The 288,358-nt window shown below is 41.0% G+C and overlaps 1 protein-coding gene and 1 long non-coding RNA gene across 5 annotated transcripts; both read right to left on the bottom strand.

The window, feature by feature from the left end:
* Positions 1–1,983: 1,983 nt before the first annotated feature.
* LOC140197347 (uncharacterized) lies at positions 1,984–9,201 on the bottom strand. The gene is made up of 4 exons (XR_011885923.1): positions 9,099–9,201; positions 8,919–9,000; positions 8,428–8,583; positions 1,984–3,196 (listed from the first exon to the last, which is right to left on the bottom strand). It is a non-coding gene; the product is annotated as an uncharacterized lncRNA (long non-coding RNA).
* A 90,895-nt stretch (positions 9,202–100,096) lies between these two features.
* Positions 100,097–270,481, bottom strand: rbm26 (RNA binding motif protein 26). Of its 4 annotated transcripts, XR_011886084.1 has the most exons (24): positions 270,395–270,481; positions 269,923–269,992; positions 228,055–228,173; positions 208,424–208,557; positions 207,999–208,090; positions 200,364–200,554; positions 195,837–196,094; positions 195,040–195,279; positions 193,911–194,054; positions 186,245–186,385; positions 185,252–185,387; positions 176,934–177,093; positions 169,375–169,539; positions 167,959–168,099; positions 163,356–163,430; positions 163,048–163,164; positions 161,295–161,369; positions 155,831–155,998; positions 153,025–153,129; positions 148,337–148,540; positions 143,064–143,150; positions 137,175–137,288; positions 103,692–105,091; positions 100,097–100,186 (listed from the first exon to the last, which is right to left on the bottom strand). XR_011886084.1 is itself a non-coding variant. In XM_072258752.1 (22 exons), the coding sequence occupies exons 1-22, from the start codon at positions 269,979–269,981 to the stop codon at positions 105,005–105,007; spliced, it is 3,012 nt and encodes a 1,003-aa protein (XP_072114853.1). In that variant the 5' UTR covers positions 269,982–270,467; the 3' UTR covers positions 103,563–105,004. The 4 variants fall into 4 exon arrangements, 2 of the variants coding, with proteins under 2 accessions (XP_072114853.1, XP_072114854.1); XR_011886083.1 differs by having other exon boundaries at positions 269,923–270,467; XM_072258752.1 differs by lacking the exon at positions 100,097–100,186 and having other exon boundaries at positions 103,563–105,091; positions 269,923–270,467.
* Positions 270,482–288,358: the final 17,877 nt, after the last annotated feature.

Here is a 288,358-nt window from a genome sequence, read left to right as displayed (position 1 = left end):
AATTTGCTTTCATTTGGCTTCATTGCAGGGGATGTGGCATGCAAATGGTGGAAGGATCTCCAATCAAGTTGTAGTTGTCTCAGCCAAGCACATCCCCACAATGCTGGTCCTCCTGATTTTACCACATACAAGCTCAATGTGGCTTGCTGGTTGTTGTATTCCACTGTCACAAATGTCATTCCCATAACAGTTATCTTTTCTTCAGTATCAGTTCGCAGTAGTATATCTGCAGGCTTTAGTTTAGTATCTTCAAAATGCTGTTCAAACTCATTTTGTGGAATGACTGAAACCATCAAACTGGTGCCCGATTCCATTTTATTTAGTTTGCTGTTCACTTTGGTATAAGTCATATTGCTTGTTTATTGTTAGTTTTCACATTGTGAATCTCAAGACTAGCCATTCCTGTGTCACTCTCATCATTATCAGATTTTACTTCAACGCTATGCTGATTAGTGCTCTTTTTGAAACTACAACTGGACTTTTGATCTTTTTCTCTTCCCTGTGCAGACAAGTTATTGTTGTCTGTCTGACATGCTCTATGTATGTGTCCTACTTTCTTGCATTTTCTGCAAGTTTTGCATTTAAAACTGCATTAGTTTGGTGCCACAATGGTAACACAATTTGTTCAGTCAGGCAAGTTTCTGTAAAGTTTCTCGATGCTGCAGTTTTGTTCACGCTCACTTTCATTCCTGACTGCAACTCAATTGCACATCTATCTGTTGTTTCCATTGATACAGCAATTTCACTGCTCTTTTAAATGTAAATTGTGCTTCAGTTAGGAGCCATTTTTGAGTATTATCTTGTAAGTTTGATAAACTAAATGATCTCTAAGTGCATCATTGAGCCCATTACTGAACTGACAATGCTCAGATAATCCCTTCAATTCAGCCACGCATGCTGAAATGGATTCCCCTTCTTCTTAACAGCACTTATGAAACCTAAAGCATCCTGCAATCAGCAATGATTTTGGTTCTAAATGTTCCTGAATGACTTTCACGATATCAGCAAAGCTTATTTCAGATGGTTTAGTTGGATCAGTTAAACTTCAAAGCAAACTGTATGCCTTTAAACCCCTGCACACCGCAAAATTGATACGCGCTACTCATTGGCTATTCTAATTGTTCAGTTAGCTCTTGAATGTGAGCCAGTTATCTCTTGTGGAATTAAACGTGCCAATCTTTCTGATGTAGCCAGCCATTTCTGCTCATTTTTATGATTATTATCACTCAGTGCTCACTCTTTATGAACCCATGAATTCTTCCGTTTTCTGACTATTCTTTTAAAACTTGATTGTGTCTTCCCTTCCGAAGAACATGTGCTGCCTGTTTTATTTTAACTCGACCGTCACACCACGTACTGCACTGTTTTTTCACTCACTGCTCCTCACTATGAGTTATTTTAGTTTGAACATCCTGACGTGCTTCAATCGGTCGGTAGCCATCTCGGGTTCATTTCAAAAATACTTCATCACCACCATATTGTTTTTTGACTTTAAAACATTAAACTAATTCAAAAGAAGACACAGGAGTCTGAAATGTGAGTCTAACTTCATGTTTATTTTAAGTGAGGTGCGCACATATCACGTGGAAGTGTCATGATGTGTGCAATTCACATTTTTTACAGATAACCATGATGAATTATATAAACAACAAAGAATGCTTAATCAAAGGATATATTTATAAGAATACTCAAATATTCCTGAAATATTAAATGTACAATGCAAACATAGTGTGCTGACTTGACTTAATTACTTAAATGAGGCATCTGCTAATTTCTAGAAGCTAGAAGCATGGATGAAACAGGAGCAGAAACGGAAGAGTCATGGCTGACTGAACCATGGCTAATCCTCCAACTCAATGCCATATTCCTGTACCTTTCCCATACAGCATATTGTGTTGGCTATTTTGGCTAGGAATATTATCTGCCTTTTTTTTTGAAAATTGGATCAGATGAGCCATGAGAGACACTGCTGTTTGTTTATTAAAAAAGTTGTTGCTTTCATCCTCTAGTAAACAATGGGATCAGAGCTGAACTGAAACCACTAGCAAGTCCGTCTATTTTCTGGAGCCGGAAGAACTATGAAAGAAGCAGGAGGACACTCAACCCTTCTCCCTGACCCACCCAGAGTTTAATAGAAGATAGCCATCTCACTCATACACTACATGAAAATGCTGCGTGTCAAAAATGGGAAAGAACAATTGATAACTGGGCCTCCATCTTTTAAGGCTGAAGTTAAAGAGAAGCTACAGAAAGGTTTTCTCACTCTGCTATACAATCTTACTTAAAAAGAATATCCTGGAGGTTTTGTTGTATGTAATAATCTAAAAAGTGTTCTCATATTGAAAAACTGTATGTCAAATATAAGCCTACTAATCTTGACCTGGTTGCTGGGCCATTAACATTAGCTGCCAAAAATGAAATATGCTCTATTTCACAGGAATGACATCCATCATCTCAATAAAACGTGATTATAACTGATATTTCCAAATCCTTTATTTTTAGTTCTTTAAAACCAGCTTTAGTTTATCCCCATGGAGTGACTGTGAGCCATGTACACTCTGTGAAAAAAATAATGCATTTTCTGTCAAGCACACAAGCCAAGCAAAATGAAATTATCGGTTCACAGTGTACTTTCCTGTGATACATTCCATTGTATACTCCGAGGAAAGATACAATATGCTTCACAAAATTTCTTTATGTAGGAGTCATTAATAGATTAAACAATCCTCAGTTTTGTAATACACATAACATTCAATATGGTCTCTTCACTTCTGATGGTACTTTTGGACCATCTAAATTAACTAGTGATTTTACAACCTGAAGGATTCAACGAACTTGATTCTCGAGAATACCGAGCTTGCCATTGCCTGGGCAGCCATCACAATTGGGTGGATGCTGCATCGAGGCCCGAGGGCAGAAAACAAACCAGTATGTAGTGCCGTCCGCCTGTCTTTGACTTTCTCTTCTTGCTATTACCATAGGTGCAGGGGACTTGGGTCCAACGCTGCCAGCTTCGGGAACAGTTGTTGCCCTGCAGTCACTGGGCTCCTGGACTGGCTTCATTTGCTTCAGCGCGGAAATGACTCTGCAGCTACAACTCAGTTTGTTTGCTTTTTGTACTATTTGCACAATTTGTCAGTCTTTGTTGTGAGTGGTGTTTAGTAGATTCCATCCTGTTTCCATGTTCTGCAGGTACCTACAAGAAGGTGAATCTCAAGGTTTATATGGTATACCCCCTTTGAAAATAAATTTGACCTTTGAACGTTGTTATAGCTTAAATCATCAAACAACATGGTAGTGTAGTGGTTAGCACAACCCTTTACAGTACGGACAAACCAGGTTCAATTCCCATTGCGGGTTGTACAGTACATTCTCCCTGTGACCACATGGGTTTCCTCCAGGTGCTCCATTGCTTTCCAAAGACGTACCGGTTGGCAGGTGAATTGATCATTGTAGGTTGCCCCGTGACCAGGCTCAGATTAAATCGGGGGATTGCTGGGCAGCATGGCTCAACGGGCTGGAAGAGCCCTATTACCCATGTATCTAAATAAGTAAATACGTAATGCACAATAGAACAAAACTAGAACTGTAACAGGATTTACAAAACACTGCTGTACAACTGTGGAAGAAACCACCATGTTGTGTATAGTGCATTATCCTTTTGTTTTATGTTGTTACAAATAGAAAATTCTACATTTGTTTTCAAGTCAACACAACATGACATGTGAAATTGCTCCGTATGGTAGTGGTGATAGTGCAGTTAAGTTACTGACGAGCAACTCAGACCTCTGAACTTACATTCCAGAGTCCAGAGTTCAAATCAACCATATTACCACCAGAATTAGAGAAAACAAAAGGAATTAAAGAAAAAATATAGTTTTAGTGGCAATGACTATCAAAACCATGGTCTTTAAAATCTATTTGGTTCCGGGGAAGAAATCTGTTACCCTTGCCTGGCCTGACCAATATGTGACTCCAGATCCCTCCCTCATGGTCACCTATTAAATGCTCTCTGAGAAGGCCAAGGACATCACTCAATTGTACCATGACTGCTATTCATCAGAGAAAATAGGAGGAGAAGAAGATGGCGGCACGATGCAGCTTGTGCGGCCACTCTGGTGAATGATATCTGTAATCTGTCAAGTAGGGCGCCATGCACAAACCTGATTTGATGGAGAAAGACGTGAGAGAATAGAGGAACATCTGGAGAAACTTCTGAAATGCCTTTTTCGCTGCCGCTGCTACTGCGTGATCCAGAGTCTCCGGAGGAGAAGGCCCCGAGTTCTCTGCTTTACTTGTTGCTCGGCGGCTGGGACGGGGTCGAAGCGCTCGGCAAAGATGGTGCTCGGTGCCTGGTGTCGAAGGGCTGGTCGGAGGCTTAAAGTTTTCGGACGGAGTCAGAGTCGGCTGTGTTCGGGTGCTTCCAATGCATCAACAGTTGTCGGTGCCTGGAGGTTTATGGCAGGGAGAGTTTCTCCCTTTTGCCACCTACTATCGGGACTATCGGGAGTCGATCGGAACTTTGAGACATTTTTTACCGTGCCCATGGTCTGGTCTTTATCGAATTATGGTATTGCTTTTCACTGCTGTAAATATATGTTATAATTATGTGGTCTTATCAGTGTTAGTCTTTGGTTTGTCCTGATTTTTTTGAGATATCACTCTAGAGGAACATTGTATCATTTCTTAATGCATGCATTTCTAAATGACAATGAATGGGGACTGAGTGTCCTCATAATCAAAAAAAATTAAAAATAAAAAAAATAAGAAAACTGCATGGAGTACCTAGTACCTAGAAACTGAATCTGGATACAAAATGTCACATCAGGTCCATTAAACTTGCCAAATCCTCTTAGATATCTTGAAACTGGTGTTTAAACTGAGAGGCCTCTGTGAAAGAGCAGGATGGATCCAAGAGAAAATGGCATCGATTTATGGCCGAGTTATCTTGCACATCAAATTTACAGTTTTATGGGGTTAAGATAATGCACTACTCCAATCTTTTATATTGGGAACTTTGACATGTTTGGCCAAGCTTGAGAACTCTTCATCTCATATACTAAAGAATGGACACATTTTTTGAGGTTAACAGTATAAGGATGTTAAAGTGATGTGTAAGGGCCTATTATTTATTTATTCATTGAGATACTGTATGGGACAGACTGTTCCAGCCCTTCGAGCAAACCCGCCCAACAACCCCTGATTCAACCCTAGCCTAATCACAGGACAATTTATAATGATCAATTAATCTACCAACTGATACGTTTTTGGACTGGATTTGAAGTGAAACAAATATTTTCATTTACAGGCGGTATGTTCATGTCACGGTCCACTTGAAGAGCTTATTCAGACAAAGGCTCCAGTTATGAACCATGTTGTTGAAAAACATTATGATAGGGTATGGTATCAAATATACACTTGTCCACTACAACATAGAGTTTCAAATAAACAGTTGTTATGTCTGTCAGAATAATTTTTTAAAAACTCTTGAGATATATATGGTGCAGAGTTATTGAAAATTCAAAATAAAGCTTCTTATTGAAGTAGAGAACAACTGTGCCCCACCATGGGGTAGAATTATAGATAAAGAGAAAGATGAGAATATGTGTGAGTTTTACCTGACTGCATTTGTTCTACAGAAGCAGGTGAATCAAAAATGAAACTTGGACACTAACCAGAACAAACACAGTCTTAAGCAAAACAAGTATGCCTGTGTTCTTCTATTCTCAGCAAGTCAAGTTCAGACCAGTGGGAGAAAGAAAGCATTATAGAAATTTGTCGAATTAAGGGATATTCATTGAAGATGATAAAAATAATGAAGTGTTAATTGTAAATCAAACGAGTAGCACACACAGTCTATAAACCACTAAACCTTTGACCATTGCCTCTTTAGCTGGGTATGTACTGTGGCTTAAGGCATTTATGAAGACCTTACATTACCATTTCAAAGTGAGCTCATGCAACAGACAGAGATTATAATGCAGAACAGAGCATTTAATATTTTATACATTGTGACTGACTAATCAGCAACCGAATGGCATGAACATTGAATTTTCCAATTTCAGATAACTCTGTACTCCCTTCTCTTCCCTTTTGATTCACAAGATTCTCCCCTGTCACCTAGTTTCATTCCCCTAACACGCCTGGTTTCATCTCACTATCAACCATATACAACACCTGCTGGATTTCACATCTCCTCTCCCAGCTGGTTCCATCTGCCCCTCAACCCTGCCGTATCTGGTTCCACTGATCAACTTTCTTTCTGATCAGATTCCAGCATGGACATACTCTCAAGTCTCCTTCACCTTCTAGCCTCTTGCTATACTTCACACTCCCGCCTCCCATCTGACCTCTTTTCTCTCTCTCTCTCTCCACCCCCTCCCTCTCCCTCCCTCTCTCTCTATCTCTCTCAGAAGCTGTGGTAATGCAAGGTTTGAAGACAATATCTGGATGAAAATGACTACAGCAGAGTGTAGGGAGACCTCAGAAGTGAGATCACTGGAGCCATCTTTGCTTACTGCAGACAAATGGGAAAGAATGACTGTAGCAGTGTGTAATCTATCTAGAAGAACATAGCTTCCTTTTACACAGTAGGGAATGCTGGAGACAGATGAGATAGGAATAACGGAAGGATGTGAAAGACACTCAACAAGGAGGAGATGAATACCTGGCTAATTTCAAAGTATCATCAGTTGTCAGCTTGTAGTTTTTGACTTTTAACATCTTTATTGTGAATGGCAAATGATCTTGCAAATAAGGAATTCAAACAGATACAATTTACTAGATGGTCAACACCTATAACTGATAAGCCAATTCTGTACATAAGTAGCAGTTTTCTGTTCAGACTTCAAGGCAGACATGGATCATTCTGTTCTCCTTGCGTACACGTCAATAAAGTATGCCTGAGTATTAAGAGTGTGTGTGTTCTGGGCCCAGTTACTTTATTTTATTATCAGCAATGATAGAGTTTGTACATTCTCCCATGACTGCATGGGTTTCCTCCAGGTGCTCCAGTTTCCTCCCACATTTTAAAGACACATGGGTTAGTCAGCTAATTTGCCACATGGATGTAATTGGAGGGTGCAGATGTGTTAGGCCAGAATGGCCTGTTACTGGTCTGTAGCTTTATATAAACATTTTTAAAATGTGACTAGAATGTACTGCAATATTTTGCCACCATCCTTCTGAATGTATCCTTGAAACTTAAAATGAAGAAAAGGAAGGCTGTCATTAGAAGCGATTCACAAAATGACAGTGTCTTCCCATCACTGGAATTTCCACCTTAAACTCGAATGACTGCGGAGAGCACCAAACAAGTGAGGAGAGAGAATCACAGATAGCAGGAGGGATGTCTGAATGAGGTGAGATGGGTGGGGGAGTTGATATCAAGCAGATGGCAGCAGTGAGTTATAAAAATTGCAGGGAGATAATTGACACTGGAAATATTGGGTTGGGTACGATCAGTAACAATGGAAGGTTAAATAAGACCTTGAAAAAGCTTTAGATGTCACTGCAATAGCCAGGTAGAGTAGAGCAATGAAACAATTCTCAATATCTTTGCTGAGGACTTGCTGCAATGTTTCCCTGTGCGTCAGTCTCACATAAAATTTTATGCAAGTGGTGTCAGATGGGAACTGAATGTCATTTGATATCTTTGCACGAGGCCAGCACATTCTCTGCCTGGAAAAAAACAGCAGAAATTTCAACCGGCAACTTTCTCCTCCAATCTCAAAATGGTGATCCATGCACAAACATTCAGTAGCCTGGTCTGTAAAGCTACATTGGCAACAGTTTCACTCAACTAGCTCTGGCTGATCTTTTATTGATCTTGTTATAGCTACTATTCTACAGATTTGCTGAGTATGCCCACAGGAAAATGAATCTCAAGGTTGTATATAGTGACATATATGCACTTAGATAATAAAATTTACTTTGAACTTTATGAATTGTGAAGGTCATCCACTCAGTTTACTGATATTGCAACTTCATAATTATTTAACTTAGTGAAAAATTATAAACAAGAGTCATGAACTCACAGAAGTAATGGCTTCGTGGATCAAATGGTGCTTTCTTTAATAAACCTCAGAGGGTGGTGTGAATGTGGAATGAGCTGCCAGCGGAAATGGTAGATCCAGGTTCATGTATAACATTTAGAAGTTTGGATAGGTACATGGATGAGAGGGGGATGGAAGGCTGTGGTCCGAGTGCAAGTAGTTGGAACTAGGCCGAAGATGAGGCCGGCACAGACTAGCTGGGCCAAAGGGCCTGTTTCTGTTCTGTAGTGCTCTATGACTCTATCACTCTAAACTATTTAACATAAGTTTATCCTAATAACTGACTGGAATTCACAAGCAATAATCATTGTAATATATTCGGAGAAAGGCAGAGCTATGGGAATTAAACAAATAAATCATATTTCAAACTTACTGATGGGGTCTTTCCCTATTCCTGGTCATCCAGATCAAAGTGACGCAGACACAAGTGTAAGGCAGCTCATGAAACTCGTCCCCTTGGTCAACAGATAGGAATAATGACATGCTTCCAGCAGGCAACTTTATGCTGCTTGTCCTCCATACATTATACCTGTGGCAGGGTCATACATTACAATTATTACAAGATCATGCTGGCCACATTCTTGTAAATGACAGGTTCTTATGGTTAGTTAAAAGAGTACATGATGGACTGTGAAATGGAGTCTGGTTCTTCAGTCCTGACTGTTATTAGATCATTGGCTGGAAAATCAATAGTTACATCATTGCCTTCACTTTTCATGCTGTCTCTTTTCATTTTCCTACTAGTTTTACCTTGTTCCTTTCAAACTGCATGTGACATAGCTGTGCAGAATAACACCAGATCAATGTGCCTCCACAGTGCCCTACTTTACATATGATAGAACAGGCAGCTACAAATCCACTCACTGTCTGATGCCTGGTTCCTTGTTGCTGTTTAGTTCCGTGACTGAATTGTACATATTTTTGAGATCCTTTCACGAAATCCATACTAAGACAAATAAATACAACAAACAAAATTACTGAAAATAAAATGCACATATTCATTGAGGGAGCAATATGGCTTTGGTTGCTAATACCAATACTCACTGCCTGTTATGCTGCTGGTGCCTGAGGCAGCAATGAACGTCCTCCATCTCTGGTGGTGTTCAGGGCTTCCTTCATCATGTCAGTAGCTTCCTCTCGGTTTTCACTACTGTCAGTCATGCAAGTCCCTGGTGGAGACTCAGGAATATCGTCACAAGCAATTCCTCATTACTGTTTCCAGTACAATTTTTTTTAACCATTCAGGGTTGTTAGTCCTGAGTTGAAGCCCCGAACCTAAAGGACGAATACTACTTCAGGCAAAAAAAAATGCTGGCCATATGCAGTTCTCACCTCCTAGATATTTATTTCCACTGAACTAAATACAACGAGCAGTCCATGATCTCTACATTTTAGCAAACATTTATATTTTAGCTCTACAGTTAGCACTACCCAAAAGACACAAAGAATTTTTTAAATTAATATATTTTTCTGTAAGATAGTAGGATTCCCAGGAATGAGAGAGTTAAGTTATGAGGAACGTATGATGTCTCTGGGACTGTACTTGATTTGAGTTCAGAAGGATGGGAGGGAGGCGGCGTCTCGTTAAAAACTACCGGATTCTGAGAAACCTTGATAGAGTTAACTTGGAGAGGATGCTTCCATTAGCAGGAGGGTTTGAAGGAACAGCCTTAGGAAAAAGGGCTGTCTCTTTCAAACTGAGAAGAGGAGGAATTAATTCAGTCAGTGGGTAGAGAATTTATGAAATATGTAGACACAAGGGGGCTGTGTAGGCCATGTCATTTGGTGTACTTAAAGCAAAGAATAACAGGCCCTTGATTGGTAACAGTCTAATGGTTACAGGCAGAATATGGGAGAATGGGGTTTAAAAAATCAACTATTATTGAATGGCAATGCAGACTGGACGGACAGAACAGCCTAATTATGATCCTATCTCATGGTATTATGGTCTAATAACATGGATGCAGTGTATGAACCTACAAGATCTTTATTGAATTTCCACAATTTTTTGACATGTTCAGATTTAATTTCACGCTCCATCTCCCTTGTTTCTAGATGTCAACAATAACCCATAACCCATCACTAAGCATTGTTAAATCAGAAGATAGATCCATTCTCAAGTTCATTCAACCAGATTTCTGTGTAACACAATCATTTGCCACACTTGGTATACATACCTGTCAACGTTGAACAGGAAGATTGACATCTTAATTTCACATTAAAAGCACCAAAAATTATATGCTAGTGTGAGTCAACTCACAATACAAGATGCTTAAAACATTTAATATGATTTAACCTGAGAAAGTATGTATTTAATCTTGAAGCAGTATCCTTAAAGCCTTTTTAAATAACTGAATGATTTTGGTGGTGTCATCAACAATCTTAAATATGGCATGAGAGATATACTCCAATGTCATTTCAAAGAAAGCACGGCAGTGTACCTACTTCGGCATGTAATCTAAAACTTTAAGATTTTGGAAAAGAAACCCAAGCAACAAAATCTAAAACTTCACTAAACTTCTGTGGATGCACAAAGGAAAGCACCCAGACTGGTGGCAAACACCAGTGCCTGTAAACAGAAAAGCCAACAAAACATGGTGGATACAGCCCGGTCCATCACGGGAAAGTCCTCCCCACCATCGAGCCTATCCACAAGAAGTGCTACCACAAGAGAGCAGAAACCACCATCAAGGACCCCCACCGTCCAGGCCATGCTCTCTTCTTGCTGCTACCATCAGAAAGGCGATACAGGTGCCTTGGGGCCCATATCACCAGGTTCAAGAACAGTTATACTTCGACCATCAGGGTCCTGAGCCGGCATGGATTTGTTTACTCATCACTACACTGAACTGACCATTCAACACAACCTATGAACTCACTTTCAAGGACTCTGCAACTCATGTTCTCTGTATTATTTAGCTATTTGTTTGTTTGTTTACTTATTTATTTATAACTTGTTTCTTTTTATTTTTGTACAGTTTGTCAATCTTTGTGTGTAATTTTGCATTGATTCTATTGTTCTACTGAGAATGCCAGCAAGAACATGAATACCAGAGTAGTATTTGGTCACATATATGTACTTCGATAACAAATTTACTTTGAACTTTAAACGTTGATCAAGTTGGAATATATTGAAACTTTGCAACACCCCATGAGCACCATGTGCTTCAGAGTGAGAAGGAGACTTCTTGCTGGCCCAACTAAATCTGATAAGCCCACCTTCTAAATGAGAACCACAAACAAGTTACTTTGAGTTGACAGTCTCTGACTATGAATTTGTCTTCCTCAGTCTCTACAGACACACAAAATAAAGTCCATAGTGACCAGATCTCGAATGTATTTGTGATTTCAGAATATTGATCCAGTGACTCAGCCAGTATAAGAAAAGGAGAGTTGAAACATCAATTGTAGAAACATACATCTTTTGCTTAGAAAGGTAATCATTTAGGCATTGATCTGTTTCCCAAATAATCTATACTGTGATTTTTTTTGCTGCAATTGTAACATTAGAATATATAGTTTCATTATCAGCAAAGGATTTACACCATCTCCAGTGTTAAATTGGTAAATTGGTTTATTGTTGCCACGTGTATTGAGGGACAGTGAAAACTTTGTTTTGCATTCCATCCATACAGATCATTTCATCACATCAGTGCTTTGAGGTAGTACAAGGGAAAATAACAGAATGCAGTGAAGCATTTCTCAGAGTCAAAGAATTTAGATTTCAAACAGAGCGATTATGATAGAAGTAACAGGTGGGTAAGCAGAGAGCAGCTTGTAATGAGTCTCTACGCTCTAGCGCCATCTTGAAATTTGATGACTTGTTGGTTTAGGACGTTCCAAATATTTTCACAATAAAGTGAAAGCTCTGTAATCCTGCATCTCACTAACTAGCATGTTTCACTTCAGGGGAAATACCATGGCTGACATCCAGTTAACCAGCATATTTGATTAATCAGCACCTGCCACTTCTGGCAAATGCAAGATAACAGAGCAGAAATTTCACTGCAGTTTGATGTGTGGTCTGCAATTCATTTTCACTCATTTTCACACTTAGAATGCACACTTAAGGTATTCAATTCAAATTATTGGACACATTTGTAAATAAAAACCAAACTAAAAAATAGAGCATTAAGATTTGAAGACATCCATCGACAATTCCAAAAGAAACAGTCACTAAAGACTGGGTTCACATCTTTTATCTGCACAGATCAGGCTCAAAGTCCTTAGCAGGTGAAAATATACTGAATGTGAAATTAAACTTGGAAATTCATGTCAGCACATCTGTTGTTTTGCTTCCATTAGGCATATTCCAGGTGTTGTTAGTTATGCAAGGCCCATTTCTGCCTGCACCCGTGTAAACTGTAGCAGAAAGTTCCACACCAAAACAGCAGAACTGAGATCAATCATGCCAGCTTGTTGCTTTTCGTATTATTTAAAAGGAGAACTTATTTAATGAGGAAGATCAATCAGAGATGATAGAAGCTGCTCAGTTACATTCCGAAAGCCATAGAATTTGGAAAACTAACAATAATTTCTCCCCAACATTTCAGTGTTGATATAGTTACTCTTTAGATATACTGGATCAAAATTCATCATTATCATAGAAAAGGTCTGTTCAAAGGCTTATAACTGCAGGATAGATGATGTCCTTGAGCCTAGTGGTTTGGATTCTTAGGTTTCTGTATCTTCTTCCAGTGGAGATGAGGAGAAGAGAAAATGTGTGGAGTGGAAGAGGTCTTGGTTTAAGTTGGCTCCTTTCCTGAGACATCAGGATTCCACGGGGAGGAGGCTGGTTACCATGCTGGTCTGGGTTGTGTTCACAACTCTCTGCAATTTCTTGTGGAACAATAGTATCATGCTTTCCTGCGTAAGTTATTATGTCTTACTAACCCTCTCTTTTACTCTTTTTATTTTCAACTTCCTGCAGAAAAGAAGGGAGTGGTCTTCAAGAAGAAGAAATGTGGAGTTAATGTTTCATCTAGCATGCATCTTTGCTCCTATTTTTCTGACTTTTATAGCAGTCCTTCCTGTTGACGTGGCTATGTGACAGTTCTATTGCTGGGAACCCCTATAGGTTATAGCGCAGAACACAATTATCCGCTGATGAAGATATCTAGTCCTGATGAAGGGTCTTGGCCCAAAATATCTACTGTTTACTCTTTTGCATAGATGCTGCCAGGTCTGCTGAGTTCCTCCAGCACTTTGTGTGTTGCTTTGATTTCCAGCATCTGCAGATTTTCTCCTGTTTAAAATTATCCTTTAGCTCTTTCAGAATTCACTGCCTTCACGTCGAAATACTGCAAGAGTTTTAAGAATTGCCAACTTAAATTGATCTATGAAAATCAAAATAAAACTGCAGAAACTGAAACCCTGAGCCAAAAGACAAAGAATCCTAGACAGACTCAGCAGGACAAGCAGCGTGTGTGGAAAGAGAAACAGTTCATGTTTTGGGTCTGCTATCCTAAATCGGAATTGCAAAAGAGAGAGATCCACATAGCCTTTCAGTGGTAGGGAAGGTGGGGGGTGGATGTGGTGGATTGGGCTCTAAATTGAAATTAATTGTTATTTTTCTTGTACTTTAACTTTCTTTATGGTTGCTTATATGTTTTGATAATCACCTGTTTGTCTGTAAATGTTCAGTGGATTTTCAGTAATTTGTAGCATGGCTGGTTCTGTACTTCTATAATTTCTTTGTCTCTAAGCCTGAGGCTCATGGCAATGTAAATCAAAGCCGCCTTGGTTGTCTCATAGGCTGTTCTAATCAGAGACATCCCTGATATATTCAGCTTGGATTAGTTTCCGTATTGAGACTGACTGCAAGGCAAGTTCTCTGTTCTTTTTCTTTCATTCTTACAGTAGAGTGATTTGGTTACAGTTAGAATTAGTTACCTGCAGTGGTACTTTGCTGTTATTTCATTGTAATGACAACTAATAAAACATCTGTAATCACAAGTTCTCCACCACATCCTTAACTTCCAAAGAATCTTCTGGACAATATTATCTCCAGATCCAACAGATGTATAGAATAAATGGACTGCTGTGTGATAGGTTGAACTAAAAGGTTTAATGGTGACCATTATCTGCACACTAAACTAAAGAAGGCCTGTGTAAGGATTGTGAATGGAAAGTCGGTGGGCCAGTGGGCTAGACTCATGTGTATAGTTTGAGAAGAAAAATTGATAATGGGAAATGCCGGAAAAAAACAAAGCAGATCAGGCAGAATCTGTGGAAAGAGAAACCATTGCTGTTTCTTACGAGAGACCTTTCAGGTTTGGAAATGTTGTTTATTGGTCTTTGCAGCCGATGATAATATCACACACTCAAAGATTCAGGGACAGCTTCTTGCCCTCTGCCATCAGATTTCTGAATCAACATTGAACCCATGAAAACCACCTCTCTGATTTTTTGGCACTATTTATTTCAACTATTTTATATATATTTACTGTTATTCGCAGTCTTTCTTATTATATATTGCAATGTACTGCTGCTGCATAACAACATATTTCATGACATATACTAAGGCTGGTTCTATTTCTGATTCTGGAAAGAAAATAGCTGTGTTATTGTAAACTAGTCTCATTTTTAACTATTCTAATGAAATAAAAAAATTGTTTTATGAGCTCTAAGTGTGCTTCTAAAATAGGCTATTCTTGCAACTGAATAAACTCTCTAAAATCTATTTTATTTTGTGCATGCAGTTCAATGCCTTCTGACAAAAGACAAAATATAACAGATTTTCAGATAAAATATTGTAAAAGTTTATGATTTTTCAGCTTATCTGTGTCTTCCAATATTTATTCCACACTCTGCCAAATATATAATCCAAATGAATTCAACAGTTGGCCCTTTTTTTCCCTTCCTGGTTTGTTGTCCCTGAGAATTGTCAGAACCATTACTGGATTGCAGCAATCTTCATAAACTACATCATTGATACAAGTAAAGGGAAATGCATAGTCACACAGATTGCTGAATCATAATGGATTACTTCCTTTGAGGTCATGTTCAAAAACGCAAACATCTGGGCAGCTGAGTACACCTCAAAACAAAATCTGCAGATTGTGCATGACATCAAATGGTTCCATTTTAATATCAGAAAATGTACAGTATACAGCTGAAATTCTTACTCTTCGCAGACATCCACAAAAAACCAGAAGAGAATCCCAAAAGAATGAATGACAGAAAAGCATTAGAACCCCAAAGCCCCCTCTCCACCTTCCCTTGCACAAGCAACCACAAAGCATCAATCTCCCCCCTCCACCCACCCATTTCAGCAGAAAGCATCAATGTCCACCATCTACCAAGCAATGGCAAAGCCTCTAAAGACAGACCATGATCTGCAGCCAACAAAAACGATTGTTTACCCAACAGTTTGACATGGCACAGGCTCTCTCTCTCTCTCCCTCACTAACAAGGTATAGGGAGATGTCACCCATTTCACAATGAAAGGGGAGAAAAACAAACATTTGCCGTTACAATGTTACAATCTGCCTTGTTGCTCTTTAATCCAAGATTCTCCGGCTCGAGAATCGGCAGCAAATTCACCCCACCATTGAGAGTGAAGGACTACAGAGACCTCCATCTGCCACCGCAAAATCCTGACTTTCCTTCTCATGTTGGTGGCACAGGCCTGGAATCGATCATTCACAGGGCCGTTGGATGTCCATCTAACATGAAGTCTTCAGTACTGGTTTTCCGAGATATTACCCTGATTTGTAAATATCAATTGATCTGTAATTTTCAAAGTGAGATACAGCAAATTACTAAAATAATATTTTCACATGCTGTTTTAGCCTCAAGTACAAAAAAACATGAATTTTAACAAAATGATCTTCACAGACCCGACAAACGCTCTTTCATGTATTGTAACTTTGCATCTGGGAGTAATTGGCTCAGGGACTGACCTTAGCTAACAATTTGAGGCAGCAAAATGAACCAGAACATTGTTCAGCTGCTTTCATCTTCAGCAAACTCTCTTTTAACAAAATTTTAAGTAAACTAAATCACAAGTTTAAAGATTCAAGAGTACTTATCACATGTACATCGATAATGTACAAAGCATATGGCAGTCACCCTTTGACATACTGGACAATGGCAAAATGCAATACAAGTACAGTGCTTCCATTTAACCTATAGGGAGTATCAGATTGGTAACATAAAATCATACTGGATCTGAAATACAGTCCAGTAGGTACAGGAAATACCAATGGAAAAAGAACATGTGAAGAAAGTCATTATGCTAATTCCTTCTACAGAAGATTGCGCAATAAACAAGTTGTTTGCAAGTCTATTGGGAAAATCATTTTATAAGGATGATTTGAAGATTAACCTTGGACCTGCCAGCTTGCATAATTGTGTTCTCCACTCCCCAATTAACCACAAACTATGGCAGATCTATAAATTTTTAGGCACCAACTTACGACTTAGATTTATTAATGAAATTACTAGGTAGGAGAAAGGACTTGCTGTGTTGTCTATTTCATTTAATCTGTGTCAGCCAGAAAAAAGGCCAAGCCAATGTCCCTTCTCAACATTCTCCTCAGAGCACTGTGCCTTATGTGCAGGAGAGTCAGTAATTGGATAATTAGAAAAAGTGATAAATTGATCTAGATTTACTGGACTGAGAAATGATGAATGCCTTCGAACTTGTTGCAGCCAAATAAAAGACAATTTATACCATGCTGTCTTTCCAAAAATTTTGTGGTTAGAATTGAACAGTTGTTATTGTTGTTTCTTTTTAGAAATCGCTATCCAAGGAAACAGCCAATATTTCATTTTCATATGCTTAGGGAAAGAGAGGCAGCTGCCAAAAGGATAAGTACTGAAAAGTCTGCTCTTCCATTGTTTTTAAATGCAAAGAAATGAGGTGACAGTGGTCAATTTTAACTGCTATGGGAGAATCATCAAACACTCCACAGCACTATATTAAAACATGCACTGTAATGCTGTTGCCACTGGATCTGCCTCTGGTAAATCACACTTATCCCTGTTTTTTTCTGAAATATTGATACATGTTTAAATGGTTAAGGGGTAGGAGATACAGAATTAGCAATGGTGAGTGACTGGAATGCATGGCTGGGGGTGGTGATAGGGACATTTAAGAAGTTGTCATATTGTAGATGAAAGAAAAATGGAGGGTTATGGGTTATGTAAGAGGGAAGGGTTAGATTGATCATGGAGTAGGTTAAAATGTCATCACAACATTGTGGGGCTGAAGGGCCTGTTTTTTTAATTTATTGAGGTACAGCCCAGTATAGGTCCTTCTGGCCCTTCCAGCCTTGCTACCCAGCAGCCCACTTGTTTAACCTTAGCCTAATGACGGGATAGTTTACAATGACTAGTTAACCTACTAACCGGTACATTTTTGCACAGTGGGAGTCAGCCAGATCACCCGAAAGAAACCCACAGGGTCACGGGGAGAATGTATAAACTCCTTACAGACAGCAGCGGGAATTGAATCCGGGTAGCTGGTAATGTGAAGCATTGTGCTAACCACTACACTACCGCATCGTCTCATACGCTCTATGTTCTAAATTACACTCATGAGATGTTGTTATTGTGGAGTGGTGTTTCTACATCCACTGTAGCTATAATGGACACATGATAACAAACAAAGGCAGTTCTAGCACACAGCAGCCTAGTTGTTACATCAAGAAAGACGAACTGGAGATCCACAGTGGAAATCATATGGCAGAAGAGAAACATCCAATATCTGTAGAAGGAAAGCCCGGAAGCAATTATTATGGCAGATGTGAAAGGAGCTCACTGAAGGTAATACACCCAGTGAGATTACAAAACAATTGAAAGCCTTGACAAGAGAGATCCAATCACAAACAAGGGAAAATCCGCAGATGCTGGAAATCTGAGCAACACACACAAAATGCTGGAGGAACTCAGCAGGCCAGGCAGCATCTATGGAAACGAGTACAGCCAACGCTTCAAGTCAAGACCCTTTGGCACGAATGGTCCTGCCTGAAACATCAACAATACTCTTCCATCATCGCTGCCTGGCCTGCTGAGTTCTTCCAGCATTTTGTGTGTGAAGCCTTGACAAGAGGAGTGTTTGAAATAAAACCATTATTCACTGTCACCTCAGTAACAACATCACAACCATCACCAAAGTACACTGTGACACTCACACTGTATAATCAATATTATTGTATTCTGACACACACAAACAAATGTTGTTCACCTGTGACTGATTGCCAGCTTTGGGTAACATCAGGACCAGTCCATGCCAAGCTTCATCACAGCCTTTGTCCAAACACAGACCGAACCGTGAATTCCAGAGATGAAGTGAAATGTCCTTGACACCCAGCCATGGTATAAGGGAGCCTGCCAAAATTGACTATTGGCATCAAGGGAAAATGCTCCAACAATTGGAGATCTACTTTGCACGGAGGAAGATGCTTGGGCCTGTTGAATGCAAATCATCTCAACCTCAGGACATCACTCGCATTAGAGTGCAGGTGAGTCAAAGAACCTGGAAGGGTGTTGATGGGATTAGTGAAAGGTTAGTATAAATGATGGCTGGCATGGATTCAATGAACCAGAGGGCGATTGCAAGTACTGGACAGTGATCTTTGATTAGAAAAGTGAAATACTTAAAATAATAGAAATTTTAAATGGAAATTGGAAATGGTAACCAGGCCCTGTCTATGAAGAAGAAATTGACTTAACCATTTGGACTGAAGAGCATTCTGAGGATGCACTATTAACCCACTATATCTGTTCATTTCTCCGCTGATACTACCTGACACACTGAGTATTCTGCTGAATAAATCTGACCCTCTGCCGTCAGTTTTCTCAACAAACAATGAAATAACCCACAAACACTGTCTCATTATTTTTGTTATTTGTATTATTTATTTAATTATATACACACACACACACACACACACACACACACACACACACATATATACATGCCTTGGTTAAGATTTTACTGCTAAGATTATTGGGTATTTTATTTAATGGCTTTCTGCAGAAACCGTGCGTTCTGTTGGTAGTGTTTGGGTTACCGTTAAAGATAAAGGATTGTGATGTTCATGCTTAGGAAAGTTATGTCATTGAATCAGGATGGTGGAAATGGGAGAAGGTTCTAGAGAGCGCTGGGTGGAGAGGTTTTGTGACAGACAGTGACGTGGGTTAAAGTCTATTTTGGTAGGAGATGGAGAGAGAAGAGATTCGAGAGAACCGGCCATAGGATTCGATCTAACAGGAATGCACAATTCAATAGAGCCCAAGAGAAGGATTTGTACAGGGGCTCAGTGAATAGAAGTTGGCACCTTGAGTACATTAGACACATCAGCTTTTGGAACATTTGAGCTCCAACCTGTGCTCATTTGACTGTTTTAATTACGACGCCCCTTTTGTTTTTTTCTTTAATAACGGTTTGACAAAGTTACCATTCATAAACATACTTTCTTTATAATTATATGCACTGTATGGTCTGTTATTCCTTGCCAACGGGTGATTGCATGGGGACAGTAATTACACAGTATTCGCACAGATTGGGGGTTCGGGTTTGGTTGGATCCTCGTCATAACTATCCTAGATGTACAGAACCTGAGAAAAGTGGTTTTCTCACAGCTGAGTTCAACAACTGTTTGCGAGGGGCTAACGAGCCACATCTATAGAGATGCCTGTAGAAAAGGGGGTTTCATATATATGTACATTTGCACTGAGTATGGATGGACACTCCCAAGATCAAATGGGAACACCGAGAAGGTAGTGGAGAATGCAGAGGTAAGGTCCTGTGGGACTTCCAAATACAGACTGATAAGCAGGTACCGGCCAACCAACCTGACGTAGTAATACTGGACAAGGAACAGAAGAATGCAATAGTAATAGATGTGGCAATCACAAATGACAATAATATCAGGAAGAAGGAATATGAGAAACTGAGGAAACACCAGGGCTTGAAAGATCCGATAGAAAGGATGTGGAAGATTAGAGTAATCCTGTTAGTGATAGGAGCACCTGGAGCTGTGACACCTCAACTGGGAGAGTGGCTCCAACAAATTCCGGGAACGACATCTGAGATCTTGGTCCAGGAGAGAGCACTGCTAGGAACAGCAAGGATACTGTGCCGATCCTCGAGCTCCCAGGCCTCTGGTAGAGGACCCGAGATTGATGGAAAAATACACATACACAACACCCATAAGGGGTGAGAATACATACATCATAACTTGTGGCAGCGTGATGATGTTTGCAATTAATGTATTTTTACATATAACCCATATTGAATTATTTAAATGAATAAGAACGCTTAATCAACCTGTACATATATATAGGATTCCTGCCTACTGCCTGTTACACCACCGTCACTTAGGGCAGCAATGAAGGTCCTCCATCTCTGGCGGTGTTCAGGGCTTCCTTCATCATGTCAGTATCTCCCTCTCGGTTTTCAACACAGTCAGTCATGCAAGTCATGGGTGGAGACTTAGGAATAGAGTTGCACTGAGATGGAGAAGGATTCTTCATTGCTGTTTCCATAACAATTTTGTTTTACCATTCAGGGTTGTTAACACTGAGCTGAACCCCCAAACCTGGAGGACTGGTAGAACACTCTTAGTCTGGCCTTTACCCTTTGACCTTTTTGGCTTGAGTAGCCCTTCCAAGTGCCAAAGCATAAAGCCCTGACTCCGATCAATATTGCTCTCCTGGTCACTGAGGCAAGCAAGCCTCCAAACCACAAGAAGGTTGTGGCCCTCTTGAAGGATATACACAATTACTCGAATATTATTGAAATAATAAATTCACAACACCTACCCTGACCTAATGTTTTACTCTCCTCATATCCCAATCAAATACCCCCTCTTCACAGCCCCTACACACCAGGCACAATTCACAGCGGTCAATTAACCTAGCAACCCATACGTCTTTGGGACGTGAGAGGAAATTGAAGCAACCGGACGAAAGCCAGGCGAATGAAGAAACTTCACACAAACAGCAACAGTTGCTGGAGATGTGAGGCATCAGCTCTCCTAACTGCGCTGCTGCAGCACCCCTGAGGATAGCAGAGGGTGCTCTCAGAGAATATCCAAAGCAAACTGATCACAGTTTGCAGTAAACAGCACCTCAAATCGATTGATCAGCCAAATCAATCATTTTGACATTGGCTTGCAACAGTGAAATGAATTTGTGCAGGTTAAATCTCTTCATCAAATAATGAATGGAAACTGGTGATCCTGTTAATTGTCCATTTCCATCTAATGCATAGACTTCCCCTGCCCAGCAGCCACAGGTCATGTTATGTAAACACAACTGGCAGGAATGTCCCTTAAATAAAACCCACTCATTGAAATGAAGTAGTTATTTTAAAAAAAAACAAATCAGAGAAGCATTCCATTCCTATTGTTAAACGCTAACAAGAATAAACTTGTGGTCAGTTCTAGTGTATATGACTTGACTGAAGTATGAGGAGTCAGCAGACCATTAAAGTGGCAGGCAGATGTCATAGAATGAACTGCACTTTACCCAGCTGCATTCTATTTTCTTTTGTTGGGCTCTTTTATTCCAAAATCCCTAAAGTATTAATCACTGACAGCACTTCCAAACACCATGCACAACATCAGGACTTTAGTCACAACTATGGTCCAGATGGTCTATTGCCTCCCTGGTGCCAGGGTCTGCAATAACTCGGATCGAGTTCTCGGTATTCTCAGGAGAGAGGGTGAGCAGCCAGATGTCATGGTCCACGTGGGGACCAATGACATAGATAGGAGTAGGGATGAGGTCCTGAAGAAGGAATATAGGGAGTTAGGAAAGAAGTTAAAAAGCAGGACCTCAAGGGTGGTAATCTCAGGATTGCTGCCTGTGCCACGAGACAGAAAGGGCAGGAACAGGAAGTTATGGCAGATGAATGCGTGGCTGAAGAGTTGGTGCAGGGGGTAGGGGCTTAGATTTCTGGATCATTGGGATCTCTTCTGGGGAAAATCTGACCTGTACAAAAAGGACAGGCTGCACCTGAACCGGAAAGGGACCAATATCCTGGCAGGCAGGTTTGCTAGAGCTGTTGGGGAGGGTTTAAACTAGTTTGGCAGGGGGGTGGGAATCAGAATGTGAGTGCAGAGATTAGGGTAGAAGGACAAGGGCATGATGCTATGTGTTCTGAGTTGGTGAGGAAGGACAGGCAGGGGACAAAACATAAATGTAGCCAGTTAGAGGGGTTGACATGTGTCTATTTCAACACTAGGAGTATTAGGAATAAAGGGGATGAACTTAGAGCATGGATCAGTACATGGAACTACGATGTTGTGGCCGTTACTAGAACTTGGCTGGAGGAAGGGCAAGATTGGCTGATGCAGGCACCAGATCTTAGGTGATTTAAAAGGAATAGGATGGGAGGTAGAAAAGGGTTGGGGGGAGTAGCATTACTGGTCAGAAATAATATCACGGCCAGAAAGGGAGGATATTGCAGAGGGAGTGTCCACTGAGTCGGTGTGGGTAGAAGTCAGAAATAGGAAGGGATCAATCGCTGTGCTGGGAGTAGGCAATAGGCTCCCAAGTAGCCCTGGGGACACCGAGGAGCAGCTAAGCAGGCAGATTTTAGAATGGTGCAGGAAATACAGGGTTGTAGTTATGTGTGATTTCAACTTCCCTCATATTGACTGGCACCTCCTGACTGCAAGGGGGATAGATGGGGCTGAATTTGTCAGGTGTGTTCAAGGATTCCTGACACAGTATGTGGACTGGCCGACGAGAGGAGAGGCCATACTGGATCTAGCTCTGGGTCATGACCCTGGTCAGGTGGCAGACCTCTTGGTGGGGGGCATTTTGGTGAGAGTGACCACAACTCCCTTTGCTTCAGCATAGCTATGGAAAAGGATAAAAACAGACAAAATGGGAAAGTGCTTAACTGGGAAAGGGCTGGCTATGAAGGGATGAGGCAGGAACTAGTGAGAGTAAATTGGAAACAGATGTTCAAGGGTGAAAGCACAGAAGTAATGTGCAGGAAGCTTAGGGACCACTTGTGCTGGGTTCAGGATAGGATTGTCCCACTGAGACAAGGAAAAAATGGTAGGAAAAGGGAACCGTGGCTGACGAAACACGTGAGGCAACTCGTCAAGAGGAAGAAGGAAGCATATGTTAGATATAAGAAGCAGGGAGGAGGAGGGGCTCATGAGAAATATAGAGTAGCCAGGAAGGAGGTTAAGAAAGGATTTAGAGAGACCTTGAAGGGGGCATGAGAAGGCCTTGGCATGTAGGATTAAGGAGAACCCCAAGGCATTTTATGCGTATGTGAAGAACAGAAGGATGACAAGAATAAAGGTGGGGCCATTAAAGGATAAAGAAGGCAGCATGTGCCTGGAGGCAGAAGAGGTTGGGGAGGTCCTAAATGAATACGTTGCTTCAGAATTCACAAGTGAAGAGGACCTTGATCAGGGTGAGGTCGAAATAGAACAGGCCTGTGTGCTGGACAATGTGGAGATTAAGGAAGAAGTGTTGGATCTTCTTAAAAACATCAAGATTGATAAGTCCCCAGGGTCGGACGTGATATATCCCAGGTTGCTGTGGGAAGTGAGAGAAGAGCTCGCTGGAGCAGTAGCTATGATTCCTGAATTCTCTTTGGCTGCAACGGAGGTGCCGGAGGAATGGAGAATGGCAAATATAGTTCACTTGTTTAAAAAGGGTAATAGGGAGAATCCTGGAAACTATAAACCGGAGAGTCTTACGCTGGTGGTCAGCAAACTATTGGAAAGGATTCTTAAGGATAGGATCTATGAGCATTTGAAGAAATATAGTCTACTCAAGGATAGTCAACATGGCTTTGTGAAGGGAGGGTCATGCTTCACCTAATTGAGTTTTTTGAAAAGGTAACAAAAGAAATTGATGAGGGTAGGGTGGTAAATGTGGTCTACATGGGTTTTAGTAAGGCATTTGACAAGGTCCCTCACGAGAGACTCATCCAGAAAGTCATGAGGCATGGGATCAGTGGAACCTTGGCTGTTTGGATAAAAAATTGGCTTACAGGAAGAAAGCAGAGGGTAGTGTAATGTATTGTGTGAGTATTCGTAGTGTCAGAGTGCGTATGACGTCAGGACATGGAGAAGTAAAAAGGGGAAGTCTGGTGAATAAACGTGGTTGTTCAATTTATAGCGGTGTCCGAGTCACATCAATATTACATGATGTCAGAAGAAATGGCGAAAAAAACGGAAGAGAAGACACGTAAAAGATCTCACAGTAACAGCCACCATCAAGTTTAAGCCTGCAAAGTAATCTTGCTGAGAACTGGAAAATGTGGATCCAGAAGTCTGAGCTGTTTTGCACCGCTAGCGGTGTAGCTGAAAAGATGGAAAAACTGCAATGTGCTACTTTTCTGCATGTGGCGGGGGAAGAGGCAATAAAGGTTTGCAACACATTAGTCTTCCAAGATAAGCAAGATAAAATTGAAGTGTTGAAGAAAAAGTTTCAAGATTACTGCGAACCAAGAAAAAACCTACCATACATCCAACACAGGTTTTTCACGAGGGCTCAAGGACCAATAGAGACTATAGACACCTATGTAACAGATTTGAAGAACAAGGCGAAAAACTGTGAGTTCGAACTACTGCATGACTCTTTAATACGTGACAGGATTGTATGCGGCATAGGAGATGGTCAAGTGAGAGGCAGGCTATTGAGAGAGGTGGATCTTACATTAGAAAAGGCAATTGATGTTTGCCGTGCCAGCGAGATCATGTCATCAGGTTAAAGTACTCAATGAAAAGATTGAAGTGCACAAAATAAAAACTGTGAAAACTGACAACAGTAGGACAAAGCCAGCTCCACAGGATGATCAAAAAGAAGTTAACTGCAACAGATGTGGTTATAAACATGGATACAGAAGATGTCCAGCCTTTGGTCAGACATGCAAGTTATGCCAGAAAAGAAATCACTTTGCAAAGATGTGCAAATCGAAGGAGGACGCAAGGAAAATGCACGCTGTGGAACAGAGAGAGGGCAACAGTGACATGTTCATTGGCACAGTTGAAGTGGAACAGGAGGTATGCATCAAGAATATTGACAATACAGAGATGGAGGATGAAGATGATTGGACTCAAGATCTGATAGTAAACAGGAGGAGAGTGACGTTTAAGCTTGACACTGGGGCAAAGTGCAATGTAATGTCAGCAGAAACATTCAACTCACTGGACATCAGAGGAAGACTGAGAAAATCCACCTGCAAGCTTGTTGCATATTTCAGCCACAAGATGACACCACTGGGCAAAAAAGCACTCACCTGTGTGTACAAAGGTCAGCAATACAAGATCGAGTTTGAAGTAGTACAGCAACATGTTCCAGCAATACTGGGCAAAGCAACATGCACAAAGCTAGGCCTGGTGAAACGAATCTATAGTGTTGAAAAAGAAAATGACATTCTCAAAGACTTCGATGACTTGTTTTCTGGATTAGGATGTTTACCAGGGAAACACCATATCCAGATTGATCCAACTATTGCACCAGTTGTGCATGCCCCAAGAAAGATTCCAGTAGCTCTCAGGGATCAAGTAGTGGAGGAGCTACACAGAATGGAACAGATGGGAGTCATAACAAGACAAATAGAACCGACCGACTGGGTGAATAGTATGGTGACAGTGGTCACAGAAAAAAAGACCAGGGTTTGCATGGATCACAAGATCTCAACCAAGCCATCAAAAGAGAGCACTATCCGCTGCTCACGGTTGAAGAGGTTGTCTCCCGCATGCCTAATGCGAAATACTTTTCAGTATTAGACGCAAAGCAAGGTTTCTGGCAGATCAAGCTGGATGAAGAAAGTTCCAAATTATGCATTTTCAACATGCCCACAGGGAGATATCGTTTCCTGCGTCTACCCTTTGGGATTTCTTCTGCATCAGAGGTATTCCAGAGATCCGTGGCACAAATGATTGAAGACCTGGACAGGGTGGTCAACATCATTGATGATTTGCTGATATGGGGTGACACAATTGAGGAACATGATCAGAGACCGAGGAAGCTCCTGGAGAGAGCACGTGAGTACAGCCTAAAATTGAACAAAGGTAAATGTAAGATCAGAACTACAGAGATCAAATACATAGGTCATGTACTCAGCGCTGATGGGCTAAAACCAAATGATGAAAAGGTCAGAGCTGTGGTACAGCTACCACCACCCAGAGACAAGCAAGAACTATTGAGGTTCATGGGCATGATACAGTATCTTGTCAAATTCACTCCCAACTTATCAGAGGTCAGCGCTCCACTCCCAAAGCTACTAGAGAGCAACACTGAATGGCATTGGGAAGACGAACAAAAGAAAAGTTTTGACACATTGAAGCAGTTGGTTACCAATGCACCAGCACTCAAGTTCTATGATGTCAATAAACCAGTGACAATGTCTGTGGATGTCAGTTCGGAGGGAATAGGAGCTGTTATACTGCAGGATGGGAGGCCTGTGGCATATGGATCACGAACACTTATGGACTGTCAACGCCGACATGCTCAAATCAAGAAGGAATTACTCACCATAGTTTATGGGTGTGAGAAGTGCCACCAATATGTATATGGCAAAGAAATCCAGGTTGAGAGTGATCACAAACCACTTGAGAGCATCTTCAAAAAGCCACTCCACCAAGCTCCTGTGAGGCTGCAAAGGATGCTTCTCAGGCTACAAAGGTACACTCTCACAGTCACCTATAAGCCAGGAAAAGAACTGTACATCGCTGATGCTTTGAGCCTTGCTTACCTCAAAGAGCAAAAGGAAGACTTGATAGGAAGAGAGCTGGAGGTCAACTGGGTTACACCTCAGCTACCCATCTCTGAGGAGAAGTTGAACATGTTCAGGAAAGTGACTGCAGATGATCCTAAAATGCAAATGCTAAGAGACATTACAATGAATGGATGGCCAACAGAAAGAAAAGATGTTCCAAAGGAAATGCAGAAATACTGGACATTTAAAAAGGAAATCAGCTATGCATCAGGACTAATGTTCAAAACGGCAAAACTCATCATACCAAACCAAATGAGACAGGAAATGCTCAACAGAATTCATGAGTCACACCTGGGGATAGTGAAATGTAAAGAAAGAGCAAGGGACGTTCTCCATTGGCCAGGTATGTCAACTCAGATTGAGGACATTGTGTCTCAGTGTGCTGTCTGTAATGAAAACAAAAATAGCAATCCAAGAGAGCCTCTGCTTCCCCACCCACTACCAGGAAGACCATGGGAGAAGATTGGCACAGATCTCTTTCACTACAATGGTGCAGAATATCTGCTTTGTGTGGACTACTATTCAAAATATCCGGAGATCACTAAGTTAAGTGACACATCCGGTCAAGGTGTCATTACCACAATGAAGTCGACATTCACAAGACATGGTACAGTATTCCAGATATTGTCGTTAGTGACAATAGTCCACAATATGCCAGTGGTGAGTTCAGAGAGTTCTCAGAAAGCTGGCAATTTCAACATGTTACTTCTAGTCCAGGGCATGCTCAGTCTAATGGACAAGCAGAAAGAACTGTACAAACTGTCAAGAACATGCTCAAGAAGGCACAAAGCAGCAATGGTGACCCTTACATTCCTCTGCTTGAATACCGCAACACACCACTTGAGGGTGTGGGGTTCTATCCTGCGCTCCTGTTGATGGGACATCGTCTGAAGTCCAAACTGCCAACATCCACAACTCTACTGTCTCCTGAAGGTAATGCTCAAGTACATGACAAACAAAAGTACAAGCAAATAAAGCAAAAGAGCTACTATGACAGACATACAAGGCAGTTGCCAGATCTGCATACTGGTGAAAATGTCAAAATACAGAGAGGAGACACTTGGCAACCAGCTGTGGTTGTGAACAGACATCAGCAACCAAGATCCTTCAGAGTTCGCATGCCGGATGGAAGAGTCTACAGGAGGAACAGGAAGCATCTGCTGAAGACAGGCAAGAGGGATTTTCCATGTACAGATGCACAGGACATTTCCACATATACAGACATGGAAACAAACGATACCAAGAGTGAAGCAGACCGCAAAGACACAGAGGTCACTCGAGAGACTGACACGGATGAAGGACAAGCACAGTCACAGTTGTATCACACACGGTCTGGGAGACAAGTCAAACTTCCAGCTAGATACAGAGACTAGACATACATACAGTCTCACACAGTTTGAGGCAAAGTTACACATGTTATAAGTTCCAAGGTGTGAAATAAAAGGTTTATTAGTCTATGTTAGTAACAGGAAATACACTGCTGTTAGTATTGTAAGATACAATGCAGAATACAGTACAAGTTAATATTTTTTTTAGTTTATGTCATGGTTGTTGCACTGTAAGAAGGGCGTACCTAGAGGCATTGTTTTGGTAATTCACAGTGTTGTAAAAAAAAATCTTGAGAAGATGGATGTAATGTATTGTGTGAGTATTTGTAGCGTCAGAGTGCGTATGATGTCAGGACATGGAGAAGTAAAAATGGAAGTCTGGCGAATAAACGTCGTTGTTCAATCTAAAGCAGTGTCCAAGTCACATCAATATTACAGGTAGTAGTGGAAGGAAAGTATACTGGCTGGAAGTCGGTGACTAGTGACTAGTCGGTGCTGTAAGGATCTGTCCTAGATTTTTATAAATGACCTGGATGAAGAGGCGGAAGGATGGGTGAGTAAGTTTGCAGATGACATGAAGATTGAAGGAGTTGTAGATGGAGCTGTAGGTTGTGAAGGTTACAAGGGGATATAGACAGGATGCAGAGTTGGGCAGAAAAGTAGTAGATGGAGTTCAATTCAGGTAAGTCTGAGGTGATGCATTTTGGAAGGACAAACCAGAAGGCTGAGTACAGGGTTATTGGTCGGTTACTTAAGAGTGTGAATGAGCAGAGAGACCTTGGGGTTCAAATCCATACATCCCTCAAGGTCGCTGCACAGGTTGATAGGATAGTTAAGAAGACCTATGGGATGTTAGGCTTCATTAATAGGAGGATTGAGTTCAAGAGTAGAGAGGTCATGTTGCAACTCTACAAATCTCTGGTGAGACTACACTTGTATTGTGTTTAGTTCTGGACACCTCATTATAGGAAGGATGTGGAAACTATGGAGAGGGTGCAGAGGAGATTTACCAGGATGTTGCCTGGATTGGAAAACAAGTCCTATAAGGCAAGGTTAGCAGAGCTGGGACTCTTCTCTTTGGAGCGTAGAAGGATGAAAGTGGACTTGATAGAGGTCTACAAGATTACGAGAGGCATAGATAGGGTGAATAGCCAGTACCTGTTTCCCAGGGCACGAATAGCAAACACCAGAGGGCATAAGTACAAAGTTAAGGGAGGGAAGTTTAGGGGAGACATCAGGGGTAAGTTTTTTTACACAGAGGGCTGAGGGTGCCTGGAATGACTTGCCGGGAATGGTGGTGGAGGCTAAAACATTAGGGGTACATATTTAAGAGCTTCTTGGACGGGCACATGGATGAAAGAAAAATAAAGGGTTAGGAGGTAGTGTGGGTTTAGTACATTTTTTTTAAGGAACATATGGGTCAGCATAACATCGAGAGCCGAAGGGCCTGTACTGTACTGTAGTATTCTGGTGTCTAGTAACCCTCAAAAAAAGACTACAAACTCTCAGTTGTTTTAGAACATTTGCCGCACACTAACATTTCGTGCTTAGATGTCAGGCGATAATAACACTTGCAGAGGGGCAGCACAAGCATTCTAAATTAAAATGTGGCTGAGGGCTTAAGGGGGAAAAAAAACTGTTTTTATAAAGAATACATAGCAGAATTTGGGACATCTGGCAGTTGACCTTCTCCTGCATTGCATTTTGGTATGTCGATAGTTTGAAACTTGGGGAAAAGTGAGACGTGTGTGTTATACATAATAGTGGTTTGGGAACAATAATATTGCTTTTGTCTTCCCTCCAGAGATTTGTTCTGCTCTGGAAGCTATATAAACGAGTGTAACTAGTTCCGGGTAATGTCTGCTTGAAAGAAAATCAAAGTAAGAATACAGGCTGGACCTTCTTGCATTAATGAAGTACTTCATCTGATTACCTTGGAGAGTGGATAAGAGTTACAGTGCTGGATGCTCTGGTTGATAGACTGTGGAATTTAATCCACTGAATCTATACATACTGTTGCAGCATGGACAGCACTACATCATACAATGTCATCTTTAAAGGAAGAACAGCTTTAGGACAATTACTGTTGTTCTGCAGCACCCACCACAAACGGGACTTCCCAGTGGCCAAACGTTTTAATTCCCATTTCCATTCCAACATTGCAATCCATGGCCTCCTCTTGTGCCAAGATTAGGTCACCCTCAGTGTGGAGGAGCTAAACCTTATATTCCATCTGGGTAGCCTCCAACCTGATGGCATGAATATCAATTTCCCCTTTCGGTAAACAAACTTACCCCCCCCCCTCCATTCCCCACTCTGATTTTTTACCTCTTCTCACCTGCCTATCACCTCCCTTTGGGTTCCCTCCTCCTTCCCTTTCTCCCATGGTTCAATCTCCTTTCCTATCAGATTCTTTCTTCTCCAGCCCTTGACCTTTCCCACCTACCTGGCTCTCACCTATGTCCTGCCAGCTAGCCTCCTTCCCCTCCCCCCACCTTTTTATTCTGGCAACTTCTCTCTTCCTTTTCAGTCCTGAAGAAGGGTCTTGGCCCGAAACCTTGACTTCTGTTCATTCCCATAGATGCTGCTTGACCTGTTGAGTGTGTGCCAACAATTGTTGTTGTCTGCATTCATTGAAGATTCTGACGCATATGCTTCCGATCCAGAAAACAGAGGTCTTCTGCCAGCTTGTTACTACTGTGCCAGTCTGTTTCAACATAAAAGGTCCAGGGGTTGACTGTGGAAAATATAGAATACCTTTTACATCACATCATCTGGCTCACAGTGAAGGCACACATCAGTGTTGAACTTCATCGTCAACGTCAGTGTGTCAACATAGCTTCTGGTCATCTGATGAAAAGAATGTTTAAGCATGAAGACCTCAAATTTGGCACAGAGCCTCAAAGCAATGAAACAATACTATAGGCATTATCTCTCCTACCTATTCATTGGAGGATAATGGGTCAACAGTAACGTCCACTCACTGGCTGATATTCCCAACACTGAAGCACTAATGAAGCTAGGTCAGCAACCGTGGGTATGCCATGTCATCCGTTTGTTGACGATGGATTCCTGAAACATACAGTCTGCTCTGAACTCAGTCAGAGGAACAGGCTACCACGTGAACAGAAGAAATGATCCAAGATGATTTAACCTTGGCCACTTTTGCAGTATTTTCTCTCTTTCATTTTAGGTCCTCCCCTGTTTTATGTACAGCCCTTATATAGGAACATTTGGGAGATCGGTGAGATGGATTTTTGGGTTGCTGTGTGGCTGTAGGCATCTTCTGCCGTGTGGTAACTCAGATTAGGGACTCATTTCCCGCTTACGGATTACAAACAGTTCACAGGAGTGGAACCCTGCTGTAACCGGAGGGCGACTGTACATAGTGGCAGATGGGATGATGATGCTCAGTAATCAGACTGCCAGTCCTTTGAGAACCTCCACCTCACAAAGTTGTCTGCTATGAATTGTGAGTCGTTATCTGTGATTGACACCTCAGGGCTTCCTTGTCCAGCAATCTACTCTCTAAGCTTGAAAATTTGATGATTGATGCATTGTTGCTTCCTAAAGAAGTCTGTTTGTCTGAATTTTGGAAAATAATCAATTGTCACAGAACAGATTTTTATCATTGGGCGAAATAGAACTGGCTCAACATTTTCTCAGGGCCTGACTAGGAATAACTTTAGTTATTTATTGATTGAGGTACAGCTCAGAATAGGTCCTTCTGGTCCTTTGAGCTGTGCCAACCAATCCCACAATTTAATTATAGCCTAATCACGGGACAATTTAAAAAATGACTGATTAACCTACCAACCCATTCATCTTTGGATGGTGGGAGGAAACCAGAGCACCTGGAGGAAATCCACACGGTCACAGGGAGAATGTACAAACTCCTTACAGGCAGCTGCGGGAATTCAACCCAGCTCGTTGGTACTGTAAAGCGTTGTACCAACCATTATGCTACAGCGCATCCCTTTCAAGAGATTCAAGATTCACGATTCATTTATTATCAAAGAGTGTATACAATATACAGTCTTAAGATTTGCTTGCTTACAGGTAGCCACAAAGCAAGAAGCCCACAAGAACCCAGTTAAGGAAAAAAAAGAACAAACATTTGAAAAAAAAGATCAATACACGATGTGCAAGAAAAAGAGGGAAAAAAACACAAATCAAGCGAACAATAGCATTCCAAACCAAAAATAAGTCCTCAGATTCGAACCCCGGAGCAACCCAGAGTAGACCCAAAGCCTCACTTATCAGTTCATCATATTAGCGAGTATTATCTGTACATAGTCTCCAATCTCTCTGTTCAACTCTGGCCAATAGATACTACCCCCAGCTCTGCAGCAGCAACCATCTCATTCCAAATGTGAAAGGAAACAAGAAAAACAAAATTTGACCTGGCATTTGGGTTCTGTACCTACCTTCAAGATGTATGTCGGCATCCTCATATTCATCAAAAAGTATAAATCAAAATCAGGTTAATTATCAATGAAACTTGTTGGGAAATCTATTGTTTTACAGCAGCAATATAGTACAAGGGATAAAAAAAACTATAAGATATAAAAATAAATCTATCGAACAAAAATGGAATAACAAGGTAGTGGAGCTCATGGGGCGTTCAATACTCTGATGGCAGAGGGGAAGAAGCTGTTGCTAAAATATTGAGAGTGGGGTCTTCAGGCTCCTGATGGTAGTAGTTTGAAGAGGGCATATCCGGATGGTGACGAATGCCACCTTCATGAGGTGCCACCTCTTTAAAATATCCTCGATGGTGGGGTGGGTTGTGCCTGTGATGTTGTCTGCTGAGTCTACAACCCTCCACAGCCCCTTGTTTTCTTGTGGCTTGGAGCCTCCATTCCAAACTGTGATGCAACTAGTCAGAATGCCTGTCACCATAGGATAAAGGACACACTTACAAACAACGAACATGATGGAAGTAGGTCTTTCAGGTCACCACACCCACACCAACAAATGGGCTCACTTCCATTTTAATCCCAATATCCAACTCTTGGCCTGTAGCCTTCTATGCCTGGGTGCTCATCTAATGGCAGTAGTTAATGTTTGCTACGCTACTGGCGTTTAAGGTAGCAATGAAGGTGCCCCATCTCTGTCTGTTCTTGGCCATCTTCTCTATTGTGCCCCAGGTGTGGTTCAAGGTCCTCATTTCTGTCAGTCATGCAAATCCCAGGTGGAGACTCAGGAATAATATCATACACAGGTATAAACGGATTCTTCATTGCTATTTCTGTAATAGTTTTGTTTGTTTTTACCAGTCACGGTTGGTAGCCCTGAGCTGAACCCCCGAACACAGAGGACCGGTGGACCACTCTTAGTCTGGCCTTGACCCTTTGACCTGTTTGGCGTGGGTGACGCTTAGCAAGAGTCAAAGCACAAGGCCCTGACTCCATCCAACATAGCTCTCCAAGTCATTGATGCATACAAGCCTCCAAACCCTACGACAAGGTTGTGGTCCTCTTGGAGGAAGTATTCATCTAGACACTTCTTAAATGCCGTCTGCAACACTGCTTCCTCTGCTCTCTGGGTGAAAAAGATCCTCCTCCAATCCCATATAAACCTTTTTGATTTTGATGGATTGGTTGGCTTCAGTACAATAGTGAAGTCTTCAGAATATAGAAACCTGTAATCCCTCATCAGTGTAATCAATGGACTTCAGCACCCGCATCCTCCCTTCCCAACAAACAGGGTATCCAAACCAGTCAAACTTATTAACTCTTGGGGCAGAGAGGGGAGGGAAATTATTATCTAGTGTAATTATGCAGACCTAAATGGAAGGATGTTGTGATGTTCTGGTTTAATCATTGTTTTGTAGCCAGTTATTATTGTTAAGGAAAATGATGAGCCATCATTTTGCCTCTGGTTTGGTTGATGGTGTGATTTGGTTTTGGTTTATAAGCACAGCTCAATTCCCGAGCCTTTTTTTGGGACACAGATTTCAATTCACTGGCCAACAGCCTCCTGTGGTGTGCTAGAAAGCAGCAAGAGTAATGGCAAAGCCACAAACAATGATTTATTGAACATATCAAATCGAGGAGAAATAAACAAAGGGCTAATCTGATTTATGGTTCTAATTTTGTTTGGCCACATGTATACATGGGATTTGTTGTACAGCTGAGAGCAATTGTATGAATTACAGAGAACTGTAAACTTCAGAGGAACCCAGGCAATCAGCACCTCTGTCAATAATAAGTATGTTAAAAACTGTGCACTTTGTCATGAGCTGTGTGTTTACACAACTGCATTACATTAATCATAAGAGGAAAAAGGTCACTAAGAGTAGCAAAAAAAGAATTCACAATCTCTCAACGCAGAGGCAGTATAAAACACAGAGACAACCTTCCTCTGATCTTCTACACTCCTCTCTCCACACCATTGTTCTTTACTGGTTCTCCCTGTGGTCTGAGATGCAAGAGGAAGCAGGGACAAGCTATTTGAACTTGGAGGGTATCACAATGAAGTGCAGGCATATAAAGAGTTGCAGAGAAACAGATGTTTATCAAGGGTAATTTTCATTTTCTATTTCCACAACAGAGTTTTTAATAAATACTTAGATGAGTGTGTTTTGAGTGTGAGACACAAGAGAAGCCTGTGGTCTAAATTGTGTTGGAGAGTTTTCTGATGGGTGAGTCAGTACCTTCCTCCTACTTCACTTCACTTTCCTCACTATGACATCAAAATCAGGTTTATTATCACTGAAATATGCCATAAGCTTTGTTGATTTGTGGCAGCAGTACAGTTCAAGACATTAAAAAAATATTGTAAGTTACAATAGACATAAATAAATAAATTGTGCAAAAAAGGAATAGCGAGATAGTGTTGGTGAGTTCACGGACCATTCAGAAATCGGATGGCGGAAAGGAATAAGTTGTTCCTACAATGGTGAATGTGCCTTCAGGCTCCTGTACTTCCATCCTGATGGCAATAATGAGAAGAGGGCATGTCCCAGATGGTGAGGATTCTTAATGATGAATGCCACCTTCTTAGGGCATCACCTTTAGAAGATGCCCTGACTGGTGGGGAGGTTTGTGCCTGTGGTGGAGCTGACTGTATCTGCAACCCTGTGGTGGTGCTGACTGTATCTGCAGCCCTGTGGTGGAGCTGATTGTATCTGCAGCCCTGTGGTGGTGCTGACTGTATCTGCAGCCCTGTGGTGGAGCTGACTGTATCTGCTGCCCTGCTGCCTCTCTGGTCCATTTTCAATCCTGGCCTCAGGCGGCGTTTGCACATTCTATCACTCACTATCTGCTGGAGCTCAGCAAGTCAGATAGCATCAATGGAGAGAATGAACAGCTGACATTGAAGATATGAAGAGTCTCAGTCCAAAACATTGACTTTCATCCCTCTCCTTAAACTTTGTTAGACCTGCTGAGTTCCTCCAGTATTTAAGTGTGTGTTTCTCTGGATTTCCAAGCACCTGCAGAATCTCTTGCGTTTACTCACCTTCTGTGTTCCCTGGATGCTCCAGTTTCTTACACATCCCAAAAATGCGGTGGTAGGTGAATTGGCTTTTCAAAGTTATCCCTTCATGTAGGTAAGAGGCAAATTAGTCAAAGCACAATTGCTGGATGTGTGAAACAGGGTAGGGTACAGCAAAGGGAAAGGAAAATTATTTGAAAGGATAGCTCTGCTGGAAGCTGACAGAAACTAGTTGGAACAAATGGCTTCCTTCTGTATCATAATAAGTAAATAATAAAATCCTGAAACCATATTGATTTTTCTAATTTCATGTAAATAAGCATCGCTGTCCATCATACCTAAGGTAACTTTGAAACATTATTAAGTTCAATAAGAGGTAAAGTGCCTTATAAATGAAAATAGGAAACCTTAATTTCAAATAAACTTTACAAGGAGACAGTAGAAGCTCTGTCAATGAGTAACTTTAGTTAAAGGAGATACAGAAGTTTAAGAATGTAGTGTTAAATCTAAGGGCCTGAGCTGCTGAAACAGCTCAGTGCAGGAACAATTAACTTAGGCAAGGTGCAAGAAGTCAAGTTAGGGGTGTGACAAAATGTTGGCCAGTTACAGGACAGGAGGAAATTCAGTGGGAGTAGTCAAGGCCAAGGAGGAACTAAGAACCAAAGGTAAGAGACCTAGATATTGTTGGTTAATGGAGGAGGAGAAGATGGTGGCGCGACCGGCCACTCTGGTGAATGATATCTGTAATCTGTCAAGTAGGGTGTTGTGCACAATCCTGATTTGATGGAGACAGACATGAGAGAACGGAGGAACATCTGGAGAAACTTCTGAAATGCCTTTCTCGCTGCCGCGGCTACTGTGTAATCCAGAGCCTCTGGAGGGGAAGGCCCAGAATCCTTGGCTTTGCTTGTTGCTCAGCGGCCGGGACGGGGTCGAAGCACTCGGCTGAGATGGTGCTCAGTGTCGAAGGGCTGGTCGGAGGCTCGAAGTTTTTGGACGGACTCCAGGTTAATTCCCGGGATGGCGGGACTGTCATATGTCGAAAGATTGGAGCGACTGGGCTTGTATACTCTGGAATTTAGAAGGCTGAGAGAGGATCTTATTGAAACATATAAGATTATTAAGGGATTGGACACGCTGCAGGCAGGAAGCATGTTCCCGCTGATGGGTGAGTCCAGAATCAGAGGCCACAGTTTAAGAATTAGGGGTAGGCCATTTAGAACGGAGTTGAGGAAAAACTTTTTCACCCAGAGAGTGGTGGATATATGGAATGCTCTGCCCCAGAAGGCTGTGGAGGCCAAGTCTCTGGCTGCTTTCAAGAAAGAGATGGATGGAGCTCTTAAAGATAGCAGAATCAAAGGTTATGGGGATAAGGCAGGAACTGGATACTGATAGTGGATGACCAGCCATGATCACAGTGAATGGTGGTGCTGGCTCGAAGGGCCAAATGGCCTACTCCTGCACCTATTGTCTATTGACTCAGAGTCAGCTGTGGTCAGGTGCTTCCAATGCATCGACAGTTGTCAGCGCCTGGAGGTTTATGGCAGGGAGATTTCCTCCCTTCTGCCTCCTGCTATCGGGGACTATCAGGAGTCGATCAGAACTTTGAGACTTTTTTTTACCGTGCCAATGGTCTGCTCTTTAGCAAATTATGGTATTGCTTTGCACTGCTGTAACTATATGTTATAATTATGTGGTCTTCTCAGTGTTAGTCTTTAGTTTGTCCTTTTTTTTTGTGATACCGCTCTGGAGGAACATTGTATCATTTCTTAATGCATGCATGCATTTCTAAATGACAATGAATGAGGACTGAGTATCCTCATAATCTAATGTACCCTGGGACAAAGTAGTGTATGTAGGTTTTTGGATAACCTCAAGTTCATAGAGAGAAATATTTTCTCCATAATTAACTTACTAATCAGAACAATGACATTTTTACTTTGCACATTAAATCTGCATCGTTTTGTATTTTCCAAAATGCAGTTTCTAATTCATAATTAATGCTTATAATAGTCCTCAAACCTGCCGGAACTCATTGGAAATCTGAACTAAAAGAGAAAATTCTGGAGGTTTTCAACAGATCGTGGAGTATCTGTGAACAGAAAATGTTTCAGGCGAATGACATTTTATAGAGATTTAATTTTTATAATAGAGTACATATATCATGTATTATGATGTAATTTAATTTAATGTTATAATATTATAATGTCCCCTTTGACCCTCACTAATTTTTATTGATGCACCATCAAAAGCCTCCTGAATGGATGTATCACAGCTTGCCCATGACTGCAAGAAACTGCAGAAACTTGTTCCACAACTTAGCTCATCACAATAGCCAGTCTCCCCTCTTTGGACACTGTCTGTATTTCTCACTTCCTTGGTAAAGCGGTCAACATAAACAAAGACTCGACGTACCCCGGATAGTCACACTTCTTAACCCCAACCATCAAGGAAAATATACAAAAACCTGAAAGCAGATACCACCAGGCTCAAGGAGAGATTCTGCCCTGTTGTACTAAGAATATGAAATGGCTCCCTAGTATGATAAGCTGTGCTCTTGCTCTCACGATCTACCTCATCTGGTCTTGCACCTTATTGTCTACCTGCATTGCACTTTTTCTGTAACTGTAACGCTTCATTCAACATTCTGCATTGTTTTCTCCTCAAGCATCTCATACTTTGCTGTAATGAAATTACCTGTCTGGATGGCATGCAAAACAAAGTTTCCTGCTGTATTTTGGTACATGTGACAATAATAAAGCCATTTACCAATTTATTCTTAACCCACTCCAATGCACTGGAAATGTCATTAATGTCCCTTAAATCTTGTAGATTATTTGTTCTTTTCTGTAAATACCTTAAAATGAAATAACTTTAAAGAAATTTAGAAGATGGCAAATACAGAGTAAAGACTGAGCAATAAACATGATCTTATCTGCAAGTTGAGAAAGAATCACCTCTTTTTAGTTAACCATGCAACTTGGTTAACACCAGGTATAGCTACAGCCTTGTGGAACACCCACAGTTTCTTATCATAACCTTCAGAACACCAAATCTCTTTAGGTTTCTGAACAAGTGACCTGGTTCCTACAAACCATGACATACATATGTGGTTCTATTGGTAGCATAGTTTCCTTTGAGTCAGGTGGTTGCAAATTCCAATTTCTTCTCCAGATGCTCAAGCACAAAAAAAATCTCATTTGCTATTCCAGTGCAGTGCTGCAGCAGCAAATGAGTTGTTAAACTGAGATCTTGTCCTCCTTAGGTTGGTGTAAATGATCCCATGGCACTATACACCTGACCATTCATTTCCTCCCTCACCTCCATTCAGGACCCCAAACAGTCCTTTCAGGTGAGGCAACACTCCACCTGTGAACCTGCTGAGGTCACCTAGGGTATCAGGAACACCCAATGCTCCACATTTGTGAGACCTGACACAAATTGGGGGACCACTTTGTCGAGCACCTCTGCTCTATCCACCAAAAGCAGAATTTCCCAGTGGCCAACCACTTTAATTCCTATCCCCAGTCCTGTTTCAATATGTCAATCTCTTCTTCTGCCATGATGAGGCCACTCTCAGGGTGGAGGAGCAACACCTGATATTCTGACCAGGTAGCTTCCAACCTGATGGCATGAACATCAGTTTCTCCTCCCAGTAATTCTTTCTCTCTCTATTGCCTTACACCTCCTTTGGTAGGGGGGTATCTCCACCCCGCCACCCAGATTACCAAAGTACATTATGTATACAATATGTCGCCATATATCCCTGAGATCCGTTTTTATTTTGCAGGCCTACTCAATAAATTCAATAACCATATCAGAATAAATGAAAGACTGCACCAATAAGGATGACCAGTGTGCAAAAAACAACAAACTGTGTGAGTACAAAAAGAAAGGGAAAATAGTAGTTATAATTAAATAAGCAATAAATATTGAGGACATGAGATGAAAAGTCCTTTAAATTGAGATTATTGGTTGTGGAAACTATTCTTTGAAGTGAAGTTGACTGAACTTATACTCTCTCATTCAAGAGCCTGATCGTTGAGGGGTAACAACTGTCCCTGAACATGATGCTTTACCTGATGCTTTGAGTGCCGAGGATCCTGTAACTTCTTCCTGATGGTAGCAATGAGAAAAAAGCATGAACTTGGTGGTGGGAGTCCCTGATGTTGGATGCTGCTTTCCTGAAACAGTGCTCCATGTAGATGTGCTCAGTGGTGGGGTGGGCTTTACCTGTGATGAACTGTGCCGTATCCAATACTCTTTGTAGTATTTCCCATTCAGGCTTCAAGGGCATTGCTGTCTCCATATCAGGTTGTGCTGCAGCCAGTCAATATAGTCATAGTTTATTGATCCCGGGGGAAAGTGGTTTTCGTTACAGTTGCACCATAAATAATAAATAGTAATATACTCTCCACTACACATCTATAGAAGTTTCTCAACATTTTAGGTGTCATGTCAAATCTTCACAAACTTCCAAGGAAATAGAGGCACTGCTGCGCTTCCTTTGTAATTGCACGTGTTCTCGGGGCAGGACAGATCCTCTGAAATGACAACACCGTGAATTTAAAGTTGCTGACCCTCTCCGCTTCTGATCCTCCAAAGAGGACTGGCTCATGGACCTTCAGTTTCTCCCTCCTGAAGTTAGCTCTTTGATCTTGCTGACGTTGAGTAAGACAGTGATGTTGTAACACCACTCAGACAGATTTTCAATCTCCCTCCTATATGCTAACTCTGGACTCTCACCTCTTCACCTCACCTGCTTATCATCTCTCCCTGGTGCCCCTCCATCTTTCCTTTCTCCCTTTCTCCCATGCACACTGCCTTCTCCTATCAGATTCCTTCTTCTCAGCCTTTACCTTTCCCACCCACCTGGCTTCACCTATCACCATCTAGCATGTCCTCCTTCTCCTCCCACCCTTCCACCTTTTTATTCTGACGTCTCTACCCCTTCCTTTCCAGTCATTTTCATAGATGCTGCCTGCCCTGCTGAGTTCCTCCAGCATGTTGTGTGTGTGTTGCTCTGGATTTCCAGCATCTGCAGAATCTCTTGTGTTTATTATTCCAGTGCCTTTGGTTGACAGTTAAACCTCACTTAACACTGCTTATATCGATCCTTTGGTTATTAACTGGAACTTGTTGTAGTTCCGATGTTGCATCAGTGACTACGCTTTGAAAGATCGCCACGGGCTACATGTCCTTTAAGACATTCAGAGAAGGACGTTAATTATAACATTAGACCTTTTAATTTCTTTCAGAGATGAACTTCCTCTTTGGGCGGGAGTGCTCCATTAATCTACTGTAACTTGATATAAACATGACAGGAGAAGGTTGAAGGTCTCTGTGTTTGAATGGTCTCTCTCTTCTTCTTGCCCAATGCTGCCGGAGTATTGTGCCGAAGTCCTGGGTCCTGGGAATGGTTTAATCAATGCAGTTTTGGAACGGACTCTGTAGTTCATTTTATGAGGTGCTTCTTGTTTCTGGTCGCCCTTTTTTTTTTGTAGCTAGCGAACAAAACAGTGCTAGATTAAACCGAACTCAATATGCCTGGGCTCTTTTGATTTTGTGTTTTATATTCTGTGTTTTTTGCTCTTTTATTTGTGATTTGGAGTTTTCTTTGTGCATGGGTGGGGGTAGTGTGATGTTTTTCTTTGATCGGGTTCCATGGTCTTTTTTTGTTTCACGGCTGTCTATGGGAAGACGTATCTCTCGGTTGTATATTGCATACATACCTTGACAATAAATGTACTTTGAATCTTTGAGAGAAGTAAAAGTTGTTTACACATGTTTCAATGTTTCATTTACAAACAATGAAACAATGTGAGCAAGGGAATTAATAATAACTGTGCCATAAGATGCAAAAAGATGACTAACATAAATTGACATGGCATTAAAAATCATTCTAACATTTGGACGTTATATATGTTCGAAACATGTATCAGCACTGTTGAAACTCATAAAAAGTCATGTTTAATACTAATGCCGATGCTTTGGCAGTCTTTCTACTGCACTAACGTTAGTAAGTAAAGCCATTGTGTCAAAAAGAGGAAAAATAATACTAAGTCAATTGTAAGTCTAGTCCTGACGAAGGGTCTCGGCCTGAAACGTCGACTGCACCTCTTCCTAGAGATACTGCCTGGCCTGCTGCGTTCACCAGCAACTTTGATGTGTGTTGCTTGAACTTCCAGCATCTGCAGAACTCCTGTTGTTTAAGTCAACTCTGCTTGTTATTTAGGTGGCTATTGTTCATGTGCAACTGTTTCAGTATCAAGTTATATAAAGTGCTGCTTCAGCATCATTTCTTTGACCAAGTTTTTGACCAGTATCTTCGTTCTCCCTCCAAAGATTCTGCCTAACTCACTGAGTCCCCTCCTGCTTTTCTGTGTGTTGCTTCAGACTTCCAGCATCTATAGTCTTTTGTGTCTCGCAATGTGGCTTGATATCAGGCCATGTTAGAAGATATTTGGACTTCATATAAATACAAGTTGAGATTTGACTAAAAATCATCTGCTGAAGGTCCAGCAGCTTTCTCCTATGTCACTTCCTTACCGGGTTAGTCTAATCTTCCAGCACTGCAACCACTTCAAAAGGAATGACATCACACGTTAATTCTGACTATCTGACTGACACCACCTTATTTGGTCATGACTGCTAGAATGTCTGGATCTCAAGCCTACAGGTGTCAAGGTTGTCCAATGCAACCACAAAGGTCTCATCTGTGTTTGTCATAGGTCATCAAACACAAGAAACTGCAGAGAGTTGTGGACACAGCTCAACACATCACAGGAACCAGCCTCTCGTCTGTAGACTCTGTCTAGCTACTTCAGTAAAATGGCCAGTATAATCAAAGGTCAAACCTACCTGTGATATTCTATCTTCTCCCCTCTCCATCAGCCAGAAGATCCAAAAGCCTGACAGCATACTATACCACCAAGCTCGAGTACAGCTTCTATCTCACTGTTATGACTCTTGGATGAACCTCGTGCACAATAAGATGGACTCTTGGCCTCACAGTCTACTTCATTATGATCATGCACTTTATCATTTACCAACACTGCACTTTTTCAGTAGCCTTTACGCTTTATTCTGCAATGTTGTTGTTTTATCTTGGTCTAGCTCAATGTATAACGTAATGCTTTGATCTGTATAAACAATATGTAAGACAAGCTTTTCACTGTATCTCGGTACATGTGACAAAAATAAACCAATATGAATAGCAAATGAAAGTTGGAATGGGTGAGCACTTAGATCCCAAGAAGAGTCCTGCCCCCAATTGAAAGCGAGAGAAATGCCAACATTAAACATTATATTAAACCACCTTGAGCTAGAAGGATTTACTAACCATGTAAAAGCGGTATGGGAAACAGGTTTGTTTTTGCAGTTTGCACGGGTGAAGAATGTCACAATCTCAAGTTTAGCTTTTAAAAATATATGAGAAAAACTATCAAAATCTTTATGGGATTCTTGCTTATGATTGAGAGATTTGGGGAATTGGGAGCCTAGCTCATCGCAGGCAAAGCCTTTCCCACCGTTGAGCACACTTACATGAAGTGTTAGCACAAGAAAGCCGCATTCATCATCAAGGTCCCCCAGCATCCAGGCTATGCTCTCTTTTTGCTACTACCACCAAACTGAAGGTACAGGAGCCTTATGTCCCACACCACCAGGTTCAGGAACATTTATTACTTTACAATCATCCAGCTCCTGAACCGGTGTGGATAACTTCACTCAAAACAACTCTGAACTGATTCCACAACTTACAGACTCGCTTTCAAGGGCTCTACGACTCATGTTCTCAGATTATTTTTTTTGTATTTGCACTATATGTCTTCTTTTATACATTAGTTGTTTGTCGGTCTTTGTTTATGTATAGATTTTCATAAACTCTGTTGTATTTCTTTATTTTCCTGTAAATCTCTGCAAGGAAATGAAACTCAAGGTAGTATATGGTAACAAATGTACTTTGATAATAAACTTACTTGACTTTGAATTTATGTCAATTCCTTGAGTAATTTGGGTGTAGTGGGGGTGGGGAGCTGGAAATAAGGTCTGTTACTTGTGATAGCTATTGATGAAGTGGTGAGCAGCTGTGAAATGTAGTTGGTCGCATATTAAAGTAGGCTAGCAGTATGAGTGTATCCGGGTTTATACCATGCTGCAGGCATTTTGTTCAAACCTATTATTAGTTTATGCCAGTGGAAGGATTAATGAAGACACCACCATTTGTAATTAAGTCCTACTTAATTTTAATTTGAAGTGCAAAAAGATGTTTTGCAGCCATGATTTGTGATAATTTTATACAGCCCAGGAAGATCTAATAATGGACCGTACAGCTCTGAATTCTGTGCTGAAATTAGTTCACGTTATAGTACATATGTGTCGAGTACATTTGACATGGGTTGTGGTTGTGTAACGTTTCCATTAATGCGGGAAAATATGCTTTCCTTCACTTTGCAATTCAGGTAGCAGACGTACAGAGATCAAAACCCTATCACAACATCCTGCAGAACACTGAATACAACTCCACAATTCTGAAGTCAATTTTAATCATTGAAGATTTACAAGTAGAGCATCTAAATCACATTGCACTTGTTCACAAAGGAAGGAAGAAAATACAGAATGTGAAAACAGAATTTTACAGTGGAAGTTCAACACTACAGACAGCTTTGGATATAGAACCTTTCTGGGATTGTACTAATTTTGCTCATGATTAAAATGTATTTAGCTTGTAAATTGTTTTATTGTCGAATCTGAAGGTAATGTTCATTCTATTTTATCCTGTGTTTTACATCTTTCACTGGAAGAATGGAAATATTTTGAAATAAGATGCTGCGTGGTGTTAATGCATATGGTTGATAAATCCATACACGATGCTGTATCTATACCTGAATTAACATAAAGACATCGCAAACGAGGATCTCACTGGTTTATCCGAATGGAATGTGCTTAAGTTGAGGAATGTAGGTCAAAGAACTCTTTCATTCCCGATAAAATACGGATCAATCACATTTCTCAATCTCACATTCTCCTTCAATCTGGAAATCAACTAAATGTGAGATAAGTAACACAATGAAATGAAGACAGAATTCTGAGATACAAAGGAACAGATCAAAAGAAATAACCCCACAATATGAGTGACATAAATTCTATTTTTAAAAAACAGAAGCAATTCCAGGCAAGGGGAATAAAGAAATTAAATTAGACTGTGGGAGTGACCATAGAGATAATATCAAATTTAACAAAATAATTGACATCTGAAGATAATGTACAAATTATATGCTCCTGTTTAAACTGCATCTATTAATGTAGTCTTTATTAAGGTTGCAGTTAATGAGTTGTGTATGCTGCATGTGTATTAGACCATTTCACATTAAAATTTGGTAAAGATTTCTGCTCTATTATAGTTGATGTTGACAGTAGGGAAATAAGTTTTTATTTATAATTTAGTTATATTCTATACAACAGTATGAATGGATCACATGATATTCTACACAAAATTCAATTACACATAAGTTATTCATTTTTTTTCTTTTTCAAGAATAAAAATAAATGGGTTGTATTAACTTTTCTGCAAAGATTGTTTTGCTTTAAATAGAAATGTTAGTTTTCTTTTTGGAGTATAAAAATTAAGGATCTGCAGAATACTTAGTGATTTGCATTTTTAAAGCACCATTTTGTCCACTTGTAACCAAGTTTTAGTTGTTGAAATATTATTTTTGCGGCATTGAAGAACAATGTTATACACGGATGTAACAAGATTTGGCAATACAAGCAAAAAAAAATGTCAATTTGACAGAGCAGATTTAAACCCTAAATGCTCAGAATTAAATCCAGCAACCATTTGATTCCCTGTTCCAGTGATAGCTATTCAGTATATCAGACTGGCAAGTGTTTCAAAACTTAAACAGAGCATTTTGAGAAGCTGAAAGTTCTCACTCATTTTCGAAGTTTAATGTGTATTTTATAAAGTGTTTCTCATTCAGTTTGTGAAGTTTGTAAAGTGATAAGTTAATCAAATGCAGTGTCATCAAGGGAATCTCAGTGGAACCGGGCTGGTTAAATGCAACCACAATTATTCAAATGTATTTCACATTCACAATTTTTTAATTATTTGTACTTTGAATTTAATTTGCTCTTTGAGTATTAACTTAGCATTGTGATTGCTAAGTTATTTTTTTGAAGAAACTATTGGCCACATAACCTTTAATCAAAGTGGTCCATAAATATTCTGAAATATTTAATGTAAATGCTGTCTGTAGTCAAAATATTTTCTAAAAATCTATGCAGCCTGAAATATTTAATCTGAGCTAGTGGCTCATTTCACCACACCATTCTGAGGGGAAAAAACTTAACATCAGCCTTCATCACTTTAAGAACAAAATGAGTACAATTATATTTTTAAAGTGGCAACATTTTCATTGAATAGTTTTATAAGCCTTTTCTTATATGCTGCTGCTTTGAAAGGAACACAAGTGTGTAGCATTTTCAGAAAAGTGCAAGTGAAGGCATATTTCAATGCACTTTATGTCCATACAATGTATCTCCAAAACAAAACAAAAACACACCAAATGCAGGTCTGCAAGTAGTCTTAAGTGTCACAGAAAGAAGAGGCCAACTTTTCTTTGGCAGCGTGATGGCATAGTGGTCAGCGTAACACTATTACAGCTTGGGTGTCAAAGTTCAGAGTTCAATCCGCTGTAAGGAATCTACGTGTCCTACCTGTGGAATGCATGGGTTTTCTCCAGGTACTCTAGTTTCCTCCCACAGTCCAAAACCTCCAGTTTAGTAGATTGACTGGTCATTGTAATTTTTCCCATGTTTGGGTTAGGGTTAATTGTTGGTTGTCAGGTGTTGTCGGACGGTGCAGCTCAAAAGGCCAGAAGGGTCTATTCCACACTACCTATAGATAAATAACCTAGACTCTCTTTATTATTATCTGGTGAGACACTCCTGTCTAACACAAGTGTGGCTGTCCACTGATAAAGATAGTCAGGCTCAGCTGTGGCTGGCAACAAAACAGCCAATATTTACTGTCCAGGCTAACACATGAGCAATAGCCATTTGGCTCAGATGCAGAAGAGGATTGATATGCTTGTGGCACAGTATTGCATCAAGTTTAATGAAATTTGCCTTACATTCCCAGAGCTAAATGCATGCGAGTGTATCCAACACTGGAACAAAAGCAGAAAATCCTGGAATCTCTCAGCAGCTCAGATAAAATCAGGGGAAAGAGAAACAGAGAGATCACTTTGGATTAGAGCTGGGAAAAAGAAAACATGTTGGCTTTAAGTTAAGAGAGAATGAGATGGGGGGAAGATGGAAAGGAGAAAGGAAACACTGTAATTAGGGTAAATACACGGTTATCCTTTGGCAGGTGCCTTAGAGTTCCTCCAGCATTTTGGATATTGATTTGGATTTCCAGCATCTGTGGACTTTCTCATATTTAAATATAGAACCTCCCTTATATATAGAGAGATCTGGGTGCCTACATCTGTGAAAGAGAAAGCTAGTGTGCTGATAGAAAATATAATTAGGAAGGAAGAAGAAATGTTATATTTTACTGGAAAAGAAGTGGAATATGAAAGGAAGCCTTACCAAAAAGCTTTTGCAACCCGCCGGTTTGGTCGGGGGCGCAAGTCCAGGGGAGGCAATCTCTGGCCCCGTCAAACGTGTGAAATTTGAGGTGGAAAACGTCCTGTTTGTGTGGATGCTGTGTGATTTGTTCCCTGTTACAAATCAGTATCACAAAATAACAAAGAGTACACCATATGCAATTAAACGATTTAGCTTTATAATTCGTAACTTGACTAGTAAAGAAAAACAAAAAGAAAAGGGTCCATTTTAATGAAACAGTTGGAGCTCACGGTTTCCCTTCTGCTGGTCCTCCATCGATTCTCCCAGGCTTCGTCCACTCCCAGCCCCACTCCAAGTCCACTCCTTCCTGGTGTCTATGACCTCTCCTCTCTGGCATCTTCTCTCTCCATCTTCCACCAAGCACAAGACCCAAATTACCTTGGTGTCAGGCACACAGCATGAAAACACACTCCCCTCACTGGATGGCCCAATTCCAAAGCACCTGTTATCTCCAACCATTACCCAAACACTGCTTCTACAGGAAGACCATTACATTAGCAGTGAAACTTTTCCCAGGGTGTTACACTCTCCCCCCACCAAATGTCCTCACGATGTTGAGATAATTTGCCAATCCTTCCTGCAAAGCTCAAAGTGCAACCCAGGTGTAAAAGGCAGTGACATAGCTCCCCAAGGTGGTAGGTGCCACACTCTGTTACCCCAGTGCTACATAGGCCAGCCTGTCCTGTGGCTTCCTGATTCTCTGAGACCTCCATATCCCCTCATCTACTTCTTCAGGTTCCCACACTACTTGGGTTTCTTGGCGAGGCCTCCCCCGGTCTATCACTCATGCCCTCCTGCAACTTGGACCCATTTGTCCCTTGGCTGAGCCCCAATTCATCTCTTGCAGGGTCCCGCTGAAACCCAAGCTGTCCACAGATAGCTCCCCACACAGCCCCCCCCCCCCGCCAATTTCACCTGACTCAGTGTGAGAAGGGTTGGAGTTTCTTCCTCAATCAGTGGGGAGTTAGCATAAGGCAGCATATACCACACCCCCATTTCCTCATCCTCCGAATCAGTATCCCATTGAGGGGTGAGGGCTAGGCTAATCTCTCCTGCTGTTGGTCCTTCATGTCACCCCGCATAGCTGCAGAGTCCTCTTACTAGGTGTAGGCTCCAGGTCGGGCTCTGGGTCAACCCGCACCTCTTGTCCCAGAGGTAGACGGTGGTTCCAATGAGAATCTTGACAAGCCCATTCCCATCCTTTGGTTTCACCCAGAAAACTGATACGTTTGGCATCTGACTCTCCACTAAATAGGGCATAGCCGCCCAATGGTCAGCCAACTTATGCTTCCCAGGTAGCCCCAAATTCCTCATGAGGAGTCAATCTCCCGGCATAGGTTGGGAGAACATAACCTTTCAATCATACCTCCTCTTAGTTCCTTGATTCTACTTGGCAGCCATGGCCTCAACTGATTCATAAGCCTTTTTCAGCTCCCTTCTCATATCAGACACATACTTCAGATAAATCTTTGGTGGTTGATCTTCCTTGCCAACGCCAAAACAAAGGTTGATGGGCAACCTCGCCTCGTGCCCAAACATCAGATAATATGGCGAGTACCCAGTAGCTTCATTTCGAGTATAGTTGTAGACCAGATGTCCAATATGTTGACTCCACTTGTTCTTCTTGCTGATTTCCAAGGTTCCAAATTTCCGAGCATGTCCAGCAAGGTCCGATTAAACCTTTCTGGCTGGGGATTACCCTGCCGGTGATAAGGAGTGGTCCTCAACTTCTCAACTCTGAGTATGCTCAGTAACTCATGTATGGGCCTACTCTTGAAATCCCATCCCTGATTCCTATGAACCCGTCTGGGGAGCCCAAAATAAATGAAATTCTCCCATAACACTTTGGGCACCGTAGATGCCTTCTAATCTTTGGCAGTGAAAGTTTGCGCATATCTGGTGTAGTGATCTGTGATGACTAAGACATTCACCACGTTGCTGGCATCGGGCTCTATTGACAAGAAATCCATACACACCAAGTCAAGGGGCCCCACACTCTGCAAGTGGATCAATGGAGCGGCCCTCGTAGGCAGCGTCTTTCTCCAGATGCTTCAAATACACAACTTGCAGTATTCTTCAATCTCGGGCTTCATTCGGGGCCAGTAAAACCAGTCTCCAAGCAATCCATAGGTCTTTTCAACCCCCAGATGTCCAGAATCATCATGAAGTAACTTCAACACAATCCTCCGATACCTCTCAGGCAGAACCAGCTGAGAGCACCGAGGCCGGTCCTGAGGCGACGTGATCCGGTATAGGATCTGGTTCCTCATCTGTAATCTGGGCCATTCTCTCAGTAATGGAAGCACCTCAGCGTGGTTCATCAAAAAGGGGGCCATGTTCCCCTTTTTGACCGCTGACCAAATGCTACCAATGCCCAGGTCATCTCGCTGAGCAGCTGCCACTTCCCCAGGACTCAATTCCAGCAAATGGTTTGTCTTTAGAGTGGTCAGGTTACAGTAAGTTTGTGGAATGGTGTCATCAGAAGCTCTTAATTGATCTACTACTCAATCCTGCCCTTGCCTCCCCTCTGCCTTCACCATGATGGCAAACTGGCAGGACCGCTCTCCCACTCTTCGTCCCTGTCCAGTCCTTTATGCCCACGCTGGGACAAAGCATCAGCATCAATGTTCCTGCTTCCCAGCCGGTACTGCAGGCTGAAACCATAGGCAGACAATGCCATCAACCACCGATAGCCTGTGGCATCCAATTTCGCCGAGGTCAGGATATAAGTTAGGAGATTGTTGATGGTCCTCAGCTCAAACTTGGCACCACAAAGATAGTCAATCAACTTATCCTCCATAGCCCATTTCAACGCCAGAAACTTCAACTTGTATATGGGATAGTCTTTCTCAGAGGGCGACAGATTCTAGCTGACAAACGCAACAGGTCTCAACCCACTGCCCTGATCCTGACACAGGACACCCCTTAAGCCATCTCGGCTGGCACCTGTGAGCAGTATATACGACAATCGGGGGTCTGCAAAACCCAGCACAGCCAGCCTGTGTCAGCAGCTCCTTCAGCGACTGAAAGGCCTCTTCACATTTCGCATCCCACCTCAGTCCAAAAGGCTCCGAAGGGCTAAGATACTCTTTACCCTCCTCTCCTTTTGTCCTCCTCCCTTTCTTCCCCAAGGGAGGGTAACCACACAGAAGGTGATTTAAAGGGTGAATCACTTTCGCATAGCCCTTCACGAACCTCTGATAGTACCCACAGAATCCATGGGACGAGTGCAAAGCACTCACAGTCTGGAGCCTTGGCCATGCAATCACCACCTCTATCTTAGACAGGTCCGTAACTATTCCATACTGTGAGACTATGTGCACAACGTAGCTGACAGACGTTTTGCAGGACTGGCACTTGTCCAGGGAAAGTTTTAACCCTTCAGCTTTCAGGTGGCCCAGCACCTTCAGGAGGTTCACTCATGTTCCTCCAAGGTGGATCCAAACACCATGAAGTCATCCAGATACCCCAATACCTCAAGCAAGTTCATATCCCCCACCATTTTCTCCATGACACGCTGGAAGATCGCAGGGGCTCCCAATATGCCCTGGGGCATCCTCTTGAACTGGATGAATCCTAGTGGACATATAAATGTCGTCTTCTCTTTGTCAGCCTCACTCATGGGGATCTGGTAATATCCACTCCACAAGTCCAGCACACTGAATCACTTTGCACCACTCAGACAGCCAGCATGTCTTCAATCCTTGGGACAGTATACTGGTCAGGGACAGTACGCCTGTTCAGAGTCCCATAGTCCACACACATCCGTACCTTCACATTCTTCTTTTTGGCCACTACTACTGGGGATGCATAAGGGCTCCTGGACTCAGTGATGATCTCAGCTTCCTTCAAATTACACAAATGCCACTGAAAGTCTTCCATCTCTGCAGGGGAGAGTCGCTGCAACCTCTCTTTGAACAGGGTGTCCTCGGTCACCTGGATAGTGTGACGAGTGCTCTTGGAACAACTCACATCAAACTCATCAGTGGAAAAGACACCTTCCAGCTTCAACATCTTCTCTACCAGCCTCCTCTTCCAACCCGCAGGTACTGGGGAGTCCCCAGTGTTGAATGACTCAGTTGTCAACTTTCCCCCTTTTTCAGATAGTTTCTCCCCGGCTTGTCTCTTCGGGACACTAGACATTATCACCACCAGAAAGAGATTTTCCAGGGGTATCCCCCACTTGAAGGTGACCTCCCTCTTTGTAGTGTTCCTGACAATCACTGCCATCCTGTTCACCTGTACAACCGAGGGCTTCTGGCATTTCAGGCCTCACCCGACTCCTCTTCATGGTCTTCCGAAGCATCCACCAAGTGGGCCTCCCCCTCAGGCATTCTGGGAAATTTGCGGTTTCCCATTACTCTCGCTACTTCCCCAGGGCCGTAACATGATTGGCTTGGACTGGGTGAACCACACAGTCCCTCATCCAAACTCGTTATTCGGCCCAATGTAGTCGTGCACTTCCACAAAAGCAGCTCGAAACACCGGTGAACAGACAATGTTCTGAAGAAGCTCCCTCCAGCTTTCTCCTTGCAGGTTCCCATTAGCCTTCTCACAACAGGAGTGTTGGTCCCTACACGAAATGAAACGCTGCCTTTCTCAACAGGGTCTGGACAAACTAGCGCTAATGTATCAAGGACCTCAGCCACTCCCACATCAGCCTCCAAAAACTCCAGTTTCACTGACAAATAACCATCATACGGATAATCACCCACATAAAGACCCCAGATCTTTAGTGCACTGAGTGCCGTCTATGGTAAATGCATCCAATACTGGTTGTAAAATGAACGGTACAATGAAGTGACCTGCGACCCTGAGTCAAGTATGGCTCTAGCATAAATACCCTCTATGTGTAACAATACACTGGAGCTTGGCCCCAGTAAGCCTTCAGGAATATCATTTTTTGCTTTAGGGTGTTCCTTGATATATTGCTGGGAATGTATTTCCCCCGAGGCACCAAGCTGTCCTCTCACTGGGTCTCTTTTCAGTTTTTCCAACGACTTTCTCTGTTTAGGTACCCAGAGGCTCACTCGCCAGGGGGCTTCCCATCATTCACACTCCTGCCTGAAGCGTCCCTCCTCACCACAGATATAACAGACCATACCGGCCGTTCCTCTTCTCGTAGGACACCCGTGGCTAGCAGCCCTCTGCATAGTCCATCCCCAAAGAGGATGCACCTCCCTATCAGCTCCAGTGTACTGGGGGAGGCACACTCGTTGACAACAACCGGGACATCTCAGTTCTCAACTATGCCACAGTCTCCTCTATCACTTCCCGGAGCGGGCTATCTGTGGTCACTTCACCACAGGAAACCACTACCAAGGACTGTACCCTGCTGATGGAGGCTTCCCGTGCCTCTGATGCATTTTCCTCCTCTCATATGCCTCTGATCAGCTCAACAAACGAGGGAGTGGGACACATCTTACGACACATTTGGAGACCCCAGGCAATCAGGTTCTGGGACTGGGCACCTTTCAATATTTGGTCCATTCTTAGCTGATCCACCTCAGCCGCCTGAATGGCCCCTCCGCGCCGCAAGCAATTTAGCTGCCTCTCTAGCTGAAAGATGTAGGCAGAAAGCTTCTCCCCCTTCTCCTGACGCATGTTCTGAAACCCCATCATGAGATCCATTGGGCTCCCTGTTGTCACACCAAACAACTTTTCTCGTGCTTGCATGTGGGCCGCAGGAGTGTCAAGGGGGTTCTGCGCCATTACGGCTCTCGCTACGTCAGCAGCCCGCCCCCTCAAACTTTCAACCAATCACTGTCGTTTTACTTCATCAGAGCACTGCCGCTCGGCTAACAACGGAGAGATCTGCTTCGCCCAAGTCTCATACTCCTCTTCCCCATTAGGGGTGGGCGTTATTCCTGAAAACAGGGAGAACCTAGCACAGCTGGGACTTTGAACCTGGGCGTTTTTCCATTTATTCGCCAGAGAGGTAATGGTGGATACCAACTCAGAATTCTCACTCTTCACTGGGAGACGGGGGACTCATTAGACATTCCAAATCAGACCACTCCTTCCCCTCGCTAAGCAGAAATGAGAGAACCCTGTCTTTGAAGTCTCCGCCTCCAGCTACGGGAGACTCAGCCCGCTCCCCTACATTCTCCTCCTCCCAGAAAGATGAACAATCCTCTCCTGGGGCCCCAGTAGTACCAGGCAATTCCACTGCCGTTACGTCAGTGCTAATCTGAACTAAAACAATGTCTGTGCCCGCCATTTTATCAAATCTCGACCCACAATCATAACTTTGCCTACAGCTTTAACAGTACTTAAAAGTTGAATTAACAATTCACCAGGAGTACGAATATCTACCCCACTCAAAACGCACGCATTCATCACCAATAACCCTATGGGCGCACACCACCATTCAACCCTGGCAGCATCCATACCTACGTATTGTAATCGCTTTACTGGACAATAGTTTAGCACAGACTTAAACACACCACTCACTGGTTCATTGCTCAGGGCAATCACACAGCATCAAATTAAATCAATCCCGAATGGTACCCCAATTGTAACCCTCAGGTTCTGTCGGTGGCATAAGTCTCGGGAAGACAATCTCTGGCCCCGCCAAACGTGTGATATTTGAGGTACAAAACGTCCTGCTTGTGTAGATGCTGTGTGATCTGTTCCTCCGTTACAAATCAGTACCACAAAATAACAGATAGTACACTATATACAATTAAACGATTTAGCTTTATAATTCTTAACTTGGCTAAAGTGTTAGTAAAGAAAAACAAAAAGATAAGGGCCCATTTTAATGAAACAGTCTGATGTGCATAAATTGGAGCTCATGGTGTCCCTTCTGCTGGTCCTCCATCGATTTCCCCAGGCTTCGTCAACTCCTGGCCCCACTCCAAGTCCACTCCTTTCTGGTGTCTATGACCTCTACTTTCTGGCATCTTCTCTCTCCATCTTCCACCTAGCACAAGACCCAGATTACCTCGGTGTCAGGCACACAGCACGAAAACACACTCCCCTCACTGGACGGTCCACATTCCAAAGCACCTGTTATCTCTAACCATAACCCAAACACTGCTTCTACAGAAAGACCATTACATTACCAGTGACACCTTTCCCAGGGTGTTACACTTTCTACTTTGATATTTCATTTCTGTTGCAATAACCAAGAGTTAACTAGATTACACCTGGGATGTAACATAATCTTTGATACTCTTATTTAAGCGAAGGGATACTTGCATTGAAGGCAGATCAGAGAAAGTTCACTGTGTTAAATCCTGGGATGCAGTATCTGCCTGAAGAGATTTGGCCAAAACTCATGAGATTTCAGAAGAATAAAGAATGACATTCTTAACATAAGATCCTAAAAAACATTGGTGTGGAAGAATCTGGGAAAATGGTCCCTTTACTAAGGAAACTAGAATTATATTCAGAATAAAGTGTCACCCATTTAATAAGAGATCAGGAGGAACTTCTTCTCTCAGAGGACTGTGAATCCCTGGACAGCCCCAACTCTTACAACAGAATGCTGTTCACTGATTTTAGTTCGGTATTCAATACTGTGATCCCCTCCAAGCTGATTGTCAAACTTCGCCAGCTTGGTATCAGCTCATCCCTCTGCAATTGGACTTTCTGACTAACAGACCCCAATCTGTTAAGTTAGACAACCTCTCCTCCTCCACTCTCACCCTGAACACTGGCGTGCCTCAAGGCTATGTGCTGAGCCCTCTTCTGTACTCCCTTTTCACCTATGACTGCGTTCCTGTACACAGTTCTAACTCCACAGTGGCTGGGCTGATCAGAGGGGATGACGAGACGGCCTACAGGGACAAGGTCCAGCACCTGGCCGTGTGGTGTGCTGATAACAACCTGGCCCTTAACACCCAGAAGGCCAAGGAGATTATTGTGGACTTCAGGCATGCTAGGAGCCACACTCACATCCCCATCTACATCAACGGAGCTGTAGTGGAGCGTGTATCAAGCTTCAAATTCCTTGGAGTCCACAATTCCAATGATCTCACTTGGTCCCTGAACTCCTTCATCCTAATCAAAAACGCCATTTTTTCCTGTGGAGCATCAAGAAAGCTCACCCCTGTCCCAGGATACTGACGGACTTTTATTGCTGTACCAGTGAGAGCATACTCACCAACTGCATCTCAGTGTGGTATGGCAATTGTCCCGTATCGAATCGCAAAGCACTCCAGCGGGTGGTGAAAACTGCCCAGAAGATTATCGGCACCCAATTGCCCACCATCGAGAACATCTACCATAAACGCTGCCTGGGCATGGTGAAAAGCATTATCAAGGATGCATCTCACCCTAACCATGGACTTTTTACCCTCCTCCCATCCGGTAAGTGCTACAGGAGCCTCCTCTCCCACACCAGCAGGCTCAGGAAGAGCTTCTTCCCTGAGGCTGTGACCCTGCTGAACCTCACATCACAGCGCTAAGCAATATTGCATCTATATCAGACTGTCTCAGTACTTTTATATTTGTGTGCTGTAGCACTTTTTTTATTCCCAGTTATTTTGTAAATAGTACTATTCTTTAGCACTTCTGGTCAGATGCTAATTGCATTTCATTGGCTTTGTATCTGTACTCAGCACAATGACAATAAAGTTGAATCTAATCTAATCTAACTGTCTACCAAGGAGAATGTTAGGGTGCATGCTGGAGATATGGACTCTAGCAAATATTAATTTCAACAGCAACCAGTCTTCAGATCTGAATATGGATTGTAGATTGAATTTAAAATGCAGCTTTCGACAATGGTCTTCCTGAAGCTGTACTTGGGGTTAACTGCAGACTAGGAAATATCTACTTGACCTGAGATGTCTGCAAATGCATGAATGCAGCTCAGAGACAGAGGTAATTAACACTCATTTTGGGTGTGTTGGTGCTACGATCTAGGTGTTTGAAATTATGTGCAACTCAAAGGAAGTATTATGAATGCGTTGTATTTATAAAAATTGTCCTGTTGTTACCTTTGTTCTTTAACATATCAAAATGTGATGTAATATTGGGCCAGGAGGCCTCTCTCCAGAGTGACTAAAATAGTTTGTGTGTGCCAAATAAAGATGTTTATACTACCAGTTGCGTGCCTTACCATTGGTTTTCATTGACAGTCACAACAGAGACCAGTAGAGGCAGAATCATCGAAAGTACATGTGGACAGACTGATTCATAGTCTACAGGAAAGCCAAAGGTTAAAGGAAGTGAAACACAGGAAGGAAATGAGGCCAAGATTAAATCAGCTCTAACTTTATTGAATGGAAGACTGGGCTCAAGGGGCTTTATGACTGACTCCTTTTCTCAGGTCAATCCTACTTGGAGTCATTCACTGTAGTCACCTGAGTGGGGGGCACGGTAAAGGCGAAGGGAATAAGTATTCTTGTTTATTTCATGGCTCTTTGTAGCTTGGGACCGGTGGAGGTTGTATTTTATGCTGACCGCTGACATAACGCTGAATAATGTTTAGCTTAAGTTCATTGCTTCAAGATTGCATGCTTGCTAATTGCTGATAAAAGTTTAAACCCTGTGGAATATTCACTTCTTTGGAGCTGAGGGCATGTCATGCAAGAATAACAACTCCATAGTGGTCGAAGGCAATTGTTTTGGTTTTGGTTTGGTTTTGCCATTACATTCACGTTGCATTCACAAGAGAGCATGCAACACATTTAAAGTCTGTTCACAAGGATTACCACCCATGCAGTCTGGCTTCCAAAATCGCACAGAATTTTAGCTTTTATTGTTACACAGAAAACAAAATGAACACAACACCTTTATAATTATTAATTTTCATTCTTGCTTATTCTATGTTACTTCCTGGAAAATAAAAAAAGTCATCTGACTTTTTCCCATTCATTAGAGATAAAGGAGAAAAAGCTCTTGTGTTATGAGTGAAATGCCTTCAGTCAGGGTCCAAGGAAATATATACTTAAGTCAGCACAGAAGTAAAATACAATTTATAACAATCCACTTCATTTGAAAACTATATACAGAATTTTTCTTCCTAACTCAAAACTTAAATTCATAAGCCTAATGCAGACAGATACCGGTCTTACACTTCTTGATAATATTTTCAATGCTCAATACACTAGATATTGTCACCTCAGTTAATATTAATCATTATTTGTCCATTAACAATGTCTACCAAGATCAGCTTCTGGGTAACAAAGTATTTTAATTTAAATTCTACTCCAACATGACTGATTGAACAAATATTAACAATTGGACCTTTTGTTAAAAAATAGGCAAATGCATTATATTCATCTCCTGTGCAAGAGACAGAATTCTTGATCTAAGCAATGGAATTTCCAGTCAATTTTAATCTTCAACATGAAGGAGAAACAATTATATATCATGTTTGCAAACTCCAAAATGTGCCTCCACTTGAGCAATAAACGTAGGACTCTGAAGTATAGATGTATTGCAATTAACTTAATTAATTGCTCAATATTATGGTTGCACCAATTTTCCGTAAGTAATTGGTATTACATCTGTCATTGTTCACTAATTAAATTGTAAGTTATTATGTTACTAAGAGTTTTGGTATTATTTTCAGAACAATTCACAGGACACTTTTAAGACGTCTGTTCCCATTTCTAAGGGCATTTTCTCCACCAATTGTGATTCAGTTCACTGCACCAATGATAGAGTGACTACAGGCTGCCCTGAAACAATAGGTGGGTGAATTCAACTAATGTGCAGAAAGAAAACACAGGATGTCAACTTAATCATGCACCATCTTAAATCTTCCATTCTTCTCGAGACACTCAAGATCACATAAAATATTCAGGGGTGACTTTGGACCAAAAGCACAGAGAGGTTGTGAAAGATACTGGAGTGAAAAAGTATACTTGGTCTCTCACAACAGCAAGTTCGTGCACATTGACAAAGAAGCAGGAGTGCAGCATCAGTACAATGAATACACACACAGCATGTTGTCTTTTTAAATATATTGTTAACTTCAGCAGACACATTATTTCACCCCACATGAATAAGAGAAGGAAACTGCACTTACACAATGTGAAGTTTCCTTGCTGTCACTTGGTCAATTAACAGAACTGGATTTGCCTGTTCAAGCACCTGTCGTTAGAACCAAGATTTCTTCACAGTGCACCACTGCAGTCAGTCACACTGATCTTGTAAGTGAATATTTAAAAGCTATTCTCTGCTGAAATGCAAGCCCAAGTCTGTAGAGTTGTGTTTCTCTATTACTCTTGGGCATTTATAACTTCTGGCACTTTGTGCGTAAATAAGTGACATTTACCCCACACCTAGATTGTTAGAAATTTTTGTGTTACTAGTTGGTGCAAAATACTAACAAGTATAGGTATTAGAAGACACAGAGAAAGATTCAGCTATCAATGATCAACAATAATAGACAAGGGAACAGAAGTCTGCCCTCAGAATCAGTAAGATAAAGAACGAATTTAGTAGATCTGTATCATATTCTGCTTTTAAGATTCATCAATATTCAATCATCGCTAATTTCCCCATTTATTCAGCAAGCTTGTGAATATCCACTTGTAACCACTCCCTCTACAAGTCTACACACTGAGCACAAGTCCTGTTTTGTTGAGAGGGACCTGCTGAGATAGATCATGTCCACAAACCTGCTGAGAATATCTTTGACAGACAACAATGCCACACCCTCATCTTTACCATCTGCTTGATCCATCAAAGTAATTCAACACTTATGAACATTCCTTATATCGAAAGGGTATTAAAACCTAATCAAATTAATTTAAGATATGTCAATATATCATTTTAAAATAAAAATCAGAACTCTTGAAAACATTAAAAATCTTTTAAATTTAAAATATTACAGTAAACAAAATAAATACAATAAACTTTTTTTTTACCTTCACACAGATAGAAAATCTGTACCAAAAAGGATGGACGTGTGAATTTGGCTTCTTCTCTGACCTGGCACAGCCTCTGTAAGAAAAACAACATTGAAAGGGTAATAAGAGTTGTCTATACATCATCCCCACACCCCACCTGCACAGGATAGGTTACTTTTCATTCGTCACCCTATGATTAGATTATGAGAACACTCAGTCCTCGTTTATTGTCATTTAGAAATGCATGCATTAAGAAATTATACAATGTTCCTCCAGTATGATATCACAGAAACACAGCACAGACCAACACTAAAACTGACACAAACCACATAAATATAACATATAGTTACAACAGTGCAAAGCAATACCGTAATTTGATAAAGAGCAGACCATGGTTACGGTGAAAAAAAGTCTCAAAGTCCCAATAGCCCGTCATCTCACGCAGACGGTAGAAGGGAGAAACTCTCCATGCCATGTATCTCCAGCGCCGCAAACTTGCGGATGCAACACCCTGAAACACCCGACCACAGCCGATTCTGAGTCTGTCCGAAAACTTCGAGCCTCCGACCAGCCCTCTGACACCGAGCACCATCTCTGCCGAGTGCTTTGACCCCGTCCCGGCTGCCGAGCAACAAGCAAAGCCGAGGACTCGGGGCCTTCCCCTCCCAAGATTCAGGATCACACCGTAGCAGCGGCAGCTAAACAAGCATTTCAGAAGTTTCACCAGATGTTCCTCTGCGCTCTCACGTCTGTCTCCATCAAATCAGGATTGTGCACGGCACCCTAATTGACAGATTACAGATATTTATCACCGGAGTGGGCGCTGCGCGCGCGTCGCGTCACCGTCTTCTCCTATGATCAGATGATATTCAGGCCTTTCCAGAGATCATTTCATTCTTTGAGGAAATGTAATCATCATCAGAAACCTGCACATGATCTGAATGCACATGAACATTGTCAAGTCTGTTGATGAGACAACATTGGTTGGGCTCATCACCTACGATGTTGAGATGGCCTACAAAGAGGAGGTGGACAAGCTTGAGCTCTGGTGCCAGGCAAATAATCTCTTCCTGAATGTTAACCAGTCAAAGGAGATTGTTACTAACTTCAGGAAAACTCGCACTACTCACCCTCCTCTTCAGATTGGTGGCAACAGCAGTGGAAACTACGAGTAGTTTCAAAATTCTGGGAATACTCAACTCGCTCAAATTTTCATGGTCCCAGAACACATCCTCCACAATCAAGAAACTCACCAATGCCTTTAGTTTCTGGGGAGGCTGAAGAAAGCTGGACTATGCACATCTATACTTACGACATTCTACAGGTGACCAATTGAGAGCATCCTAATACGCTGCATCACCGTGTGCTACAGAAACTGTAATGCCATTAACAGGAGAGCTCTACAACAGAAATTCAAAACTGCCCGATACTTCACCAACACCAGCCTATCTGCCATCAAGGACATGTACCTGTATACAGAAAGGTGCTGGAAAAAGTCCAGCAATAGCATGAAGGATCCCACTTCCATCAGGACAGAGGCTACGAGGCATTCATACCAAGGCCACCAGACTCAAAACCAGTTACCTCTCCGAAGCCGTCAAGCTGATCAACACCTGCAGCCATAAACCCACCACATCATACACCCCACAATCACCACTTTATGACTTCCTATCAGAGTCACTTTATGTACAGATACTCCTGTACTTAGCATCACTTTATGTGCATACAGTGCCTTGAGAAAGTATTCAGCTTCCACAATAATTTTCACATTCCAGCAGGATTTTTTGAGTTAATTTGCAAAACATCGTGCATCATGTCAAATCAAAAGAAAAATTCCAAAACCAGTCAACAATTTACTAAAAATTAAAAACCGTAATTGTGAGGTTGAAGAAGTATTGATCCCCTTTGTAACTACTATAATTTTGCAACTGAGAAGCTATGGTGATGCCATCAGTCACTCTGAGTGAGCTGCAGAAGTCAGTAACTGCAACTGGAGATGAAGTTCATAGCTCCACAATTTCTAACGCCTTGCTCAAAAAGGGTATTGATAGAAGAGTGGCAAAGAGGAATCCCTGGCTAAAAGGCAAAGAATATCCTTACCCGTAAAGGCTTTGCATGGTGTCACTTGGAAGAAGGTCTGTGGTCAGATGGAACTTTGGGCCTCAGCACTAAGTGGTATATGTGACGTAAATCTAATGCTGTGCATCAGCCAGGTAACAACAACCCTACTGTAAAGTATAATGGAGGTAGCATTATGCTCTGGGGATGCTTTACAGCAGCAGGGGCTAAAAATCTGGCCAGGATTGATGGGAAGGTGAATGCTGCTAAATATAGAGAGATCCTGGATAAAAACCTGCTAGCCTTTGCCAGAAAGCCTAAACTGGAGAGGAATTTGATCTTTCAGCAGGACAACAACCCAAAGCACACTGCTAGAGCAACCATGGACCAGTTTCAAATGAAGAAAATTGATGTCCTTCAATGCCCCAGTCAAAGTCCTGACCTTAATCTAATCGAACAGCTGCGGCAAGAGCTCAAGATTGCTGTCCACTGCTGCTTTCCAGCTAACCTGGTACAGCTTGAGCAATTTTGCGAGGAGGAATGGGCAAATCTTGCTCCAGCACATTGTGAAAAGCTAATAAGAGCAGAAGACAAAGGAGCAGAAGTGGGCCATTCAGCCCATCGAGTCTGCTTCGCCATTTTATCATGAGCTGATCCATTATCCCATTTAGTCCCACTCCCCCGCCTTCTCACCATAACCTTTGATGCCCTGGCTACTCAGATACCTATCAATCTCTGCCTTAAATACACCCAACGACTTGTCCTCCACTGCTGCCCATGGCAACAAATTCCATAGATTCACCGCTAATAGAGACTTACCCAAAAAGACTCCTGGCTGTAGTAGCTGTGAGAGGTGGTTCAACTAACTACTGAGCAAAGGGGATGAAAACTTTTGAACTGCTAACATTTCAGTTTTTGAATTTTTAGTTTTTTATGTTTTACAATTTTCCCTGTTTTTTTTGGGCTCCACCATGAAAAAAGGAGCATGTGGTTCACAAATAAAAATTCTCTGTTGAATTGATCAAAATCCCTGGTTGTAATACTGATTTATGTGAACAAAGGGTTGGGGCTGAATAATTTTACACGACACTGTATAGTCAATGTATATAAGCTAATTTTTGTATTTATTATGTTAGTTATGCTTATTGTTCTGTTTTATGCTGTACTGAATCCAGAGTAACAATCACTTCATTCTCCTTTACACTTGCGTATTGAAGGATGACAACAAACAATCTTGAACCTTGAACCAAGAAATCTCATTGGATGTGAAAGCAGACAAGCCTCCCCTTTGACCTCACTGCATCGTTATCATGTCACTCCTGCAACTTGCAGTCCAAAAGACACACGATGAAAGGTCCGGAGAAATATTTAAAGCTGGATGCTCTGTGTCAGCAAACTCAGGGGCAATTTGGAAAATAATTGCAATATGTAAACTGGTAGCTGATCATGGATTTAACAGAGTTACTGTAAATCAGTTCTCACTTTATTTTGGAATATATAAACTGTCCCCTCTGATAATAAAAATCTGCCATCATCTGCTCCACCAGGAAAATATCATTGCTTCAATGTTTATTGCAAAAGACCATGGCCCTGTTAACTCTAGTTAGAATCCTTAGCTGTAGTTGATGCACAAGGGAATTCTTGAGACACCACTATATAGTCAGAGGAAAGGTCAGGTTGTGAACATTACAGTAACTGTATGTTTATTTTTTCAATTTCAATAATATTGTGCAACACTGCCATCACCACAACATGGAAATCACGTTACACAAGTCTGATGAGATGACATTTAATTAGTTTTATTTTATTTGAGCACACATTAAACAAACAAATCCTCTTAGCCCTAACGAGGAGATATATGAGGATGTAAATCTCCCAGTGAAAATGTGCTCATTATCCAAGACAGAAGTGATCTATGAGTTAATGACAGAACAGTCACTACTGATGCCTACCAGCACTTCATACTTCCAATTTCTGGTAATTAAGCCATGACATCCTTGTTAGGGTCTCTAATTGCAAGCTAGCTAATTAAACCAACTGACATTTTGTTCTGAAATGAGGGTTGAGAGAAGTCAGAATGGCGGGGTTTTAAGAAAGGGCTTTAATTATGGCTTCCTCAAAACAATCAGCTGAAACTATTTGAAGTCAATATAAAAATGAGTTTGGGCACAATGAAAGCCCTTTAAAAGAAATACCATAGCGGTGAGCAAAACAGTTTTATTATCAAATAATTTCTTTCAAGTAAAAGAGACATAATGTAAGTTTATTGAAGAGCAAACGTCAAGGACAAAATGAACTATGTGGTAAATTTTGAGACACTGTGAAACACTCCAAAATTACTCGCAGAAAATGCAAAATGTTGATTGGCAAATGAAAAGTACATTGAAGTGATTAAAAAACATACATGTTTTAGAAAGTTATAAGCATCAATATTCCTCTGACCATGCATAGCACAGTGGTTAGTTCTGCTGCCTCAAAGCTCCAATGACCAGGGCTTGATCCTGACTCCGTGAAGTTTGTAAATTCGTCCTATGACACAATAGCTTCCCACCCACTGGGTAGAGATTAATTAATTTCTGTGGCTATCTCAAGTGCAGATTGGTGGCAGGAGAACCAGAGAGAAAGTTGAAAAGAATGGAAGATTCAGTGTAAATGGATCAGTGCAGGGTTGATGGGCCGAAGGGCCTATTTCTGTGCTGTGACCATAATCCTCATAGAATAATTGAAGGATAAGATACCTCCAGAAATGATCTGCAGTTATCAAATAACCACATCCTAAGTGGAGAAAAAAAGTCAGCTATGATTCACACTCGTGCAAATGCTTTGTTTTCTACTTTGAATACATTTACAATTACTCAGCTCTTGTTGCTGAGTAACATCAATCCAAACAAGATCAGACACCGGAGGAAGTGTGCAGGGTCTCGTCCTGAAACGTCAATTAGTTACTCTTTTCCGCAGATGCTGCCTGAGTTCCTCCAGCATTTTGTATGTGTTGCTTTGGATTTCCAGCGTCTGCAGATTTTCTCGTTTGTGACGTTTGCTCAAACATCTGTAGCTTGCCATAGATGCCTTGGACCTTGACTTCACTGGCAGCATGGTCCAGAAACAGCAGGCAGCTCATCGCCACAAGGGGTTCTTTGGTCCTACATGAACAGGAGTTGCTGGGCAGTAATTGAAAATCAGGCAAACAGGCGAGTTCAAAAGATCACTCAATCCAGTGAACATTGGAAAACATATTATCTTAACCTCTGCCAAGACCAATGCTTTCAAGAGGACAAAACTCACAGACTCACTGGTGACAGAGATCTGTCTCTCTGCACTTTGACCCATGTACCTATATATGGGAGCACTGTCTGTCTAGGTTGGTCACACCCTGAACTTCGTAGTTTCCAGATCATCCATGTAGCCTCAAGATTCAGAATAAATTTAGGATGTAGATGAGGACCTCCAAAAGGACCACAACCTTGTCGTGGTTTGGAGGCTTGCGTGCCTGAATGAGCTATGTTGGCTGGAGTCAGGGCTTTATGCTTTGTCTCTAGGTAGGGTCACCCATGCCAAACAAGTCAAAGGGTAGAGGCCAAACTAAGTGTGGTCCTCCAGGTTAGGGAGTTTAGCTCATGGCTAACAACCCTGACTGGGAAAAGAAAATCATTATGGAAACAGCAACGAGGAATCCTTCTACATCTAAGCGTGATGGTACTCCTGAGTCTCCACCTAGGACTTGCATGACTGGCAGTAGTGAAAACTGAGAGGAAGCTACTGACACAATGAAGGAAAACCTGAACACCACCAGAGATGGAGGACCTTCATTGCTTCCTAAATGCCAGCAGTGTAATGGACAGTAAATAAAGAGATGAGGAGGAAATGCTTTTCACAGACAGCAGCTATCCGTGGAGTTCTCAGACCAGGGAAGCAGTAGAGGCCACCTCATTAAATATATTTAAGACACTGTGAGGCATAATCTTATTGAATGATAGAGCTGGCTTCAATGATCTACTCCTGTTCCTATTTCTTGTGTTCTCAGGTAGTTGCAGATATCTCACAACCTGCTGCTCATTGTCACTCTGAAGTGAGCAATGAAGGATACGGACTTGATCAACATTCCCTTTCGAAAGGCCACAATACCAAAAAGACATGAATATTTGCCAGCATTACCACCTTCTCCCAAAATCTATGGGGCGATAGACTGCATTTGTGGTGCAAGCAAGGTTCCCTCCCAGAATTCTTCAGAAACTTCAAGAGCTGATACTCTCTAAACTACTGACTGAAAGTGGAGTCACCAGTAGAGGTGGTGTTGAAGGCAGGTTTTGACATGCTCGCCTTTGTCAGTCACAATGCAGTTGTGTAGGGCACTGGAAAGCTGCACTCGGAATATTGTGCTCAGTTTTGGTCATCCTGCTGTAACAGAGATGTCACAGTAGTAGTGCAGAAATTATTTTTAAGGATGTTGCCAGTACTCATGGGATTAAGTTATAGGGAGAGGTTAGACAGGCGAGCACTTTGTTCTTTGGAGTGTAGAAGACTGAGGGGTGATCTTATTGAGATGTAGGAAACCATGAGAGGAATAGATAGTTCATTGTCTTGATGCCAGGATTGGGGAAATTAAGAACTTGAGACACTGAGAGAAGAAAGGTTTAATTAGAGCTTACATTTTTCACACAATAGATAGTATATATGCAAAATCAACTGCCAGCAGGAGTGGTTGTGACGAGCACAGTAACAACTTTTAAAAGACAGTTGTACAGGTATGTTTATAGGAAAGGCCTAGAAGGTACTTGGCCCAATACTGCCAAATGGGACTAGCTTAGATCTGTATTTTGTTCGCTCATGACGCGATTTAAATTAGGGGCATATATGACTTTCAAGCAACACACACAAAATGCTGGAGGAACTCAAAAGGTCTGGCAGCATCTATGGAGGGAAATAAACAGTCAATGTTTCAGACCAGAACTCTTCCTGATGAAGAGTCCCAAAGGAAATGTTGACAGTTTATTTCCCTCCATAGTTGTTGCCTAACCTGCGAGTTCCTCCAGCATTTTGTATGTATGTTACTCAAGAATTCTGGCATCAGCAGAACTGCTTGAGTGCATGACCCTCAGTGTTCCAATAGTTCAAACTGTTGCCTTCAAAGTAAGTGCATTATTTAAGTACACCTTCCGAGAGGTGTACTTAGTTTGTCACAGTTGACCGTGGATATTGCGACCTAATTGTCTATGTGATTCACAAGCTAGTAGGCAAACCATTGAGACCATAGGACCACAAGACATAGGAGCAGAATTAGGCCATTCGACCCATTGAGTCTTCTCCACCATTGAATCATGGCTGATCCTTTTTTCCGCTCCTCAAACCCACTCCACGGACTTCTTCTCATAACCTTTGATGCCATATCCAATCAAGAACCTATCAAGCTCTGCCTTAAATACACTCAACGACCTAGCCTCCACAGCTGCATGTGGTAACAAATTCCACAAAGTCATCATCTTCCAGCTAAAGAGATTTCTCCACAGCTCTGTTCTAAGTGGACACTCCTCTATCCCGAGGCCGTGCCCCCTTGTCCTAGATTCCCCCACCATGGGAAACATCCTTTCCGCATCTACTCTGCCTTGGTCTTTCAATATTCAAAAGGTTTCAATGAGATTACCCCTCATCCTTCTGAATTCCATTGAGTACAGACCCAGAGCTATCAAACATTCCTCATATGATAAACCTTTCATTCCTGGAATTATCCTTGTGAACCCCTTCTGAAACCTCTCCAATGCCAGCACATCTTTTCTTCGATGAGGAGCCCAAAACTTTTTACAATACTGAAGGTGTGGCCTCACCAGTGCCTTATAAAGCCTCAGCATCACATCCCTACTCTTGTATTCTAGACCTTTTGAAATGAATGCTAACACTGCATTTGCCTCCTTCACCGACTCAACCTGCAAGTTAACCTTTAGGGTGTTCTGCACAAGGACTCCCAAGTTCCTTTAGACCTCAGATTTTTGGATTTTCGCCCATTTGGAAAATAGACTGTACATTTATTTCTACGACAAAAGTGCATGACCATGCATTTTCTAACATTGTATTTCATTTGCCAATTTCTTGCTTATTCCCCTAATCTGTCTAAATCCTTCTGCAGCCTTTGTGTTTCCTCAACACTACCTGTCCCTCCACCAATCTTCATATCATCTGAAAAATTGGGAACAAAGCCATCTATTCCATCATCCAAATCATTGATATACAGCATAAAAAGAAGTGGTCCCAACACTGACACCTGTGGAACACCACTAGTCACTGGCAGCCAACCAGAAAATGAACCTTGTATTTCCACTTGCTGCCTCCTGCCAATCTGCCAATGCTCTAAACATGCTAGTAATTTTCCTGTAACACCATGGTCTCTTAACTTGGTAAGCAGCCTCATATGTGGCACTTTGTCAAAGGCCTTCAGAAAGTCCAAATATACAACATCCACAACACCCCCTTTATCTATCCTACTTGTAATCTCCTCAAAGAATTCCAACAAGTTCGTCAGACAAGATTTTCCTTTAAGGAAACCATGCTGACTTTGTCCTATCTTATACCGTGTCACCAAGTACTCCATAACCTCATCCTTAACAATTGACTCCAATATTTTCCCAATCATTGAGATCATGCTAACTGGTCTATAATTTCCTTTCTACTGCCTTCCTTCTTTCTTAAAGAGTGGAGTGACATTTGCAATTTTCCAGTCCTCTGGCACCATGCCAGAGCCCAATGATTTCTGAACGATCACTACTAACACCTCCACAATCTCTACCGCTACCTCTTTCAGAAACCTAGGGTGCAGTTCATCTGATCTGGGTAACTTATGTACCCTGAGGTCTTTCAGCTTTTTGAGCACCTTCTCCCTTGCCATAGTAACTGCACTTACTTTGCTTCCTTCACACACTACAACATCTGGCACACTGTTAGTGTCTTCCACAGTGAAGACTGACGCAAAATACTCATTAGTTCATCTGCCATCTCCTTGTCCCCCATTATTACTTCTCCAGCCTCATTTTCTAGCGGTCCTATTATCCATTCTCAAACCTTTTATTTTTTACATACTTGAAAAAGCTTTTACTATCCACCTTGATATTGTTTGCTAGCTTGCTGTCATATTTCATCTTTTCCCTCCTAATGATTTTTTTTGTTGCTCTTTGTAAGTTTTTAAAAGCTTCCCAATCCTATATCTTCCCGCTAATTTTTGCTTTGTTGAATGCTCTCTCTTTTGCTTTTACATTAGCTTTGACTTCCCTTGTCTGCATGGTTATACTGTTTGCCATTTGAGAACATCTTAGTTTTTGGATACATCTAACCTGCACCTTCCTCATTTTTCCCAGAAACTCTTGTCATTGCTGCTCTGCTGTCACCCCTCCCAGCATCTCCTTTAGTTTAGTTTGGCCAACTCCTCGCTCATACTACTGTAATTTCCTTTACTCCACTGAAATACTGCTACATCAGACTTTACTTTCTTCCTATCAATTTTCAGGTTGAACTCAATCGTATTGTGATCAGTGCCTCCTGGGTTCTTTCACCTTGAACTCCCCTAATCACCTCCAGTTCATTACATAACACCCAATCATGTATAGCTGTTCCCCTAGTAGGCTCAATGAAAAACTGCTCTAAAAAGCAATCTCATAGGCATTCAACAAACTCACTCTCTTTAGATCCATGACCAACTTGATTTTCCCAATCAATCTGCATGTTAAAATCTCCCATGACAAACATAACGTTGGCCTTTTGACATGCCTGTTCTATTTCCTGTTGGGGAGGGGGAAAGATTCAGAGGACCTGAGGGGTAAAATCCTTCATTGATGACAGTGGATGTATTGAACAAGCTACCAGAGGAAGTGACAGGGGCAGAAGCAATTATACCATGTAAGAGACACTTGGTCTCTTTCTGAGATAGGAAGCGTATGGACCAAGTGCAGGCAAATAAATCAGCTCAGGTTGGCACCTTGGTCAGTTTGAGCAAGTTAGGACAAAGGGGGCCTGTTTTCATGCTGTTTGACTCTCGGGCTTTATCCCAAACAGCATGCCAATTGCTAGGTTAATTGGCCCAGTGCAGAGATGGATTGTAAAAAAGAGGGGGATATGATGGGAATAATAACCTGAAGTCGTGTAGGAGCAGCATGAGTGGATGTTTGATGGTCATCATGGATTTGGCAGAACCAAGGGTTGGTTTGTGTGTTTTATCTCTCTGTAACTCTATGATTACTGTTTCAGGCTCGCAGGACAGCTCAGGTATCCAAGTCACGAAGGTCCTTGGACCTGCTGGACACAAATGCTAAGAGAGGCTACAGGCAAACTGTGATGGGCCAGTCTGAGTCAGTTATTTCAATGCAAGCATTTGGTTCTGTTTAGAATCCTTACAAATTTCAATCAAGTGTACAGCATGCTTGAAGAAATTTGCATTGAATAATATGTCAACACTTGCAATTTCAGTACTGCATTATTGGAGGCAAGTATCTGGAAAAATATTATTTTATATGCTTAAAAAATTTCAACCTGATCTCACCATACTGACCACTTGCTTAGTCATTGCATTAGATAATAACCTAAGTGGCTATAATTAATGCAGGCATCTGATGGAACCTAGAACTGACCTGCTTTGTGCTGCCCAGTATAACAATTAATGGCATCACTTGTCAGCCCAACACCAATTTATTGATATCTGTATCACAGAAGAAATGCAAGCAAGTCTGACAAGGTCATGGAAACCACTCCTCCATTATACTGGCACCGCACTGAAGCAAATTGCAGGCTCTTCACATGACCAAACGTGAAGGAGGGGACAATGTGGGAAGGAGACCCACTATAGTTGGCAAGTCAATGGATTTAAGGAATTAAGACATTTTTTTTTACACCAGATTGAACGGCATCTCCATTTTGTAACAAGTCCATGTGACATTCAAGTGAAAGGAGTTCATAGGACGTAATTTCTCCAATGGTATGGGATTTTCCAATGGTGTGAGACAAATTTTTCATTGACAATTTTTCCAAATTACTCTGTTGCTTTTTCCAATTACCTCTTTAACCTATCCCTAATTTATGAAGGTGCCACTGTTTAACAAGTTGCTCCAATCGCACCATTTTCCCATTCCCATTATAAATAGATATTATAAGAGAAAATAGAATCACTTCATAGTCATAGTCATACTTTATTGATCCCGGGGGAAATTGGTTTTCGTTACAGTTGCACCATAAATAATAAATAGTAATAAAACCATAAATAGTTAAATAGTAATATGTAAATTATGCCAGGAAATAAGTCCAGGACCAGCCTATTGGCTCAGGGTGTCTGACCCTCCAAGGAAGGAGTTGTAAAGTTTGATGGCCACAGGCAGGAATGACTTCCTATGACGCTCTGTGTTGCATCTCGGTGGAATGAGTCTCTGGCTGAATGTACTCCTGTGGCCAACCAGTAAATTATGTAGTGGATGGGAGACATTGTCCAAGATGGCATGCAACTTAGACAGCATCCTCTTTTCAGACACCACCGTCAGAGAGTCCAGTTCCATCCCCACAACATCACTGGCCTTGCAAATGAGTTTGTTGATTCTGTTGGTGTCTGCTACCCTCAGCCTGCTGCCCCAGCACACAACAGCAAACATGATAGCACTGGCCACCACAGACTCGTAGAACATCCTCAGCATCGTCCGGCAGATGTTAAAGGACCTCAGTCTCCTCAGGAAATAGAGATGGCTCTGACCATTCTTGTAGACAGCCTCAGTGTTCTTTGACCAGTCCAGTTTATTATCAATTTGTATCCCCAGGTATTTGTAATCCTCCACCTTGTCCACCCTGACCCCTTGGATGGAAACGGGGGTCACCGGTACATTAGCTCTCCTCAGGTCATAGGAAACCACCAGCTCCTTAGTCTTTTTCACATTAAGCTGCAGATAATTCTGCTCACACCATGTGACAAAGTTTCCTACCGTAGCCCTGTACTCAGCCTCATCTCCCCTGCTGATGCATCCAACTATGGCAGAGTCATCAGAAAACTTCTGAAGATGACAAATCTCTGTGCAGTAGTTGAAGTCCGAGGTGTAAATGGTGAAGAGAAAGGGAGACAAGACAGTCCCCTGTGGAGCCCCATTGCTGCTGATTACTCCATCACTCTGTCTGATCACTCAGCCAAGGCCCCAAGCTCCAGAATTCCATCCTCAACCAGTTCAACTTTACAACAGCACTTAAGACTTTCCTTAAGCTTACCTCAAATTTACCTTTTTGACCAAGTTTCCAGACACTTCTAATATCTGATCATGTGGATTGGTATCAGATTTTGTTTGCCTATGTACCATTGGGTGAACTGACCATGCAAAAAGATGATACGTATAAGCACAAGTATTTGAAAAGCTGCCCTCTTATTCCACTTTGTATAATAGCTTGCATTGTTATGCAAACAGCTATAAGCATGGCTGCCTGAATCATAATCTTCTTGTTAGGTTTCAGTGTCAGAATGTATAACTTTGTAATGTTACTCTAATCTCCTCCAACTTTTACAATAAAAAAGTGATATATAATTCAATACACATTTATATATGGTGGAATCAAAATTAATTTAAATATTTGATTCAATGTAATTTTAATTCAAAATCTGCAACAGCTTATTATTATATTGCCGGAAGACTTGGAAACTTAACTTTGCAATTCTTCATCACATTCACCATTCTCTCAACATTGGCAGCTGCATATAATGGACACAATGCCAACCATTTTGTATTACTATAGAATTCAATTACCAACTATTAGGAAAAATACTCATGCTAATGCAACAGCTGGCCATATCTATAGTTTACTATTTTCACTGACATTCCCTGAAACTGATGTAAATATCTACATTTTCTCCAAATTAAATCAAAATTCATATTGTTTCAAATGTAAATTATAGCTAACTCAGACAATTTAAAATAATCAGTGTATATAATTCAGTGCACATTGAAGAATCAAGAATCAGGTTTATTATCACCAGCATGTGACATAAAATTTGTTAACTTAGTAGCAGCAGTTCAATGCAATACATAATCTAGCAGAGAAAACAAAAGAAATAAAATAATAATAATAAAATCAATTACAGTATACATATATATAATAGATTTAAAAACGTGCAAAAACAGAAATACTGCATATTTAAATAAAGTGAGGTAGTGTCCAAAGCTTCAAAGTCCATTTAGGAATCGGATGGCAGAGGGGAAGAAGCTGTTCCTGAATCACTAAGTGTGTGCGCTTTCAGGCTTCTGTTACTCCTATTTGATGGTAACAGTGATTAAAGGGCATGTCCTAGGTGCTGGAGGTCCTTAATAATAGATGCTGCCTTTCTGAGACACCGTTCCCTAAAGACGTCCTGGGTACTTTGTAGGCTAGTACCCAAGATGGAGCTGACGAGATTTACAACTTTCTGCATCTTCTTTCGGTCCTGTGCAGTAGCCCCTCCACACCAAACAGTGATGCAGCCTGTCAGAATGCTCTCCATGGTACAACTATAGAAGCTTTTGAGTGTATTTGCTGACATGCCAAAACTCTTCAAACTCCTCATGAAGAATAGTCGCTGTCTTGCCTATGTTGGGACCAGGTTAGATCCTCAGAGATCTTGACACCCAGGAACTTGAAGCTGCTCACTCTCTCCACTTCTGATCCCTCTATGAGGATTGGTACTTGTTACTCTTCCTGAAGTCCACAATCAGCTCTTTCATCTTACTTATGTTGAGTGTGGCACCACTCCACTAGTTGGCATATCTCACTCCTGTACGCCTTGTCATCACCACCTGAGAATCCACCAACAATGGTTGTATCATCGACAAATGTATAGATGGTATTTGAGCTATGCCTAGCCACACGGTTATGTATATATAGAGAGTAGAGCAGTGGGCTAAGCACACACCCCTATAAGGTGTACCAGTGTTCTGCAAGCTTGTTCATTATGTAGAAATTGGAAACTTAGCTTAACACAGATCTGATGCTTGTTTCAACAATGTATCACACCTGTTAGTAATGCTCCAGGGTGTTCCAAATACAGTGGGGATTTACAGATTAATAAAGTGCATTCAGTGTAGCAGACATGTGTTTCCAATAAAATGTCTTGATTTCTCATGGATTTACCTATGGCTCAATCAGCAAGGTGTTCAAAAGTAAAACTAAACTCTTCCTGAGACTGAAGTTAAACAAGCAAAGTGCCAGTTCAATGTATTAAACTCAAAACCAGAACGAAAATTTAACAGATAAAATGTCCACAGTACCAGCAACATTGGAAAGCTATACAGTATGCTTCGTGAATATGTAGCAACATTTATTCTAAATAAATAACATCTTTCCCTCCAGAAGAATCTCAAAAATTGCAGGAAAAATTGATTCATTAATCAATCAATATACTGGTCTTTGCAATAATTTTTTTAATAACCATGCAACCATCGCCAAAAATGTAACAACTTCAAACATGCTTTAGCATGAAACACCAAGTATCACGCCAGAACGTAACAAATCATTCTGTCCTGGTGTACTGTAGCATCTGTCCAGCCACAAAGTCAATCAGCATGGAACCAGGACCTTTACTTCAACTGGTTCATGCCGACCAGGATACCCCATCCAAGATAGTCCTGTTTGACAGTATTTAGCCGACATCCCTTTAACCTTTCCCGTCCATGTGCCCGTTCAACTATCTTATAAAAATAGTTATTGTACCTTCCTCAAACACTTCTTCTGGCAGCTCATTCCATATACACCCTTTGTAAAAAAGATGCCCCTCAAGATCTTTCTAAATCTTCCCCATCTCATCTTAAACTTATGCTCCTGGGTTGTCTATTATGTACTGTGGGGGAAACCAATCAAACCCTAAAACATACACTTGAACCCAGTCTGGTTTGAGTCTGATCGCCAGGTTCTAATTCAATATGATTCAAAACTTGACCCTTAATAGAGTCAAATTTTGAATCATTTAAGTTATTTTATAATTTAAATTATATTATCAGATCACATCATTTTTTGCAATTATAATGAATGAAATCAAGGTAGCAAAGCTTCAAATTCTAACACGGCATCACTTACCAGAGACTACTGTGGATCCCTGAACTTCTCACATTCAATCATTGAAATAAGTCTGTCGGATTAGGAAAATCAAAGTGTTTCAACATTGAAGCATATAAAAAAAGTGACCATTGTGCATCGTGATTGAGATGGCAATGTAGCAATAGATATGAAGACTGCCACCCTACCATTTCAACCAGAGTTAAATCTCGAGTGGCAAACACACATACATTCCACTCCCCTCATTCCAGTGTTCCCAACAGAATATGTCTTTGCTAACGTCCAGTCCTCCTTTTAGCATCTCACTTGAAGATAAGGAAGGTTATTCTGTGACAATTTTTTTTCCATTATTGAACAATGAAATTATGGTAAGCATAATCAATTTTCTACCTAGTGTTGGAAATGGAGAGCAGATAAATCTCCTAGCCCAAAACTTCTACCTTCCATCCCCAATTTCAATCAGCCCAATGCCCATTCATAAACACTGAAGACTATCAAATGTTGAGGTAATCGTTTTTCTCCTTTGCAGCTGGAGGGGCACATACCATAAAACCATGAGTTGTACAGCATGGAGAGACCCTTCAGCCCTACTGTCCATGCTAACCAAAATGTGCATTCAAGCTAATACCATTTACCAGAACTTGCCTCTCAACTCTTGTCATCCATCTACCTGTCCACATAATTTTTAAAGGTTAACATGCCTGCCTCTGGCAGCTAATTCCATGTATAGAGTCATAGGAAGGTACAGTACAGAAACAGACCATTTGGCCCATCTAGACCATGCTGAAGAATTTAAGCTGCCTAGTTCCATTGATCTACACCCGAACCATAGCTCTCCATATCCCTGCCATCCATATACCTATCCAAATTTCTCAAGCATTGAAATCGATCTCACATGCAACACTTACGCAGGCAGCTCTCATTCCACACTCTCACGGCCTTCTGAATGAAGAAGTTTCTCCTCATGTTCCCCTTAAGCTCTTCACCTTTCATCTACCAATTGCTGTATAAGTAAGTTGACCCTCTGTCTTTACCGTCATTCACCCTTATCCTTGAAACTAAGCCCCTTAGTTTTCAATTCTCCAACCCTGGAAAGATGTGCACTCACCCAGTTTATGTCCCTCATGACTTCATATACCCCTACAAGATCATCCCTCAGTATCCACCACCTAAAGGTGTTAATGCCCTGTCTGTCTAACCTCTCCCTATAACTCAATCCCTTGAGTCCTGGCAACATTCTAGTAAACCTTTTATCACTCTTTCCAGTTAAATTACTTCCTTCCTTCCTTTAGCAGGGTGACAAAAACTGAACTGTGTGGCTTCACCTATGCCTTGTACAATTGCAACATAACCTCACAATTCCTATATACTGTACACTAACTGATGAAGTCCAGCATGTCAGAAGCCTTCTCCATTGCCCATCTACCTGTGACTCCACTTTAAGAGAACTATACACCTGTATTCCAGGGTACAAGAGTACCCAGGGCTCTCCATTTAGTTCAGAAGTTTTACTTTGATCAACTAAGCCCCTTCTTGGTATCATCTCAACCTTTACGTTTAATTAACCCTAATCATGGGAAACAGATGGAGATGAACAGTGAAGCATGAATCCCACCTGGTTGCAAAGAAGAAAATTCTGTGTTTCCTAGGAGGGCCTCCACACCTTCAGTACCCTGCTTGTACGAATGAAGGTTGGAGTGAATAAGAAATTTGAAACCATTTGACAAATTTATATCAGAATATTACTCAATGTACTCATAAGATTTAACAACTGCTTGGTTATCATTTGACAAGGTTCCACACAGTAGGCTTATTCAGAAAGTCAGAAGGCATGGGATCCAGGGAAGTTTGGCCAGGTGGATTCAGAATTGGCTTGCCTGCAGAAGACAGAGGGTGGTGGTGGAGGGAGTACATTCAGATTGGAGGATTGTGACTAGTGGTGTCCCACAAGGATCTGTTCTGGGACCTCTACTTTTCATGATTTTTATTAATGATCTGGATGTGGGGGTAGAAGGGTGGGTTGGCAAGTTTGCAGACGACACAAAGGTTGGTGGTGTTGTAGATAGTGTCAAAGATTGCAGAGAGACATTGATATGATGCAGAAGTGGGCTGAGAAGTGGCAGATGGAGTTCAACCTGGGGAAGTGTGAGGTGGTACACTTTGGAAGGACAAACTCCAAGGCAGAGTACAAAGTAAATGGCAGGATACTTGGTAGTGTGCAGGAGCAGAGGGATCTGGAGGTACATGTCCACAGATCCCTGAAAGTTGCCTCACAGGTGGATAAGGTACTTAAGAAAGCTTATGGGGTGTTAGCTTTCATAAGTCGAGGGATAGAGTTTAAGAGTCGCGATGTAATGATGCAGCTCTATAAAACACTGTTTCGGCCACAGTTGGAGTACTGTGTCCAGTTCTGGTCACCTCACTATAGGAAGAATGTGGAAGCATTGGAAAGGGTACAGAGGAGATTTACCAGGATGCTGCCTGGTTTAGAAAGTATGCATTATGATCAGAGATTAAGGGAGCTAGGGCTTTACTCTTTGGAGAGACGGAGGATGAGAGGAGACATGATAGAGGTGTACAAGATAATAAGAGGAATAGATAGAGTGGATAGCCAGTGCCTCTTCCCCAGGGCACCACTGCTCAATACAAGAGGACATGGCTTTAAGGTAAGGGGTGGGAAGTTCAAGGGGGATATTAGAGGAAGGTTTTTTACTCAGAGAGTGGTTGGTGCGTGGAATGCACTGCCTGAGTCAGTGGTGGAGGCAGATACACTAGTGAAGTTTAAGAGACTACTAGACAGGTATATGGAGGAATTTAAGGTGGGGGCTTATACGGGTGGCAGGGTTTGAGGGTCGGCACAGTATTGTGGGCCAAAGGGCCTGTACTGTGCTGTTCTATTCTATGTTCTATCATTAACTTATTTCTTGCATCCACATTGTCACTTCATAGAATAAATATCAAGTTTACTGCTTAACTCAAGCTGTGTGGGTTGTTAGTTTATGAATTTGCTTGAAAATTTATGTTAACCATACTAATAAATCTTCAGTGTTTTGTTTTAATGATGTTCACTTTGCTGAATTGCTTTCCCACTTTTGTGTTTCTTCACTTCTCATTTCATCTAACCTACAATGAAGAGATTTTCCATCCCTATTTGAGAGAATAGGATTTCCCCTGGCAATACTCGGATCAAGGGGATAAGGAATGCCACATAATAGAGCATTTCCAGGATGAAATGATCTACAGATTTTACCAGGGTTCCATGATGCGGCATTGAGCAAGGGACATGGAGTATCAGTTTTCTATAGTCCAATCTATAAACCACTTCAGAACTGGAATCACCAGTACTATAAAATCCCATGTCGCTGGCTACCTTCAAATAACCTTGCGTAACTAAACAAAAAAGACTGGCTAAATACTTTCTGCACGTACTAATTAACCCTACCCCCAACTTCCCAGATTGGCATAATGTGCCTTTGAGTTTCCACTATACTTAATCACAAAAATTCCAGAAATGGGGTTATAGACATACCTGTGGCTGCTGTTCAGCATGTTTGGGTTATGGAAACTTCAGTGTGGCATGGAGAACTTAATTAGGGCCTGGGAGGTTGAAAGGGGAGAGCTATTCCAATAAAACCAATCGAATCAATGCTGGTTACTCCTTAGAACAATGTAATCTAATAACCTTGCCAATGATCCAGAAGGGGAAAGACAACACTTGATACATGTTTGATGCAGAAATTGCAAATCAAATTGCAGGAGTGAATAAACTGATTATGCTTGATATCTTGTCTGCAGAAAATAAGTAAAGCGATTTAAATTTCTTAAAACAAACTACTGGAGGAATTCTGGAGGTCGAGCAGTATCTGTGGAGGTAAAGGATGGTTTTTACAACAGGTAAAAACCGTGTGTCACACCCTAAGGTGCAGAGGGAAGATAGACAGGATATGGAACTGAGAGGGAGGAGTGAGGGGCATATTGGCAGGTGATAGGTGGAACCAGATGAGGTTTTGGTGTAGAGCAGAGGGGGCAAGTTTTTTTTTCAAACATAGACACTGTAACTAGAGAATAGCCTGATTTTGCCACTGCAGCACTTTAAGGCATATAATCAGGTAATGGAGGGGTTGAGTTTGGAGACAATGGCTAGTAGGTCAGATACATACAGATAAGAAAAGAGAACAAAGGGGGAAAAGCTTTTCTCCTTATCTATGTCTACTTACAACCCACCAGCCACTGTCCCATGATTCCACACCTCACCAACCTAGCTCAATCTGTCTATTATCCTCCTCATCTGTCACCTCCCTCCCACTTCCAGTGCTCATCTCCTCTCTACACTCTGTCCTGACTCAAGTTCTCAATCTGAAGCATCAACTATTCCTTTGTCTCTACAGATGCTGACCCATTGGGTTCGTCCAGCAGTTTGTGTTCTGCTCCAGGTTCCAGCATCTGTAGTCTCTCTTGCATCTTAAACTTCGTTAAGTTTGGTTACATTTAAATAGTGTTTTTTTTTCCATAGGAGCAAGGTATAAAAAACAAGACCATTTTAACTTTTCACACAAGTGACATCAACATTTAAATGAACTTTAACAATTTTCCAACCATTGACATTGTAACTAAAGAATATCCTGACTCTTGTACTACAGCACTTTGGGGCACACCATCAGGTAATGGAGGACGCGTGTATAGAATTCAAGTTATCAATTTGAGTCAGGGAATTCCATAATACTAATGTTAATGTTTATCAATCTTAGTGTGGTTAGAGATATACATTGGGTACAAATTCCCAAACTTAATTACGGAGTAACTGACACAACAAAATGCAGTAGGAACTCAGCACATTAGGCAACGATAATGGAAAACAGTACAGTCGACATTTTATGCCAAGGCGCTTCAGCAGGACTGGAGAAAATAAGTTGAGGAGTCAGAGTAAAAGCATGGGGAGAGTGGAGGGAGAAACACAAAGTGACAGGTGAAACTGGGTGGGGGAGGGGGAGGGGGAGGTAGAATTGGGAAGTTGATTGGTGAAAGAAATACAGGGCTGGAGAAGGGGTAATCCAATTGGAGGGGCCAGAAGGCTGTGGAAGAAATAAAAGGAGGGAGAAGCACCAGAGGGAGGCAATGGGCAGGCAAGGAGGTAACCTACGCTCCATCCACCAGAAAAAGAGGGATCTCCCAGTGGCCACTCATTTTAATTCCACTTCCCATTTCCATTCTGACATGTCCATCCACGTCAAAGGAGCAACACATAATCCTCCATCTGGGTAGCCTCCAACCTGATGGCATAAACATCGATTTCTCAAACTTCCAGTAATACCCCCTGCCCCTATTCCCATTTCCCTCTTTCACCGTATCTCCTTGCCTGTCCATCACTCTCTTTGATGTTTCTCTTTTTTCTTTCTTCCATGGCCTTCTGTCCTCTCCAATTAGATTACCCCTTCTCCTGCCGTGTCTCTTTCAACAATCAACTTCCCAACTCTTAACTTCACCCCTCCCCACCCAGTTTCACCTATCACCTAGTGTTTCTCCCTCTACTCCCACCCACACTTTTACTCTGACTCCTCGTCTTTTTGCTCCAGTCCTGCTGAAGGGTCTTGGCCCGAGGCATCTACTGTACTCTTTTCCATAGATGTTGCCTAGCCTGCTGAGTTCCTCCAGCATTTTGTGTGTTACTTTGATTTCCAGCATCTGCAGATTCTCTCTTGTTACTGAGTAACTGAATAAACTTTTCCTAATACTTATTTGAAAATAGCATTATTCTGGAGTTAGTGTCACCTACCAATGGTTCATAAAATTATAAAACAAGAAAGACATTTTTAAAAAATTCCTTGAAGAGACTAAAGCTATTTTTCATATGTCTATTAGCTAAACTATCAAAATGGTAGTAGATTACTTAACAATAAGAGCAAATCTGCCATCCGCTCAGTCTTTCACAGTATGGGATTTCCGAATAGTTCAGTAATACAAACATAAGAAAAAGTAGCCATACACTTCACCATCCATCAATATTAATCTCACACATTACAAAAACCTCACCCATTCATCTTGCAGACACAAATTAGCAAATCAAGAGTTTTAACAAATGAGCTTCTAAATGTAAACTTATTAGGTCATATATTTTTACAGCACACTGTGCAGTGGTCTCTGCTGATCTGACCTCCTCAGTGAATGTTTTCTTGTTCATTTTATTGATGAAAGTGAACTTATCACATTTTTAATGTTATCTTTGGGGGAAGCTGGTTATACCAATGTTAGAATAAAATTCTGGAGTAATCCATTCTTTTAAAATGCCAAATGTTATTTGCTTTTAGATTACAAAGTAATATTTTCAATCCCATATGTAAAATAACAAGACCCATATTTAAAACTGCAGCATAATTTCTTTGAACAAATATAAATCAAAGAAAAATAATAGAGAGCACCGATCAAGCATTTATTCCAATTATCTTGAGCATAAACAGCTGAAACACAATAGAATTAAAGCTTTGGTTTAATGTTTCAAAATAAAGAATGAGTTCATAGGAGTGTGCAAATATTTTATGTGATTGGAGCACTGAACCATCTAATTAAAGGTTTTATATTAAAGTTGTATACCAGTCTTAGAATACAAAAACTTGAAGGGTTGATTTTTTTCCCTACATTCCATTTTAACACTACAATGGCCCAGATTTCAGAGTCAGTAGTGAAGAAGTTACACTGGCCATTGAGCAATGGAAGTTTCTTGAGTTTGGGAGAGTTACTGTCCAAACCTCCTATATGAAGTCATCACCTTGAATTTGTGCATTCTGCATCACTCTCATGCGTTGAACATTGACCACCTATGAATTTTGGACCATTGTGCTTAAAGTTTGTTCATCCCCAAAGGCTCTTTTTTAAATATTAGATATTCATTTGACCAATTCCATGACACTAGTGCATGGGTGTAACACTGACCTGATGTAAAACACATAGAACGCATTATGATTAAACCCGCTTAAATAAAATCACTATCAACTATTAGTACATGACCTAGAGAGAGAAACATCCATATTTCAATACCTTTTTCATTTCGTGGTTTTCTTCCTTCCAGAGTTTTACTAACATTAACATGAGAAAATATATTCTTAACATTTCCAATTATGGAAGTTGTTGAGAGGAGGGTTGCTCAAAGGATGCCAGATAAATGTTCTGTAATGTCAACTATCTAGGAGCCGAACAATAAACTTGCACGTGATTTCTGTATTGGGCATCTCCAGTCTGACCTCAGATTAATCTGATATTTGCCCCGGTTGAGTGGGTGAATGGGATAATGTATGGAGACAGAAGTGGTGAGAGAGCCAATGCGTTTCCTCCTTCTTTATCTTTGATACTCTTCATTCTCTGGTGAAATATTAGGATGCAGCTTCAATACAAAACTGCCCATCATTAAATATGTTCTTGTCAAAGAAAGAGCTCAAGGACACTTTTAACATTTCAAAAAAAGGCAATAGACTTCTGTCCATACTTTAAACATCTATTTATTAATGACCAAAATAAAACAATTCCTACTGAGTTTCACTGCTCTCTAGATTCCAAAGTCCAAGATTAAAGGAATTTTTTAAAAACGTACCTTGTCCAACTACTTTTCTGCCCACATTCCATTTCAAATTTTGGATAACATCCATTACTTTACAATTTTATCATCTTATGTAAACTGATAAAGTTACATTTGCCAATTTTTAGGCCATTCCTTTTTTCATCCAAATACTTTATAGCTTCATTTGTTCTTGTGAAGTAATTATTCAAGCATCATCAAATGCAACACCATGCCCTCTCTCTAGATCTTTGTCTCAATCATTAATAATACTCCAAAATGAAATTGGGCATGGTACTAAAATGGTTGCTCCTGAACTAATAACCCAATGAAACAGATAGAGAATGGAAAACACCAGTTCAAAAATAGTGACCAGAAGGTGTTGGTATTTCACAGAATCCCAGCTATTTCACTGACTGAACGACATCAGTGGAACTCTGTTATCCTCAACTCATGTCTAAGAAAATTCAAAAATATACCAAATTGGTCAACTCTGAAAAAAACGACAGATAAATCAAAAACAGAAAATGCTGGGAATACTCAGAGGTCAGACAGCATCTGAGGAAAGAGAAACTAAACTAATATTTCATTTCAAAGAATTTTCAATAGAACTGCTGATAAATGGATAAGAGCGCTGAAAAGTCCTTGCATAATTCTTGCTCATATCAAGTTACACAATACAACAAAGACCTCAGTTTTTTCAGATAAAGGGTTAGGAAATATCTGCTGGCCATGTAAGTGAAGACCATACCCTGAAAAACAACTCCAATGAATTTTTAATAAAGTTCTCCCTGAGAGCATGCATAGCAATCTGCCCTCTTAATTTCAAGGACTTTCCTGTAGTGCATGCACTTTACCAGAAGTGCGTTAACTTTTGGAAGGCGGCCAATTGGTGCCTTTTGCAAACAAACCTTTCATGCCCTGAAATTGCATCTCTCTCTTTGCTATAAAACGACAGTATGGTGTTGCACAATGACAAAGAGATGCAAATGCTGAAATTCGGCGAGATACTTTTGATAACAGCAAAGTTGTTCATTTTTGCATCAAAGATTTCATTTTACAATCCAATGAGTAACTGTCTTGCATTAAAGGCAAAATTACAGAATGAAAATGGAAGCCTTTTCTAATATGGGAAGTGGGAATTCCAGTGTCACTAAAAAGTATTCACCACCCTCCTCAAAAGTTTTCATGTTTTATTGTTTTACAACATTGAATCACAGTTGATTTAACTTGGCTTTTCTGACACTGATCAACAGAAAAAGACTCTTCTGTGTCAAAATGAAAACAGATCACTACAAAGTAATCTAAATTAATTACAAATATAAAACACCCCCTAAATATGACCCTTTAATAAATCATCACTTGTGCAGCCAATTGGTTTTATAAGTCACACAATTATGGAGATCACCTGTATAGCACCCAAGACTTCTCCTCTGGGTCCCAGTCGATGAAATACTGCGCACCCCGTATATGACAATGTGAATCCATCAACCGGTGAACTGCTTACATTGGACCACCTTCCACCATCCTAGGTTTTGGGGGCACAGGCTCAGGTGGGATGACGACAGGCTCAGGTGGGATGACGACAGGCTCAGGTGGGATGACGACAGGCTCAAGGCAGGACAGGTGGATCCTGAGCGATGGTGATGATGGTAAGTAACTGGATTGACGTGATGGGTAATTTTGAAAAACAAAATGAACCGGGATGCGAGCTTGTAAAAGTCGATGCGCTTAGACAGATCCTGAGTGGACAGCCAGACACTGTCTCCAGGCTGGAACAATCTGGAATAGGCTGACAGAGCACCACTGGCAGTTGGCCTGGAAACAGTAGACACGTTTGGCAGCTAGGACGGCCCTCTTCCAATCCTCCGCGGGGATTGGTAGCCATGAAGCAATTCAAAGGATGACATACTCATGGCAGAGGAGGTGTGTAGACTCCGGGACAGTTTGGCCCAGAGCAAATACTTCTTCCATCTGGAAGGGTTAGAGGTGATAAAGCATCGCAGAAACTTCTTCAGTTGCTGATCGGCTCTTTCCATTGGTCAGTGGATGATAGAGGACAAACTTATCTAGGTATGGAGAAGGGAAGCAGAAGGTTCACTGGAAACCGAAGATGAATTGTGGGCCCCTGTCTGAGGGAAACCAGGGAGGCAAACCACAGAAATGAGAAAATCAGCAGATGCTGGAAATCCAAGCCACACACACACACACACACACACACACACACACACACACACAAACAAACAAAATGTTGGAGGTACTCAGTGTCTGATGCAAGTTTGGGGAGGGCAATGAAGGAGGCTGCATTTGAAAACCAGCCCACCACTGTCATGGTCAACGTGGCACCATGGGAAGGGGGTAGACCCATAATGAAATCCATGGCAATGTTGGACCACAGGCATCAATGCTAGGGGCTGTAGGAGGCCAGAGGGCGACTGGTTGGAGGAACGCGACCGGGCATATTGAGAGTAGGCAGTGATGAATTGATATACATCTTTGATCATGGTGGCCCAACAGAAGTGGCATCACAGAAAATCCAGTCCATCATGCAACTGGATGGCTGAAAAGGGGTGAGGAGTGAGCCCACTGGAGTGCGTCAGAGTGCACAGCCACCAGCACGTTCATGTGGTTGTTAGGTGTGTCAGCTGGACCAAATTCATACTGAATGGCTTGGCGGATCTGGACCTCAATGTCTCAGATAATTGGGCTGAGGATCCCTGCAAGGATAAAATGATGGGCTGAAGTTCAATCTCCTTTTCAGCTGGGTTGAAATGCTGGTAAAGGGTGTCTGCCTCAGTGCTCTTGGAGTTGAGACGGTAGATAAAGTTGAATTGCTTGACGAGAAGGGCCCAGTGAGCCAGCTGTGGGTTGAGCTGGCATATCTGTTGTATGGATATGAGGTTCTGGTGGTCAGACCAGATCAGGAAGGGCTCTGTGTTTTCCATTAGCCAAAGTCTCCATTCCTCCAAGACCCACTTAATGGTGAGTAGATCCATCTCCTACTCCATAACAGTGCTGTGTAGAGTTGAACATGCATGAGAAGAATGTACAAGGGCGTGTCTTCCCACCTGGTCCTCGCTGGGAGAAGATAGTCCCAGTGCACACGTTAGATGAGTCCACCTCTACCATAAAATATCCGAAGAGGTTTGGATGATGGAGAATGGGAACAGTAAAGCGTCTCTTGAACCCTCGAAAGCATGGTCAATGGCAGACCAGGTTATCTGTGAGAAAGATGGTGAGGGAGGTGAGAGGAGCAGTGATTTGGCTGTAGTTCCTGATGAAATGGCAGAAGATGTTGGAGAGGCCAAGAAACACTGTAGCTATTTGAGGAGCACATTTGGGGCTATTCAACAACAGCACACACCTTCTCTGGGTCCATGGTTATGCCTCAGGGTGATAGGATGTAAACCAAGAAGGAAATGACTGCGGTATGAAACTGGCATTTCTCGAACTTGCAGTAAAGTTAGTTTTCGAGATGCTGAAAGACTAAATGGATATGACAGATGTGATCTCGGGGGCACTTGGAGAAGATGAGGATGTCGTCAAGGTAGGTGAGCACATATCTGTGTAGCACGTCTTGGAGTATCTCTTTAATAAAATCTTGGAAAAGGGCAGAACTGTTGGAAAGTCCGAAATGCCTCACGAAGTATTTGTAGTGACTAGTGGGTGTTATGAATACCATTTTCCACTCATCCCCCACCCGATGCAGATCAGGTTGTACGCGCTCCATAGATCTAGTGTTTCAAGTACGATATCCATCAAGGAAAGAAGGCAGCAGTTCTTAATGTTGATTTCGTTGAGTGCACAGCGGACAATGAGGTGACAAAGACCCCCATCTTTCTTTCCGACAAAGAATCCTGCACTGATTTGGGTCTCAGGAGGGAAGAGATTACCTCAGGAAGGGGTGGTGCCTGGGAGGAGGAGGAGGTCAGTCATGCAGCCAAGTGGTCTGTGAGGGGGCAGGGTGCTGTCTTCCCTTTTATCGAAGGCGACGGCTGAGTCATATTCCTATGAAAGTTTGTTGAGGTCAGGAATTTCCTCCATCTCCACAGATTTATGGGGTGAAGTCAATTGAGATACCAGGCAGGTGGGTGCCCACCTCAGCAGTGGGGTGAGGTTTGTGAGTGGAGAGCAAGGGTTAACTCAATATCAAGAGTGTTGGATGAGTTGATCAGGAGGAATTGGACTGGCTCTCTAGTGTTCTCTGAAGCTCATATGCACAGGCTCTGTGCCTGGTCTGACCATCCCAGACACCAAGGGATGTCCATCAACGGCCGTGACGCAGAAGGGGATAGAGATAGGCTCAGTAGGGAGTCCAAGCTGCATACACAGAGTCGAGTCCAGAAAATTGCCTGCTCTACTGGAATCTAACACAGCCTCCTGTGCATATAGTGCTGTCTGGGTTTGGAAGACAAAGTGAGTGAGTCAGGCTATGGTGTTGGAATGAGAAGCCAGCAGGGGAACTAACCAGATTGAAGGCCCTTGCTCTACCTGGTGGTTCTGTTTTCCCATGCTCATGGGAATTGGATGCATGGGTGATTGCCTGCTCCACAGTAAGCACACAAGTTGGTCCACAACTGATGTTCATACGCTTAGGGTGGGGTTAAGGGACTGCTCCCCAATTGTGTGGGTTCTGAGGGCTTGTTGATAAGAGTCCTGCAGCTTGAAATGGTTCTGAGAATGGAACTGGGGTACAGACTGGTGATCTGGAGGGTTGTTCCATAAGTTGCTTTTCAATACTGAGGGCCAGAGTGATGAGGCTTTTAAGGTCGGTGGGAATTTCTCAGGTAGACGGTTACTCTTGCAAGTACTCTGACAGGTCTTGACAATAATGGGCAGCACTTCCACATTCCACCACACTCTGCACCATGGGTGTGCTGAATGCATCTGATCCACTGCCTCCCTTCCATTTCCTAGATGGTCAAAAACCCGGTGTATTACAGGGGTGAATTCCTCATATTTATACTAATTGGTGGCTTTATTGTCCCAGTTAGTGGTGGCTCCGGTCAGAGCCCGCCCAGTCAAGAGAGAGGTGATAAAGGCAATCTTGGCTCAATCCAAAAAATATAGTTAGCTGGAGCTTGAAGTGTAAGGTGCCCTGGGACAGGAAGTTTGGCCATCAGGTTGCGGAATCTATTGAAGCATTTAAGCACTTGAATCCGAGGCTCAGAGGGAGGAGGTTGACTGGCGTGGGAATACCATATCGAGTTGGAGAGTTGGAAGAGAGTAACGAGCAGATAGTCAACGGTTTTTGACTGCTTCTGGATCATGTGTTCATGTTGATGGATGACAATTTAAGTGAGCAAACTCTGTGGATTCATCCATCCTGTCAGGAAATATAGAGGAAGCTTGACCCTAAAGCAGAGCAGCAGAGACAATTCAGCAATGTACTATAACTTTCTTAACAGACTGCAAATACAACAAGGCATGAGGGGGCACAAAACAAGAGAGAACAAATACTAAACACTGCAGGCAACGAGGTCATTGAAGGTTCGGAGCAACTGGTTGAGGCTGCTTCGATAAGTGAACAAGGACTGTGGATAAGAGCTGGGTTTAAATAGGTGCAGGTGATGAATTTGCAGTTGATTCCTGTGAGCTGGGTGGAGACTAGGTGGTGCCTGCCTGTGCAGCCTGATAGAAAGTCTCTATAGTCATTGTGTTCTTTATACACAGTTCCTTGCAGGGACATGGAGGCATTTTTCTTATATTTCCTTACAACCTAGGAAGTCATTTAGTTCATTCAATCCGTGATGGCCCTCAGAATTTTCCCATCAATTCACTCCCCACTTAATTCCCAGTGACCCATTCTGAATTCCTGGAATCTTCTACTGTCCATTAACTTCTGGTATCTTCAAAGATCCACTTGTAATTGGCCAGTGTGCAGTAACTAATGAACTGTCAGAAGATGCTCTGCATAAGGAACATGCTAAAACTACAATTTTTTTTGTCACTTATGGATCAGCCTTCTTGATGATACCTCCAGATATCATTTATCACAAGGTCTTTAAGATTAATTAAATCTCTATTTTTAGTTCAATTTTAACCACACCTAAGTGACAGTAGTTGATGCATTATTTGAAGTTCACCAATGATTACAGTTTTTCAAGCTCTAAGGCATGAACGCTTTAGGTCCATTAGCTGCCAAAACAATTCATAATCTCCTCTCTGTACAACAGAGTCAAAATGGGTGGGCAAATGGGAAACACCCACCTACTATTTTGCCACCTCGTGCAACCACAAGAAATCCCTGAAAATACTCCACGCAAAGTAAATAAACTCCCCTCCTCTCACCTTCTTATTCTGACTTCTCATCTCTTTTTTCCCAGTCCTGATGAATGGTCTCAGCCCGAAACGTTGACTATTTAGTCATTTCCATGGATGCTGCCTGACCTGCTGAGTTCCTCCTGTATTTTGTATGTGTTGCCTTGGATTTCCAGCATCAGCATATTTTCTCAAGTAAATTTTAAGAGGTTTTCTAATGGAGTGAAGTGTAGTACAGTAGTTGTATTTAATTGCAAGGATATAAGCCAATTAAACATACCATTTTATAGTAATAAACTAAATATACATGCACTGCATTTTAAGAACAATATCAAGTACAGGCACTTTGCATCACATAAGGGTTGCATTCCAAGAAAACAGATTGTATCTCAATTTTTTGCAATGCAAAGCCATGTCATCTACACTACATCAAGAAATGCAAATTGAGGAAAAAGTGTTAATTTATTCAACCAACATACGTCAAAGTTGCTGGTGAACGCAGCAGGCCAGGCAGCATCTCTAGGAAGAGGTACAGTCGATATTTCAGGCCGAGACCCTTCGTCAGGGTTAACTGAAAGAAGAGCTAGTAAGAGATTTGGAAGTGGAAGGGGGAGGGGGAGATCCAAAATGATAGGAGAAGACAGGAGGGAGAGGGATGGAGCCAAGAGCTGGACAATTGATTGGCAAAAGGGATATGAGAGGATCATGGGACAGGAGGCCCAGGGAGAAGGAAAAGGGGGAGGGGGGAAAAACCCAGAGGATGGGCAAGGGGTATAGTGAGGGGGACAGAGGGAGAAAAAGGAGAGTGAGAGAAAGAATGTGTGTGTGTATATAAATAAATAATGGATAGGGTACGAGGGGGAGGTGAGGCATTAGCAGAAGTTAGAGAAGTCAATGTTCATTCCATCAGGTTGGAGGCTACCCAGACCGAATATAAGGTGTTGTTCCTCCAACCTGAGTGTGGCTTCATCTTTACGGTAGAGGAGGCTGTGGATAGACATGTCAGAATGGGAATGGGATGTGGAATTAAAATGAGTGGCCACTGGGAGATCTTGCTTTCTGATTGTTGATTTATTCACTTGGTTCCCCCCCACATCCACAAATATAAATTCCATTACAGTGAATACTATTTCATATCTCAAATTTTTGCATAGTGATTTGTGAATTCTGTAAGGGTGAGTTTCATAACCCAAAGAAGTATATCTCAGGGGTCTTCAATAAAGCCAAACCAGAACTAGACAAAGTACTGCAATAGGACTTCCTTAGAAGTTAATAAATCATTAAGAAAAATAAATACCAACTAAAACATGTCAATATTATACATGCCTGTCATCTTTATATATGCACCTACTTCATCAGGCAAAACTATAATGGTTAGTTCAATTAAAAATAAACTTGAAAAGTAATACAGGCTTCCCCCACCATCCGAAGGAAGAGCGTTCCTATGAAACGGTTCGTAAGCCAGAATGTCGTAAGGCAAAGAAGCAATTACCATTTATTTCTATGGGAAAATTTTGTGAGCGTTCGCAGACCCAGTGGCTGCACGAGGACATACCTGATCAATGCGTTTCCATAGAGGGCTTCCAGACCGTTCGAGCTGACCGGAATTGCACTGAGAGCAGTAAGCGTAATGGAGGGGGGCTTGCGGTTCTGGTAAACAACAGATGGTACAATCCTGGGCATATTACGATCAAGGAACGTGTTTGTAGCCCGGATATTGAACTTTTTGCTGTTGGACTCTGGCCATATTATTTGCCAAGGGAAATCTCACATGCAATTGTGGTTATTGTGTACGTCCCTCCCTCTGCCACCCCGACATTGGCGTGTAACATCATTTACACCGTCATAGCCAGATTACAAACCCAGCACCCGAGTGCCGTCATTACCATCTCGGGTGACTTCAACCATGTTACCATGGCTAGAACACTGCCCAACTTCGCGCAGCATGTGAGCTGTACAACCAGAGGGGAGCGGACTCTGGATTTGATGTACGCTAACGTTAAGGATGCATACAGCTCCTCTCCCCTCCCCCCACTGGGAAGGTCAGATCACAACCTGGTGCATCTCAAACCCTGCTACGTGCCTCTAGTGAAGAGTAAACCTGCAACCTCGAGCACAGTGAGAAAATGGTCGGAGGAGGCTTATGAGGCGCTCCAGGGTTGTTTTGAGGTGATAGACTGGCAGGCACTCTGTGAGCCACATGGAGAGGATATTGATGGGCTCACAGAGTGCATCACTGATTACATCAACTTCTGTGTGGACTGCAATGTTCCAACAAGAACTGTCCTTTGTTATTCAAATAACAAGCCATGGGTAACAAGGGACATTAAGGACATCATGAACGCTAAAAAGAGAGCATTTAGAGATGGAAATAGGGAGGAGCTGAGGGCAATACAGAGGGACCTGAAAGCCAGGATTACGGAGGCTAAAGACAGGTACAGGAGGAAGCTTGAGCAGAAAATCCAGCAGAACAACATGAGAGAGGTCTGGAGGGGGATGAGGACCATCACTGGGTTCCGGCAAACTAGCAACAGAGGAGCTGAAGGCAGTGTGGACAGGGCCAACGAACTTAACCTGTTCTTTAACAGATTTGACATTGTGGCCCCTGCCCATCCCCCACGAGTCATCTGTTGTCGGCCCCCAACCAACACATATTCCACTCTCCCCTCCTACCCCTCCTCACAGTCCCGCACCCTGCTCTCATGACTATACCCCTTCCCCACACGGAACCACCACGGTGGGCTTCACAGCTGAACAGGTGAGAAGAAAGCTGAAGCATCTCAACCCAAGCAAGGCTGCAGGACCGGATGGTGTCAGTACCAGGGTGTTCAAAGCCTGTGCCCCTCAGCTATGTGGAGTACTTCGCCATGTATTCAACCTGAGCCTGAAGCTCTGGAGGGTTCCTGTGCTGTGGAAGACGTCCTGCCTCAATGACTACAGACCGGTGGCATTGACCTCCCACATCATGAAGACCCTGGAGAGACTTGTTCTGAAGCTGCTCCGGCCTATGGTCAGGCCACACTTAGATCCCCTCCAGTTCACCTACCAGCCCCGACTAGGAGTTGAGGATGCCTTCGTCTCCCTGCTGAACCGTGTCTACGCCCACCTGGACAAGCCAGCGAGCACTGTGAGGGTCATGTTTTTTGACTTCTCCAGTGCGTTCAACACCATCTGCCCTGCTGGGGGAGAAGCTGACAGCAATGCAGGTGGATGCTTTCCTGGTGTCATGGATTCTTGATTACCTGACTGGCAGACCACAGTACGTATGCTTGCAACAGTGTGTGTCTGATCAGCAGCACTGGGGCTCCACAGGGGACTGTCTTGTCTCCCTTTCTCTTCACCATTTACACCTCGGACTTCAACTACTGCACAGAGTCTTGTCATCTTCAGAAGTTTTCTGATGACTCTGCCATAGTTGGATGCATCAGCAAGGGAGATGAGGCTGAGTACAGGGCTACGGTAGGAAACTTTGTCACATGGTGTGAGCAGAATTATCTGCAGCTTAATGTGAAAAAGACTAAGGAGCTGGTGGTCTCCTTAGACCTGAGGAGAGCTAAGGTACCGGTGACCCCTGTTTCCATCCACGGGGTCAGGGTGGACATGGTGGAGGATTACAAATACCTGGGGATACAAATTGACAATAAACTGGACTGGTCAAAGAACACTGAGGCGGTCTACAAGAAGGGTCAGAGCCATCTCTATTTCCTGAGGAGACTGAGGTCCTTTAATATCTGCCGGACGATGCTGAGGATGTTCTACGAGTCTGTGGTGGCCAGTGCTATCATGTTTGCTGTTGTGTGGTGGGGCAGCAGAGGGTAGCAGACACCAACAGAATCAACAAACTCATTTGTAAGGCCAGTGATGTTGTGGGGATGGAACTGGACTCTCTGACGGTGGTGTCTGAAAAGAGGATGCTGTCCAAGTTGCATGCCATTTTGGACAATGTCTCCCATCCACTACATAGTGTACTGGTTGGGCACAGGAGTACATTCAGCCAGTGACTCATTTCACCGAGATGCAACACAGAGCGTCATAGGAAGTCATTCCTGCCTGTGGCCATCAAACTTTACAACTCCTCCCTTGGAGGGTCAGACATGCTGAGCCAATAGGCTGGTCCTGGACTTATTTCCTGGCATAATTTACATATTACTATTTAACTATTTATGATTTTATTACTATTTATTATTTATGGAGCAACAGTAACGAAAATCCAATTTCCCCTGGGATCAATAAAGCATGACTATGACCCAAAAATAACCTACCAAATCATGCCAAATAACACACAAAACCTAAGGTAACTGTAACATATAGTAAAAGCAGGAATGATATGATAAATATACAGCCTACATAAAGTAGAAATACTTTTCCACAATCATTGCCTGCACTGTTGTCCGTAGCGAAAATCTCATGCAAGCGCCGTCGGCAAAAACATGGCGCAAGCACTCTCAGCAGAAAATCTCATGCAAGCGCTGTTGGCAAAAACACTCTCTCCAGTAACCTTTAAGGTGCCAAATCATACCAAATAACACGTAAAAATACACAGCCTATATAAAGTAGAAATAATGTATGTACAGTGTAGCAACACACATCAAAGTTGCTGGTTAACGCAGCAGGCCAGGCGGCATCTCTAGGAAGAGGTACAGTTGACGTTTCGGGCCGAGACCCTTCATCAGGACTAACGTCGCTGTACCTCTTCCTAGAGATGCTGCCTGGCCTGCTGCGTTCACCAGCAACTTTGATGTGTGTTGCTTGAATTTCCAGCATCTGCAGAATTCCTCGTGTTTATGTACAGTGTAGTATCACTTACGGGAAGACAGATGATGGTGTGTTAGGCTGAGTCGTCGGAGTTTGGGTGGTGCAGTTGCCCCCACCCTCCGGGCAGCGACCCGATACCGATCCGCGAAGCATGCAGGGGTACAGCGGTAGCTGGGAGGCACATAGCACATCTTTAAGGAAAAAGCTGAAATAAACATGCTAATTAATTAGGTGCCGCCCGCAACGTAAGTGTCAGCCCAGATCAGAGGCGATTGCCCATTGCGTCGTCTTTGATCTGGGCTGACAATTACGTATCGGGCGGCACCTAATTAATTAGCATGTTTATTTCGGCTTTTTCCTTAAAGATGTGCTGTGTGCTTCTCGGCTACCGCTGCATTCTCCGCGAATCGTTATCTGTCCGCGGCCTGGGGGTTGGGGTGGTGGGACACTGGGGTGTCATCTCATCTTCTATTTCCATTAGGGCAGGCAGCTCATCTTCTCCTATGACTGCCCGCCTCGATGTCAAAGGTCGAGGTTCGTTGTCTGCTGTGGCTGATGTGGAAGACTTGCTTGACTGCTGAGCCTCGCACATTTTTCTATCATACAGTTCTTTGTAAGCACTCAAACCATCCTGCAAATATCCCCTAAACCTACGTACCCTTTCAAAATTAAAGTCGTACTTTATCATTGCAGCAAAAATCTCACACAGTTGCTTCACGTTCAGTTCGCTACTGCATTCAGTTTCAATTGTTATCCTTTCCTCTTCCAATTGCATCAGCTCTTCATCTTTCAGTTCTTGGTCATGGGATGCCAAAACCTCTTCAACATCATCTTCGTCAGCTTCCACAAGCCAAACTCACGTTGTCCTTATTTCGTACATCACAGTCAAAACGCTTAATTACTGTATGTCTAGTTTTACGCTAAGTGTAACACCCTTACGAGCTCTTTCAGGCTTTCCCAACACCTTAGAACTCATCTTGCAAAGGGCTGCTCACAGGCTCGTGTTTAAACAATGCCGGTGAGAATGCAGTTCTGAATCCAGGGGAGAGTGGCTGCTCAGAGTGCACGGGACGCTGCTTTTTTTGCGCACTGATTTTTTTTCGTAACAGTGAAAACACCTTCTGTTAGCGAAAACAGGGAACTAATGTAGGTCTTTCGTAACAGTGAGGTTTCATAGAGCGAACATTCAAAAAGCAGGGGACACCTGTATGAATATTTTGATATACTAACTACATCACTTCTAAAAGTTGTATAAAAATATCTATTAGGATTTGAAAATTGACACGATGCATTAATGTATACCAAATGTATAAAGTTGTATAGCAATACATAGGAGAACTGTCACCCACTCATGCAGATTCAAAAGGTATCAGATATACTCTGAAAATGTGCTGGTCCTGAAAATAACATGTACACTGAAAATACCTCTGAATGATAGCAATCCTGCCACTGAATGCAATTGGGTTAGAAAATCAATTAAAGAACGTGATTATGAATCTTGAAATGACTTGACTAATTGCAGTCTCCCAAGCAATGAGAACCCAAGGTACTGACAGTAAATGCACAGATCTTTGTGAATTTTAATTGTGAGCATATCTGCCATGTTGGCCTAATTTAGCCAAAGAGATAAACCAGTGCTAAAGGTTAGTAGGACTGAATTAATCAATCCCTTGGGTGGATACAGGGGTAAAATAGCTGTCTTGTCTTTAAAGATGACATGCAGGACAGTGCAAGTCAAAGCAAACGGGGAGGGGGCTGTCATAATAAAGACGGAAAACGAAGCAAATCAAATTTTTCACAATTAACTTAAGAACAAAGCTGACAGGTTTGGCGCTGGGCATTTTCATTTCTTTGCTCAAATGTAGTTATCCATCCTCTTTTATGCAAATGTGATGTGACAGGAGATGCTGTGAGCACTCAACCAAACCTATCGCACACAACAGGGACTGCAGTCTTGCAGGCAGAATCACATATTAAATGGGGTGAATACTGATGGATAAATGACATGAACAGTGGTGAAGAGCTCATAAAGAGATTTTCAAAAATCCAAGGGAGGAGAACAACAAGCAATTAACATTACCTATACCAAGCTACCTCTAAACAGTGGGAAAATTACACTTAGTCTCTGAAGAAATATCAGCAGGATCTTGTATTAGCATACAAACTAAAAATTATCACTGGGTGGGAGTTTATAAACTCATTCCCAATAGACTGCAAGGTAAATGACATGGTAAACTTAAGCATGGAATAGAATTTTTAAAAAAGGTGGAATTAAAATGTACTGCATCAGGCCCAAAGCAAAACTTTGCAAACTTTGCTAAGAAACAGAATGAAAAACCCTCTACTGGAAATGTCAAAGTACTTTGGAGTGTTATAGCATTACACAGAACACATGGTTGAAATTATGGTTAATCATTTAGGGGAGCAGAGAGCAGGGCAGGTCATAACTTTATATTGAAAGGTGCACATGAACTTTATATCCACAATGGAGAAAAGAAGACAGATGAGGGCAGGGTGGGAAAGGTAACCAACTTCGTGTAAATTGTAAACAGCACAGACTTACTGGATTACACTTTTTCAAAGATCCCATTGCTTGGATATGGAACATATAACAATACAGCCACTCTGGCACACGAAGTCTGTGCTGAGCATGATCCACATCCATATGCCTTTCTAAAAGCCTCTTGAACACCTTCATTGCACCTTCCACCACCACGCTGGCAGCATATTCCAGGCACCTACCACTTTGTGTGGTAGAAGAAAAACTTGCCCCACAGGTCTACTTTAAAATTTTTCTCCCATCATCTTAGAGCTATGCACTCAAGTACTGTATTCAATATTCCTACCTTGGGAATTCCCACTGCTGCCCGTGAGGAGTTGTACATTCTCCCCATGACTGCGTGGGTTTCCTCTGGGTGCTCCAGTTTCCTCTCACAGATCAAAGGCGTACCGGTAGGTAGGTTAATTAGTCATTGTAAATTGCCCTGTAATTAGGCTAGGGTTCAAATCGGGGATTGCCGGCAGCATAGCTTGAAAGGCCGGGAGGGTCTATTCTGTGCTGTATCCCAATAAAGAAATAAAAATTTGACTGTGCCTTTCATGTGCACCTTGTTTAGACAGCATGGTTGTTTTGTGAAAGCAATTTCTTTACCCAGAAGAATGTGGATATGACAGGAATGGCCAGGATCTCCAATTCTTCTAGGACCTTCATTGCTGGACTGCAATGTGAGGCAAAGTTATTAACATAGTGTGCTCCTGCAATGCAGTCTGAACTTAAACATAACAATGAAAGAACAGTATCTTTCTGCATCTGGAAGGCCAAGGCTTGGATTCAAAATTAATGGGTTTCACTAAGCAGTCAAATGCTGATCACAATGAGGTTTTTTTAAAATAGTCAAGTAGTTATGGTGGTAAAGTACCCTTTTGTTAAGCTGGAGAACAGTATTTGGCTCTCTGGCTGGTGCTCCGGGATTCACTCTAATCTCCAGTGTTGTTAGCATGGAGTTTGCACTTTTTCCTCATGTTATTATGTAGGTTTCCTCCTCTTTCATTTATGAGGGTTGGTAGGCTAATTAGCTACCGAAGTTGCCATTAGTGCATTGGTGAATGGTAGATGAGTGTTGATGGGAACACGAGGATTAAGCATCAACTCTGAGCTGAAGGGCCCGTTTCCAAGCTACATGAGTCAGCACAGACCATGTTGCCACTAACTTGGGTTTGATCCTGATTTCTGGTACTGGCTGTTCAGAAGTTACACATTCATCCAATGGGTTTCCTGTGGGTGCTCTTGATTTCCCTCACTTCCCAAAGATGTACAGGTTGCTAAGTTAAATGGCCACTATAAATTATCATTGATGTAAAATTGAGGGAAATGTGGGGAAGAACAAGTATATTAGAGAAATTGGGATGACTCTAAGAACCAGCAGGCTTGATAGGCTCAATGGGATGCTTCAATATGGCAAGGAAACTTGTGCAACTTGGCAACACGTCTGCTACCTTTGCCCTTCTAGTTTATAGTTGTTATGGATTTGAGGGTGTTGTTGAAGAAGTCTCAGTTGCTGCACTGCATTTTGAATGTTATGCACAATCTTCATTGGTGGAAGGAGTGAACATTTGGGGTGCTGGGATGGTGCCAATCAAACAGGCTGCTTTATCCTGGATGGTGTCAATCCCTTCACTTCTCAGTCACATAAATGGAAAGAAATGTCAGGGCAATAGAAGTGCAGGGCACATGGCATGAAATTTTCTGAGGTAGAAGCTAGAAAACTATTTCTCTTTGTTGAATGGGTACTACTTTTGAATTACTTCCCTTCTGTGTAATCTGGTACAGCCCAGCACAATTGTATAGAATGCACTGGGTTTAAAAAAGACAAAAAAAAAAAACAAAAACTGGGGGAGCAAACCTGCACAAGCCAGAAATCTTAAAACCAGAAAAATGTTAGGAATGTGCAGCAGGTTAGGAAGTACCAGTTGTCAACAGATCTCTGGCCTGAAATGTTAGCCATTTAATTTTCTACAAATCCTGCCCACCTTACAGAATATTTCTAGCACTTTCTGCTTTTGTTACCATTCACCTTCTATAGTATCTCTATAAAATTCTGGAATCTGATGCAGATAGCAGGCATGCGACAGGTGAAGGACAGAGGGAAAAATACTTCAGGCAATGAAGTTGCTAGATCCTAGTGTTACCTTTATTTTGAAACCTGCTCCCATGTAATTGGCGGTTCGCCATTAGTTCACTATTTCCATATATATTGAGGTGCAGTGAAAAACTTTCTTTTGCATGCTATCCATATAGAGTATTTCAAAACATGAGCACATTGAGGTAAGTACATTGTAAAGCAGTATCAGAGTGCTGAATGCAGCATCATAGTTACAGATAAAGTGCAAGGACACAACCAGGTGGACTGAGAGGTCAAGGGTACGATTCAATAACCTTATAACAGTGGGATAGAGGCTGTCCTCGATCCTGCTTGTATACGCTTTCAAGGTTTTTGAACCTTCTGCTCAATGGGAGGGTTGGTAGAACTGAGAGTCCAGGGTGGGAGGACCTTTGATTGATTACATTTGCTGCCTTGCCTTGATGGTGAGAAATGTAGACAAGAGTCATGGGGTTGGGGGGTGGGGGGGAAGCAGCCTGGTTTATAGTATGTGATAAGACTGGACCGTGTCCAAAACTTTCTGTAATTTCTCATGGTCTTGGACAAAACAGCTGCCATATGAAGCTGTGATGCATGCATATAGGATGGTGCAACTATAAAACTGGTGTGTTCATTCAAGTGGAACATTTTCATACTTCTGATCCAAGAAGGTAGATGGTGGAAAAGGAACACAAGTCACATGCTCAAGGATACACAGGCTCTGACCTGCCTTTGTAGTTTGACTTGCCCAGTTAAACTTCCAGCATGCAATCGCTTGCCATTGAATGCGACACTGGTCTCATTCATCAGATTACAAACAGGCAAAAAAAATAGTTGTACGAAGATGCAAATTATCTTCTTTTCTTCCCATTTGTCTAATCTGTTATGTGAATGTCCCATTAATTTTGTTATGTCTATGACTTTCACTGTATGGCTTCCTGGAGCAGCTAACAAAGTCAGATGCTGAACCTGGATCTGAAACTACAATATAAAAGCCAATAAAAAATTTATCAAAGACATCAGTACCATGAGTTAAATATTTAAAGTATATGGAGGGAGGATCGCAGGAAAAATATATGGGGGGGGGAGGGAAGAGGGGGAGAGAGAAATAGTAATTTCAGGTTGACGACCTTTCAAAGATTTAAAATAAAATCTCTCTCCACCCCTTCTCCACAACTGTTCACAATATACATTAATGATCTGGAAGAAGGGGACGAGTGTAGTGTATCTAAGTTTGCTGATGATACTAAATTGAGTGAAAAAGCAAATTGAGCAGAAGATATGGAGGGTCTGCAGAGAGAGATAGGGCTGGCAGATGGAGTACAATGTTGGTAAGTGCAAGGTCATCCATTTTGGAAGGAAAATGAAACTCATCCATTTTGGAAGGAAAATGAAAGAGCAGATTATTATTTAAATAGTAAAAAAATTGCAGCATGCTGCTTTACAGAAGGGTTTGGGAGTGCTTATGCATGAATCATAAAAGGTTGGTTTGCAGGTGCAGTAGGCTATCAAGGCGGCAAATGGAATGTTGTCCTTCATTGCTAGAGGGATTTAGTTTATGAGCAGGGAGGTTGTGCTGCAACTGTACAGGGTACTGGTGAGGCTGCACCTGGTGTACTGTGTGCACTTCAGCTCTCCTTACATGAAGGAGGATATACTGGCTTTGGAGGTGGTGCAGAGGAGGTTCATCAGGTTGATTCCAAAGATGGGGGGGATAGAATATAAAGAGAGATTGAGTCATCTGGGGCTATACTCGCCGGAATTCAGAAGAATGAGTGGAGATCTTATAGAAACATAGGGATAGATAAGATACAGGCAGGAAAGTTGTTTTCACTGGCAGATGAGACCAGAACTTGGGGACATAGCCTCAAGATTCAGGGGAGTAGATTTAGGATGGAAATGAGGAGGAACTGTTTTTCCCCCAGAGAGTGGAGAATCTGTGGAATTCTCTGCCCAATGAAGCAGTGGAGGCCATCTCAGTAAATATATTTAAGACAAGGTTGGAGAGATTTTTGCATAGTAGGGGAATTAGGGTTATGAGGAAAAAGCAGGTAGGTGGAGATGAGTCCATGGCTATTGATTCATCTTATTGAATGGCGGAGCAGGCTCGATGGGCCAGATCACCTGCTCCTACTCCTATTTCTTATGTTCCACAAATACTGCCCAGTTTGCCGAATTTTCTTGATTATGCTCCATGCTTTATTGTGCGAACTTTAAGAGGAAGTTATGTTAGATTGGGAAAGGCAGGTAATGAATTATACTTTAAGTTTTGAATTGGAACTATGCCAATGAAATTATCTTGTGTTCGATATAGCATCACTATGTTCCAAAATGTCAAAAGGTTCAGCAGCAGCATGACAAATAAACAGCAGTACATCAATATAAACAGTGCACTGTAGTTAAAAAGGAAGTAGCACTTGTATTCCAGTTTACCACATACAAGATGAATGACTAGGTGGCATGATAACTATCCGTGAAGTCAAAGAAAAGCAAAAAATTAAATAAAAAGCTCAAAGCATGGCTCTGGAATAGGCGATTGAATACATCATGTACCAAGTACATTTTCCTCAAACACCTTTCTTCTGAGACTTGGAATTAACGCCAGTACAGACTTCAGAGATCCATCATTTTTATGAAAAGCCTTTTTGACACAAGTTTGAGTAGTTTGCAATTTCTATAGCATGATTTTTGTTTGATATCAAATAGGTGCCTGCTTCAAGAGCCTATCAGGACAAGTGAGAGAAAAGATTAAATCCATAGTGGTCCAACTTTTGATTAATGAATTAGAAAGTCACCAAGTGTTAATATACGTAATTAATAAAGTCTTACTTGTCACATGAACAGCACATCTTTGTTTGGCATTGAGTCTCATACTGTTGACAAAGAATCATTTAAATGGGTTGAGGTAAAGATGTGTACCTGTTGAACAAAAACAAAAGTCATTCATTTTTGGATATAGTCAAGGATTAGAAAGAAGAAATAATAAAACAACACTGCAGCCACAAATCATACTATTTCCTCGCAGGCAGGCAAACATCATTTACTTAAATAACTTTCAAAGTAACTGTTGGATAATTCTTGTACATGCAGTGGAAGGAAGGGATGGTCAGATTAACAGAAGCAAACTGGATTTATGAGTTTGTGGTAAAGGATCAGATTATAAACTATTTAATCTCAAAGGATAAAGCATTTCCTAATCAGAAGTTAATATTGATACCCTTTGATTTACAACCATTCATTTACATTCGCAGTCTCTGAAGAGAATGAGAATTCTGAATTCAGGAGGGAAATATTTTCCATGTCCATTAACTCCTCCATAGTCCCATTTCCTCCCTGCCAAACAATTTTCCTCAGTCAAGTCACCAATACTCATCGCTCCATAAGATCAATCACATCATTACTTTGTACATAGACTGACTATTCATGTCCAGACTTGACCAGATTTGTTGGTAGGCTAACTATAGATGGCATCACGCTTAAGTCAAAGACCATACTCAGTAAATGTTCCTTTAAATATATTCCAACAGTAATCAGTGGAGAAAATTAGGAACAAAACTAAGTTAATTTAATAACGCGAAGCAAAATCATGCATGGGAATAGTAGTATCACAACAAAAACCCAATGTGTATACAGTGTCATTTTTGAAATGAAATGTCTCAAGGCACCTAAAATTGTAATCAAGCAAAAACCTGAGAACCAAGCCACAGATAGGGACATCAGGACGGGGGACTGATGTAGGTTTCAAAGAAATAATTTGAAGGCATAGAAGGGAATGCTGCAGTTTTAGGACTGAACTTCACAGGTTTGAGCCAAGCCTACTGATAGCTCTATTACCAGTGACAATGCCAATAACATAAGTGATGCACAGAATCTGAAGGGAAAAGAGAACTATACAACTTGTAAGGAATGAGTTAGTTGAAATGGTCAGAAAGTACATGTAGGGGTAGAAGACAAATCAGTTTTAAAACTGAGTCAGTGTAGGCCAGTGAACATATGCCAAATGACTGAACCAATTTAGAATGAGATACGTGCTTCACAATGTTGTGAAACACTTTTTTGTAACTGTGATGTGGTCCTGAATTACCCCTATGAACTGTACTTTTGAAAGGGGGGGGAGGGGGGGGAGGGGGAGGGGGAAGATGTTCAACACCAGACACCTTGTTATGGAGGGGGAGGGGATGAACTACTTTGAGATGGTGTTATGGTTTCTCTGCAGCATGCTTACACTTCTGCAAGGACACTGGCAGCTTCTAAGTTCCTACAGAGAGAGAAGGGAGGAATTACTTGATGGACAGCTGGTGTTCAGCACAGTGAGATAAAACAGAAGGTCAGCTGATAGACTGACAGCACATGGTTTTGGACACTGAATGAGCTTTGTTGTGCTCACGAAAAGGTGGGTTTTGGAGGATCTATCAGTGGCTCTCGCAGTGTGAAAAGGGTGTGACCAGTGGGGAGTTATTCGTGTGCCCAACCCTTGCCTGGGTTGATAATTCCACCACAGAAGAACGGTCCCCTTTGTTGTGGTCACAGTCGCACAGTCGGTGACTTCTCAAGGAATTCGGAAGACAACGGGAAGATCGACAGTATCAGCTCACCTGAAGAACCAAACTCTCTCTCTCTCTCTCCCCCCCCATCACTACTCAACTCAATACCACGAACTGAACTTTAATCATCACCGTAAGACTGTATCCATTTACCTCTAGACTTGAAGCTTGGTTTTCATATATTTCCACACTTATACATATCTAATCATTGCTAACCTGTTTTAGGTATCTGATTTTATATTACTGTATTGTGCAGTTACTAATAAATAATATTAGTGAATAGCAATACCAGACTCCAAAGTGTTTTCCATTTCTGCTGGATCTTTAACCCGTCGTGGAGTACGTGACAAAATTGGGGCACGTGTCCGGGAAATGCACAAATTGGTGGGAGCCATTCAACAAATTGAGTGGGGGCTTATTTGAATTGACTGGGGGAAATCTCTTTTGATTTGGTTGTGTGGAAAAACAGCAGAAATGGAGTTTGAGCTTAATAAGTTTGTACCAGAACCAACCCGAGGCGTTGGTCCTCTTCAAACTTTCCCTTAGCTATATAATGCTCGGCTATTACCGTCTGCATCTGAGCTTTCCTCATTTCAGTGGTCACCTTAACCCTTAACTTTTAACTTATGAGCAATTCCCAACAACACATCCCTCTTTAACAACATCTAAAGCCTCAGGCGAGGATTGGGCACACAAACAACTCTCCACTGGTCACACCCTTTTCACACTGCGAGAGCCACTGATCGATCTGCCTGATCGATTCTCCAAAACCCACCTTTTCTGTGGGCACAACAAAGCTCATTCAGTATCCAAAACCATGTGTCTGTCAGTCTATCAGCTGACCCATTTATCTCATCATGCTGAACACCAGCTGTCCATCAAGTAACTCCTCCCTTCTCTCCCTGTAGGAACTTAGAAGCTGCCAGAGTTCTTGCAGAAGTGTAAACATGCTGCAGAGAAACCGTAACACCATCTCAAACAACAGGAATTCTGCAGATGCTGGAAATTCAAGCAACACACATAAAGTTGCTGGTGAACGCAGCAGGCCAGGCAGCATCTCTAGGAAGAGGTGCAGTCGACGTTTCAGGCCGAGATTTCGTCCTGACGAAGGGTCTCGGCCTGAAACGTCGACTGCACCTCTTCCTAGAGATGCTGCCTGGCCTGCTGCGTTCACCAGCAACTTTTATGTGTGTCACACCATCTCAAAGCAGTCTTCGCCCCCCCCCCCCCAATAACACGGTGCCTGGTGTTGAACAACTCTCTCTCTCTTTTCAAAAGTACAGTTCATAGGGGTAATTCAGGACCCCATCACAGTAACACAGAAGATGAAAGATCAGACAGATTATTGGAATCAAGTGTGGAGGTAATAGAACCATGGATCAAGAGCCAGCATGGTAGAACTGGTAACCTCATAGGAATGGAAATAGAGCTGTTCAATGGTAAAACAAATAGAAACTAAACTCCATTAAGCATAACATCAAAGCTGCAAGTGGTCAAACAAGTCTCGAGCAATTTCCAGAAAAGGGAATTGGACCAGAGGGCAGGATTTGTGACACAAAACATAACACAGCTTCAGCTTTCCCACTTTTTGTAAGAAATAACTGCTCATCCATTATTTGTTGAAAGATAACAATGTGACAATCTAATATCAAAGGCATTTGATTTGGTAATCTCAGCCAAAATTTAATAAGCATCTACCAAATGCATTTGTATTTTCCAATAAATGTTAAAAACAATTATCCTGTAAATACTTGCCATATTATTAGACATTATTTTGCTCAACTGTTTTCCTGCTGATGCTGCTAAAACATCTGACTTAACCAATAGCAGTTTATAACAAATATAAAGACAAATAGAACACCAAGTAGTAAATACAATACCTTGTAGTTTCAAAGTAGTTCCACTTGTTTGATCACAACCTATGGAATTTCTGCAAGTTGTGAATGGTCATGCTCATGCTCAAAAAACAGTTTGACCAGACCAAATAGTACCTTCATCAGTGCAACTTCATTACTTTAGTTTTATTGCCATAGCTTTCAATTTCAAGCCTGCAGTTACTGGGGCTAGCTTTCAAGGTACAAACGCTTTATGTAACTCTTAAGTATCATCCACTGTCTGACTAACAAGACCAACAGCTGAAAAATTCATTAATTTAGCTGCACATGTGGTTAATGTGCTTCATGAGGTAGGTTCGATACGAACACTAATAGTGACAACATATGGAGCAGGACATTTGAAGAGGTCAAAGTTTAAACTGCAATTTGAAAACATAACATACGGCACAGTATGCATTAGATTCACCCTTTTATCTCTTTCCTGTAAAGGAAACAAAAAAAATTAGAAGGGCATTGAAAATGGAGAATTGGTTAAAGCTCTTTTGTGAAATTTTTGGTGGGTGTTTGGAATGGTCTTCATTTTTTTGTTTTCCATGTAACCAATTCTCTTTTATATTACATTGTTTCTTTTTCACTTTTTTAATATATATATTAGACCATTCCATTGCTTTATTTTTTTTTTAAACGCTTCAAAAGTCAAAAGACTTTTGACCAATTTGTTGTACAATGAATGTTTAAAATCAACCAAGTAAAATACATACACAAATCCAACAGAAAAATAAACCAAGGCTAATACATAGTAAAGCCTAAAGCAAACTATGCAAAATAAAAGGTATTCATAACTTTTAACAAACAAGAGCACTTTTCAGTACTTGCCAAGTTCTTTGCTTTATCACAAAGCTTAGAATGTCTCAGTTTTTCAAAACATCCATAGAGATTCAATATCAACCTCTCATTCCATAACAACATGGAACCATTTATAATAGTTACATTGAAATGGTCTTTGTTTGATCAGATCATATGACCAAATCAGTAAATTACATGTAAATTCTTGGTATCTCTATCAGGTTGAAGTTCAACAAACATTTTGCATACCAAGGTTCACAAAATGATTTTTTTTTTAAAAAAATGAATTACATACATGCCTCTTGTTGCAACTAAAGCTGCAATTTCATTTCAATCTTTCCATATAGGTACAGTAGCAACTCAATGCAGGGTCTAACCCCCTATACCAAACAGTGCTTCTGGACTAATACAGGTAATTCACTACAATCTTTAGTACATTAGTTTTTAGAAAAAACAAATCACATTATGATTTAGAATGTAGACAGACAGCTTTCTGTAAGTAAACGCTCTGATCATCTTCTCCAAGAACGCGATTCATTATCATCATCTTCATCATCATCGTCTTGAAGCAATGAATCAATCAGAGAGTCTTCCTGAAACTAAGAAAATTCTTTTATTAAAATAAAGCTCACTTGTGAATGCAGAGCTCAAGTAAAACCACATTAAATGAGATATCTGATGTAATTAATACCAATAATGCTGTGAGCTGTTCACTGCATACTAATATGGAAGGTGATAGAATAGTCTGGATTTACAGAAGGTCTACTGCTGCAACAGCACTTGAAGTGTGACTCTATTCAGAACAATCAGTTCACTTGATTAGCATCTTAAACATCAAATAACTACTGAAATACTATGGCTCAATTAGACTTGTACAAAAGAACACCACTACTCATGACTTCCACTCGTGAATGAGACAATAGGGAGATTGAAAACACCACCCCTTCCAAGTTCTTCATGCAGTATTCTTTGTTGACATACAAAGTAATCTCTTTTTGTTTCTGGGGTCAAAGTCATAACATTTTGAAAGAACATTCTTAGGGTGCTCTCACAATGGCTGCAGCAGTTCAAGAAAGTCAACTCCACCTTATGATGATTGATAGTGATAAGCAATAATATTCCACTTATCACTCACTGAACAGATAATGAGAAAATTATAACAGCAAGGCTGCGATCCTTCAGTCACACATCAAATATCAAGTTCAAGTTTCATTGTCATTCAACCGTACACATGTATACAGCTGAATGAAATAGCATTCCTGGGTCAAGGTGCAGAACACAGCGCCATATATGCTGTGTATGTGCTAATCATACACAGCACACAGAGTAACGATAGCACATACAGTCACAAAGATAATATCAGCACAAGTCCCTGAGTGGCGTGGCCAAAAGACTGATGGTGCATGGGATTAAATATCTGGTATTTAACTTCAAAAACGTGTTTATTTAAAACAAGTATATTAACTGAACATGCAAACTATACCCATGCTTGGTCAATTGTCTTTTTTGTTTTCAGAAGTATTTGTGGTTTACATTTCAAAATGTAGATTAGCTCTTTAATACCAGACATGCATTTAACTGCATTTGAACTAAACTGACGCAACATGTACTGCAAATCAAAGATTATTGTTAAATAATTCATTATCTAGTGCAACAGGACTACAGTTCTCAAAAGGTTATGCCAACTTAATTTAAAAGGAATGCCAAATATCGAACATTTTGACAAATGTCTGACATTTAAATTAGATCATCTAAAAACAAGTGGCCTTATATTGCACTAAGTGTTGCAGCATGAACTCTGCATGGCTCCATATAGATCATTTCTACCGAAAAACATAATGCAACAGACTTATGAATTAGAATAGGTATTTGTAAATCAACATCAGTAAAAAAAAATTCTTAAACTGAGGATTTAAAACAAAATTTTATTTAGATTTAGGTTGTTAAATTAATTGAATATTAGTAAATGAAATCACTTGGAACCCAGGAGCTGTCTTAATGTCTATTTGCGAATTATAACACAAAAAGGGCTAAGTTGAGGAAAGAAAAATGCCTGCTGGAATTTACAACAGTTTGCAACATCAAAGCAACAGTCAATTAAATACAAGATCAAAATACAGGTTTCCCCCTCCATCGGAAGGTAGAGCGTTCCTAAGAAACGGTTCGTAGCCGGAATGTTGTAAAGCGAAGAAGCAATTACCATTTATTTATATGGGAAAATTTTGTGAGCGTTCACAGACCCAAAAATAACCTACCAAATCATGCCAAATAACAGATAAAACCTAAAATAACAGTAACATATAGTAAAAGCAGGAATGATATGATAAATACACAGCCTATATAAAGTAGAAATACTTTTCCACAATCATTGCCTGAATTGTTCTCCATAGCGAAAATCTCACGCAAGCGCTCTCAGCAGAAACACGCGCAAGCGCCGTCGGCAAAAACACGGCGCAAGCGCTTTCGGCAGAAAATCTCACGCAAGCGCTCTCAACGGAAAATCTCACGCAAGTGCTGTTGGCAAAAACACTCTCTCCGGTAACCTTTAAGCTATGAAGCTGCCAAATCATACCAAATAATGCATAAAAATACACAGCCAATATAAAGTAAACATAATGTATGTACAGTGTAGTATCACTTACGGAAATTGGGAAGACACCGAGCACACAGATGGTGTGTTAGACTGAGTCATCGCAGGTCGGGGTGGCGCAGTGGCCCCCACCCTCCAGGCAGCAACCCGATCCGCGAAGCATGCAGCGGTCCAGCGGTAGCCAGGAGGCACACAGCACATTATAAGAAAAAAGCCGAAATAAACATGCTAATTAATTAGGTGCCGCCCGGCACGTAATTGTCAGCCCAGATCAGAGGCAGTTGCCGAATGCGTCGCCTCTGATCTGGGCCAACAGTTATGTGCCGGGCGGCACCTAATTAATTAGCATGTGAATTTCGGCTTTTTTCTTAAAGATGTGCTGTGTGCTTCCCGGCTACCGCTGCATTCTCCGCGAATCGGTATCTGTCCGCGGCCTGAGGGTTGGGGTGGTGGGACACAGGGGTGTCGAACGCTTCCATTAGGGCAGGTAGGTCATCATCTTCTATCTCTACCTGCCTCAATGTCGAAGGTCGAGGTTCGTCGTCTGCTGTGGCTGATGTGGAAGGCTTGCTTGACTGCTGAGCCTCACACAGTTTTAGATCATACAGTCCTTTGTAAGGACTCAAACCATCTTGCAAATATGCCCTAAACCGACGTACCCTTTCAAAATTAAAGTCGTACTTCATCATTACTTATTCAGTTTCGATTGTTATCCTTTCCTCTTCCAATTGCATCAGCTCTTCACCTATCAGTTCTTGGTCATGGGATGCCAAAACCTCTTCAACATCATCTTCGTCAACTTCCACAAGCCAAACTCACGTTGTCCTTACTTCGTTCACCATGATCGAAACGCTTAATTATGTCTAGTTTTACGCTAAGTGTAACACCCTTACGAGCTCTTTCAGGCTTTTCTGACACCTTAGAACTCATCTTGCAAATGGCTGTTCACAGGCATGTGTTTAAGCAATGCCAGCTGGAATGCAGCTCGAATCTGGGGGACAGCGGCTGCTTGCGGCGCGCTGCTTTTTCCGCGCACTGCCTTTTTTCATAACAGTGAAAACATCTTCTGTTAGCGAAAACAGCTAACTAATGTAGGTCTTTCGTAATAGTGAGGTTTCGTAAAGCGAACGTTCAAAAGCGGGAGACACCTGTATCCTAGAAAGACTGATGCAATTGGAAATTCAAAGAAATCTTCCAGTGATGAGATGTCATTCCTGACAAGACATACAATGGTGAACAAAACTTCAACAATGGAAAGCAGCAAATCATTTAAAAATAACTTTCGAAGAATTAGTAGAAATTAAGCCATTGTCTACAAAAACCACCAAGAAACTGTATATCAAAGGTGAATAATGTGAGGAATAAATAATGCTATTAAATTTAACTCCTGGTCCATAATTCAAAATAGATGATGCATTTTCCACTTTACTTTCAAACTTCTAATCCATCAACCTTACACAAGTTAAACTTCTTTCTTTTTCAATCTTTTTATTAGTTTCATAAAATATAAACATAACATAGCAATAATACAAATAGTAGGAGATACATTGTTGTACTTAAAATGAGTAATTGTAAGACCAAATAGTATAAATTGACAAAACTCCCCATCATGTAGGATAACAATGAATAATACAGGGCAAAAAAAAAAAACTGGAAAAAAATCATGAAAAAGAAAAAAAATAGAAAAAAAAAACAAACCCCACCCCCCCCAAAAAAAACTAAACTAAACAGAATTAGTCAACTAAACTAAAAGACTTGGGCAATTCTAACAACTTAAAAATGGAAAAGAAGAAAACCTTAGTGTCAACGACTCCATTCCTCTCAACCAACAGTACAGAGAAATAAAATAAGTTTGGAAATGGTCAAATTACATCATATGAAAATGCTGAATGAATGGCCTTCAAGTTTTTTCAAATTTAATGGAAGGGTCATAAACCACACTTCTAATTTTTTTCCAAATTCAAACACAACATAGTTTGTGAAAACCAATGAAATACAGTAGGAGGGTTAATATCTTTCCAATTCAGCAAAATGGATCTTCTAGCCATTAAAGTAAGAAATGCAATCATCCGGCGTGCTGAAGAGGTTAAATAATTTGAGTCTATCATTGGTAATCCAAAGATAGCAGTAACTGGATGAGGTTGTAAGTCTATATTCAAAACCGCTGAACTAATATCAAAAATATCTTTCCAATATTTTTCCAACAAAGGACATTACCAAAACATGTGAGTTAAAGAAGCTATCTCGAAATGACATCTATCACATATAGGATTAATATAAGAATAATAATGAGATAGTTTATCTTTGGACATATGAGCCCTGTGCACTACTTTAAACTGTATCAACACCTGTTTAGCACATATAGAGGATGAATTAACCAATTGAAGAATTTTTTTCCCCATTTTTCAATCGGTATAATAATCTTAAGTTCTCTTTCCCAATCAGCTTTAATTTTATTGGAAACATCAGGACATAAATTCATAATTATATATAATTGCTACAACACTTTTCTGAGAGAGATTTAGATCTAAAATTTTTTCCAAAGTGCCCATTGGATATGAGTGTGGAAAATTAGGAGGAACAGTAATTAAAAAGTTTCTAATCTGTAGATATCTAAAAAAGTGAGATCTGGGTAAGTTATATTTATTAGCAAGTTGATCAAAAGACATGAAACAATTATCCAAAAATAAATCACGAAAACGTACTATACCTTTGGTTTTCCAATCAAAGTAAGCTTGATCCATAGTGGAAGGTTGAAAAAGGAAATTAGATATAATAGGACTTGCTAAAATAAATTGATTAAACCCAAAAAATCTGCAAAATTGAAACCATATACCTAAAGTATGCTTAACTATTGGATTATTCATTTGTTTATACAATTTAGAAGTAGTAAAAGGACGCGAAGCTCCTAAAACCGAACCCAAAGAAAACCCTTGTAATGAATTACATTCAAGATTTACCCAATGTGGATTTAAAGATACATCCAAATCCCGTAACCAAAATTTTAAATATTGAATATTAATTGCCCAATAATACAATCTAAAATTCAGGAGGGCGAGCCCCCCCCTTTTTAGATTTCTGTAAATACCTTTTACCTAACCTAGGATTTTTGTTCTGCCATGTATATGAGGAAATTTTTGAATCAACATTATTGAAAAAAGATTTTGGGATAAAAATTGGAACCGATTGAAATACATATAGAAATTTGGGCAAAATAATCATCTTAATAGCATTAATTTGACCAATCAAAGACAAAAAAATTGGTGACCATTTAGTAAACAGAAGTTTAATCTGATCAATTAAAGGTAAAAAATTAGCTTTAAATAAGTCTTCATACTTTTTCATAATTGTTATCCCTAAATATATAAATGAGTCAGTAACCAGTTTAAATGGTAAACGTCCATAAATAGGTACCTGCTTATTTAGGAGAAATAATTCACTCTTATTAAGGTTCAATTTGTAACCAGAAAAATTACTAAATTGAGCCAACAAAGCTAGAGTAGCAGGAATTGACTTCTCCGGATTAGAGATGTATAACAACAAATCATCTGCATATAGTAATAATTTATGTATTTCGTTTCCGCAGATAATACCAAAAATATTGGGCGAGTCACGGATAACAATTGCTGAAGGTTCAAGGGCAATATTAAATAGTAAAGGACTAAGAGGGCATCCTTGCCTAGTACCACGAAAAAGATGAAAAAAGGGAGATCTTTGATTATTAGTACAAACCGAGGCTACCGGGGAGTAATATAACAATTTAATCCAAGATATAATTGTCAAACTAAGATAAAATTTCTCAAGCACACTGAATAAATAAGGCCATTCGACTCTGTCAAAGGCTTTCTCAGCATCTAATGAGATAATGCATTCCAGGGTAGTAAGTGAGGGGGTACAAGCAATATTCATTAACCTCCTAATATTAAAGTATGAATAACGATTTTTAATAAATCCGGTTTGATCCATAGATATAATTTGAGGTAATACCTTCTTGAACCTAGTTGCTAAAATTTTTGAAAAAAGTTTTGAATCTACATTCAAAAGAGGTATCGGTCTGGATGATGCACAATCAGTAGGATCTTTATTCTTTTTAAGAATTAAGGAGATAGAGGCTTCATAGAACGATTGTGATAATTTACCTAAACTGATTGCTTCTTTGAATATTCTAGACAACCTCAGAGAGCGAATAGAGGAAAAGAATTTTAAAAATTCCACTGTAAACCCATCCGGACCAGGTGCTTTACCAGAATTCAATGACAAGATTGCAGTTATTATTTCTTCCTCTGTAATAGGAGTTTCTAATGATAAGCAATCTTCCGGTGATAATTTCGGAAAATTCAGTTTACTTAAAAAATCATGAGGAAAATCAGAGTGATATAAAGAGGTATAAAATTCTTGGAAGGTTTTGTTTATCCCATCATAATCAACTGTCAAAGTATCATCGTGTTTACAAATCTCAGTAATTTGACGTTTAACCGAAGCAAATTTCAATTGATTAGCCAATAATTTACCCGATTTATCACTATGAATATGAAAATCACTTCTAGTTCTCATTAACTGATTTTCAATCGAGGATGTTAATAATAAGCCATATTCCAATTGAAGTTCAACTCTGTGTTTGTACAGCTCCTTACTGGGAGAAACAGCATATTTTTTTAATCGATTTCTTTAATTTTATCAACCAACAAAAGTATTTCATTCTTAGCACATTTTTTCAAACCAGCCGAATAGGAAATAATCTGACCACGGATATAAGCTTTAAAAGCGTCCCAAACTGTTCCAATGGAAACTTCTTCCGTAGTATTAGTTGAAAAGAAGAAATCAATCTGTTCCTTTATAAACTTGACAAGGTCCGAGTCTTGAAGCAAAATAGCATTAAATCCCCATTGTCTATTAGTACAAGTAGTATCCATTAACTTGATAGAAAGTTTCATTGAAGCATTATCTGAAGTTAAACTATTCAGACTAGAATGAGCTACCCTACTATCTAGAACGTCTGATGCTTCTAACTAGGGGTGATATTCACTTAAGAACATTCAGTAACAATGTATAGTGGAAAAAGAATTATTAAACCAGGTGTTCAGCCCATAACCAGATAGGTAACAATGTTAGCAAGTCTGGGCAGTCCCGCTAACTTGGACAATGGAGATACACCAGAGCAGTTGGTATATGCTTAATTGAGCAAAGGGTTGCACAGAAGCTGAAGAGCAATAGGAAGCTGTGGCCCCTTACTTCGGCAGATGGTATTCAATGCTGTGGGGGGGAAAAGACAGACAAAACAGGGAGAAAAAAAAAACACTGGAAGGTATGAGATATTTGGTTCAGCTATGATGAGTTCCTATCCCCCCACCCCTTGAGTAACACAACAGTAATTTGAAAAGATCACAATTGGAGATAAATTAACATACGACTGGAAAAATAAATGAATTACTGAAATATTCTAGCAGAAATCATTCATGCTCCACCATTCGATCATGATTGATTTATTATTCCTTCTCAACACCATTCTCCTGCCTTCTCCTAACAATTGACACCTCTAATAATCAAGAACCTATGAACTTCCATTTTAAATATATCAAACAGCTTGGCCTCCACAGCCATCTGTGCCAATTAATTGCACAGATTCACCACCCTCTGGCTAAAGAAATTCCCCCTCATCTCTATTCTAAAGGTACGCTCCTATTCTGGTGTTAGACTCTCCCACTAATAGAAATATCCTCCTCATGACCAATCTTTCCAGTATTTCAATGTTCTGTAAGTTTCAATGAGATTCCCTCCCACATCTTTCTAAGCTCCAGTGAGTACAAACCGAGCCATCAAGCGCTCCTCACCTGGTAACACTTTTATCCCTGGGATTACTCTCATAAATCTTCTCTAAACCCTCTCTAGTGCCAGCACATCTTTCCTTAGATATGGGCCCAACATTGTTCATAACAATCTGAATGAGGTCCGATCAACACCTTATAAAGCCATAGTATTGCATCCTTGTATTTATAGTCTTCTCAAAATTAATAGTAATGTAAGAGTTTCTCTTTTATGTTAACTGCTAAGGCTAATAAAATGGCTTCTCTGTAATGTTATCTGCTGAGGTAATGGGTTCTCTGTAGCAGCATGTTTGGGTTATAGGTAGAGATAATGGGACTTTGGAATTCAGTTGCTAACCAATGGATGAGATGTTATTCTTTCTTGTTTGTGTGAAAGCTGTTGGTTTTTGCGGGCTTTGGGCAGAAGGCGCGAGGGAAATGAAGAGAGGAGATGCAACGTGAGGAGTCGGTGGGCTGCCCGACCCTCCAGGCTCCAGCGGGAGCCAGGGTCGACGACGATCGGAGGAGGAATCAGTGAAGAAAAACTGTGAGCTCCAACGAATTGTGCACAAACTGATTAAATAAATTCTTGGTGCCTTTTATTTTATATTTTGTTCTCTACTAGTCTCATAGTCCAAGTAAGAGTTATAAAACCTTACTTGCTTAACGCATATTGTATACTGTTTGTTATTTCGAGGTACTGAGTTCGGCTGGGCGGGGGGGGGGGGTTACCTCCCCCAAGATCATGTCACTAGGCAAAGCGAGTGTTACACTAATATTGTATTTGCCTCCATTACTACTGACCCAACCTGCAAGTTAACCTTTAGGGAACCCTGAATTAGGAATCCCTTTGCAGCTTGATTTCTGAATTGTCTCCCCACTTAAAAAATAGTCTGCCTTTATTCCTTCAACCGAAGTACATGACCACATATTACACTATGCTGTATGCCATCTTCTGCTAGCCATTCTCCCAACCTATTCCAAGTCCTTCTACAGACCCCCTGCTTCTTCAACACTGCGTGCCACTCTGCCCATCTTTGTATCATGGCCACAAAGTCATCAATTCCATCTCCAGATCATTAACATATAATGCAACAAGTAGCAGACTCTACACCAACCACAGCAGAACATCCCTATTCACTGGCAGCCAACCAGAAAAGGCCCCCTTTATTCCCATACCTTGCCTCCTGCTACAGGTGCCCCCCGCTTTATGAAAGTTCGCTTCATACCACTTTGCTTTTACGAAAGACCTACATTAGTACCTGTTTTTGCTAACTGAAAGAAATACGGAGGATTTCTGCTTTTACGGAAAAAGGCAAAAAGCAAAAATAGCGTTCAGCATTTGTTTTGCAGCGAGCCGTTATAGAGGCGGTGCACACCCCAAGCAGCAAGAATGGCGCCATCAAGCTCCTTCCCCGGGAACTACACTCAGCATCAACCTGCCATAGCTTTGAACCATGTGAGATTTTCACTACCAATGGCAGTGCTGCAATGATTGCAGAAAAGTATGACTTTAATTTTGAAAGGGCACGTAGGTTTAGGGCAGGTTTGCAGGATGTTTTGAGTGCTTACAAAGAACTGTATGATAGAAAAATGCGTCAACCTTCCAGTGTGCTCGCTGTCTTCCCGATTCCGTAAGTGAAACTACACCGTACATACATTATTTCTACTTCATATAGGTTGTGTATTTACCATATCATTCCTGCTTTTACTATATGTTAGTGTTATTTGAGGTTTTGTGTGTTATTTGGTATGATTTGGTAGGTTATTTTTTGGGTCCAGGAATGCTCAAAAAATTTTCTCACATAAATTAATGGTAATTGCTTCTTTGCTTTCCGCCATCTCAGCTTACGAAAGGTTTCAAAGGAACATTCTACTTTCGGATAGCGGGGTAAACCTGTACTCAGTCAATCTTTTATCCATGTTCCTCCCATTCCTGTAATACCATGGGCTCTTATTTTGTTCAGCAGCCTCATGTGGCACCTTGCCAAAAACCTCCTTTGTCGATCCTGCTTGTTACTTCCTTATAGAATTCCAACAGATTTGTCAGACAAGATCATTACTTAAGAAAACCATGCTGACTTCAGCCTACTTTATCATATGCTTCCAAGTACCCTGAAACTTCTTCCTTAATAATGAACTATAAAATCTTACCAACCACTGAAGTCAGGCTCATAATCTATAATTTCCTCTATTTTGCATCTCTCCTTCCATAAGGAGCTCGGTAGCATGTGATTTTCAAGTCCTCTGGAACCATTCCCAACCATAGTAATTCTTGAAAGTCACTACCAATGCCTCTACATTTCTTCAGCTACCTCTTTCAGACTTCTAGCAAGTAGTCCAAGAAGACCAGGTGACCCATCTACCTTCAGACCTTTCAGCTTTCCAAGCACCTTCTTCTTAGTAATTGTGTGTTCGGTCACTTCTGCTTCAACTTTCTGAAATTTTTGGCACATTGCTGGTGTCTTCCACATTGAAGACTGACAAAAGATACTTATTCAGTTTGTCAGAAAATTAAAATGTAAAAATATAAAAATTAAGAGAAAATGCTGGAGGAACTCAGCAGGTCAGGCAGCATCTGTGGAGGGAGATAAACAGTCAATATTTTGAGCCAAGATCATTCATCAGGCATTCTGTGCGTGTTACTCAAAATTCCCTGTATCTGCAGAATCTCCTGTCTATTATAAAACCTAATTGGCTAAAGGCAAATATACAAGGTCCTTATTTGATTCTTACATTTAATTCAGATCAAAAATACTAACAGCTATCTATTAAGTCTGAAAGCAACAGAAACCCCAATATACAGAATAAGCAGCATACAACTAAAATAGGATATAATTGCAGATGCATATCTCAAAGGTAAAGTCAGATGTAGTGCTAACTTCAGCAAAACAAGTACACCTGCAATTCCACAGATCTACTCGAAGTTATAACTATTTTAGAGCTTTGATCAAATTTACCGACTGGATACATTAGCAAACTCTGATAGAGGAAATGCTCATCTGATTTATTTTTTAGAGTATGAAATATTTAAAGTACTTCAATAAACTATAGACAAGTTTTAATTTTGTGTGAATTAATAACCCTAATTCGCAAAGTGTGATATACTAGTAACATTGTTTTCTTTATTGTGCTCCTCAAATGCAGTAGGCTCAGGCAATATGCAAGTATCCAGAACCAATCAAGCATAGAAGCATCTGGGCTAAATGCTGGAAGATAGCATTAATACAAATGGGTGCCCACCAAGTAGCATGGATGTGGTGGGCTGAATGACTGCAAGACTGACAATTTACAATCCTCTCTATGTCAAACATTTAAGATGTATGAAAAGAACCTGACCTTTGAAAGTTACACTTATGAGAGAATTTAGTACATCAGGTCAAGCCAAAATTGTCTGATGCAATATAAATGGTCTTGGAAATCAAATTGAACTCGTGGAAAGAAGGTGAGGGATCAAACAGCCAATAGTTGAGAAGAACATGGCCAACATTAGCTGAAGGAAAGACGAAAACCATAAAATATTGGCTGATTAGCTGTAAGTAACCATGCAAGAACACGTTCAAAAGTTTTCAAAAAAAAAGGGGGGTTGAAATTGAGGCTACGCTGGGCAAAACAGAACAAAAATAAACAGAAAATGCAAGAGAATTGTATAAAGGAAGCACTAAACTTGAGCAGAATTAATTGGACAGGTAAGATAGGACAAAGTTAGTGACAGACTAGACGCAAATACCAAGTTGAAATCGAGTGCCAGACTACTATGTCAGTGAGAGTGGAGGAAAGAATGGGAGTGAAGAACATGGACTTTTTTTTTTATCTACAGCTGAAATAAAAGGAAAAAATCCTGATAATACTAGATCAGGTAGCATCTCTAGAAAGAAAAGAGTTAATATTTCAGATGTTTTTTATTTCTGATTTTCAGCACGTGCAGCTTTTTGACCAGCTTATCTGTGTTTGCTTATTGCAAGATTGCTTATTGTAATCATACAGAAGAATTTGATCTCTCACCTCACACCAACCCATTGTTTATCTCTATAGTGGAATTAAGATAGATAACATGGAATAGGTTGGAGAGATGCTGTTTAGTGGCAACAATAACAAATACAGTAATAAGTGTGCAGCTTAAGGAGCCATGGCATGACATCAACATTAGAATCCCAAGAAACTCCACAAGGGAGGGAAAAGTTGAGCATTGAAGAAATGGTTTACAAGATATATTATCAGCAGTCTTTTCGAATCAGGCTGATATAAAAATTCTATAAATAGCCAGTGAGCAGACTAATCAGAGAAAACACAAAGTGGATGGACAGCTGAGGAGCAGAAAGACAAGGGACAAGCAAAAGGAGTGACACCAACCCTAGAATTGTAGAACAAAGTGTGAATTGAGAAGATCTATGAACCACCATCATGACAGTTTGACTAGTTTAAATTGTTAAAATACTTAAAACTGACCATTTTAAGGTATATTAACGTAAACTATTGTTTGAAAATTCTCTTATCCTCTACACTATTACACACATTAATAGAAGTATTTCATAGGCAATAATAATGACCAACATAGTATTATTGGTACAATAAGTGTAATCCACACAAATCATTGTCTGTTGAAAGAACTGACAAAGAATAATGTAATGTCCTTTACTGAAACACTATTTAGTCTTGCTCAAGAATTAAGCCCTGCCTGGGCTGTTTAGCATACAAGGTGATCTTAACTTTTTTTTAACAATGTACAGTGATTATTAATATGGAAAAAATATTATTAATAGGCATGCTTGTTCTCGCAGAAACATGTCTGCAAGATAACATTCCATGCACCATCAATTTTCAGACCACGCAACTCAGGGACTTCGGCTAGTATTATTTTTGTAACTGTATGTGGTATCACAACTATGTGCTGTGTGTGACTGTATGTACTGTGTTTTGTACCTTGGACCTGGAGGAATGGTGCTTCATTTAACAGTGCACTGAATGACTGTATGACTGAATGGCAATTAAACTTCAGCTTGAACTTTAACAAGGATATTTTCCTTCAAAAGAAATAGGTTTTCATATTTAAGTTTAACAGAGCTAAGCCTAGTTCATTCCCTTATTTTGATCATTTTAAATAATTTTATTATATCAAAATTAATAATTGACTGATTAACTATGGCCTACAAAGAAAATAATTCACACAACGCAGAATGAAGTTAATAGTAGAGTTAAACACCTTTAGCTAATTGTCCAAGTAAGAACACACAGAATTGAGGCAAAACAGGTGAACCTGCTTCTGCAAAAAAAATCACACAAAAATATCAAGGGGTTCATCATGTTTTTCCAAGTAGATAAATCATGTGCTTTATAAAATAATATATTTCCTTAGTAAATTTCTGCCCTGACAAAAGATGCTACATTGAAAAGGGCATTATATTTGATGCCTTCAATCAGGCTAGAGAACAAAATGAGGGCTGTGAATGCAACAGGGATTTAGGCTTCCAAAATTATTCAGTTCATATATGCATTCAATGATTTCCTGCTGCAATAGTTATTGCACCAGTCTTGTGTGACAAGACATGATTTCTGGTAATCTCATAACAATGGATTATTTGGTGAAAGTGATCAAAAAATGACAAATTTTACATTGAATTGCAGTTTAATGCACTTCAGTCTGAAATTGGAATCCAAAACTTAAATGTAGCCACCTACACCAATTAAATAGGTATAATTAGCAGGTTTTTGAAGGACATAATCCTCATAGAAGTTCTTGAAGGATATTATGTATGCATTTTTTTTTTAAAATGAGGAATCAAAAGTCCATAAGAAACTAGTGGAGAGCCCTGCTGGCAGCTGATGGGGTAACATCTTTTTGAACTTGATCCTACCTTACCTATCTTTCTGTTTCCCACCAGTTTTTTGAAAGCTTATTATAAATCTCAATATTGCTCTATTATGTCTTTGAGCAAGACTAAAGCCTCTGCAAAAGAAAAAGATGATTCTCCAACCACTTCGGAATCAATTGGAGATTTTCTTAAAAAGCGAAGAACAGAACTTTCTGACGAATTTCAACAGCTTAACGTCAAGTTGGGACACTATTCAACAAACTCTACTCGAACATGATAAGCAAATTAAGGGGAATAAAGAAACTCTCGATACTGGAAGCAGACTTAGAAGACATGAGTAAGCTCTGCAAAAAATATCATTATCTAATGAAAAATTAACAAAGAATATTGCCAACCTGGAAAGCAGAAGCAGAAGGAACAATCTACGTATTCTGGCTCTTGAAGAATCAATTGAAGGTGCCCACCCCACGTAGTTTTTTTGCAAGCTTTCTGAAACAGCTATTCCCTGATTTATTGCTGTCTGTGCCTAAGTTGGACTGTGCCCACCGGTCACCGGCCCCAAAGCCAAAGTCGGGGGAGCGACACAGGTCGGTTATTGTGTGTTTTCATGAATTTCATACTAAGGAGCTTCAATCTGTCATATCCGTGGAGTAGGAATGATTGATTACAATGGGAAAATGATCAGATTTGTGGAAGATTATACACCGGAGGTTATCGTTGAATGCACCAAATATAAAAAGGTTATGTCGCTGCTTTATAACAAGGGTTTAAGCCCTCCCTTGGCTTCCCTGCACGTCTTAGAATCGTTCAGAAAAATGGTGTGCAGAAATGGCTGAGATTGACTGAAGGCACACAAGTTTTTGAAAGCAGAAGATTAATTGTGTTATATCTCTTACACAAGAGCAATTATCTTTTTAATGTTGGATAGAATAAGGTTTTAATAAACTTACATTTTGACCGTTTATATATCTTGCTTTTTGATATTTTCTTATATTTTTTATTACTTTACTCTTTTTTCTGAGGTTTTTCTACATATATATTTTTTGAAATTGTTAAAATGAATACTCTTATGTTTTGGATTTCTGATCTAAGTTTATTTTGTCTGCTTTCTCTTGGTAGGAACACAATAATTTGAGTTTTGCCAGCAGGATTTCTTTGGAAGGGTTGTCTTTAGGGTTTAGCATGCCGTCTGTTCTGTGGCCGGCTTTTTTTTGGCTTTGGGAGGGGGAGAGGGGTGGGGTTTCTTTTACCTCTGGAAGGTGGGTTGGGCTACTATCCAAATTTTCTGTTTGAGTACCTTATTTTATGCTTCGTTCTCCGGTTCTAATTATTTATGGTCAGATCTTTTAATTCTTCTGTTAATTAGTATTTAAAATGAACTGAAATATTAATTTACTTAGTTTTAATGTGAAAGGCTTAAATCATCCTGTGAAACGGAATAAGATTTTTGCTTATATTAAAAAGTTAAGGGCCCCCACTATTTTTCTACAAAAGGTGTAGACAACGCACACCTTATTAAAATTGGTGGAGGGATTTATAATTTCATTCTTCATTTACAGCAAAATCTCAAGGGGTCTCGATTTTATAGATGATACAATTTCTTTTGTTCAACAGAAAGTTGTCTCTGACCCTAGTGGGCGATTTATCATAGTGTCAGGCAAACTAGATAATAAATTAATTGTATTTGCTAATGTGTACACCCCCAATCTGGATGACCCAGGATTTTTTGAGCGTTTCTTTTCACTACTCCCAGTTTTGAGTCTTTATTCTTTAGTGATGGGAGGAGATTTTAATTGTTGTCTAGACCCAGTATTAAGTCGTTCTTCTCCTAAATCAGCCACACCTAATAAAACAGCTTCGATCCTTTCTAATGAAATGTGATATTGTTGATGTCTGGCATTTTTTTCACCCGGCAGAAATTCATTCTTCTCTCATGTCCATCATTCTTATACCAGGATTGATTATTTTTTTTATTGATAGTCAAATGATTCCATTAGTTTGCTCCATTGAATATGAAGAAATAGCTGTATCCGACCATTCTTCTGTATTTCTATCTTTAAATCTTTCTGGTTTCACTCATATGAACAGATCCTGGCATTTTAATTTAACTTTGTTATCTAATAAGGACTTTCTAAAATTTCTGGAGAATCAAATTACTCTTTTTTTCAAGAAAATACATTGGAAGAGATTTCTAGTCTTATCATTTGGGACGCTTTTAAGGCATATATTAGAGGACAAATTATCTCCTATATTGCATATATTAAGAAAAAAACTAATAAAGAGAGGACTGACTTAGTTAATCAATTAAAACAACTACACCAGAAATATACTTTGGCATCATACCCTGAACTATATAAAAGACTTACTGAAGTTAAAACTAAATATGATCTTCTTATAACGTATCCAATTGAAAGCCAACTTTTAAAAGATAGAAGCCAATTCTATATACATGGAAAAAAAACTGGTAAACTATTAGCTAATCAATTGAAGACCTTTATAGCGAAACAGCAAATTAAAGAAATTCGCAAAACCAATGGTGATTTGACAACTGACCATTTTGAAATAAATGACACTTTTAGAGAATTTTATCCTAAACTCTATGGTTCTGATTTTGTTAAAGATACTACTGAATGAACAATTAAATATTCCTGGACTTTCGATTGATAATTGAAAGCAGTTGGATCAATCTATTTCTCAGGAGGAAATCACTGGGGCTATATGTTCATTGCATTCTGGGAAATCTCCAGGACCTGATGGATTCTCTGGAGAATTTTATAAGGCTTTTTCTTCATCGCTTATACCTCATTTATATTCTACCCTTACTGAGTCCTTCAAGGTGGGTAGGTTGCCACAGTCTTTTTATGGAGCCTCTATTTCGCTTATTCTTAAAAAGAATAAGAATCCCACTGAATGCTCCTCATATAGACCAATTTCTTTACTCAATGTTGATGCCAAGATCCTATCTAAAGTTTTGGCCCGTAGACTCGAGAATATTATACCTTCTATAATATCTGATGATCAGACAGGATTTATTAAAAATCGATATTCCCATTTTAATATACGGCAATTGCTAAATGTTATGCATTCTCTATCCAAGGAAATATCGGAATGTGTGATTTCTCTGGATGCGGAGAAGGCTTTGACCGAGTTGAATGGAATTACCTATTTAAGACCTTAGAAAAATTTAATTTTGTGCCCAATTTTATTTTTTGGATTAAATTACTTATCTCCCTCCGCTCGGGTCCTTACTAACTTTCAGAATTCTAAACCAATTAAACTCCAACGTGGAACCAGACAAGGAAGTCCGTTGAGCCCTTTGCTTTTTGATTTGGTATTAGAACCTTTAGCAATTGCCTTTCGAAATTCTAAAGATATCACCAGTATCTTAAGGAAAAGTACTATTCATAAAGTTTTGCTTTATGCTGATGACCTATTGCTTTTTATGTCTCATGTTACAACTTCTTTACCCTCTGTTTCTTTCACTGACTAATTTTAGTCAGTTTTCAGGATATAAATTGAATTTACATAAGAGTGAATTGTGTCCTTTAAATAATTTGATACCATCCGATATTAACCTTTCTTTTAAAATTTTAAGAAAACAATTTACATATTCGGGTATAACAATCACTAAGAATTATAAAGATCTATTCAAAGAAAATTTTCTAACAATGAATTATGTGAAAAAGACACTTCCTAATTGGTCACCTCTCACTTTATCATTGATTGGTTGAATTAATTCTATTAAAATGAATATTTTACCTAAATTTATATACCTTTTTCAAGCCGTACCTGTTTTTATTCCCAAGTGTTTTTTTTTGATTCTTTAGATTTGATTCTTTCTTCCTATATATGGAAGAACAGAAAACCCCGATTAAATAAAGCCCACCTTCAAAAAATTAAAAAGAATGGAGCACTTGCTCTACCCAATTTTAGGTTATATTATTGGGCAATTAACATACAAAATCTTTCGTTCTGGTTATATTATATTAATTGTGAGGATTGGTCTAACCATATGGGTCTTTTTGGAAGCAACTCTGTTACGAAATTTTCTATTATCTCTCTTCTCGGATCCTCTCTTCCTTTATCTTTAAATAAATTAACTGATAGTTTGGTGGTTCAACACACTTTGAGGATCTGGCTACAGTTTAGAAAACATTTCAGTTTACTGAGATTTTCTCTTTCTAGTCCTATTTTTTCTAATTTTTTTTTAAACCATCTACGACCGATCTGTTTTTTAGAGAATGGGATAGAATAGGCATTAAACCGATTTCAGGATCTGTTTGTTGGAGGGTATTTTCTTCTTTCGAGCAGCTCTCAGTGAAATATAACTTAGCAAATACCCACTGTTTTCCATACCTACAGATTAGAGATTTTTTAAGATCTAAGCTACATATATTTCCTATCAGCCCAGAAAATAACATAATAGATGTAATTTTTAATTTGAAACCTTTAGATAATGGTTCAATATCTTATATTTATGGTCTGTTGTTGGGACTGAGAATGGCTCCTTTAGACAAAATTAAAAAAGGTTGGGAAAAGGATTTACAGACTTCATTACCTGATGAGACCTGGACGGCTATTTTCAAAATGGTTAATTCTTCATCATTATGTGCTCGTCATTCCCTCCTACAATTTAAAGAGGTACATAGGGCTCATATGCCTAAAGACAAGCTCTCTCATTTTTTTTGCAGCTATATCTCCTTATTGTGACAGATGTAATAATGGAGAGGCTTCATTCATATGTTTTGGTCATGTTCAAGCCTTGAAAAATAATGGAAAGATGTATTCCAAACTTTCTCTGTACTTTTTAAAGTTAATTTTAAGCCCAATCCTTTGACTGCCTTATCTGGTATTGTTGAGGAATGAACTATAATTTCAGAGCCTTCTCATTTGCGGGTACTGGCTTTTATTTCTGATGGCTAGGAGTGTGATCTTGCTTAAATGGAAGGAGGTGGCACTCCCCCCCCCCCCACACGCTCAATGGTTATGCAATGTTATGTCATGTTTAAATTCAGAGAAGATTCGTTGTTCGATTTCTGATTCTAATCAAGATTTTCAAACGTTATGGGGATCCTTTCTGAAGTATTTTGAAAATCTTTGAATTGTTATTGTTATTAAAATATAGATCTGGGCTATTATTATAAAACACTATGGTAAAGTACTTTTTTTTAACCAACCAGCTTTGTTTTGGTAGTGGGGGTAGATTTTTTTTAATAATATAATTAACCATATCATTGTATTTCATAATTCAATTTATTTTATATGATTGATCCTGAATATTGGATACCGTGATTGTATCAGTGTGATTTATATATAGTGCATGTGATATACTTATTATAAATCAAAATAAGGTATTTATGAATTCTGTATACAAAATTTAATAAAAATATTGGGGAAAAAAAGGAAGAAACTAGTCTGTCCATGGCTAACAGAAATGGTTAGTAACAGTCTTGAATTCAAGGCATTTTAGAATGTTACTAAAAAGATTAGTATTAAATCTCAATGATTAGTAAAGTTTTATACAGAAAAATGACCAAAACACCAATATAAAGGGGAAAACAGAATCAAGGAAAAGTGACCAGAAAAATTAAGTTTAAGTAGAGCTTTTTCAAATATGTAATGCAGAAGCTATTAAAATAGTAACTTAGTGGCAGAGGAAAAAGATTAAAATGGAGAACAAGGAAATGAGTATACTATTAAATAGTTTATACCATTTTCACAGCAGAAGATACAACATACCAGATAATAGGGAACCAACAGATTTAAATAACAGTGAAAAATTAAATAAAAAGTGTGAGGAAACTAACAGAAATAAAAAGTTGCTAAATCTCTTCCAATGACAGTGATCTTCACAAATTTCCTAATTATGGAATTTTCCCAGAGGTTTAACTGATAACAAATATAACAGCATATAAGGATTATAAAATAGACTATGTAGGTTGACATCAATTGCCAGAAAATTGCTGAAATTCATTAAATCATTTCAGCAAAAATTAACATGACTTATATAAGAAAACCAGATCTGAAGAGGGAAGACTGAGAGCAAATGGATGTATCATAATCAGACTGTCAAATCCCATGACATAGAATGCCAAGTTGCCACACAAAGGTTGCATGGTGTTAAGAGTGAGTTTTTTTGGGGGGTAAATTATTTGTTTACACTTAAATGACTTTGGCCACCAGACTCTTATTTGACAAAGTACTGTGGATTGAGTCCACCACAATGCGCTTCCTAAAAAGGTGTGAATACCAGATGCTTCTGGCGCCGTAGTTTGACCTAATGTTGTAGTTTCAAAGACAGTATTATCTATACATCATAAATATTAATTGTCTTCTATGTTAGCACGTAAAATGCCAAATAAATGTATTGTGGACTTAACTTGCAACCCAGACATATTGGCGTCGGAAGGAAAGGTGGTGTGAGATTTTGTATGTAGCTTCAACAGGAAGTATTGTCTATGCATTGTCTGTAACTTTTTAAGTAGCGATTGCCTTTGTGTTTAGCATATAAATATCGAGCCCACGTTGAGCTAGCAGACCTTTCTGCGGAAAGCGCCTCCATCCGTAAGATGCCTGCTGTACCTTGTTGTGTTGAATAAAGAAGCTGCTTTGTAGCTACCAGTGACTCTGTCTCTCCGGTAATTTCAACCATGCTACAACATTTGGTGTCAGAAGTGGGATACATCGTGACCTGTCGTGTGGCCAGCGTTCCTAGCAGTCTTCAGTTGGTGAGTATTTTTCTAAAGTAACACTCACACTTGGATCTGTTCAGTTGGGGGTGCAAGGATCACGAGGAATCACAAAGGTGGAGAGCTGAACTGGTAGGTATAAAAGTAGTGTGTGTGTGTGTGTGTGTGTGCATGTGTGTTTAAGTAAGTGAGGAATCTTTGCATGTTAACTTGGTGAGACTTGGACCACCAGTTGCGAAAGGTGGTAACCAACGGTACGGTTCGAGACGCCAGAGTAGGGGTGTGTATACTCGTTCAGGAAGCTGCATTTTAGTGTATGTGTTTGCAAGTGTGATGCAAGGGAATACAGCAGGCATCATGAGTTCAGGTACTCAAAGGTGGCAGATTATGGAATACATACCCTGCGGTTGTAAGTACGAACTGTTTAACTGCTATCCGTCTATGATATTTTGCGTAGTGTGGGAATTAGTGTGGGGATATGTCAGGGAGAGGTTTTACCCAGAGAGATCAACCAGAATGGCACCTACTGGGGTCAGGCAACTTCAGGTTGAGAACTCTGATGATCCAAGCCAGTCCTTGACCTTGATTATGACTATTCATAAGCCCTTCACCCCCGGGGAGAAACAGAGCATTTTGTCCGAGTTGCCCTCACTTAAAGTCGCCTGTGGGAATTCAGAATTCTGGTGCAAACTCAAGGAAATGGTTGAAATTCACCAGATGCACCCTAAAGATATACATGTGTTAGTGAAAGCAAAGTGTCCGAGGAATACGTGGGACAGGATGGCTCAGGGGGTGCGGGATGGTACATGGGCAACTACTGGGAGCGCCAGTTATGAAGAAAGATATCGCTCTTTCAAAGAGGAAGTGAGGCAGTGCCTGGGGGGAGGCGAGAGTAGCTGGGGAACGATAATGGCAGTGATTCAAAAATCTGACGAGACAGCCATGGATTATGCAGAACGTAAACACCAAGCATACGAGGAGTATTCTGGGTTGGATAATCCAGGGAGGGATGACCCAGTCTTCCTAAAAATGCTGAAGGAAGGCCTGAGCTCAGCCCACCAAGAAGTTTTAGATTTTGGCATAACGGTAGGGTCCACCTACTCTGCGATAGTTTCGTGGGCCAGTGACATAGACCAAAGAAAAGACAAGAGAAATCATAAAGTGGGTATAGTGGATGCAGCTGCTGTGATGTCCCAGAGAGATTATTTTGCCTGCCATCAGCCGGGGCACTTAGCAAAGGACTGCCATACCAGGTATAAGACAGTGAAGGAGTTGATATGCTACAGCTGTGGCCTTTCGGGACATGGCTGGAGACAGTGTCCAAAAGGGAGGAGGAAAACTCAGATGAAGGTCACGGCAGACACCCTGTCACTCACCCCATCAGCAACCAGTCTGTCGATCAGATCAAAGAGTTAGTGACAGCGCCTCTTAAGGCAGAAAAGGATGTGGCACCAAGCACCACTGGCAGCGCTGGTGACTCATGGATGAACACAATGGCATTGTTAGGGGGACGGCAATGCAATATGTTAGTGGACACAGGGGCATCGGTACCGATAACAGACTTGCCCTTACCAACAACCGGACAGGCCAGTTATATCAGGGATGTAGGAGGGAAAACAGTAAAAGCAGAAAGAAGCGAATTGCAAATACTAGAAATCGGGGGAGTGCAGCTTCCAGTGTATTTCTGGGTATGTCCAAATAATGAGGGCACTACCCTTGGAATAGATATCCAAAGGGAAGCAGGAGCTGTTATAGATTCGGGAAAGGGAGAAATAATATGGGCGAGTCAGGGGCAGCGAACACATACAACCAACAGAATACACAACCTGCCTAGCATAGTCGCAGCTGCCCCGATCACCAGACAGCAGCCTGGATAGGTTACCTTGTCAGCAGTTCCCAGCTGTGTGGGCTAAAGACAAGCAAGTCTGTGGGCAGGTGAAGATAAACCCAGTTAAGATAGAGGAGGGTCTGTATAAACCCCCTAAGCAGGACCCTATACAAACTTGGATTAGATTATGAAGACACGCAGTCCTCTTTTATTGTCACTTAGTAATGCATGCATTAAGAAATAATACAATATTTCCTCCGGTGTGATATCACAAAACACAGGAAAGACCAAGACTGGAAAAAACTAACAAAACCACATAATTATAACATATCGTTATAACAGTGCAACAATACCATAACTTGATGAAGAAGTCCATGAACAGAGTAAAAAGTTCAAAGTCTCTCAAATGTCCCACATCTCACACAGACGGGAGAAGGAAGAAAAACTCTCCCTGCCATACCCGACCAGGGTCCGACTCTGAGTCATCCAAAAACTTCGAACTCTGATCAGCTCTCCGACACCGAGAACTGAGCGCCATCTCCATCCGAACGATTTGACCTCATCTCAGTCGCCAACAGCAGGCAAAGCTAGGGATTTTGAGGCCTTCCCTCCAAAAGATTCCCGATCTCTCAGTAACAACAGCAGCGAGCTGGCGTTTCAGAAATTTTTCCGGATGTTCCTCTGTGCTTTCACGTCCATCTCCATCAAATCAGAATTGTCCACGGCTCCTATTTAACGGATACGATATCATTTTTCACCCGAGGGCTGCGCACGCACGGCGCGCTGCTCTCTCTCTCTCCTCCCGCCGTGAACTGACACACTGACCGCTCTGCAGGGTACAGCGAAGGAACAAAAGCACCAGGGGATACTCAGAGAGACTGTGGCCACTCCAGAACATAAAGTTTTCCCAGTTCCTCCAAGGGCAGACATTACTGCGAATAAGGCAGCAGGGGAACAAGAGGCAATTGAAATTGCAAGTACGCAGGAGGAAACGAAAGAAGCCAGCTTAGTAAAATTATATGAAGAGGTAGAGGCAGAAGAGAAGGAAAAATGGAGGAGAAAAGGAGCACATTTCACGGGGAAAGTGATGAAGGAATTGCGCCGACTCATAGGGATTCGACAACGGTTCCACGTACCCTACCATCCCCAGAGTTCAGGGATGGTAGAAAGGATGAACCGAACAATCAAGAATGCGTTAGCCAAAGCTATAGCTGAGACAGGAAAGACATGGGTTGATGTATTACCAGGAATCCTGATGAGATTGCTTGCAACCCCGAACCTCACCTTGGGTCTCAGCCCCTGCAAATTATTGATGGGGCGAGCAATGCGACTCCTTTATGGGGCAATTACTGGTTGCGGGAGCCTGAGGCTTACAGGGATAGAATGACCCAATATGTGAAAGACCTTTGTAACCAACTTAAAGTATTAAAGAACCGAGCGAAACAACAACAGCGAATCACTGATCAGAAAGAGCCAGAGGGAAAAGAGATAGTTCTTCCACAGCCCGGTGACCAAGTTATGGTGAGGGTGCTGCCAGAAAGTCTGGGGTTTGCCCCCAGGTGGATAGAACCACAGACAGCACTCTTAACCAATGATACGGGTGTCTGTACAGACTCGGCAAGGCAGCTTGTGGAAACACTAGACTCAGGTTAAAGCATACAACTCACCCTCTTGTTGCTCCCACAGACAGAGTGGGGAACCAAGTGTACCCAGTAACCATGTAATTACAGAGAACCTAAGGCAGGAACACCAGCCGGCCATGCCAGACCTGACCACAGATGATGAAAACATACCCGGAGAAAACGCAAAGGCAGAAAACGCTGACAGCATGCCAGAAGACACTGAGAACGTGTTGGAAAACCATGAATAGCCTGCTAAAGTGTGATGATGATGGTACTCTGTAAAGAAGGCTGGTTGCTGAAGGTAGATGATTAATTTTGTAGCATAGTATAGAAAATTATTTGGGAAATAGATGGGAGGGATTTTTGAGTTAAAGCAGAGACAGCAAGTTCTACCACTTCGATGGCATTTCAGACTGCACACAGCATCAGAAAGCAGTCACCCCAGTCTAAGGAGCTGGGCCCTTTCAGCAGTTGGGCCAGTGACTGACCGGACAGTTCGGAAGGGGGTGCCACCAGGGAGAGGTCGTTGCAGGCATTTACGTAGAGGCCACCCCAACCCCTTCCTGTACATCGATGAGAGAACCTGTGGATGCTCCTGGAAGGAGAGTTTCAGCGACCAGAGGAGAAAGGGCTGAAGACAAAAGAATGTAATTAAGCTGCAGTCAGCCTGCAGGGAATGAGCAGGCACACCAAAGGAGCCACATTCCTAAAGACTTGGAACAGCCTCTCTGCTTAACATTTGGTAGGCAGTGATTAGGTAATGCTAGGATAGATATCGAGGTACATAAAATTGGGGGGCATTTTGAGACAGGGCATATTTGCAGCCCTATTTGAACAGATTCCCCCTAGGTTGGCCTTTCCTGATACAAATTTAATTTTTGTCCAGGAAGTCCAAGAAGAGGGACTGTTTTTTTTGGGTAGATGATTTGTTTACACTTAAATGACTTTGGCCACCAGACTTCTATTTGACAAAGTACTGTGGACTGAATCCACCACAATGGGCTTCCTAAAAAGGTGTGAATACCAGATGCTTCTGGCGCCATAGTTTGACCTAATGCTGTAGTTTCAAAGGCAGTATTATCTATACATTATAAATATTAATTGTCTTCTATGTTAGCACGTAAAATGCCAAATAAATGTATTGTCGATTTAACTTGCAACCCAGACACGTTGGCGTCGGAAGGAAAGGAAGATGTGATATTTTGTATGTAGCTTCAATAGGAAGCATTGTCTATAACTTTTTAAGTAGCGATTGCCTTTGTGTTTAGCATATAAATATCGAGCCTACATTGGGCTAGCAGACCTTTCTGCGGAAAGCGTCTCCATCCGTAAGATGCCTGCTGTACCTTGTTGTGTCGAATAAAGAAGCTGCTTTGTATCTACCAGTGACTCTGTCTCTCCTGTAATTTCAACCATGCTACAACATATGTATTTCAGATTAATGCTATTAATGTGTATAAAGATTGCCTTACAAAATAAAATAAATGGGATGCTATTAAGTCAGCAGATTGTTATGACTAAACTAGAGCTACAAGAATCAATGCTATTTAAAGTCTATAAAAATAATTTGGTGAAAAGAGTAAGAGTGTAATGTACCCATATTGTCGACAACACAAAACCTGGTTGTGAAGGAACTGGAGAAAAGAGCAGTTTATTCAGACAGTGCATATAGTCTACAAAAAAACATAACCAGATTAAGTGGGTAGACAAGAAGATGAAGGTACGAGATGGAGAAATGGTTACTTGTTTCTCAGGCATCACAGAACTGTTGAGAACTGCCCAATTGTCTTATGAACACTGCAATCCTCAATGCTCAAATTCAGAAAGGGATTAACTGGGCAGATAGCAACAAGTTTCTTTTGATTGGAGACTTAAAAGGGGGTTAGTGTCAGGGCAAGGAGTCAAGCATATTCATCTTCAAGAGTTGTGGATCATCAGTGTTCCGAGTACTTAAGGCCGAGACCGATAAATTTTACAATATAAAAAGGATACCAAGGGATATGCAGATTGGGTGAACAAATTGGCACAAAATAGAAGATCAGTTATGATTGTATTGCGTGGCAGAGCTTATGTCAGAGTTCTCAAAGACTTCTCAAACTGCTTTCACAATAATAAGTACAACTAAGGGATTTACCACACAGAAAAAGAGCTGTGCAGAAGTTCAATAGAATCTCCAAGTTCCTTGAATGTACATTGGAATTTTACCTTGGCTGCAATTATTGTGAACTTAGTAGGAAATGTTTGATGAAACAAAATGCAACATTGCCTCTGATGCTATCAGGAAAGAAAAGATCACAAAGCAGTGGTCAGGTTTGCCTTCCTGCTAGCCTTAATGGTTATGGGGCTTTCAATACTTAAAGATAAGTACACAAACTCATTCACCTAAAGGCTAAAGGAATCAAAACCAAGTTTTAAAAAGATGAATTAAAGGGTATGTCAGGATTTTCTCTCAAAAAATTAACTGGTGAATGTGATAAATGAAATTCTGACATGAAAATTTCTGAAAAGTATGGACTAAAAAGTCAGTGACATCAATGAAATGGTTAAGGTTAAAACCAACAAACTCATGCCCATTTTCACTGTATTGCTTCCTTTAACTTATCAGTGTGTCAGAACAACATAATAGTTCAAATAATTATGTTCTCCTTTATAGCAGTAAGGGTTTTGACATTGGCTAGTGCAAAGGATTGCAATATATGCCAAAGGCAATAGACAGCAAATTTTGGATGCAAATTTATAAAGAGTTTCATGACACTGTCCAGAATTGATACCAGAATAAGGACTTGGAAGACTGAAACCAAGAACCCACACTGGAGTAACTGAATCAACAACTGAGCATGACTTGATGCATGCATTAGAGTATGCAATCATATTTTTAATGTTACAAAAAGAAATTGAAAGTAAAGATTTCTTCCTGTTATAAATTATAGCCAACAAATCAATTCCATAAGACATGGAAGCAGAACGAGGCCATTTGGCCAATCGAGTTTGCTTCTCCATTTCATTATGGCTGATCCATTCCCGTCTCTCCCCCCATAACGTTTCACATCCTGAATAAGCAATCACCTATCAAGCTTCACCTTAAATACAACCAATGACCTGGCCTCCACTGCTGCCTGTGGCAATGAATTCCACAGATTCACCACCCACTGGTAAAAGAAATTTCTCATCTCTGTTCCAAATGGACTCCCCCACTATAGGAAACTTCATGTCCACATCCAACCTATCTAAGCATTTCAACATTTGATAGGTTTCACTGAGACTCAACCACTACCCCACCAATTCTTCAAAATTCCAGAGAATAAAAGCCCAGAGCCATCAATGGCACCTCATACAATAAGCCTTTTATTCACATAATCATTCTCATGAACTTCCTCTGAACACACTCCAAAGTCAGCACATCTTTTCTTAGATAAGGGGCCCAAAACTGCTTATAATACTTCAAGTGAGGCCTCGCCAGTGCTTTATAAAGCCTCAGCATTACATCCTTGCTTTTATATTCTGGTGCCTTGAAATGAATGCCAATTTTGTGTTTGCATTCCTCCCCAACAACTCAATCTGCAGGTTAACCTTTAGGGAATCCTGCACGAGGACGCCCAAGAGCCTTTGCACCTCAGATTTTTGAATTTTCTCCTCAATCTTAGAAAATAGTCTATGCTTTTATTCCTTCCACCAACGTGTATGACGATACACTTCCTGACACTGTATTCCATTTGACACTTCTTTATTCATTCTAATCTGTCCAAGTCCTTCTGCAGCCCCCCTGCTTCCTCAACTCTCCGTGCCCCTCCACCAAACTTGCCAACAAAGCCATGAATTCCATCATCCAAACAATGACATACAACGTAAAAAGCAGTACCAACACTAAAACCTTCGGCTACTCACCGGCAGCCAATTAGAAAAGGCTACCTTTAATCCCATGAAATCCTGCTTTCCTTGGGCTGCCAAGTGCAGGGAAGACACACACTGGTCCCGCCAAACGTGTTAGATTGGGATGGCTCTCCTACCCCCAAACCCTGGTTTGTGTGAATACGATGTAATTTGCTACCCTGTTACAACACGGTGCCAAGAAATAACAGACAGCACACTGCATATGATTAATGGAATTACATTTATGAATGTTAACTTAAGGGTTAGTAAAGAAAAGAAAGAAAAAAACAAACAGGGTCCATTATAATTAAACAGTCAAATGTGCATGAGTTGGAGCTCAACTCCTCCAAAAGTCATATTCACCAATCCTCAGTAGTCCACTGCACCTTGCTCCATCGAATCCTGGTCCCCCACTGGGCCAAATCCAATGACTGGTTCTCTCCAGTGTCTTCTCTCTTCATCTCCCGCCAAACAAAGACCCCAACTCACATTGCTGTCAGGCACACAAAAAAAAACCCACTCCCCTGATTTGATAGTTCACATTCCAAAGCACCTGTTATCTCTAATCATAACCCAAACACTGCTTCTACAGAACAATCATTGCAATAGCAGTGAAACCTCTATCAGGGCATTACACCCACATTTTGACTTCTGCCAGTCATCTAGTGCTCTATCCATGCTGGCATTTTTCATCTAATACCATGGACTCTTATTTTGTTAAGCATCCTCATGTGCAGCACCTCGTCAAAGGCCTTCTGAAAATCCTAGTGCACAACGTTCACCAATTTTCCTTTGTCTATTCTGCTTGTTATTTACTTAAAGAGTTCTAACAGATTTGTCAGGCAAGATGTTCCCTCATGCAGACTTTGGCCTATTTTATCATGTGCCTCTAAAGTACCCCAAAATCACATCCTTAATAATAGACTCCAACATCTTCCCAACCACCAAGGTCAGGCTAACCGGCCTATAGTTTCTTTTCATCTGTGTCCCTCCTTTCTTGAAGAGTATAATGACATTTTCAATTTTCTTGTCCTGCAGAACCATTCCAGAATCTAGTGATTTTTGAAAGATCATTACCAATGCTTCCACAATCACTTCAGCTACCTCTTTCAGAACTTTGGGTCCAGGTGACTTAAATACCTTCTGATCTTCCAGTTTTCCAAGTACTTTCTCCCTTGTTATAGCAACTGCACTCACTTCTGCCCCCAAACACCCTCGAACATCTGGTATACTGCTCGTGTCTTCCACGGTGGAGACTAATGCAAAATATTCAGTTCATGCACCATTTCCCTATCCGCCGTTACTAGCTCTCCAGCATCATTTTGTAGCAGTCCAATATTGATTCTTGCCTTTCTTTTATATCTCAAAAAACTTTCGGTATTCTCTTTGATGTTACAGGCTCACTTATGTTCATAGCTCATCCACCTCCGCCCCCGCCCCAACTTTTTTTTAGTACTTTGCTTTTATTAAATTTTCCCCATCTTCCAGCCTCCCACAATTTTGGCTCTATTATATGCCCTCTCTTTTGCTTTCATATTATGTTGGCTTTTAACTTCCCTTGTCAGCTACAGTTGGGTCATCCTGCCTTTAGAACACTACTACTACTTTGGGATGTACCTATCCTGTACACTCCGAATTACTCCTCAAACTCCAGCCATTGCTGTTCTGCTGTTATTCCTGATGGTGTCCCCTACCAATCAACTTTGACCAGCTCCTCTCTCATGCCTCTGTAATTCCCTTTACTTCACTATAATACTGATACATCTGATGTTAGCTTTTCCTGCTCAAACTGCAGAGTGAATTCTATATTATGATTACTGCTTCCTAAAGGTTCCTTTACCTTAAGCTCCCTAATCAAATCCAGTTCATTACACAGCACCAAATCCAGAATAGCTGGGGATCCGCTAGTGGGTTCAACCACAAAGTGCCTTTAAAAACACAGCTTGTAGGCATTCTACAAATTCTCTCTCGGGAACCAGCACCAACCAGATTTTCCCAATCTACCTGTATACTAAAATCCCCCATGACTAAAGGTAACATTGACCTTTTGACATGCCTTTTCTATCTCTCATTGTAATTTGTAGACCACATCCTGGATACAGATGTATACAACTCCTTTAAGCCTCTTTTTACTGTTGTCATTTCTTGACTTTACCCACAAGGATTCTACATCATACGTTCCTATGTCATGTCTTTCTAAAGATTTGATTTCAATTTTTACCAACAGGACCATATCATTCCTTCTGCCTACCCACCTGTCCTTTCCTTTTGATACAATATGTACCCTTGGATGTTAAGCTCCAAACTATAATCTTCTTTCAGCCATGTCTCAGTGATGCCCAAAATATCATACCTGCCAATCCCTAAATGCATGACAAGATCATCTATTTTGTATACTGTGCATTCAAATATAACACCTTCAGTCCTGTATCCGTCTCTCATTTTGATTTTATCCCCCTTTTGCAGTGTAACTTGTCCTACCAATGCAATTTTGCCCTATCATCTGCCTGTCCTTCCTGACAATTTCACTATATACTGCCTCTGCTCGGAAACCAACATCCTCAGCCCTATCATTCTGGCTTCCATTCCCCCTGCCAAATTACTTTAAATCCCACTTCCCCCTCCCCCAAAAACTCGAGCCAACCTGCCCGTAAGGATACAAGTCCCCTCGGGTTCAGGTGTAAGGTCTCTTTTGTACAGGTCATACCTTCGTCAGAAGGGATCCCAATGACCTACAAATCTGAAACCCTGCCCCCTGTACTAGTCTTTCAGCCACACATTCATCTGCCAAACCATCCAATTCTTACCCTCACTGATGCACAGCATAGGCAGCAATCCATAGATTGCTACTCTGGCAGTCCTGCTTTTCAGTTTTCTACCCAGCTCCCTAAATTCTCCCTTCAAGACTATCTTGCTCTTCCTACCCATCTCATTGGTGCCAATACATATCTAGACTTCTGGCTGCTCCACCCTCCCTTCAGAATTTTGTGGACCAGACTCAATCAGTGATGTCTCTGACCCTGGCACCAATCTGGGAGGCAACATACTATTTGGGTGTCTCTATCACATCTACAGAATCTTGTGTCTGCTTCTCTAACTATGGAATCCTCTATCACCATTGCAGTCCTCTTCTACTCCCTTCTCTTCTGAGCCACAGTGCCAGAGAACTGGTGGCTGTGGATCTCTCTCCCCACCACCCCTTCAACAGTATCCACAACAGTATACTTATTATTGAGGGTGAAGGCCACAGAGGTACTCTGTACTGGCTGCCTATTTCCTTTCCTTCTCATGATAGTTATCCATTTTCCTGCCTCCTGCAACTGAGAGCTAACTTCCTGCTGTTATCTGTCACTCCTCCATTTCCTGTACAAGTTGAAGGTCATCAAGCTGCGGCTCCAGTACATTAACACTCACTAAAGACCAACAACTTGGTGCACCTGGTGCAGATGTGGCTGTCCCAGGAGGCTGAAGGTCTCCAGAATTCCCACATCTCACACAATGAACACAGTCCCTGGAGCCATCCTTAATGCTCTAACTATTCACTAACAGATGAAGAATCTTACCAGATTTGTACCTCACCCAATCCCCTCCTTGCAGAAGACTGATGAGCCAAAGCCTCCCTACTCTAACACTGGTCCAATTACACAATGGCCTCTTCACTTGGAACTCTCTTCTTTATTTATTTGCCCTGGCTAATGTTTGAGGCCTCCTGCGCTGATTTGACTGTGACTGTGCTGCCAAAAAGATTCAGAACACCATCATGAACCTTCCTATAACTTTGGCCGAGAAAAATCAGGATATATTTTGGCAAAGTGATAGTCAGTCAAGAAAGAATCAAAAAATTTGCTGCAATATATTTGAGACTATCAATAAATCTTGACTGATGACATTTGTTATCAAGAATGAGTTGCTCAAAAAGCTATGATCCAGAACCCAATTCCGAATCATTTCAGCTCTGCTCAGTGATGTATGACAATGCCTTACATTATTATATCAGCGAGTATGCTTGTTATTTATTTATTGAGATACAGCACAGAGTATGCACTTCTGGCCCTTTGAGCCACGCCATCCAGCAACCCACATGATCACCTCACTGTAAAGTGATGTGCTAAACATGCTGTGAATTCAAATTTCACTTGTGATTTAAAACAATTAGGCCAGAATATTTTCAATTAGAAATATTGTATAAATTTCAGGTTTACGTAACAGATGAAGACTTTGTATGCAAGAAGCCACGTAACATTGGTAGATCACATAAATGCTAATGGCAGGCATTAGTAACAAAAGATATAGTAGCAAAGCAAAGAACTTGGAAATTTCACTACTACTACCCTTCATTTCAGAGACACCCAGTGAGGATGAAATCCGAGTAATAAGGCACTGGACTTTAAATGATTCTTGCAGAACTCCATCAGTGCTAGAATGGAATTTGCTATAAACAAATTATTACTGTTTATAACATATACCTCCTCTTCATCTGCTTCCACATCTTCAGGCTCAACAACAGTAATGGTGGACCCAGGTTTGTACCATGCAAGTTGAAGGTCCTGTCCTTTGAAGCGAATTCCATGTAAAGCAGCCTGAAAACCACATGAATAGACAGAAAAAAAATCAAATATGTGACACATTGAAAGGCATCGAGAAACAAGGCCAAAGTGAACAATTTAATTGTTTAGTTTCAAATAATTAAACTGCTTGAATAAAACTTCAAAGCAAATCAGGCACTCTGAACTATCAAATATAATGCAGCCTTACTGGCTTTTTTAAATATGCATGGTATATTGCACAATACATATTTGTAAGAACTGGTTTAAATTCCCAACCATAACAAACCCGAAATATACATCAAGTCAAGTCACTTTTTATTGTCATTTCAACCATAACTGCTGGTACAGTACAGAGTAAAAACGAGGCAACATCTTTCAGGACCATGGTGCGACATGAACAATACAAAAACAACACTGAACTACGTAAAACAACACAAAACTACACTAGACTACAGACCTACCCAGGACTGCGTAAAGTCCACAAAACAGTGCAGGCATTACAATAATTGCAATCCGAGATGGTGCAATTTCCGAACCAGGCAGTGATGCAGCTGCTCAGGATGCTCTCAATACAACCTCTGTAGAATGTAGTGAGGATGGAGGATGGAGGATGGGGGATGGGGTTGGGTGGGAGATGGACTTTTCTCAGCCTTCGCAGAAATTAGCGATGCTGCTGGGCTTTCTTTGCTATGGAGCTGGTGTTGAGGAACCAGGTCAGATTCTCCGCCAGGTGAACACCAAAAAAACTGGTGCTCTACAGAGGACCTCTACGGAGGAATCGATGTTCAGCAGAGAGTGGTCACTCCGTGTCCTCCTGAAGTCAACAACCATCTCTTGTTTTGTTCACATTCAGATGCAGGTTGTTGGCTCTGCACCTCCTCTCTGTATGCTGACTCATTGTTCTTGCTGATGAGACCCATCACGGTCGTGTCATCAGCGAACTTGATGATGTGATTCGAGCTGTGTGTTGCAGCATAGTCATGGGTCAGAAGAGTAAACAGCAGTGGACTGAGCACACAGCCCTGGGGGGGGGCCCATGCTCAGTGTGATGGTGTTGCGATGCTGCTTCCAATCTAGACTGACTGGGGTCTCTCCCAGTCAGGAAGTCTAGGATCCAGTTACAAAGGGTTCAGGCCCAGTAGGCTCAGTTTTCCAATCAGTTTCTGAGGAATGATTGTGTTGAACGCTGAACTGAATGTTAGGTCAGTGAAAGCAATAAGTTGAGAGTAAAACAAGAAAAATCATGCAGAAGGTATTAACAAAACAACATGGTGCAGTGTTCAAATATACATTAACATTAAAAGTAAAACATACATGAAAAATATTAAGAAAATTCTAACTGATCAACAAAAAGCTAGGCACCGCTCAAACGCCATCTATAAAATCACAACTGTTATTGACAGAATCTCAGATGATGACGAGGTGTACAGGAGAGAGGTACATGGACTGGTTGATTTGAGTTCCAATAACAAACTTATACTCAATATTAGTAGTAAGGTCGAGAAACTGACTGTGGACTTTAGAAAGGGGACGTCAGGAGAACGCACACCAGTCTTCATCAAGGGATCAGAAGTGGAAAAAGTGAGCGGCTTCAAGTTCTTGAGCATCAACCTCTCAGAGGATCTATTCTGGGCCACAACATATTGATGTATCACAAAGAAGGCACGCCAACCAGCAGTTATACTTCATTAGGAGTCTGAGGAGATTTGATATGTCAACAAAGACTCTAGCAAATTTCTACAGGTGTACTCTGGAGAGCATTCTGACTGGTTTCATTGCTGTCCAATGAGGATCCAGTGTACAAGATCATACTAGGCTGCAGAGGGTTGTAAACTCAGTCAGCTTCATCACAGGCATTACCTCCCCACCATTTATATCTTCAAAAAGCAACTTCCCAAGAAGGCAGCATCCATTATTAAGGACCTCCACCATCCAAGACATACTCTCTTCTCATTACTACCATCAGTGAGAAAATACAGGAGATTAAAGATGCACACTCAACTTCTTATGAACATCTTCTTCCCTTCTGTCGGATTTCTGAATTGTTCATGAACAATACTTCACTATTTTTCTCTTTTTGCATTTTTATATTTCTTACTGGAACTTTTAGTAATCGTTTACGTATATGCATTGTACTGCTGCTACAAAACAGTAAATTTCACATATATCAGTGATAATGAGCCTGAGTCTAGAAACCAAAGAAAACATAAGAGCTGTCTGAAAAATGAAAAATCTAGTAAAGCAGAATAGTGGCCCTGGACTTCAGAACTAAATAACAGAAAGTCACATTAGTGTACCAAACCCATCAGGGATACCCACTTCAAGAAACAGCATCGTTCTACTGGGCACTTAATATTTGACATGACAAATAAAAATCTTTCATGATCTTCATGCCTGCTTCATTATTTAATAAAATCTTTGCTCATCTTTGTTCACCACTTTCCAGGAGCAACCCTACTTTAACATCCAGGTATCGACTACATTTTGGTGTGGTTCCTCAAACTTACCCTGATCTTCCAGTTGTAAAATACTTCAATCTTTTGTTCCACTCCCACCCCGCCACTTATTTTCTTTAACTCAACCCAAATTCAAGGCAGAATACCCCAGGGAGTAAAGTATCCATTATGGATACAATCAGTAATTCGGGTACAAATTACACCAATTTGTTGAATATTGAAGTTAATCAATTTTGTAAAAGTGCTTTTGCATTGAAAAAATCCCATGATATAATTCTAGTGAATGATTTATTCAACTTTTTAAACCAACTCTCATATTTCCACTTAATCCGCATGTAACTGTACCCTTCATAACTCCCCCACTGGTCTTCCCATACCCAACAAGTACACCCATCATGCAAGACTTCCCCGTGCAATGGCAGCAAATCAACACCTGTCCTTTCACTTCTTTTTTTCTCATTATCCAGGGACCTAGTCTTTCTAGATGACGCAGCCAATCATTTGCGTCACTGTAGTCAGAGTCCACAAATGGTCTCTTCAGTGGAGAAACACATGCGGATTAGACTACCACTTCATGAATCACTTACATTCACAGCCTGACGGCTAACCCAGAATCCCCTGCCATTTTCATATTCCATCCCACTCTAACCTAGTTCTGGTCTCCTCACTGTTATAACAAGGCCAAGCAAAGTTGAGGACAGCAACTTCATCCTCCATTTGGACACAATGCAGAACCGATGATCAAATCTCCAACTTCTAGTAATTTACTTTCAGATTCTTTTGGTTGTTTCCACTGTAAGTCATCCAACCATGATAGTGACTCAGTTTTTTCAAACCCACCTCACCCCTCCTGACTGCTATTTGCAACACATTATACTTCCTTGTCGCCCTCTAATCATTCCCATTTTTTAAAAACTATTTCTAAAGCAACCCTGTCTTCAACTTATCAGATACTCCCATTGACTCATCCATCCCTCCCTTCACCTTCTCTGCAATGTAAAACATTTCTTGTTCTTTTCTACAGTTTTGGAGGGCCTTTTTCCTCTCCGTAGATGCTGCATGACCAGTTGAGTGTTTTCAGCATTTCCTGTTTTTGTGGTGGAAAATACCGCATTTGAAATTGTTATTTTTAGGTTAGCTCCAAATGGACAAGTACCAGTGCAACTTCATGGAAGCTCCCTCCTTGGCTTCTCAAACACTTAACAGTACTTTAGCCTTTACATTTACCTTTTTTTCTTCTTAAAAAGAGCTTCCATTTTCTCTCAGACAACAAGTGTAGAAAACAAGAGTGGGAGCAGGTGCTAAAGACAGCGATTCACTTGTCAGTATTTGGCAGGTTCATCTGGGTCAGGGACACTATGCCACTTAATTGTAACGCTTTTTCTAAACTTTCAATTTGGAAATTTCCTAAAGGAAAGCTAGGGAAGGATGAAAAAAGAAAATGAACAATGGAAGAAAAACTTAGTTATAAGGAAGAGCTGAAACTTAAATCAATAAATTTGAGATGAGAACTGAAAAACACATACATGGAGAAAAAAGGAGGATGCAGTCAAAAGTGTAGGTTAATATAAAGGTGGCTCAAGACTTTTCGACCAACAGCAAAATTAAAAATAAGGCGTTGGAAACCAAAATGCAGAAGCGCAAAATACCAAAAGCTTACTTAGATGGAATTGAATAAGTTTGTGGACTGATTTATGAAAAACTTTTCAACATAACATATTGAAAAGAGTCAATATGGCCTAGGAGTCACAGGATGCAGATCCGGGAACAAGTGAGAGACATGGAAGACAATTTTGGAAACAAAATACAAGCTGGAAATCCAGAACAATGCAATCAGAAGGCCAGGCAGCATCTATGGAAAAGAGTAAATAGCCAACATTTCTGGCCGAGACCCTTTTTCAGGACCATTGTAACTATTACAAAAACAAAGATACAATTTTCAGCAGGAGAGAGGATAATGTGGATTAACTAAAAGCATGAGATTAAAGATTCAGGTCTTTATTAACATAATATCCAGACTTTCCATGGCCTTTCCTCAATACAAGTGAGTGACTGGAAAGAGCAATGGACTACTTTATTATAGATACAGAAGAGAAAAGTTTTGATTTGTCCAGAAAGGAGCTTCAGAAGTATGACTTATTTCTGAAAATACATATAATAAATTTCAGATAAATTAAGTTGGACAACAGTCAATTTGTTCACAAGACTACATTTCCATTGAGGAAAAAGACTGATTTTTTTTAAATAAGCAAAGGAATTTAATAACACTAATACTTAACTCTTTGCCTAGTATTATAAATCAGTATGAAACAGGTAAGTTTTCAAAACAGCACATTAAATTTAACTAATTAAAAAAACTAGTAAATAAACTTATCCCAACTTAAGTTATAAAAAGCGAAAAGCAAAAATATACCAATGCCTCCCTACAATAAGAAAGCTAACTACTAATTATAAAGCCAGCCAGCATCTCACAAAACCATATATCGAACTTCTGCCAGAACGAGAACATGTAAATAAGCATTTAATATTTGTATTTAAAATACACTGAAACAACTACATTAAAACATTGAAATAATAAATGTAAGCCAATATCAACACATTAGTAGCTTAACAAAGAAGCCAGAGTCACAAGATTTATAACATAATGTGGATATAAGCATAATGAGAATTGTAGGAACAATTACTTCTTCAATGACATTTTTATATGAATTATGTAATATTACTAACCCTGGTTATAAATTCTAACATTTAAACTAGTCATAAATTTCAGCAGCTTCAGTTGCATTTAAAAGTGGATGTATTTCTAAGGCTGGATTTTTAGCAGAATAAAGTTAAACTAGATTTTCCCGGGGCATAGATATTATTCTATTGCAATGCAGCCACTTTATACCGTGGGTGTATTCAACAGTATATAACTAAGTAAAAACACTTGGCAGAATAAATTATTGTAGTGCAAAACTTAAAAAAAAAAAAAAAGTATTTATGGTTTTAGCTTTCCTTTGCCCTTCACTCCCAACCACTGAGGGACACTCCCACCTTGACATGCTCAGATGTTGAAAAATATTAATGCAGAATAGTACATCAAGTGATCCACATATTTAATTAAAGCAGGTTCAAAATCTCCATCTTTTTAAACCAATGAAATGGTGGTAATCAATGCCAGTTGTGGAACAGCTGTAAACCACAAGCCTGTGAACTTTCTGTGCAGGTCATGTAGTGGCAAGAATGTTAAGGATCACTGAAATTGGATTTGCTTCCTATTCAGCTTGTGAAGAAGTGACTTTTTCTTTTAAAAATGTATAAATGCTCACTTTGTTAAAGCACACTTACATAATGGAAAGTATTTACTTACAGCTTCTGCTTCCGCCCTGGTCTTGTATGTGATGATTGCATGACAAGAACCATCATCGATTTGACAATCCTCAATTTCACCAAATTGCTTGAAAGAGAAAGAGTTTTCATAAACAAAAACTAAAAGTTTCAGTGTTTTATAATTAAACTTTCAAGCTTAATTAACTAAAAGGAATGTATTGAACTGGAAATTTAAAAAAAATGCAGCTGGATAATCTGAAACATTCCTGTATGAAGCAAAAAGACATATTTAAACAAGATCCCAAAATATTTAAAAACTACACACCCCGAAATTTTATGCCTTTGTAATTTTGTAAAGTGGACATGTTACAATATGGTTTGTGTTGCAACTTAGGTACAACCCATTCAAAATTAACTATTTTTTTGTAATACAATTCCACAACAGAAAGCATAGAAAAAAGTGAAGTGCAAAAATATACAGAATCCATGGGTGGGCAGTTTGTCATGAAACTCACTGGTTGAAGAAATGACAGATGTGTCTAAATGGTACAGTGGCATAGGAAAGCTATTCATAAAACATTGCTCCATTTTATTGCTTTCTGCAGAACCATGCATGTTTAACATTCAGGAGCTCCATTTGACTCACCAAGTAAGCTACCTTTAGAGAGCATTCCAAAATTAATGCCACTTTTAACTTAAGATTCAGTAACCCTGTATTAAGGAAATACAATATCTACAATTGTTAAATACAATTAACAATTATATTTATTGTCGCCAAACAACTGATACTAGAACCTACAATCATCACAGCGATATTTGATTCTGCGCTTCCCACTCCCTGGATTACAAATCGATAGTAAATATTAAAAATTTAAATTATAAATCATCAATAGAAAATAGAAAAATGGGAAGTAAGGTAGAGCAAAAAAACCGAGAGGCAGGTCCAGATATTTGGTGGGTACAGCCCAGATCTGGGTCAGGATCTGTTCAGCAGTCTTATCACAGTTGGAAAGAAGCTGTTTCCAAATCCGGCCGTACAAGTCTTCAAGCTCCTGAGCCTTCTCCCAGAAGGAAGAGGGACGAAAAGTGTGTTGGCTGGGTGGGTCGTGTCCTTGATTATCCTGGCAGCACTGCTCCGACAGCGTGCGGTGTAAAGTGAGTCCAAGGACGGAAGATTGGTTTGTGTGATGTGCTGCGCCGTGTTCACGATCTTCTGCAGCTTCTTCCAGTCTTAGGCGGGACAACTTCCATACCAGGTTGTGATGCACCCTAGAAGAATGCTTTCTACAGTGCATCTATAAAAACTAGTGAGGGTTTTAGGGGCCTGGCCAAATTTCTTTAGTTTTCTCAGGAAGTAAAGGCACTGGTGGGCCTTCTTGGCAGTGGACTCTATTTGTGATATTAACCTCGAGGAACTTAAAGCTTTTGACCTGTTCCACTTGCGCACCACCGATGTAAATTGGGTTGTGCGGTCCGCTACTCCTTCTGAAGTCAACAACCAATTCCTTCGTCTTGCTGACGTTGAGGGATAGGTTATTGTCTTCGCACCATGCCACCAGGTTCTTAATTTCCTCTCTGTACTCAAACTCATCATTACCCGAGATACGGCCTACAATTGTTGTGTCATCAGCAAACTTATATATTGAGTTTGATGGAAACTTGGCTACACAATCATGGGTGTACAGTGAGTACAGCAGGAGGCTGAGTACACAGCCTTGTGGGGCACCAGTGCTCAGAGGAATTGTAGAGGAGAGCTTGTCCCCTATTTTTACAGCCTGGGTGCTGTCTGTGAGGAAGTTGAAGATCCAGCTGCAGATCTCAGTACTAGGGCCCAGGTTCCAGAGCTTAGGAATCAGTTTATTTGGAATGATGGTATAGTACTTAAGTTTGAACTGTGTTACTTCACTTGCTGCAACCAAAAGGATGTTAAAGCTCACCAGGGGATCATCCAATTAAATTGGACATGGTACAAAAGAATTTGAGGAGATGATACTGAGACTGGAAGGCTTGAGTTACAAAGAGGGGCTGGATCAGTTAGTATCATTCCCCCTCTCCGGATTACAGAAGGCTAAGAGGTGACCCAGAGGGGCATAGATAAGGTAACTAACTAGTCTTTGCCCCCAGGTAAGGAAGTCCAAAACAAGAGGGCAAAAGTTTAACGTGAGTGGGGAAGATTTAAAAGGGCAACTTTTCTCCCCCACACTGAGTGTGGTGTGTATATCAGAATCAAGTTCAGTATCTGCGGCATATGTTGTGAAATTTGTTAATTTAGCAGCAGCAGCACATAAAACATATGGAACAAATAGTCAGAGAAAGTGTAGAGATTGGTACGATAATGATATTTAAGACATTTGTACAAGTTCATGATTAGGAAAGAAATAGGCGGGATATAGATAGATAGAAGTTGATACTTGGCAAGCACAGAGCCTGTTTTCTATGCTGTATAGCTTTACGACTGATAGTATATCGTGTGAAAACTGGTATCGTCTGCATAAATAGAGCCCAAGACCAATTTCAAGTCAGTTCAAAATTCTTTTGTACTGAGTACATTTTAAACTTCCCTCTTCTTTCACAAATTTCTGACATTTACCACTGGGATACATCTAATGTCATAAAATTCTGAATGCATGTCACATCCATGCTAATGTTATAGCATCATTTATTTATCCCCCTAACTCCAGATTACAAAAGATCTGGTGCTCAAAATATCAGGTATGTTAAATTTGGTATACTACTCTGGAAACCATACATAATGACTTGGAAACAGGTAAATGTGAAACCACGCCCAAGAGAAACAGAATGCCCAATTAGTATTTAAAAAAAAGCACAGTACAGGTGTCCCCCGCTTTTCGAACGTTAGTTTACGAAACCTCACTGTTGCGAAAGACCTACATTAGTACCTTGTTTTCGCTTTCAGAAGGTTTTTTCACTGTTACAGAAAAAAAGCAGCGCGCGTGGAAAATCAGTGTGCGATAAAAGGCAGCGCGCCGCGCGCCCCGAGCAGCCGCTCTCCCCGGATTCGGAACTGCCTTCTCGCCGGCATTGCTTAAACACTTGCCTGTGAGCAGTCATTTGCAAGATGAGTTCTAAGGTATTGGAAAAGCCTAAAAGAGCTCATAAGAGTGTTACACTTAGCGTAAAACTAGACATAATTAAGCGCTTTGATCGTGGTGAACGAAGTAAGGACTAAGTGAGTTTGGCTTGTGAAAGCTGACGAACATGATGTTGAAGAGGTTTTGGCATCCCATGACCAAGAACTGATAGATATAGAGCTGATGCAATTGGAAGAGGAAAGGATAACAATCGAAACCGAATGCAGTAGCAAACGAACCGAAAGTGACTGCGTGAGACTTTTGCTGCAATGATGAAGTACGACTTTAATTTTGAAAGGATGCATCAGTTTAGGGGATATTTGCAGGATGGTTTGAGTCCTTATAAAGAACTGTATGATAGAAAAATGCGCGAGGCTCAGCAGTCAAGCAAGCCTTCCACATCAGCCACAGCAGACGACGAACCTCGAGCTTCGACATCGAGGCAGGCAGTCATAGGAGAAGATGAGCTGCCTGCTCTAATGGAAACAGACGACGAGATGACACCCCAGTGTCCCACCACCCCAACACCCAGACTGCGGACAGATACTGTACCGATTTGCGGAGAATGCAGCAGTACCTGGGAGGCACACAGCACATCTTTAAGAAAAAAGCTGAAACAAACATGCTAACTAATTAGGTGCCGCCCAACATGTGATTAATTAGCATGTTTATTTCGGCTTTTTTCTTAAAGATGTGCTGGATGCCTCCCGGCTACCGCTGGACCCCCGATGCCTCGCAGCAATGTATTGGTCGGCGGCCCGAAGGGTGGGGGTCACTGCACCACCCAACCTGCGACGACTCAGTCTAAAACACCATCATCAGTGTGCTCGGTGCTGAACCAATTCCGGTAGGTGATACTACACTGTACATACATTATTCCTACTTTATATAGGCTGTGTATTTTTACATGTTATTTAGTATGATTTGGCAGCTTCATAGCTTAAAGGTTACTGGAGAACGCTTGCGCCGTGTTTTTGCCAACAGCGCTTGCGTGAGATTTTCTGCCTACAGCGCTTGCGCGAGATTTTCGCTACGGAGAGCAGTTCAGTAATGATTGTGGAAAAGTATTTCTACTTTATATAGGCTGTGTATTTATCATATCATTCCTGCTTTTACTGCATGTTACTGTTATTTTAAGTTTTGTGTGTTATTTGGCATGATTTGGTAGGTTATTTTTGGGTCTGCAAACGCTCACAAATTTTTCCCATATAAATAAATGGTAATTGCTTCTTCGCTTTACGACATTTCGGCTTACTAACCGTTTCATATGAGCGCTCTTCCTTCGGATAGCAGGGGAAACCTGTACTTATCAACAATGCTTCAGCCCATCTGAGATTGATGAAAGTCAATTACTGAACAAAATGGCATTTTCAATTATTCTCAAAAAAAATTGTTCTTCAATTCTACTTTTAAAAGATAAAACCATTCTTAAAAGAAACTGTAAGGAATTAAATTTTTAAAATGTTACTAGAAAAATTTGACTTCCTGAGTCAAGGCAATAATTTCAGAGGGATTCATGCAATCTCAAACGGCTCACAAATGGGTTACTTAATGGATAGAGTAAAATAACTAGGAAATCCTTTCTACTAACTATACATTAATTTTAGTTTTCAAAGCTGCCACTGTTTACATAAGAGCAAAGTTAATACCATTGAAGCAAAATGAGTACGTTCTTGTGGCATCTGCAGAACGATACTCCACTGAGGAATAATTTGGATGCAGGCATGTTCACAAGACAACGATATTTCAATGCTTTGATTCAGAATTATAAACCATTTTTCAATTTTAATAGATTTGAAGCAAAGATCCCAAAGGCAGTCATAACAGATGAGAGGGAAAATTGTCTTATAAGGGCATGCAGCACTGGGTAGAGATATGGAAGGAGAATGGCAAGGTGGGTTAGACATTATTGACATGGCATCAAAACTTAAATATTATCCTGTCTACTTGTCTTTCTTTGCAGGCTTTGTAACTGAGTATCAGCTCGGTCAAAGTTGTACTCTGCAGTATTCATTTAACAAATGTACTCAAATAAATGGAAGATACTCAGAATACATACATTCAATGGTGCATAAACTGTGCATTAATAAATGGTGCATTAACACGTTCCTATTTGGAAGCTGACTGAGCAAACCTGGCAGTGGTCAAAAGATTAGATCTAATATCCTGTTGCATGACCCTACATAATCTGTCAAGCTGATAAATTGAAAGTTATACTTACTGCAAAGTGTGGCAGGACTTCATCTTGGTCCCCTTCTGAAAAGCCAGAGATATCCAATGACTTTGGACGATGGTCAACTACTGAGTGAAAAGGCAGACTCCGGCCTCGGCCACGATGTCCCCTGCCTCTACCTCTGTGCCCACCTCGACCTCTAGTGTTATGCCCTCTCCCACGAACAGAGGAAAGGATCCCTCGTTTGGCAGCCTGAAACACAAATGCAAACACATGACATGCTCTGATCCCTTTTACATGTTAAATGAAAATTACTAACAGAAAACTCAATCTCATTTTCCTTGAAAAGCAAAATCTTTCAATCTGTCACTGAGAGTGCAGCAAAGATAAAGTAACCAACACCAAAATGGCTAGTGTTTCAAATCTAACTGCTTGGTACTGAAAAATCAAAAATACTGCACATGCGGAGATCTAAGTAAACAGAAAGTGCTGGAAATATTCAGGCCAGGGATTAACGATTCAAGCCCAAGACTGCATCAGAACCAAGATCCTTCATCATTGCCAAAAGATGCTTTCTGGTTTACTTTATCCTAGACATTAATTCAGTTCTGATGTAAGAGCATGACTCAAAATATAGACTATCCTTCAGCCTCCATGGACAATGCCCACTGACTTCCTCTCATGCTCCAGATACCAATGTTCTGCAGTGCTTTGTCTCTAAACCCCTTCTCAGCTTTAAATGGTAAATAATTGACCAAGAGCACACTTGGTTCCTAATCCATCACCAGAGGAAGCATACTCAGCTTCCATTTTGAGAGTTGTCAGAACTTTATCACTAATGACCTATAATTATTCTACAGTAGTGTCCACTTTTGAACCACAAAATGTTAAGTGGAACAGTAGGCTGGTCATTAGAAAATATACAATAGAAAGGAACCACTGTATGGTTTGCTAACTATATTAAACCAGCATGCAATGCTGCCATCTTCTGTAAATTAATATTATTGCAACACAGTTCTTGTTTTTCTTTTGTTTTTTTTTAAAATGAAAGTTTGACTTTGTCCTCAAGTTGAAAACAGCAGAAGCCTTGCATCAAGTAAGGTCAGCAGAGATTACACTAGAAACACAAAGGTAAATAGTGCAAGTTTTATTTCAGAAGCCGAAACTTAGCTCAAATCTTGAGGAAAGTAAACCATAAAGAGAAAAGCAAACCATAATGCAAAAAGTTTCAAGTTTTTTTTTAAATTAGGAATACTGGGTGCACAAACAGCTATTGAAAACTGAATCTCCTTTACGAAAAATAATATTATCCCTGGTCAGGGATACTATTACAGCTACAGGAAGGGTGGGTAATGTAGCAGGATCCTCTTTTGAGTCAATATGGGTGGAAGTCAGGAACAGGAAGGGAACAGTTACTCTATTGGGGGTATTCTATAGGCCCCGTGGTAGCAGCAGAGATACAGAGGAGCAGATTGGGAGGCAGATGTTGGAAAGGTGCAAAAATAACAGGGTTGTTATCATGAGTGACTTTAACTTCCCTAATATCGATTGGCACCTGTTTAGTTCCAAGGGTTTAGATGGGGCAGAGTTTGTTAAGTGTGTCCAGCACAGATTCCTGTCACAGTATGTGGACAGGCCGACCAGAGGAATGCCATACTAGAGCTAGTACTAGGTAATGAACCGGGTCAGGTCACAGATCTCTCAGTGGGTGAGCATCTGGGGAACAGTGACCACCGCTCCCTGGCCTTTAGCATTATCATGGAAAAGGATAGAATCAGAGAGGACAGGAAAATTTTTAATTGGGGAAAGGCAAATTATGAGGCTATAAGGCTAGAACTTGCGGGTGTGAAGTGGGATGATGTTTTTGCAGGGAAATGTACTATGGACATGTGGTCGATGTTTAGAGATCTCTTGCGGGATGTTAGGGATAAATTTGTCCTGGTGAGGAAGATAAAGAATGGTAGGGTAAAGGAAGCATAGGAGACAAGTGAGGTGGAAAATCTAGTCAGGTGGAAGGCAGCAGCATACATGAGGTTTAGGAAGCAAGGATCAGATGGGTCTATTGAGGAATATAGGGAAGCAAGAGAGGAGCTTAAGAAGGGGCTGAGAAGAGCAAGAAGGGGGCATGAGAAGGCCTTGGCAAGTAGGGTAAAGGAAAACCCCAAGGCATTCTTCAATTATGTGAAGAAAAAAAGGATGACAGGAGTGAAGGTAGGAATGATTACAGATAAAGGTGGGAAGATGTGCCTGGAGGCTGTGAAAGTGAGCGAGGTCCTCAATGAATACTTCTCTTCGGTATTCACCAATGAGAGGGAACTTGATGATGGTGAGGACAATATGAGTGAGGTTGATGTTCTGGAGCATGTTGATATTAAGGAAGAGGAGGTGTTGGAGTTGTTAAAATACATTAGGATGGATAAGTCCCCGGGGCCTGACGGAATATTCCCCAGGCTGCTCCATGAGGCGAGAGAAGAGATTGCTGAGCCTCTGGCTAGGATCTTTATGTCCTCGTTGTCCAGGGGAATGGTACCGAAGGATTGGAGGGAGGTGAATGTTGTCCCCTTGTTCAAAAAAGGTAGTAGGGATAGTCCGGGTAATTATAGACCAGTGAGCCTTACGTCTGTGGTGGGAAAGCTGTTAGAAAAGATTCTTAGAGATAGGATCTATAGGCATTTAGAGAATCATGGTCTGATCAGGGTCAGTCAGCATGGCTTTGTGAAGGGCAGATCGTGTCTAACAAGCCAGATAGAGTTCTTTGAGGAGGTGACCAGGCATATAGATGAGGGCAGTGCAGTGGATGTGATCTATATGGATTTTAGTAAGGCATTTGACAAGGTTCCACACAGTAGGCTTATTCAGAAAGTCAGAAGGCATGGGATCCAGGGAAGTTTGGCCAGGTGGATTCAGAATTGGCTTGCCTGCAGCAGAGGGTGGTGGTGGAGGGAGTACATTCAGATTGGAGGATTGTGACTAGTGGTGTCCCACAAGGATCGGTTCTGGGACCTCTACTTTCCGTGATTTTTATTAACAACCTGGATGTGGGGGTAGAAGGGTGGGTTGGCAAGCTTGCAGACGACACAAAGGTTGGTGGTGTTGTAGATAGTGTAGAGGATTGTCAAAGATTGCAGAGAGACATTGATAGGATGCAGAAGTGGGCTGAGAAGTGGCAGATGGAGTTCAACCTGGAGAAGTGTGAGGTGGTACACTTTGGAAGGTCAAACTCCAAGGCAGAGTACAAAGTAAATGGCAGGATACCTGGTAGTGTGGAGGAGCAGATGGATCTCGGGGTACATGTCCACAGATCCCTGACAGTTGTCTCACAGGTGGATAGGGTAGTTAAGAAAGCTTATGGGGTGTTAGCTTTCATAAGTCGAGGGAAAGAGTTTAAGAGTCGTAATGTAATGATGCAGCTCTATAAAACTCTGGTTAGGCCACACTTGGAGTACTGTGTCCAGTTCTGGTCACCTCACTATAAGAAGGATGTGGAAGCATCGGAAAGGGTACAGAGGAGATTTACCAGGATGCTGCCTGGTTTAGAGAGTATGCATTATGATCAGAGATTAAGGGACCTAGGGCTTTACTCTTTGTAGAGGAGGAGGACGAGAGGAGACATGATAGAGGTGTACAAGATAGTAAGAGGAATAGATAGAGAGAATAGCCAGCGCCTCTTCCCCAGGGCACCACTGCTCAATACAAGAGGACATGGCTTTAAGGTAAGGGGTGGGAAGTTCAAAGGGGATATTAGAGGAAGGTTTTTTACTTAGAGAGTGGTTGGTGCGTGGAATGCACTGCCTGAGTCAGTGGTGGAGGCAGATACACTAGTGAAGTTTAAGAGACTACTAGACAGGTATATGGAGGAATTTAAGGCGGGGGCTTATATGGGAGGCAGGGTTTGAGGGTCAGCACAACATTGTGGGCCAAAGGGCCTGCACTGTGCTGTACTATTCTACGAATTCTATGAAAAAAGCTCTGGCAAAAAATTCTCAATAATATATTTGCTATTTTTATGTGAGCCACAGCTGGAAAGTGTGCGTTCTCCCTAAAACAAGTACATGATCAATGATGTAAAAGCAGTATATATTTAAATACAATTTACAAGACGCAGCAGTACAGCACAGGAAGAACCCCTTCTACCCACATCTACACCAAACACAATGCCAATCTAAGTAATCCTACCTGCCTGCCCATAGTCTATATCCATTTATTCCTCGTGTGTTCATGCATCCAATGAAATGCTTTTTTTTTTAAAAATGCTGCTACCCTATCTGTATGCATCACTTCCCCTGGCAGCAGGTTCCTGGCTTCTACAATTTCCTCTGTGAAAAAGGTTTGAATTGCAGATTTCCTTAAAAACATTCTCCCCAAACCTTAAAACTACACTCCAGAGTATCTGACATATCCACTCTGGGGAAAAGATCTATCTCATCTGTGCCCATCATAATTTTTATATACTTCAATCAGGTCACCCCTCAGCCTCTGACACTCAGAGAATGCAATTCAGGTTTGTCAAACCTCTCCTTATAGATAATATACTTCAACCTAGGCCTTCGACACCCTCTCCAAAGCTCTTTGGTAATGCATCGACCAGAACTGCACATAATAGGCCATAGGTGGACTAACTAAATTTTTTATACAAAGAAGAAAAAACTTTGCAAAATAAAGCAAATTGAGATGAATTTAGTTGCCAGAAAGAATTTAAAAGCTTATTAAACTTTAAATTGTTACACTTGTTTTACCTCTAATTGAAGTTCATTATATTTCTTTCGTAGTTCAGTGATATCTTCTCCAGCTTGCACTTTCTTATACAAGTCCAGTTCAGTGTCTAGTAGTTCTCTTTGCATCTATTTAAGAAAATCAGGATTTGTGTAAAGCCAAATCATTCATAACCATCAGGTGACTGCTGCAAATCAACATGGAAGCAGGATTCTCAAACCAATGTGACTTCCTCAGAAGATGGGCAAAAATTAATTAAGCTTTACTTAAGTCTGTTGGGAAAAGAAATTGGGCGGAGGTGGAGAGTGAAACAGATTTCCATTTCAGATACCCAATTTGGACTGAGAACTTTACTAGTAAACAGCAAAATGGACAATTTAGTTCAAACCAGGAAAAAAGAACTCAACTCAAAATGAAAAAAAAGTAGAGAGAGAAAAAGTGAGTTTGGGCAGTTGGTATAACTGCAACAAACATATTCAAAATGAGGGAGGAAACAGTAAGAACAGGAATAAGTTGGACTGGGGCAAGATGTAAATGGAAGAGCAGGATCATACAGTAACCTCTTACTCAATGCCAGCAAGACCAAGGAGCTGATTATTGACTTCAGGAAAAAGTCGTGTACCAGAGGTCCACGAGCCAGTCCTCATCGAAGGATCAGAGGCAGAGTAGGTCAACACTAATTCCTTGGTGTTATTACTTCAGAGGACCGGTTCTGGACCCAGCATGCGAGTGCAATTACGAAGAAAGCAGTGCAATGCCTCCAATTCCTTAGGAGTTTGCAAAGATTTGGCATAACATGTAAAACTGACAAACTTTTATCGATGTGTACTGACTGGCTGCATCACAGCCTGGTACGGAAACACCAACGCCTTTGAACATAAAATCTTACAAAAAGTAACAGATATGGTCAGTCTGTCACAGGTAAAGCCCTCCACACCACTGACCACATTCATATGTAACACCATTGCAGAAGAGCAGCATCCATCATCAGGGACCCCACCACCCAGGACATACTCTCTTCTTGCTGTTGTCGTCAGGAAGATACAGGAGCATCAGCACTCACAACACCAGGTTCAGGAACAGCTGTCAGCCCTCAACAATCAAGCTCTTGAAACAAAAGAGATAACTTCGCTTGCCTCTTCATTAAAATGTTCCCATAACCAATGGTCTCACTTTCAAGGACTCATCATGTGTTTCCATATTTATTGCTTATTTATTACTACTTCTTTCTTTTAGTATTTGCACAGTATGTCGTCTTTTGCACACTGGTTGAATGGCCAAGCTGGTGCTATCTTTCACTGATTAAGTTTATGGTTATTTTTCTACAGATTTATTGAGTGTGTCCGCAAGAAAATAAACCTCAGGGTTGTATATAGTGACATTTATGTATACATTTACTTTGAAGTTTGAATTTACTTTTAACTTTACTTCAGTGTTCCATGGAGAACTACTAGCTATCATCAAGATGCTTTTCACCTCACCTCCACTTTGCGTGACTGCATATTAAAATGTGTTGGAGACAGGCTGTCTGCCAGCAAAACTGGAGGTCCAACTGGATCCAGTAGTTAGACATACTCGAAAAGGTTAAGTTCCAGGAATTCAGCATCATCAGCTATTAAGCCAAGGATGGTTGGAATGAAAAGTTAGACCCATTTCCTTAAGTGGGTAAGCCTATGTTAAATAAAAAAAACACAATTTTTAAAAAATTCTTCATTGTAAAGATTTCAATTAATACCTAGTACTTTCGTGATGTTTTGTCCTTTTTAAGCAAATTTAATTATCGGAACAATTTTAAGTCTATCTGAGCAATTTTTAAAAGTTTGACCACTTATAACAGGAAGAGCTCAAAAGTAGCAAGTTGACAAAGTGCACCTTCAGATGAGACTGTTGCCAACTGCAGACTTCTGGCTGGTCTTTTGCAACAGGTTAGCATTGGACGGCAAGCACAGTGGACAGCAAGCTTGTTTCGTAGGTTTAGATCTCAGATCATCTAGCCCATTGCTGCATGTCAAGTATTTATTTTGTCCACTGGGTTGTATTTATTTTATTCTTTTTAATTGGTTCTTCAGGCTGTTATAGCCAGGGGTGGCAATGGGATCAAGCTCCCACTTCCTATTAAATGCTCCCAATGGCATTCACTTCAAATAGCCTCTCGACAACCAAGTCCAGCTCCTGGCCTTCATGTGTGGCTCAGCTGAGCTCAGGAGAACCATTTCTGCTGACAGAATGGGAAATGGCAGGTTACTGGTGCTTTAAAACGAATCACTTCGAGCAGATGGCACTCATCAGCCATGATTGGCAGCTCATCTCAGAAGGAAAACTCTGATCTCAAACCTCTGCTGCCTTGTGGCTATACCCACTCATGGGTAAGGCTTTGGGAGTAAACTCCAAGTGAAAATCTAGAGCTGGAGTCTCTAAGGCAGTCCAACGTTGAGTTCAATTCTGACTGGCAACTCCCACGACACTGCTGGTACCAAACTGTATCGGTCTCTGTCGTTCCTTTGGGTTCATCAGATGTGGGGAGAGGGGGAGCTGGCTACACAAGCAACAGCTTGCTCTCCAAATCATACTGCTCAGGCTTGCATATCTAGTCAGCTAGGACACAGTATCCATGGTCAACTCTTCAGACAGAGGCTTCAGCTCGCAATTGTTTTTCAATATCCAAAAGAAACAAAATTTTGAGATTAAACTTTTATAACATTGTTCACTTTTTTCAGGAAACTTTTCGGATAAAACATGGTTTGCTGAAAAAGAATGATCGCTGTAATGATTGTACGTTCTAGTATCAATTGTTTGGTGACAACAAAGTATAAAGATTAAATATCATACCTGAGCTTTGGTTTTAATTGTTTTAGGAAGACTCGTGCTTGTTCCACTTGCTTTCAGTTCATCTTGTAGCTTGGTGATAGTCTTAGTCAACGTCTGCAATGTTTTCATGATCTCTGCTTTATCTTCCAATTTCATTTTTTTGTTTTTTTCAAGCTTTGATATCAAGATCTAAATATGGATTCAGAATGTCAGAGTGACAAAAAAGTCTGAGCACAATTTTCTCAGACATAAACAACATTTTTGCTAATTAAGCAAGACTTGTGTGTATTCATTCAAGGTTTTGAAAAAAATCAATGCACAACTTTAATTGCATGACACAAACAGAAATACAGCCAAAAACAACTGTGCTGAACCACTTTGCTGCAATAGTAATAGATAGGTAAATGGAGAAAACTGGAAAATCCAGAAACTGAGTACAGCAGAATCCCATCAACAATGCAATGTCTTTCAGAAGTTGCTACAGAGAATTAAAAAAAATCACTGCATGCTCTAAAGGACTAAAATGCTCATCTACCACCAATGACTTTCTTAGTGATTAGTTACCAGTTGAATTGCAACAGGACTGTTCTTTTACATCTACATCAATGGTCGATTAAAGGTGAAAATTACAGATTAACTAAGACATTTCAGATTGATATGAAGATCTGAAGGTGTTACAACTACAGATGAAACAAAATGATTGCAAGTGTAAATTACTCATAAAATGCAAGTATAAATGAAGATCAGTATAATGTAAATATTTCTTTTCTTTAAATAAAAGAACATAATTAAATTCTTAAATTACAATGGTCTGTGAAAAGAGATACATTTAAACATCTGTCAATACTGTAAGACCACAGCACATAAGAGCAGAATTAGACCATTCTCCTGCCTTCTCTCCGCAACCTTTCAAGCCCTGACTCATCAAGAATCTTTCAACCTCCACCTCAAGTACACTCGATGACTTGGCTCCACAGCCGCATGTGGCAACAAGGTCCACAGCTTCATCACCTGTCAGCTGAAGAAATTTCTCCTCATCTTAGTTCTAAATGGATGACCCCCTATTCTGAGGTAGTGCCATTTGGCCCTAGACTCCTCCACTATAGGAAACATTCTCTCCACATCCACTCTATTGAGGCCTTCTAATATTTGATAGGTTTCAATGAGATTCCCCCCTCAATCTTCGGAATTCCAGTGAGTACAAGACAACAGCCATCAAAGAGCTTCATATGATAAGCCTTTCATTCCTGAGATCATTTTCATGAACCTCTTTTGAACCATCTCCAATGTCAGCACATTCATTTTTAGATAAGGGGATCAAAACTGCTCAAAGTACTTCAAGTGAGGCCTCGCCAGTGCCTTAAAAAGCCTCAGCATTACATTCTTGTTTTTGTATTGTGGTCCTCTTGAAATAAGTAACATTATGTTTGCCTTCCTCACCACTGACTCAACCTGCAAGTTATCCTTTCGGGAATCCTACACGATGACGCCAAAGTCCCTTTGCACCTTGGATTTTTGACTCAATCCCCCCGTTTCGAAAATATCCTATTCTTCTGTTCCTTCTACCAAAGTGCAAGACCTGCACTTCCTGACACCGTATTCCATCTGAAACTTCTTTGTAGATTCTCTGTATCTGTCTAGGTCCTTCTGCAGCCTGCTTACTTCCTCAACACTACCTGCCCCTCCACTTACCTTTATATTATCTGCAAACTTGGCCACAAAGGTATTAATTTAATCGTTCAATTAATTGACAGTTGGTATGCAAAAGTTTGGGCACTCCTGGTCAAAATTTCTGTTACTATGAATAGCTAAGCGAGTAAAAGATGACCTGATTTTCAAAAGGCATAAAGTTAAAGATGACACATTTCTTTAATATTTTAAGCAAGATTACTTTTTTATTTCATCTTTTACAGTTTCAAAATAACAAAAATGGAAAACGGCCCGAAGCAAAAGTTCAGGCACCCCGCATGGTTAGTAATTAGTAACACCCCCCTTGGCAAGTATCACAGCTTGTAAACGCTTTCTGTAGCCAGCTAAGAGTCCTTCAATTCTTGTTTGGAGGATTTTCGCCCATTCTTCCTTGCAAAAGGCTTCTAGTTCTGTGAGATTCTTGGGCCGTCTTGCATGCACTGCTCTTTTGAGGTCTATCCACAGATTTCCAATGAAGTTTAGGTCGGGGGACGGTGAGGGCCATGGCAAAACCTTCCGCTTGCGCCTCTTGAGGTAGTCCATTGTGGATTTTGAGGTGTGTTTAGGATCATTATCCTGTTGTAGAAGCCATCCTCTTTTCATCTTAAGCTTGCACTTTTTTACAGCTGGTGTAATGTTTGCTTCCAGAATTTGCTGGTATTTAATTGAATTAATTCTTCCCTCTACCAGTGAAATGCTCCCCATGCCACTGGTTGTAACACAAGCCCAAAGCACGATCAATCCATCCCCGTGCTTAACAGTTGGAGAGGGGTTCTTTTCATGAAATTCTGCACCCTTTTTTCCTCCAAGCATACCTTTGCTCATTGCAGTCAAAAAGTTCTATTTTAACTTCAACAGTCCACAGGACTTGTTTCCAAAATGCATCAAGCTTATTTAGATGTTGCCTTACAAACTTCTGACGCTGAATTTTGTGGTGACGACACAGGAAAGGTTTTCTTCCGATGACCCATGAAGGGTCATATTTGTGCAGGTGTCGCTGCACAGTAGAACAGTGCACCACCATTCCAGAGTATGCTATATCTTCTTGAAGGTCTTTTGCAGTCAAACAGGGGTTTTGATTTGCCTTTCTAGCAATCCTACGAGCAGTTTTCTTGGTCTTCCACACCTCAAATTGACCTCCACCATTCCTGTTAACTGCCATTTCTTAATTACATTACGAACTGGGGAAACGGCTACCTGAAAACGCTTTGCTATCTTCTTCTAGCCTACTCCTGCTTTGTGGGCATCATTTATTTTAATTTTCAGAGTGCTAGGCAGCTGCTTAGAGGAGCCCATAGCTGCTGATTGTTGGGACAAGGTTTGAAGAGTTAGGGTACTTATGAAGCTTTGAAATTTGCATCACCTGGCATTTCCTAACAATGACTGTGAACAAGCCATAGCCCTAACAAGCTAATTAAGGTCTGAGACCTTGGTAAAAGCTATCTGAGAGCTCAAATCTCTTGGGGTGCCCAAACTTTTGCATGGTGCTCCTTTCCTTTTTTCCCCACTCTAAAATTGTATAAAAAAAATACACTAATCTTGCTTAAAATGTTGAAAAGAATGTTTCATCTTTTAACTTTATGACTTTTGGAGATCAGTTCATCTTCTACACACTTAACTATTCACAGTAACAGAAATTTTGACCAGGAGTGCCCAAACTTTTGCATGCACTGTACATACAAAGTAAAAAGATGTTGTCCCAGTACTGGCCCTGTGGAACACCACTAGTCACTGGCCGCCAGTAAGAAAAGGCTCTCTTTATTCCCACTCTTTGCCACCTGCCAAACAGCTAATGCTCTGTCCATGCTAGTATCTTTCCTGTAATACAATAGGCTCTTGCCTTGCTAAGCAATCTCATATGCAGCGCCTTGTCAAATGCCTTCTGAAAGTCCAAGTACACAACATCCACTAATTGATTCTCTTTTGAATATAATGCTTCTTATTTCTTCAAGGAATTCCAACAGATCTGCCAGGCAAGATTTTCCCTTGAGGAAACCATGGTCCTTTTTACCATGTGCCTCCAAGTACCCAGAAACCTCATCCTTAACAATCCACTCCAATGTCTTCTCAACCACTGATGTTAGACTAACAAGGCCTAAAATTTCCTTTCTTCTGCCTCCCTCCTCTCTTGAATAATGGAGTGCCATTTGCAATTTTCAGTCTTCTGGAACCATGCCAGAATCTAGTGATTCTTAAAAGATCATTCCTAATGCCTCCACAATTTCTTCAGCTACTTCTTTCAGAACCCTGGGGTGTAGTCCATCTGGTCCAGATGACTTATCTATTTTCAGATCTTTCGTTTCCGAAACAACTTTGCTCCAATAATAGCAACTGCAATCACTTCTGTCCTCTGACACACTCCAATTTCTGGCATACTGTTAGTGTCTTCCACAGTGAAGTGTGATGCAAAATATTTATTCAGTTCACCTGCCATTTCCTGGTACCCCATTACTATTTCTCCAGTGCTATTTTCCAGTGCCTCTTTTACTCTTCATATATCTGAAACAACTTTTCCAATCCTCTTTGATATTATTAGTTAGCTTACCTTCATATTTCACGTTCTCTCTTCATATGGCTGTTTTAGTTCCTTCTGTTGGTTTTTAAAAGCTTCTCACTCTTTTAACTTCCCACAGCTTTATTATATGCCCTCTCTTTAACTTTTATGTTAAGCTTTGACTTCTCTTGTCAGCCATGGTTGCGTCATCCTGCCTTTAGGATACTTTGTTACGTACCCATCCTGTGCCTTCCGAATTTCTTTCAGAAATTCCAGCCATGGCTGTTCTGCCATCATCCCTGCTGGTGTCTCCTTTCATTCAACTTTGACAAGCTCCCCTCTCATGCCTCTAATTCCCTTTATTCCACTGTAATACTGATATATTTGACTTTAGCTTCTTCCTCTCATATCACAGGGTGAATTCTATCATACTAAGATTACTGCCTCCTAAGGGTTCCTTTACCCTAAATTCCCACAACAAATCTGGCTCATTCCAGAACACCCAATCCAGAATAACTGATCCTTCAGTGGACTCAACCACAAGCTGCTCTAAAAAGCAATCGTATAAGCATTCTACAAATTCTCTGTTTTGGGACCCAAGCTCAGCACCAATCTGATTTTCCCCAATCTACCTGCATATTGAAATCCCCCATGACTATTGCAACATTGCTCATTTAATATGCATCTTCTATCTCCTGTTGCAATTTGTAGCCCACATCCTGGATACTGTTCAGATGCCGATATCAGGGTCTTTTTAGCCTTGCACTTCCTTAACTCTACCCACAAGGATTCTACATCTTCTGTCCTATGGCACCTCATTCTAAAGATTTGATTTTTTTTAAACTAAAAGAGCCACACCACCTCACCTCCTCTGCCTACCTGCCTGTTCTTTCGATATAATATGCATCCTTAGATGTTAAGCTCCCAAGTATAAACTTCTTTCAGTTTTGACTTGGTGCTGCCTACATCACACCTGCCAATCTTTAACTGCACCACATTATCCACCTTCTTCTGTATACTGTGACATTCAATAATACCTTCAGTCCTGTATTCGTCATTCTTTTTGACTTTTCCCGTTACACAAGTCATCCCACTGACTGCAGTTTTGCTCAATCATCTGCCAGTCCTTCCTGATGGTCTCACTAAACACTGCCTCTGCTCGTATACCAACTACACCATTCTCAGCCCTTTCACTTGGTTTCCCATCCTCTGTCAACAGTAAGCGTCTCGCAAACAACAATGCACAAATTACGATGAGAGCAAATCAGAAGGAAATACTTTGATCTAACAAAAACTAAATACCTTCTGGGTATCTATGTGTTTTGCCAAAATTTCATGTTTCTTTTTTCTTACGTCTTGTTGAAGTCGAAGTGTATCCTGTAAAAAAATAAACATGCGAGAATCCTGGTCAAATAGAATACAGAAAAGTCCAAAAGGATTTTAAAAAAAACTGGGGAAAAGTACAACCATTAGTTAATTTTCACCTGTTTTTTTTTGCGGAAGAAATGTATTCACGTAATATTAGGTTAGCAAAAAATGACTGGCAAGATTGAGCATTATTTATTTTGTTCTGGATTATATGAAAACAGCAGTGGTAAAGGAGAAAATTACAATCTACTCAAGTGAACTGCATTCAAGATCCGTTTTATTTACACAAGTAATTTCTTGATCAATAATATTCCTTGCCATTTCCTGTGCATTTTAAAGACACACATTACTGGTAAACTCAATGTTTAAACATTAGTCTCCTGTTCACTACCATAACTTTTAATACAGGTCAACCCTCACTAATCCGGCACCATTGGGACCTGAAGAGTGCTGGATTAGTGAAAATGCCGAATTACAGATGGATCACATTAAGCATAATCAGTGCTGGATTATCGAAGGAACCGGATTACAGGTAGTCAGATTAGTGAAGGTCCCCTGTATAATTTCCTAATTTACCACAGCCAACTCACATTCATGTCCTTATACAGTATTTCACTTATTCAAATTTAAGATCCTGGATTCTAATTGAATTAAATAATTTTTTTAAAAAACATAAAACAATCATATTGTGTTGATATTCACCAAATCATCAATTAACTCTACCTCATGACACAATATTACATCTAAAATAACTGTTCCTTCAATATAATGATCTAGAAAGTCAAGAAAAAACAAACTGGGTGCTTTTTCTCAGTATTGATGAAGCGCCTTTTACCTGTAATGTGAACTTCCCATTCAACAGATACTGTCTGACATACTGTGTATCTAAACCAGAAAACCATCTTTTATACATTTCATGAATTTACCCTCCATACAATTGATGTTCCTTAAGTTTACCAAATCTAAATATATGTCCCCATTTTTCTTGTATTTATCCTTCCGTTTTTCAACTACTATTCTGCCTTTCTACTGCATTCATACTGTTATCCACTATACTGCCTCCTTTTCCCACTTCATCCATCTATTCTAAAAGTATCCGAATGATTCAAATCCCAATCTTGGTTACATTGGAACCACTGCCTTGTAATAGCAATTAATACCAACCCATTTATTTCTGTTGTGACCTTAAATTGTCTATCTAAAGCATGCCATGCGCTTTGCAGGTAGAAGTTTCCATTTTGAACTTAAGTATTTTTTCCTGCATTCATTACAATGGAGGTACTAAATATTTCTAACTTTATCTACATACTTTCTTCCTGATAGATGCCAGATATCATTAACCATTTTGCTACCAGCACTATTGATCTGACCATTTCTTGAAACTATTAAAATTTTTGTTCACTAGAATCCTCACCTTGCTATCTTTTGACCATTTAATAGCTAAACAAAAGTGCAACAGCACCAGAGAACTCAAATCAATGACAGAAAAAAAATCAAAGGATTTCACAACAATTACGTTGAACTCAAGTTAATTGTTTGCTGAAAACCTAAAACAATCCACATGTTTGCTATTGAATTCATATAATCAAACTTTAATTTTCAATCCAGAAAAACTCACTAGACAGATGAGTATGATTAATTTTATGGACACGTTACAGAATGCACAATTATCATAAACTCAACAAACCTGTTTCTTTTTTGGTGCCTCTGTAGAGTCTGATGAAACAGTACCTAATTTTTGTACTGCCTTTAGGGCAGCAGGATTGTAGACTGTTTTTGTAAGACCTGTTGTAGTTGACAATACCTGCAGCACAAAAATATTTTTTTTAAACTGTAAAAAGATTGTGGTCAAGATCATACAGAGGGTTTTATAAGAAGTTCTAACTTCAAATGTCATGTCAGATGCAATCCTAAATATATTTTGTGCTCAAAGACTGAAAATGGAATGAATCTTGGACGCCAGTGCACAACTAGAATTAACTGAATGAACTGTACCTTTTCAGTCGGAGCTGGTTCTGTGCGTTTAGTTGCAAATCCCAATCGATCTTTAATAGACAACTTATTTGCATTCTGAATAAAAAATAAAGTAATTAATTAGTGACATATTCCTTCATGTTTTTCACCATACCACATCTACTCACAGGCTGATTTCATCATTCAACAATAAAATCACTCATGGACACTTCAATTTTTAAGGTCTACTACCTGTTTAGTTCTCATTACAAGGCATTAAATTAGTTCCTTAAGATGAGCTATACAATGCGTTACATTTTACTGGGGCATTTACAATTTATATTTTTGGCTCCGATACTGAATTGTAGCAATGTAGTTAAGGTACAGGAGGAAGGGAAATAAAACAGCTTAAAATAAAATGAGTAAGAAAAATCAAAGGGGTTAGTTCCCCTCTATTACTCTGGACAAAACACATTCACTTTTATCTTTTGTCCATGAAAACTGAGATCAAAAACTACAATTATACCAAGGATCATTGAGAGAGAAAATAATAATTCCCTCACAATAATAAAGATTACATTTAGTCTTTAAGGCCCAAATCATTAAACTATTTTACCACTGGCTGAAGGTTGAAAAAATATGCAAGGCTCAACCATAAACTGGATTTTCAACAGGATTTTTGAACCAAGGCACATGTACATCATATCTTTATGGAGAAAAATTTCCTCCCTCTTACAACTGGATTCCTTCAAGTAACAAATTATTTTTCCCCCAGTAGGAATGATTTTATGCTTCAAAATATCTGCATGTTATCAAAATCTGAAATTTTGCAGACACAATAGTTTTAGTCTTCATGATCTGACAATGGAGTTAAGTTTATATCTGAAATTAACTACGATACTTGCTGCTTAATGTGGACTTATACATTCTTCAAATTCTCCAGAGCTAACAAGTCTCAAGGCTGCACTGCTTGAATAAATCAGTAAAAAAAGTATTAAAATATTTAGTTCCACATTATTGACAGGGCAAAATATTCTCAACTATTTGCAATACAATAGCAATAAATACCCAGCATTTTGAATTCAGACAGATTTTAAGTAAACAAGAAAGCATAAACATTCACAAACAAGAGAAAATCCGCAGCTACCAGGTATCCAAGCTACACGCACACAAAATGCAGGAGGGACTCAGCAGGCCAGGCAGCATCCATGGGTAAAAAGAGCACAGTCAACATTTCGGACCAAGGCCCTTCATAAGGACGGAGCAAAAACATGACAAGTAGAGTTAAAAGGTTGGGGGGGGGGGGGGAAGAAACACATGGTGATAGGTGAAAATGGGGGGGGGGTGAAGTAAAGAGCTGGAAAGTAGATTGGTGAAAGAGATACAGGGCTGCAGAAGAGGATATGTAATAGGAGAGAACAGAAGGCCATGGAAGAAAGAAAAGGGGGTGGGTGTGGGACACTAGAGAAGTGATGGGCAGACAAGGAGATAAGGTGAGAGAGGGAAAAGGAGATGGAGAATGGTGGGGTGGGCGCGTATTACCGAAAGTTTGAGAAATCGGTGTTCAAGCCATCAGGTTGGATGCTATCCAGACGGAATAAAAGGACCCCTCCTCCAACCTGAGTGTGGCCTCATTGCAACAGTTACAGAAGACCATGTACCGACATATCAGAATGGGAATGGGAGTGGAATTAAGATGGGTTGCTATTGGGAGATCCCACTTTTTTCAGGCAGTGCTCAGCAAAGCGGTCTTCCAATCTATGTCAGGAGGCCACACCAGGAGCACCAGACAGAAGTATATGACCCCAACAGACGCACAGGTAAAGCGTTGCCTCACCTAGAATGACTGTTTTTGGCTCTGAATGGTAGAGAGGTCGTATAGGGGCAGGTGTTGCACTTGTTCCGTTTGCAAGGAGGGAAATCACCGGGGAGAAACAAATGGAAAAGGCTTCACGTAGGAAGTGATCTCTGCAGAAAGCAGAAAGTGGTGGGGGGGGGGGGGGCAGGGTAAGAGAAAGATATGCTTGGTGGTGGGATCGCATTGGAGCTGGTGGAAGTTGCGGAGAATAATGTACTCAGCGTGAAGGCTGGTGGCTGGTGGGGTGGTAAGTGAGTACAAGAGGAACCCTAACCCTGGTAGGGTGGTGGGAGGATGGGGTGAGAGCAGATGTGTATGAAATGGAAGAGATGCAGTTGAGGGCAGCGTTGATGGTGGAGGAAGGTAACCCTTTTCTTTGAAGGAGAAATTGAGAAAAGGGGATGGCATTTTTACAAGTAACAGGGTGGGAAGAGGTATAGTCCAGGTAGCTGTGAGAGTCTGTGGGTTTGTAACAGATATCAGTAGATAAACTGCCTCCAGAGATAGAGACAGAGAGACCAAAAAAAAAGGGAGGAGGAGGGTAGTGTCAAAAATGAACCAGGTAAATTTGAGGGTAGGGTGGAAGTTGGAGGCAAAGTGGATGAAGTCGACAAACTCTGCATGGGTGCAGGAAGTGGTACCAATGCAGTCGTTGATGTAGTGCAGGAAAAGTATGGAGCAGCAACCAGAGTAGGCTTGGAACATAAGACTGTTCCACGGAGCCAACAAAAAGGCAGACATGGTTGGGACCCGTGCGACCGCCCATGGCTATACATTTTGTTTGAAGGAAGTGGGAGGAGCTCAAGGAGAAATTATTAGGAGTGAGGACAAGTTCCGCTAGACAGATGAGAAAAGATTCATTGCAAAAGTCTGATGATTACTGGTGCGGGAGAAGCATTAACAAAGATTATAGCAAATGTCAAAGTAATGCAAAAATTCTTTTGAATAACATGGAAAACATTTTGGTAATGACAACATCTACTAATTAGCTGTAAATATGAAGAAAGAGGATATGTGGGAGCTTTTGGAAAGCATCAAGTTGGATAAGTCACTGGGACCGGACCAGATGTACCCCAGGCTACTGTGGGAGGTGAGGGAGGAGATTGCTGAGCCTCTGGTGATGATCTTTGCATCATCAATGGGGACGGGAGAGGTTCCGGAGGATTGGAGGGTTGCAGATGTTGTTCCTTTATTCAAGAAAGGGAGTAGAGATAGCCCAGGAAATTATAGACCAGTAAGTCTTATTTCAGTGGTTGGTAAATTGATGGGGAAGATCCTGAGAGGCAAGATTCATGAACATTTGAAGAGGTATAATATGATTAGGAATAGTCAACATGGCTTTGTCAAGGGCAGGTTGTGCCTTATAAGCCTGATTGAATTTTTTGAGTTTGTGACTAAACACATTGATGAAGGAAGAGTAGTAGATGTAGTGCATATGGATTTCTGCAAGGCATTTGATAAGGTACCCCATGCAAGACTTATTGAGAAAGTAAGGAGGTATGGGATCCAAGGGGCATTGCTTTGTGGATCCAGAACCAGCTTGCCCACAGAAGGCAACGAGTGGTTGTAGACGGGTCATATTCTGCAAGGAGGTTGGTGACCAGTGGTGTGTCTCAGGGATCTGTTCTGGGACCTTTACTCTTCATGATTTTTATAATTGACCTGGATGAGGAAGTGGAGGGATGGGTTAGTAAGTTTGCTGATGACACAAAGGTTGGGGGTGTTGTGGATAGTGTGGAGGGCTGTCAGAGGTTACAGCAGGACATTGATAGGATGCAAAACTAGGCTGAGAAGTGGCAGATGGAGTTCAATTCAGATAAGTGTGAAGTGGTTCATTTTGGTAGGTCAAATATGTCGGCAGAATATAGTACTAATGGCAAGATTTTTGGCAGTGTGGAGGATCACAGGGATCTTGGGGTCCGAGTCCATAGGACGTTCAAAGCAGCTGCGCATGTTGACCCTGTGGTTAAGAAAGTATACGGTGTATTCGCCTTCATAATTCATGGAATTGAATTTAGGAGCCGAGAGGTAATATCGCAGCTATACAGGACCCTGGTCAGACCCCACTTGGAGTACTGTGCTCAGTTCTGGTCGCCTCACTATAGGAAAGATGTGTAAACCATAGGAAAGGAGCAGAGGAGAATTACAAGGCTGTTCCCTGGATTGGAGAGCATCCCTTCTGAAAAGAGGTTGAGTGAACTCGGCCTTTTCTCCTTGGAGCGACAGAGGATGGGAGGTGACCTGATAGAGGTGTATAAGATCATGCGAGGCATTGATCGTGTGGATAGTCAGAGGCTTCTTCCCAGGGCTGAAATGGCTGCCACAAAAGGGCACAGGTTTAAAGTGGCAGGGAGTCAGTACAGAGGAGATGTCAGGGTAAGTTTTTTTTTATTAACACAGAGTGGTGAGTATGTGGAATGGGCTGCCGGCAACGGTGGTGGAGGTGGATACGATAGGGTCTTTGAAAAGACTTTTGGATAAGTACATGGACCTTAGAAAAATAGAGGGTTATGGGTAACCCTAGTAATTTCTAAGGTAGGGACATGTTCGGCACAACCTTGCTGTAGGTTTTCTATGTTTCTATGAGAGCAAAACCACAGAGCTGAGTCTCAGCAAACTAGAATTTTACTGTGTGAAGAATTTACCTAATATTTAAAGGGGATATGAGAAAGGAAATTGTTCAGAGAAATAATTATATAAAATCTGTGGCATCTAAACAACCAGAGTAGAATGCACAGGAAAGGACAAAAAAAAAGATTAAAATAACTTTTTCCTCACAGTACACACCTGAATGCTGGCTATGGGAATGACCTGAGTTTGTGTAGGTTCCATATTTCCTTCTGGTAGAGGACCCAATCTGTCCTTTACTGATTGTTTGATAACTGCAAAAGAGGACTGTTTAACTGGCTGCTGTAGTCCACAAGCCACCTTGAAGGAGAAACGGTGAAAAAAACTTTGAAAATAAACACAATGCAACTTGCTTCGTTTAATGACAACTAATCAGTAGCAAAAGGCTCACATTTCGTGCTTTGAAATATTAGTGTAGATTTATGGCCCTTGTGTCTGGTTAGCAGTCAGTATTCAATATTAACAGAAGCAAGCCAAAATGTGCTGAATTTGTAACAATACTTCATTTCTCACTTAGTTGATTGCAAGCTTTTGTCAACACAAAGAATGTTGACATGATGAACATTTATCTGTGTTGCGTTTATCAAGCACTCCTGTGATCATATTTCACTCTAGAAAGACAATATTTCAATGACAAATGATAATGAATGCTATTCTTTAACCTGTATAGAGTTGAGAAAGGAATCCAAACCTGAATAACATGATTTAGATCTTAAGACTGAAAAACAAAGTCTATCACGAATATAAGGTTCATCACCACATTGTCTTTCACTCAAAACATTAAAGTTGATCACTTTGAGCTGGTGGTAGTCTTATGGGCAGATCAGCAAAGGTCATATTGAATGGCAGTTAGGCTTGAGAGGCCAAGTGCCCTTATCCTAATCCTGTTTTCTTATGTTCTAATCTGAGCAAGGAAACACTGAAGAAGACTATAGAAATTCCAGACTGTTGAGCAATATTGGTATCTGTGTTCTATATGGGCTATATTTTTAGTTCTCCGATCAACATGATTTTACTTTGAAATATGAACCCTTCGGTGCTGAAATATATTTTATGTTAATGCCTATTATCATCAATTCGCTTAACCTTTCAAATTTAGGATTTATCTATCAGAGGCAAAAGTGCAAAATAAAAGTTTTCTTCGAAGAAAACAGCAATTTTCATAGAACAGGTCAAAATCTGTGGACAGATATAGATGGTAGAGGAGGAAAGGGACAGTTTAAAAAGTCCCACTCCGAGTGGTTGAAAACCTAACACTATCTCATCCTTGCCACATTTCTGCACTGCAACCTTAAAAAAGTTGTGATCACAGGAAGTGGCCATTTAGCTAATCACAGTCACTATTAGTGCAATCTAAAACAAATTCGCTGTCATTTTTCTATAAACTATGTCTCAACTGATTTCAAAAGTTTATTGGTCATGAAGAAATTCAATATTGCATATGCAGTAGTTCTACATTTTCAGACAAAACCATATCAACACTTATTATAGGCATTCAAAAAGTAAAGTATTGAAATCTGTACTACTTCACCTCTGACAACCCATATTTTGCAGAAGGGTAATTATAATTACTACCTGTTGATTTGAAGTTGTCTTTTGCTGAGAATTGCTTTCCCGATGCCAATACACCTTGATGAATCGATTATTAAGCACTGCCTCTGTACTCGAGATTGCCCTCTTTGCTTCTTCAGGCAACGCAAATTGAATAAGGGCACCCTCTAAATCGCCTTGATAAGCAACCTTAGAAAAGTCAATCAATAGATTTAAGCAAAACTTCAATCTACTCATGAATCAAAATATAGCAAAATAAAAATCAACTTTCCAGAACAATAACAGCAGGCTTTCATAATCAAACTATTCAAGAAGGTAACTGGCCTGCATACGGCACATCAACTAATTGGATTTTCTTTCATTCATTTTGAAGAGATAGGGAAAGGTGACATAATATTTCACAATTACTGAAATTCTTAACCACCATCTTTTTTTCCCATTCAAGAATAGAAATTTCAATTTAATGCAAACAAGCATGAGGTGTTCCACTTTGGTAGGACCAACCAGGGTAAGTCTTACACAGTGAATGGAAGGGCACTAGAACTGAGGGATCTGGAAATATACAACCACAATTAATTGAAAGTGGTGTCACAGGTAGATGAGGTTGTAAAGAAAGCTTTTGGAACATTGGCCTTCATAAATCACGTTGAAGTTGTAAAAGATGTCGATGAGGCCTAATTTGGAGTAATGTCATTTGGTCATTTATCTACAGGAAAGATTGAATAAGATGGAAAGAGTACACAGAAAATTTGCAGGATGTTGCCAGGACTGAAGGACCTGAGATACAAGGAAAGATTGAATAGGTTTGAATTTCATTTCCTAGAACCTAGAAGATTGACGAGAGATTTGATAGATGTATACAAAATTATGAGCGGCATGAGGGGTAAATGCAAGCAGGCTTTTTCCACTGAGGTTGAGTGAGACTACAAGAAGAGGTTATGAGTTAAGAGTGAAAGGTGAAATGTTACAGGGGAACATCTTCACTCAGAGGATGATGAGAGTGTGGAATGAGCTGCTAGCACAAGTGGTTGATTTTATTTCTATTTCCATGTTTAAGAAAAATTTGGATAGGTACATGGATGGGAGGGATATGGAGGGCTATGGTCCAGGTGCAGGTAAATGGGACTGGGCCAGTTAAATGGCTTGGCACAGATTAGATGAGCCAAAGGGCCTATTTCTGTGCTGTAGTTTACTATGACTCCATGACTAACTGGACCTTAAAGCATACATAAAACAAAGGGCAAAGTGACTGATGCGACGCGGTATACACCACTGTTCTTATTCTTAATACATTGTGTATAGATGCAGGAAAATCAGCAGAATAGGACTAATGGGAATGTACTGAGAACCAGTAGAGACCTTCTATATTGTAAACAAATAAATATATAATAGCCTAGTATGCCATTCACCTCATTAATGCTGTGGGAACCCCGTCAATTTATAACCTTTTGGATCTATGAGTGACACAGTAGTGCAGCTATTAACCTGGTTTCAATTCTGACCTCTTCAGTTGTCTGTGAGGAAGTTGCACGTTCTCTTTAAGACCGTGGATTTTCCTCTGGGTACTCCAGTTTCCAATCTCATTTCAAAATGTGACAGTTAACAGGTTAAACTAACTGATGTAAATAGCCAACAACAAACAACAGGAATTCTGCAGATGCTGGAAATTCAAGCAACACACAACAAAGTTGCTGGTGAACGCAGCAGACCAGGAGGCATCTCTAGGAAGAGGTACAGTCGACGTTTCAGGCCGAGACCCTTCGTCAGGACCAGTTAGTCCTGACGAAGGGTCTCAGCCTGAAACGTCGACTGTTCCTCTTCCTAGAGATGCTGCCTGGCCTGCTGCAGTCACCAGCAACTTTGATGTGTGTTGATGTAAATAGCCATGTCTGTTTCGGTGGAAGTCATACCTATGGGCTGGGATGGTGGAGTTTACGGGCAGCACAGTAGCACAGTGGTTAGCACAAAGCTTTACAGGACCAGTGACCCAGGTTCAATTCCTGCCACTGACTGTACGGAGTTTGTACATTCTCCCCATAACCGTGCGGGTTTCCTCCAGGTGCTCCGGTTTCCTCCCATTGTCCAAAGACGTACAGGTTGGTAGGTTAATTGGTCATTGTAAATTTTCCCATGGTTATGCTAGGATTAAATCAGGGGATTGCTGGGCAGTGTGGCTCAAAGGGCCTAAAGGGCTTATTCTGTGCTGTATCTCAGTAAATAAATAAGTGATAGAGATGTTGAGAGAATTTAAAATGAGATATGCAAATGAACATCTGCCAGCATGGACTGACAGTCAGTATGCCTTACTATATAAATATAATTCTTAATGTTGTGTAGCAACTTTGACTTTTAAAATGTATAATTATACTACTCTCACCAACTTAATCTATCTTAAAGATCAGAACCTTAAAGCCCATTTCAAAATCAATACTAATGATATTGAATTAAGTTACTACTGACTGGAACAGCAAAGAGAAACTTCATTAGTTTGTATTATACTCTATGCCTGTTTTTTTAACAGCACCTTATGTAAAGAAATAAATGCCAGATATATTAAGCATTGGTTAATTACCAAGAATAGTTTTGACATTAGATGCACAAAATCATGAGGGGCATACATAAGGGGAGTCTAAAACTAAAGGGCATGGATTTAAGATAAAAAGGAAAAAATTAAATGGGAAAGTGAAAAGCAACTTTTTCCAAAGAGACGATGGTAGGTGTAACATGTTGCTACAAGAGGTAAAGTTGTAGAGATGAGTACAATTACAACATTTAAAAGACTTTTGGACAGGTAAATGGAAGGGAAAGGTTAACGAGCTAAATGCAAGCCAATGAGCCTAGACCAGATAGACAACTTCCTCAGCATGGATGAGCTGGGCTAAAGGTGCAGAATGTTTTTGTGACAACTATGACACAGTACTGTCCAAAAGTCTTAGGCACATGTAAAACAAAATCTGTAAAGCAAGATGCTTTCAAAAGTAATGGAACGAAAAGTACCTAAACATCCAAAAATTTACTATAAAGAGCAGTAAACAGTAAAAAAAACACACCAAATCAAATCAATTTTTGGTGTGACCATCAAATCAATATTTGGCGTGGCCTTTAAAACTGCATCAATTCTCTTAGGTGTACTGTACTTTTATAAGAAAATTGGCCAGTAGGTTGTTCCAAGCATCTTGGAGAACTTGCCACAATTCTTCTGCTGTCTCGCTTGCTTCTGTCTCTTCAGGTAATCCCACACAGCCTTGACAGCAGGGTTCTGTGGAGGCCATACCAGCTGTTGCAGAACTCTTTGTTCTCTTTTTCACTGAACAAAGTCCTTTATGACCTTTGCTGTGTGTTTGGGGTCATTATCCTGCTGCAGAATTAGGTTGAGGGCAATCAGCCACCTCCCTGACGGTATTGCGTAATGGACGAGAATCTGTTTGTAGTTCTCAGAATTTAGGATCCCATTAATTCTGACTAGATCATCAACTCTATTTGCAGAAATGCAGCTCCAAACCAGCAGGGAACTTCCACTGTGCTTCACTGTTGGCTGCAGACTCTCATCCAGAAAGTGCTCTCTAACTCACCTACAGACAAAGTGCCTCCTATTTGAGCCAAAGATTTCAAATTTTGACTTGCCAGTCAAGTGCACTTGCTGCCATTGTTCAGCATCTCAGTTTTGCGTTTTTGTGCACACAGTCTGTTGGCTTTGTTTCCACTTCGGATGAAAGGCTTTCTGGCAGTAACTCTTTCATGAAGACCACTTCTGAGATGACCTCTCTGGACTGTAGAGGCATGTACTTGGATACCAGTGGTTTCTGTGAGTTCAGAGCTGATGCAGTACCGGAATTCTAATTTAGAAGGGACATCAATTTGATGCATCTCTCATCTGCTGCACTCAGATTCTAGGCCCAACAACTGCATTTCTGGTCCTCAACCTTGCCCGTTTCTTTGTGTTTCTTCAGAAGAGCATGGACAGCACATCTTGAAACTTCTGTCTGTCACTGAATTTCTGCTTGGGAGACCTTGCCGATGCAGTGTGACCAACCTGTGGATTGTTGCTATACTCACTCTTACCATAGTGTAAGAATTGATGATTTGAAGGTTAAACTGTCACTCACATCTGCCACATCCTAACCTTTTAGTTTCATTGTCCTTCACCCAGTTTGATTCTTCTACACACGTTTCTGTTTCAATTCATCAGTTTAGTTCATTCAACTCATTATGTCATTGACCATTAGCATTCTGGTTTGTTATCTTTGTTTAATCATGCACTGGGCTATATATCTACAAAGTAATCAAATTATTATTTGAAAAGAGGTCTAATTACTTTAACATTTAATTTTCTGGAAAATTAAATTTTGGAAATCTAAAATTTGCTTTTTTCTACTGACACATTAATGCAGAAGACAAAAAATAAACATCTAAAACAATTTATGTTTATATAAAAATTATATGAAAAATCTAGGATGCCTCAGACTTTTGCATAGTACTGTAGATTATATAGTGGCACGAAAGGCAAAAAAAAGTTCTGTCAATGTAGTTCATACAATACATTTAGAAAGTTTTTCTGGAAGTAGTTTACAATTGAAGATGGATGAAAATTGCAGTAATAACGTGAAAAAAAAGTTCAAGAATTATTTCTACTAAATTACGCAGTTGTAGATATGGAAAATAATATGGTATCTGTTGAAGATGATTGAAAGGTTGTTTTTTTTTGTACAAATTATCTTGAATCAACCATATTTCTTTCCTCAAATAAATAAACCATATCCAGAAATGGTCATCTTGACTATAAGCATAGGTTGAAGCACTCTGGTCCAGCAACTCCCACAGTACAACACATTTTGAATCTTAGCTATATAATTACACCTAAAAAATAATTCCAAGAAATAACCAAGATTTAAAAACACCTAAAATCTGCACTAATCCGCTTGGATTAGAGGACAGGTGCCAAAGGAGAGGATGGACAAACTTGGGTTGTTTTCTGTGTAGTGGTGGCAGCTGAGGGGAGAGCTAATGGAGGTCTGTAAAATTATGAGAAGCATAGATTAACAGCCAGTATCCTTTTCCCAAGGTTGAAATGCCAATGACCAGAGGGCATGCATTTAAGGTGAGAGGATAATTTCAAAGGAGATGTGTAGGGTAAATTAACTTTTTTTTTTAAAAAAAGAGGTGGAAGAGACAAATATGAGAGGTGTTCAAGGAGTTCTTGAATGTGTAGGAAATGGAAGGATATGGACATTGTGCAGCCAGAAGGGATTCGTTCAATTGTGCATTTGATTACTAACTTCTTAATTCGGCACAACATTGTTGGCTGAAAGCCCTATTCCTATGCTGTACTGTTTTATGTTCTGAAGTTTAGTTAGCTAATCTACTAGTCTAACTTTTGTGATCTCAGATTACAGTTTAACTTAGAAACTTTGGGTTCCAGACAGTTCTCAAAAACCTTGAGAGGTCCAGGGAGTGTAAAGAACAGTGATGATCAGGAGTAAGTTCTGTGGCTTGGTACAATTCAGGACCAAAGGGTTCCAGATTACAGTTTCAACCTGTAGTTCTTTCTATGCAAACTGATTGCACAGTACAACTATAACCCACAGTGGGGCCCAGAATGAAACAGTCTGCATTATTAAACTGCATTCTTTAAGGGGGGGGGGGGGGACCTTGAGTAGCAAAGTTTAATGAAGTGGGAAAGTAAACAAAGTACCTCCACAAGAGATTCTGCAGATGCTGGAAATCAGCATGTAAGGTACAATCAATGGTGGGGAATAAACAGTTAATATTTTGGCCAAGACCCTAAGTCATGAAGGTCTCGGGCCTGAAACGTCAACTGTTTATTCTCCTCCAAAGCTGCTACATGACTTGCTGAGTTACGTTCCTCCAGCATTTTGTATCTACACAAGTAATTATGATACAGAAAATAGGTTACAACTCAACATGCTATTTCTCACTTTGTCTGTATTTTACAATTAATATACTTTGGGGAAATCATTTTACTCATTTCTATGAAACAAAGATTGATTTAAGTTCAGACTGAATTATGGAAAAACATGTTTTAAAAATTTAGATTTAGATTTGGTCATTGCTGACTAAACATGTTGAAATCTAATGTTGTCCGAGCCTTGAAGCTATTACTAAGACACATGTAACCACTACTTTATAAAATATTATTAAAACAGAAAGATCAGAAAACATTGATGCAACATGTGTATAGAGGCAAAGAATGGGCTGTTGGGAGATGAAACCAACTCAAACACTGGTCATGTTTCTGTTGCTACAATGCATAGGGCATTGGCAAAGTGAAAGTATTGTTTGTTACACTCTCAAAATACTTCTTTCTCAGAAACTTTTTTTAGATCAAGGGAAAACACATTTAAATAACAGGTTAAAAGACAGTTAACAATAACATGACAGAAAATGTAAAAAAAAATGCAAAACTTAACCCAATTTCTGCAAGATTTAAGTGATTCCTTGTTGGCAGTAGGTAATCAATGAATAATATTGGTTGTGCATTGAAGTTTATAAACAGATAGCTGTTCCAAGTAATTATCAGCCATTTATCTTAACATTTGCACTGGAGCAGATTTTAATAACCTCAAATTGAGAAAAAAATAACAAATTTAGATGTATAATATATATATTTAATAGCACAAGAGCACTTCTCAAAATGGACCATGTGAAGATCAACAAATCTCAGAATCCTTTGAGGATACATAGCAAATTGCAGTGCTAATGTGAAGTGACCCAGGAAAGCCTTGACAAGTAAGAAATTGATCAATGATTACTAAGCACTAATTGTTTAGAAGAGAGAAAGCAGAAGTGGGACTTCTGATGCTAAGATTTTGCACAGATGCTGTTCATGATTAGTGATTTTCCTCGAGGTTCAGCTCCAACTTCCAAATTCAATGAAAGTATAGGTGTAAAGAAAGATTTCCGATACAGAGACAAATTTCAAAGGATTCAAGTTTTAGATTGAAATAGGTTGTTTTGGATCATATTAGGTGCTATACAATTTCACTCAATTAGACACAGAAAGTTGTAGAACAGGTGTGGTCACACAATTTTTTTAAAATGCCAATTTCCAAAATGAATGTAATTCAGCATGCTCTTCTTATTGCTACCATCAAGGTGGTGGTAAGGAGCCTGAAGACACATGCTCAAATGTTTCAGGAAGTTCTTCATCCCCTCCACCATCAGATTTTCTGAATAGAAAACCCTCAAACACTACTTCACTTTTTTTCCTTCTCTTTTTCACTACTTAATTTAATTTTTATACACACATTTATTAATATAATTTATAGGTATTTTCTGATATATTGCTATGTATTGCTGACGCAAAACAAGTTTCATGATATATGCTTGTGATATTTAACCTGATCCTGATGCATTTTTTAAAAATCCCAATTTTGCCAGCAACCATTGAGCAAATTATAATTGAGTTCATTCACAGTACATTCCCAATTTTGCATAACAATTAACCAAGGTCTCCATAATGGATTGCAACTTAATAGGCACTGTCATACTTGAAAGATTCTGGATGAAGATAGAAACAGACTTGGCAGTGAAGCCTTTTACAACTTTTTTTCTTGCATCCCTACCTGAAGATTTACGATTGTTCCAAATTTGCTGAAGTGTTCATTGAGCTTGCTGATATTATTTAACTCCTGTGGAACCTTCCGAAGCTCCAGCTTGGTGTTCTCGATTCCATACTGTGGTTTCTTTTGAAACCCTTGGTTATTTGCTTTGTTGAAATTTGGTCTGTTGAAGCAGTAATATCAGGTTAATCTATATACTCCCATATTACCAGGATAAAAGTCATTGTTCACTTTATATGAATTTCAACTGAAGGTCAAGATATACTAAATGAAAAGCTTAATAGTTTTGCCAATTAGCATTATGTATTTTGACATTCAGACTGTTTAAAATTGAATGCATGCATACATGGGTTACCATCTCAGAATCAGATTTCCAAAGTCTTATGATGCACCACCATATCTTGTTTTTCTTTCATAAACAGATCCAGAAAACAGATAGAAAAAAAAGTGGATTTCACAGTGACACTTCATCAGATCTCTTCCTAAAATACACTCAGTTTGCAAAAAATACCTCAGCCCATCCCTACTGCCCTCAGCAATGCAGTGACGTTATATTCTTGTACCATATCAGCTTTTTCTGGTGAAGATACTCCCACTATAGAGCTGGGTAGAAAGTTCTATATTTGAGGCCCAGTCATAAAGGAATGCAAGTATATTTCAAAGGCAGTAGAGTCTACAACCTGGAGTGGACATCCAGGTTTTGGTGCTCCGGTGCACCTGCAGCATTAATACTCCATAGGGTAAAGGAGAAAATGAGCTTCACAGAAAATTTAGCAACTCACTGCAAAGCATTTTGTCAGTGGTAGTGTAGTGGTAAAATCATTGCTTAAGGTGACAAATGGGATGCTTTGTCCTAGATGGCATCAAACTTTTTGAATGCTGGTGGAGGAACTAAATTGGGAACTTGAACAGTGTGTACAGACAGCAGAAAGGTAATGGAAATTCACTTGCTGCTGCAACCTCCAGTCTGACTGGCAGCTATAGTATTTATATGAGTAGAGTGGTAAATGGTCAGGGATGAACCTCCGGCTATTAATGGTGGAGGTGAGCAAAGTTATTGAACATGAAACAAAGCAAGTTAGTTTCTCTCATACTGGTGACTGCCTTTGACTGGTACAAATGGCACTTTTCACTCATCAACCCTCAGACTAAAACTTATTGTTTTATGGTCTTGCTGTATGCTAGCATGGCCACTTAATTATATAACAGCATGAGAATTAGCAGTGATTGGCCACTGGTCCTGCAGTTATACTCATTTATTCGAGGTCTTTCCTGTCTTGATGTCCCTTGATTCCCTCAATGTCCTGAAATCTATCAATGTCTATTTTGAAATATCTCAACAGCAGTGCCCTCATAGCTCTCCAGAGTAAGGAATGCATAGAATTCACCATCACCTGGGAGAAGCCATTATCTTAAATGACCTACATTTATTCTAAGACCTTGGCCCCTGGTTTGGAGTCTTTAGTCAAGGAAACATCATCCTGCATCCAGTCTGTTGGGACCTACAGACCATAAGACAAAGGAGCAGGTTGGCCATTCGGCCCATCGAGTCTGCTCCACCATTTTATCATGAGCTGATCCATTCTCCTATTTAGTCCCACTCCCCCGCCTTCTCACCATAACCTTTGATGCCCTGGCTACTCAGATACCTATCAATCTCTGCCTTAAATACACCCAATGACTTGGCCTCCACTGCTGCCCGTGGCAACAAATTCCATAGATTCACCACCCTCTGACTAAAAAAATTTCTTCGCATTTCTGTTCTGAATGGGCGCCCTTCAATCCTTAAGTCATGCCCTCTCGTACTAGACTCCCCCATCATGGGAAACAACTTTGCCATATCCACTCTGTCCATGCCTTTCAACATTCCAAATGTTTCTATGAGGCCTCCCCTCATTCTTCTAAGCTCCAAGGAATACAGTTCAAGAGCGGACAAATGTTCCTCATATGTCAACCCTCTCATTCCCAGAATCATTCTAGTGAATCTTCTCTGTACCCTCTCCAACGTCAGCACATCCTTTCTTAAATAAGGAGACCAAAACTGCCCACAGTACTCCAAGTGAGGTCTCACCAGCGCCTTCTAGTGTCTCAACATCACATCCCTGCTCCTATACTCTATTCCTCTAGAAATGAATGGCAACACTGCATTCGCCTTCTTCACCACCGACTCAACCTGGAGGTTAACCTTAAGGGTATCCTGTACGAGGACTCCCAAGTCCTGTTGCATCTCTGAACTTTGAATTCTTTCCCCATTTAAATAATAATCTGCCCGTTTATTTCTTCTGCCGAAGTGGATAACCATACACTTTCCAACATTGTATTTCATTTGCCACTTCTTTGTCCATTCTTCCAATCTATCCAAGTCTCTCTGAAGACTCTGTTTCCTCAGCACTATCGGCCCCTCCACCCATCTTCGTATCATCAGCAAACTTAGCCACAAAGCCATCTATTCCATAATCCAAATCATTGATGTACAATGTAAAAAGAAGTAACCCCAACACGGACCCCTGTGGAACACCACTGGTAACCGGCAGCCAACCAGAATAGGATCCCTTTATTCCCACTCTCTGTTTCCTGCCAATCAGCCAACGCCCTATCCACGTATGCAACTTTCCCGTAATTCCTGTAAGAATTTAAGTTTCAATGAAATCAGTCTTCTAAATTCAAGAATGCAGGACTCATCAACTCAATCTCTCATTGTTTTGCAATGGGTGGGAGGACATAGTGTAGTCACAATATTAGGACTCTGCAACTGGCTATCAATAAAGACAAGTGAGGATGTTAAGATGCGCAATGGACTTTGATGTGGAAAGTCTGAGGCTTTGCACTTCATGAAGAGGAGTCTGAAGGTAGAATATTACTTAAAAGAAAAACTGACAATGAATGAAATGCAAAGGCACTAAGGTGTTCTGGGATACGAATTATAAAAAGATAACAACTGGTTAGAAAGACATATGGCAATATTGGTCTTTATTTCGAAGAGGGTAAGGTTATTTAAAGTAGTTAAGTATTGTTAAAATTATTTATGATACAACTGAGGCCACAACTGGACTTCAGTTTTGGTCTTATTTTAAGACGGGATATCCCAGCATTAGAGGCAGTTCACAACAGATTAACTTGGCTAACTCCTAACCCTTTGGGGGTTAGATTTAAGGATTTTATTGAAACTTACAAGATCTTTAAGGGGCATAATAGGGTAGATGAGTGGAAAAATCTTGAACAAGGGGAGATACTTACAAGATTACAGGGCTGGTTAAACAAAACTGAAGTGTACAGGAACTATTTCTTTCAGAAGATGGGAAATCTTTGGAATCAGGATAATGAGAAACTGATACAGAGACCAGACTTGGAGCAGATTGGCCATGATCGTACTGTGAAATTGACGGACTAAGTGGTCTGCTTCTGCTATTTTCTCATGCTCTTCAACTCATCATCCAGAAATCATCTAACAAAAGCTTATTGCACTTTTTAACAGCAAATATTTTTAAACTAACTGAATCTATCCACAATACTCCAGGTATGATCTCACCAAGACCTCATACAACTTTAGTAGGACAGTGTTACTCCTGTACTTGAATCCTCTCGTAATAGCTGACAAGCAAATGCTTTGCCAAAATGCACTCTTCATCTGCAAGTAAGTTGAACCTAATTCTAAAAGGGCATCAAGGTCCCTTTGACCATCAACATTTAAACCGTCACCACTTGAAATAAAACAGCACACTGAAACTGGTTCAGATGGTGTCCCTGGTTGTGTCCTTCGAGCCTGAACAGATCAGCTAACAGGAATATTTGCAGATACTTTTAACTTCTTCCTGCTTCAATCTGTAGCTCCCACCTGCTTTAAGGTGCCCAAGAAAAACAAGGTAATGTGCCTTATGACTATCATCCTGTGGCATTACCGCCCTCTATAATGAGGTGCTTTGAGAGACTGGTTATGGCCTGCATGAACTCCAGCCTCTCAGACAACTTCACCCCACTACAAATTGCCTACTGCTGAAGCAGTTCTACTGCAAATGCCATCGCCATGGCCCTACACTCATCTTTATTGCACCAAGACAATACAGACACCTATGATTCTAAGCAAATTCATTCCCCAACTCCTGGATGTGGGACTTAACACTTCTCCTTGCAACTGGATTCTTGACTTCCTGACCAACAGACCACAATAAAGGATGGGCAGCAACACCACCACGATTATTCACCTAGTGGCGACCCACGTCCTCAGCCTCCTACTTTACTTACTGTACAGCCCCGTCTGCATGGCCAGATTTTACACTAACTCCTACTCAGTGTTTGTAGATGATACCACCATTGTGGGTGAATTCTCAAAAACAATGCAAAAGACTGCAGGAGGGAGATACAAAGCCTGGTAACGTGGTGTCATGACAACAACCTTTTTCCCAATGTCTGAAAAATAAAAGAGCTTGTCATTGATTTCAGGAAAGAGGACAGAGCACATGCTCCTGTTTACGTCAACAGTGCTGAGGTTGAGAGGGTTCTAGAGTGAATGTCAACAACAGTCTGTCTTGGTCCAACCACGTTAATGCCATGACCAAGAAAGCTAACTAGTGCCTTTACTTCTTCAAGAGGCTTAAGAAATTTTGCATATCCTCTCTGGCCCTCACCAATTTTTGAATCGATACATCATAGAAAGCACGCCATGTGGATACATCACAGCTTGGTACGGCAACTGCTCTGTCAGTGACCGCAAAAAAAAACTGTGGAGAGTGGCTGACACAGTAAAGGACATCACAGAAACCAGCTTCAAAAAAGCAACCAGCATAATCAAAAGAGTCTACCCTCCCCTACCCACAATCAGGCAGAATAATACAAAAGCCTGAAAGGAAGGACAGCTTCTACACTGCCGTTATAACACGATTGTATAAAATTGGTCCTCTTGAAGATCAGAGTGGTCGGCTTTGTGCGGAACCAAAGGAAATGGGGGAGATCTTAAATAGGTTTTTTGGGTCTGTATTTACTAAGGAAGCTGGCATGAAATCTATGGAATTGAGGGAATCAAGTAGTGAGACCATGGAAACTGTACAGATTGAAAAGGAGGAGGTGCTTACTGTCTTGAGGAAAATTAAAGTGGATAAATCCCCGGGACCTGACAGAGTGTTCCCTCGGGCCTTGAAGGAGACTAGTGTTGAAATTGTGGGGTCCCTAGTAGAAATATTTAAAATGTCGCTGTCTACGGGTGAAGTGCCGGAGGATTGGAGAGTGGCTCATGTTGTTCCATTGTTTAAAAAAGGATCGAAAAGTAATCCGGGAAATTATACGCCGGTGAGTGTAACGTCAGTAGTAGGTAAGTTATTGGAGGGAGTACTAAGAGACAGAATCTACAAGCATTTGGATAGACAGGGGCTTATTAGGGAGAGTCAACATGGCTTTGTGCGTGGTAGGTCATGTTTGACCAATCTGTTGGGGTTTTTCGAGGAGATTACCAGGAAAGTGGATGAAGGGAAGGCAGTGGATATTGTCTACATGGACTTCAGTAAGGCCTTTGACAAGGTCCCGCATGGGAGGTTAGTTAGGAAAATTCAGTCGCTAGGTATACATGGAGAGGTAGTAAATTGGATTAGACATTGGCTCGATGGAAGAAGCCAGACAGTGGTGGTAGAGAATTGCTTCTCTGAGTGGAGGCCTGTGACTAGTGGTGTGCCACAGGGATCAGTGCTGGGTCCATTGTTATTTGTCATCTATATCAATGATCTGGATGATGATGTGGTAAATTGGATCAGCAAGTTTGCTGATGATACAAAGATTGGAGGTGTAGTAGACGGTGAGGAAGGTTTTCAGAGCCTGCAGGGGGACTTGGACCAGCTGGAAAAATGGGCTGAAGAATGGCAGATGGAGTTTAATACTGACAAGTGTGAGGTATTGCATGTTGGAAGGACAAACCAACGTAGAATATACAGGGTTAATGGTAAGGCACTGAGGAGTGCAGTGGAACAGAGGGATCTGGGAATACAGATACAAAATTCCCTAAAAGTGTCGTCACAGGTAGATAGGGTCGTAAAGAGAGCTTTTGGTACATTGGCCTTTATTAATCGAAGTATTGAGTATAAGAGCTGGAATGTTATGATGAGGTTGTATAAGGCATTGGTGAGGCCGAATCTGGAGTATTGTGTTCAGTTTTGGTCACCAAATTACAGAAAGGATATAAATAAGGTTGAAAGAGTGCAGAGAAGGTTTTTCAAGGATGTTGCCGGGACTTGAGAAACTCAGTTACAGAGAAAGGTTGAATAGGTTAGGACTTTATTCCCTGGAGCGTAGAAGAATGAGGGGAGATTTGATAGAGGTATATAAAATTATGATGGGTATAGATAGAGTGAAAGCAAGCAGGCTTTTTCCACTGAGGCAAGGGGAGAAAAAAACCAGAGGACATGGGTTATGGGTGAGGGGGGAAAAAGTTTAAAGGGAACATTAGGGGGGGCTTCTTCACACAGAGAGTGGTGGGAGTATGGAATGAGCTGCCAGATGAGGTGGTAAATGCGAGTTCTTTTTTAACATTTAAGAATAAATTGGACAGATACATGGATGGGAGGTGTATGGAGGGATATGGTCCGTGTGCAGGTCAGTGGGACTAGGCAGAAAATGGTTCGGCACAGTCAAGAAGGGCCAAAGGGCCTGTTTCTGTGCTGTACTTTCTATGGTTCTATGGTATGGTTCCCTCGTACGGTAAGATGAACCCTTGATCTCACACCCTACCTTACTATCTACCTCCACTGCATTTTTACTGTAACTGTAACGCTTCATTCTGCACTGCTATTGTCTACCTTGCACTATTGCAATACACATGGAATGAACTGATCTGTAAGAATGACATGCAAGATTTCACTGTATCTTGGGACATGCAAGAATAATAAACCAATTTATCATTTAACCCATACAGTGTTTTCTATGATACCCCATTAGTCACAGCTTGACAACCTGACATTTATTCCACATCCTTACTTTTTGTTAACAAATTCTCAATCACAGCCAATTCCACACTGAGCAATTTCCCATCTGTGCTCTTATCAAATACATTCTCAAAACACATATCTATTGAGCTAATTATCTATTCTATCAGTTACATCATCAAAATCATACCCACTGCAGTCAACCCTAAGGATCTGCAATCTCACAAGCTTCTCAAGTATTATTTTCCATTAGCTCATTGTCATTAGATTCATTGATTTTCTACTGTTTCTGGAATTTTTCTATTTCTGTGTCTTCTTCCATGAAGATAATCACATACTGTAGTATTTGTTTAAATTTCCTTATTCTTTCAGCTTTACTCCCCATGCTGTTAACTTGTCCTATTCGTCAGAAATGCTGAATGCCCTTAGATATAGTACCTTTAGCTTTAACTCATTTTGATTGCATTTGCTATTTACCCATTCACTTTATTAATTTATTTTGTTTACTTGTTTTCTAACATCCATTTCCTGCCTTCTGTACTTCCTGCATTCCCACCAAGTTCCCATTATACTCCAGACTAATTTTATCTTTATCTAAAGACCCATCAAACCCCCATTAGATTATCAACTACAGCCTTGCTATGGTTGTGTATTGTTAAACAGCCAATTTTCTCAAATTCTAATGAGATTCTGTAAAAAGTTTGTGCTTTTATAAGCCTCGCCTACCTTAGTTGATTTTAACACTTCAAAACACAATTCCACATATACAGGTCTCAAAGAACAAACTTCAGGGGTCTTTCACCTTGGATGCTATTTTCCGTTAATAACATGGCAGCTGCGATTGAGAATAGCTGGTTCAGCTGATGAAAACAATTAAACCTAAAACCTTATTGATACTTGAGCCTCGGCTACCATGTAAAACCTGTTCATTTGCCAGAAAACAGACTTGAGTTTTCATCATCAGTTTTTATATGAAATGTATACCTCAAAGCCATGTTCCATTTTTTAAATTACTTGGAGAAGTTTAAACTTCGCCAAGTTAACATGATTGAAGTTAATCTGGGGATAAGCACACTATAGCTGTTAGTCGTAACGTGCACAACTTTTCGCCATTTCTGATTTAAGAACCAAAATATTTAGCAACAATTGTAAATGATGGGTGTTAAAATCAACTAAAGTAGGTGAGGCTTATAAAAGCACAAACTTTTAAAATTAAAACACACAGCATTTCACACAGATGTTTCTCATTGCAAAAAAATTCTAGGCATGCGCCTAAACATAATTCATTGTGAACAATTAAAATTTATACTTTGGATAAGGTCAGCAATAATCTTGCATTATTCATTTGCAATATTAAGAAAGTAAGCAAAAGTGACCATGTGCAATGGGAAAATAAAAAATAAAATCAAATCTTACTTGTCAAACCAGGATTTCTTGGCAGGAACTCCTTCAGCACCAGCACCTATTGTACGCTTCCTAGACTCAGAATCCACCACTATTCTCATGTTGTTGTTAGTAGCAGGCTTTTCTGTTTTTACATTAATATTTACAGCTGTAATAGGAACAGATGATATATAACCATTATAAAAACAAGTATTTTAAATGATGTGTGGGAAAGTGAGCCAAATGGAGATGGCAATTTTAGTCAACAAGAACAAGCAGATACTTAGTACAAAAGCTGAGAGAGGAAGAGAGTGAAGATAAGGCAGTGGAAAAGTCAGGTGTAGGTGATACTGGTAGGGTATAAGGATTTGAAAGGTGGTCAAATTAGATAAATAAAACACACCAAGGGGAAGACACCAACGTGTCATTTAGTAATAAGCGACACTAAAAAAAAATGGTTACTTAGGAAGATCTACAGACAAGGCACAGTTGGACAGGAAACCTTCAAGGGAATGTTATTCTGCATTTGTAAGATGAGGGCAATTCAAAGCTATGGCATCATTGGTCAACACAACAAACTATATTGAAATCATGGATTAATTTCAAGGTATAATTTCAAGGTACAATTTATTGTAGAGGTTTACTTATTAAAACATAACATGAAGAGATTACAGTTTTAAAACTGATGACTTACAACAAGAAAATTGTTTCTGTAGTCAAGTCATCAAATACTTAGTAACTTTAGAACTCCGCAGACTTGGCTAATGTTATTTTACCTGAATGCCTCCTCATAACTAGTGTTGTATCACAGATATCATCCTATGAATCAATACTGTATACTCTCAGTTGGTTTAAATGGCCTTTCTATTGTGGCCAGCTCTGCTTGAGGTAGTTAGAACTCTACCCAAAGCATTTAGTACAAATGTACACTACTGCTATACAAAACTCAAACCATAATGAACATTTTATATGGTTACAGTTTGTATTTCTGCTTAATGTAGCAAACATTTATGTTTCTTACTGTACCTCGTGGTGGTAAATCCATGTCACCCGATGTGAGTCCAATTAAGTTAGGTCTTTGGCTGTGCACTCTATGTCTATAAATTGGTCTTGAAGTATTGGTTATGCTTGGTGCCTCAGGATTATATCCATCAGTTTCATAGGTTTCTACATCAGAAACAATAAAAATAATGAATGCAGCAACAACCTCCATACTATTGTGATATTTAGCTGTTTATCAAAAAAAAACAGCTGATATCAAAGTTCAACAAAATTTATTATCAAAGGAATTCACAGAACAGAAATCAATCAGAATCAAGGAAAACTGTATACAAAGACTGACTAACAATCATTATGCAACAAATGACAAACTGTGCAAATATAAAATAAATAAAAATAGTAATAAATTAATAAGTAAATAATACTGAAACATGAGGTATAGAGTCCTTAGGTTGTGGAATCAGTTCAGTGTTGAGTGAAGTTCTCTATGTTGATTCAACAGCCTCACATTTCAAGGGAAAAAATTGTTTCTGAACCTGGTGATGTGGGAAGTGACATCAATGAGAAGAGAGCATGGCCACAATGGTGGGGGTACCTGAAGGATGTTGCGTTCTTGTGGTATCTCTCCTTTTAAGAGATTTGCTTACTTTGATGGGAATCAGATTCTACTATTTAAGTACTCCAAAGACCTCAAGTATCTCAAGTAGAAAAACAGTAAGTTATGATAAAATACTGACAAGCAGCAAAATACTCATTCAGCCAAACTAAAATAGTAATCACCTTTCTTTCAGGTGCTCGTGTTTAAGATCTGCATTTGCAAATAAAAAGATTGCCTTATATACCACATGAACAATCTATATTAAGCATACAATGCCTTGTAAGAGTATTCAGCCCCCAACCCTTTGTTCACATTAGTACAAGCAGGGATTTTGATCAATTTAAAGGAGAACTTTTATTTGTGAATCTCATGCTCTTTCCACCCCCACCCCCGAGTCCAAAAAACAAGGAAAATTGTAAAGTGCAAGGAAAACTAAAAATTCAAGAACTGAAATGTCAACAGTTCAAACGTATTAATCCCCTCTGCTCAGTACTTAGTTGAACCACCTCTTACAGCTATTACAGCCAGTATTTAGGATGTCTCTATTAGCTTTGCTCAACATGAACCAATATTTGCCCATTCCTCTTTACAATATTGCTCAAGCTCAGGTGAGAGAACAGAAAGCAAATTGGGTGAGGACCAATCAATCAGGAAGGTTGAAAATGGGGGTACAAATACCTCCAGACTAAACCAACCCAGGCATCATCCCTGATGAAGATGGCAGAGTTTCTCATTGAAACATCGGTTATAATTGTTACCAGTAACCAGCTGGAAGCCAGAGAAGAGTGTATTTGTGCCAGGTTAGTTGGGGAGTAGCAGTGGACAGCAGTCTTGAAGTCTTGCCAGAGATGTTTGATTGAGATCAAGTCAGGACTCTGACTGGGCAGCTAAAGGGCATCAATTCTCTTCATTTGAAGCCACTCCAAGGTTACTCTGGCAGTGTGCTTTGGGTCATTGTCCTGCTTTAAGATGAACTTCCTCTCCAGTTTAAGCTTTCTGGTAGAGGCTAGCAGGTTTATATCCAGAATCTCTCTGTATTTAGCAGCATTTATCTTCCCATCAATCATGACCAAATTACCAGTTTCTACTGCTAAAAGCATCCCCATAGCATGATGCTATCTCCTCCATACTTTACAGTAGGGATGGTGCTACCTGTCTGATATGCAGTGTTAGACTTATGCGACACATATTACATAATGTTGAAGCTGAAAAGTTCCACTTTAGTCTCATCCCACCAGAGCACCTCTTCTACATTTTTGCAGTATCTTCTAAGTGATGTTAAAAGTCTGCAAAGCGTGCAAGGATATGCTTTTTTCAGCCAGGGCTTCTTCCTTGGCACTGTTCCATAAATAGCCTTTTTATGCAAGGCCTCAGAGATTGTGGAGCCATGAACTTCATCTCTAGTTGCAGCTACTGACTTCTGCAACTCACTCAGTGTGACTGCTGGTGTCACAGTATCTCCACTGGTGCTTAAGTTTAGAGGGGCAGCCTGACCTAAGCAGTATGGCTGTGATTTCATATTCCCCCCGCCCCCCGTTTTTTCACGATGGCCTGCCCCTAGTTCCAAGGTATGTTTAGTGCCTTTGTGATGGTCTTGTATCTTTCCCCGGATTTTTGCTCCTCCACTATAATTTCCCTGACTTGCTTTGAATGATCTTTTGTCTTCACTTTAGTTTGGTTTGCTGAAGATCTACCATATGGTTGGACCTTACAGAGGGAAGGGGTATTTATTCTATTAATTTAATGAAAACAGGTGATCTTCCAGTTTTCTACATCAACAAATTGGGTGAGGTGGTAAGGTAATATACACTACTGCACTTTGGGAAAGTTAGCTTAGTAATTAGAAAGGTGACGAATGCATTTCAGTCTTACAATTTTGGTTTTTAATTTTTAGTCAATTGTTGACTGGATTTGGAATTTTTCTTCTGATTCGACATGATATGAAATGCTTTGCAGATTAGCTTAAAAATCCAACTTCAATATATTCTAATTTAGAAAATGTAACAGTAAAATGTGAAAACTGTGTGGGTGCTGAATACTTTTTCAAGGCACTGTAAATTTTACTACTTTGCAAATAGACATTACAAGCAAGGTCTGAAGACATTCATGAATTTTCCTTGTCCAAAATAATTGACCTATGCTCCTAAACGTGTTCACCCCCACCCCCCCACCCCAGAAGTTTTCCTGTTTGACAACACTGAATCACAGTGGATTTAATTTGGATTTTTTGACACTGACCAACAGAAAAACTTTTTCCTGTCAAAGTGAAAACAGATCTCTACAAAGTGATCTAATTTAATTACAAATATAAAACACAAAATAATTGGTTGCATAAGTATTCACCCCCTTCAAGACAGTATTTAGTAGCAATTGCAGCCTCAAGTCTGTGTGGATGGGTCTCTATCAGCTCTGCGCATCTGGACACTGCAACTTCCCCCCCCCCCCCCCACCAATTTTCTTTACAAAACTGCTCAAGCTCTCTCAGATTGCATGGGGATCATGAGTAAACAGCCCTTTCCAAGTCCAGCCATAAATTCTTTTTTGACACTAATCAACAGAAAAAGTGAAAAAATGAAAATAGATTTCTACAAAGTCATCTAAATTAATTACAAATATAAAACTCAAAATAATTGATTGTCTAAGTATTCATCCCTTTTAATATGACATACCAAATCAGCCAATTGGTTTTAGAAGACACATTAGTTAAATGGAGAGCACCTGTGTGCAATCAAGGTGTTTCAATTGATTGTAGTAAAAATACATCTGTGTCTGGAAAGGCCAACTGGTGGTGAGTTAGTGTTGTGGCAAAAACTACACAAGCAACTCCGTGAAAAGGTTATTGAAAAGCACAATTGAAGAGGCAGATACAAGAAAATTTCCAAGTCACTGACTATTCCTTGGAGTACAGTTAATTCAATCATCAAGAAATGGAAAAAATATGGCACAGCTGTAAATATGCCTACAGCAGGCCATCCTCAAAAATTCAATGATCGTGCAAGAAGGAGACTAGTGAGGGAGACCACCAAGGGACCAATGACAAACTTTAGTGCCTGAGATGGAAGGGACTGTGCATACAGCAACTATTGCCTGGGTGCTTCACCAGTTGCAGCCTTATGGGAGAGTAGCAAAGAAAAAATGCTGCTGTTGGAAAAAAAACTCACACGAAATCTCAGCTAGAGTTTGCCAGAAGGCACGTGAGAGACTCTGAAGTTAGCTGGAAAAAGGTTTTATGGTCTGATGAAACCAAAATTTAGCTTTTTGCCCATCAGACTAAACGCTATGTTTGGCATAAACCAACACACCGCACATCATCAAAAGCACACTATCCCTACCGTGAAGCATGGTGCAGTAGGGTTGGGAAGGCTAGTGAGGTAGAGGGTAAAATGAATGTAGCAAAATACAGTGAAATCCTGGAGTAAAACCTGATGCAGTCTGCAAAAGAATTGTGACTTGGGAGATTTGATTTCCAGCAAGGCAATGACCCCAAGCACAGGAATGGCTTAAAAACAAACTTAATATCCTGTCCAGACCTCAATCCCATAGTCATAGTCATACTTTATTGAACCCGGGGGAAATTGTTTTTCGTTACAGTTGCACCATAAATAATAAATAGTAATAGTAATACTATTAGTAAAGAGTAATAGTCATGGAAATAATAAATAGTAATAGAAAAATAGTAATAAATAGTAATATGTAAATTATGAAATAAGTCCAGGACCAGCCTATCGGCTCAGGGTGTCTGACCCTCCAAGGAAGGAGTTGTAAAGTTTGATGGCCACAGGCAGGAACTGAGAATTTGTGACTGGACTTGAAAAGGGCTGTTCACTCATGGTCCCCATGCAATCTGACAGAGTTTGAACAGTTCTGTAAAAAAAAAAGAACGGGGAAAAATTGCAGTGTCCAGATGTGCAAAGCTGATAGCAGAGAGACCTATCCACACAGACTCAGAATCAGGTTTATTATCACCGGCATGTGTCGTGAGATTTGTTAACTTAGCAGCAGCAGTTCAATGCAATACATAATATAGAAAAAAACAAAATAATAAGTAAAACAATTACAGTATATGTATATTGAATAGATTAAAAAATTGTGTAAAAAACAAATAATACATATTTAAAAAATGAGGTAGTGTTCATGGGATCAATGTCCAATTAGGAATCAGATGGCAGAGGGGAAGAAGCTGTTCCTGAATCATTCAGTGTGTGCCTTGAGGCTTCCCGTCAGCAAGAACGACAAGTCAACATACAGGGAGGAGGTGCAGTAGCTAAGACTGGTTGCAGAGCCAACAACCTGTCTCTGAATGTGAACAAAACAAAAGACTTGACTTCAGGAGAGCACAGAGCGACCACTCTCCGCTGAACATTGACGGCTCCTCCATAAAGATCGTTAAGAGCACCAAATTTCTTGGTGTTCACCTGGCGGAGAATCTCACCTGGTCCCTCAACACCAGCTCCATGGCCAAGAAAGCCCAGCAGCCTCTCTACTTTCTGCGAAGGCTGGGAAAAGTCCATCTCCCACCACGTCCCCCCCCCATCCCCCATCCTCACCACATTCTACAGAAGATGTATTGAGAGCATCCTGAGCAGCTGCATCACTGCCTGGTTCAGGAATTGGACCGTCTCGGATCGCAAGACCCTGCAATGGATAGTGAGGCCAGCTGAGATCATCAGGGTCTCTCTTCCTGCTATTACAGACAGTTACACCACACACTGCACCCGCAAAGCTAACAGTATTGTGAAGGACCCCACGCACCCCTCACACAAACTCTTCTCCCTCCTGCCATCTGACAAAACGTACCGAAGCATTCGGGCTCTCACGACCAGACTGTGCAACGGTTTCTTCCCCCAAGCCATCACACTCCTCAATACTCAAGAGTCTAGACTGACATCTACATCATTTATTACTATATTGTAATTTGTCCTCTACTGTGCCTATTGTCTTGTTCATTAATTATTGTACTGCCTTGCACTATTCTGTGCACTTTATGTAGTCCTGCGCAGGTCTGTAAGCCCAGTGCAGTTTTTATGTTGTTTTACGTAGTCTAGTGTAGCCTTGTGCTCTCTCACATAGACTAGTGTAGTGTTGTGTTGTTTCGTGTAGCACCATGGTCCTGGAGGAACATTGTTTCATTTTTACTGTGTCCTGTACCAGCAGCTTCTGGTCTAAATGACAATAAACTTGACTTGACTGTACCTCCTACTTGATGGTAGCAGTGAGAAAAGGGCATGCCCTGGGTGCTGGAGGTCCTTAATAATGGACACTGCCTTTCTGAGACACCGCTCCTTAAAGATGCCCTGGGTACTTTGTAGGTTAGTACCCAAGATGGAGCTGACTAGATTTACAATCTTCTACAGCTTCTATCGGTCCTGTGCCATAGCCCCTTCATACCAGACAGTGATGCAGCCTGTCAGAATGCTCTCCAAGGTACAACTATAGAAGATTTTTGAGTGTATTTGTTGACATGTCAAATCTCTTCAAATTCCTAATAAAGTATAGCCACTGTCTTGACTTCTTTATAACTACATCGATATGTTGGGGCCAGGTTAGATCCTCAGAGATCTTGACACCCAGGAACTTGAAGCTGCTCACACTTCTGATCCCTCTATGAGGATTGGGATGCGTTGCTTCGTCTTACCCTTCCTGAAGTCCACAATCAGATCTTCCGTCTTACTGACGCTGAGTGCCAGGTTGTTGCTGCAGCAAGTCCAGGCAGATTCAGAAATGACAACAAGCTATTTAAGAGACTTCAGAAAATTCTTACAAACTGAGGAGGAATATTTTTCCCAGCATTTAATTGCTCCAATGATCATTTTATACGTGCATTAGTTGAGACAGCATCCTGACACAGGTGTTTGTGTTGTCCAGGTGGTCTGAAGGCTGTAACTGCTGCCAAAGGTGCATCTTCTAAATATGGACTTGAATACTTATGCAATTAATTATTCTGTGTTTTGTATTTGTAATTAATTTAGAACACTTTGTAGAGATCTGTTTTTACTTTGACATGAAAGTGTCCTTTTCTGTTGATCATTGTCAAAAATCCCAAATTGAATCCACTGTGATTCAATGTTGTAAAACAATAAAACATGAAAACTTCAGCTGGGGGGGGTGGGGGGGGGGATGAATGCTTTTTAAAGGCACTGTGTATATACAGCAGCTTGAGATTTATTAGGAGACCCATGCCCAACTCTTGAATATTACAAGGAATCAAATTTGACAGCTTTGTGAGAACTTATAAAATTCACATTATATACATAACTGATCTTTTTTTTTAAAACCAAGTAGTGAATGGAGTTCTTTGTCTCTACCAAAGGAGGTGTAAGGCAGTCCTTCCCTCCACTAGCCTGCATGTCACCCTTACACCTGCTTAGACCCTCGATCAGGGTCACGAGGCCATGGAATGGCCCTATGTATAGCTGGTGCATATCACAAGTGCTGATTATGTGACCACTGATGCCAGGCAGACAACCTCTGAACAGTATTGATAATGGCTGGGGTCAACTGTCTTGTATAGACACTGTTCAGAAGGTGGCAATGGCACAACATTTCTGTAGAAAATTTTCTACAGAACAATCAAGATCAAAAGACCATGACTGCCCAGGTCATACAACACGGTACATAATAAGGATGATGAATTACTGTTTTAGGGTGGGTGCTTTGACACTTATGTGCATGCCTCTACTTGACCATTATTACTGTTAACTTCATAAACATCTATAAACACCTATCCTACAGCCTAAATTTCTTCTCAATAACCACACATTTTTGGGTTTACCTCTTGGTCCAGCTGAGAAGCACTGAGCACCCCAAACATTACATCACCATTTCAATCCAATTCCTCAACATTCCACTTATAATCCCTTCAAGCTGATTACTTCTGCATATCTGGGACATAAAGGAGTTTATTATGTAGCCTTTTGAAGTTTTAGAATATTCAATTATAATACATTACCTTGCGCCAAGTCCTGCAAAGGCAATTCACCAAAGCCACAAAATAAATTGACAATTCAAATATACCATTTCAATAACGAGAAGGAAAATCAAAAGCAACAGACTTCCTTGCTTCAACTGGTCAGAATGAAAACAGATTCTTTTTACCTGGTGCATACGAAGGAGGTTGTGCTGCAGGAGGCTGGTGATGAAGCACCGATGTGACAACTGGAGGCACTGAACTAGTAATTGAGCTTGGGGGTGCATCCATTCCTGGCGGCTGCAGGGGTGGCAATGGTGGCGGAGGACCAACTAAATGGTAAGTTTATAGAAACAATTACTTTCAAACAGAATTTAGAAACACAAGCAAGTGTACAAACCCCAAGAGACGAAAGCTAACATGCAATAAGCTTAACAATACATTAATGTTTTTCATTATCCATGAGTCAAGTGCCTTGCTGGTAAATAAGTGTCACTCTTACCATTCTCACAATTGCACAACTAAATTTCAAGCAGCGTAACTCTACAACAATGACCTTAAACCAATTAGATAATTTAATTTCAGTGATTTGTTCAGGAATAAATACTGGCCAGCACTTGGGATCTACTACGTACATCTGAACAGCTAAAGTGAGTTGTCTAATATTTAAGGAAATTGCAGCATTGTTTCATTGATGTTAATCTTGATTATGAATTTGGGTATCAGGGATGTAACTTAAATCCAGAACACTATCAGAGGCAAGAGTATTATCAAGATCAAATTTGAAAGCAAACTACAATACATCTATTTGTTAACTATCTCTGAAACAGTTAGCCTTAGCTTATTAAAATCTTGTACAAAGTACAGAGTTAATTTTAATCTGGCACAACAAATGAAGTTGAAAAATTCCAAGTCTTTAAGATACAACAATTTTTTGATCACAAGATACCAAACGAAATATATGCACAGGCAGATTATGACTATATCAGAAAGAAGAAGGGAGCATAACTATATACAGCTCATTTATTTAAAGTGAACATTTAAGATTGCTTCTTCCATTACAGAACAGCCCGTGTTTTAAGGAGTGGGAAGGTCAATCAGTTGTGAAAGAACTGAGATACAACTATGACTTTACAAAGAAATCAGTTTGAAGGGACAGAAATGATCATCTCCTTAAGTGTGCAGAGATTTATTAGGGGAATACCAAAATACAATTCTTACATTCAGCATTGACAAAGTTTGATGACCAATGATGGTATCCTGTATCACTCTTTCATTTTTGCAAAGCTATGCAAGTACAAAAAGTTTACAACGTACCTGCAACAGGAGGCAGACTTGGTGGTAATGGACCTGGTGGAGGTACTGGAGGCCTGAGATTAACAGGAGGAGGAGTCAGAATGGGCGGTGGAGGTGGAAGGGCAGGAGGATTTGGTCCCTCAACTGCTGGGGGCTGAGAAGGAAAAGGCAGCATGCCTGGAAGATTTACATCTTCTACCACTACAGGATCACTTCCATGGTCAAAAGGACACATGTCACCTCTCATACAGAATCCCTTTTCTGTAAAAGAAAATGAATAAATTGCAGCACAAGATACTTACAAATAAAACAATCTGCAATACATCAAAAATAACTATTTTTTACCTATTATGATACTATATAGTTGATTTAATACAGTAAAAGCCTGCTGATGGGATACCTATGGTAAATGAAACAATCTCTGACCATTTTTTCAGAAGCAAATACAGTAAAATAGTGGGAATAAGTTGATGCCCCATTGTTGCGACTTCGCAAACTTTTCCATTATCAAGTGCCCACTAATGAAAGCATTTGAAAACAGGCACGTTTTCTTCTCCCACTGAAAGTCACTGTAGCTTTTATTTAAGATTAAATCATATTTGCAATTTCAAAACAAATATGGCAGATACTGGAAATGCAAAATAAATAAAACTTTAGATCAGCCAGGTCACCGACCTGAAGAGTTAATTCTTTCTCATACCACAGCCGATACAACATTTGTTTTCTTTTCATATCTTACTGTACTTGAACTTCTGATGCCAAGTTTTATAGTTAAATAGGATGCAGTTCATTTCAACATCGTTATTTTGCAATCTTACCATCATAGTCTCTACAACGCTTCTTTGGAATTGGCCCTCTCCCATATGAGTTGTGATCTATCTGGTCCTCATGAAACTCTGACCAACTTTCTGTTGTGGTGTTACCATGGTGAGCTGGTGCTATAACTGTGATTGCACTACTTAGAGTAGGAACAGGAAAATGTCCAGATGTAATGCCAGGCACACTATTAGGAGTGTAGCCACTTTCCGATGATTCTGTCCTATCGACATCATACTTTGACTTCCCTGAATCTCGCTCTAAGGAATAAAAAGAATCCAATATTAAAACATGGCTCTCTATTTACTTATTCATAAAGAACTTAGTAAAACCCATTGTGGTACAAGTTGTTCATTTGAAATTACAAACAAAACCTTCACACAAGTCCAAATAAAATCTTCAGCTATATAATTAAATGGACAAAAGTGAAATATATTTTTAACAAATTTGTAAGTTTGAATGGACTTAGAATACCATCTGGAAGGAGACATTAAACTGTACACTGCATGAATGTTGTTCTTTATTATGCACCAAACAAAATGATGTAGAACCTGATTAAATTGACTAACTCTGGAGCATACCACTGGCTAAGTTCGGTGATAAATGCAAAATGAGAATGGACGTAAACCCATAAACCCAAGTATATAACCCAAGTGATACACAATATTATTCATAATCCTTTCCCAGTTCTTACAGTATGAGTTATCATACAGGCCATTGATATTACATCTCTATTTCACATCTCATAAATCAGAGAAAATTTACGGCACAGAAGGCATTTGGTGTGTTACATCTATACTGGTTGAAAGAACACACAACCGATCCCAATCTAGCACAAGCCCTTGCAGTTCACCAAGTGCACTTTGAATGGAAACCGTAAATGTCAGTTTTCCCCCATCTCTCCCAGCCTTTCAAGCCCCTATAAATCTCAGAAAACATCTACACTATTACTTATTAATTCACATTTATGTCAAATAACTTTTTGACTCCTTTACCAACAAAAATATACAGTAAACAAGAACCTACTGGACTTCTTGATTTTATACACCTTAATACTAGCCTCAGCCTGGCTCATTCAATCCTTCCTCACAGCAATCATTGTCAGTGCAACCAATACCTACATAAATCATTTCCGAATGCAATCTCATTTCCCGTAAAATGACAACTGCAGTCGTCAAGCTGTGGCGTAACTAATGCCAAACGTTAAGTTCCAAGCATAAACTCTCTATTCTCATTTTCTGTGTGCTGGCTAATAAGACCCTCCTGTTTACCTTTTTTCTTTAAAATCTCCTTATTAACCTGTCCTGCCACTATTAATGATGTAGGGCAAAAGGGCTGCACATTTGACACAACACAGAGAACCCCTATTCCTCCATGGAACTGAATATCCTAAAAAGTACTGTATATTCTGTTGCCTTGTTAAACCTTCCCGAACGTATTGTCTCATGTTTCCTTGGATTAAATTCTATTTCCTATTTTTCACTCAACAATTAGTACTTATATATTGTTAAGTAGCCTGTAGCTTTGCTCCTAACTTTCAGCCAATTTTCCCCCATCACCTCCCAACTTCTTTAACCTGACATTTATCTCAAACTAATTAATGGATACAACAAAAAGCAAGAAAACATGTGCGAAACGCCCGGAAAGCCACTGATAATACCCATGGCAAATGTACTTCTTAACCACTACCATTTACTTCCTACCACTGAAGCAATTTTGGATCCAAATTCTAGAATTCCTGATTCCATGTGTTTCTTTGACCAACTGTCACTGCCCTCATTAATCTTTATAACCTCCTCAAAAATTAAGTTGTTAGTCAGACACAAATCCATGCTGACTGTCCCTGGTTAGTTTACTTTAATTGTTTAATTGAATTGATTCTAAAAATATCTCACTCAAATTAAACTAACTGGTGTGTAACTAACTAGTCCCCCCGCCCCCCGCTTTTTAAAACATTATCATTCTCCAATTTTCCAGCACTATCTGTTAGCATAAATGCTGACACAATACCACATCTCGCTCATTGCTTATTGTCAGTCCGAGATACATATATTACATCTAACCCTGGCAATTTATCCATTTTCATAGACCCTAAACAGCGGAACAAATGACAGTAGAGCAGCAACAGTTAGAATTTCTGGGAGTATTTCAAAATATGCAGGATCAGTTCATCCCAAAGAAGCATTCTGAAGGGAGGAGGAGGCAACCATGGCTGACAAGGGAGTCAGAGACAGCAGAAGAGCAACAGGAGAAAGCATGCAACATAGCAAAAATTAGCTGAAAGCCAGAGGATTGGGAAGCTTATAAACAGAAACAGAAAGACAAAAAGCAATAAGGAGAGAAAAGATACAATATGAAGGTAATCTACCCAATAATATAAAATACCATAAGATTTTTTCAGATATATAAAGAGCAAAAGAGAGGCAAGAGTAGACATCGCACCACTGAAAAATGAAACTGGAGAGGAAGTAGTAGGGGATAATTACCTTAGATGGGGAGGAATTTCTTTAGCCAGAGGGTGCTGAAGCTATGAAATATGTTACCACAGACGGCTATGCAGGAGTCAGTGAATGCATTTAAAGCCAAGGTTGAAAGGTTCTTGATTAGTAAGGGTATCAAAGGTTACGGGAAGAAGGCATAAGTATGGGCTTGAGAGAGAAAATAAATCAGCTATGAATTTATGCTGGAGCAAACTCAATATGCTGAATGGCCTAATTCTTCTATGCCTCACAGACAAAACCACTTTCTCTACTCAACTGCTCATTTAAAATTGTGGATTGTTCCTTCAGAGTCAGGAAAGGCAGAAGGGGGCAGCTCATGGTATCACAACAATGCAGCAGCTCAGGAAGTGACCACTTGGCCCATCGACAGTCCATTTACGTCTCCCAACATCCTCTGAATTCAAATTGAACTAACTTCTTACAATGAAAATTTGTTATGGTATTATGATACCGATTCTTCTCCCCCCCCCCACCCGCAGATCAAGTAGAGTTAGAATATATTTAGTCCTCGATTCACAGGTCAGCTAGCAAACTCAAAGTCCATGCATGTCGACAAAATACTGATTTTAAGTACATGTTCAAATCAATAACTGATTACTGTGTGACTTTAAACTTAAGAGAAACCGTCAGGAGGACATTTGCACAAAGTAGATTAGGAACCTAACAGGTTACCACATTTATAGTAGACTTTCTGTCCTAGTGAAGAGCAATCGTAATTTTGATAATTTTGCGTGTAGTGGATGACTAAGTTGAGGATGCTGCTGGTGAGTGTTTGAACAATCGAAACAACTTTCGCAGATAAAATTATACACAAAGCCTGGACAGTACTCAGGTACTTGAAGTTTTTGGGTGCCTGCTTTAAAAGTAACTAAGAGATGAAACTTCTTCAAAAGAATTCCACGGCAGAGGACCCGGGCATGGGCAACAAGATTATGAACAAGCAGAAAAGAGAAACACAATGACCAAGAGTCCAGAATTGAAGCACAAAATTCTTAATGGATTCTGGAGCACAAGAGTTTCTGAAACAATGAAGCTTAATGAGATGATGACAACAATGGTGTCACTAAAGACTACAAATTTGATTAAGATCAATATTATGAAGAGTAGCAGGTAGAAGGCTAGTCAGCACAGCAAGACAATGTAAAGGTCAGAGAACTGTTGCATCAAAAGTTCCACAGACCCTTCAGTTAATAATAGGCATCCATAGCATGAAAAATATTGAGAAACCCTGCTCTAAAGCAAGAGCAGATCAAGTATGAGAATCTAGAATAGAATATTTATGAAGCTTGGAACAATTTTGTGGCATATACCATCATATCATCTACATGCTTCCTAGCTATAAGATAACAGGCATTTTTTCTTTTTTTATAGTTCTAAATTGAGGTATTGTTATGTATTGTTAAGTGAACTGGAAATGGGAAAAACAATCAACCGTGCATTATGTTATGCAACTGACTAAAATTAAAAATCTACAACTAATTTGTCTACCAGCAACCATTACCATGTTGGAGGTGCACAAAGTATTTGGTTACTTGCTCATTCATCTCAACTACAAGTATCTCACCGATATCACATGCATAAAATACATTGGCACTCCAAAATAAATGTCCATCAGGTCCCTCTGAGAAAGACATACCATTTAATGCTACCGGATGCTGAATGCAACCACTTTTGTAATTATAGATAGAAATAATGGGAAAGTTTATATGAAAGCAAAGGCATTCTGTGGCCACATTCATGAAATTGATTAACTATTCAAATCCCTGTATAGAGGGATCCTTAACCTGTGCTCGCTCTCTAAAACCAAGGGTCTATACAACCAGAGAGAAAAAAAAGCTGCTCTAATCGAAATCATTTAGATTTACTGAAGTTGAATAATTATAAACCAAGTTTATAAATTACCCTACAGTATACATGTAAGTGATCACAAACTTAGCCAAACAGCAGCATGCAAGACCACAAGTTTGGATAAAATTGCTGACTCATGGTATTTTCAAGTTCAAAGCTCAAGGACTTAAATATAACTACCTCTGCTTCTACTCCTGCTTCTGCTTCTGTCCCTGTTTCTTTCCTTACTCCAACTGCGACTCCGACTCCTACTGTAGCTTCGGCTTCTTCCTCTTCTTCTGTTGTATCTGTCCCTGTATGAATCCCTCCTTGGAGGATAGCGGTCATACTCCCTTTTACGAGAACGATCACTTTTTCTGTCATCACGGTTTCTAAAAGTTAACAGAAACTGTATCATTACTAAATGATTATCTGACTGCACCCTTGACCTCAACTTGTAAGCCTCGTACACACCAAGTAGCCACTGATCAACCTGAAAAATACTTTTCTAAACCAGCCACAGTCCAAGATTCTTCCTGCTGAATAGGAACTCCACATGGATTTCTGATCAGCTTTTTCAAAGTTAACATTAAATAGTTCACCTTAGCAAAGATGAGCATTTTCATAATTAACACCCAGGGTTTTGATACTTATTATCCAGTAAATTATGCAATATTTTAGATGTACCAATTTAGAAGAAAAATTAACAATATACATTGAACCACAGGCAGCAGGAAGGTTCCATACATAAGTCAACATCACCCTTTCTAATTGTGGGAACTGCAAAAGATTCTGGGGAGTGATGGGTGGGGGCATGAAGAGAGAAAGGTGACAGAAGAATCTATTGATGGGAGTAGGCCATGCAAGTTAGATATCCTGTCAGTTTCTGATGTGGTCTATTCAGGACAACTGAAACAAAACATTAAACTGTCAAGACACTGCAGTACAGCTGATGCTCAAAATAAAAAAAAAATCACTACTACAAATTACCACCTTTCGAAAAAGCAAATGGACTGAATTCAAAAGAGTACTTGTGCCACAGGGTAAATACTGAGACTTTAACTGAATAATGTATTTCTGAATGTTCCCTGCACTACAAGAACAAACTCCTGGCATAATTTTAGGTTTAAAGATACATGGGCCTGAGGCAAAACTGTCAATGCTGCAAGCTAGTAGCCATAACTTGAAATAAGCAGTTTGTTTGAATAACCAACGTGAAGAATTAGCCACAAATATCATGGTCATTTACTGAACCATTTTATTTGAAGCTGAATATTTAAGAAAACAAAATTTCTTACTTCAGAATTGTACATTTCAAGACATCACAATATAGAAATACAACTCCGCCTCAGCTTTGATTTGTGAAATTTGGTTTAAGTGTCAGATTTAAAATGCGAGCAGGGCCTTTTGGGTCTTGGTGCAGAGAATGAAATTGTTTGGGTTAATAGGCACCTAGCAAAGGTCAATAAAATAAGGTTATGTTTAAGCAGAGTGGCTATTGTGTGAATGGGACAAGGTTAGAATGGGAACAGAACTTTAAACTTTAGAGGCTTCGGCGAAGAGAAGTGGAGGCTACAATGAAGTTTGTCAGGTTTCTCTTTGCCTATTAGTAGCTAGCTACAGTAGTGAGAGTGGATCTCAGGTCAATGGCATGCTCCTCATGCAAGATGTGAGAGATCTGGGAGACCTCCAGTCTCTTTGATAGCCTGTGAGAGGTGCAGATCCTTAAAAATTGTTAGGGAACTGGAGCTGCAGCTGGATGACCTTTGGCTCATTCAGGAAAATGAGAAGGTGATAGATAAAAGTAACAGGGAGGTAGTCACTCCTGAGTTGCAGGAGGGAAGTAGCTGGGTGACTGTCAGGAGAGGGAAGGGGAATGGGCAGTTAGTGCGGGGTGTGCTTTTGGCCATTCCTAAATAACAGGGATACTTATTTGGATACTGTGGGGACGTGGGCGGGGAGAGTTGTGTGGCTGGCTATGATCTACCAGGGAAGAGCCACAGTGACCAGCTCTCCAGCACACAGTCTAGCCCTATAGCTCAGAGGGAAAGGGGAGGGGTGGGAAGAAGAGTAGTGCAATGCTGACAAGGGTTCAATAGTTACAGCAAAGAGAGGGGCAATTTTCAGGATGTGAAAAAGACTACTGGGTGGTGTCTTGCCTCCCAGGTGTCAGGATCAGGGATTTCTCCAACATTCCGAAGGGGAAGGATGAGCAGCCAGAAATCATAATACATACTAGTACCAATGGCAGGAAAAGGAATGAGGTCCTCTAGAGAGAATAGAGGAAGCTGGGTAGGAAGGATAGGCAGTAGAAAGGGCATTTGCACAAATTGAAATGTGTCTATTTTAGTGCAAGTAGTATCAGGAACAGGGCATTAGATTCTGAGCATGGGTCAGTACATGGACCGAGATATTAGGGCAGTTACAGAGATCTGACTGTCACCAGGGCAGGAATGAATGCTGGACGTTCCGAGGTTTAAATGTTTAAAAAGGGACAGAGAGGGAGGTAAAATAGGTGGGGGAGTGGTAATGCTAATCAGGGATATTATCAAATCTGCAGAAAGGGAGTATGTCATAGAGGAATCGTATGCGTCAATATAGGTGGAAGTCAAACAGTATGGGAGTAATCACTTCACTGGGAGGATTCTATAGACCCCACACACACTGAAAGAAACAGAGACATTAAGGTGCAGTTTGGGAGACAAATTTTGAAAAGGTGCAAAAATAAAAAGGGTCATTGTCGTGTGACTTCAACTTACCTCATATTGGTTGGCACCTCCTTAGTGTAAAAGATTTAGATGGGACTGAATTCGTAAGATGTGACCAGGAAGGATTCCTGACAGGCCGAGAAGAAGAAAAGCCATACTGGATCTGGTACTACACAATTAGGTCATGTGACTGATCTCAGAGTGGGTGAGCATTTCAGAGACAGTGACCACAACTGCTTGATGTTTACCATAGACTTGGAGAGGGATAGAAGCCAATTGTATGGAAAAGAATTGGTAGAAGGCAAATTAGGATGCTATTTGGCAGGATCCAGGCAGCGTAAATAGGGAACCGATGCACTCAGGGAAATGCACACCAGAAATATGGAGCTTGTTTAGGGAGCACTTGCATGGGATTCAGGTTAGGTTTGTTCCATTGAGGCAGGGAAAGAATGGTAGGGTGAAGGAACCATGGTTGACAAGATATGTGGAACATCTAGGTCCAGATTAAGAAAAAAAACATATTTAGGGGTGTGACGGGGTCCTAAATTACCCCTATGAGCTATGCTTTTGAAAGAGAGAGAGGTATTTGACACCGACATCTTGTTTTGAAAAGAGAGACAGAGAGACAGAGAGACAGAGACTAACTTTTAGACTGTCACTATAAGGCATAAGGAGGAACTGAGATTAACTTTTCTGCTGAGTTGGAGAGAGAGAGCACCGGGCTGCTCGTAAGTCACTATGGTGACCGAGGGTGGCATTATTTGATGGACAATCAAGGTTATAGTTTCTCTGAAGCATGTTTATACTTTCTCCATGGACATTTGCCTGCTAGTACACTCTTACACAGACAAAGAAAGGAGGAGTTATTTGAATGATAGTTGGTACTCAGTACGGTGAGATAAATAGTAGGTCAGATGATAGACCTCAGGTACATGTTTTTGGACACTGAATGAGCTTTGTTGTGCCCACAGAAAAAGTGGGTTTTTGGGAGGATCGATCAGGCGGATCAATCAGTGGCTCTTGCAGTGAGAAAAGGGATTGACCGGTGGGGAGTTGTCCACGTGTCCAACCCTTCCCTGGGTTGATAGCTCCACCACAGAAAACGGTCCCCTTTGTTGTGGTCACAGTCGGTGACTTTTAAAGGATTTTGGAGGTAAACGGGAAGATCGATGGCGTCAGCTCATCTGGAGACTCAAATCTCTCCCTCTCTCTCCATCACTACTCAACACCACGAACGGAACTGAACTTTACTCATTGTCATAAGACTATCTATTTAGCCCAAGACTTGAAGAAGGTTGGTTTTCATATACATTTCCACACTTACTTATATATAATCATTGCTAACCTGTTTGATTTATCTGCATTTATATTACTGTATTGTGTAGTTACTAATAAATATTATTATATAGCAATACTGGACTCCGAAGTGTTTTCCATTTCTGCTGGTTCTTTAACCCGTCACAAGGTACGTGACAAAATTAAGAAAGCAAGAATTAAACCGCCTCTGGGGAGTTACCAGAAAACCAGGAAGGAGCTTAAGAATGCACTTAGGAGAGCTAGTGAGAAGGATTAAGGAAAAGCCCAAGGAGTCCTGCACACATGTGAAGAACAGAAGGATGACAACTGAGGGCATAACCAATCAGGGATGAAAGAGGAAACATGTGCCTGGAGTTGTGGGAGGTAGGAGAGGTCCTTAATGAATATTTTGTCTCTTTATTAACCAGTGAGAGGGACTTTGACAAATATGAGGTCAGCATCATGAAAAAAGAGAATGTGCTAGAACTTCTGAAAACATCATGGTAGTTAAGTCCATGAAGCAAGACAGGTTTTACCCCAACTTTTTGCGGGAAGCGAGGGAAGAGATCATCGTCTATGGCGATGATATTTGCAACTCCATTGGCCGTAGGAGTAATAGCAGAAGATTCGAGGGTGGTAAATGTTATTCCTTTGTTAAAGAAACAGAGATAACCCTAGACATTATAGACCAGTGAGTCTTTCATCAGTGGAGGGTAAATTATTGGAGAGTACTTTTTAAGAGATAGGGCTTATGAGCATTTGGAGAACAATAGTCTGATTAGGATTAGTCAACATAGCTATATGAGGGGCAGGTCATGCCTCATAAGCCTAATTGAATTCTTCAAGGTGACAAGACAAATTGATGAAGACAGAGCAGTGTTTGGTGGGTTGGTTAGTTTGGGTATTTATCAAGATATACTTAGCAATACACTGCAGAGTAGGCTTTTCCGGCTCTTTGAGCCTCACCAGCCCAGCAAATCCAATTAACCCTAACCTAATCACTGGAAAATTTACAATGACCAATCCACATAGTCCGTACGTCTTTGGACTATGGGAGCAAACTGGCGTACCGGAGGAAAATCCACTCATTCCATGGGAAGGAAGGATGTACAAAGACTCCTCGCAGAAAAGTGCCGGAATTGAACTCCGAACTCCAAAACATATGAGATGTAACAGCATCGCACATTGCTTTGCCATTGTGGTTGTGGTGTACATGGATTTTAGTAAAGCAATGAACAAGGTTCCCTGTGGGCAGCTCATTCAGAAAGTCAGAAGGGTGAAAACCAGGAAAACTTGCTGCATAGTTTTAGAATTGGCTTGCACACGTAGAGGGTGGTAGTAGGTAGAGTATATTCAGTGACCAGTGTGTTCTGCAAGGATCTGTTCTGGGATCCCTGCTCTTGGTGATTTTTATAAATGACTTGGACAAGGAAGTGCGAGAGTGGGTTAGTAAGTCTGCAAATGACATGAAGGTTGAAGTTGTGTATAATGTAGAAGGTTATTGTAGGTTATATTACAATGGGACATTGACATGATGGAGAGCTGGATCGAGAAAGAGTGAAAGAAGTTCAATTTACAAAAGTGTGAAGAGATTCACTTTGGAAGGTCGAACCTGAAGGCAGGATTCTTAGCAGTGTCGAGAAGCAGAGGAATCTTGGGGTCCATAATCGAGGAACCCACAAATTTGCAGTGTAGGTTGATAAGGTGGTTCAGGTGGTCTATGGTGTGTTGCATTCATTAGTCGGGAGACTAAGTTCAAGAACTGCGAGGTAATGTTGCGGCTTCATAAAACTCTGGTTAGATCACACTTGGAAAATTGTGTTTAGTTTTGGTCTCTTCATTATAAGGATGTGGAAGCTTTACAAAGGATGCAAAGGAGATTTACCAGGAGGCTGTCTATTTTAAAAAGCACATCTTATGAGGATAGGTTGAGTGAGCCAAGCCTTTTTTCATTGAAGCGAAGGGAGAAGACGAGAGGTCGCTTGATATAGAGGTGTACAAGGAGACAAAAAACAGATAGTGCAGACTGCTAATCACAAACAAGAGAAAATCTGCAGATGCTGGAAATCTGAGCAACACACAAAATGCTGGAGTAACTCAGTAGGCCAGGTAGCATCTTGGACAAGACTTACCGTTGAACCGTCGACTTACTCTTGTCCTAGATGCTCCCTGCCTGCCGAGTTCCTCCAGCATTTTGTGTGTGTAGCACAGACAGCCAGAGAATTTTTCCCAGGGCAGTAATGGCAAATACTTCAGTGTGTTTGGAGAATAAAGGATAATATAGGAGGCATATCAGAAGTAGTTTTTTTGTTTTACAGAGTAGTTTTACATATAGAACATGCTGCCAGGGGTGGTGGAAGAGACAGATATATTACATACATTTAACAGACTTGTAGATAGGCACAATCAAAGAAAAAGGGAGGGTTACGTGGGAAGCAATAGTTAGATTGATTTTCAAGTTAAAGGATCAGCACAACATTGTGAGGCAAAGGGTCGGTCTTGTGCTGTACTATGTTCTAAATGTGTTCTAGACAAGGCTGTTAAATATTTAATATAGAAATATAAGCATTCTGCCACTAAGAAATAAATAGTGCAAAAATAGTCCATAACATTACACAGGCAAATCTAGTCTCTGTCCATTTCTTTTGATCGATGTATACTTCACTATCCAGAGAAGAAGCACATTTTCCATTGTTTCTGTGTATGCCACTACTCAGGCATTCATTAATTTGTTCTGATCCAATCACAGGAAGGATATTATTAAGTTTCAAGAGCAAATGGATCTGAATATTATTCAAACTGAATTTCTGAATATTCCAAAGGGAGACAATAAATTTTTGAATTGTCAGTATTGGTTAGCTTGAAAGAAAATAGGGACAGGCACATTGAAGAACATCTTACAATGCCATGCACTGAAAGCAGCACAGTGCTCCAGTTAGTAAAGCTGCTGTCTCATAGCTTCAGTGATCTGGGTTCAACTCAGATCTCTGTTCCTGTCTATTTTGATTTACATGATCTCCCTCCAGCAGAGTGGGTTTCTTCCAGGTGCTCTGGTTCCCCTAGATCACATGTCAAACCACGGGATATATTTAGTTAATTGAACACTTTTGAACAGTCTGTAGCACATACAGGTGGATGATAGAAACCAGGAGAAGTTTGATGGAAATGTGGATAAAATAACATGAGTTAGTATAGGGTTAGTGTATAATTGAATGTTTGATGTTTGATACAGACTCTGTTGACCAAAGTGGCTGTTTCTGTGCTGCATCTTTCTCTATAACTTAGTGCATACATACCATAGCACCTTGCTTGCATTAAAAAAAAGTCTAAAAATTCCTCTCTTGACTGCGTTTTGTTTTTACTATATTTCAAATCATAAAAATGCCAGAGCTTACCTGAACCTCTAAAACAAATTACTTTTTTTTTTTTAAAAAACACTATGCCCAAAGTCTTTCTCAATTCCATGTATACCAACCAGCTGAAATGAACTACATTGCTTCAATCTCTAATTAAAACACTTTTTTTTAAACCAGTGATATTATTTTTGGAGGAATGCTAATTTGACATGATAATGGATCAACTATGTAGTTAAAAAAAGTAAAAGTGAAAGAATTGAAGCTGGTGCACAATGATAAACAAAATACAAGATAAAAAGCAACAAGATCCACGAGTACCTTGTTGAAATATCTTACAACAGCTACTCACACTTAAATGTTTGAGGCTTTAGCGGTTCAACAAGGCAATAAACTGGTGTTTAAGATCAAGGCAGCTGGAAAGTACTGACAGACACAAGAGGATTTTCTTTAAAATACAACTTTAATAGCACAATTACCGGTTGTCTCTGTATCTTGATCCTGATTGTAATGGACTGTGATTCAACCGCCTTGGAAATTTTTTGTCTCGATCATCATCATCTTTACTCCCCTGTAAAACAAGTACTGATTATTAACAATGAATACAAGAAAGTCTCAACAGTTGTACAGCAATTCAATTGGAGAACTACAGTAACGCACACAAAATGCTGAAAGAACTCAGCAGATCAAGCAGCATCTATGGAGAGGAATAAACAGCTGACAGTTTGGGTTGAGACCCTTCATCGAATCTTGAAGAAGGGCTTTGGCCCAAAGCGTCAACAGTTTATTCCTCTCTAAACATATTGCCTGACCTGCTGAGTTCCACCAGCATTTTGTGAGAGTTATTCTTGATTTCCACCATCTGAAGAATCTCGTGTCTATCAGAGAACCAGATTAAATTTACCTCTTCTTTTTTATCTTCTCGTTCTTGCCGTACAGGCTCAGATTTTACATTCACAGATGACAACTGTTCAAACTGAGGTAGGTAACTCTTTGCAGTTATAGCATCAAAAAGTTTTTCTACAAAAGTATGCGTATCTGCAAAAGAATTCAACATTGTTGTAATTCAACCTTAAACGCGGTCCAAAATCTGGTTTAAATGCTAAATTAAAATATTACAATCATATTACAACCTGGAATTCTAACTCCTTAAACTAGATTTAAAAGTTCTTGAACTGTTTCTACTATTATGTAATTTAAGTGTTGATTTACACAATAAAGTTCAAGTCAAATTTTAAGTTCTCAAATATATTATTCTTCAATTGCTTTATAAGGCAGCTGTTGATTTTTTCTTTAAACTTAACAAAAATACAAATAGATAAGCAGGTCATTTGCCATACTTGGTTCAACTGATAAATTCTTGTATCAGTCAGAATTTAATTTCAACTAATTAAATAAATCTGGAATTAAAAAGCTAGTGTTAGTTACTGTGCCAATGAAATTGCTGAATTCTCATTTAACCCTGCAAGTAAATGGGGCTCACTCTTTTGGGCTATCTTCTGAGATGCCGGGCCCAATGATATTGTTAACTTATAAATACCATATTTGTTCATAGCATTCATACCCCCTGAATGAATAAAAACACTCATCCATTCAACACCAACTCCTCTGGGCTGACATTCTTGAGGCCATTCTTGAGGAATGTTGCCCAACCGGAGGTAGTGTCTTTCTGACAATGTTAAATTAGTATTCTTTTCTGACCTTGCAAGTGAATATTAAGATTCTAATGGCACTCGCCAAAGAACTGTAAAGATTCAAGTAAAATCCATTCAAATATCAGTATCATTCTAGTATCAGCCCCTATAAACTGAAAGCATTTTCCCACATTATTCTTTGAACCAAACATTCAACTTCCCGATTTTATTGATTCTACACCAACCTGGTGGTATTCTAGATTATTACTGTTGAGATTCTGTCCATTAATTTCGACCCTAACTATATATGTACATGCATCAGAACTCAACTTCTTGTCTAATCTTTGTTCTTGGTTCCCTGATGATGTAACAACTGTATTCTTCCCTTCCACTACAAATCACTCTTCAGCACAAAGATGTCCTTAACTCTGGTGGCGGGCAAGCAACCATCCATACATAACTTTGGGATTTACATTTGGAATTTCAGGCAAAAGCTTTTGTCCCAGCAAATGTCTTTGCAGGAACCATTATCATGCTCTTTTTCATTCCACTAACTTGAATGGCCCCATGTAACACAGGGCTGAGGGTCAGTCAGCTCATGCTCTCAATAATCTCCACCCTTGCTCCATGTACTGCAAGTTTGTGTCCAGTCAAACTTTAATAATAGTGTTCAAGGTTAAGTAGTTCCAGTGGTTTGGCATCTGGCTTATTTAATAGTACACCAAGTACTTGTTATGCACAAACCTACTATCTGGGATCCATGCAAGCATGAGGTTGATTATGTATTCCTAGAAGTATGGGCTGGGAGTGAATTAGGAACATTAGGTGTCAGGAATATGGGTAGGTTTGCAGCTAAAGCTGGTGTCCAGACAGTTCTTAATTTCCACTTTGTATATATCAATGTGGCAAGACAAGACCCTGATCATGTACTCAGCCCATATCCCCATTAATTCAAGTTGAAACTCAACAAATTTTCTTCATCGTGCTCCCTTTATAATCAGTTGGGAGCGGTTTCCTGCTCCATTTAAACTCATTGGGCTCACAAAAGAATTATTACACTGCTCTGCAATGTAAAATCAAAAGTAAAATATTTTGAGGTAATTGGGAATAACATCCAATAATTCAGAAAATCTAATAGCCTGGCACCAAAGTACTTATCTGGATTACAGGATTTTTATAGCCTGGTTTTGTAGATTGGAGGGGCTGGAGCAAAGGTTCTTCTAACATTATCTTAAGGATTCCTCTGGCAACGTTGCTTCTATTGACAATACACACAAAATGGTGGAGGAACTCAGCAAGTCAGACAGCATATACGAAAGAGAATACATAGTCAATATTTCAAACTAATGCTCCTTAAGGTTGTTATAGCTGGGGGCGGTAATGGGAATAAGCTCCCACTAGCTATTAAATGCTCCTAATTGTGGGTGTCTCAAATAGCCTCCAACAACCAAGTCCAGTTTCTGGCCTTTATACGTGGCTTAGCTATTAAGCCCAGTGGAACTGTTTCTATTGACAGAAAGGGGAAAGGTGAGTTTCTGGCACCTTAAAACCAGTTGGTTCAGGCATTTGGAGCTCATCGGCTGTGACTTGCAGCTCATCCAGGAGGAGGAAAACTCTGAACTCAAACATCCTCTGCCTTGCGGCAATACCACTCACGGGGAAGGCTTCTGGAGCAAACTCTGAGGAAAATTCTGGAGCTGGAGTCCCTTAGATAGTTCTACGTGGAATTCAATGCTGACTAACAAATCCTGCAATGCTGCTGGTGCCAAACTTTATTGGTTTCTGTTGTTACTTTGGATTCATCAGCTGCTTGAAGAGGGGGAGACAACTAATGGACAATAGCTTGTTCTCCATATTGTACTGCCTATTGACATCTGAGACGTAACATTCATGGTTGACCCCGAGCAACGTGATAAAGTTTAAGGATGTTGGGGAAGTAAGACATGATTCTTGGACTCTTGTAAATAATGGGTTAAAAACTTAAGTGCAACCCGATGTGTGTTAGTGAACAAATTCTGTTGCTTTTGCTGAAGAACAGGCCCATAGATTAAAAGCTCGTCTGATTAACAGCCTGTAGCTGCCTCTTCAAGGTGACATGAGGGCTGAAATTACTCAGTACTCACGTAGGTCATGCTTTATTGTTTTGCTCCACTGACTTAAGTCTTTACTTTTGAGAGGTTCAATGATAAGAACATCTGTCTCTAATTAAGTCAGGGTCCTAGCTACAGGGATGGCTGGTACGGGGTGGACAATATATCTATTTGTAATTAAACTCTGATTTAGTGGACTCTCTTATCAAAGTAATTGGGTTTCGCTCTAACTGTCTTAACATACCATTGTAACTAAGTGTTCTTTGTCTGCTCATTCTATATATTGTAGCATTTGTGTTTTAAAATCAGAAAGCTCATCTGAGCCTCCAAGGAGAGACAGAGTCTCTGTCTCTCTTTGATGACTGTTCAGAGTTCTTTCTCGCCGGCTAAACTGAGCGCAATAAACTGGTGAAAAGGTTAAAGTACTAACTGTGTGGTGTGATTACTGATCCGGCAACCTTTTTTAAGTTTACAAATGGAGGGCCTAAATTAAGAATTTGATATGACAGGGCAGGGTTGAAAGGAAAGGAGGAGTGAGACTGCCACGCAGAGGGTGGAGTATGTTGCTCCAAATTTCAGCATCTGCAGAATTTCTTTGGTCTCTCACTTGCATTCACATCCATTCTCCTCCTGAATGACTAGCTCTACAGTAAGAGAGATGAAAGTGCTTTGGTAACTTGTCCCAAACCTCAGGCCAGTGGAGGAGTTGAGCACTGTAACCAAAAGAATCAGAATCAGGTTTATTATCACTGGTATGTGACATGAAATTTGTTAACTTAGTAGCAGCAGTTCAATGCAATACATAATATAGAAGAAAACAAAACAAATCTTATTCAGTATACTTTACACAGTATACGTACATTGAAAAGATTAAAAATAGTGCAAAAAAACCCAGAAATATGATATATTTTTTAAAAAGTGAGGTAGTGTCCGAGGGTTTAATGTCCATTTAGGAATCGGATGGCAGAGGGGAAGAAGTTGCTCCTGAATCACTGAGTGTGCGCCCTCAGGCTTCTGTACCTCCGACCTGATGGTAACAGTGATAAAAGGGCATGCCCTGGGTGCTGGAGGTCCTTAATAATGGACACTGCCTTTCTGAGACACTGCTCCTTGAAGATGCCCTGGGTATTTTGTAGGCTAGTACCCAAGATGGAGCTGACTAAGTTTACAACCCTCTGCAGCTTCTGTCAGTCCTGCGCAGTAGTCTCCTCCATACTAGACAGTGATGCAGTCTGTCAGAATGCTCTCAACGGTACATTTATATTAGTTTTTGTGGGTATTTGATGACATACCAAATCTCATCAAACTCCTAATAAAGTATAGTCGCTGTCTTCCCTTCTTTATAACTGCATCAGTATGTTGGGACCAGGTCAGATCCTTAGAGATCTTGACACCCAGGAAATTGAAGCTGCTCACTCCCTCCACTTCTGATCCCTCTAATAAGATTGGTACGTGCTCCTTCATATTACCCTTCCTGAAGTCCACAATCAGCTCTTTCATCTTACTGACGTTGAGTGCCAGGTTGTTGCTGCGGCACCACTCCACTAGTTGGCATATCTCACTCCTGTATGCCCTCTTGTCACGACCTGAAATTCTACCAACAATGTCAGCAAATTTATAGATGGTATTTGAGCTGTGCCTAGCCACAGAGTCATGTATATAGAGAGTATAGCAGTGGGCTAAGCACACACCCCTGAGGTGCGCCAGTGTTGATCGTCAGAGAGGAGATGTTATCACCAATTCACAGATTGTGGCCTTCCGGTTGGGAAGTCAAGGATTCAACTGCAGAGGGAGGTACAGAGGCCCAGGTTCTTCAACTTCTCAATCAGGGTTGTGGAACTGATGGTATTAAATGCTGAGCTATAGTCGTGAACACCATCCTGATACTGGTGTTTATATTGTCTAGGTCGTCTAAAGTTGCATGGAGAGTCATTAAGATCGCATCTGCCGTTGACCTCTTGTGGCAATGGGCAAATTGTAACAGATCCAGGTCCTTGCTGAGGCAGGAGTTCAATCTGGTCATGATCAACCTCTCAAAGCATTTCATCACTGTCGATGTGAGTGCTACCGGACGATAGTCATTAAGGCAGCCCACATTCTTCTTCTTAGGCAATGGTATAATTGTTGCCTTTTTGAAGCAAGTGGGAACTTCCGCCCGTAGCAGTGAGAGGTTGAAAATGTCCTTGAACACTCCCGCCAGTTGGTGGCACACGTTTTCAGAGCCTTACCAGGTACTCCATCGAGACCTTCCGCCTTGCGGGGGTTCACTCTCTTTAAAGACACTCTGAGACAGAGATCACAGGGTCATCAGGTGCAGCAGGGATCTCCACAGCTGCAGTTGTACTCTCCATTTCAAAGAGAACATAGAAGGCGATGAGTTCATCTGGCAGCGAAGCATCGCTGCCATTCATGCTATCGGGTTTTGCTTTGTAGGAAGTAACATCTCGCAAGCCCTCACAACACACTGGAGGAACTCAGCGGGTCGGGCAGCATCCGTGGAAACGATCAGTCAACGTTTTGGGCCAGAACCCTTCATCAGGACTGAAGAGGGAAGGGCAGAGGCCCTATAAAGAAGGTGGGGGAGGGTGGGAAGGAGAAGGCTGTTAGGTTTCAGGTGAAAAACCAGTAAGGGGAAAGATAAAGGGGTGGGAGAGGGGAAGCAGGGAGGTGATAGGCAGGAAAGGTGAAGGAGGAATAGGGGAAAATACAATGGGCAGTAGAAGGAGGCGGAACCATGAGGGAGGTGATAGGCAGCTGGGGGAGGGGTCAGAGTGAAATCAGGATAGGGAAAGGGAGGGGGAGGGAATTACTGGAAGTTGGAGAATTCTATGTTCATACCAGGGGGCTGGAGACTACCTTGTTGCTCCTCCAACCTGAGCTTAGCCTCATCACAGCAAGCAGAGGAGACCATGTATGGCCATATCCAAGTGAGAATGGGAAGCAGAGTTGAAGTGGGTGGCTACCAGGAGATCCTGTTTGTTGTGGCGGATGGAGCGGAGGTGCTCGACGAAGCGGTCCCCCAATTTGCGTTGGGTCTCACCAATGTAGAGGAGGCCGCACCGTCAGCAGCGGATGCAACAGTTTACGATCTTGCAAGCCCTGCCAGAGTTGTTGTGCATCCAATGTCGACTCCAAGCTCATTCGAAATTGCCTCTTTGCCTTTGAAATAGCCCTCTGCAGTTCATACCTGGTTTTCTGGTACAGCAAACATGAGGAAATCTACAGATGCTGGAATTTCAAGCAACACACAAAAATTGCTGATGAATGCAGCCGGCCAGGCAATATCTACAGGAAGAGGTATAGACAACGTTTCGGGCTCAGGCCCTTCGTTAGGACTAACTGAAAAAAGAGATAGAGATTTGAAAGCAGGAGGGGGAGGAGGAGGGGGAAGGGATGGAGCTAAGAGCTGGAAAGTTGATTGGCAAAAGGGATATGAGGGGATCATGGGACGGGAGACCTAGGGAGAAGGAAGGGGGGGGGGGAGCCCAGAGGATGGGCAAGGAGTATAGTGAGAAGGACAGAGGGAGAAAAAGGAGAGAGAGAAAAAAATATATAATAATAAAAGGTAAATAAATAACGGATGGGGTACGAAGGGGAGGTGGGGCATTAACAGAAGTTAGGGAAGTTAATGTTCATGCCATCAGGTTGGAGGCTACCCAGACTGAATATAAGGTGTTGTTCCTCCAACCTGAGTGTGGCTTCATCTTGACAGCAGAGGCGGCCGCGGATAGACATATCAGAATGGGAATGGGACGTAGAATTAAGATGTGTGGCTACTGGGAGATCCTGCTTTCTCTGGCGGACAGAGCGTAGGTGCTCAGCGAAACAGTCTCCCAGCCTGCGTCAGGCCTCGCCAATATACAGAAGGCTGCATTGGGAGCACTGGAGGCAGTATATCACCCCAGCTGACTCACAGGTGAAGTGCTGCCTCACCTGGAAGGACTGTCTGGGGCCCTGAATGGTGGTGAGGGAGGAAGTGTAAGGGCATGTATAGCACTCATTCTGCTTATAAGGATAAGTGCCGGGAGTGATCCCTGTGGAAAGCGGGGGAGGGGATGTGCTTAGTGGTGGGATTTCATTGGAGGTGGCGGAAGTTACAGAGAATAATACTTTGGACCCGGAAGCTGGTGGGGTGGTAGGTGAGGACAAGGGGAACATTATTCCTGGTGGGGTGGCAGGAGGATCTCCCAGTGGCCACACATTTTAATTCCACATCCCATTCCCATTCTGATATGTCTATCCACAGCCTCCTCTACTGTCATGATGAAGCCACACTCAGGTTGGAGGAACAACACCTTATATTCCATCTGGGTAGCCTCCAACCTGATGGCATGAACACTGACTTCTCTAACTTCCTTTAATGCCCCACCTCCCCTTCGTACCCAATCCGTTATTTATTTACTTTTCATTATTATATTTTTTTCTTTCTCTCTCCTTTTTCTCCCTCTGTCCTTCTCACTATACTCCTTGCCCATCCTCTGGGCTTCCCCCCTCCCGCTTTCTTTCTTCCTAGGGGTCCCACCGTCCCATGATCCTCTCATATCCCTTCTGCCAATCAACTTTCCAGCTCTTACCTCCATCCCTTCCCCCTCCTGTCTTCTCCTATCATTTCCCTCTCCCCCTCCCACTTTCAAATCTCTTACCATCTCTTCTTTCAGTTAGTCCTGACGAAGGGTCATGACCCGAAACGTCAACTGTACCTCTTCCTATAGATGCTGCCTGGCCTGCTGCGTTCACCAGCAATTTTTATGTGTTTGTGGTACAGGCCTGGATCGCTAGACTTGATTGCCACAGATCCAGCCTTCAGCAGATGACGTACCTCCTGGTTCATCCACAGCTTTTGGTTTGGGAATGTGCAGTAAGTACAAAACAGCATACCCTGGCATCTTTCTCATCATTCCGAGGGATTTCAGACTAGCTTGAAGAACTCTCTTAACTACCACCAAAATACCACCTGTGAAACCAGAGGAAGCAACACACTTAATCACTTTTATACCATCATCAAGAACACTTACTGTGCCATCCCATACAAACACTTTGGAAAGTCTGATCACCTGGAGGTACCACTGCTCCCAGTGTATAGACAGAGACTTAAGACTGCAGCATCAGCGGTGAGGACCAAGGTATGGTCAAGGGAGGTGAAAGAGTGCTTACAGGACTGCTTTGAGTCAGTGGACTGGACAATATGCAGGGAAGCATCTTTGAGTTTGTACAAAAATATGCACTGTTTTCACCTACTTCATTAAGACCTGTGTGGTTGAGTGTGAGCCTTCAAGAACAACTGGACATAACCAAAGCAAAAGCTGTTGTCAAACCAGGAGTTTTGTAGATTGGGAGACTGCTTCACTGAGCACCTATACTCCATCGGCCCGGAAAAGTGAGATCTCCCAGTGACAATCCATTTTAATTCCACCCAGTTCCATTCCTACATGCCAGTCCATGGCCACCTCTACTGTCGTGATGAGTGCACACTCAGGTTGGAGGAGTAACATCTTAACTTCCATATGGGTAGCCTCCAACCTGATGCTATGAACATCGAGTTATGCCTGGTTATGCCTCCAACCTGATGCTATGAACATCGAGTTATGCCTGGTTATGCCTGCCCCTTCACCATTCCCTACCCCCTTTTTCCCTTCTCTCACCTATCTCCTTGCCTGTCCAACGCCTCCCTCTGGTGTTCCTCCCCACTTTTCCTTCTTCCATAGCCTTCCGTCCTCTACGATCAGATTCTCCCTTCTCCAGCCTTGTATCTCTTTGGCCAATCCACTTCCCAACTCTTTACTTCACCCTTCCTCCTTTCCTGGTTTCACCTATCACCTCGTGTTTCTTTCCCCTTCTTACTTTGACTTCTCACCCCCACCCCCCAACGTTCTTACTCTTTATTCCCCCTCTAGTCCTGATGAAAGGCCTCGGCCTGAAATGTCGACTGTTCTCTATTCCATAGATGCTGCCTGGCCTGCTGAGTTCCTGCAGCATCTTCTGTGTGTTTCGTACTCCGCTGAGAGCTAGTTTGGTGACATTCAGAACCAGCGATCCAGAACTATACAACCTATAGAGTGAAATTTAAGAGCGAAGAAACACTTCCAATTGAGGTTAAAGACAGAATTGGATGCATGGCAACTCTGGCAGGGTTTGCAGGCCATTACTTCCTACAAACCTAACATCGTGAATGTCAGTGCTGCTTCACTCCCGGATTAGCTCAACCCTTTTCTGCATGCTTCTAAAGGGACAATGAAACTACACCTGCAAATCTCAGCAGTATCTGGTGACTCAGTGATCTCTGTCTTGGAGGCCGACATCAGAAAATCTTTCTAGAGGGTGGAACGTCACAAGGCATCAGGCACTGATAGTGTAACTGGTAGGGCTCTGAAAAACTGTGTCAACTATCTGGAAGGAGTGCTCAAGGACATCTCCAAACTATCACTATTGCAGTTGGAGGTTCCCACCTGCTTAAAATGTGCAGGATGAGCTGCCTCGATGGAAATCGTCCACTGGTACTTACATATACTGTGATAAAGTGCTTTCATAGGTTGGTCATGGCTGGAATCAACTCCTGCCAGAGAAAGGGCCTGGACCTGCTGCAATTTGCCCATCACCACAATAGATCTACAGCGGATGCCATCTCACTAGCTCTCTCCTTGGCCTTGGATCACCAGGACAACAGTAATACCAACATCAGGTTGCTGTTTATTGATTATAGCTTAGCATTCAACACAATTATACTCTCAGTTTTAATCAACAAGCTCCAAAGCCCAGACCTCTGTATTTCCCTCTGCACCTGGATCCTTGACTTCTTCACCGGGAGAACACAGTCCGTGCAGATCGCAAATAACATCTCCTCCTCGCTGACAATCAACACTGGCACACCTCAAGAATGTATGCTTAGTCCACTGCTCTACTCCTTCTCCATCCACAACTGTCTGGCTCGGCACAGCTCAAAAATAATCTATAAATTTGCCACTGACACAACTATTATTGGCAGAATTTCAGATGGTGAAGAAGAGGTATACAGGAACGAGAGAGATTAGCTGGTTGAGTGGTGTTGTAACAACAACCTTGCACTCAATGTTAATAAGACCAAGGAACTGATTGTGAACTCAAGAAGTAGTCAAGGGAGGACAGAACAGTCCTCATCAAGGGAATCAGCAGTGGAAAGGGTGAGCAGATTCAAGTTCCTGAGTGTCAAGATCTCTGAAGATCTATTCTGGGCCCAACATATTAATGTAATTACAAAGACGGCATGACATCGGCTATATTTCATCAGGAGTTTGAGAATTGATATGTCAAAGGCACTCACAAATTTCTACAGATGTACCGTGCAGAGAATTCCAACTGGTTGCTCACCATCTGTTATAGAGGACCATTGCACAGGATCAGAAAAGCTGCAGAAAGATATAAACTCAGCCCACTCCACTATGGACATTGGCCTGCTGAGCATCCAGGACACCTTCAGAACAGTCATGCCTCACAAAACCGGCAATCATCATTAAACAACACACATCAAAGTTGCTGGTGAACGCAGCAGGCCAGGCAGCATCTGTAGGAAGAGATGCAGTCGACGTTTCAGGCCGAGACCCTTCGTCAGGACTAACTGAAGGAAGAGTGAGTAAGGGATTTGAAAGTTGGAGGGGGAGGGGGAGATCCAAAATTATAGGAGGGGGAGGGATGGAGCCAAGAGCTGGACAGGTGATTGGCAAAAGGGGATACGAGAGGATCATGGGACAGGAGGTCCGGGAAGAAAGACAAGGGGGGGGGACTCAGAGGATGGGCAAGAGGTATATTCAGAGGGACAGAGGGAGAAAAAGGAGAGTGAGAGAAAGAATGTGTGCATAAAAATGAGTAACAGATGGGATACGAGGGGGAGGTGGGGCCTTAGCGGAAGTTAGAGAAGTCGATGTTCCTTTTTTAAAGAAAGGGGCTTCCCTTCCTCCACTATCAACTCTGCTCTTAAACGCATCTCCCCCATTTCACGTACATCTGCTCTCACTCCATCCTCTCGCCACCCCACTAGGAATAGGGCTCCCCTGGTCCTCACCTACCACCCCACCAGCCTCCGGGTCCAACATATTATTCTCCGTAACTTCCGCCACCTCCAACGGGATCCCACCACTAAGCACATCTTTCCCTCCCCCCCTCTCTCTGCATTCCACAGGGATCGCTCCCTACACAACTCCCTTGTCCATTCGTCCCCCCCATCCCTCCCCACTGATCTCCCTCCTGGCACTTATCCATGTAAGTGGAACAAGTGCTACACATGCCCTTACACTTCCTCCCTTACCACCATTCAGGGCCCCAAACAGTCCTTCCAGGTGAGGCAACACTTCACCTGTGAGTCGACTGGGGTGATATACTGCATCCGGTGCTCCCGATGTGGCCTTTTATATATTGGCGAGACCCGACGCAGACTGGGAGACCGCTTTGCTGAACATCTACGCTCTGTCTGCCAGAGAAAGCAGGATCTCCCAGTGGCCACACATTTTAATTCCACATCCCATTCCCATTCTGACATGTCCATCCACGGCCTCCTCTACTGTAAAGATGAAGCCACACTCAGGTTGGAGGAACAACACCTTATATTCTGTCTGGGTAGCCTCCAACCTGATGGCATGAACATCGACTTCTCTAACTTCCGCTAAGGCCCCACCTCCCCCTCGTATCCCATCTGTTACTCATTTTTATGCACACATTCTTTCTCTCACTCTCCTTTTTCTCCCTCTGTCCCTCTGAATATACCTCTTGCCCATCCTCTGGGTCCCCCCCCCTTGTCTTTCTTCCCAGACCTCCTGTCCCATGATCCTCTCGTATCCCCTTTTGCCAATCACCTGTCCAGCTCTTGGCTCCATCCCTCCCCCTCCTGTCTTCTCCTATCATTTTGAATCTCCCCCTCCCCCTCCAACTTTCAAATCCCTTACTCACTCCTCCTTCAGTTAGTCCTGACGAAGGGTCTCAGCCTGAAACGTCGACTGCACCTCTTCCTACAGATGCTGCCTGGCCTGCTGCGTTCACCAGCAACTTTGATGTGTGTTGCTTGAATTTCCAGCATCTGCAGAATTCCTGTTGTTTGCATTTAAAATCATCATTAAGAACCCCAATCACTCTGGACATGCCCTCGTCTCACTGCTACTATCATGGAGGAGGTACAAGAATCTGAAAATACACACTCAATGCTTCAGAAACAGCTCTACCCCTCTGCCATCTGATTTCTGAATGAACAATGAATCAACGAATACCTCACATTTTCCCTCTTTTGCACTATTTGTTTAATTTTTTTAATATATTGTACAATTCTGATTGTATAGTTTTATGTATTGCAATGTACTGCTGCTGCAAAATAATAAATTTCATGACATATGCCAGTGATATTAAAGTCGAGCTGATTCTGACTTGACGCACTTTTTAGCTCCACCTCAAATATATGAGACATAGACCCTCCAGTCAATGCAATCTAGTGACTACGCAAATGCAATATGTACCAAGGTCATAATAACATTTACAGTGGCAAATGTGTACTGTCCTCAAGTACAATACATTCTGTTTCAACACTGGGTTATTAGAAAAAGTAATCTAATAAGAGCACAAACTCAACAAAAGATCTATTTCTCAAAACCACAATCTCAAATAAGGGGTTCCCAACCTGGGGGTCTATGGCATAAAAAAAAAGTTGGGAACTCCTGACTTAAATATATTCCACAAATATCTTGTGAATTGGAGAATTTATCAAAATTGTCCATTAAATTTGTACACTGAGGCTTTTTTTTCAGGCTTTGATTCAAAAAGACTAGTACAGGCAAAACGGATATTTCATCTTCCTTACTCAGTCATATTACCTTCCTTGGATATACAATTCTTCAACTGAACTAAAGGACCAAGATTTGGTAACCTGAACACAAAATTGCATCACAAACATCTATCTTTCTAGAATATGAACTAAACTTGCCTTGAAGTGGCTTTGGCATTTGGTCAACTACATTGTTAGTGTTCTGAAATAAATGTCTTTACTGGTATTCTAAATTTAAAGGGAAATGAGACGTAGCAGTAGGCTAACTAGTTCTAAGACAGCTGGCATGGATGTTATAGCTGAAGTTACACAGTATTCTATGACTGAAAGCAGTTTATGGAGAAGTGAATTCATCTCCCTCATGCATCTTTGTTCAAAGAAAGATGTAACCATCAACCTAGCAGGGCCAGTCAGTGTAACACTGGTGGTGAGGATGTTGCTAGAAAAGACAAACAAGAACAAAACTAATTGCTATTTTTGTACATAGATAGGTTATTAAGTCAAACTTGTAAGAAGTTTTGAATACATTTGATAGAGGCTGTGTAAACATGTATATATACACAAAACACACACACACACAGAGCCTCTATCAAACATTGGTTTAGCTACAACCAAAAAAAGTGTCCAATTCTCCAATTAGTAAGGACACAAAAACCCTGCAGAGAATGCAGGAAAGATTTCACAGAATAGTCTCAGCAATAAGGGACACTGCTTCCACTGAGGGACTGGGGAAGCTGTGACTGTTCTCCCTATAATAGAGAAGGTAAAGAATGGGCAGAATGGAAGTGTTCAAAACTATCAATAAAGAAAAATTACAGTCCGAAAGTTGAAGAACCAGAAGACAAAACATGCAGGTGTGTTAGCATAGACTGAAAACTAGTTATCCCATAGAAAACAGAGTGTGAGAACAAATGGGTTCTTTTCAGGGTGTCGGGATGTAACCCAGGATCAGTTCTTGACCAACAATTGTCTACTATTTACATTAATGATCTGGAGGAAATGAAATGCAGAGACTTCCAAATGTGCCAGTAATACACAAATAGGTTGTAGGGAAGTGGGATGTAGATTTTGCAATTCTGCGGAGAAACATAAAACTGTGTGAAAACCTAGTGAATACAATTGAATGTGAACAAGTACTATGTCATGCAAGTTACTAAGAATCAAAGAGCAGATTATCTGAATACAGAGAGACTACAAGTGAATGAAGTTTGGATAGAGGGAATAATACGTTTCAGTGCATGAAACACGAAAAGTTAACAAGCAGATCCAATAAGTCGTTATGGTGGCAGATGGCATGTTATGAATGGGGTGAGGCATTTTAAGTTTAAGAAAACCCATAACACATTTTATTGAACTCCAAAACTTACACTTAAAAATGCACTAGAAATCTTTACAACTTTACATGACAGAGTCATCATGTCAGACCCGCCTCTTAAAGTGAAACTCAAACTCAATGTCATACAAGCCACCCGGCTCGGGACCTGCATTCCATGGGTGGAGGAACAGCAGGTGCCTCTGGCTCGTCCAGAGGTATGTTGACATGGCAGTGGCATGCTCCAAATCTGAGTGGGCTGGTTTAAGATGATCTACTGAAATATGTTCAGATTCAAAGGGTCAAAGGAACAACTTAATATCAGAGAAATGTATACAATATACATACTGGAATGCTTTTTCTTTGCAATTATCCATGAAAACAGAGAAGTGGCCCAAAGAATGAACAACAGTTACATGTTAGAACTCTAAAGTTCGACCCCCACCCCCCCCCGCCCAGCTCCCACCCTGAGCATAAGTGACAGCGAGCAACAATCTCCCCTCCCCCCATGGGCAAAAAAAAAGCAAGCCAGCACTGGCACTGCCACCAAGCACTCAAGAGTGAGCAAAGCAATAGCAAAGACATAGACTTGCAGTTACCCCTGAGACTTCACGTTTCACTTCATTCGACATACTGCAGGTCCTCTCTATCCCTAATAAGGGAGAAAGAGGTGTCTCCATTTTCCCAGTGAGCAGGGAGACATAATAAACAACTCGCTGGTTTACGATATTAAAAGTCGGTTACATCACTTTTTCGAGCCCTGTGCCTGAAGATTGCAAAGATCCCGGGTCTCCAAGCACACAGGTATCCCGACTCACCCGACGACACACGGGTGAGTCGTCGGGTGAGTCGCGACAGGTTTACCCCTCTTATCCATGATAAAATTCTTTTTTCCTCATTCCAAAACACAGAGCAGGCCATGTTGGTGTGCATCATAGCAGACAAAAACAAATGAGGCAGAATGTAGGTCAACAGGAAACAAAGAGTGCTGTACGCCATGATGGGAGGTAGGAATAGGTGAAAAGAAATTGAATTTATTGAGGAGGGTGAAATGCTGTTGAGAGGCCAACCAGGTGGTTGTGATGTCAGGAATGAAATCACCTGGCACTTGTAACGGCTGTCTGTATACTAATTCTGTCATGGACGACTGCGTCCTCTTTTGGAGTCATTCTGAGTCCCAGCAAGACCCACGGGAGACGATCATACCAACACTCATTTGTCAGGGAAGCCCTCTCAACAGTCTTTAAGGAGCAGTGAAACCACTCGCATAGGCAACTGGACTGTGGGTGATATGCCACGGTGTGATGTAGCCTAACTCCGAGGTTTTGGGCCATCACAACCCAGAGGTCTGAAATGAATTGGGGACTGCAGTGAGAGGAAATATCAGATGGGATGCCAAACTGAGCAACCCAGGTGCGAATGAACACCTAAGCCACGCCTTCGGGGATAAAAGAGGACCAACAAGTCCACATTGACATGGTCAGATCATTGCGCAGAGACCTCAAAAGGTGCCAATGGCACCTGAGCATGAGAGTTTAATTTTTGCCCACTGGCACTCCACACAGGCTGCAAACTGATCACGCACCTCCTTTCTGACGCCATGCCAAACAAACTTTAGTGCAACCAGTTTCTGTGAGGCCTTCTGGCCCGGATGCAAGAAGCCATGTATGGAGTCAAAAACAGTCCGCCTCCAGTTTTTGGGCACAATGGGGCAAGGGGGACTGGTTGAGAAATCACATAGGAGAAAAACCCCAGCTTCCCCAAATTTGATGTCAGCCAACCACAGGCCCCGTGACTGCTGCTCAGTAAGGCTGGACCTCTGGGTCAGTCACTTGGTTGGCTACCATGCTGGCATAGTCAAACCCTATGTGTACGTCCTCAACCACTGGCTGTGACAGGCCATCAGCCACAGCATTATTTTTCCCCTTGATATGTTGTTTACCAGTTATGACCTCTTATGTAGGCCAGGTGGCATTGCTGCCACGCAGACCAAGGGCCCAATATTCTGGCCATCTCGTGTATGAAGGAGTTGTGGTCAATGAACACTGTGAAATGGTGACCCTCTAGAAAAAAATTAAAATGGCAGGCAGTCAAATAGAGACAGAGAAGCTCAGGGTCAGACATGCTGTACTTCCCTTTTGGTTGCGGGGGGGGGGGGGGTGGAAACAAAGCTGCTGGCTAAAGAAGATGAGCGGCTGCCACAGGCCTTCAACTACCCACAGCATAATCTGAAGCATCAGTAGTAATGGCTATGAGTGTGTTGGGGAGGGGTGCACTCGTAGGGTCTTGTTAGAAAGAGCTTGTTTGGTATCATCAAATGCCCTGTCATGTCTGCTGACCAGTTAAACACTTGTTTGGGGTATTGCCTTTAAGTGCACCATACAGGAGGAGCACAAGTTCAGCAGCAGGCGGAATGAAGCGGTGATAGAGATTTACCATACCTAAATACTCCTGTAGTGGTTTTTTTTAAAAAAAAACATAGTGCGGGGCAGTGGGAAACCCATATTAGCAGCTACTTTTGATTGGGGCGGTTTTATACCTTGTACAAAGATGCGATGGCTGACAATCCAAACTGAAATTTAGCAGAATTAATAATCAAACCATGTTGGCTTAAGCACTCAAAAAGTGTGCTGAGATGAGATATGTGCTCCGAATTGGACGCACTGGTGACAAGTATGTCGTCCGGGTAAACAATAAGAAAATCTAAGTCTTTTAATAGAGTTCATCAGCTTTGCTGCATTTTTCAGTCCAAACTGCATGTGCAGAAACTCAATAACGCCAAACTGAGTCATCACAGCTGTTATGGGAATGCCCTCAAAGCATACAGACAACTGTTGGTAGCCCCTAACTGATTAACTTTGGAAAACATTAACTTTCTGGCTAAATGTGCCAATAAGCCTTGAATGTGTGCAACCGGGTAACAATTGGGGCGGTGGCCTCGTTAAGGTATCGGTAATGACCACGTGGATGGCTAACACCATCGGACTTAGGGACGATATCGAGGGGTAAAGCCCAGAGGCTATTCAACCGGCATACAATTCCAAGTCTTTCCACATTGGCAAACTCAGCCTTTGCAATTGCCAGCTTTGCTGGGTCCAGTCTACACATGCGGACATAGACTAGCAGGCCAGTTGTGGGAATGTGGTGCTCCACCCCATGTTTTGAAATTGTAGTGGAAAATGTGGGCTTGGTGAGGTCTGGGAATTTGTCCAACAGTTGAGTAAACTCACATCCCATATGCATGCGCTTGACAGAGTCGTTGTGGGGAACTTACTGAGGGAGCAGGGTAATGACCCAAATTCCTTGACATCCAGTCCTTGGGCACTTAGGAAATCTGCACAAAGTGAAGTCTAGCCATATGAGCCAGGAAGAAGTCCCACATCACCCACTGAAAAAAAAAATATCACCTGTTGTGTCCTGCAGGTTTGGAATATGCTGCTGTTGGCAGCTTCCAGTGAATTTTTGTCACTGTTTGCCTTCTCTTCAATAGGTGATGCTGGCAGCACACTCGCTTGAGCACCCGTGTCACACAGGAAGCATCACCCTGAAAGGGTGTCCATAATGAACAGTAGACAACCCTGGCAGATGGAACCCATGGATATTCAAAGACCTCTGGTATCGCGATGCACTGGCACTGTCAAAGCTGCAGGCTGGTCACCACTTCCTAGCATCCGTACCAAAGCGGGCCCGGTAAAAGCGCAGGACCTGCATTGTCTGTTTCTCAGCCACAGAAAGCCCATGTTGGGGGCCTTGCTGGTCGGGTTTATTGAGGTAGAGAAAGGAGGAGGAATGATGCACCGTTGCCTAGCTGAGTGTAGCCTATCAGCTGTTTTAGCAAGTTCCCTATAGTCCTTCATAGGTGCATTAGCGAACTTGATCAGTTATTTGCTGAATGAAGAGTTCTTTAAAATTAGAACAAAGGCGGTGACTTCCCAGGAGAGACAGCATGTGGTCTATTAGCTCCAAAGGCCTAGAATCATCAAGACCAGGTAAGGAGAGTAACTGTTTGGTGCACTCAGAATCCAATAGTTCAAAAGTTTGTAAAAACTGAGTTTTCAAAGATTGGTATTTATCATGTTCAGGGAGGTGTTCAAGGAAACTCAGCACTCTCACAGCCTTAGAATTACTGAGCAACACCACCACGTAGTAGAATTTGGTGTTGTTAGCAGTGATGTCTCACAGAGCGAATTGGGCCTCATCTTATACAAACCAAGCAACGGCATTTTGCTCCCAAAACTCCAGCCGTTCCAAAGTGACCACATTGGCTGACATGTTCAATAACTCCGGAATTATCCTAGAGTATCGGGGTACCAACGTAAGGTTTTTGCAAATAAACTAAGTGAGGCATTTTATGTTTAATGAAACCTGTAACACGCCTTATTGAATTCTAAAACCTACACTCAAAAACGTGCTAAAAGTCTTATGTAATAACGTCATCACTTCAGACCAGCTTCTTAAAGTGAAACCCCAACTCAATGTCGGTGGTTGTGAAATACATATATATTTTCGCCAATAATCTTACCCTACAATAGCTTTGGAGGCAGTCCAAAGGAGAATAACCAGATTAATTTCTGGGATGAGAGGAATTCCTACTAAGAGGCTAGAAAGGTTGGGATAATGAGATATTTTCACAAACAAAAGCCTCCATAGATCATAATACCATAAAACAAAGGATCAGAATTGACCCATCAAGTCCGCTCTGTAGCATGGATTCGTTTTCCCTCTCAATCCCAGTCTCCTGCTCTTCCCTGGGACCTCTGACACCCTAGCTAATGAAGAAACTAACAACCTCTGTTTTAAATATACCCAATAACCTGGTATCCACAACCATCTACAGTAACGAATTTCAAATTCACCACTGTACGGCTAAATAAAAATTCTTCCTCGTCTGTTCTAAAGAGACATCGCTTCATGCTGAAATTTTGCCCTCTAGATTCTCCCACTACTACAGATATCTATGTCCATTCTATCAAGGCCTTTCAATAGTTGGTCAGCTTTAGTGAGATCACCCCCATCCTTCTAAACCTCAGTGGGTACAGGGCCAGAGTCCTCAAACAAGTGGATATAACTACAAAGTAAGATGCCAATCATTGAAAACTGAGGGTGACAAATTTCTTCTGAGGGTAGTGAATCTCTGGAATTCACTGCCCAAGGGCGGTGGATGTCAGATAATTAGATATACTCAAGGTAGAGACAGACAAGTATTTGAAAGCTCTAGGAAAAGAGTGTTATTGGAACTGAAACAGAAAGGGAGTGCAGGTCAGCATAGATCGGGCATAATCCTATTTAATGGCATTGCAGGGCCTGATGGCTTACTTGAGTTATTAGCTGTGTTCAAGGTGACTTGCAAAAGGATCAGGGTGATAGAAGATCAAGGTAATTTGAGGCAAAATATTTATGCAGCGAGTTATCATAACCTGAAAATCACTGCATGAAAAGCTGACAGAGAGAAATTTTCTGCGGCTTTCAACTGAGAAATCAACCATAAGTGATATTAAAAAAAAACAGGATAGCAGCAGAAGCACTGACAAAACTGGCGGCATTTCTACAGCAGAGCTCAATGTTGTCAAATCAACTCCTCTAAAAATGATTCTATATTAATCATCTGCTTGAACAATAGATAACTGTATAAATTTCAAATTAAATACAAAATCCTTAGCATGAAATTCAAGGACTTCAAGAGCTAATGTTTGTGGTCTTTGCTAATGTGATGTTCCTTACCTTTCTGAAGAAAGACATCTAATTGGTCAACACACAACGCTTTCAATTCCTTTTCAGTTTTATCTTTCTTTACCAATGCAACAACATATTTAGCAAGTGCGGATGGGTCTGCATCACATCTACAAAGACAAAAAATAATGGAGTTGTGTGACTACTGAGTTTAAAATGCACTGGAATATGTCCAGCAATCTTCATTTGTATTTACAAGAAAACCTCTCAATAATTAAAGCTAACAAAGATTCTAATTTTGAAAGAATCGTCTTTCATAAAACCATGAAATTTTCCTGTTGATTTCTTTGCATTTATTCTTGTAAAGTATGGACAATTGTTTGTAAAACTGTAATCTGTAGATGTCAAAATTTTTAAAAACCTTGAATTTTAAAATCAAGTTTGCTTATTCTTTCAGCACAAGTTTTAATCTGATGCACATTGCCACTTAAGTAGTAACTTTAAAGTTAACTGTGCATAAAGCAAATGACAGCCACCCACAATTTTATTTGTGTAGACCAAGGTTTCACAACTGGGGCTCTGTAGAACCATAAGGTCCTGTGAGAGGTCACTATTGATTCTACAAGAGATTGTGATTTTTTAAAAAAAAATCAGTGCTTGCTGTGGTGGGCAGTGACTGAGCAGCCTCGTTAGCAATCTCATTAGAGCTCCCTCAGCCCAATATGACAGTGCGCAGTAGGACCATTTTTATTTCCTTGTTAGTTTTTAACTCGAGGTAGGAGAAGCCATTGATAATTGGAGAGCGCTGTTTTGCACGGAGGGTGTACGGTCAGCTGATAATTGGTGAACGCTGTATTGCGCAGAGGGGAGGCCAGTAGACTGATGAGGAGAGCTGTAAATCGCAGAGTGGAGGACAGTAGGCTGTGAAGTGCTTTTTCCAATCATTGAATGAACTCGCTCAACTTGGGCTGCAACATCTCCCCCAACTTCCCCTTATCCTCCACTGACTGATATGGGAGTAAATAAACTACCCGTGGAGTAGAAAACTGGAGGAAAATTTTCATTCTAAGGACGGTCCAGTGTGGTGATTTTTGAAGATGAGGTGTGAGATGGAAGAGGAGGACTCTAGGCTTAGGCGTACGGACAATTCTGATAAGGTTACTCATTATCTTTTGAGTCATTTCACTATACTAGTGCAAGAACAGATACAAAAAAAAGTCCCTTTTTTTACAAAATGATAAGTTTATTTACACAACAAATACAAAGTACAAACGTTTACAAGACACTGAATAAATTCAAATTAAAATGATTATTACTGTCTATAAAAGTCATTCTCTGGGGGGCCCCCACTGCTCTTGGAAACCCCCCACAGTACCCATTGTGACCTCATGCTCCCTCTCCAACAACAGCCGGGTATGAACGCATCCTCGGAAGAGGGGCAGGCTATCTGCCCTGGCAGAGCCCTTGACTTTAAGCCACAAAGACCTGTGAACAGCCATCTTGGCCAGGCCCAGGAGCAAGCCCACCAATAGATCCTCCTTGCAACCCAACCCCTTCCATACTGGATGCCCGTATATAATGTAAGAGGTTCTGCTTTCATGTTACTTGCCAAGGCTAATAAAATGGCTTCTCTGTAATGTTAACTGCTGATGTAAGGCGTTCTCTGAAGCAGCATGTTTGGGTTATAATTAGTGATAACGGGACTTGTATTCATTTGCCAACCAATTGGGACAGATGTTATTCTTTTTTGTGCATCTGAAAGCTGTTGTTTGCACGGGATTTGGTCAGTATGCGCCATGGGGCTGAAGAGAGGAGACGCACACGACGAGATGCTGTGAGCTGGCTAGCACAGCGGACCCCGAGCAGGGGCTCAGGACCCGCGGAGTTCAGAGAAAATTGAATGGTGGACCGACGATACTCGGTGAGCTCCAATGAGTTACCTGTGCACGAACTGTCTAATCATTATTCTTGGCCCGCCTTTTTATTTTATATTTTGGTTCTCTACTAATCCCATAGTTCAATTAAGAGTTACAAAATCTTAATTATTTAACTGTATCCTGTGTACAGCTTGTCATTACGAGGTACTGATTTGAAACGGGACACATCGCACAGTATTCACCCAAACGAGAGTTCTGAGGTTCGGCCGGGCAGGGGGTTATCACCCCGAGATCATGCCACTAGGCAAGGCGAGTGTTACCTAAGGAGCATGAAGTGCAACTAGAACCTGAGCAGCAGCCTCTTCAGACACTCAAACAGGGGTTACAACCTCTCACACTCCATACAAGCATGGTCCATTGACTCCTCCCAGCCACAGAATGGACAGGTGCACAGGGTGTTAGTGAGTCTGCTTAAAGACCTATTGCATGGTACTGCCCAATGCAACACCTTCCACCCCAGAACCCCACTGTACAGGAGAAGGACCTCTGCATTAAGAGATTTCCACTGGGGACTTCCTCCACTGCCAGATGGTAAAACTGATTACCAAGGTGAGTCTGTTCGGCAGGCAAAGACAAGGAAGTGAAAGGTGTGCAAGAGACCATGTAGAAGAAACACTCTGGAGTGTCAAGAAACGGCATGGTGGACATCCCCACGAGATAGCTCACATTATGTGGGACCCTCTCCCGAGTGGTATCTCAAGGCCTGGATCCAACGAGGACTTCCAGCCCATCAGGTGGTGGTGCAGTCGAAACCCCTCCACTTCCCCGAGCCCCCTCAACAGCCACTGTGATAAGATGGGAACACATCCCCCTCACAGCTAGAGCACTGACACTCACTGGCGCAGGAGCATTCTGTCTGGATGAGACTAAACCCCATACTCTCCACAGCTCTCGATAAAAACAAAGCAGTTCCCTCAAGTTGGCACAGCTGATGCTGTCTGCTGGAAGCCGGGTGTCCTCCTGTAGGCAGTATCCCTGGCAGAGAAAGTGCGTCGTCAGTGCATGCCATCTTGAAGGGTGGTCGCTATACAGGTATTTCTGTAGGGTCCTGAGGCAGAGGTCAGCTGCGTGCATGCGCACATCAATGACTGACCGCCCTTCACGATCTAAAGAGTCAGGGCCGCAGCAGAGACTCAATGCCTCCTGGTGCCCCAGAAAAAGTCCACCAACCTCTTCTGGGTCCTGGAGACAAAAGCAGTGGGCAGGACTAAACTAAGTAGCCAGTACCATATCTTTACAATGAAAGCTCTCACCAATGGGTTTTGCATGGACAGGTGACTTAAATTGTCCTGTTCTATTATGTCTACTCTGTGGCAAAAAACTTACAAATGTAGCAATGGCTCCAGCAAAACTGAAAAGGCACTTAACTGCAAATCATAGCCATGACACATAAAAGTGATAATTATTTTAAACGATTACTGGAATCTTAAAACAGATTAAAGCTTTTGAAAATAAAGTCAGTCAGTATAAAGGTTCAGGAAACAAGTTATTTAGTTCTTTACGACCAGTTTACTCGAAAATGTTTTTAAAAAACTGAAAACCTGGACAAAGAGCACACCAATCTCCTACTACATACAGAAATCCAGTGGTTTAGCAGAAGAAAAGTCCTCATCAGGGTGTTTGAGCTGAAAGGTGAATTGCAGGAGTACTTTCAAGAAAATAGGTCCTGCAGAAAATGTTTTGACTTCACGTGATAAGATTCTTGGATTTAAAAGGAAACTGAATCTTTGAAAAAATCATGCTGCAAATGAAAATCTTGAATGGTTTCCACTGTTGCTTAGTCTTGAGAGTGAGGAGCGATATCAGAAAGTAGAGTCTTATTGAAAACTACCTAGAAGAACTCAGAACAAAATAGAACAGTACTTTTCCCCTCTTTCAACACAAGTGTATGACTGGGTGAAGGACCCTCTCTCTGAATCTTCAGCTCAGCCTGAGAACCTGACTTTAAGTGAAGAGGAAGAACTTTGTGATCATGCATTCAAGATGAGACTTACTAAGCTACTCCTGGAGAAGTTCTGGATTTCTGTGGAAGAAGAATATCCTACCATTCAGAGGAAAGCAATGAACATTTTGCTATGGTTTTCAACTTCTTCTTGCAAGCTTTTTCTTGTTTAACAAGCATCAAGACCAAGGATAGAAATTGTCTCATTTCAGTTGAAGGTAAAATCCGTAAGCGCTTATCTCAAGTTCAACCCAGAATTGAGAAATTCATGTTTGCCTTATGAGTTGTTAAAATTTATGAAAGAGTAAGAGTAATTTCAAGAAAGGTAAGCTAAGCTTAACTTCGTTTCTCCAAGAAAGGTTGGCCAAAAGTTCACTCTGTACTCAAAAGAGCACTGACAATTATTATATCTACAAATTTACTAATCACACTAATGTGAGCTCTGGATACAATTTTTTCATGCAAGGGTTCCCTGAGACCTGAAAGTATTTCAAGGATTCCTCCAGGGAAAAAATGTTGAGAAAGGTTGGTATAGACTATTGATACAGGAACAAAAAAATAGCAATTCAATTAGCAACCTACAAATCAAGCATTTATTGTACTACAACTATACTTAGGAGCCAAAGGCACTTAATTATTTGCTTCATAAAAATTAACCAGATTACCTAAGACAACATCCATCCACCAACAATCCAACTTGCAACAAACAATCCCAAATGAGCTCTGCAAACTGACTACATGGTGAACTTTGCCTGAATACTGTTAACGACTGGTGCAAAGTCAATACCCCTCAAACCTGGGCCTTATATCTTCAGTTAAGGTCTGACATCTACACTACCTTCATAATGTGGGAGCTAAAGGTTGTAAAGAAAAATCAAAATACCTACCTACCTTAACTGATTGGACTGTGGGAAACAACCAAAATCATTATTGGCTGATATTGTGACACTACTAGTTGCTGCTACATCTATATACTACTAAAACTCTCACGCTCTGTCTGTCTGTTTGCAACCTCCAATTAGCGCAAACGGTGCATTACAGCAGCTCTTTTTTTTTTGGCTAAATCGAATTAAAATGTGCTAACTTACAGAATGCAGGCAAAGATCAGGGTTATATATTCATACAAAATTGCTCATTCGCCAAAAATCAACAGGCTGCCTTTCACCCAAGACCTGATCGGCCATCATGGAAATCGGGACACCACAGCCTGACGCATACGCATGGCCAGCCTCAGCAGCACCTCACGATGCTCAAAGAACCGCTTCCACCTTCCATGGAGACCGCGACGCCACAGCCCGACGCATACGCACAGCCAGCCTCAGCAGCTTGGAGGCTTTGGTATTACGGCTTCCTATCTTCTAAAAAGCATTAGGGTAAAAATATATGGATAGCCTAATTATGCCACATGGAAAGAGAAGGGGGACACTATGGTCAGGAGATGACGCCAAACGTCGTAGGGAAGCGACAAGGAGAGGGAGAGAACAACAATCGGATGAGGCCAGAGCCACACAACTCCAGGATCAAAGAGGCAGGACAAAAAAAGATCAGAGAAGATGAGACAGAGGAGGACAGGCATGCACATCTCCAAAATGACAATAAGCACAGACGGAGGAGAGAACAAGAATCCAATCAGGCCAGGCCCGCATGACTCCAGGATCAGAGAGAAAGAACAAATGGTAGAAGAGATGAAGAGACAAAAGATGAAAGGGCTGCGCGTCTCCAGAATGACAAAAACAGGCAGAGGAGGAGGAGAGAGGAAGAGACAGAGAAGAAAAGGCAAGATCAACTCGAGAATATGTGGCACAGAGTAATTATCGCGAGAGTTGCTGAAGACAACAATGGCCGCTTTCGACGACAATACCTCAACAGAGAAAGAGCAAGGCAAAATGCACGACTTGCATGCCGTCACACTTCTGCTGATGTTGGTTTGATGACAAGAGTATGCCCTCACTGTCGTGCCTTCCTATTCACTGGAGAAACCACACATTTCTGCTGTATGAAGGGAAAGGTCAGGATAGGCAATTTGCAGCCTCTACCTAATGAACTCAATTTGTACAGCAATGATGAACCTACTGCAAACGATTTCAGGAAGAACATCAGACAATACAATTGCCTCTTCCAAATGACATCCTTTGGTGCCAAAAAAGTCATTCCAACTAGGAATCAATGGAATCCTTCTGTGATTATTCAAGGCCAAATCCATCATTACATCGGCCATTTAATTCCAGACCCGACCCAGCAAGCCCGATTCCTTCAAATTTACTTCATGGATATTTAATGTTCATTCTAGTTACATTATTTGTCTTGCTATGCATCTTTCTTCTTTAATAAGAAGAGTTTTTCTTCTTTAAATTCCAGATCAAAGAGATAGCAATAGCATTCATGAAAATTCAATGTTCATTCTGGTCACATCAGACGGCACTACCCTTCTCTCAAAGGGTGCCCCAACGGGTCACCCCGTTGTCTAGTACTATTATGAAAATATAGTGTCATTAAAGGAGTTGGTACCTCCTGACATCAGCACTTTCAAACTGACCAGGAAGTACCTCATGCTAATTGTGATTTTGTACCAATGAAATAGGGATATATTGAAGGCCAAGACAAACAGGTTTATTGATGGGCATGTCAAAGATGAGAAAAACAGACAGGAAAGAGACAGTGAGGATTAAAACAACAATGATAATACTGCATCCAGCCTCCTCCCCCACCTAATTCCTCGATGTTAAATTAAGTTATTCGCTGCTTTTCAGTCCAATGGCATAGAAGATTTGGCCTGTGATTCTCAAATGGCAAATGTCTGATTTGTTATACTGGGATTAAAGTGGTTTGGCAGACAGCAGCATGAAACAAAGATGGGTACATTCCACAATACATGGGAGGGATGAACAATTACTTCAAGCTTTTTATGTAACTCCTAACGCCTAATTCTGTACTAATTTTCTACAGTGGTGCTAGAAAGTTTGCAAACCCTGTAGCATTTTCTCTATTTCTGCATAATTAGGACCTAAATTGTGAACAGATCTTCACTCAAGTCCTAAAATTCGATAAAGAGAACCTAATTAAATAACGCAAAAAATATTCTACATGTTCATTTATTTATTTAGAAAAATGATCCAATATTGCAAGTATTTGTTGGAAAAGGTATGCGAACCTCTGGGATAATGCCTTCTACAAAAGCTATTTGGAGGCAGGTATCCCAATCAATGAGATGAGATTGGAGGTGTAGGTTCTAGAGGTGCCCTGCCCTATAAAAAGACACAGTCAGGTATTGACAGAGCCTGCTCTTCTCAAGAAAGATCTGTTTGTGCCCACCATACCTCAATCAAAACAACTTTCAAAGGACATTAGAAAATGAATTGTAGAGATGCATTAAGCTGGAAAAGGTTACAAAAGCATTTCTAAAGACCTGAGTGTTCATCAGTTCACAGTAAGAGAAACTGTCTATAAATGGAAGAAACTCAGTACTGTTGCTATTCTCCCTAGGAGTGGGCATCCTGCAAAATTTCACTGAGCACAACATGCAATGCTGGAGGTGGTGAAAAAGAACCGAAGAGTACAAGCAAAAGACCTGCAGTTTTGTAAGGAGGAATGGCCAAAAATTCCTCCAAGCTGATGTGCAGGACTGATCAACAGCTACCGGAAATGTTTGATTGAAGTTATTGCTGTACAAGGGGATCACACCAGTTACTGAAAGCAAATGCTTACATACTTTTTCCAACAAATATATGTCATATTGGATCATTTTTCTCAATAAATATATGAAAAAGCACAATGTTTTTCTGTGTTACATATTTAATTAGGCTCTCTATCTAGTTTTAGGAAGTACATGAAGATCTGATCTTATTTTAGGTTATATTTAAGCAGAATTTGAGAAAATTCTTCAGGGTTTACAAATTTTCTAGCACCACTGTAACTTCTCTCACCAATCAGGCGGTGAATGCTAAACAGTGCTGAGGAAGCTCTGTAAATAATCTCCAGCAAAAAGCATTCAACAGAATTATAATAATTGTTATAATCAAAAATGAAATGTATTGAAAGCTCAACCAAGATATAATGAATGGATAAATCAAGGGTAATAATGCAGAAGACATCTCTACTTTTGCTGTTTTCTCCAGGAACTGATGCTACAATTTTGCAGCATCAAATAATCTGCTGGAGCAATTCATTGAGCCAAGCAGCGTCAACAGCTACAGGATGCAAGCCTCCTTCAAAGTTATAAACACAGAATTCTACCACAGCACATTTTCAGTGGATCGTCACTTTGGTTTACTTAATATAATCATTAACGCATTTCAGAAATGTTAATCTTGATTTTATTTTATTGAAGTAAATTAGTCCAAACAGAAACAATTCTCTACAAGATTCATTAAGAAAAACAATTACAATTTATGTCTTATGCAGAGTAATTAAACTTTCAACAGGGAAAAATAAACAAATGATTGTTTTTAAAAATGCAAACAACAGGAATTCTGCAGATGCTGGAAATTCAAGCAACACACATCAAAGTTGCTGGTGAACGCAGCAGGCCAGGCAGCATCTCTAGGAAGAGGTACAGTCGACGTTTCAGGCCGAGACCCTTCGTCAGGACTAATTGAAGGAAGAGTTAGTAAGAGATATGAAAGTGGGAGGGGGAGGGGGAGATCCAAAATGAAAAGTTGAAGAGCCGAAGAAATTACAGATGGGGAGCAGTGAGAGATGGTTTCACTGAACTCCCATCGAAGAGAGGATCTAAACGTCTTTGGTGTAGGCATCACCTGAAGTCTCTGATTCTGGATCCCTGTATAGTTAGCTGGGCCCACTTTTCGAATTCAGCTGTCCGCCAGTCTAACTCGAATTTGGGTGGTCTGCTCATCTCATCCTCCATCATCTCCCCAAAGATGTCGTAACCTCCACCGGGTGCTCTCAGTCTGTCCACCATGTATGATTGGATATCAAACTCCTGCTCGCCCATGACATCCTTCAGCACTTGGAGACTAGCCAGACTCTTAATTTTTGCCTGGTTGTCCTCGTTGGCCATGGTGAACAACGCTTTGATAACCCTGTCCTCCGAGAGCTCCAATGCCAGCCTTTTCCTGATCACGGCTATCGGAATCAGCACTTCCAACTTTGGCAGACTTAACCCTCCGTCCCTATTCCTGGCATACAGTATTCCATCTGCTGTATCCTGGGGTAGGTGGAGGACCTCCTTGGCCGCTGTCCTGATCAGGCGGTCCAGCTCTCTCAGAGAGTTCTGCGACGCTTCAATGAGGGTCAGATGGTAGTACATCCTTGGAATCATAAACGTCTTCATGAGCTCAATCTTTTGGAATGGTTTAAGCTTTGCTGCCTTCAGACTGTTGAACCACGTATTCAATTTGTCACTCCACTTAGCACCTCTCACACCACACCACGGGTCTATCTTTGCCCCGAGGTACTTTTCAATATCTCCTGGTGGGATAAACTGTATGTTCTTCCCCTCCAGACTCCATTCCTCCCTCGCGTTGTACAAGTAGGTCTTCCTTTTGCATTCATAGTAAAAACCTTTCGACTTTCTCATGTTCACCTCAAGCCCAGTTGCCCTGCAGAACCTGTTCGGGATCTCAAGGTTTTCCACCATCCCTTCATAGGAGCTGCTTAGGAGTGCTATATCATCCGCAAATGCCAGTGCCGTGCACCTGACACCTGCTCCCACTTCCACTCCTTTTCCGTCTCTTTCCAGTGTGCTTATCAGCCGGTCCATGGCAATGTTAAAGAGAATTGGTGACATGGGGTCTCCTTGTTTGACCCCTTTTCTCACAACGATTTTGTCAGTCCGTTCCTCGCTGACCTCTACCACCGTTGTTGTGTTGGTGTATAGGTCTTCGACTAGCTTTCTGAATCGCTGTGGTGCTCCCACTCTTGCTAGTGCCTTCTGGATCAGCTTGTGGCCCACTGAGTCAAAGGCCTTCGCTAAATCCACAAACACTACTGCCAGATTTTTGTTTTGCCTTTTAGACCCATTGATAATGTTTCTGAGGATGGCGATGTTCTCATTACAACCCGGAGTTTTTGCTAGGAAACCCTTCTGTCTTTTGCAAGTCGCCGCCGCTTCACTGAGTCGTTTTGCGAGAATTTTCGTGAACAGCCTCAGTAGCAGTGGCCCAATTGTGATGGGTCTCCAGTTATCCAGGCTTTTAAGTTCCTCTACATCCTCAGTTTTTGGGATAAGCACCGTCCTGCTCCTCTTAAGGCATTCCGGGATGGTACCGGACTTCAACCAAAGTGAGAAAAGCCATGGAAGGAGTTGCTCGTTCTCAGCCATGATATTCTCCAGATCCTCCTTCTTAATTCCATCCGGACCTGCAGCCGTATCTCTCTTCACCTCCACTAGAGCCTCCTCGATCTCATCCTTCCCAATCACCTTCATCATTTCTATCGTGTCAAATGGAGTACTATGGTCCACCATTCCACTGAGGTCAGCCTTGTTATTCACGACCCCCAGTTTATCTCGGAAGCGAATGAACACCTCTTCCTTTTTCAATGCACACTAATTAGGGCCTGGTGCCCCCATGATTTGTCTAGCCAGCTGCTTCCTGTCCTTCTGGAAGAGTGTTTGGGTCGATCTATAGGCTGCCTTTTTCGCACCAGTTCGCCTGGTGTTTCCACTGTTTGGCCTCTGGTTTTCCTCCATTCTTTCCACATTCCTTCGGCTTCTCTTGTTCCCACGTCTCTTACGCGAGTATTTGTCCATCACCAACTCCGAGAATCTCTCCAGGATTCCAACCCCTTCAGCAAAGTCACATTTACAGTTAAAAGAACCCTTTGGAATTACCTGGTTTTCTACATTAATTACACAAATGTGGTCTGATGCTCATCTATAAGTCACATAATGGATAAACACAATCTGCTTAAACTAATAACAAACAATTGTTCTTCTCATCAATACTGAGTACACCATTCTTAAAAAGGATACAAAAGCTATTTGCAGTCAAATGTTCCAATCAATGAGATGAGATTGGAGGAGTGAGTTGTAAAGGTGCCTACCCTATAAAAACACACAAAGTCAGGTTACTGACAGAGCCTGCTCTTCTCAAGAAAGATCTGTTTATGTGCACCATGCCTCAATCAAAACAACATTCAGAGGACCTTAGAAGAACTGTAGAGATGCATGAAGCTGGAAAAAGCTATAAAAGACACACTAAGAGAAATTGTCTATAAATGCAAGAAACTTAGTAGTGTTGCTACTCTCCCTAGGATTGGGCACCCTGCAAAGATCACACCAAAAACACCATGTGCAATACCGAAGGAAGTGAAAAAGACCCAATGGTAACAGCAAGACCTGCAGTAATCTCTAGAATTTGCAAAGGACTCTGTTCATATGTCCACTAAGAAAAACACTGAACAAGAATAGTGTTCACAGAAGAATACCAGGGAGGGAAAAAAAAAAATTGCTGCATGTCTCAAGCTTGCAAAAGACCACCTGGATGTTGCACAATACTTTTGTGACAATGTTCTGTGGACAGATTAGACAAAAGTTGAACTTTCTGGCAGAAATATACACTGCTCTAATTGGAGGAAAACAGGCATGGCACGGCACACCAACACCAAAATCTCATTCCAACTGTGAAGCATGGTGGAAGGAGCATCATAGTTTGGGGCTGCTTTGTTACCTCAGGGCCTAGGCACCTTGCAACTGTTGAGGGATTTTAACAGACATTTTACAGGAGAATGTCACAGTAGTGGTCTGTCTCCTGAACCTTAACAGAAGTTGGATGATGCAACAAGACAATGATCCGAAACATAAGAGTAAATCAACAACAGAATGGTTTAAAAAGGAGAAAATACCAGAGTCCAGACTTCAACTCAAATTGAGATGCTGTGGCAGAATCTGAAGAGTGGTGTTCATGCAAGGTATCCCAGAAATATTAATGCATTGAAATAGTTCAATTTGGAGGTATCGTCTAAAATTCCTCCTCGCCGTTGTGTAAGCCTGAAAAGCAACTGTAGGAAATGTTTGGTGGAGATTATTGCTACTAAAGAAGGTTATTAAAGACAAGGGATCACATACTTTTTCCTGCCTGGACTGTGAACGATTAAACAATGTGTTCAATTAGGACATGGAAAGTCCAATTGTTTGTGTGTTATTAGTTTAGGCAAATTGTGAGTGTCTTTTATTGGAACTTAGATGAAGATCAGATCACATTTTATGAGTAATTAATGCAGAAAACCAGATCATTGCAAAGGGGTTACAGACATTTTCTTGCAATTGTACATCAGGTTTTACAATACTGTCCCACCTTCCACCACTACCTGTTCTCTCATTACTGAAGTGAACAATGAGGTGATTTTCAAATTGTGAGCAACTAACAAATGTTCGTTTCTTGCAGTATATGGAGAAATTGCATTAATGGTAGATTGACAGTAATTATTCAAGCTATTTTTTAATTTTCTGCATACCTGCAATGATTTTTTTTGTTTAATATCTGAAACCTTTGCCAAATTCTCTCTGTTAAGAGTGAGTTTTTTTGGGTAGATGATTTGTTTACACTTAAATAACTTTGGCCACCAGACTTCTATTTTATTATTTGACAAAGTACACAACAATGCACTTCCTAAAAAGGTGAGAATACCAGATGCTTCTGGCACTGTAGTTTGACCTGATGCTGTAGTTTCGAAGACAGTATTATCTATACATTATAAATGTTAATTGTCTTCTATGTTAACACGTAAAATGCCAAGTAAATGTATTGTGGGTTTAACTAAAGGCTGTGGATACCAACCCAGACAGGTTAGAGTCGGAAGGAAAGGATAAAGTCTGAAGGTGTGATGTTTGTAGGCAGCTTCAAAAGCAAGCATTGTCTATGCATTGTCTATAACTTTTTAAAGTAGCGATTGTCTTTGTGTTTTGCATATAAATATCGAGCCCACATTGAGCTAGCAGACCTTTCTACTGAAACCATCTCCGTCCGTAGATGCCTGCTGCACCTTCTTGTGTCGAATAAAGAAGCTGCTTTGTATCTACCAGCGACTCTGTCTCTCCGGTGATTTCATCCACGCTACAACACTCTCCACCAAAAGAATCAAAAAAACTCGATAACTTTCTGGTTTTAAGGTGGCAAGTCTCACCATCTCGAAGCAACTAGAAATGGAAGTATATACAGGCATTTTCAGCCTGTCAGATAATTTACACAAATTAACAAAGACTCTAGATCCAAAACTGCTTACTTATAAAGTGTTTACAACAAAATCAATTGTAGGATTCAAACCCAAGCACAAGTTCCTGGGTTTCAACATCTCTGAAAATCTTTCCTCGGCCTAACATATTGATGCAATTACAAAAACAACACACCAGTGGCTATATTTTATTAGGGGTTTTTGGAGATTTGGTATGTCATCAAAGACTGGCAAATTTCTAAAGATGCTCAGTGGGGAGCATTCTGTCCGGTATGGAAGCACTAACACACAGGAGTGGGAAAACCTGCAAGAGGTTACTGACTCAGCCAGCTCCATCATGGGAAGTAGCCTCCCCAGCATCGAGGACATCTTCAATAGGCGTTGTCTCAAGAAGGGGGCTTCCATCATTAAGGACCCTCACCACCCAGGGCATTCCCTCTTCTCATTGTCACCATCAGGGAGAAGGTACAGGAATATGAAGACATTTTAGCAACACCTTCTGCCCTTCCACTATCAGAATGGATCATGCACTTGGTAATTTTTCTTGCACTACTGCCACAAAATAAATAATTGCAACATGTTTCAGTGATAATAAACCTGATTCTGATATAAAACCACAACCAAAAATTACAGATGTTTATTCATGGTTAGTTAACTGTTAAAGCTAGCAATTTGCAAAAGTTATAAAACTACAAGGCCTGACATATTGACTTCCTGAAAATTTAAATAGTTAAAGATTTATCATGAAAAATGTGATTGAAGTCAAATAACAGAAGGGATTGCAACACAGTCGCAAGCAGGAAAAAGGACAGAGGTTAAGCAAAGGTCTTTGACTTGAGGCTGCTAAACAAGGCAAGAGCCCATGGTATTACTGGACAGATACTAGAGTGGACAGAAGATTGTCTGATTGGCATGAGGGAAAGAGAGGGAATAAAGAGGGTCTTTTCTGGTTGGCTGCCAGTGACTAATGGTGTTCTGCAGGGAGACAGTGCTGGGACCAGTCTTCCATGATATATGTCAATGATTTGGAAAACAGAATTATTAGCATTGCGATCAAGTTTGCAGATGATACAAAGATAGATGGAAGGCAAGTAGTGTTGAGGAAACAGAGAGTCTCCAGAAGGACTTTAACAAATTGGGAGAACAGGCAAGGAGCAGACGGTATATACTGTAGAGAAGTGCATAATCATGCATTTTAGTAGAAGGAATAAAGGCATAGACTATTTTTTAAAGCAAGGAGCGAATTCAGAAATTGGAAGTGCAAAGGGACTTCAGGGTCCTAGCGCAAGATGCCCTTAAGATTAATTTACAGGTTGGGTCAGTGGTAATGAAGGTAAGTGCAATGTAAGCATTCATTTCAAGAAGACTAGAATACAAAAAGCAAGGATATAATGCTGAGTGTTTATAAGGTGTTTGTCAGACCACACATGGTGTATTATGAGTAGTTTTGGGCCCCTTATCAGAGAAATTATGTGCTGACATTGGAAAGGATCCAGAGGTCAATCACAAGAATGATTCCAAAGAATGAGAAGCCTTGAATAGCTCTGGGCTTGTACTTGTTGGAGTTTAGAAGAATGGGGGGGGGGGGTAGGGGGAGAGAAATGGGTGGATCTTAATGAAACCTACTGAATATTGAAAGGCTTAATTAGAAAGGAGGTGGAGACGATGTTTCCAATAGTGGAGGAAATCTAGGAATGGAGGACACAACCTCAGTACACAAGGGCATCCCTTTAAAACAGACGTGCGGAGGATTTTTTTTAAGCCAAAGGATGGTGAATTCATTGCCACAGACAGCTGTGGAGGGCAAATCATTAGGCGTATTTAAAGCAGTGGTCAATAAATTCCTGATTAGTAAGGGTGTCAAAGGTTACAGGGAGATGGGGCAAGAATGGGGCTGACAGCAACAATGTAACAGCTTTGACTGAATGGCAGAGGATAATCAATGGGCTGAATGGACTAATTATGTTTCTATGTCTTATGATCAAAAGTTCCTCAGATTGGCAGGTGAACGTACGGCACCTTAGAAAAAGTTGCCAGGCAGCAGATGTTTATCATTTCATCCATTTATTCTAAAGAAACTGAGTAGTCTTGGAATTTCCAGATGTTACCAAATTAATGTACTGTCAATAATATAAAAGACTGCTCCATACTACAAGATGGCATGAAGAGGATTGCTGAACTGTTGGGTAAATGGTCATATGTAAACAAAGATAAGAATGAGGTGAAGATACTTACATATCAGAAGTCAAGCAATACAGTTGAAACAGGTAGTCACACACAAAAATTGCCTTAATACAAACAAATCTGCAACAGTGCAAATTAAATGCCAAAGCAGAGAGGTAACAAAATTACAGAGCAGCAAGGTGTGACCACATTTTTTCAGTAACATGCTGCATAATCACAAAATTACCAGAGCAATACCTGCCAAAATAAATGCAACGCCAATTTCAGAAAACACTTTCTGAAAGAGAACCAGCCAAAAATTAAGCTGTAGTTTTGTGGAGGACATGGTAAAATTATTAATGCTTCTGAGTTAGTTACAAGAATCATGGGACCGCCACTATCAGATTAAATAAATGGCAAGAATAAATAATGCAACAAAACCTCTTTCCAGCACTGCATTTAAAAAAAACATTGAACCGCATGAGGAGTTCTTGGAACAGATCACCAACAGCCTGGTTAAAGTGGATGATGGAGGCATGAAGTAACATTGTTCAGTCACCAATAGCCAAGTCATTAAATACGTGAAGAAAGTAAACAGATTAGTAAAGCACAGATGTCTGATGACCATTGAATTACTTTTATTGATTTTGTTATACAGCACGGAATGGACCCTTCTGGCCCAAGAAGCCACATCGCCCAGCAACCCACCTACTTAACCCTAGTCTAATCGCAGGATGATTTACAATCACCAATTAACCTACTAACCAATACTTCTTTGGATTGTGGGAGGAAACCCACACCCTCACGGGAAGGACAAAAACTTCTCAGACAGCACTGGAATTGAACTCTGATACCAAGCTACAATAGCATCACGCTAATTGCTATGCTACTGTGGTGCTGTCAACAGGTTAGAGAAAATTACAAAGGTAGACAGAACTCAATGCCACAGGAATTGGTTTAAGCAGATAATGTTGATTTATTTGAAATCTTCACTGGCAAAGCCAGTTTATAATCTGCATCTCCCATATTGTCCTTGAGGTGGTGCCCAGCTGCCTCCTCAAAACACAGCATTGCTTTTTGTGAAGATAGATCACACCGCTGATAGTTAGGGAATTCTAGGTAGTGTGAGACTTCAGGGGGAACCTGCTGTTCTGGCCCTTCAGGTCGTCACAATTTTGGAAATAGTCAGCCTAGTAACTGTAGTTTATTTTGTGTATGAAACCCATTACAACTAATATACCATCAATGGAATTACTGGGGGTGGTGGCAGTAGAAAAACAACTTTGGGCTGGGGGATCTGAAAACAATCAGCGGGTTTATTTATCTGGATGATACACTAGTTTCTTGATTTTTGTAGGAGTTCCTTTATCCAGGAAAATGGAGTATACCATAACACTTAAGTAATGAAAATGAAAAAGTTCTGGAGTCATGCTGTAGTATTCACAGATAATCTCTTTGCACTCTGAGACCATCTCACCGAACATCTACACTCCATCTACCAGAACAAGCGGGATCTCCTACAAGCCACCCATTTTAATTCCACTTCCCATTCTGATATGTACATCCATGGCCTCCTGCACTGTCATGATGAGGACACACTTAGGTTGGAGGACCAACACCTTATATTCCATTTGGGTAACCTCCAACCTGATGGCATGAACATAGATTTCTCAAACTTCTGGTAGCTCCCCCAGCAGCCACCCCCCACCATTTCACATCCCCTTTTCCTTCTTTAACCTTATCTCCTTGCCTGCCCATCGCCTCCCTGTGATGCTTCTCCCCCCCCCGCCACTTTTCTTTCTTCTATGGCCTTCTGTCTCTTTCATCAATCGACTCCCTACTCTTTACTTCATCCCTCTCTATCCAGGTTTCACTTACCACCTGATGGTTCTCTCTCCCCTCCCCCACCTTGTAAATCTACTCAAGTTTTTTTTTATTCAGTCCTGCTGAAGGGTTTCAGCCCGAAACGTTGAATGTAGTTTTTTTCCATAGATGGTGCCTGGCCTGCTGAGTTCCTCCAGCATTTTGTGTGTCTTTGCACTGTATGTTTGTTCAGTCAAATATTAGGTCAATAGGAGTTTCCATCACTCCTCCCATGGCAGTGATGGGAGACTAGACAGTGATAATGCTTCTGAATGTCAGGTACTTTATTACTCCCTCCTGGTACATCCATGAGCAGTAAAGAAATATATAAAAAATGCTTAGAGTGAGAGATGGTCAATAGAAAGCTTTGTTGATTTTAACATCAGCATATACCAAGTAACACATATATTAAAAAAAATCAAATGATCTAACAATGAAGATGTACTTACAGCAAATCTTCTGAGTAAATATACGCAACCATCAACAAATCCAAGAATTTACAACAAAATCTTTCCTTTGGATGACAGCAAACCACAAATTAAGCAATACACTATTAGAGGAATTACATCAGTGCCTTGAAAAAGTATTCAGCCCCCACATCTACTTTCACATTTTACAGTCTCATTTCCTACTTGAAAATACAAATGTTTGTACATTGAAGTAGGATTTTTGAGCACTTCTACAAAACATTGTTCATCATGTCAAATCAAAATAAAAACATAACCTGCCAGTTTACTGAAAATTAAAAACCAAAACTGTAAGGCTAAAAAAGTACTCAACCCCTTTGTAACCTGACTTTCCTCAGGTACAATATACTATATTACCTAACCTGACAATTGGTAGGATCGACTGCTTCCAATGAACTCATAAGACGACTATAATACCCCTTTCTCTGTAAGGTCCAATAGTGTGGTAGATTTTCAACAGACCAAACCAAAATGAAGACAAAAGATCATTCAAGACAAGTCAGGGAAATGATAACAGAAGAGCACAAATCTGGAGAAGGGTACAAGAGCATCAAAGGCACTGAACATACCAGTGAACACGAGGAAATCTGCAAATGCTGGAATTTCAAGCAACGCACATGAAAGTTGCTGGTGAACGCAGCAGACCAGGCAGCATCTCTAGGAAGAGGTACAGTCGACATTTCGGGCTGAGACCCTTCGTCAGGACTAACTGATGGAAGAGCTAGTAAGAGATTTGAAAGTGGGAGGGGGAGGGGGAGATCCAAAATGATAGGAGAAGACAGGAGGGGGAGGGATGGAGCCAAGAGCTGTACAGTTGATTGGCAAAAGGGATATGAGAGGATCATGGGACGGAAGGCCTAGGGAGAAAGAAAGGGGGAGTGGGGAAGCCCAGAGGATGGGCAAGGAGTATAGTGCGAGGGGCAGAGGGAGAAAAAGGAGAGGGAGAGAAAAAGAATGTGTGTATATAAATAACAGATGGGGTACAAGTGGGAGGTGGGGCATTAGCAGAAGTTTGAGGTCAATGTTCATGCCATCAGGTTGGAGGCTACCCAGACAGAATAAGGTGTTGTGTCCAGTGCTCCCGATGCAGCCTTCTATATATTGGCGAGACCCGATGCAGACTGGGAGATCGTTTCGCTGAACACCTACGCTCTGTCCGCCAGAGAAAGCAGGATCTCCCAGTGGCCATACATTTTAATTCCACGTCCCATTCTGATATGTCTATCCATGGCCTCCTCTACTGTCAAGATGAAGCCACACTCAGGTTGGAGGAACAACACCTTATATTCTGTCTGAGTAGCCTCCAACCTAATGGCATGAACATTGACTTCCCAAACTTCCACTACCCCATCCGATATTTATTTATTTATATATATACACACACAGTTTTCTTTCTCTCTCCTTTTTCTCCTTCTGTCCCTCACTATACCCCTTGCCCATCCTCTGAGCTTCCCCCCTCCCCTTTTCTTTCTCCCTAGCCCTCCTGTCCCATGATTCTCTCATATCCTTTTTGCCAATCAACTGTCTAGCTCTTGGCTCCATCCCTCCCCCTCCTGTCCTCTCCTATCATTTCGGATCTCCCCCTCCCACTTTCAAACCTCTTACTAGTTCTTCTTTCAGTTAGTTCTGACAAAGGGTCTTGGCCCGAAACAGCAACTGTACCTCCTCCTAGAGATGCTGCCTGGCCTGCTGTGTTCACCAGCAACTTTTATGAACATACCAGTGAGCTCAGTGCAGTCAATCATGAAAAAGTGTAGAAATTATGAAAGTATAGCCACACTAACTATGGCACTTGTAAGAGGATACTGTGATGCCAGTCACTCTGAGTGAGCTGCAGAACTCAGTGGCTGCAATGGAGATGACATTCATGGCTCTACAATCTCTAAGGTCTTGCACAAAAATGTATACAGAGTGGAAGTAAGAAACACCTGATAAAATAAAGAAAGCATATCCTTACTTGTAAAAGTGTCACTTAGAAGATACTGTAAAGAAGTGGAAGAAGGTTTTGCAGTCAGATGAGACTAACTTGGATCTTTTTGGCTTCGATACTAAGCAGTACATGCTGCGTAAATCTAATACTGTGCATCAGTCAGGCAACACCCTATCCCTCCTGTTGGAAGTAGCATCATATAATGGAGATGCTGTTCAGCAGCAAGGACTGGAAATCTGGTCAGGATTGATGGGAAGATGAATGTTGCTAAATACAAAGAAATCTTGGACAGAAACTAGCTAGTCTCTGCTAGAAAGGTTAAACAGTGGAGGAAGTTTATCTTTCAGTAGGACAATAACCCAAAGCACACTACCAGAGCAACGATAGAGTGGCTTCAAAAGAAGAAAATTGATATTCTTGAGTGGCCCAGTCAGAGTCCTGACTTAATCCGATTAAACATCTCTGGCAAGACCTCAAGACTGCTGTTCACCACTGCTTCTCAACTAAACTGGCTCAGCTTGAACAATATTGGGAGGTGGAATGGGCAAATCTTACTCCATCACGTTGTGCAAAGCCAGAGACTTATCCAAAAAGATTTGGTTGTAATAGCTGCGAGAGATGGTTCAACTAAGTATTAAGCAAAAGGGGACGAGTACTTTTGAATTGCCGACATTTCAGTTATTGAATTTTTAGTTTTTTTTGGGGCTCTGCTGTGAAAATAGGAACATGTGTTTCACACAAAAAAAATTAAACTGAATAAAATCCCCAGTTGTTATTACTCATTTATGTGAGCAAGGGGTTGGGGTCTGAGTACTTTTACAAGGCACTGTATTGTCAGTATCCCTGCTGATTTTAGTGTAGCACAGTGAACAGCTAGTAGAGCTGGAGCCTCATTACCATGGCAAGCTGAAACTAATTATGAACTCCAGTGCTGTCTATGACAGTTTGAAAGATGTCTTCCAAAATACCAAAAATGTATAGGTCGGTGGGTTAAGTGACCACCGCGGATTACAAATTAAAATATATTGGCAAGTAGATTCTTAAGAGTGTTTGGGGAGGTTATGGGGGAAAAAAGCACTAGTGTAAATAGATGTTTGATGGATGGGGTAGTCCTCAAGAGGCTGAAGGGTCTGCTTCCATGCTCTGATATCCTAGCAAATGGGATAACATAGGAAGATGAAGGTTGATGTGCAAGAAATAACCTAGACAAGGCGTGGTCATTAAGTTTGCTTTTAAAATCACTGATTCAACCGACAAGCGGTTATCTCCAATCTCTCCCAATAGTTTTCAGAAATTACAAATAAGAGTTGAAGGATATGACAAGAGTTTCTTGGGACACTTTCCTATATACAATCTTGTTTAATAGTTTCATCAATAACTTCCTTTCATCACAAGGTTAGATAGGTGGTTTGTTGATAAGTGTACAATGTTCAATTTAACTTGCAACTCCTCAGCAAACTAGCATTCAGCAAGACTTGGACAACATTCAAGCATAGGTTGATATGTGAAAAGATATTAAATGTGACAAAGTGCCAGGCAATCACCATTTCCACAGAATACAACCATCTAATCTTGAAATACATTGGTATTACTGTTGCCAAAACCTCACAAACATATTCTAGGCATCACCACTGACCAGAAACTTAACTAAACTACCCTAAAAAAACTGCTGCTACAGGAGCAGCTTAAGGGTTTGATATTGTGTCACGCAATTTGCCTCAAGAAAGTAACTCCAGATGGTTCACTTTGGGACAGTTAAGGTTAAGAAATAAATGCTGCTACTACCAGCAATTATCATGCCCCAGAAAATTTACCAGATGTTCCAAGTTCAGTGCAATAATTTAACAATAGCTCACTGTTGCCATCTCAAGGGCAATTCATGATGGGCAAGAAAAATGGACTTGCCAACCAGGCCCAGATCCCAAAAAGGAAATGAAAAAAGAGCTCTTTTCATACAAATGATATAGTTCAAAGTGCTTTACAGTGAAATAAAGTGCAAACGTGGAAGTTTTAAAATATGTTAGTTCAATAAATAGGTTCTGAGCCAGCGTTTAAAAGTGTCAACTGAGTCTGCATTTCTTATAGTTTCAGATATTGTGTTCCACAGTTCAGCAGTGTAGTTCAAAAAAACCTAACCTACCAATTATCTTTTAAGGGAAATTGTTTAAATTTAAGAGACAGCAGAAGACAACCTGAGAGCTTGAGTAGGATTCTAAAATAAAAGTGAGTTTTAAAAACAAGAGAACTTTAAGATTGATTCTACAAGGTACAGGAAGCCAACGCAGAGAAGTTAGGATGGGAGTGATAAACTCTCTCATCCTGGTTTTGGTTATACATTTAGTAGCAGCGTTCTGAGTCAACCCTACTTGCCCCTCAGTGATACATTAACTCATAATTCTAATCCTAAGTATTATTTATTAGTGTAATCATGGGGCATTTTTTTTTCCTGATGAAGCTTTCTGCATCCATCAATGGTTGGGATATACAAGAGTTAGGAGGTCATACTTAGGAGTATGATGCAGTCCTAGTCACCCCATTTTTGGAAGGATGTGGAAACTGAGGAAAATGTGCAAAAGCTTACCAAGATGTTGACTCAATTGGAGAGCATGAGCTACAAGGACAGGGTGAACACAGAGCATTACAGCAGGCCCTTCAGACTATCTAGTCCATACCAACCCGTTTTCCTGCCTCGTCCCATCTACCTGCGTCCAGACCATAGCCCTTTCATCCATGTACTTATCCAAAATTTTACATGTTACAATTGAACCCATATCTACCAATTCCATTAGAAGCTTGTTCCACACTAGCACCACCCTCTGAATGAAATTCCCCCTCAGGTCCCTCTTAAATATTTCATACGACCTCTGTTTCTCATGGGGGAGAAAAGGTTTTGACCAGCTTACTCATCAATGCCCTTTACAATTTTATAGACATGTCAGGTCACCCATCAGCTTCCTTTGTTATTAGTGAAACAAACCTAATCTATTCAATAACTCTGGCAACTAAAATATTCAATGCAGTCACTCAATTTTCCAAGTGTAGTCTCAGCAGTGTTCAGCAAAGCTGCAACATTCTTTCTCCTGAAATAAGAGGGCACATGTCCCATAGGTCTGTAGCAACTTTCAGGAAATTATGGACACAAAAATCAAGGTCCCACAAAATTTCTTAGAATAAACCATTTAAGCGGTCAGAATTTGTACCTCAAGGTAGAAATCTCAAAAAAAAGAGGGCATGCTTTTAAGATTAAAGGATGAAGTTAAAAAGCAATACAAAGGGCAAGTTATTTTTGTTTACTGGAAAGAGCTACTGGGGGAGTAGTGGAATTGAGCGATTTTGGGGAGTTTCAGAGGCTTTTAGATAGATACGAGGGGTGATTGATAAGCTTGTAGTCTAAGGTAGAAGGAGTCAATTTTAGAAAACCTAGCACAATTATTTTTCAACATAGTCCAGTGGTCGTAAAGCATACGGATCCCTTCTTTGTAGAAGTCAGCATCTTGGACCTCCAGAAAGTGGTCCACAGCAGGGGTGATTGATAAGTTTGTGGCCTAAGGTAGAAGGAGATGAGTTATACAGCTCTTGTTACATGCACATGCTGTTCAACTCAGAGATTATGCAGAAAGTTTGAAGTTAATAACTCATCCACGAACTTATCAATCACCCTCATACAGTACACAAATATGAAGGGAATAGAGGGATATAGATGACAGACAGGAGGACATCTGTATAAATCAGCATCAGGGTTAGCACAACAGCATGGCCTGCCCAGTGCTGTACTATTCCAAGTTCTGGCTCACATTTCCAGCATCTTGTGACTCTAGCTGCGGCAGATGTCACTGGTGGACTAAATGATACTTATTCCTATTTTATAGTCATCTCTGGCTTTTTGTTATTAAGTTCACAGGAAATGCCAGCACCTCTGAAATACTTTCCTGTATCTCTACTTCTACTAAAGCTGACCAGTGTAGCCCAAAATATTTAAGAATGCTCTACTAGAACATTAGACCCCTGAAATGATAAACTGTATCAGATCTAATTTCAACACATGGACAGAAATGGCAGTGTACTTAGAACAAACCCTGTAAGTGATTATGGTGTGGTTAAGCTGTGGAACAGAGGCATCTACATCTCTGTGCACGAAACACAAAATTATCATCTAAGTGCTCCAAGGTATTAGAAAGACATGGAAATTAGTCCATATAAAACACAAGACCTTCAGACATAGAAGCAGAATTCGGCCATTCGGTCCATCAAATCCACTCCACCATTCTATCATGGCTGACTTATTATAGCTCTCAACCCCCTTCTTCTGCCTTCTTCCGGTAACCTATGGCGTCCTCACTAATAAAGAGCCCATCAACCTCCACCTCAAATATACCCACAACTTGGCCTGCACAGGTGTCCATCTGTGGCAATGAATTCCACAAATTCACAACCATCTGGCTACAGAATACTTTTCCTTCACCTCTGTTCTAAATAGACATTTAGTTCTGATGTTGTGCCCTCTGGTCCAAGACTCCCCCACTAGAGGATATATTCTCTCCACATCCATTTTATCCAATATTCAATCGGTTACAATGAGATTTCACCCTCCCCCCATTCTTCCAAACTCAAGTGAGAACCGGCCAGAGCTATCAAATGCTCCTCATATGTTAACTCTTTCATTTCTAGGATCGATCATTCTTGTGAACTTCCTCCGGACACATCTTTTCATAAGGGGCCCAAAACTGCCGCAGTCTAACAATTCCTTATAAAGCCTGAGCATTGTATCCTTGCTTTTGTTTTCTAGTCCTCTCAAAATGAATGGTAACATTGCATTTGCCTTGCTTAGCACTGACTCAGTCTGAAAGTTTATCCCTGGGGAATCCTGCACGAGGATCCCGAAGTCCCTCTGCACTACTGACTTTTGATTTTTTCGCCCTATTTAGAAAATAGTCCACACTTTTATTCCTTGGGTAAAAGTGCACGACCATACACTTCCCAACATAATATCCCATCTGCCACTTCTGTGCTCATTTCCCCGATCTCTTTGCAGACACCCTCCCTCCTCAAAGCAACCTGACCCTCCATCTATCTTCATATTGTCCACAAAGACATCCATTCTGTTATCTAGATCACTGACATACCGCGTAATGAAGTGGTCCCACCATCAACCCCTGTGACACACCACTAGTCACAGGCAGCCAACCTTCTATACTCTATACATTTTTCCTGTGTTACCATGGGCTCTTCTTAAGCAGCCTCGCGTATGCCACTCATTCAAAGACCATCTGAAAATCCAAACAAACAATAGCCACTGACTCTCTTGTCTATCCTGCCTGTCATTTCCTTGCAGAATTCTAACAGATTTGTCAGGTAAGATTTCCCCTTTAGAAAACCATGCTGACTTTGGCCTATTTTATCACGTGCCTCCAAGTACCCTGAAACTTCATCCTTAATAAGACCCAAAACACTGAAGTCATGTTGACTGGTCTATAATTTCCTTTCTTTTCCTCCCTTCCTCTTTAAAGACTGGAGTGACATTTGTAATTTTCCGGACCTCAAGAACCATTCCAGAATCTAGTGATTCTTGGAAGATCACTGCCAATGCTTCCACAATTTTTTCAGTTGTCTTTTCAGAACACTGGGGTGCAATCCATCTGGTCCAGGTGACTTATCCAACCTCAGTCCCTTAAGTTTCCCAAGCACCTCCTCAGTAATAACAACACTCACTTATGGCCCTCCCCTCCCCAACACTCTCGCAGTGCTGGTATTGTGCTAACGTCTAATAAGGGAGGAGAAGATGGTGACACGACGCAGCGCGCGCAGTCGTTCTGAATGAATATTGATTATGTGTAACTAGGGGGCCGTGCACAATCCAGATTTGATGGAGACAGCTGTGAGAAGCGAAGAGGAACAACTGGAGTAACTTCTGAAATGTCTGCTTCGCTGCCGCTGCTACTGTGCGATCGAGAATCTCCGGAGACAAAGGCCCCAAATCCTCGGCTTTGCCTATCGTCTGTTGCCAGGGCTGGGGTTGAAGCGCTCGGCAAAGATGGTGCTCAGTGTCGAAGCGGTGGTCAGAGGCTCGGAGTTTTCGGACGGACTCGGAGTCGGACTGTGGTTGGATGTCTCCAGGATGCTGCACCGGCAAGTTGGCGGCCCTGGAGGTTTACCGTCTGCGTGAGATGATGGGACTTTCGAGAGACTTTGAGACTTTTCTGTGCCATGATCTGTTCTTATCAAATTATGGTATTGTTTTGCACTGTTGTAACTATATGTTATAATTAGGTGGTTTTTGTTAGTTTTTAAGTTGGTTTGTCATGTGTTTTCATGGTATCATTCCGGAAAAACATTGTATCATTTCTTAATGCATGCATTACTAAATGACAATAAAAGGGGACTGCGTGTCCTCATAATCATCATCACGTCTTCCACAGTGAAGACTAATGCAAAATACTGAAGTTCGTTCGCCAATTCTTTGTGGGCCCCATTACTATCTCTCTAGCATCATTTTCCAGTAGTCTAATATACTCTTTCATCTCCATTTTACTCCGTATATATCTAAAAAAAATTTTGTATCCTCATACTATTGGCTACCTTATCTTCATATTTCATCTTTTCTCCAAGGCTTTTTTGGTTGTCTTGTTAGTTTGTAAAAGCTTCCCAATCCTCTACCTCCCCACTTATTTTTACTATATTATATACCACCTCTTTTCCTTTTATGCTGTCTTTCACTTCTCTCGCCAGCCACGATTGTTTCCTCCTCTCTTTAGAATACTTCAGTTTTGGAATGCATCCTTCCTGCACCTTCCAAATTTTCCCCATAAACTCCAGTCACTGCAGTTCTGCCATCATCCTTGCTTGTGTTCCCTTCCAATCCACTTTGCCAGTTCCCCTCTCATGTCACTGTTATGTCCTTTACTCCACTGAAATACTGATACATTCAATTTTAACTTCTCATTCTCAAACTGCAGGGTGAATTCTATCATTTTTGATCAATGCCTCCTGAAGGTTCCTTTATCTTAAGCTTTCTAATTAAATCTGGGTCACTAACTAACACCCAATCCACAAGTGCTATCCCCCTGGTGGGCTTAACCACAACCTGTTCTAAAAAGGTACCCCACAGGCATTCTACAAATTCCCTGTTTTGGGATCCAGTGACAACCGGATTTTCCCAATCTATCTGCATTTTGAAATTCACCATGATTATCACACCATTGCCCTTTTGACTTGCCTTTTCTATCTCCTTTTGTAATTTGTAACCCACATCCGGTTACTTTTCAGGGATCTGTATGAAACTCCCATCAGTTCCTTCACTCTACCCACAAGGATTTTACATCTTCTGATCCTGCAGTATGTCACTTCTTTCTAAGGATTTGATTTCATTTTTTTACCAACAGAGCCATCCCATCCGCTCTGCTGATCTGCCTATCCTTTTGATAGAATATATATTCTTGGATGTTAAGCTCCCAACTATGGTCTTCTCTTAATCATGACTCAGAGATGCCCGCAACATCTTACCTGCAAATCTCTAACTGCACCACAAGATCATCTACCTTATACCATATACTGTGTGCATTCAAATGCAATACTTTCAGTACTGTATTCCATCACCAATTTTCATTTTGGCTCCTGTCATCCTACTGGCTGCATAGCCATCCTATCATCTGTCTGTCCTTCTTCTCAGCCTCACTACACACTGCATCTAGTTGTACACCCTCAGCCTTATCATTTTGGTTCCTATTCCCCTGCCAAATTAGTTTAAATCCTCCCCAACAACTCTGGCAAACTTGCTCACAAGGATATTAATCCCCCTCGGTTCAGGTGTAACCCACCCTTTTTGTACACATCATATTGTCCACACAAAGGATCTATTGACTCAAATCTTAAACCGTGCCCCATGCACCTCATCCTCACTTATGCATTCATCTACCAAATCATCCTATTTTTACCCTCACTGCCACATCGCAGAGGCAGCAATTCAGAATATATATAGCAAATATGGAATCAAAATATGGAAAATAGAAATGGAACTCTTGTGACAATGTTAAAGCCATTGATGAGATCACAAATGTAAAGTTCATGTTGTTTAAGGTGGGATGTATACTTGGAGGCAGTTCACAGAGGTTCAGTAGGTTAATTAATGGGATAAAATTTTGGTCTTAAGTTTGGCCTGTGCTCACTGGAATTTAGAAGAGTGAAAGGTGATTGTACTAAAACAGAGTTTGAAGGGGCTTCCCTAATAGATGCTGAAGGGATGTTTTCTTGTGAGAGAATGAAGAATTACTGTCAAAAAGCATGGAAACATTCGCTGGTGTCCATTAAGCACACTTATAAATAACCCCATTGTATTCCCATTTTGTTCTTCCAATATTCCCATCAAATTATATACCTCTCTCTGCAACTGGATCCTTGACTTCTCGAGCAATTAGACCGCAATCACTTAGATTGGCAGCAACACCTCCACCAAGATTATCCTCAACACTGGTGCTCAAGGTTGCATTCTTAGAGCCTTACCTTACCCCCTATACACTCACTACTGCATGGCCAGACTGCTCTAACTCCATTAACAAACTAATAGATGACACCACTGTAGTGGGCTGAATCTCAAACAATGATAAGACAACAGAACAGGAATGAGATCAAGATGCCAAGACATCATTTCCTTCAGTGTCAACAAGTGTTGACCATTGACTTCAGGAAGCAGGGAAAAATTCTGTATAATGGTGCAGTGAAGATGCTTGAGAACTTCAAGCTTCTAGGTGTAAATATCACTAGCAATTTGTCCTTGTTCATCAATGTAGATGTTATCACCAAGAAATCTCATCAATGCCTCTACTTCCTCAGAAAGCTAACCAACATATCACCTGTGCAACCAGAGGAGCCTACACATTTGACCACTGTTATATCACCATCAAGAGCATTTACCACCTTGAGGTCCTTCTACTCGCAACATATAGGCAGACACTAAAGACTGCAGCACCAGTGGTGAGCAACAAGGTTCAGTCAACGCAGGCAGAGTGCTTACAGGATAGCATTGTCAAATCTAAACAAAGACACCACAGTTGTCAATGATTTCATCAAAACCTGTGTGGAAGAATGTGCCTTCGAGGACATACCCAAACCAAAAGCCGTGGATGAACTAGGAGGTTCATACATCTACTGAGGGCTAGATATGTGGTATTCAAGACCAATGATCCAGAACTAGACAAGAAGTCCAAGTGCAAGCTATGGAACATTATTTCAGAGCAAAGAATAACTCCAATTGAGATTAGAGATGGAAATGGATGCAGGATTTGCATATCTAACTTCCTACAAAACAAAACCTAACATTATGAATGGCTGTGATGATTCAAAGATTCAAAGTACATTTAAAAAATATACACATCATACAACCTTGAGATTTGCTTGCTTACAGGTAGCCACAAAGTAGAAACCTGAAAGAACTTCCAGTTAGGATGGTGCTACTGAACGCGTGCAACAGCTCACTGCTAGTTAAAAAGATAAGAAATCCAACTTCATTCCCAGAATAGCTCAACGTCATTTATGCTACACCTGATCCTCGTTATATGCAAGGGATACGTTCCTCGAAGTTGATGCATAATGTGAATAATTATTTAAATGGAGAAAATAGGGATGCGTTCCAGAGGGCTTCCTAAATATGTTTTATCTGTAATTTATTCACATTTTCATACCAATGGTTGTGGTTGTCAGGATCATATCAAGCACAGCAAGGGGTGAAGGAAGACTCACAGAACTCTTAGTTAGATCAGCCGGCAGAAGGTGATACTGATTTGAATAAAGTGGTGAGGGCTGTTTGCTTGGCAGTATTTTGTTTTTCAGCATAACTTTGCTTGCAGGGAAGAAGGGTTGACGGCAGGGAATGACTGAAATGCTGACTCCGTTCTAAACTTGGGTCCAAGTCCATCGCCATTTATGCCAAGTGTTCCAACGTCCACCATTCCACTGTTGGTAAACTCCCGGGATTTTCAAAATCGTCTGCTGCTTGCAGCATCTGAGAGATAGTTCGCAGTAAAAAAAATGTGTAAGCCTTGAATGTGGATTACACCTTGGTCGAGCGGTTGAATCAGCGATGTTGTGTTAAGCGGCAGGAAACGCACTGTTACGTTAGTATGAGTGCTGTCCAAATGTTTAGGATGGGCTGACGCATAGTCAAGCAACTAAAGAACTTTAAAGGCAAGATTCTGCTCCCGGCAGTAGCGTCCCAGAGCTGCGTTACCTTCCACTGATGCCACGCTGTTTATAATTTCCATCCCTTTTTTCCAAGTGTTAAAGCAGTTCTCTGCCGCTCGGCTGACGGCCCAGGACATGACGTCGGATGCTTCGGAGGCATAGTTACATATCTCAAGCACAAGATCACTGCACCGTAGGTAAAACCAACAAAAGTTTAAGATAGCGCAGCCACAAAACCAATGCAAGACTGGCGGGAGAGAGATTGTGAGGCACGTGCACCTGACTTGTTTTGGTGGGAAAGCAGTGCTTCTTGTCCCAACAGTGAGACTGTGAGGTGTGCGCACGTGACTTGTATCAGTGGGAAAGCGATGCTCCTTGCATAACAATGAGTTTTGGATGCATATAACAAGACGCTCGTTGAAATAGGTTCCTCGCATAACTGTGAATCCGCATTGTCTAAAGACGCATGTAACAAGGATGGGGGGGGGGGGGTTAACTTTTAAACAGAGAAAAAACTACACCGGTGCAAATCTCTGAAGCATCTGGTGGACCTTTGTAAGGCACCAAGCCTTGATGGTGCACCTGGATGGGCTCAGAAAACGTTTGCAAACCATTCAAGAAAAGCAGGGTGAGTGGTCTTAACCAGGGGTCCCCAACCTTTTTTGCACCGCGGACTGGTTTAATATTGACAATATTCTTGCAAACCGGCTGACCCGGGGGGGGGGGGGTTGTTAATCGCGACCGGAATATAAGTGATAAGTCAACTATAAGTCAGTTATAAATGGCTAATACTCTCAATTTCATTTCTAAAAGGGTTTATCTAACGAATTTAATATTAAACACAGCCACATATTTTCCTCGCATGAATACAGTGATAAGTCAATTATAAGTCGCAGAGATATGATGTTGGAAATGGAAACAATGTTTTCAGTGCTTTCGTGGCTATCTCAGGATATTCAGCCTTGACTTTGATCCAGAATGATGGCAAAAATGTTATGTCAAACATACTTTTCAGCCCACCATCATTTGCAAGCTTGAGGAGTTGATCTTCTTCCCGCGCTGACATGGATGATTCACCGGGGACATTCACAAATGGGTCACGGACTCACTCCTTTGCATATCACCACCAGATTAAAAGATTTTATAGAAATTAACAATAATGGCGAGGTGTCAGATTCCACACTCTGGGAGATAGTAAAAGTTGTAATCCATGGGTATATAATTTCATATGAATCTGCTGCTAAGAGGGAGAAAGAAGGGCGATTATTAGAGATTGAGAATACTCTCCCAACCCTCAAAGCGAGATACCAGGCTTCGAAATCCTCTGAAGATCATAATAAAATAATTACGCTTAAATACAAGTACAATTCCATCTTGGGTAGTCAAGTAAATAACCTCCTCTTAAAATTAAGACAATAGCATTTCGAAATGGGGGACAAGCCTGAGGGGCTCCTGGCGCAGCAGTTTAGAGGCGTCCAGGCCCTAAGGTCAATTCATTGCTTTAGATCGAGCGCGGGTGCCCTGTTAACTAACCCCAAGGAGATAAATGACTGTTTTAAAGAATTTTACAATGAACTCTAAACTTCTAAATGCAATGTCACTCAATCTGATTTGAATGACTTTGATTTTTTTGTAAAGCCGAAACTTAGTGACGCTGCTAGGGAGGACCTAGATTCTGACTTCACATTGGAAGAAGTAACTTCTGCCATTAAGTCATTTCCATCCGGCAAGGCAGCTGAGCCAGATGAATTTGGCTGTGAATTTTATAAGAAATTCTGTGATATCCTTGCCCCACTTTTCCTCAGAATGATATCTTGCTCTAAGAGAGATAAAGCCTTGCCTAGAACATTGTATGAGGCTAACATTTCCCTCATTTTAAAGAAAGGCAAAGAGGAAACAAGACCCGGCCAGCTTTTGGCCCATTGCACTCCAGAATTTCGATAGAAGGGTAATTACTAAAATGCTGTCTAACCGACTAAATAAGCATTTGTCATCTATCATTCATCCTGATCAGACAGGATTTGTCCTGGGTAGGTTCTCTTTTTCCAATTTCAGATGCCTCCTTAATACTATATATGCTGATCATGGGAAAGCTAGTGGGGCAGCAATTTTGTCCCTTGATGCACAGAAGGCTTTTGACCAGATTGAGTGGCCTTACATGTTTGAGTCACTGTACAGGTTTGGTCATTGGCGAGTCATTTATATCTTGGGTAAAACTGATATACGCCAGCCCAATGTGTTCTATTATAACTAATGGTGACAATTCAACTCTGTTTCCCCTGCACCATTCAGTTCAGCAGGGGTGCCCTCTTTCGCCGGCCCTTTTTGCCGTCGCGGTAGAGCCCCGTGTCCCAAAAATAAGAAATCACCCAAATATCCTGGGTTTGAAAGTGGGAGGTATTGAAACACTTATTAGTTTATATGCTGATGATGTGATACTCTACTTACAAAACTCAGAAAAGTCAGTCCCTCTTCTTCTAGATTTAATCACCTCTTTTGGCAGACTATCCGGATACTCAATCAATTGGACAAAAAGTGACTTTGCGCCCCTCTCCAACGACTACACGCGGGGTTTTTTGGAAGGTGTCCCATTCAAAGTAATTAAAGATCACTTTACTTATCTTGGCTTGCTAATCCCCAAAGATCCTAAATTAATATTTAAACTAAACTTCACAGAGTTTATTTCAAAACAAACAGAATATAGAAAGTTGGAATACCCTACCTCCATCCATGATTGGTCATATAAATTCAATTAAAGTGGTTTCCCTTCCTAGGTTTCTCCATTTTTGTCAAAATCTCCCCATTTTTCTTACATTAGCCTTCTTTAAAGAATTGGACTCCATAATATTGTCTTATATCAAGAATTATAAGAATCACAGGATTTCAAAAATTCATTTACAGAAGTCTGAAGGAGGGCTGGGATTACGTGTATTTAGACACTATTACTGGGCTGTCAATGCTAGGGCTTTACTGTTTTGGCAACAGGGGCTCCGGATAACCTAGCCCCTGGGGCTCCCTTGTGGCAATGTATGGAGTCTAACTCTGTTGTCAATTCCTCCTTGCCAGCCATGCTGTTCTCTAAGTTAGAGAAGGCTGGGACTTCAAAAGGTTTGAGTTTTGTTTTGAAAAATTCAGTCAGAATTCTAAATCAGATTAGGAACGTTCTGAACTTATCAGAGACCTCTGTACAAGCACCAATCTGTTTCAATCACTCCTTTCTACCCTCATGGTCAGATAAAACCTACCATGATTGGAGGGAGAAGGGTCTAGTTTCTATTGAAGACCTGTACATTGAGGGACGGTTTGCAACATTTCGTCTGCTGAAAGAGAAACTTGAGCTGCCTCATTCGCACTTTGTTCATTATTTACAAATGAGACACTACATTCAATCTAACATTTGTAATTTTGAAATCCTTCCAGGGAAACACATTTTTTGATATTTTAAAGAACCCTCCTGACCCCAGGCATCTCATTTCTAAGTTTGTACGTTTGTTCGCTGATTGCACTGTAGCGTCTACTGTGAAGATTAGAGACGCCTGGAGAGAGGAGTTGGGCATTGAATTATCTGAAGCTGCCTGGGACAAGTGTTTGTCTAGGATAAAGGCTTGCTCTGTTAACAGCAGACACCAACTGATCCAGTTTAAAGTTGTCCACCATCTCCACTACTCTACATTAGATTGTACAGGATTTACCCTTCTGTCTCGTCAACGTGTGATAGATGCCAAGGGACAGAGGCCAGGTTGGCACATACCTTTTGGTTTTACCCATGACTGACTAGATTTTGATCCAAAATATTCAACTGGTATTCAAAGGCCTATAAAAGATACTTTCCCTTGGAAGCCGGTCTCGCCATATTTGGCTGCTCGCAATCTACTATTTGTTACACCTGTTCCTACACCTCCTCTCTTGCCACCATTCAGGGCCCCAAACAGTCCTTCCAAGTGAGGCAACACTTCACTTGTGAGTCTCTTGGAGTCATCTATTGCATCCGGTGCTCCCGGTGCGGCCTCCTCTACATCAGTGAAACCCGACGCAAATTGGGGGACCGCTTCGTCGAGCACTTCCACTTCGTCCGCCACAACAGACAGGATCTCCCAGTAGCCACCCACTTCAACTCTGCTTCCCATTCCCATTCGGATCTGTCCGTACATGGCCTCCTCTACTGCCATGAAGAGGCTAAACTCAGGGTGGAAGAGTAACACCTCATATACCGTCTAGGTAGTCTCCAGCCCCTTGGCATGAACACTGAAATCTCCAACTTCCAGTAATTCCCTCCCCCTCCCTTCCTCTATCGCTATGTCACTCTGCCCCCTCCCCCAGCTGCCTATCACCTCCCTCATGGTTCCGCCTCCTTCTACTACCCATTGTGTTTTCCCTTATTCTTCCTTATTCTTTCTTCACCTTTCCTGCCTATCACCTCCCTGCTTCCTCTCCCCTCTTCCCCTTACTGGTTTTTCACCTGAAACCTGCCAGCCTTCTCCTTCCCACCCTCCCCCCACCTTCTTTATAGGGCCTCTGCCCCTTCCCTCCACAGTCCTGACGAAGGGTTCCGGCCCGAAACGTCGACCAATCTTATCCACGGATGCTGCCCGACCTGCTGAGTTCCTCCAGCGTGCTGTGATTGTTGCTTTGACCCCAGCATCTGCAGATTATTTTGTGTCTACTATTTGTTTCCCTGCAGCCATACAACAGTCTCTGATGCTGGGGATGATCGTTGCCAAAAGACTTATCTTGAGGGAATGGAAATCACCGTCTCCCCCTTCCTTTCGGAGATGGATGGCTGATATGATCTCAGTCAGACAGATGGAGAAACTTAGGTTCTCAAGAACCAATTCAATTAAAAAATTTTCGGCTATCTGGGATCCATTTCTTGCCTGCCTGGACAAGGCCGGGGACAGATGAGCAATTTCCCCCCAAGTGATTTCTCACGGCCCTCGTTTGAGATTTAATGTTTCGTATTTCTGAGCACTTTGTACAATAGGCATCCCTCTAATGTTATGTCCCTTTTTTTTGCTTATTTTATTTTTACACATGTCTGAGCTTGTATGTTCTTGTTGATTTCATTGTTTTTTTTTCAAAAATTTTGAAAATAAAGTATTAAAAAAAACTCAACGGGCTTGTCTTTAAGTCCAGGGTGCTTGGACTCAAGGTGCCGAAGCAGTTTTGAGGGCTTCACTGCCTCGTTAGACAGCTTGTCTCCACATATCACACACAGGGGGCTGGGAGCGTATGAGTCACCGGTCACAATAAAGCCATATTTTATGTACAACTCGTCGTATCTTCTGTTGAAGGAAGCTTTCTTTTTTTGCAGTCTTGGCCTCAGCTGTCTCTGCGTTATCATCATCGTTCGGCCTTTTATGTCCCCTACCCCCTCTTCTAAAGAAACTCTCAAGCGACATTTGTTTTTTACCCATCGAGTAGTTGTAGGTTAATCACCGACTGATGACCTCACGTGTTCAAGTTCAACTGTGGGCGTAACAAGAAATGAGGAAAGGTGCAGCTGACTCATATCGTTTCATATCGCCAAATCATATTGTTTCCTCACGGCCCGGTAGTACATGCTTTGCAGCCCGGTACCAGTCCGTAGCCTGGTGGTTGGGGACCACTGGTCTTAACGACTATCGACCAGTGGCACCCTCATCTACTATGAGGAAGTGCTTTGAGTAGTTGATCATAGTTAGAATCAATTCCCGCCTAAGAAAGGATCTGGATCCGCTGCAATTTGCCTTTCGCCTTAATAGGTCGACAGAGATTCAACCTCACTGGCTTGTCACTTGGCCTTCAATCACGTGGACAATAGTAATACCCACCTCAGAGCTCAGCATTCAACACAAACATACCTTCAGTCCTAATCAACAAGCCCCAAAGCCTGGACCCCCTCTACCTCCCTCTGCACATGGATCCTTGACTTTTTCCAATGGAAACCACAGTCTGTGCAGATTTGAAATAAAATCTCCTCCACACTGACAATCAATACTGGTGCACCTCAAGGATACATGCATAGCCCACTGCTCTATTCTCTCTACACCCACAATTATGGCTTGAACTGTGGCTCAAATGCCATCAATAAATTTGCCAATGACATAACTATTGTTGGCAGAATTTCAGATGGCGAAGAGGAGGCATATAGGAAGAGACAGACCTTCCACTCAACGTCAGTAAAACCAAGGAACAGACTGTGGACTTCAGGAAGGGAAAGTCGAGAGAACACACAGCAGTCCTTTTCGAGGGATTAGCAGAGGAAAGTCATGGTCATACTTTATTGATCCTGAGGGAAATTGGTTTTCGTTACAGTTGCACCATAAATAATAAATAGTAATAGAACCATAAATAGTTAAATAGTAATGTGTAACTTATGCCAGGAAATTATGAAATAAGTCCAGGACCAGCCTACTGGCTCAGGGTGTCTGACCCTCCAAGGGAGGAGTTGTAAAGTTTGATGGCCACAGGTAGAAATGACTTCCTATGACGCTCTGTGCTGCATCTCGGAGGAATGAGTCTCTGGCTGAATGTACTCCTGTGCCCACCCAGTACATTATGTAGTGGATGGGAGACATTGTCCAAGATGGCATGCAACTTGGACAGCATCCTCTTTTCAGACACCACCGTCAGAGAGTCCAGTTCCATCCCCACAACATCACTGGCCTTACGAATGAGTTTGTTGATTCTGTTGGTGTCTGCTACCCTCAGCCTGCTGCCCCAGAGTGAGCAGTTTCAAGTTCCTGGGTGTCTGAAGATCTATCCTGGGTCCAAGATTTTGATGCAATTACAAAAAAGCCATGACAGCGGCTATCCAAGTTTCCCCCGCTATCCGAAGGTAGAACGTTCCTATGAAACAGTTCCTAAGCCAGAATGTCGTAAAGTGAATAAGCAATTACCATTTATTAATATGGGAAACATTTTTGAGTGATCCCAGACCCAAAAAATAACCTACAAAATCATGCCAAATAACACACAAAACCTAAAATAACAGTAATATATAATAAAAGTAGGAATGATATGATAACCACACAGCCTATATAAAATAGAAATACTTTTCTGCAGCACTATCCAGCGCAGTGAAAATCTCGCGGAAGCGCTCTCAGCAGAAACTCTCCAGTAACCTTTAAGCTATGAAGCTGCCAAATAACACATAAAAAAACACAGCCTATATAAAGTAGAAATAATGTATGTACAGTGTAGTTTCACTTACCGGAATCGGGAAGACTCCAATAAATTACAGTTTCATCACAGTTAAAAACTTGCTTATACGAATAACCTCCTGATGTAATCAGCAATCACCTCTGATCTGGGCCAACATTTACGTGCCGGGCCACACCTAATTAATTAGCTAGTTTATTTTGGCTTTTTCTTAAAGATGTGCTGGGTGCATCCTGACTACGCTGCACCACTGCATTCTGTGCGGCAATGTATCGGTCCGCAGCCCGGAGGTTGGGGACCACTGCTTAAACTATGAAGATGCCCTCGCCTCAGAAACCGATCACACCACCCATGACTACCTTTAAATTCCACTTTCATCACCATCGTCCAGTGCTTTCTGTTTCAGCTTATTAAAAAGACTGACTGATTTCTCCTTAAGTACAAGAAAACTTAACAGAACATCATGCTTTGTACACCCATCAATCCACTCAAGCAGCAGACTTTCCATTTTATCCATCATTGGATGCCGACTAAGAAAGACCACTTTGCTACGAGCAGAACCAACAGTAACATCGGCAGCTTTCAAAATTCTTTCTCTCTGTGTATAAATAGTGCGAATGGTGGACCCAGGCAAGTTCAATGCGCGGATAATGTCCTTGCTTCATTCACCACAATAGAAATGCTTAATTATGCCTAGTTTTACGTTAAGTGTAACACCCTTACGAGCTCTTTTAGGCTTTTCCGATATCTTAGAACTCATCTTGCTAACGGATGTACAAGATAAATCGAGATAAAGCACGTGTTTAAGCAATGCTGGCTAGAATGCAGTTCTGGGGGAGGAGCTTGGCTGTTCGGGCATGCGCCGCCATTTTTCATAACAGTGAAAACCCCTTCTGTTAGCGAAAACTACTAATGTAGGTCTTTCATAACAGTGAGGTGTCGTAAAGCGAATGTTTGGAAAACGGGGGCCATCTGTATTTCATTAAGAGTTTAGGGAGACCTAGTTATGTCACCAGTGACACTTGGAAATTTCTACAGATGTACAGTGGAGAGAATTCTAACTGGTTACATCATCCTACTGCACAGAGGGCCATTACACAGGATCAGAAAAAGCTGTAGAAAGTTGTAAACTCAGCCAGCTCCGTCAGCATCGAGGACACCTTCAAAAGGCAATGCCACAAAAACAAGGTATCCATCATTAAGGACCTCATCATCCAGAACATGCATATGCCCTCTTCTCATTGCTACCATCAGCAAGGAGGTACAGGAGACTGAAAGACACGTTCAATGTTTCAGGGACAGTTTCTTTCCCTCCACCATCAAAATTCTGAATGGACAGTGAACCCATGAAGAGTACCTCAGAATTTTTTTCATATGTCCTTGCATTTAATAAGTATCTATATTGTAATTAACAGATTATTTTTATGTATTGCAAAGTACTGCCACCACAAGTTTCACAACCAGTGATATTAAACCTGTCACATTTCCTATACCAATAACAACACTTCAATGACAGTGAATCATTTATAACAACCTAAGCCTGCCAGAGCCCCTTGCAGTTGCATATTTTTTAAAATTATAAATTTTCAATCTTAATGACCCTGCATGCTATAGATCTCTTATAATTAAAATTCACAACTCAAGAGTACATAGAAAAAAGGTGAGGACAACTGCTCTTGGAACTGAAACATTAACTTTGTTGTTCTTCCTACAGGTAATCCCTGATTTGCTGAGTTTAATAAGAAAATCAATTTTTATTAAAATTGGTTAGCTTGTTACCTTTCTTCAAGGCATGACCAGACCCTCATTCAATTTACTTCTGGTAGTTCAACCATAAGAATGTTTCAGAAAAACTGAAGAATTGAATCTCAAAATGTACAGGGATAATAAGAACCATACTGACTAATTCAAATCTGCTGACTTCAAAATGAAGAATGAACCTAGTTGTTGAGGCTAATCTGGCAGATAGTGGATTTCTGGTGTAGTTGATGTATTATAGAAAGAAAAGTTTGAAATATGCACATTGAATTTAAAACAAACAAGTGCCAAGGGTAGCAAATAGAAAGGAAGGATAGAAGGGAACAATTACTTAATAGATCACTACATTGCAATGTACCACACAGGATTAGATGACAAGGAGGAAAATATTTAATAGAATTTCATCATCTCCAAAGGGTTACTAACCTGAAACATTGATCACATCTCTCTCCACAGATGCTGTTCAACATATGGAATGTTTTGAACATTTTATGTTGCTTCCCTCTAATGGAAAATTACTTGGCTGCTCTGCAGCATGCAAATGATTTTTTGTGATCACAGACAGTTGTATTGAAATTTAGTAGCCTGATGCCCAAGGCATCACAGAGGAAATCAAATTTATGCCTGCAGGAGGGGCTGAATTGGAAGGGTGTTCTAGGTGAGAGAGATTAGGTAATCAAACCATAAGCAGTTACCATTAGAAAGATTGCTTAGAGAAATGAAAGGGTGGCAGTTGTGATAGGTCATGAGCTTGAAGGGCGCCATAGGAAAACGAGTGACTAAGTAACTTAAAACCTGCCCTCAATCAGGTTCTTGGCAACTGGCTACAAACTCTCATGGAGGTGCACTAGTTTGAGCAGCTAAAGCAAACAGTAGTCTTCATGCATTTTAAATTGAATGGATTTGTTTGAGAGCCAAGGAATGAATTGATTTGAAGATAATGGAAGATGTACACTGCAAACACGAGGAAATCTGCAGATGCTGGAAATTCAAGCAACACACACAAAATGCTGGTGAAATGCAGCAGGCCAGGCAGCATCTATAGTAAGAGGTACAGTGGACGTTTCAGGCCAGGACACTACGTCAGGACTAACTGAAAGTAAGAGATTTGAAAGTGGGAGGGGGAGGGGGAGATCCCAAATGATAGGAGAAGACAGGAGGGGGAGGGATGGAGCTAAGAGCTGGAAAGTTGATTGGCAAAAGGGATATGAGAGAATCATGGGACGGGAAGCCTAAGGAGAAAGAAAGGGGGAGGGGAGTATCAGAGGACAATATAGTGAGAGGGACAGAGGGAGAATAAAAAGAGAAAGAAAGAAAGGGGGGAATAAATAAAAAAAATAAATAAATAAATAAGGGCTGGGGTAAGAAGGGGAGGAGGGGCATTAACAGAAGTTAGAGAAGTCAATGTTCATGCCATCAGGTTGGAGGCTACCCAGACGGAATATAAGGTGTTGTTCCTCCAACCTGAGTGTGGCTTCATCTTGACAGTAGAGGAGGCCGTGGAAAGACATATCAGAATGGGAAAGGGATGTGGAATTGAAACGTGTGGCCACTGAGAGATCCTGCTTTCTCTGGCAGACAGAGCATAGGTGTTCAGCGAAACGGTCTCCCAGCCTGCATCGGGTCTCACCAATATATAGAAGGCCGCACCGGGAGCACCAGACACAGTATATCACACCAGCTGACTCACAGGTGAAGTGTCGCCTCACCTGGAAGGACTGTCTGGGGCCCTGAATGGTGGTGAGGGAGGAAGTGTAAGGGCATGTGTAGCACTTGTTCAAGGACCAAGATGTACACTGAATAGTTGGATTTCCTGTATATTTTTTATGAATATAGTTTATTTTATGAATAAAGTTTATTTTATTTTTGAAGTAAAACCTGTACAAAAAATATCCAAATGCAGTGGCAGAACAAATACGGATATGCACAATTGCATCCAATTTCTCCTGCACCCAATCTCTATGAACACTATGCCTCCAATGACTCCACGAAGTGTACATTTGACAGAAAGTGGTTTATCCATGCAAGCACAATTCACAACTGGAAATGCCCTGTCAAATTTCTGGAATACAGCATAGTACATAAGGGACAATTCAATTTGGTATAACAGCCTTTTAATGGGAAATATTGATTTTCATATGTATTGTGTTAGAAAAGGTGGAGATACAAGATAAAGTTTACAAGTGCATCTTTACTTTCTGAAATTCCTATTCTGTAATGTAAAAGTAGTTATAGTCCTGTTAAACTCACTGCAGATGACCATACTAAGAATACCTCGAAATATTAGACTTTTGAAGGCATGTAACAATGCATTAAAATATCTACTCACATACTTGTTTTAAATTATACTGTTGCATATATTTTTTGTACTCTCCACTTAAACTACCAGAGGAAGGAAACAGAAGCAGGAATCAGAACATCTATTTTTTTTTTATCCCTTACAAATAACATTCTAATAAAGTACAAAATGGAGAAACTATACATTGAATGCTCAGCAGTCATGCAGCATTATTGCAGAGAAAAAACAGGGAAAATGTTTCTAGTGAATAAAGCAATTTTAAAAAGTAGCTATTTGAAAACTGTTTCTCCTCCACAGATCTTATTTACTCAGTTGAACATTTCTAATATTCATTTAGTATTTTTAAATTAACTTAGCCTACTCTAAAATCAATGGGGCAATGGGAATATTTGACAAAGGAAAATATTTAACCAGTTATCACTGGTCCCAGATACTCAATTAACAACTTTAACCCTGTACAGTCATAATAAAAAAAAACATATTTTGATCAGCATCTGATCCTTATACCACAAGCAATCAACTATCAGGTAAGTCACCTTGTATGTTAAAAAATGCAAAGTGCAGTCATAACCTGCAAATGCATTCAGTCATATTTATAAAAACTAAAGACAAAACTTGCCAACTATAAACATGTGATCCATAATTTAAATTTCATTAACTTAATTTTCAAAGTAAACACTTTTGATGCATTATAACTGACAAAAAAAAGAAAGCATTTTCAAATAAGCATCGATTGTAATTACATAGTGCTGTAAACACAAAGAATAGTCAACATAGGACACTCAACGAAACTAATACACCTGTGCTTCCAGTAAAGGGACCACACGCAATCCACCTTCTCACAGTTGAGAAACTTGAAAACTACTGACAGGTCGTTGAACTGCTCTCGAATTCTCTGAAATACGTAAGCTAGCTTTCTTCAGACCAACCCAATTTAAGTTCCAGTACAGAATTTGTCAGAATCCTCCCAAATCCTGGAATTCATGGTCAGATCAACGTAGAAGGAGAGAAGGAAAAAGTATTTCTTCTTCAGCAACCTCATGGATCTGTTAACCACTTCTCTTGGGGAAGTTGGGTGAGTTTTATCGTTCATGATAGCAAACTATTGTACTTACATGGGTTCGAGGGTCTTGGTGAGCCAAGTCTTGAGTGCATCAAGGTTTTCTATCATCATTGTGCTCGATCCTGTGGAGAGGGGAGGGGGAGGAGGGGTAAACAGTAGCTGAGGGAACCTGACCAGAAAATGACGGGGGGAGGGGAGAGGGGAAGGGGCAGAGGAGTGTCCTATGAAGGAGCCGGGGTTATTTATTCTGAGCCCCCCCTATTACAGGGGGAAAGGGGAGTGGGGTGTCAGAGGTCGAACATCCAGAGGAGCCTGCGGCTACAAACAAATAGTCACCGTCGGGGCAGCAAACTCAACGTGTCCACACGCCGCCGCCACCGCACGCAGGGCCTCCGAGAGCAATTTAAAATTAGGAAACGTTCCTCGCACGCGAACAGTGTACGGAAGTAGGACGTAGGGGAGGTTGGTTTAAAAAGCACGGCGTGTATCACCAGCCAGATCAAAGACGCCAGATTAAAACTAACATCTCTGCTTTCACCCTCTCCCGGTCGCTCTCCGCTAGTTTATTCAGAAAATGGCGGCTCCCCCACTCTCGCCACCCCGTCCCTGGATCCGCGGTTATCGCGAGATTTCGTGCAAGGGCGAAAAGGAGGCGTGGCTACATTGTCTCAAATTGACTCCAGTTTCATTCTCTCAACCTTGAACCCCAAATACATTCTTATTTTTTATAGTGACCATTAGATCGTGTCCACTCACGCCATTATCTTCAAAAGAAACTTTCTTTATACACAAAAAATAAATACAATGCAAAACTCTTAAGTTATTACTATCATTGGTCCATACATTTCAACTCTAAATTATTATACTTTATACTTTATTGTCGCCAAACAATTGATACTAGAACGTACAATCATCATTGCGATATTTGATTCTGCGCTTCCCGCTCCCTGGATTACAAATCGATAGTAAATATTAAAAATTTAAATTATAAATCATAAATAGAAAATAGAAAAATAGAAAGTAAGGTGGTGCAAAAAAAAACCGAGATGCAGGTCCAGATATTTGGAGGGTACGGCCCAATATTATTCTGAAAAATAATAATAGTTCTTTTTTCCCCTTTAACTACAACCCTTTTTCGTGCATTCTGTTATTGCTTTCCCCTGTTCTACCTCAATACACCATTGTATTCCAATTATCTGTATGGATAACATGGAAAACAAAGTCTTTCACCAAACCAATTTAACACATTTATTTGCATGATTCCATTGCCACTTGGTCAGCCCTTCTGTTGTTTTAGCGGCTTCAACATCAAATTCCGTCCCTCTATTTCCAGTCACAAAAGACTGGACTGTTGTCCTTTCCCACTGAGCCCTTGCATTGGCTGAAGGAAGCTTTAATGCACCTTTTAGCAGGTACTTTTGCAATGTGGAATGCACCAGTTAGCAGTATTCCCCTTCAGTTGCATGCATTCAGGTAAAGGCCATTCAATTTGGTAATTTACTGCTTTCTCTGCTGATTTTACTTGGGCACATTGTCCGCACTCTCTCCCTCTCTGATCAATTCCGGCTCTCGTTGCCCTTTTCACGAATTACCATGCCCAATTTCAACTTGGAGTCACAGAGTTATACAGCATGGGAAGGGGCTGTTTGACCGACATCATCCATGCTGACCAAGTCATCCTTGTGGCGCACTGGGTGCAACCTTGCCATTTCTTTACCATTTGTCTGTTTGTTATGAGGCCGAGTTGCTAGCTCGATGCTCAACCCAGCATAGATGAAAACATGCAATGAGCCGGCAGGATTCAAACACAGGACCACTCACCTCGAAGTCTGGTACGGATGTCACTGCACCTCCGACCAGCTACGTCATCCACAGAGCTAGTCCAATTTGCACACATTTGGTCCATATCCCTCTTAACCTTCCCTATCCAACTACACAAAGTTTAAAAAGACAATCACAACTTGTCTTTAAACACTCTAATTGTACCCATCTTTCTTCTTCTGAAGCAGACCAAGGAAGGAGGTTCTGGAAGTGGTGTGAGAGCGCACGCTGTAATCCACACTAACACTTGCAGGCCAGGTTCCCGTCAATACTGCTCTCCAATGTTCACTTCCTGTAAAACAAACTGGGTTACCTTCATCTGCAACTGACCCAGCGTGAGTCAAGGAACTACTATGTGCTTATTCTTCTAGAGCATGGCTCCAGGACAACATTCCATGCATCATCAAGCTTCAGGCCATGCCACTCAGGACTTGCACTAATACTATTTTGTGAATGTATTGTGCTTTATCATAAGTATATGCGTTGTATCATAACTATGTGCTGTCTGTGACTATATGTACTGTGTTTTACACCTTGGAGCCAGAGGAGTGATGTTTCATTTAGCTGGATATATGTGTATGGCTGAATGACAATAAACTTGAACTTCTTGCTGCAGATGCCAATAGCCTTAAAATACCTCTCCTCCGTTATCAGCTTATTAATTTCATCAATGAGTAAAAACAGAAAGATTTGACAAAAGCAAACCCTATCTTTGGGTAGTAGTTTTCGTATAGTGCTTATGACATGAAGAGATTTCTCTCTAAATCTACCCCCCCCCCCCACCCTAATCCATCAAATGGCAAAATAGACTGTTGGGATTGGGCTGGAGAATTATTATTTTTCTTGCAGCTTAACTTTCTTAAGCTTGCTGTATTTTTATATAATCACCTACACAAATGTGATTGTTCAGTGAGTACTTCAGTGGTTTCAAATGGCTCTATTTTTCTTGAAACTTCTTGGATTTAGTATCATGTTTTGCATTACTTAAATCTGGCTATTTGATTGGCTAACTGTTATCTGTTGACATTACAATGGAATTTTCTGTTATCTGTAGCACTGAATAAGACCACGCCACCTTTGTCTTCCTCTCTTCTCCTGCTCTTTCCTTGTTTACTCTGTCTTTCTCTCTCTCTCTCCAAGCTTCTTCATTTCTGTCTTTGCCCTTGTAACACTTAATAAGACAATCAGAAGCAAAAGCCTTATGTCTCATTGTTAACTTCTGAAGATCACAAAAGCATCAGGATCCAACAAACTGGAAAATAATTCTCTGGGTGCTCTTGCCGTGTAATGTCTCCGCTCAATGATTGTTTCATACAATCAGCCCACACAGGTTCAGGTTCTTTTACTGGAGTTACAAGTTGGTTCTAATTGAGATTTTAAGAATTAAAAATAGTTTTATTTGTCGCATGTACATAGAATCATTGAAACATACGGTGAAATGTGTTGTTTGTGTCGACTCAGATCAGTGAGAATTATGTATGGGACAGTCCACAAATGTTGCCACTGTTCCAGCACCAACGTGGCATGTCCACAACTCCCTGACTATAAGTGTACATCTTTGGAACATGGGAGGAAACCCATGTGGTCACAGGGAGAACTAAAACTCTTTATAGGTAGTGGTAGGAATCAAACCCTGATCTTACAGCTGGTGCTGTGAAGCGCTATGCTACTGTACTGTCCTAACTCAAGATCATAGTATCTAACAAATATCACTGAATGGTGAAGAGGAGCCAAGGATCTCACTCAATTATCCTCCCCTTTGCCAGGAGTACCTAAGGGTGCTACAGTCTCTTCATTACTGACATAAACAACATGTTCACGGATGAATTACAGAAAGCGGGAGAACACAAAAAAGTGTTATAACTTTGCTTCTCCAATTTCTTTCCATTTTAAAGTTTACCAATGCCTCTACCTATTCAGGAGGCTAAAGAAATTTGGTAAACACGAGGAATTCTGCAGATGCTGGAAATTCAAGCAACACACATCAAAGTTGCTGGTGAACGCAGCAGGCCAGGCAGTATCTCTAGGAAGCTGCCTGTACCTCTTCCTAGAGATGCTGCCTGGCCTGCTGCATTCACCAGCAACTTTGATGTGTGTTACTTAAAGAAATTTGGCATAGTTTCACTGACCCTTACCAATTCTATAGAGAGCATCGTATATGGATGATCCATGGCTTGGTTTCGCAACTGCTCTGCCCCCTTACTGCAAGAAACTGAAGAGGGTTGTGGACATAGCTTAGCACATCATGGAAACCGGTCTTGCCTCCATAGACTCTGTCTGGACTCGCTGCCTCAGTAAATCAGCCAGCATGATCAAAGACCCTGCCTATATGGACATTCTCTCTTCTCCCCCTCCCATTAGGCAGAAGATATAAAATACCTGAAAGCACATACCAACAGGTTCAAATTCAGCTTCTACCTCACTGTTATAAGAATATTGAATTGTTCCCGATTATGATAATGATTCTTGACTCCACAAACTACCTTGTTAGGTTCATGCCTCTTAACGTCTATCTGCACCACACTTTCTCAGTAACTGTTACATTTTATTCTGCATTATTATTGTCTTACTTTGTCCTACCACAGTGTGCCATGTAATGCTGCGATCTCTATATATTGTCTGCAAGGCAAGATTTTCACTATACCTTAGTGAATGTAACAATAGTAAACCAATTCCAATTTTATATCAGTTAAGTGAGTGGTTATGGATCTCAAGACCTTAAGTTTAGTTCTGTTATATATGCCAACACACATTATTCTTTCTTCTGAAGCAATCTGTAAGCATTGATGATCACTTGCTTGATCTCCATTTCTAAAGGTTCTGGAGGTACAGAAGCTATTCTTGATGGCATCAACGTGAGGGCAGTAGTTTAACTACAGGTAGATAAAAACACATGAATTAATAGCGCAAATAGGCCACTTTGCCCAGGAAAACTATTCCATCCATCAATGTAACCTCAACTCCACATTCTCATCATTCCTCAGTAACCATGCATTAGCTTACTTGCCAAGAATCTATCAACGTCTCCCTTTTGAATAAAACCAAGAGACAGATGGTGGGATGGGCAGGCGGCAGTTTTGGGAACTTCCTCCTCCATTAATGCTGAGTGCTCCTAATGAATGGACCCAGTCCCTAATGTGATTCTGAACACTGTTCCTGCTGTGTCTGTACAACTACATATCAAATAAATAAAGGCACAAATTCGGGGGAGAAGTTAATGTGCATATTCACTTTGCAGAGAGAGCAACAAATCAATGAGCATGCATAAGTTATCAGTCAATAATTGCTTTAAAAGAAGTAGATCCATACATTACACCTCATCCATTTTAAGTAGTGATCAGTCAGGGATTCCCAACATTTAGGTGGAGCAGTTGCATTTTTTCCAAAGGAAGCTTTGAGACTGTATGTTTTGGAAGTTTGGAGTGAGTCGAGTGAAGGCTTATCCCTTGGAACTGCCAGTAGAACTCAAGCTATCTTAAGAAAGATACTGACTTTTTAAAAATATATCCTGGCAGTAGATCTGAAGGATTTTCTAAAGGTGGTTCTTGTATCTTTCCAACATGTTGTGGAGGTAGTCCATGATGCATAAGTGTATATATTGCAAAGATCATGGCTGCCCAGTACACCATGAGCTTTTGGCTATCTTTATGGTCTCAATTTTCACAAACTCTTATCCATTGATGCCAAAGACTGAGCTGGTATACAGAAAACAATGATGCATTTCTTCAAACAACAGGAATTCTGCAGATGCTGGAAATTCAAGCAACACACATCAAAGTTGCTGGTGAACGCAGCAGGCCAGGCAGCATCTCTAGGAAGAGGTGCAGTCGACGTTTCAGGCCGAGACCCTTCATCAGGACTAACTGAAGGAAGAGTGAGTAAGAATAAGGCTCTTCAACTTTTCGAATGCATTTCTCCACTAATGTATGTTCTTATTGAAACGAAAACCCTCCACTATCTTCTTGACAACCTTTTAAATTTGAGTTAATTGATTCACGGTGTTAAATTTTTCAGACAACAATGCAACTTCAATATAACAAACCTCATTGTCATAAACACAGATATACCATGGGTATCATCATGCCCGCAATACATGATGATAACACTGAAAACAAAGGTGGCTTATAACATGGGTAGCAAGATTTACTCTGACTCTCACATTATGCCCAGGATGAACTATGCTGGCACTTGGTTGGAGAACCGACCTCCTCTTAAAGATTGTTATCAGCCCAACCATATTCAGAGTTTGAATTGAAGACCTCGGGGGCTGATGATGCACCAGCTTTTTGAGGTATTTTTGAAATGCAATAGAAGCCAAGATCAGAAGAACACTAAGTCTTCAGCAGATTGCAGAACTGGAGCAGATTAAAAGATAATGTGAGTTGAATAATTACCTTCTGAGATTGGAAGTGAGAAAGGTTCAGACACACGATAGATGGTACAGAATTGGACAAAAGATACAGAACTAGGTCAGAGGCCCATGCATTACGGTGAAATGAAATTTATTCAGGATGAAGGGAAAGGAGGCTAGCCAGGTCAACGATTTGGAGGTTAGTTTGCCTTCTGCAATGCTAAATGATGTCTACAGTTTTATTGCCTGGTTCCTCTGCAAAATATATTTAACCTACATCTGAAAAGGATTTCTTTTGCCTTTTTGTTCACCACTAGTCCCTGTCAATATTTATTCTTTACTCAACATTGTATTTTTTTCTGGGACTGCCAAAATATGAATTTCTGAAGTATGTGCATTGCATAATCAACTAACTGTGGGTAACTTCTCTTCAGAGTTCAAGAAATCAGGAATCTCATGCAAATCTTGCAAATTCACTTACCAAGATACATCACACATATCTTAACAAGAACAATGTGTTTACATGAACTTTATTTTTGTAAAGTGTCACAAGGTCCTTCATAGGAGTACAGCCTTTGCTGTTACCACCCAAATTTGAAACAGATGATTTTAATTTTCCACAAACCATGCTGGAAGCTTTGGCACAAAGTTGAGCATCCAATCAGATATCACAGCCTGGTGTGGCAACTGCGCTACCGTAAACTGTGAAGAATTGCAGATAGTTGTGGACACAGCTCAGTCCCTAACAAAAACCAGCTTTGCCTCTGTGGAATCTGTCTGTACTTCTCACTGCCTCAGGAAATCAGCCAACATAATCAAAGACCTCTCCCACCAGAGTCATTATCTCTACTCCCCTTTCCATTGGGCAGAAGATACAAAAGCTTGAAAAGATGCACCAAGGAAAGCTTCTTGATAAAGATGAACTCATCATGGCACTTGCACGTTAGTTGTGTGTGTACTGTACTTTCTCTGTAACAGTAATAATATATTCTGCATTGTGTTGTTGCTTTTCCCTTTGTACTATCTCAAAAGTGCTTGTGTTTCGGAATGATCGGCATGCAAAACAAAGCTTTTCATTGGACCTTGGTACATGTGACAATTGTAAGCGAATTACATATCTGTATCACCATGTCAACATGATACTGACTAAGCAGTGCACAACCAAATGGATTTTTCAGAAGAAAAGTCTTCTCAAGTAAACATAAAAGATTTTCCGGCTTATTGCGAAGAGCAATGTTCTGATCATTACATATTCCTCAATCTAGATTCCCAAAAAGAATATTACTTCTTTACTTACTTGGGCCCTTTGCTCCCAGTGGAGTACAGGCCATTGATGACCTCCTGCCTCCACTGTCCTCTGAAATTGATGGTACGGATAGAGTTTATCAATGCTTCTGCAAACCATTGCATCCACTGTATAGGGGATTGGCCTCTACAGCTTCACCCAGAGCCCTGTTGGCCAGCCTTATCCATTTCCACCTCTCACGATGGGGACATAGGTTTGGACTTTGAGAGGCAAAAAGACGATTGGCTGTCCTTCATTTACAAACACCTGACTTATGGACATCACGACAAGCAAATGAGTTCTCATTACATTATTGAATTCAAATGTCTAATGTAAATACGTATGTAAATAACCTAAATACATATGCTCTTCCCCACAAAGAGTAGAACCAGTTTCCCCTCTCTCCCCCACTTTTGCAACTGTTCTTTTGTATCAGTCTCATGTGATTTTGATGCCTTTCAAAACAATAAGATCGAGATACATTACCCTATTGAGTGACTTTTGTGTATTTTCTCACATATGGACAAAATTGACATCTGTAGAAATTGAACTTATTCATTATCCAGCAACAGCTTGCGTTCAGTTGTGGCTCTTGCAGCTGTTTTGAGGTATTTGCAATACAAAGAAGAGTGCTTCGTTTTCTGCAAAGACATTGAGGCAATGATCTGTCCATGAGGGGTGTCATATAACTTCAAGTCTTTCTTTTCCACATACCTAGCGTTCCCAGGCAAGATTAGAATATAACAACAAACTACCAAATGACAAAACACACAAAATGCTGGAGGAACTCAACAGGTCAGGCAGCACCTATGGCAACGAATGAACAGTCAACATTTCGGGCCCAAAACATCGACTATTTATTCATTTCCATAGATGCTGCCTGACCCGTTGAGTTCTTCTAGTATTTTGTGTGCTTTGCTTTGGATTTCCAGCATCTGCAGATTTTCTCATGTTTGTAAACAAACTAACAACCCTCTTACACTGCTTCATAAGTAAACAGTGCCTGAACCACACATAAATTTGCTCGGAATTAAACAGGTTTTAAACTGTAGAGAAAGCAATGGGACAAAAAGAACAAAAGAGAAGACTTTTATTCACTTCTCACTTTATTGTGTTTAATGCATTGTTATTGGCCCAAAATGTCAATTTAATTTCTCCCTCCACACATACTGTATTATCTGCTAAATTATTTCCGAGAATCTTGTTTTTATTCCACCGTGTTCCCAATTGCCTTCATTTAGAGATTCAAAACTGAATGATCTTGAAAACATTAGGAAAAAGAACTTGAATTTATCTAAATCTCGCAAGTACTAAAATACCCATGACATTTAATAGTAGTTTCAACAAACTAAATTTTACGTCAGACCACATGAAGATACATTAGGACTGACTATCAAAGTCTTGGTCAAACAGTTAAGCTTTCATGTCATATTAACGGATGCAAAACAATTCGGGGAAAGAATTCCATAGCTCAGCGCAGTTAAAGTTTTTGGTACCAAATGTGGGAAGGAGCAAGAGGATGGGAATGTTCTTGGGGCAAGAGGATGGGAATTGAATACATAAATTAAGAAGGGGCAAGAGGATGGGAATTGAATACATAAATTAAGAAGGGGCAAGAGGATGGGAATTGAATACATAGATTTTGTAAAGCTGAGAGATGGCAGGTAATTATGCATATAGAGAAGCTTGAAGCTATAAAGGGATTTCAGAGGAGAGGCATTTTAAATTGAGGCATTGCTGGATACAACATAAGTGTAGGTCAGGACACAGATGAACAGACCTATATGAGTATGGACAGCAGAATGATGGATGGCCTTGTAAATGAGGAAGATGGGAAGCCAGCAGCAACTGTAAATGTACCAGCATGATTTAAGCAAAGGCATGTGGTAGGAATATAAGAGAATACAAGGAGGATTAGGCCACTTGGCCTTTCAAGCCTTTGTTACCATTCAAAATTCCCACAGCGGATCAACTCTTCTTCCAGGCCAGTTCCTCATAACCTCCTTGATCTTCCAAATATTTATCTGTCTCCATCTTAAATATATATTAAATTATCTCACCTCCACCACACTCGTGGACAGAGAATTCCAGAGACTCACTACACTCAGAAGAAATTTCTATGAAATTTAGTTATAAATTAACAGCCCCTTATCTTGTAGCAATATCCCCTTATTCTTGAGACTCAAACTAGTGATAGCATTTCGGCACCTGAACATCTATCCTGTCCAACTCCCTTATAATGTTATAGAAACATAGAAAACCTACAGTGCAATACAGCCCTTTGCCCACAGAGCTGTGTCGAACACGTCCTTACTACAGAAATTACCTAGGGTTACCCATAGCCCTCTATTTTTCTAAGCTCCATCTACCTATCCAGGAGTCTCTTAAAAGACCCTATCAATATTTGCCTCCACCACTGCTGCCAGCAGCTCATTCCACACACTCACCACTCTGTGAGTAAAAAACTTACACCTGACAGCTCCTCTGTACCTACTTCCAAGCACCTTAAAACTGTGCCCTCTCATGTTAGCCATTTCAGCCCTGTGAAAAAAGCCTCTGACTATCCACATGATCAATGCCTCTCATCATCTTATACACCTCTACCAGGTCACCTCTCATCCTCCGTCACTCCAAAGAGAAAAGGCCAAGTTCATTCAACCTATTCTCATAAGGCATGCTACCCAATCCAGGCAGCATCCTTGTGAATCTCCTCTGCACCCTTTCTATGGTTTCCACATCTTTCCCACAGTGAGGCGACCAGAATTGAGCACAGTATTCCAAGTGGGGTCTGACCAGGGTCCTGTACAGCTGCAACATTACCTCTCTGCTCCTAAACTCAATCCCACGATTGATGAAGGCCTTCTTAACCACAGAGTCAACCTGCAGAGCAGCTTTGAGTGTCCTATTTATTTGGACCCCAAGATCCCTCTGATCCTCCACACTGCCAAGAGTCTTACCATTAATACTCTCTTCTGCCATCATGATTGACCTACCAAAATGAACCACCTCACACTTATCTGGGTTGAACTCCATCTGCCACTTCTCAGCCCAGTTTTGCATCCTATCAATGTCCCGCTGTAACTTCTGACAGCCCTCCACACTACCCACAACACCCCCAACCTTTGTGTCATCAGCAAATTTACTAACCCATCCCTCCACTTCCTTGTTATATGTTGGAATAAGGTCAGCCCTCATTCTTCTAAACTGCAAGGAGTTCAGACCCAGTTGGAGATGCTTAGCCATTCAGTCTCTTGTGCCTGCTTTGCCACTCTGATATTTTACCTCATTCCACCTTCCTGGACAAAGCCCCACCCCCATATCTGATACCTTTATTATCCAAAAAAAAAACACTATCATTTTCTATCTCAAATGTACTGAGAAGCTGAATCTCCTTAGCTCCAACGGGCAGATAATTCCAAAAGATTTACTAACCTCTGGGTCAGCGGTTCCCAACCTGGAGTCCATAGACCCTTCAGTTAATGTTAGGGGTCCAGGGCATAAAAAAAGTAGGGAACTCTTGTCCTCAGTGAATACATTTCTTCTCACCTCAGTTCAGAATAGTTGTTCCCCCTTAACTGAAGAATATGACCTCAGGTTCTAGGCACTCCCACAGCAGAAACAACACCTCTACCTTCAAGAAATTTGTATGTTTCATTGAGATTGCCTTTCTTTCTTTAAAACCCTAGAGAGTACAAGCCCAATGTGCTTAAACTCTCCTCATGGACCAAACCAATCCACTAGTCCCAGGAATCACTCTGGGAGAGCTTCATTTCACATTCTTTCTTGCAAATATCATAACTTTAAAAACTTGAGATTGGATCTGCACACAGTATTCCACATATGGTCTAACCAAGGACCCAAACGAATGTGCAAAGATATTTGTGATCAAATCTACTTGCAATAAAGACCATAAACATTCTTATTTGATTGATATCCTGGCAAATTATCCTTCAATAATTTGCGTAGTACACATGAACACCCAGTTTGCTTTGCAGACCTAAGAGACTGAAGATACTGGAGGCTGGAATGATCCACATAGTGATGGAGGAACACAGCAGCACAGATTATAGAGGGGGAGAATTGAGAGAGAGTGTGACAGAACTCCCATCAGATGAGAGGAGGAAAATCTCTTCAAACTTAGCACACCTTGAAGAGAATTTGCAGTGTGGCAACAAAATGGAGACATGAGAGATTGTAATATTGGAATCTGGAGCAACACACAAAGAACTGGAGGAATTCAGCAGCCAGAAAAAAATCTGCTGAGTCCCTCCAGTGTTTTGTGAGATTTATTTGCATGCCAATCTTTCTCAATTTCTCACAATTATATATAAAAAATTATTATTCTGTTTTCTGCCAAAATAGTTGACGACACATTTTCCCACATTATATATAATCAGGCCAAGTCTCTTTGTTCTCTTGACCTGTTCATATCCTTTTGAAGTTTCTCTGAATCCTCTACATAATTCATATTGTATCATCACTGAACTATTTATGCTCGATTGCCTCATCTAAATCAGATTTGAAAAGTGGGCACCCCTCCCCCACTGTGATTCTAATAGTCACAGCACAACCTGAAAATAATTCATTAATAACCCATTTAAACATAAACCAATCGTCAACATATGCCAGTGTTGTAGTCCACATCTCAAGTATTATAATTTTGTTGAATGGTCTCTTGTGTGGCATCCTAGCTGATACCTTCAGAAAATTTAACTGCACCATGTCAGCTACCTGTTTCTTACAAAACTCTTCAGGTTCATCAAATGTGATCTCTACCATAGACTATTTGTTTCCAAACAACCCTTTGTCACTTAATAACAAATTCTTGCATCTACGACTAGATTACGACTAACTTGATGGTAGTTTACTATTTTTACTCTTTCCGCTTCCTTACACAGTGGATTACACTTGCTACCTTCCAACCTGTGGAAACTGTTCTGGAAATCCATGGAATTTTAGAGATGACAATCTTGATTCATTGGTCCTATTATAGTTACTATTCTATAGATTTCCTGAGGATGCCCGTGAGAAAATGTATCTCAAGGTACTTTTTAAAAAATTTACTTTGAACTATGAACTTTGTATTTACTGTCCAAAACCTGGGATACAAGTAATCAGGTCCCAGTTATCAGCTTCAAGGCCATTAATTCTTTTTTAAACCTACACTCCCTTCTTTCATCTCCTTGTTTCTGATTTATTTGCATGTCCTTTTTGTGAAGTAGATGCTAAATATATATTTAATTTCTCTGCCATTTCTTTATTTCCTAATTTAATTAATGTAATCAAGGAATGCTATTTTGCACTCCAGGATTAAGAGGGGGAAGTGCAGGTTGGCAGGATTTCAATTCCAATTCTAGTGACTGGTAACCTTATAAGTATTTCCCAAGGAGCCAATTTTGCAGAAATTTACACTAATTCTACCTTTCAGAAAACAAATATCATGAGTACATCATGAGATCTTAAAATTTATAGCTGTTTAGGAAGGAAACTGGATTTGATTCATTCAGGGTTACTTGTAAAGAGGATCCTTCCTACCACCAACGTTCCAAGTAATTTATTTTGACAGCTACATTGACAAACCATTGCTCTGAGCAGGGAAGTTTTACATGGCCTGAAAACTGCGTGGCATATTACATTTAAAAAAATCCAACTCTGTGACAACAAAGACTACGCGCACGGGAGCATTTCAGTTACTGCGCACTCACACACCCACGCAGCTTAGAGGGGACAGTGCCTCTTACCCAAACGTGTACATTCCATATCCCATCAGCCTATACCCTACACACTCCAAACCACAATTGAGCTGTTCAGTCACCTCTAGCGATCCAGCCCCGTCGCCATGTGCTTTATCTTACTATCTCACCCAGCCATTCCACTCCAGATGGCTATGTCTCCAGAAAGCAGACAATGTCAATGTGAGTAACAGAAAGGAATGCAAGATAGAACTTGGCTCTCTCATTGTTCCCCACACCACACCCCCCCACGTCCAAAGAAAAGTCAGTGAAAACTTATCCCATCAAATATCCATTTCCCCGTTGTTCATCAAATCCCATACTTTCCACCAGCACAACACAATTCAATCTGACCACACAACTCCAAAGTACTCTCAGTCCATCCCTTCTAAACACAGTACTACAACAAACCCCAATGGTTTCACCAATCAGAAGCCATTACATTTCTGGGGAAAAAATGACATTAACCAGAATGAATAGTGGAATGGATAAGACTGGCTTATAAGGCCACTGTAACCAATATTTCTATTGCCCATGGTGGGTTAAGACTGTAAAAGACATGTTGAGGTGAGTTTAACAGCTGTCATTCGTTCATTAGCATAACTAACATTATTTAAGCTAGCTGGCTGGCTGCTAAGGAGCTACTCTATTGCAGATATCCCACCTCTCCCGGAAGTCTCCTGCAAATTGATGGTGCAACCTTCCTGAAATCAGTTTTTGCAGGGTGGGATGTCTGAGAATGTTAAGTGAGAAACTCGTGCAAACTATTTACCCTGACATTCTCAGTTACTGGGCAACACACAAAAAATGTTGGAGGAATTCAGCAGGGCAGGCAGCATCTATGGAAAAGAATAAACAGTCAATGTTTCAGGCAAAGACCCGTCATCAGGACTAGAAAAAAAAGATGAGAAGTAAGAGTAAGGTGATGGGGGGGAGGGGGAGGGAGGAAGAAGTACAACATTCGTAACACACTGGAGGAACTCAGCAGGTCGGGCAGCATCCATGGACTGATCGTTTCCATGGATGCTGCCTGACCTGCTGAGTTCCTCCAGCATGTTGTGAGCGTTGCTTTGATCCCAGCATCTGCACAGTATTTTGTGTTTAAGAAGTACAACATGGTAGGTGATAGGTGAAAGCAGGAGAGGGGGAGGGATGAAGTAAGAAACTACGAAGTTTATTGGTGAAAGGGATAAAGAGGGAATCTGATAGGTGAGAGTAGAAGATCATGGAAGAAAGGGAATGAGGAAGAGCACCAGAGGGAGGTGATGGACAGGTAAGGAAAAAGGTCAGAGAGGGAAAGAGGAATGGGGAATTACAAAGTGGGCGGGGGCAGTTACCAGAAGTTCAAGAAATCGATGTTCATGCCATCAGGTTGAGGCTACCCAGATGGAATGTCAGATGTTGCTCATCCAACCTGAATGTGGCCTCATCATAGCAGTAACAGGAGGCCATGGACTGAACACGTCAGAATGGGAAGTATAATTGAAATGGGTGGCTACTGGGAAATCCCACATTTTCTGGCAGATGGAGGAAAGGTGCTTGGTGAAGCAGTCTCCCAATCTACGCTGGGTCTCACTGATATAAAGGAAGCCGCACTGAAAGCATCGGATAAAGTTGATGACCCCAACAGACTCACAGGTGAAGTGTCGCCTCACCTGGAAGGACTGTTTGGGGCCCTGAATGGTAGTGAGGGAGGAAGTGTAGGGGCAGGTGTGGCCCTTGTTCTGTTTGCAAGAATTAGTGTCAGGAAGAAGGTCAGTGGCGAGAGATGAGTGGACAAAGGAGTCGCGTAGGGGGCGATCCCTGCAGAAAGTGGGGGGGAAGGGAGGGAAAGATATGCTTGGCACTGGGATCCGGTTGGAGTTGGCAGAAATTATGTCAAATTATATACTGGACGCGAAGGCTAATGGTGTGGTAGATGAGGACGGGGAACCCTATTGCTGACATTTCGGTGGAAGGATATGGTGACAGCAGACATACGCAAAATGAAAGAGATGTGGGTGAGGGCAGCATTGATGGTGGAGGAAGGAAAGCCCCTTTCTTTGGAGGAGGACATCTCATTAGTTCTGGAACCTGAGAGCAGATGTGGCGGAGATGGAGGAACTGAGAGAAGGGGGTGGCATTTTTACAAGTGACTGGTGGGAATAGGTGTAGTCCAGGTAGCTGTGAGAATTCGTGGGTTTATAAAAAAAATATCGGTGGATAGGCTGTCTCCAGAGATGGAAACAGAGAAATTGAGAAAGGGGAGGGAGGTGTTGGAAATGGACCAAGTATATTTGAGGGCAGGGTGGAAATTGGAGACAAAGTTGATGAAGTCATCGATATAGTGTAGGAAGAGTTGGGGAGTGGGACTGGTGTTGGCCTGTAAAATGGACTGTTCCACGTAGCTGACAAAAAGGTGACCTATTTGATTGCCCATGACTCTACCTTTAGTTTGAAGGAAGTGGGAGGAGCCAAAGGAGAAATTATTGAGAGTTAGGGGTATTTCCACCAGATGGAGGAGAGTGGTGGTGCAGTGGAATTGATCAGTTCTGTTGTCAAGAAAGAAGCAGAGAGGTGTAAGGCCCTCCTAATGGGGGGATCGAAGTAGACAGGGACTGGACATCTGCAGTGAAAATAAGATGATCAGAGCCAAGGAACCTGAAGTAATTTTAAAAAATCATCTTAGAAGATCTCAAATCTTACAACTCTACAGATCCTATCAATATCTGTACAATATCCCACTGGCTTATCATAAGCTCAATCTAACCATCCAACTTGCTCAACACACCCTACATTACTAACCCACAGAGCAAATCTCTCTACTCCATCCAGGTTTATCACCCACCCACATTTCCACACACACCCTATCCCATTACACATCCCTCTCCTGTACCACACACATACCCTCTCCCATTACTCATCTCCTCCCCTCTACCACACCCCCCCATAGCAAAATCACACACACTATCCCATTACACACCCCTCCCCTGTACCACACACACACACACAATCCCATTAGTCATAGTCATAGTCATACTTTATTGATCCCGGGGGAAATTGGTTTTCATTACAGTTGCACCATAAATAATAAATAGTTATAAAACCATAAATAGTTAAATAGTAATATGTAAATAATGCCAGGAAATTATGAAATAAGTCCAGGACCAGCCTATCGGCTCAGGGTGTCTGACCCTCCAAGGGAGGAGTTGTAAAGTTTGGTGGCCACAGGCAGGAATGACTTCCTATGACGCTCTGTGCTGCATCTCGGAGGACTGAGTCTCTGGCTGAATAGAAACATAGAAACATAGAAAATAGGTGCAGGAGTAGGCCATTCGGCCCTTCGAGCCTGCACCGCCATTTATTATGATCATGGCTGATCATCCAACTCAGAACACCGCCCCAGCCCTCCCTCCATACCCCCTGACCCCCGTAGCCACAAGGGCCATATCTAACTCCCTCTTAAATATAGCCAATGAACTGGCCTCAACTGTTTCCTGTGGCAGAGAATTCCACAGATTCACCACTCTCTGTGTGAAGAAGTTTTTCCTAATCTCGGTCCTAAAAGGCTTCCCCTCTATCCTCAAACTGTGACCCCTCGTTCTGGACTTCCCCAACATCGGGAACAATCTTCCTACATCTAGCCTGTCCAATCCCTTAAGGATCTTATACGTTTCAATCAGATCCCCCCTCAATCTTCTAAATTCCAACGAGTACAAGCCCAGTTCATCCATTCTTTCTTCATATGAAAGTCCTGCCATCCCAGGAATCAATCTGGTGAACCTTCTCTGTACTCCCTCTATGGCAAGGATGTCTTTTCTCAGATTAGGGGACCAAAACTGCACACAATACTCCAGGTGCGGTCTCACCAAGGCCTTGTACAACTGCAGTAGTACCTCCCTGCTCCTGTACTCAAATCCTCTCGCTATAAATGCCAGCATACCATTCGCCTTTTTCATCGCCTGCTGTACCTGCATGCCCACTTTTCAATGACTGGTGTATAATGACACCCAGGTCACGTTGCACCTCCCCTTTTCCTAATCGGCCACCATTCAGATAATAATCTGTTTTCCTATTTTTGCCACCAAAGTGGATAACTTCACATTTATCCACATTAAATTGCATCTGCCATGAATTTGCCCACTCACCCAACCTATCCAAGTCACCCTGCATCCTCTTAGCATCCTCTTCACAGCTAACACTGCCACCCAGCTTCGTGTCATCCGCAAACTTGGAGATGCTGCATTTAATTCCCTCATCCAAGTCATTAATATATATTGTAAACAACTGGGGTCCCAGCACTGAGCCTTGCGGTACCCACTAGTCACCGCCTGCCATTCTGAAAAGGTCCCGTTTATTCCCACTCTTTGCTTCCTGTCTGCTAACCAACTCTCCACCCACACCAATACCTTACCCCCAATACCATGTGCTTTAAGTTTGCACACTAATCTCCTGTGTGGGACCTTGTCAAAAGCCTTCTGAAAATCCAAATATACCACATCCACTGGTTCTCCCCTATCCACTCTACTAGTTACATCCTCAAAAAATTCTATGAGATTCGTCAGACATGATTTTCCTTTCACAAATCCATGCTGACTTTGTCCGATCATTTCACCACTTTCCAAATGTGCTGTTATCACATCCTTGATAACTGACTCCAGCAGTTTCCCCACCACCGATGTTAGGCTAACCGGTCTATAATTCCCCGGTTTCTCTCTCCTGTACTCCTGTGCCCACCCAGTACATTATGTAGTGGATGGGAGATATTGACCAAGATGGCATGCAACTTAGACAGCATCCTCTTTTCAGACACCACCGTCAGAGAGTCCAGTTCCATCCGTACAACATCATTGGCCTTACGAATGAGTTTGTTGATTCTGTTGGTGTCTGCTACCCTCAGCGTGCTGCCCCAGCACACATGATAGCACTGGCCACCACGGACTCGTAGAACATCCTCAGCATCGTCCGACAGATGTTAAAGGACCTCAGTCTCCTCAGGAAATAGAGACGGCTCTGACCATTCTTGTAGATAGCCTCAGTGTTGTTAGACCAGTCCAGTTTATTGTCAATTCATATCCCCAGGTATTTGTAATCCTCCACCATGTCCACACTGACCCCCTGGATGGAAACAGGGGTCACCGGTACCTTAGCTCTCCTCAGGTGTACCACCGGCTCCTTAGTCTTTTTCACATTAAGCTGCAGATAATTCTGCTCACACCATGTGACACCATTACACACCCGATCCCATTACTCATCCCCTCCCCCCTTTCGCACCCCCTCCCAAGCATCAAACACCCTATCCATTACCCCTCCCCTGCAC

This window comes from Mobula birostris, chromosome 5, assembly GCF_030028105.1.
Source record: "Mobula birostris isolate sMobBir1 chromosome 5, sMobBir1.hap1, whole genome shotgun sequence".
NCBI lineage: Eukaryota > Metazoa > Chordata > Chondrichthyes > Myliobatiformes > Myliobatidae > Mobula > Mobula birostris.
Note: the sequence above shows the minus strand (reverse complement) of the source record. Positions and strands in the feature narration are given on the sequence as shown.

Bases quoted from the DNA above. Each gene is read 5' to 3' on its own strand.
- rbm26 (XM_072258752.1), bottom strand. From the start codon at position 269,981: ATGATGATAGAAAACCTTGATGCACTCAAGACTTGGCTCACCAAGACC. The intron at 200,555-207,998 runs GTAATTGTGCTA...GTTAACTTTTAG, and splicing joins TCAAGATACAGAGACAACCG to AAACCGTGATGACAGAAAAA. The intron at 137,289-143,063 runs GTAAGTAAATAC...TGTGGTTTTCAG, and splicing joins CCAGGGCGGAAGCAGAAGCT to GCTGCTTTACATGGAATTCG.